Source organism: Puma concolor, chromosome C2, assembly GCF_028749965.1.
Source record: "Puma concolor isolate L17-30 chromosome C2, mPumCon1.1.hap2, whole genome shotgun sequence".
NCBI lineage: Eukaryota > Metazoa > Chordata > Mammalia > Carnivora > Felidae > Puma > Puma concolor.
The window spans coordinates 80,706,539-80,994,896 of record NC_141675.1 but is presented as its reverse complement, the minus strand read 5'-3'; the positions used below and the strand labels follow the sequence as shown (position 1 = coordinate 80,994,896).

Here is a 288,358-nt window from a genome sequence, read left to right as displayed (position 1 = left end):
CTCTCTCATCAGGTGGGCTCTGAAATCTCCTTCAAGGGCACCATATTTTTTTCTCTGTTCCTGATATGGACATTAAACTTGCTTTGGACTGAAGCAAAGGAAGAGAGAGAAAAATAAGAGAACAATTTCCTTGTTATTTTAAATGCCTATATTATAAAAAGATAGGTACAAAATCAATGAACTAATTTTCAATCATAAAGAAACATCTAAAAAAAAGAACAGCAGGGGCGCCTGGGTGGCGCAGTCGGTTAAGCGTCCGACTTCAGCCAGGTCACGATCTTGCGGTCCGTGAGTTCGAGCCCCGCGTCGGGCTCTGGGCTGATGGCTCAGAGCCTGGAGCCTGTTTCCGATTCTGTGTCTCCCTCTCTCTCTGCCCCTCCCCTGTTCATGCTCTGTCTCTCTCTGTCCCAAAAATAAATAAACGTTGAAAAAAAATTAAAAAAAAAAAAAAAAAAAAAGAACAGCAGATTAAAAGAATGGAAATACTAAAAAAAAGTAAGTGTGGAAATCAGTAAAACAGAAATTGTATAAATGGGGCAAAAATCAATAAAAGCAAAAGTTGGCTTTTTGATAAACACTTTAGTAAGACTGCTAAAAAAAAGAAAAAAGAGAGAGAGAAAGAACACTAATTAGCAATATCAGTGATAAAAGAGGGGATACCACTACAGACAGTAAAAGAATAATTAGGTGATATTATGAATAATATTATGCCAATAAATTTGACAAATTATATAAAAAGGACAGATTCCTTGATAAACACAAATTACTAATATGAATATAAGAAGAAATAGAAAATCTGAATGCCATATATGTATTAAGGAAATTGAGTTCTTGATCAAAAACCTTCCCAGAAACAGAGATCTGGTCATAGATGGCTTTGTGAGGAATTCTAGCAAACAACTGAGGAAGAAATAATATCAATTTTTCAGAATATAGAGAAGGGGGAAACACTTCCCAAATTATTTAATGAGATCAGCATAATCCTGATACCAAAATCTGACAAAGATATGATAGGAAAAGATAATTATAGATTGATATAACTCATGACCAAAAATCTCTAATAAAATTTTGGCAAATAAAATCTAGAAATATTTTTAAAAACAATCTATCGTGACTAAGTGATTTTTAACCTAGGACTATAAGCCTCACTTAATAAAAAGTCAATCAATGTATCTTACCATATAAATAAGACCAGGGAGAAAAATCATAAAATTATTTACTGCACCTACCTTCCTTCTCAGGAGGTGCAAAAAGTCATTCAGGATAGAACTCTGAATAAACCAGGAACAGAAGGAAATTTTCTTCAATCTGACTCTGGGTATCTACAAGGTAACCTACAGTTAGCATTATTTTTAATTGCAAAAGACTGAATGCTTTCTCTCTAAAAGTAGGAACAAGGCATTTGAACTTGCCTTCAAATTCTTAGTGGGAGTCTTAACTGCAATAAGGCAAAAAATAAAAATAAAAGATAAAGATGGAAAAATGGGAAGTAAAACTGTTAACTATTCATAGATAACATAAGTGTTAACATTAAGAACCAGTAAAATTCACATGCAAAAAAATACTTCTAGAATTAATTATTTACCAAGTTCACAAGACACAAAGTTACTATTCAAAATCAATTGTCTTTCTACATGTAAGCAAAGAAAAATTGAAAAATGAAACTTAAAATAACATTCAGTATATCATCAAGTATACCAAATATCTTGGAACAAAGCCAGCAAAAGATGAGAACCATTATCATTGCTGAAAACCATAGAATATTGCTGAAATAAATAAAACCTAAAAATATCAGAGAGATATACAATATATATGGATTGGAAGACAGTATTGTTAACATCCTCCCTCCCCAAAGCCATCTCTTAATTCACTGAAATTCCAATCAAAATCTCAGCAGGATCTTTGCAGAAATTAATATGGTAATTCTAAAATGTATAGAGGAATGTAAAGGATCCGGGTCAGCCAAACAATTTTAATTTTGTATCCTGTAGCATCTGTAAGATTCCTGAATCAGGAAGTGACATTTGCCACAATAACAGAGTAACCCAGAAGAACAAAATCCAAAAAGAGAAATTCAAAAGTAAAGATTCATATAATAGCTATGTGCTTACTATGTCCTAGACATTATTTAGGTACTTGGTGTGTATTATATCTTTTTGTCCTCACAATAACCCTGTAAGGCAGGTAGAATTAGTACCTCTCTTTTACAGGTAAAGCAACTGTTAAGTAACTTGGCTAAAGTCATAAATCTATTAGATGACAGTCAGAATACAAAATAAGGGCTTCCAGATCCAAATAGTATCCATAATTGGAAAGAAACAGATAAAGACGACATTTACATTCCATACCCATATAAACAAGCTGAAACATCTTCACCTCCCAATGTATTACCAGTATCTCTAAATAAGAGATGCTGTTTCATTATAAAGTGACACCTTGCTCTTCAGTGTATAGACTACAAATATGTTTCCAAAATCTTTCAAAATGGTTGAATGAACAATATTTTTATGGAAAGATTGAATAAAAATTTAAAAGTAGAAATACAATATGCTTCTAAGGTAGAGCTACCTAGGTGGCTCAGACAGTTGAGCGTCCGACTTGGGCTCAGGCCATGATTTTACAGTTCATGAGTTCGAGCCCCACGATAGGTTCTGTGCTGACAGCTCAGAGCCTGGAGCCTACTTTGAATTCTGTATCTCCCTCTCTCTCTGCCCTTCCCAGCTTGTGCTCTGTCTCTTCCTCTCTCAAAAAAAAAATAAATATTATTTTTAAAAAAATTAAAAAAAATTCTGCTAGGGCCAGATGAAATCCCAAGTGATTATGACCAGCAGTTATTCAGTAAAAAGGACAGACATGGACATTCTCAGACTTCCATTCATTACAGCAATGTGAGTCCATATTAAAGAATTTTGAAAGAATCAACTTTTACTATTGTATGAGGATCATCCTCAGAAAATAAAAATGTCAATAGGCTTTTCCTGTGTTAGTAAAACAAAAAAGGAAAAGAAAAAGATCAATTTCCTTATTTGCACTGAGAAACAAACATGTTATTAAATATTCATTCTAAGAATATTCATCCAGCCTTCCTAAAGGGAAAAAAAGGCTATGAAAACTCAGCTATTGCATTTGAGGAATTTACAGTTTAGGGAGAGAAAAAAAAATGTACACGGCAAAAACTGAAATTACAGTGAAAAAGGGCTAAGGGATGACTATGTAAATTGCCAAAGAATAAATGGACTGTGGAGGACTGAGGAAGACCACAGTCAGAGATGGAGAAGGAGACGACAGTTATGAAGACAGCATGATAAATCAATGGCAGGGCAAGAAGAAGAAATGCATTCTGGATAAGGGATCACCATAATCAGAGACATGGTGGCTTACAAGCATCCAGCACATTAAGGGAATTGCAAGTGATTCAATACGGCTAAAGGAAGATGTGGTCGTTGCACAGGCAATGGGGCTCAGCAGGCAAAACGTGCAGGATCTGGAGTTTTATCCTGAAGGTATGGAACCGTTGGGGTAATGTATTGGTAACAGATCATAATCTGGCCCAGGTTGGAGTCTGGTGATAATTAAAAGGCTAACGTAGCAGTTCACAGGAAATATGATGCCGACCAAATCTAAAGAAACAGAAGTGAGACTGCAAAGTGAATGTGAGGATACTCAGGGGGCAGAGTCAACAGAAATGAGCAAATCATTAATTTAGTTAATTATGAAAGTGCAGGGACTGCAGGAGAGAAACAGGGCTCATTCAGGGACTGTGGCACAGTAACTAAATGAACATAAACCTTGTTAAATCCTTGATCATCCTTCAAATTGTAGACTTCTAGACCTAAATTAAGAGAGGCCAGAGCATAAGAGAAGTAGAACCGCTAGTTTCTTAATGGGGATTTCACCCACACTTCTTTTGCAAATTAAGCTTTGATAACCTAAGAACCCTGACTTTTCTAAGCTTTGACTTTTATCAAATGACAGAATGACCCACCACCAACTTTATTCGGCATTTTTAACTTTACCCAGAACCTGAGATGTCAATTTGCTTTGTCATAAAGACCCAGGCATGTAATTCCTTTCTAAACATTGTTTGTGATTCACTGTCTAATGATCTGACAGTAGGTTAAAAAAAAAAAGGAGAAAAGAAAAAGAAAGAAAGAAAGAAAGAAAGAGGAAGGAGAAAGAAAGAAGAGAGAATGAAAGAGAGAAAGAGAGAGAGAAAGAAAGAAAGAAGAGAAAGAGAGAAAAAGAGAGAGAGAGAGAAAGAAAGAAAGAAAGAAAGAAGAAAGAAAGAGAAAGAAACAAAGAAAGAAAGAAGAAAGGAAGGAAAGAGGAAAGAAAGAAAGAAAGAAGAGAAAGAAGAAAAGAGAGAATGAAAGAGAGAAAGAGAGAGAAAGAAAGAAAGAAGAGAGAAAGAGAGAGAAAGAAAGAAGAGAAAGAAGAAAGAAAGAAAGAGAAAGAAACAAAGAAAGAAGGAAGGAAAGAAAGAAGAAAGAAAGAAAGAAAGAAAGAAAGAAAGAAAGAAAGAAAGGAGAAATTGCCATAGAACAGATGAAGGTGAGGCCAAACAAGTGTGTTAAACGTGAACCCCTGCTATTCCACCTGTAGTAAGTTATTTTATTTAGAAGTTTCAGGTTGAATGAGTACAAAATCCCCTGCGGAAACAGAAACCGCCCACCCAGAATGCTCTCTCCTCTTACCACAACCTAGGGGTCTTACTCTGTGCTGCTGAAAATGAGCCAAGTACTTACATGACTTGACACTGTTGGCATTATTTGCACATTGTCCAGGATATTATGCACAAAGTGATGTTCCCTTTCTTGTCTTCCTTCCCCTTCTACCTCTGTTCCTACCCTGACCCCATTCATGATCTCAAGTAAGCACTGGAAATCCAGCTTCACACCCTATGTTGGGCCACTGCTTTTGAGGAAACTCCCTGACCCGGGGCCCCTGTTTACCTCTGAGGAATACTAGCACAGATTGGTAGTTTACTGGGAATTCCCAGGACTGAGGATCAAGAGACCTAAGCCACCATCTCTTAACCTCACCTCACTTCTAGTATCTGTTCCCTAAAGTGGAAACAGTCATGACTCAGCCACTAACTATACTACTACATGTAGAGTGCAAACCAAGAGGATGATGTTATAAAATGGTCTTTGTAAACTGAAGCTCTACCCAAACGTGAGGAATTAGCATTGCCATCTAGCATGCCTCAGCCAGCTTATCTATTTTGTCTGAATGACATTCAGAGCAAACTGCAGTTTCTTCTTCTGTGTGATGTGGATACAAATACTGCCTTCACAGAAAGGTTGGGAGAACAAAATGAGCAGACATGGACAGCATATTGCACAAGCCATGAAAACATGGGACAATGAATGAGAGGTGCTACTCTTGGTAGAACTGTTGCTGTTATTAGACCTGCTCCTCCAAAGTAATCAGTACGTGATCCTAGCCAACCTACGGGCTGCAGATGAGGACCATACAGAAGGGATGCTGCGATCCCACATGGTGTGTGGGAGGTAGCAGTGTGTTGCCTGTCTAAGTGGTAGGTGCACCCCAGGCCGTGGCCCTTGCTTGCTACTAGTACCTCATTGCCCACCGCTGGTAATAGGGCTTGGTGAAAAAGCGAGGCTTAGCTTTTGTTTAGAATCAAGCCTCTTGGAATGAGGGCTGAGAGAGCATCGTGTGTGTCTTTCACTGACAGTGAGCTTGAGCTGTCCCTTCTGGCCCTTCCCCTGGGGATGAGGGATAGGGTCGCTAGAGACAGGTATCGTGATGTTTTCAGGTGTGGGAACTGTTTTGCCTTCCCTTGAGTTCAGATCCTAGAGCCTGAGAATTGGACATGTCCTTAGACATCATTGAGCGTAATCCATTTACTGCCCAGACGGTGAGATTAGGCCCAGAGAGGAGAAGTGACTTGCTAAAGTGGTACAGCTTATCAATGGAGAAACCAGGCCCATCTTCTGACTCTCAGCTAGCGCTTGCTTCCTTTTCCATCCCACATTCAGTTAATTTAGTCTCTATTGGCCCAGACCACCTTGTTGTTGGGTTTCTGAGGCTGAGCACCTGGGTGGTTTCTTATCTGAGTCCTGGAAGGCAGCCAGGCATGGGGATGGGTAAGGGTGGCTGACTCAGACTTCGGAACACTTTGTGCCGAAGGGGCCAAGGTATAGTCTGAAAGGAGGGTGTGGGCTCTGGGCACTTCCCCATAGCTCTGAATTTTGTCAGAGTGGCTGGGTACGTGATGGGGAGGGAGCGTGGTCTCACCCTGCAGGGCTTCTGCTAATGAGTTCTGGTATATATAGAACAGCTTTGATTACTCACCCACCTGAGGATATGCTTAGCCCGGGGAAGCTGAGCAGTAAACTAGGGGAGCATCACTCTGTATGAAAAAAGTGAAGAGAGCTTTGCTGTTGCGGGGAAAAAATCCTTCTAATTATGCTTACATTCACTCATGTATGCAAGAGATATTTATGGGTTACCTGCCTCATGCCAGGAGGTGTACAAGTAAATGTTCAGGTCCACAAAGGCAAGTAACATGAGCCTTTTTCTCAAAAGAAATGAGAGATGGCCAGTAAGAGCCCAATTTTATATAGTGAGAATGTGCTGTGGCAGTGCTACGTCCAAGATATGCAGAAGCTCCAGGGGGGACTACGTTGCGTGTGTTCACGTTGGCCATGTGTGCAGAGCTGAGGAAGATTTTCCTGGAAATGATGTTTGAGCTGAATCGTTAAAGATACAGAGGAGTGTAACATCAGAGGTATGACTAGGCTGTTTGGGGGAATTAGTCATTCAGTACGTGTGGAGCACAGAATCAAAGATAAGGATTGTTAGATGACACTTGGCATGTCACTATCAACTCATCGTACGAGTGTTCCATCTCACCTTGCTACTGAGCAAATGAAAGCTTACAGAGATTAAGCCATTCTCCCGACTCAGGAGACACCAAGCACCAAACCATGATTAGACTGGACCTTCATTTCTCACGCGCCTCTTATCCTAGACTCTGAAGACTCTGATGGGCAAATTTGAAGAAGGTTATCTTCAAGTCTCCCTTAACTTAGAAACGGAGCAGTGTTTTGTAACCGGAATCTTATTTTCTTATGGAAACTGTGGCCTATATGTCTGCTAGAGATCCAGGTTTACCCCAGAAAAAGTTACTTCATCCACAATGCACTTATAACACTGTACCAAAATAGTTAGCAGTAACTGACTGTCAAAGGTAACCAAGTCTGTGTGGGAAAATGTGCCTCAATATGGAATGCTCTGGAAACCTCATGCTCACCTGCCTAACGTGTGAGATGGAGGCCTCAAGATCCTACTGGCAGGGTCCAGGGGGATGGGGCGTGAGAATGCAAAGGAAGAATATAGCCAGGGGCAATGAGGTCCCAGAAAGTGTAGAGCAGAACATCTTTTCCAGAACCAATTCCCCAAGGATACCTCTCAGCTCTGCAGTCTCTATAATCATCCCATCCCTTACTTTCTCAGGAAACTCTTCCATGATGTCACTTAAAGTATGGCATGTTTCTCCTCTTTAATGCCTCACAGTTCCTCTTCCTCCTGAAACAAGCCCCTCAAACTTTGGAATTCTCATAAAGGGAATTTTTGTCAGAAACTGTAAGAAATTAAGGAATGAAAAGACCTCCCATGCCCCTTCCACCCATACATTTTTTTTTTTTTCCAGCAGATCCTTTGGAGAAAGTTAAAAGTGTGTAATCAGATCCACATTTATGATAGAGCCACATTTTGGCTAAGGATCTTGGGCCAGTTTAATTTTAGTGCCCAGTACAAAAGTGTTTAGTAGGTTTTGTCTCATATTTACTTTGAACTTTTTTTTTAAGTTTATTTATTTATTTTGAGACAGAGAGAGCAGGGACAGCAGAGAAAGAGGGAAAGAGAGAGAATCCCAAGCAGGCTCTGTGCTGTCAGTGCAGAGCCTGATACGGGGCTCAAACTTGAACCGTGAGATCATGACCTGAGCTGAAACCAAGAGTCAGATGCTTAATCTGCTGGCCACTCAGGCACCCCTACTTTGAACTTATTAAATACAAACAGCAGAGTGAGACAAAGCCAGTGTGTGGGTGCTTCTCTGTGTCTGTATTCCTGAGGAGTGCTGTTGCCATAGTCCTGGGTGCTCAGAGACAGAAAATGGGGGAGAGAGGGGAAAACACCAAAGACCTGGCTGGCTATGATATTACTGTCCTTTCACCAATCTTATCTTCCTGCTCTAACATATATTCATCTTATGCTTTAGCATTTTCCAAAAACGTTTAAAGACTTAAAAAAAAAAAAAACCTTAAGATACAGTTCTTAAGTGTGAATTATGGATTAATTCAACATATAGACTGGGAAGAAATCTCAGAGATAATCCAGTGCAATTTATTCATCCTACAGATAAGAAAACTAAGGCACACAAAGATAATTCAATTGGTTCAGGTTCATGAAGGTAACTAGAGGGGTATTCAGAACCAGAACTCCTAGTCTGCTTGTCCCAGATAAAACCCCTTTGCAGCGTCATACTTCCACTGAACTTTGCAGTCAACGGAGCACTTTCTTATTCGTTAAGCTTCATTATTTGTTACTCACAAAACTCTAGGTTTGTCCCACATCAGATTGGTTAAATTGATTTGCCTAAAGCTACACAGTCAAATAAACAGAACCCTGGTCTCTCATATTCCAATTTCAATGCTTACAGAACTGTAAAAATGGCTTTGTGGGATTCCCCAGAAAACATTTAACTCATGGGATACGCTGACAATAAATCATCAGTGCAGAAAATTTCTCTTTTGGGTAGTCCCAGATAGCAAAGAAAAAAGCCCCCAAATCAAAAGTGTAAACACAACTCTTCTCAGAATGAATGTTAAATGATTCATCTGGTTTTAGTTCTTTAAACAGGCAAAATTATGCATAGCCCATCACATAGCAATTCAGAACTTTAAACTTGAGCCTGCCTTTATTGAGACACAGGGCCTAGAAAGTCAAGAATCAAGAATGACTTTCTCTGCCTCGTGTAAAGAACTGTGATTCCATAATGTTTCGACGATTTTGTTGTTCGTTTTAGATCATCATGCCACTGGAAGTCCTAAAAATAATGTGGCTTTCTATAACATTTTAATTAAAAATAAATTCTCACGTACATTAACTCATTTGGTTTGACTCTTCATTGGAACAAATTGTTGCCCTTGTTCTTGCTATTACCATTACTATTATTATCTCCTCATTGGAGATAAGAAACAGAAGCTCCAAATCTCAAAGGTAAGAAAGGCGAGCGTAAATCTAGATTTTCTGATTCTAAAGCCAATAGGTTAAATATTACTACTGGAACATTTAAACAATCTCTGCTTTTATTTGCGTAAGTCTCATAGACAAACACGTTTTGGCAACTACACTCCTATACGGCACTTGTGTGTGTACATATCAATTTGCTTCTAGGTAAACAGTGGCCCTACAGATTTGAGACCATCGGATCATTGTGTGCTAGATAATGAAGGCTTTTGCCATGAATACCACAGCTGAAAATTGGTTTCCAAAATGTATTCGTAAGTCCTCATCTACCAAATACAAGTTTCCAGATATTTTTCCAATTTCAATATGTTCCTCAGTTAAACATGAATTATATTGAAAAAAAATTAAATGTGTAAATTTGTGTATGTTCCTCTGGACAACAAAGATAAAAAAGAAGAGACGATGGAAAAAAAATATTGTATCTAAAACTCTCCAAAGAGTTTACTGCCCCTTTTAAAACCTATTTTATTATTATTATTCCCTTTTACTTAGTGTAAGGTTTTGTTAAATTTGATTTTTAAAAGTCCATGCTTAACCTAATTTAGTGCAGAAAATAAATCCCACCCCTCCCACCCGGGTTCCAAGCAAGTAGGTTTATTTTCAGTTGTCTGAGCAGATGTATCTCTGGACAAGTCCTATATGTAATAGATAATAACAGCCAGAGCACTTTTATCTTCCTGGGACATGATGAATCTGATAGCAACCCATTGTTATGTAGCTCAAAAAATACCTTACAAATGTAGAACACTGTAGTTTGTTTCAGCCTCTGTGACTGAGAGCTAGGGGAGGTTGTTTTGGGAAGGTCGACATTTAACTCCATTCTGGAACCGCTCTCAGAATTAGGGAAACTAATATAGCACTCAGAACTCGTTTTTAATCATCATTAGGCACCAGTAAAAGACAAAACAAACAATATTTATGAATGAAATTTAATGTCAATAAAACAAAACCAACCAACTTCTAGGTTTAAAAACTTATCTCCTTAAAAGAAAAAAAAGGAAAACTGTATTTTTATCAGTAACTTAAAAAAAATTATTTTTTCTTGTTAGGGTGTTTTTCTTTGCAAATAACAAAAAGCCCATCAAATGCACAGATCTTAAAAAAAAAAAAAAATAGTAGAGATCTTCTTTGACTCACGATGGGGTTAGCACTTGATAAACCTACAGAAAGTTGAAAATACCTTAAAGTCAAAATTGTTCTTAATACACCTTACCTACAGAACGTCCTAGCTTAGCCTAGTCTGCCTTGAATGTGCTGAAAACACTTATGTTAGCCAACATTAGTGGGCAGAATCACCGAACACAAAGCATATTCTATATTAAAGTGTTAAATATCTAATGTAATCTACTAAACACTGTACTGAAAGTGAAAAACAGAATGGCTGGATGGGTACAGAATGGTTGTAAGTGCACTGGCTGTTTGCCCTCATGATTGTCTGGCTGACTGGGAGATGTCGTTCTCGGCCACCCAACAGCATCACCAGAGTACTGGACCACATATGCTAGCTAGCCTGGGAAAAGATCAAACAGCAAAGATTGAAGTACGGTCTCTACTCAATGGTATACCCCTTTCTTTGCCATTGTGAAGTTGGAAAATCCTAAATTGAACCATTATTAAGTGAGGGACCATCTGCAATTCAAACAATAAGGGGTTTTCTATCTCCCCAAGGGAGTCTTGAGTTCAGCATTTCCAGGGAAATCTAGTAGTTCTATGGGGTAAACCCATATAATATTTGACCACTGATACCACTGACATTAAAAAGAAAGCCAGATATAAAGTCAATGTGAGGGGTGCCTGGGTGGCTCAGTCAGACAGGCATCCAACTCTTGATTTTGGCTCAGGTCATGATCTCACAATTTGTGAGTTCAAGACCCTCATTGGGCTGACATTGTGCACAGCCTGCTTGCAAGTCTCTTTCCCTCTCTCTCTGTCCCTACCCTGCATGCTCTCTCTCTCCCTTTCTCTTTCTCAAAATAAATAAACTTCAAAATTTTTTTCAAAAATAAAATAAAGTCAATGGGAAATGATCAGTAATGTGGTTTACATAGGTAATTTAATATTTTAAGTTGTAATTGTATCCATGATAAGATATTAAATAGCTTATGTATATTTTCATTACTGTGCATGTCATAAAGTATTTATGAAATGCCAAACTCTCATTAGATTTCTAAAATTAAAAAATGTACTTCTAAAAAATTAAATAAGCCTAATTTCAATTGTCCTAATATTGATAACAAGATTATGAAGAGTACGTTTCAGAACTTTACTTGTTTAATAAAAAGAGTACTAATTAGTGATATTTATCCTATAAAGATTATTTTAAATCTTTAACCCACATACACTCAAGCTTGGTCTGTGCTATTTTGAATTCCTGGAATGGCAAATACACGTAGGCTTTCTTTTCTTCCCGTTAAGTATAATTTTTTTTTAAACCAGAAAAGTGATTATGTTCTCAAGTTAATGGATATTGAGTAAGAGTCAATTAAATGGTGAACTTAGTGCACATACCCACCTCCTTCTCACATTTGACACCTTTAGGAATCACTCTATGCCCATATGCAAGTGTGTCTATATACACAAAATTACAAGCATAGAATTGTATATGAAGTACTTATATCTATTATATACACAGACTTCGGATCAATAAAAATGAGTTACAATGCCAAAAAATAAGATCCAACTCTGTTGGCCAGAAATTATAATATATTCGTATGTGTATGTATATATATAAAATACCCACTCACAGGATTTGGTTACTGAGAAAATCACAGCTCAGTGCACATAAAAGGAAGTACTACCATAAAAAGTAGAAGTGGCTCTAGATATGTATTTGCCAAGTTTGAAGGTAATAGACCCTTAGAAAGGAAGTCTCCAGAGGCAACTTTTAGGATAATATAGAGAGAGGGATCTGTCCACATCTCTCACTGCCCAGGCAATAGATTATGCAGTAAAATAGGCTTCTGCTCTAAGCAAAAGTACTAGCTTAGACCTGTGGCACATGGTGTAGGACCTTGGATGATGGTCACATTTAAAAGGAAGAGGAAATCCTCGTATCTGCAATGCTAGATATTGGCACAATCTGACAAACAGCACATTTCTCTCTCTCTTTTACAATTTGAAGACAGTCTGGGGGAAACAGAAATCCTATGCTCAAAAAGGTTGACATTGTTAAATATAAAAATGAAGAGACAAGCTAGAATCAACATTTGAGGAAAACCAATAACATGAGAGTCACGGACTTCAATAAACATGAGAACTAACACTCAAGGAAATAGAGTTCTTAGTGTAAAAGCATACTCTGAAAATCATAATTCGTATCTTCAAAGTACCTAGAGTTTACCCCGTTGATGGATCAATAGCTCTGTTGTGAAAAACTACCAATTAAATATCTTGAAAATGAAATATGATTGCCAAAATCAAAATCACAATAAGTGGACTGAATAGAATAACCACAGATGAAGACAAATTTGATAAACTCTTCCAAAATACAGGGGAAACAAGGTATATAAGAAAAGTTAAAAGATAAAGAAAATAGTTCCAAAATTTTAATAATCATCTCAAAAGAAATTTAGAAAGAGAGCAGCACCTGGCTGGCTTTGTCAGAAGAGCATGCAACTCTTGATCGTGGGTTTGTGAGTTGGAGTCCCACTTTGAGTGTAGAGATCCGAAAAAAATAATAATAATAAACAAATCTAAAAAAAAAAGAAATTTGTGAAGATAAGTGGAAGAAAATGTAATGGAGGTAATAGCTTGGTAACAACACTATTATTGCTACCACTACTAATGATACAAATTCTGAGAACTGAAGACATGATTTTGCATTTGAAAAGTCTACCAATTATGAAGCAGGATGAAGAAAGATGTCCCCAATCTTGATACATGAAAAGTGAAGAGTGGGGAAGAAACTGCCATCCTAGAAATAAGAGTCAGATCATCAATCCTGGATAATAGAACACAGTTAAGTAATGTCTTCACAATCTGAAGAAAAGCTACTTTGATGTGTGTGTGTTTTCTTTTTTTTTTTAATGTTTATTTTTTGAGAAAGAGAGAGAGCGTGTTAGCAGGGGAGAGACAGAGAAAGAGGAAGACAGAGAATCCACAGCAAGCTCCTCACTGTCAACGCAAAGCCCGTAATGGGGCTTGAACTCACAATCCCGTGAGATCATGACCTGAGCTGAAGTCAGAGGATTAACCAACTGAGCCACTCAGGACCCCCCGATCTTCTAATTCAGTAACCAACTAAACTATTATCTAAATGTAAGAACCAAATAAATTCACTTCTAGCATGCAAGAACTTGGAGGTTAGCATCGCAAAACCTCTCTAAAAAGAATTGGATGATATAGTCCACAAATTTTTAAAAAATAATAAAACCAAAAGTAAGATTCTAGGTACAAGGAATATGGATGAGCACAGAAGTCAATAAACTTAGAATCTAAACAACCATTTATTATCACAAACATTAATCCATATTTGAAAGTAAAACCTAAGATGTTCAATAACAGATGTGTCAGAAAATTGAGGCTAGGCAAAGGGAAAAAATGGAAGGAAACTAAGTTCTTGTGTAGCTCAAGAATATTTTTTTTAATGTTCATTCATTTTTGAGAGAGGGGGGAGGAGCAGAGAGAGAGGGAGACACAGAATCCAAAGCAGGCTCCAGGCTCCAAACTGTCAGCACAGAGCCCAAAGCAGGGCTCCAACTCACGAACCGTGAGATCATGACCTCGGCGGAAGTTGAATGTTTAACCCACTAAGCTACCCAGGCGCCCCTGCAAATATTATTTTGTTAAAGATTATTCTAGTTTTAAAAACTTAATTATGACAAAAAAAAGAAGTGAAGTCATTATGTCTTAACTATATATTTGAATATAGACAGGATTGTGAACCCTTAGCTAAAAAGATGAGCATTTGAGTACTCTGACAATTACGATTTCATCCTTCCTCCCAGCTTGTGGTTTCTATTAGGTTTACATTGCTAATGTTTATGAACTACATATTCTGTTCTTCTATCATAATTAGCAAAATTATTTGGCATTCATTCTGTTTTTAAGTGGAGTCACTACTTACCAGCAGTTATGTTTTGTTTTGTTTTGTTTTGTTTTAATCATGCCTGCTTCATTTCTGAGCTCTTTGATTCATCCTTTAACTGGCTAGATATCGTCAAGAAGTGTTTTCCAAAAAGATTCACGTGTGCTACGCTCCCTGGATTCTTTCACGTGTGAGAATGCCGGCCTGTAAGTGTCTTTATACATGACTGGTATTTTGGCTAAGAGAATATTCTTTAGTCACACTTTCTTTTCTTAGAAACCTGAAGACACTGCTCCATCGTAATCCAGAATTGAATGTCATTGGATCAGTGTCTGATTTTGGCCTGGTCTTTTATCCCTTGTAGATTTCTCTTTCTCTAACTGGATGCTGGAACGGTTCCCTCATTATTTTCCTGCAGATTGTTTACTGTCTTTGTTCTTTTTCAAAAAGATAAAATATTACAGATCCAATTTAGCTGCTCCTTTATCCCTTCCTGATTCGATTCCCACTCCCGATCTCCATGGAACCTCTGTTTTTTGACTTTGTGTTTATCAACTCTCTGTTGGTTCCTCCACTTTTACTGCTGAAATCCCACATTATGTTTTTGAGATGTATCCATATTTCTGTACGTGGCTTTTGTTTATAAGTTTTAACTGTACATTCTCTTAATAGATATTATGTTGTTTCCAAGTCTTCACTAATGTAGTGCTGCAGTAAATATTATAGTATATGTCCCTTAGTGCACAAATACAAGGGCATCTCTTGGGGAAAAGCCAACAAGTCAAAACATATGTTACCTTCAGCTTTATTAGAGATCTCTAAAGTAGTTTCACCATCTTATTTTTCCACCATTGGTGTAGAAGAATTCCCATTTTACCACTTACTCTTAAAATAGTATGTGACACACAGCAAAGTATCACATAGGTTTTACTGTTATTTTGATTGAAGTAATATCTACCTCATAGCATGTGTTGAGTTACTTTTTCTTTATACATTGGTTACTATATGCATGATATATTTTTTCAAGTTTTGGTAAAAATTATCATAAAAACACAGGTCCTGCATATTCTGAAGGGAGTATTTGATTATCAATTCAATTATTATCATTGCTATTAATTCATGTTTATTCTTTTTTTTTTCTTGAGTCAAATTTATAATTAACATTTTCTTCTAGAAAATAGTCATCTTCTTGGGGTGCTGGGTGGCTCAGTTGGTTAAGCATCCGACTTCAGCTCAGGTCATGATCTCTCGGTTCATGAGTTAAAACCCTGTGTCCGGCTCTGGGCTGACAGCTCAGAGACTAGAATCTGCTTCGGATTCTGTGTCTCCCTTTCTCTCTCTCTGCCCCTTCCCTGCTCATACTCTGTGTCTCTCTCTCTTGAAAATAAATTTAAAAACATTAAAAAAAATAGTCATCTCCTCTTTTTATTCCTAATATTTGAAAACTTAATCTTTAATACCTTTTTAATATTGATTATTGAATATTTAATACATTTATTCATTGACTTTTCTCTCTTTTCCTTGACTAGTTTGGATAGAGTTCCATCTAATTTATATTAGCTAATTTTTGTTTTTTCTTTTTTTTTTTTTTTAAAGAATTGGCCTAGGATTTTTTTGTTTATTTTTGTGTCTTAAATTACTTTCTTTTTTACCATTTGTATTTACTTCCTCTAAAATTCTGCAGTTTTACATGGTTTCTCTTTTGTACTTTCTTGAATTAAATGTGATTTGCTCATTAACTCATAACTTATTTCCAACTGTGTTTCTTCATTTGCAAAATGTTACTGTTGTGTGTGGGTGCAGGCATTTTCTTAAGTAAATGATTTCTAATTTAAATCCACTTTGGTTCAAAAACATGATGTTGATTCCTTGAAAGTTGATGCAGCTTCCTTTCTGACTAACTGCTTATATAGTAATGAAAAAACTAGTTTAAATAAACTAGTTAATTTTGTCTCTAAATCTGCTATGTTTAGGGCTAAATTTTGTCTGATTGCAAGATTTGTTGCTGATACATGTGTGCTAAAAATCACCCACAGCCATTATGAATTTGTCCAATTCCTCTTGTGAATTAAATATTTTCAGGCAATATTGTTCAGAAACTACAAGCTGATGATTGCACTCTTTTCTTGATAAGTTGTTGTGTTTATCACTATCATTATCATTATTATGGTGGTGTTGTGCCTTTCTTTTGAACCAGGATAATGATCTACAGTTTGTCTTTTAGGAAATATCTACTGAATTATCGGACATATTTTAGGTTGCAGACTCATTTGTATTAAAAGTACTCTTGTTTCAGGGGTACCTGGATGGCTCAGTCGGTTATGCATCCGACTTCAGCTCAGGTCATGATCTCACGGTTCGTGGGTTCGAGCCCTAGGTCGGGCTCTGCGCTGACAGCTTGGAGCCTGTTTCCAATTCTGTGTCTCCCCTTCTCTCTCTCCAACTTGTGCTCCTTCTCTCTCTCTCTCTCAAAAATAAAATAAAAATAAATAAATATTTTTAAAAAGTACTCTTATTGCATGTATTTCCCAAAGGTGCTCAGCAGTCCCATGTCATGAAAGTAATTAACTGGGAATCCATGAGACATTGCATTGAATTAGTGGGGTGGTGGCAGGGGTGTTAATGATGTATGTATATACATGCATGGCATGCATGCATAAATATTATATAACTGACATAATTTAGGATTAGATAAGTAAAACTTGGTAGACCTAAAAGCTTTTGAAGTATGGTGAGGATGCCATGCTATAAGTCTTCATAATTTTAGAAAATGTTCATATTCCATAACAATTAACTAATATAACAATCATGAAAAGATTAAAATTCTTTCTTATCCAAGTTAAACCTTTCCATCATAATCTTGAATGTGATATTAATTTACTTAAATTCTTACTTCTAGAGAGTTCTACAAACGTCAGTGATATGCTTGTTGGAATTCTCATGATTTCTGATAAATTTACTTTTACTTTCTCTGGTATCAATATGTACAGTGACATCTAATTAATTAGTTGAATGATTATGAATAAAGGGTTTATTTGAAACAACCCTCTTTAAGGCTCTGGAAAGAGGAGAGTAAAGAGCAATATTTATGGACTTAAGAAGCTCACACTTTGGGGGATCCTGGGTGGCTCAGTCAGTTGAGCATCCGACTTTGGCTCAGGTCATGATCTCATTGCTTGTGGGTTCGAGTCCTGCATCAGGCTCTGTGCTGACAGCTCAAAGCCTGGAGCCTGCTTCGGGATTCACTCTCAGCTCCTCCCCCACTCGCACTCTGTCTCTCTCTCAAAAATCAATAAATGTTAAAAAAAAGAAATTAAAAAAAAAAGAAAAAGAATCTCACACTTTGATAGTAAAGACAAGCAAATAATAATGGTCCCATGTGAAGAATGGTATGGAAGCACAGACGAGGTTGGAGTTAAATCCTGCCAGGGGTTGCTAGAAAAAGGGCTTGCAAATGAAATGTCATAGGATTCAAATTAACGAATCAGAAAATTTCAGAGAGAGGTTAAGTGAAGCAAGTTTGTTTCATTAGAACGAACTATGTGAGCAGAAGTGAAGAGTGGGGAACATGCCTGTGCCCCATGTAGCTGGATTATGAGGGGCAGAGCAAGAACAGTGACTGATGCAAATAAATACATTAATTAAGAGTAATTATCAGGGTTCCTGGGGGGCTCAGTCAGTTGAGCATTGGACTTCGGCTCAGGTCATGATCTTGTGGGTAGCGAGTTCGAGCCCTGTATCAGGCTCTCTGCTGTCAGAGCAGAGCCTGCTTCAGATCCTCTATCACCCTCTCTCCGCCCCCCCCCCCCCCACTTGCACTTTCCCTCAAAAATAAACATTTTTTTAAAGAATAATTTATTAGTATTTTGCCTAACACTTTTTAATGATGCTTACTGTCTGCCAGGCACTATTCTGAATTCTTTACATATGATAATTTGTTTAAGCCTCAAAATGACTCTGTGCGATGGCTACTGTCATTATGTCCATATTACAGACGAAGGGACTAGAGTAGAGAGAGGTCAAACACCTCCCAAGGTCTCAGAACTAGAGAGTAATAGAAGTGGAATTAAAATCTAGGTATTGGGCTCCAGAGCCAGAACTCTTTTTTTTTTTTCTTCTTTTTTTTTTAGAATGGTTACTTTCTTTTTTTTTTTAATTTTTTTTCAATATATGAAATTTATTGTCAAATTGGTTTCCATACAACACCCAGTGCTCATCCCAAAAGGTGCCCTCCTCAATACCCATCACCCACCCTCCCCTCCCTCCCACCCCCCATCAACCCTCAGTTTGTTCTCAGTTTTTAAGAGTCTCTTATGCTTTGGCAGAGCCAGAACTCTTAAAGACCTACACAGTATTGCAAGTAACTCCACACAGAGGGAATTTTTACGGGATCAGCTGCTATCATAGGAGAACATGAAGATTTCATTTATTTTTCCATTTCTTTGGCATAAATGATTCCCTTGGGATAATAGTGATTTATAGGAACCATCCAGATACAAAGGTAGGGAAACCCAGATGGGAGCTGACAAGAACCCTAAAACCTGACTAATTTATTGTCATTTTTTAGAATGGATTATTGGTTTTCATTATGAAAAGCTAACCTTACATGCTGTGAAAGAAACTGTTAAAATAAGCCCTTGGGAGAAACCCCAGAGTAGGCCTTGTCAGCTGCTCCTGTCACTGTGCAAATGCAAACTTGTGAATTATTTCAGCCCTTACACAGCCCTAAAGCTCTTAGGGGCGAATGGTTTTATTTAAAACAATTTAAACCCACTTTAACTTAATTTACCATTGTATTCTTGAGTTCTGGCCTACGGCCAAGATCTTCCCAGTCCTAATTTGGTCCCTAGTTGAATTCAAATTTTAAATGGTATGTTCCCAGTGAAGCTCACTCCAATTTCATTTACATCCTTAGGGACTTGGGAAGGGCCTGACCCTTTAACTTCCCCATGCTTAAATGCACTGTAGTGAAAAATGCAAACATATCTTTCCAAATAGGGGTCTCGTTAACCTTGTCAACCTGAAGCCTCTTTAAAACTCCAAAGTTGATTTTCAGAGACTCTGTCCCAGAGCTCACATCATTGACTGTTTCCTTTGGCCACTTTGCTGATAACTCAAGTCCAAACCCAGATCTCATTTCCAGCCTTTCCATGATTCTGGGTACATCAGTATACTGGAGATTCTCCCCAGGTCCTCCACATTCTCCCTCTCTCTCTTCTTTTTTTCATATTAATGTACTGTTTTGCCCCTCTGAAATATCTTTGCCCATTCTCCTCACCCCAAATTTTCCAAAATTCCACCCTAATAGCAAGGCCTCTCTCGAATACCATTCTTCTCCTGGAACTGTGCTCTTTCTCAGCTTTACATCCAAAATGCATTTGTAAGGCCTCTGAGAAAGCATTCATCAAACCCACTTGGAACTGTATTACCTTGTATTAGTACGTACCAGAGGTGTCCCTCACCTTTCCAAATATGAGCCCCCTGACGGTGATACACATAATCCATACCAAAGCTTTCACAGTGCTCTGTATAGAGCAGACACTCAGTAATTGTATCTGGAATTGAAAAAAAAAATAGATGTGTTGAAATGTACAGTTTTATATTTGAGGCTAGAAGGAATAGCGAGGAGATCGCCAAAAGGACACACACCCACAACAACAACAACAATAACACTTGGATTCAAAGCCTGGCTTTACCACTATAATTCTGTCTCTGAGTCACAGGAGAATTAGATCATTTCTAAGGTCCCTTATAATATTTAGAATTTGCCATTCTATGATTTCTCGACTACTCTAATGCACACTCAACACTGATTACTTCTATCCCAACATCTAATCCAGCTTGAAAAAGTCTTAGACTCTGATCCACGAAACCTTGTCATCCAAGGTCCCTAATGGATCTACACAGTATAGCCTGACATTCGCTGGCATTTTTTGGCAACTATGAAGACAATAACACCAAAACCAACAACAAAAACCCTCTTTTAAAGAGGCTTTGAATGCAGATTCCGAACTGAAGCCTCATTTCACCAGAGAAAAAACGCAGGTCCAAAGAGGTAAATTGTTCTCTCCTGTCACACAAATAGTTACTAACAGAACACAGGCTCTAACCCTGAGCTGTCACCAACCAGGAAGAGCTTTTTTCCATAGGAACTAAGAATTAAAATATTTAACTGACTTAAATGGCTGAGATGAAGTCAATGAAGAGGAAAAGCAAAGAAACAAGGATGTGTTTAGAGCCTCATCTGGGGTACTTAACCGTGGTGGAAGTAATCACTGGGTTTTTGAAAGGCACTATAATTGTAGTATCTATGAAATGTAGTTCAAACACGCAAGTGGGAAAGCCTTTTAATTTTCTTTATTTTTATATAATTCAATCTACTGTATATATTGAATTCCCATTCTACCAGGTGGTGGAAATGTAATCTTGGTCACTTTAGGGTTCCTCTCCTCTTCCCAGGCTTTCAGGTAAGCCCCAAAGGATCCCATTTATGCTGTTGCACCAGGAAGCATCTGATTCTCTGCTGGCATCTAATCATCTACCGAGACATCCACCATGAATCTGATTCATGTCCCCAGGTCCATGCAGGTCCCTACTGTCATCTGTCATTCTCATAGACAAGAGGCCTGCTTCTCTCTGTATGTTGCCTTGCCCCTCTGCTCCTCCTGGGCCACATGGAGCTTAGGAGACTCTGTGAGGCTGAGGCCCTATTGACATATGTGGAGAGAACAAGATGGAGTCACTCTTGTCAAGCAATGGCCTGCGTCAAACAGTGAGTGACACAGGCAGCGAAGGGCAGGTATCGCTAAGACCAGAACCGGCTGATGACACTCAGAAGTGGTAACTAGTCAAAACAGAGGAGGTCTGCAAAGGCCCAAGACTGATTAAATGCCTTTAAAAATGGAGGAATTTTGCTCAAAATGTCAGACTTTTCAGACACTGGCCCCTCTACCTCTGACCACTTCAAAAAGGCAGCTGCCCGATGGATCTGTGAGAAGAACAGAGATCCTCCACTGTGAACCATAGTAAGCAGTAAGCTCAGGGAGCTGACCCCGACCTGACTGAGGCCTCTTTCCAAGCTTGTGCTCACAGACTGACTCTGCATATGGTTTGTTATCTACCTTCCCCCTGTTCTCTCTTGTATGTTGTGTGACTTGCTTTGTGCTTTGCTTTCTGTGATGCGGTTAAAAAGCCAAGTTAAACAAGTGGTGAAATGTCACTGAGTTTGGAATCCTGAACCAGATTTATAATTATGTTCACCTTGCTTTTTGACTGAATAAAGCTGGCATCGTGGAAAGGCACAGCTCACAGCGTGCTCATGATAACACATCATGCAGTTCTTTCCACGTTGGGTTGTGTCTCTCACCTAGGATTTCCTGAAAAGCAGGACATAGGCCTCTCTCCTCTCCAATCCAAAAAAGCTGTATGAAAATTCAGTTGTCCTTCCCAGCTTCTGGGTCTGGGGCAGAGAAAGCCACAAGAGTAGCTTTTGCAGGTTTCAAAATATCTACAGAATCTTTGCTTGGTACTCAGTTCTCTCCTCACATGAGGAAATATTTTCTTTCTTTTCTTTTTTTTTTTTTTTAACTTTTGGTTACAGAAAATTTGAAACATATGCAAAAGTAGAGAAAATATACTGAACCCCATGGACCTGTCCCCCAGGTTCGACAGTCTCAAGCTACTCAAAGCCAATTTTGTTTTATTTATACCCCAACCCAATCCCAGCAGTGGTATTTTGAAGAAAATCCCAGGTATAATACCGTTCCATTTGTAAACGTTTGGGTAATTTCTTGATGATAGGATTATTTCAAAAAGAAAAGCATAATACTACTATTACAGAACAGCTGAAGAAATTTTTAATATTAAATATCTATTTGGTGTTCACATATTTTACTTAAGACCCTACAAAATATGGGGTTTTTTTTATTTTTAATGGCTATTTTCATTTTTGAGAGACACAGAGCATGAATGGGGGAGGGGCAGAGAGAGAGGGAGACAGAATCCGGAGCAGGCTCCAGGTTCCGAGGTGTCAGCACAGAGCCCGACACGGGCTTGAACCCACAAATGGTGAGATCATGACTTGAGCGCAAGTCGGACGCTCAACTGACTGAGCCACCCAGGTGCCCCGGAATATTTTGTTTTTTTAAACAATTTGTTTGAATTGGATCCAAATAAGAATACCACATTTCTATTGACTAATAGGTCTTGTAAATGTGTTTTTATCTACCAGTAATGGCTCCATAAACAATCTCTGTGCCTCCTCTCAGGAAAATACAAAAAAAGAAAAAACGAAAGAAACAACAAAAAACCTAAAAACCTTTTCCTTAAAGAAACCAGGTCACTTATCTTGTACATTTTTGAGAAATCCTCATCTGAACCCTAGGTGGGGAAACTCCCCCATCTCCACTCCCACATATACACATTCAACATTTCATCAGACATCCTCCTCGATCTACTTTTCAAACTCCTTTCCATCACTGCTTGTATTTGTGTATGGCACATTAAGCCCAGATTGGTGTGTTTTAACACAAGACAAACGCACGTCTTCAAGTAAAGCTTCAAACAGGTGTTGCTGAGTTTCTGAACAGCAGCTCCCCTTCATACAGTGATACAGGCGCCTGGGATCTTTTGTGTCTCCACCACGTCTAACATAAGCCTGTTGAGTTTGCCAAGCAGGTGTCTCATTCCAGCCAGCCAGCCAGCCAGCGGAGAGGGAAAAGGAGCATGCTTTATCCCATCTGGAGGTGGTATATATATATACATTTTTTAATGCGCCCAGCCTGGATATGCTGCACACCACTTCCGCACAGGCCCTAGAGCCACTCTTCACTGATAGAAGGTTGGGATTTCACATTTGGTTTTGTGCCGGGAGGAAAAGAAATGGGGTTTGTCTCACATTGGGCAGTCTCTGCTTTTCTCCAAAGGCTATTGTTTTGAAGTTCAAAATCCAATATAATAGCCTTTATTTTTTTTTTCCCCCTCATTCTGCTATTATCTCTTTCCCAATTAATAAACTTAGATTTATCTAGTTTGGCCAGGTAGCATCATGATGTTAAAGGAAGTATTAGTGTTGAAGAAAAATAATATCTGGTATAACTTCAAACTTTTTTCCCTCCATGCGATGTAGCATTTTTTTTTAAGTTTATTTATTTTGAGGGAGAGCGAGAGAGAGAGAGAGAGAGAGAGAGAGAGAGAGAATCCCAAGAAGGCTCCATGCCATCAGCATAGAGCCCAACTAACACAGGGGTAGATCTCATGAACCATGAGATCATGACCTAAGCCCAAATCAAGAGTCGGATGCTTAACCAACTGAGCCACCCAGGCACCCCGCAATATAGTATTGTTTTAAGACAGGCTTGTGATATACTTGGGTTGAGTTTGAATCCTTGAGCTACCATTAAAATTATCTAGTTGTGTAAACTTGGTCACTTTAATTTCTCTGAGCTTTGCTTCCCACATTTATAATACTAATCATGCTTTATTTCATAAGACTGAAGTAAAAATCAAATAAAATAAAATAAGCAAAGGTTTTAACATAAGGCATGATATAAGGTAGAATATCAATGAATGGTAGATAGTAATAGTAAAGCAAATAATGAATTTTCTCAAACTGGTAAGTCATTCCCCTTTACGTTAAGCCTGGTATTACAGACCAAGCCTCTATATAGGTATATCTAATTGCTGCATTTGGTCATCAAAATCTACCCGAAAAGATTTGAATACTTGTCTCCTCATCCTAAGTATGAACAACGACAAAAATCAGAAGTAGCAGAGTTAATTGAGCTACAGAGTGACATAAAACGTTGTTATTTTGAATACCGCAGATTGTACTATGTATATTATTCACACTTTTAAATGGATTATTTCCTTTGGAAAAGGAATCCCATTAGAATAATTTTGATTTTTGTTCTGATTCTTGTTCTCTCTTTGTTTTGTTATAGTTTGTTTTACTTTGAACTTGTCAGCTATTTCCCTGCTGCAATCTACGCAGCTGAAGCTCCAAAGGCCTGGCAATGAGAATTTGTCAAGGTAACTCTTGCCTTGCCCTTCTCCACTGCCAGCCTGAGGGATCCAGCTGGAAATAAGAGCAGCTGCTCTTGGTGCCCTAGTTGAAGACACTTCAAACACAGCTTCAGCTTTATCCTGTTTTAAGTACAGACATTTCAAGACCCCATGGAATGGGACACGACCCATCTACTTTATATTTGGATGTTACTTTTACTGAAGGTAGGCTGCAGGGGTGGGGGAGGGGAAGGAAACGATGGAGTAAAGGCCTATTGATGCCAGGTCAATGATATCTATATTTTTAGAGTACCTTTCACGTCCAAGAATGTGTCCACTATATCTCAGTATTCCCAGTCACATCTGCCCCTCAAACCTTAGGTGGATTTTAAAAAAAAACAAAAAAAGTGAGACGCGTTGTTTCGTTTGGGTTGATAAAAAGGTGAATCTGGCTGGGAATTGGACCTGGCCGGCTTTGAGGGTTACTCTCCTCCCAGAGAACCTTCCTTCCTTGGGTAAAAGGGAGTCACCATTCCACTGCTCTGCTAACAGCCTATTTTTACGTTCAGGAAGTAGAGTTATTGCAGAATCATGAGAATTGGATATGGAAAGAATTCACGAAGCAATCCATTCCAACTTCAGGCCACTTAAGAAGAATTTTTAGTCTGCTCTTCCTTGTTGTAGCCACCACATTCCTCTCTCTGTGCACTGAGCTGATTTCACCCAAGGCTACAATTCTGTCAATTTCATAAACAACAGCAGGGAGGTGTTAACAGTCTACTCACAGTTTCATTTAAATAGATGGCTTTCCATGAAAGAGATTACATTTCTACAGCCATTCTCTTTTATTATTTTTTTTATTATGTTAATGTTTGTTTATTTTTGAGAGAGAGACAGACAGACAGACAGAGTGTGAGCAGGTGAGGGTCAGAGAGAGGGGAAGACACAGAATCTGAAGCAGGCTCCAGGCTCTGAGCTGTCAGCACAGAGCTCGATGTGGGGCTTGAACTCATGAACCATGAGATCATGACCTGAGCCAAAGTCGGATGCTTAACCCACTGAGCCACCCACGCATTCCTACAGCCATTTTCTTTTACAAGACAGTCATGTTTTGGTGAATAAAACCCAAAATCGCCACATACTGATGAAAATATATACATGTTAAAAATTAAATAAAACAAAAATTTGATGTAAAGTACTTAAATCAATGAACAATGAGACACCAGTCAAAATATAGGTGACACAGAATCCTCACCCTTTAAAATAATGGGATTAGGGGCGCCTGGGTGGCTCAGTCGGTTAAGTGTCCGACTTCAGCTCAGGTCATAATCTCACGGTCCATGAGTTTGAGACGCGTCGGGCTCTGGGCTGATGATGGCTCAGAGCCTGGAGGCTGCTTCCGATTCTGTGTCTCCCTCTCTCTCTGACTCTCCCCCGTTCATGCTCTGTCTCTCTCTGTCTCAAAAATAAATAAACGTTAAAAAAAATTTTTTTAAATAAAATAATGGGATTCATCTTGTCATTATCACTCTGAATATCTATACAAGAGCCAAATTCGAGCTATTTAGTCAGAGTGTCAGGCAAAAAAAAAAAAAAAAAGTGAGACCTTTAAACTAGTCTCATAATTTTACTTACAATAAAACAAGGACCTACAGAAATGAAGGAAGTTGCTTAAGAGCTCCCAGAAAATTATTAGTGGGATTCTTTAGTGACTCACAAACCAGGGGTCTCTGCACTATAGAATACTACTGCCAGTTAATTGCTTAGAAACTCTGTAAATATCCGACTGAAGTTTCCAAGTACCATTGCTACCAGATCGCTTCAGCAGGATTTGGTACAACATCTGGTGTATTCGAAGTCTCCAAAGAACCTATGATTACATTGAGTTTGTGGTGAAATGGTTGGGCCTGGGAAAATGACCTACTTGAAAATGCCTTGACCTGACAGGAAAATAGTCTCTGAGGATGGAAATCAACAATGTGATGTTTTAGTGCCATCCCTCCCTCTGAATTGTTGGGTTAATTACTGAACTTCTCTAAAATGAAGGGATTTAATGAAATCATTCCTAAGGCCCCTCTGCAAGCTCCACTAGTTTACCCAGCATAGATGTTCTCGCTCAATAAATACTTATTAAAGGAATTTTGCACATATGTCAGTGAAAGATTCTTTCATCATATAAAGTTCAGAGCATGTCTTTCATTGGAAGAAATTAATGAGGAAATGTTAACCAGGCATATTGATTTATTTTACAAGCAACTATACTCTATATAATCTTTGTGAGGTTATGCCTTAATGTTCGAGAATAATAAATACATGCACTTAGTTCTGAAAAAGTCAAAGACTTGAAAAATAATGTAAAAAGTAACTGCCCTATTGAAATGGTTTCTATTCATAGTAAAAATTTTAGGCTAGGAATTTACCAACATGGGAAACATAAAATGAAAGATAAGAAATAAAGGTGTGGGGATGACTACAATGTTGGGGAAATCTTTCAATTGAAAACTTTCTGCCACGGAGTCCAGGTCCTGTGAAGGAAAAGAGACCTGCTTGCTATAGGCGAGTATCTTAATACTGCACAGAATGTCTTCAACAGTCCACTTCCTTACTCTTTCCTCAGCAAATCCTTTTCAAAATCGTATTTTGAGATGTTTATCACCATGGAAATGTGTTTGATTTATAAATTATGTGACATGGTAAATCACATTTGTTTTACAGAAATGGGCATCATTGTCAATATTTCTAGATGGTATTTATTCTATACAAATCCTTACTGGTATTCACCCTAAATATTGAATTGTTTGATATTAAGAAATAGAGGTATAATAAAATGCAGTCTAAATATCTGTCAGACAGGAAACTTTCATAACTTAGAGATTAACAGAAAAAAGTTTGACTCCCTTTTCTGAAGACTCCAGCCTTGTGCACCTACTTTAAGTCTTTGATCACAGCCCTTGTAACTCATTACTGTACCTTCTCGTTACACCCTTGACTTTGTCCACTGAACTTGCCTTTGATTGCCTTTGAGGACAGAAACCATTTCATCTATCTTCACATACTCCAGAAAGTCCTGTTTCCAAGACATAGGAAATTTCCTTTAATGAATGAATAAAAAGCAAGTTATATATTTTGGTGGTATTATCATACTTACTCTCTGTGTGGAGTTAGCAAAGTCCACTACCCTCTCTGATCCCAGATCTCAAGCATGAAGCATGGGAATAGCAGTGATTACTTGGCTAGCTCATAGGGTTATTGTATTCATTAAAGGAAAAAGGAGCCTGCTTGTGTATTTTAATTGTAATTGGCCCTATAAAGTGAATTATTAATCGTGCTTTCTGTGAGCCTGTGCTATTTATCCTTCAGGCTGGTTTAGCTCAGAACATGGATGTGAAGGATAGAACACTACACAGACTCACAGAGTCTGGTCACTTTCATTCTGTTTCACACTGATTCTTCTCTCACAATGGTTACCTTTCCCAGATATGTTCCAGTCTAATGCCTCTCCATGCCTAGTGGAATTAGTGCCTTTCTATCAGATTGCCTCTCTCCGATCTCCTTTGGACACGTTACTTGCTGAATAAATCTGCATTGATTGACTGATGAACTTATATTACTTTCACTGTCCTGGTCTCTGCCTCAAAATCCCACCCTTTCTACTTTCACAGTTATCCTGGCGAACAATCGAAAGCTCCCTAGAGCCCAGCCTGGGATCACTATGTACAGCATGCGGCACCACCACATAGGAATCAAATGCTCGATGGAGTCTTCACATTTCTATAACTTAGAGCCACTGAGGACAGTGGAAATGATCAAGTCCGCTATTTTCAATGCAAGGGTGAGAGAGAAGAGCGAGAGAAAGAGAAAGAGACAGAGGAAGGGCACTGTTGAAGGTCACGTAGTTTATTAGTGGCAGAGCTGAAATTAGAACTTTAGTTTCTCAACTCCTAATTTAGAGCTCTTTCCACCCAATGATTCTGTCTCCTTTTCTAGTACTAAAGTTTGAAATACTCAGAATTGTTCAATACCTTTAAATGGCCTGGTGTAAATTCCAAGGGCCATTAGGCTCATTCCTCCTGGGGTCACTGTGACACACAACCCTAAGCCAGCCATTTGCAGGCCAACCCAGGGACTAGGAAGGGGTCTGTGTTATGGAGTGTGTGTACATTGGTTACTACAAGTATCTACAGTTTTAAGAACTCTCTGTGGATCGCATTTCCCTGCAAGTTGCACTGCAGTGACCCAGACACAACACTGACAGCTGTGGGGTAAATAAATAAAAACAGAGTATTTTGATCCTAATGGAGGGGGGAGGGGTAGTGAGAGGTTGGGGACAAGAGGAGAAAGGGGCAGACAGAATGAACACAGCACAGCTGTGAAAAGAACAGATGCTGGCCAGGAGAGAGGGAGAGAGGGAGAAGGGAGGAGAGAGAAGATTAGGGTTCTGCCAATGTCAGAAATGCTGAAGCACTTGGAAAGGGATGCACATACTTGGGACAGGTGGGAAGTGTTTACATTAAAACCAGAATATCAAATGCCTTCCTGAATGCTAGCCAGATCATTAAAGACCCAAGTTGACCCAAGGGAAAAAGCTGAAGTCCTTGCCCAGGGAGCCCATTACAGAGAAAGCCTCCTGAATTCTTTATATTCCATTCAAATACTGGATATCAGCTGTGTGTTGCTGGATATCAGCTGTATGCATCAACACATTAGGCCTTATGCCAGAGGATCTCAAGGTGTGGTCCCCACAAGTAGCATCAGCATCACTAAAGAAAGTGACAGAAAAGCAAATTTCCTGGGTCCATTCAGACCTACTGAATCAGAAATACTGGGGGTAGGGCCTCAAAGGTGTGTTTTAACAAACCTCCCAGGTGAGTCTGATACATACTCAAGATTGGGAACCCTTGTTCTCTTTGCATGATACCTTCCAGCTTTCTCAGGATTCTCCATAAGCCCATCGCCCCCAGGCAACAGGCCTCCACTCAACCCTGCACCTTGGTCTATCTGGGATCTGTGGGACCCATGCCCTGACATTACCAAGCACAAATCTCCCATAGGAGAAACAGAGGCAGGAGACTCTACTCCATGTACCTTCAGCAGTTAGAGCAACAGACCAACTAAACCCATAGGACAAAAACCCGAAATCCGTGCATTGGGATTCCATTTAGTAAATGGTGTCCAACACCCCCCCCCCCCCCACCGGAGATGGCCTAGTGCAAGGACAGCACCTCAGTCTGAAGACCACAGTCTTTGGCAGTGCCTTTCATTAAAGGAATACATTTTCCATTAATTTACCGAAACTGAGCATATCCGTGTCTAGAGATTTGGAAAATCTGGCATTAGGAAGTTTAGTTTAACACGAAGACAAACTTATTTGCTAACCCTTGACATTATTTTTAGGTGTTATTGATACAGTGGCTAGGAATCAAGACATCTGACTTTTCGTGCTACCTTTTCTATGATCTCTGACCCCTGGAGAGTAACTCTTATTTTCTCATCCTGACTTTCCCCTCCTATAAAATGAGGAGCTTGATTACAGAAGATACTCAAGGTCTTCTTTTCAGCTTTAACAGATAATATCTGTAGTGGAGCTGGCTGGGTAGTAGAGCCAATTAGAGCAATTAATTAGGTGAAGGTTCTAAGTTCAGTTCTCTGGGTGGTCTGTAGAATTTGGCTCGGTATGGTCCATCCTCCTTTAATGAACATTGGTTTCTAAAGGACTCTGGTGGTTCAGTGTATGGCATGGCACCAAGATATCAGTCACCACTTAGGAGAAAATGACTCAAAGTACATACTGCTTTGTACCCAACAGTGTTATGGCCTCAACTGGAAGAAAATCATAAAATTATTATCAAAGAAGCTATCTTAGAGGCAGACTAGAAAAGAGTTTATAAGCCAAGGAAACCATCTGCTGATTTTTCAGGACATTTTCCATTAGGTTCTGCCCTTGTGTTAAACACCTCAACATAACCAAGTTGGTTCTCACTTTGCCAAAAGATGCAATTCTAAAATCAAAGAATGTCAGAACTAGAGATTCCTTAAAACGGAGAGTAGGAGGGAATGACTACTTAGTCCTAATCCTGTGCCAGAAGCTATGTTACCTGCTTTCCCATGACTATTTTACTACATTGAAAAAAATCTAGGCTTACCCTTCTCAGTTCACTGATGGGAAACCAGAATTCTCAGAAAATAAAACTAAAGCGGAAGGTCGCATGAGGACTTAAGAGCAGACCCAGCACCAGACTCCCAATCCTGGGGTCTTTCCAATCTGCTTTGTTCTCTTTCCTGATATACCCTGCCCCTCAACTCACTCACTTCCAAAGGCATATTACCTTTCCAGAAAAATTAGAGGTGATACAGAGTGAGAAAAATATCGAAAGGAAAAAAAAAAAGTCCTTTTGATTTTCCACTGCTACTGCCCACTATAAAAATAACTGCATTTTAAAACTTGGGAATAATAAAAACCTCCGAGGATAGTTAAGGATTAGCTCTAAAGAGCACCCAGGCCATTATGTCAGTGGCAGGAATTCAGGTGTGGACCTCCAGAAAAACTCTGCTCTTCCGGATTCAGGGATCACACAAGCCACAGTTTAGAGATGCTGAATAATAGCGATAGAAAAATGTGTCTGTTGCCTACGATGTGTCAACCACTCTGACACTGCTTAATTCAACCCTCAAAGTAATCCATTAAAGGGAGATAGGGACTGTTATCTTTGCCATTTCAGATTGGGGAAACTGAGATTTAGCAAAGTTACACAACACACTGGAATGCAAACAGCTTATAAGTGCCAAAAGCAGCATTTGGACCAACTTTGTTTAGTAGTCAATCCTGAGCTTCTCACCACTATTTTGTTCTCCCCTTGAAAATAGATGGTGAGGGCACCTGGGTGGCTCGGTCAGTTGGGCATCTGACTTTGGTTCAGGTCATGATCTCATGACTTGAGAGTTTGAGCCCTGCATCGGGCTCTGTGCTGAGAGCACGGAGCCTGGAGCCTGCTTCAGATTCTGTGTCTCCCTCTCTCTCTGCCCCTAACCCACTCGCATTCTGTCTCTGTCTCTCTCAAAAATAAATAAACATTAAAAAAAAATTAAAAAAAAAGAAAACAGATGGCGATAGTTAATACACATGCTGTCCTTCAGGGTTTATAAATCTTAATACATCCACCTTATTTAATTCCTGTAAAAATGAGGGGAGGTGTCATGTTAGGAATCATTAAACCCCATGCAGGAGATGAAAACACTGAGGCCATGAAAGGCCAAGGATCTGGTCCTGGGCTTTAGGTGGAAAGCACAAAAAGAGAACTTCTTGAGCCTGAGGACACTACATGTTCCCTTACGCCACAATGGCAGGCCAGGCTAACCAAGCAGAGATCATAGAGATGAGTCATGGTCAAGCCTCAGCCAGAGTCACTACACATGGATCTACTCTCCACTGGCCCCTGGGGAAAATGAGAACAGGACACGGTAGTCCTCTGAGGTCATGGCAGTGTAATACTCTTCTCACTGCTGCGTTCCACTGGACATGGTAGTGTAATACTCAGTGCTCTCTCTTCTCCCCACTGAGTTCTCACAGGCAGTGAGACCCTAGTCATTCCTCTAAATATAAAGGGGTAAACAAGAGTGAAAAAAATCACAGAAGATGGCTGATCTTCCTGATAATCTGCAAGTAGTTGGCTTCTTGTTTTTCTATCTATAAATGGACCAAGGAATCTTTGAGCTCTGACATTTGCTGATTCCACTGGCCTTGGGTGGTCAGTTGAAAGGGAAGAGTCAGGACTCCTCTGCTTCTCCCTTATCACAACCTTCTCAGTTACAAGGTCACGGCCGCCATTCCTGTTGCTTCCACACCACTAAGTGCCACACTCTCCTAGCCATTTCTGCAGAATGCGTTCTCATCACACTTTTTGGCAAAGTGCCTTGTGGTCTGATGAGTCCACATCACACATTACAGTACATTTCAAAGACAGAATATAAATAATTATATTAAATTTACTCCTTCACCAACATTGATTTTTTTATATGAAATGTCCCCCGTTTTACAGGAAAATGTCATAGATCCTGGACTTCTTATCCCTAAAAAAAAAAACAAACATATAATATTTAAGTAGAGGGGGGAAACGATTTATATGAACAGAGTTCTTGAACTATTCAAATGCTGATTAACTTGAAAATTTTTCACTGAACTTTAATAGACAGTAAAATTCTTTTGCAATCACTCCACTGCTATCTTAAAATATCAGGAGTTCATCTTTTTCCTTTTGAGGGGTATGCCCATACTTAGTGGCCATCAAAACTCTATATTACACATATTTGTAAACACACACAACATTTCGACATACATACTGTCATAGAATGCTAAGCTATAAATGCATAAGCACTGATAAAAAGCCCCAAATGCAAGAAGAGGTGATTATTAACCTTTTTTCTGTTGATAGGAGCTCAGGCAAGATTTTTAACATTTTTAACATTGCCTGCAAAATGGAGATAATAATCTTCACGCTGCCTCCCGCACAACGTCACAGAATTTTTGTAAAGATCAAAGCGAATCATTTCTATTAAATAATTTTGAAAACAATATGACATTGTACATGTGAGCATTTTTACTATATTTACCTCTCTTTGTAACCTCCTCCCAACCTTGCTCCACATAATGTTAGTCTACTATCCTATCATTGATATTGCTCTTTCACCATTTTTTTATGTCTTAGGAATATATGACTATTTAATCTTGTTGCATAAAATCTTTTTATTTTTATTGCTTATTCTCTCAGTTACCTGTAATTTGTTACTACTATGCCATTGTCTGAACAACTGGGTATGCTAGTTGTCAAGCTTTATTAAAGAGGTGCAGATCGTAATATTAAATTTATTTATTTATGATTAAAGAGAATCATTCTTTCTTTTCATTCACCTGCCCATTAACCTATGCTTTTTAAATGGTTTTACTAGAAAATATCACGTTCAATATTTTCATCTGAATATTTAGTCAAGTAGCCTAATTGGTTGCCACGCCAAAAAAAATATACATTATTATTATTTTTCTTTTTGTAAAGAGTAAAGGAGGCAGCAATCACTGGGGTCACTTGAGGTGTCTGCCTACCACAGCCAACTTAAACCTACTCAATTAGCAATTGCACATGGACACACACACAAGGCAAGACAATACCTAGTGCCAACCAAAATTTTAATTGTTTTACTTATACAATGGTGGCAGCTGTAAGATTTTGAGAAAGACATTTCTTCTCTCTGAGCCTCAGTTTCTTATCACCAAAATGGGGTTAATAATACCCTTTACGTGCCTTATAGGTGACTATTAGGAACAATTCTAACCATGGGTATGAGCGCAATTGACAACCTGAAGAAAGTGGCCCAGGAGGGAACGAGTGTGTTTTCGTGCACTCTTTGGCGCTGATGGTGTTTGCAGGTAGACCTCAGTCAGTCAGGGCCCAGGGCCGGCATTCACAGTCCATGAATCATCACTCAAGCCCTCAGTCACAACGTGAAAGGCAAGACTGGGCTGTTCTTTTATTTGTTGTGGTTTTATGCCCTTTCAAGCCACGCCTACCTATATAAGAACCAAGAACTTATGAGAAATTCATTTGAAATGCTTGTTTTATTGGATAGCAATGTTAGGTCCAACCCTTTCATGATAAGCTCGAGTTGATTTTGTTAACGGCTTGCATCTGGTTTCCAAACCAGCCCTTACATAACCCCAGTGAGTCCTAATTCAGCCTCAAACTTTAGTAAAGACAGAAACCTCGCACAGCAGGGCCAAGAGCCCCTGTTCTTACCAACCTTCAATCAGCATAGCTTGGGCATTCAAAGCTATTCGAAAGGTACTAGTGTTTCACCATTTAACAACCAAGCAGAAGCATACAGATTCACCCTGGGCTCATTCCCATAACCCAGTTCAAGAGCACAGAGACCACAAAACTATTGCTGTGTGTGCCACAGCAGGTATTGCCGTGATCCCCGGCTTCTGGATCATCACAGGGCCAGGGAAATGTTGAAAAGCACAAGGCCTCGGGTAGCCTCCAGGGGAACTACTGGAATGTTGTTTATCTTCAGACCGCAACAACTGGTCCAGTGTTTCACAACAGGAAGCTCTGTCCTGGAGCTCAGACATTGAAGGCTTAGAGAAGCAAGGCCTGAAATAACCCCCACTTCTCTTCTACCTCTGTCTCTCTACCCTCCTGGACCCCTCCCCAGCCCAAGAGTTCAGATTAAAAAAAAAAGAAAGAAAGAAAGAAAGAAAAAGGCACAGCCAGCCAGGGCTGTGACCTTGAAATAGATACAGCGTTCCCAGCAGCTTGCAGTTAACTTGATACTCTAGCTGGGATGGGAGACAGCCTGATCCAACAGGGCTTGAGGTGATAGGGAAACCAGAAACTGTGCCTCCTTTTATTGTCTTAACCCCTTGGTTCATAAAAATTGCCCCCCCCCCGCGCCTCTTTTTTCCTACAGCACCTGTGTTTTTAGAAGTTCAGATATGTTCTCTTGTATGAGAGAAAGAAGAAACTGATTATGACTCAAATTATAAAATAATTGTCCATGCCTGGTAACATCATTTTAGCTCCATGCGATTTGGGGAAGTTCATTTTTAAAAGTCATAATAAGTGGCTCTGTGATCTCAGACAAATCAGTTAAGGTCTGTGAACCTGTGTGAATGCTCGGAGGAGAGATGACAAGGCCCCTGGAGTGGACGACAAGGCCCCTGGAGTAGGAAGGTTGCGTGAGACTTGCACGTTCCAGCTCCAGAGATCTCTGAATCTCCCCAGCGGAGAGTACAGAACTAGGAAGAATCTCAGCGTCTTTGTTCTTTAATGTGATAGGAACAGACTGACAGAGAAAGGAATCTTTACACACCAGGCCCTGAGCTGGTTCCTGAGCTCTCAGAGTTAAAGGAGGGACAAATGGACCTGTGGTATTTATGAACAGGTCTCGTCTGACTCTGCACAATCTGCTTCAACTCAGCTCTTCTTTCCTGAGTAGAGAGAAGAAGGGAAGCTGGGCCCAGGAGAAATGTTCTTCTTCTGGACATGCCAGATGGAGAAGCACTGGACCTAAAGATGGGTGACTTCATCATAACTGTTTCAAACAAAACAAAACAAAACAAAACAAAACAAAACAAAACAGTGGTGCCTGGGTAGCTCAGTAGCTTAAGTGTCCAACTCAATTTCGGCTCAGGTCATGATCTCACAGTTCAAGGGTTCGAGTCCCATGTCAGGACCTGCACTGACAGCTCAGAGCCTGCTTGGGATTCGCTCCTCTCCCTCTGCCCCTTACCCACACATGTACACACACACACACACACACACACACACACACCCTCTCTCTCTCTCTCTCTCTCAAAATACATAAACATTAAAAAAACAATCATGCCACTTCATGTCCAACTCCTTCTTGGGGGCTTTTAAACCATAGGCCGTAGTATGCCTACTTTCAGACAAACTGAATCAATTCATTCAATTCTTCAGCAATCACCAACAATTGCCCTGTCTAGGGCATAATACAAATCAACATTTTGCACTCAGGAAAGGCACAGAGAAAATAAATAGGTTAAAAAAATAATAATAACCTCATATCAACCAAATAAAATACAGGTATAAGTAACAGGTGATGGGGAGGGAATGTAGAAAAAATGCAAATAATTAATTCCAGTTGTAGGTTTCAAAAAGACCTTCATGAAGTTGGTGCCACTGGACCTGACCCTTAAGGGACAGGCAGGTTTTGATAGGGATAGTATGGGGGTGAGCTCATTTCAAGCTGAAGTCAAAGAAGGAACAGAAGTGTGGAAAGGCATGAAAATACATGTGACACATGTGGATAACAGTGACAAATTAGTCTTGAGGTCATATGGGTTGCGGACCACACCTTTCCAATCCTCCAGAAGGACTCTGCTCCCACTTGCAAACTGCCTTCAATAGCACCGTCTTTTTGAGAGCAGCATAGCGAAGAGGTTAAAAGCACAGGCCCTTGGTCCAGCTGTCTGGGTTCAAGTGCTGGTTCTGCCACTGACTGCTTGTGTTACTCTGAGCAAGCTGGCTAAGCTCTCAACCTTGGGTCCCTCTTCTATAAAATGGGGATAATAATACTCTCTGTTGTGAGTTTAAAAATAAAAGTAAGGTAAAACAGTGCCTGGCATGTGGTAAGGACCCAATGGTACGATTTTTGTCAATATTTTCCTGTTTTATTTCCCTTATTATATAAATATTCCTAAAATCTAAAGCAACATCTATTCTTATTTTACCCTATGGGCCCAGAATTTAGAATAATGCTTTACACAAAAATAGGATTTCTATAAACGCTTAAATGAATGAATGAGCTAATTAATAAGAAGTGAAAAGAGCAAATTTCAGATCAAGATTGTCCTATTATTGGGATTTGACGGATTCACATTATTTAACTACACAACTATGTTAAAGCTTTTCTGTTTTATGAGTGCTAGCAGGCATAATGCTTGTGGTTAGGGGTGCGCAGGGAAACACCTCGAGCATGCAGACATAGGTAGGGCGTCCTTAGACCTGCTACAACTCCACTGCCTGGCCTTTCTCTCTGGAGGATGCATGCTTGATCTGTGGCTAGATTCTAACTGTAAAATAAAAATAATTACAGTGACCACTGAACAGAGTGAACTTTTTAAATGACTCCAAAAACAAACAAACAACAGCAACAAAAAAACCTTTGAAAAGGCATTTGGCTAAAACTCAGTGGGGATAATGAAGTGTCCCAGGATGCCACAGAGAATTGAAAGAAACATTAACATTGTAAATAAGCCACTTTCACAAACTCCTGTGTGATTTCTTGCATTCTGGACAGACTCAGAATCAGAGATGAAAAAGCAAGGCCAAAATCAGCAGCTATGCGGTAATCAAAACTTTCAGATGTTTATAATTTACATTGGAATACTCAGAGTATATAGATAACTAGTTCTTCTGGATAAGTAATGGGTTGCATGAAAACATGCACTCCTTTCTAAATTTCCATGCAGCCCAGCTAAAACAGTCCAACCCCTGGGAAGAGCAAAAGGTAAGGATGCAAAAACTAAACCCTGTATAGAATGGACGGAAATTTTCAGAGGAACAAATAAAGAGAATTATTTTTTTAAATGTTGTGACAAATATCCTTGTACTAATGGCTTTGGTGTGCGAATTAAAAAAAGAGAAGCTAAAAAATAAAGGGGGGCACCTGGGTAGCTCAGTCAGTTGGGCATCCAACTTCGGCTCAGGTCATGATCTGACAGTTCGTGGGTTCGAGCCCCACGTCGGGCTCTGTGCTGACAGCTCAGAGCCTGGAGCCTGCTTTGGATTCTGTGTCTCCTTCTTTCTTTGCCCCTCCCCTGCTCGTGCTCTCTCTCTCTCTCTCTATTAAAAATAAAACATTAAAAAAATTTTTAAAAAGAAAATATGTGTGTGAGTATTTCTGTATGACAGATCTTAAACAGTAGAACTGCTAAGTAAAAAAAAAAAAAAAACTACTCAGTGTTTCAAGTAGCAAGTTACACTCACACTTCATGTCTGCACAGGGGGCCTATCTCTGATACCCAGGTGTATAGAATCTACTGGATTTTAGGCCATTCTCTTTAGAAAAAGAATAAACCACAAAGTGGAAACAATCCATCCATCCATCAAAGTTAATGGATCAACAAATTTTATTATAACCACGTGATGGACTACTCCACAAGAAAAAGAAAAAAACAGTACTGATGTACACAGCATCATAGATAAATTCCCCAAAATATGCTGAGTGAAAGAGGCCAGATTAAAAAAAATGAATACATATCATAAAATATATAAACATATATGTGTGTGTGTGTGTGTGTGTGTGTGTGTGTATACCATTTATATGGATGTGAGAGAAGATTGTTCACAAAGTGACATGAAGAAACTTTTCGGGCCAAAAGTTGGACATCCTCCCCATCTTGACTGGGTGGTGGTTACATGTGCAAATATATTTGTCACAACTCTAATCATATCTCAGTAAAGTCAATGGAAATATAAAAGAAGGCGGGAGGGTGTGTCACCAAGATTCAAATGTGTTTCACATTACATCTGACCCTGGATTCTAGTATTTCCTTTTATTGCAATAGCTTCTCTTATTTTATTACCCCTTCTTACTTTTTAAAAAATGTTTGTTTAATTGAGAGAGAGAGAGAGAGAGAGAGAGAGCATGCACGATTGGGGGAGGCACAGAAAGAGGGAGAGAGAGAATCCCAAGGAGGCTCTGTGCTGTTAGCCCACAGCCCAACACAGAGTGCAGCCCGAGAACTGTGAGATCATGACCTGAGCCGAGATCAAGAGTTGGACGCCTAACTGACTGAGTCTTGCAGGCATCCTACTCCTTCTTACTTTTCTAAGAGCTGAAATATCAATCACCAGGCCACATCTAGGCTCTTCCAGGATTGCCAAGACCGTAAATTCTGGTGGTCTGTAATCTGTTACACGCAATGAAAATTTAAAGGAGTCACATTCTGTACATATTGAAATTCTCGTTCCTACAGAACGTCCACAGTAGATTCTGGATATTGGAAGACATTCGGGTGTCTTCTTGCCCCTCCAGCCAGCCTGAAATACTAACTATTCCTATTCTTCCATGCTCCTAGACATTAAAACATGTTCCTCTTTCTGCTAAACACAATCTTCCATCATTGCCTTCTTGCCTAAAACATAATTACCTCTAAAAGTTATCTCTGAGGTTGACTGCCACTATCTCTTCCTCTCCCACCTCTATTGTAGCACATGGCACCACATTCTTCTCACTGGTTTCCTGGACTTTCACTCCTATTAAGAGCTCCTGGAGGCCAGAGCTTTGCCCACATTAACTTCAAACCCCGCAGTGACTAACAGCAGCCTATACATAAGAAGTACTAAAATATCATTTGCTGAATTTCTGGGAAAAAAATAGTAATAATGACTACCCAACTTCTAAACTCTGGTTTGGAAACTCAAAGAGGATGGCATGCAACTATAAGAGCCTGATTCTACATTCTCCATGAAGTTTTATGCATGCCCGAGTGGCCTCACTATAGTCTTTTTGTTTGTCAAAAGAATGTCTGAGGCCAACTTAAGTACACAGAGACTGTAATTTTGCTGTGTCGATCTTAGCTGAAACCAAGGTGCATTTGCATGAGACAGTAATCACTTAACTGCCTTGCTACTAAGAACACTAATATTTTGGTCTTTCCAGACAGGCTCGAGAATGTGATTAGGAGCCATTTGAAAAATGACACCTCACAGTAAAATGGAGCTTTGTGGCCGCTTCTTCAATCCCAGCTTCTGATCCTTTAACACCTCCTTTAGAAACATTTTTTTCCCTTTTCTTTTGCATGTTTATAAAAAGGCACGAATAAGAACTGTCATCTGAAACTACCTTTACCTGCCGAATTATCCAGTATTTATTTAGGCAATATTCAAGTCTCTGTATTTAAAATAAACCTAAAATCTTTCTATATAGAACCAGCCAATGAATTCTATGCTAGATTATGTAGTCAGCCATTATTCTTTCTTTGCCAAATACGTATAAACAGAAAATTAGGTCATGAGTTTTGTCCTCATTTTTGGCCTTGCCCCTATCTTGCTGAGCCTTTACAGAAAGCATTTGTTTCAGTGTTTTCACAGTGCCATTACTGGCTAAGAGAATCTCAGGTTTGGGCAGGAACCTGATGTTGGATCCTTTCTATATAGTTCTCTGCCAAATGGGTATGGAATTTCTGTATGAAAACACGCTTGACAGAGAACTAACTAACTAGCTAACTCACACACTGACCCACTCACTCCTGGGAGCAGAGCTCACCCATCTTTGAACCACACTGGCTATATCACCCTGTGAAATCATTTTGTCTTGATGTTCTATACCATTAGTCTTAATTTGTCCCTTAGGGCTACAGAGCACAAATATCATCTGTCCTCCACACCAGCTCTTCAGATATGTGAAGATGATAAAGATAATTCCACTGAGTCTTCTGCAAGTGACTTCCTCACCAAAGGTGGTGTGAGTCATGCTTCTCTGAGGATTCCTCTGATTGTCAATGTCAGTCAAAAGTCTGGTCCCTAGATCTAAGAGCTGCCATCCACATCTTTTCTGACAAAACAAAAGAGCAGGACCATTTTCTACTTCCCTCATCGATTAACATGAGCCCCACATCTCTTTCCTTGATCTTGTATTTCCCATTCTGCCTTCAATTTGACCTTCCAGTTCATTCTTCAAGGTCATACACTCATCCTATTGCCTTTTCTTCACCCGTGCTATAAAATGCGTGGCACATAAAATATTTCCAATACAGAAAATTGCAATGCATTCATACATAATCTTCACTAAAGCTCCTGTTTTGCCTGGTGGCAAAAAACAACTTGATATTTGCCATTGTGGGTAATATTAGTCACTTTAAATTCTAACTCTATCCATTCATGATTTGCCTTCTATCTTCTTTCCCTGAGTGTGTTGAAGCTCTGAGAAGATTTACATTCATCATGCAGACAAACTCGGGGCCTATGCTGTATCAGTGCGAGCTGGTACTAGCCAAGACATTTCCATTTCTCTCTACCAACGTCAATGCCCTTGGCCTCCGCTGCCTTTCCTCCTTACCAACCCCTCCATCTGTACACAGGATCTCACCTCCTCCTGAAAGTAAAACAGACATCCAACCCTTAACACATCTCACATCATTTCCTGCCATCTGACAATCTCAAACCTCCTTTTTCAGTCTCTCCAAGCTCCGGAAATGGCAACCCTATCGTTTAGTTACTCAGACCGAAAATGGTGGACTAATCTTTGACTTTTTCCCTTTTCCTCATAGCCAGCATTTATTCTGTCATAACATCCTGTTGCTTTTGTCTTCCAAATGTATCCAGAGTCCAACCACTGATATTGGTCTATACTGAAGCACCCTGATCCAAGCCACCATCCTGTCTCTCACCCTCTTCAGGTCATTGCCTAATGGCACATTCCCTGATTAGCATATTTAAAATGAACTACCTTGCTTCAGGACCCTTCATCAGACTTTATTTTTTTTTTCCATTGCACTTTTCGATTTCTTAAGTATTCCTTTATTGTGTAGACTTTCTCTTCTTCTCCCTCTGGTCCCATCACCAAAATGCTCAATGAAGACAGGGATTTTAATCTATTTTCTTTTCTTTTCTTTTCTTTTCTTTTCTTTTCTTTCTTTTTCTTTCTTTCTTTCTTTCTTTCTTTCTTTCTTTCTTTCTTTCTTTTCTTCCTTGTTGTTTTTTTTTTAATTACTGTAAGTGGCTCGAACAGTACCTGACATTTGGTCCGCACTCAATAAATATTCACTAACTGAAATCCCACAGGTCTCTTAACCTGGTTTCACATCACATACTGCTTTGACACCATCTTTTACTGACCAGGAAACTTCCTTCCAAAAGTATGCATCAATGATTTCTTGATACTTTCCATGCCACTCCAGAGTTGCAGACATTTTTCTGAGGCACATCTTCAGTCTTCTTTGTCCAGACATGAAGCAGCACCCTTCCTTATCAGTTCTGTTCCCCTGTGCTGGACTCTGAAACCTGCCAGAATCCTCTCAGAAGTTAGGCTCCTGGTCACCTGCCTCTGAGATCTGTATAACGTCATCTGAGGGAAGTGTAATATTTACCTACTCACCTCTCAACTTTTTCAAGTTAACCGCTGAGTAGGGAAGTCATTTCCTCAGAAACCTTCCTGAGCTTCTCACTAGTCTGGCCACCTCTCTTCCTCATGCCCAGATTTTTACCTCCTCATGGTCAACATGGAGACACTTCTATGCCAAAACTAATCCATGCCAGGCCCTTCATTATTGATTTCTAAAAGACCCAGGCTCATACACGTCTCACAGGATTTTTCTCTGACTTTTTTTTTTTTTAAATCTCTATCATAGGCTTCAGAAAGCCTGCTTTAAAACTAAAAAGATGAGGCTTTTCTCCTCTCTTGTGTCTGAGCTTCTTCAGCAACCATTCATCCTGAGGTCACAAGACTCAAGAGAATAGCCCCAGGATCCAAGTATTGGAAAGAGATGAATTCATCAGTTAATATTTAAAATCTTATTCAGGGGGAACTTGGGTGGCTCAGTCAGTTAAGCGTCCAACTTTGGCTCACGTCATGATCTCATGTTCATGTGTTCGAGCCCCGCATCAGGCTCTGTGCTGACAGCACAGAGCCTGGAGCCTGCTTTGGATTCTGGGTCTCCCTCTCTCTGCCCCTCCCCTGCTCATGCTCTGTCTTTCTCTGTTTCTCAAAAAATAAAATAAAAATATTAAAAAAAATTAACAAAAATAAATAAAATCTTATTCAGCTTTCCAGAAAACAGGAAGGTTGAATTCCTTGCCAGAAAGGAGGGGCTAGCAAGCATTTATAATCTAGAATTCTCATATCCCCCAACCTTTAAATCATCCAGGTGCTCTTGCTACAGAATTACAAAAGAAATGCTCAGAAGACCCTACATGATACCTATTCCTGTATTATTAATCTCCCATCCAGGTGAAATCACAGGACTCATTACTCCTGTCTGACTTACCTCCTATCCGGGTGAGTTGAGATACTCATGTGTAATTTATAAGAACTCCTTTTGGCCCCTAAGATCTCAGATAGTAATTACTGGCCCTGCACAGAACTGGATCACCATATGGATGGGATCTTCTAGGGATGCACACTCAGTGGGTATCCTGGCAGGCCCATGATGGTGAGGAAAAGGGCGTCTAGGCCACTGCAAAATGCACTCACATGTTGTAGCAGTCTAACTTGAATGTGTGGACATTCTCCTGGATAAAAAATGAGGATGCTCTGAAAAAATGCATGCCAGAGTAGAAGGCTATTCCACCTCTACTTGTGTATAAGCCAAAGCAGATTTCCACTACAAATGAATCTTAAAAATATGAAAGTACTGAAATGAAACATCAGTGTTAGTAATATCCTTATTGATTGATATTGAAATGATGTAGTAGTGTTTTCTAGGTCCTGGCCTCAAAATCAGGTGAGTGAGAGGGTGTGTAGCCACTGGGGAAACATCAGGAAAGTCCCAGGACTGGGGACAGGCCAAGGTGCATAGTCAGAACAGGAAAGACCATTATTATGACTCCAATGAGAGGGTACAATGAAACAGCCGGTGGGGGGGGGAAAAAACTCTCAGCAACTAGGAGAGACAAAAGACAGCAAGGAGGAAGACTTATCCAGCGGTGTTGCTTTTACTGCATTTCTAGCCCATCTCTCCTCTGCACCCCAGTTCTCCATATCCCACTATGAGCTCAAGTAATGCAAACTCATTTTCACATCAGCAAAAGGGATTAGGAAAGTAAATCTTCAGAGGAAAAAAATATCCATGATGTCTTTTAGAGTTGCAAGCAATATAAATGATTTTTTTTTTTTGTCTACTCTCCTGTATTATTCATGCCTCAGCTCCCTGCCATGGCCATGAATAAATGAAACTTAACCAATGTTGTTTGGTCCACAGTGGCCCAGAATCACTCTAGAAGCTGAAGATCAGCTGCAACCCATTCCAAGGGCTCACAGAGTGTGAATGTGAAGGCCTTGAAGATAATCAGAATCAAAATCAAAAGACTTCCACAGCCTTTACAAACACCCGTTGATAAACAAAAATTCCTACACCCATACTTAATTGCATTTGAAATTCAAAGTAAATTAAATATTGTGACAAAAAGGCAATTCAGATCAACGGAACAAAGTGTTATCCTGTGTATATATACCACACATTTCCCTCGAACTTTTATAGACCCTCCTTTAAGAACTAAGGTATAGATCAGGAATTGGCAAACTATGGCCTGCCACCTGCTTTTAAATGGCCCATGGGCTGAGAATAGTTTTTAAATGTCTAAATGGTTGGAAAAAATACAAAGAAGAATAATACTTCATGGTGTGTAAAACTTATATGAAATTCAAGTTTGTGTCCATAAGCGAAGTTTCATTTGGAGCCCAGCCATGCTCTCCTGAACCGTCTGTGGCTTGCTTTCTCACATGGCAATGGTATAGAATATGTATAGCACAGATCACCTGGCCTGTAAGGCCTGAGGTATGCACCAGTGAGCCTTTATGGAAAAAATTATCTGTCACCGAATCTCATCATGTAGGGTCTTTTCTCACTGTATTCCTTGGCCCAGAGTCCCAGGGATAATAGGGTGCAAGCCAGCAACTGAGCAGGCCAGGGTACCAAGAGCCACTGGTGCAGGGTTTCAGGAGCATAAATGAATGTTTCCTAAGGAGAAGAAAGGAAAAAAAAAAAAAAAAAAAAAAAAAAAAAAAAAAACACCAAAAAACTAGACAAAACAAAAATACTGCAACTAATTATGAAGGTGCTCTAGCAAATTCATTTCACCCTTGCACATGCCCTGTTGTTTGACATGGCCATGCATGTAATCCTCTGGTGTGAATTGATGCTTCACACCCTTTGGTGGGAGTACCCTTCTGCCCTCTGTACCCATCCCACCTTGCTGCAATCTAAGAGCCACCAAGTGGGGAGGTGGAACACTTCACGTGAAGAAGGGCGCTAGGAAAACACAAAAGAGGGACTCTGGGAGCTGGGGGGAGTCGAACTTGGTTTTCTGCTGGAGGCTACATTTTTATTTTTACTATTTTTTTCTGACTGGCACGCGTCTTCTTTGTTTTGAATAATGGAGATAATTATACACTCAAGGGATCACACTCTAAACCCCTTGAACGATTAAGAAATCTTATTGCGGGCAATCATGAGAAAATGTAAGGGAGGATTACCTGGAGAGACAATGGAAATCATACTTCTTCAAGTCGCTTGCTTAGCAGAGAGACCTAATCACTATTCTCCCCTCTTTCCCATGGCCTTATTGTTGATATTCCAGATCTCTCTCAGGGCAAGGCAATGCTGTCTCCTAAACCCTGTTCATGTGAAGTCAGAGATTTGGATGGCCCCTCTTGGGAAAGTGCTACCTCAGTGACTTTGATCCTGACCTATGTAAGTTCCCACTCACCAGCAACTGGGAGTAGAAGGAAACCTTTCATTATGTTCAGGCTGCAAGATTCTTTGTGTAGGGAAAGGGATTCTGTGGCTCATTTGCTCAATTTAACAAATATGTATTGAGCAGCTTCCCCATGGCAGACATTCTTCTAGAAGCTGGGGGATAAAACTGGAAAAAGTATAGTCCCTGACCTTAAGGGCCTATGTCTAGTCGAGCCAGATAGACAAAGAAGTAGAAAATTCAAACATGTCATGAAGTATATAAGAAAAGTAAGTACAGATTATTCAGGGGCTGCCTTGGTGGAGCTAAGCAATTTGAAGAGTCCGCTGAATTAACTAGGAGAAGAAATTAGAGAAGGCATATGTCAGTCCCATGTGAAGGCATGCAGAGGGAGAGCATGGGTTGTTCAGAAAACTAGGGTGAGAACGATCAAACCTTGGGAAGGGGAAGAAGAGGCAGGTAAATTAGGAGGGAGAAGGCCAAAGGATGGGGCTAGGAACATCAGCCAATGTGAATCAGGAGGATAAGGAATGCATCTTTCAAATCTGAGGGCAATGCAGAGCCTCAAGAGTTTCTTAATGACAGCAGGTGATCAGATGACATTTGCCTCTTTTTGTTACCGTCAAACACCTCTCCCTAGTTAAGGGCTACATATTTTGACCCGTTATGCCCTCAGTTGCATGGTGTAAACATAGTAATGATAGCCAGTACATATTGTGTTAACATGTTCCTTGCACTGTGTTAAGCACTTAACTTGAATTTAAATCATTTAATCCTTAAAGTAATCCTATGAAATAAAGAGTATTATCATCTCTGACAGATGAGGAAACTGAGGCACGGGGGTTAAACAGCATGCCTCAAAATGTACAATTCTTTCTTTTTATTTTTTTTTTAATGTTTATTTTTGAGAGAGACAGAATGTGAGCAGAAGAAGGGCAGAGAAAGAGGGAGACACAGAACTTGAAGTAGGCTCCAGGCTCTGAGCTGTCAACACAGAGCCTGACGCAGAGTTCTAACCCGTGAACAGTGAGATCATGACCTGAGCTGAAGTCGGATGCTCAACTGACTAAGCTACCCAGGTGCCCCAAAATGCACAACTCTTAAGATAAGGAGCTGTAATTTAAATCAATGCAGTCTGCCTCCAGAGCTCAAGCTGAGCATGGGCCTGGAAAGTAAAAAAAAAAAAAAAAAAATCAAAAGTAACTTCCAACTTTGATTCTCAGCAACTGTAATCATGGGCAAAATTTTGCTGGCTAGAGCTTTCCTTGCATTTAAATGAGAAGGATCGGTTAATAACCCTCTTCCTTAAGTCTAATATCAAGATATTTTATTTCTCATAAATGTCTGCAGAAAAACAGGAGTTCAGCATAGCAATTGGACTCTTGCTGTCCCTAAGGCAAGAAACAGAGTTACAAGAAATCAACCTTATAGAAGACATGCAATCTCTCTCAGGGATAATTCCAAATCTCTCTCCTCCTCTCCCTCACCATCTAAGCCTTCTTTCCAAGGATTGGGTTGGAAATCCAGTGACAGAGTGATTTCCATAAACACATGTTGACTGTAAGTGGATCAGAAAATACAATACCTCTGTGACTTCTCCCCCCATGTCACTGTCATCAGGTTTTGGCTTCTTTATGGTCCATAAGCAGTGACAATAATCCAGGCTGTTTTCTCTCTGTCAATTACACTTTAAGTTGATCAGGGTGAGACTTTTCATTAAAGAAAAATCAACAGCTCTGAAAAGGCAGGTGTTAAAGCTAACAAAAGGATTCAATGTTAAAAATGGCTAATATGTTTGCTAAATTTGGAGGGGCCAATAGGTGCCCTTTCCTGAGTTTATACCATTATAAATCCATAGTATAGAACTGAAGTCATGGTTGAAAGAAGAAAGAAAGAAAGAAAGAAAGAAAGAAAGAAAGAAAGAAAGAAAGAAAGAAAGAAGGAGGGAGGGAGGGAGGGAGGGAGGAAAGAAAGAAAGAAAGAAAGAAAGAAAGAAAGAAAGAAAGGAGGGAGGGAGGGAGGGAGGGAGGGAGGGAGGGAGGAAAGAAAGAAAGAAAGAAAGAAAGAAAGAAAGAAAGAAAGAAGAAAGAGAGAGGGGAAGGAAGGAAGGAAGGAAGGAAGGAAAGAAGGAAGGAAGGAAGGAAGGGAGAGAGGGAGGGAGGAAGGAAGGAAGGGAAGAAGGAAGATCTAGAGAGGGGTAGAGAACCATCCCATTTTAGTGTACTAAGGTTACTGGGGCACCATCCATGTTTGGTTGGCTTTTGATACTGGAAACATAACTCAGTGGTCTCAGCTTCAAAATTCTTAGACTTCCTGGAACCACAGGTTTAAAGTCTTGGCAAGCTTGAGTCATGGCTTCAGTCTCTGTTTCCTTAGAAAAAAATCTGAAGAGCAAGTGATTTATGGTATGTTCTTCTTCTAGAAGAGCTCTCCAACCCCTGGCCACTGAATGGACTTTGAAATATGCCCACAGGGAGCCTTTATCCAAGGACAATCTCTGAGTGCTTATTATTCACTTTACTAGTGTAGAAGCTCTTTAATCATTGTCTCTGCATTTGCTTTAATCTAGAAACTGTCAATTTATTAGCTCGTAATGTGCCTGAAGCTTCTCACCATCCTACTGGAGAAAGACTAGTATAAATTCAAAAGATGATTCTAAAAAAGTCAGATTGATGTGAAAGTAAGATTTAAAAAAGACAAAATAATATAACAATTATGGTAGAAAACTAAATTTTATTTTGGGGAAGAAGCATTCTATATTTTAAATGGAGGTAGACCTTTATTTTCTTTTTAACTCCAGCCACTACCTAAAAGATTTTCAGCACCATACATATATGTATGTATACAAATAATCAGAGCATCAAGAAAAATAATATTTATGATATAGGAGCCAACATAGTATAAGACCAAAAGAGTCAGTCATGGGGAAATGCTAAAAAGAAGGTGACATAAAGGAGTCTGGAGACAAAGGACTGAAAGAATGGCAGTGTCCTTGGCTTCCAGATGGGACCTAAAGATTGGTCTCAGCTGGCCTAATCATGAGACTCACTGTACTCTACCTACCGGATTCCTGATCTGTTAGTTGCTATTTGTCTCGTATCTCTTCCCAGAGTTGTTTTATTCTCAAGTACAATGTTTACTTTTTTCCCCCTTACAGAAGAGACCTTAAAGATTACCTGGTTCAAGTAATTCACTTTACAGATGAGGAAACCAGGGCCCCAAGAGGTTAAAGTGAATTGTTCAAAGTCGCCCAAGTAGAGAGTACCACAAACAAGACCAAAACCCTGGATCTTCTAATGCCCAAACCACACTTCCTTCCAAGAGCCCATTTCTCCTCTCAAATAATCACCCCTTTCCTCTTCATCAAAGTGGTGATTTCTGCAAAGGCAGAGAAATACTGCAGGTAATTGCCAAATGTTACATGCTAAAATTAGTGATGGGGAACTATGTATCTATATAGAATTACTGGAAAGTGGGAGGATGACAAAATCATCATGTTTCTTTCCAAGAGGCTCTCAATACAGTCATCCAGCACACTGGCTAAAAATAATAGGTTCTGCCTGCCCTGTCAATTGGCCATCCTGTTATTATTTCTTACCAGAAGTAGAATTTAGGGATTCAGGGATTCAAAGGATCTTAGAGATAGTCTGGACCTACTTTCTTATATGGTGAATCAGAGTTGAGGTTCAAGGAGAGAGTCTTACAAATCAGAAAAATATTAGAATTTGAAGGGATAATATTTAGTCAACTTTATGTTTAATTTGGAAAAAGAGATGTACAAAAAGTATTTAACTATTGTCACACCTATGCTTCCTACTAGCCATCTTTGACAACTGTTCATATTTTGTCATATTTATTTCAAACATTTTTATTTTAAGAGATAAAACTATGCAGATATAATTGAAATACTTTCCCCCCAACCCCAATTCTCACTGCCTTCCTTGTCAACCCAGGGATAGCCAGTATTAGAAAAAATTTTGTAAATCCCTGTAATCTACTGTGTATAAAATTACATATGCACATAGAGATACAAATGGATAATACACATGCTCCACTAGTTCCGGGGGTTTAAAGATCCTTCAGTCAAAACTATTCTGATTTTGTCCACTTGTACATTATTTTTCCTAGAAATATTCAGTAGAAAACTACCATAACATAACAAAATTGTAGACTATTTCAATCTAACACATCCATTTAACAGACAAGGTCAGATATAGTAAGTGACTTTCCCCGAGTGTCACCATTTGGTCAGAACCCAGATGTCCTCCCCCTATGCCCATCTCTACATTACCTTTTCCCTAGGAAACCCCACCTGGTTGTCTTCTCCCCCCCCATTTCAAGTGCTGTGGATGTTTTGCTTCATCATTTCTGGAAAGCCACATTTCTCTCTCACACCTCCATTCAAAAAAGAAACAATTCTGGGGTTGAGAAATCTCATACCAGAAACAATATACTCTTTAACTTCACACTTTGTTCTCAACAGCAAGGCAGCCAGGCAGACACCAGGCTCAGAAACCATTATGAATCTGTCAGCAATTAGAATTCTAAACCCTATTCGGTTTTTACTTGCTTCAATCAACTTGTCACTGCAGTGAGGATTATCTACTTTCTCAACATAAACATCAACAGAAGTGAGTGCAATGGCTTGCGTCCTTGGCTAAGGCACTGCCAGGGAGAATGTTAAATAGCACATTCTGCAGACAGGAGGGATCTAGGGCCTTAATGGGCCATAATTAGAGGGGGCAGAGACTGCTAGCCTTTGTGTAAGGCTTCAGAATTCTGCTCTTGAGGATTGGGAGACATTTTGGGAAATGCAAGGAGACTATTGTCCGCTTCTCCCTTCTCCATTTCCTGAACTACAGAAAGGAACAGAAAAGAATGCACCCATGCAGTGTTTGCACTCAAATGCAAAGGACCCTGGGGATCATGCCGCCCAACCCCCTCATTTAAAGAGTTAGGAAACTGAGATCCTGACAGGGCAAGACCAGGCCAAGGTTGAACATGTGACAGAACATAGTGTCCTGACTCCCGGCCCTGTGCTCTTTCTACCTTACCACACTCCTCTGCAGGGTGGGGTGAGGGGCAGAAGGAACCTGGGAAATGAGGTGCATTCTCCTCCCACGCCAAACATTCTTACAGATTTCCATTTGCACCTAATGGTGCAAAAGACCAAGCAACAAGTATAGTAAGTGTGAAGACAGGGCAAGCCCTGGATGCCAGGGACACCTAGAGGAGAGCCTCAGTGCACCTCAAATCTCTTGGAAAGACAGTATATAGGGACACAGGTAGAAATTAATTTAATTCCTTTCAACAAACTATTTTGTAAGTTTAAGGAAGTTAGACTTGGGTGTGTAGAGACAGAGAGTTTGGCATCTTGTACTACAAATAATAGCTAACATTATGTATATTAACTTAATCTTCTTAACAACTTTATGAGGTCAGCATTATTATTTTAGTCTTTATTTTACACATAAAGAAACTGAGGCACAGAGCGTTGGCTAACTTGCTCAAGGTTATACATACGGCAATAGCAGAACTAAAGCTTCTAGATGGTCTGGTAGATGGTCTGGCCCTGGAACCTCCACACTTAACTACAGGAGTGGGGTGACCAACCATCCTGATTTGCTTGGGACTATCCCCGGAAACCCCTTGGCCCTTGAGAAACCGGGACGGTTGATCATGTTACATATAACTACACTAACTCTTTTGTGTGTCAAAAACTAAACCCAAGCGTTAAGAAGTGACCCAATTAGTCAGGTTGCCATACCTGTCTTCATTCCCTTTGGTAGGCTGTGGTCAGAGAGAAGAACTTAAATATTAATATGTGCCAAGTACTATATTGAAAAATTTTCATGATTTATGTCACCTGAAATCTCACATGCACCTTGGATAAGGATTCCCTCCAGCTCTACATGCCTATAATCCATTAATTCTAATAATTGGAGCAATTCTTCCCTCCATAGGGACTTTCTATTCCCTACTAATAGATTTAAAAAAAAAAAAAAAGAAGAAAAGAAGAAAATCAGAGAGGATTGGGTCAGTTGCATAAAGTGTCAGAGTTAGCAAGTGGGAGTGCCAGGATTTGAACCCAGGCAAGCCCGACAAATATGAAAATTGTACCTTTTTAGGTTTTTTCCCAGATATGAACATTTACACCTGGAAATTCCTCTTTCTGAGTAGAGATTTGTGCTCCCTCCTCCTTTCCACTTAGCCAAGAGATAAAGAATCAACTGGCCACAAACTGAGCCTACACCCCACCTCCGTGCTCTGTCCACACTATTTCCCCATCTTAGATTTTTGCGCCTCTACTGTTGTGCACGTATAAAATTCTTACCCATCCTTTAAGAACAATTCGAATACTACCTTCCATAAAAACCTTCTGTGAATATCCTGGCTTAAGTATTCTATCTTCTTTCCCTAAAAACCCTTTACCTTTTTAAGATAGGTATCCTGACTCACCTTATTCTAGAGTCCCAGAGAGCAGAAACAGGAGGAAGTCGCGCTTGGCTCTCTTTCTGTGTTGGAAACCCCACCAAGGTCTTACCACATTCTGTTTCCCACTACCCTCCAGTACAAAAAATAGCACCTTCACACAGTCAGTAGTCAGTAGTTCAGTCAGATGGCTTATTGAATGACTATGTGAATGTATCAGTGTGTTTAGTTATGAACTATGGTGGATGTACATGGAAATTTGGATAATGAAAACAAATGTCCAGGATTTTTGTATACATCAGGGGGGAATTTATTTGGCACTTCTAGACCAGGCTCTACTCTAAAACTAAAGCAAAAGATTAATTAAGGCTAGTTGATTGCATTAGGTACCTACTTCTATACACGTTTTCTTAAATATTTCACAAAATTACTTGGTGTTAAGAAAAATGGTTTTGAAATGGTTTAATAGAATAAATACAGGGCAAGGAATCGGTTTCGACTTTCTTGGTAATAACCCAAACTCACTGTGTGACCTTTGGTTCTCCTTTTGCCCAAACGGTAGGACAGTGGTAGAATTACATTATTTGTAGGATCCCCTCCAGCTCTACATGCCTATAATTCATTAATTCTAATAATTAGGGCAATCCTTCCCTCCATAGAGACATTCTGTTCCCTACTGCTACAGCCTTGACATTCATCAAATTCAGGATTAATAGTAATATCAATAACAAATTGGGAAAGGACTGGTTGAAGCTACCTGATGAAAAAAGGGTGTCCTGTTTAAAGGAAGGAAGCCAGAGATTCTGAAGGGACGTGATGTGTGAAAATGCAGGATGGGGGTTTAATGAGTTTGAGGCGTGAAAACCCAAGCTTCAGGACCACATTCTCTGGCAGTGTTGAGCACGGCATGTTTCCATGCCCTCTGTGGCCGAGTTCTATTTTAGAATGTACTCACGCCTGAATCGTCTAGCACAGCTGTGACCGTCTGTTAACTTTTCAGCACGATTCTCCATTCAAGCAGATGGCTCTTGGGTTTATTTTGACAGACCTGGGGAAAAGGCAGCTAGAGGGGTTCAAACCCAAAAACCATCAGAGAGTCAACTGATGGCAAAGACGTGGAATTAACTGAGATCGAGATGCAGCAAATTTAGCCCAATGAACCATGAAAGATAGAAGACTCCTCTATGAAGGTCAGAAGAAAATGGTATAGGGAGCTTCGCTGGATAGCCCCTCCTACCAAGAAATGTTTCATTCAGCAATCGAGAGGCTCTCGAGACTTCTCTGCCATTAACGTTCCTTTCTAGCTAACCCATGGAAAAAATGAAAGCACAGATGAGTGGTTTCACCATACTCCCACCCTTCTCCCTTCTGGAATCCCTTCCAAGGCCCAAAGTGCAGGGCTGACAAGTCCTGCCCTGAATGCTTTGGTTAAGTGGATGCCCAGCCCAACTGAGGAAGCTGTGTCAGGGTTGGGTTAAGCTCTCCAGCTGCTGGGAAGGGCTGAAGCGGTCACCATGGAAACAAGACCCTCATCAATCATTTAGTGGCTCACTGAGATGCAAAGGGGACTAGAGTCCCTGAAAGACAACACCTTTTCCCTTAAAAAGAGCTATCACGCTGCATTCTTGAAAAACCAAGCAGCCATTTCCAGAACAAAGTGGAAATGGCTAGGGTTGCTTCTGTCTCCTGAATTTAGGCCTAGATGCTATGTTCCCTGAGTCTATGAAGGCAGGAAAGCCCCCATCTGTGTGGATGTTGCTGTTGCATCTAGTTCTATTTGACGAAACTCAATGGCAGAGGGAGAAGAAAACTTTGGGTATTATCTAATCAAAATTCTCATTTCTTAAAGAAATAACTGAGGGATCAGGGGGTGAATAACTTGTCCAAGGACCACACAGTGAATCAGTAGGAGACCCAGGACTACAGTCAAGGCCTTGCACTGCAAATCTGTTACCCCTTCCACCATCCTGGGATCAGAATGGATTTTACTGTGAAGCTAATAAAGATTATATTCAAAATACTTCCTTTAATGGGTCCCTTTCAAGGTTGTGAGAGGGATCTTAGCAATGAATTCCATGGACTTTTTCTTTTCTTTTCTTCTTTTCCTTTCTCCCCTTTCTTTCTTTTCAATTTTCAGAAGTAAAATATTTTAACTGAAATTGGTTAAAAACACTTCTCCTTTCTAGGGGTGGCTGGGTGGCTCAATTGTTTAAGTGACTGACTCTTGATTTTGGCTCAGGCCATGATCTCGCAGTTTGTGGGTCCGAGCCCCGTATTGGGCTCCATGTTAACAATACAGAGCCTGCTTGGGGTTCTCTCTCCCTTTCTCTCTGTCCCTCATCTGCTCTCTATCTGTCTCTCTCAAAATAAATGAACATTAAAAAAAAAAAAAACAAAAAACAAAAAAACCAAATGCAGAATTCTGTCTCTCCATTGTCACCTTCCCCTCCAGTTGGGAGCTAGAATGGCCATGGGCATGTGGCTAAAGATAAGATGAAGTAGGTTAACATTTATTTGGGGGGTTAGTAAGATATAATTATGTGGTTCCCAGTCACTTTCATGAAGAGTGAAGTTATTGTTTACCTTGATAAGGACTGGTCTCAAAGAACATTTCTACAACTAATTAGCACCAAGATTCAAAAGAAGGGCATGGCCAAAGTTCAGTTTCCTGGTGACACAAATGGGTCCTAAGGCATCTAGCACAAGAAACATGAGGATAATACAGAGCAAGGTTTAAAACTGATAGATTCAGGAAGCAGTCTGTGAAAATTCTTCCAAATCTCATGTCTTACACGTGGAAGAAACTTGATAGATATTTTTCAATATCAATAATAAACCGTGAAGCTATATGAAACTTTTCTAAACTAGAAATAATTTTATACAAAACATTTCAATCAAGTGAAGAAAAATAGAATTATCTGTTCTCTTTACAAAAAATAATTTTAAAACATATTGTCATAGGAAGAAGTAATCAACCAATATATAGCCAACAACGGGTTTGAAAAAAGTGTTAAAGGTGTGTTTTTAAATTGAAGTATAATTGACATAAAATGTTATATTAGTTTCAAGTGTACAATATATGGATAGATGTGTTAATTAATAAAAGTATTATGTTATTTTCTGATTTTTTTATTTTGTAGTATTTGTCAGATTTGTAATCGCTACATTTTTTTGTAATTGACTGAGATGTATTTTGTCATGCAAAAATATTCATTTTTGTGCCCAATTTTGTATTATAATATGATATTATTTTTTTCTCAAAGAGAGTCCATATGTCATATAAACTGAATGAAATCTGGATCTGTCCCCTGTCTGCAATGCCTCTTTAATAAGGTTGCATTAACCATAGGATTACTCCAAATGACAGGACCTGTCCTGGGTGGGGTTTGTGGGTCAGAAACCCATATTTACTGTACAATCACTCTAGCACTACTCTCACGGGAATTAAGCAGTTTAGAAGAGCGTTCAGAGCATTTTACTCTATGCATAGGAACAGTCTCCCAATGCCAATCTATGTCAATTCCATTGCTGGTAACAGTGCCTTTTAACACTTCACTATTACTCATCAGTGTTATGTTTGTATATTGCTGATCTCCCAAGCAACCAAACCACTTAATCTCACTTGATTTTACCAAATTCAATTCATCTTCCAAATGGGCACATTTGTGAAATATCTCTGGGAGATAAGTTATTCTAGCCCTTTTTACAGAAAGAGAAGACTCAATCACAGTAATGAATTATTCAAATTTCAACTACTCAATTCTATCTCTGAAATATTCTCTACTAAGAGACTTGCTGTGAAGGTTAAACAAGATAACATATATGAAATATCCAAGTCCTGACACTAGAGCATGAGTGCTTGGTAAATGTTAGTTTAATGTTAGATGATTCTTTACCCATTCTTTGCCAGCTTGAGTTCATGAAGCACCCAGATGCCTGGAGGCATTTCTACAGTTCCTTGAAAGAAAATGTGGTCACCGTATGCAAGCTTTAAATTTCTCTGCTCCAACATGAACCATGGATTGTAAACCTGAAGCAAGAAACCCAACCCATAAACTTTTTGAAAACTTGAATGGTTAGAAAACCTTAAAGAGAACAGATTTGTGAGGTGATATCTTGTCAGACAACCTAATTGATTCTCAACGTACCTACTTCCCAGTTACACGGTATTCATCAAGTCATTCTATTTATTACCACTTTGATTTCTTTCTCTGCAAAACAAGGATATTAATAATTTATGGGCCTGTGAGAGAATCACAAAAATAAAATATATGATACATTTGAAGATGTATAGATAATGAGTTGTTATTTTTGTACAGCAAAGATGGAGAACTAATGTTGAGAAGCAGGTAATTTGTCTCACCTCCCTCCTTCCACTTTCCTCAGAATTACTAAGTATACTGATGAGAGTGACACACTTAATATGATTCCAGAACAGAATGTTAATGGATAACGTAAAAGCAAACATGTACTTGACAAAAGGCAAAAAATAAGAGTTGTCCAAGAAAATTTCACCAACATCTTTGTTGTCACAGAGCGCAGATGAGATAGAAACTAAAGTTGATAGAGAGATCAAAGTGAACACATATCATTTAAGTAAGAAATGTAATCAAAGGAAAGGTGAAAATAATACACATTTAAGGAGGAAAGGGAACTGTGAGTAGTGTATGTGATTTAAGTCATGTTCTTCCATAGAGGAAGTCAATAGATAATACTTGATGTTGATATATCAATACATAGAAATATAAGCATATTGTCAGAGTTTTCAGGGTAACTACCAGCAGAACCAGGAAAGCTCTAAAAATAAGTTGCCATTAAACTGGAAGTTGGAGATGAGTTGGGAAGCTGCTGGTTTCCAACAGAAGCTCTTCTGTATCATTTTATTTTCTTTAACATTGGATGAAATATGGAAGAAAAACATAAACAATTCAAAAAGGCATGCGTTCTGGTTTGTCTTTGGTGACATCAAGATAACCTCAGATATTCAACATTTATGTTATTAAGGACTTAATTTTCAGCCATTTTTGTTCATCATTCTATATGTGTTATTCAAAAGAATAGCCATTGGGCACAGGTGGCTAAATGGAATTTAATTAATGAAAATAAAGTAAAAATTTTGACTTCTAAGTCTCATCTGCCACATTATATGGCTCGTGGCTACTGTGTTAGCATAGAATTGTGGAAGTTCCATTATTACAGAAAACTCTACATCCCCACTCTAAGCAATCTCATCCACATGTAGTTTTAATGACCACTCATTCTTGGATGACTCCTTGATCTTTATTGCTAGCCAAAGATCCTCTCTCTTGAGCAACATGCCTTCAACATGTACCTGATGGGTAGACAGGAGTATTTTCATTTGATGTCCCATAGCCCTTCATGCTCAACTTACCCAAATCTGGACACGTTGTATTTTTATGAAAGTCACTTTTACTTTCTACATTCATTACCTGTAGCATTGGAACCATCACCTAATGAGAAGTCATTAGAATCAGATGGCTGGTATTCACTGCTTGCAGGTCATTTTCCCTGAAACCAATGGCAGTCTGGGAGAGCCTCTGTTCATCACTTCTTCTGGATACCCCTCTTGTGGCTATAGTATCTACCAGGTCATCATGTCCTGCTTATTCTAGGTGTGGCCTATACTTCTACTAATTGAGCTGTGTTCTAAAACCATCAAGCTCCTGACTGGCCCTCCACTCAGTTGGTCTTAGGGTTTTGTGTGTTTTTTTTTTTAACCCCAGCAAAATGCCATTTCTCACTTTCCATACTTACGATACATTCGGAGTATTGCTATGTTTTCTTTTCTTTTTTTTTTTTTAATTTTTTTTTCAACATTTATTTATTTTTGGGACAGAGAGAGAGACAGAGCATGAACGGGGGAGGGGCAGAGAGAGAGGGAGACACAGAATCGGAAACAGGCTCCAGGCTCTGAGCCATCAGCCCAGAGCCTGACGCGGGGCTCGAACTCCCGGACCGCGAGATCGTGACCTGGCTGAAGTCGGACGCTTAACCGACTGTGCCACCCAGGCGCCCCAAGTTTTCTTGATGTAACCACAACAAAATCTGGAGCATTAACAGGGTTTTGCCAAAATCAAAACATCATTTCTTTCTAAAGTCAGGGAGAAAGCCTAAGTTGAGCAACTGCTCTGTAAAACCAGATCACAAAAAGGCAGTGGTTTCACAGAAGCTTAAACACATGCTACTGAGATGGGTTGAACCCAAGATGCCTATGGCATCAGTATCATAAAAACATATCTACTGATTACATGATATTTAAAGGTCTATGTTAAAGGAGAAATCAGGGTGCTTCAAAGACTTCACAATCAGGCAAGAAAGCAGTCTAGTGGTTATGTTTAATATAAGCGAGGATCCAGTAGGATGGTCAATTCAACAACTAACTTTGTTCTAGTGGGCCTTTTGTACTGCAGAAGTTAGATAGCTATATATTACAGTCTCAAGTTCCTTCAAAGCTAGATTTCTAATTTAATCCAGGCCTTCTATCTACAAATACACAATCCTGGATACGTTTCTTTGCCTCTTCATGCTTTGCTTTCTTCATTTCAAGATGGAGGTTGTAAATTAATATATTCTTGACATATTCATTGATACAGTGTATGAAAAGGCCTTAGCACACTGCCTGGTACTCATAAACACTCAGTAAATTATTGCAATTATTAATAAGCAGAAGAAATGGAACATCCTTCCCGTGTCCTGCTTCAGGACAAATTAGGAAGAAGGGGGCAGAAAGTGTCACATTTACTTTTCTCGTGCAGACCTAGCAGATGCAATGTAGCTCTGGAGCCAGCAGGTCTAATGGAAGCTCCTGATCATTAGATTGTAGTTAAGGAGTGTGATTCTGGTGCCTCTTGTTGGGATAGCAACTTTCTAGTTGCTTAGCTTCCTACATATGGCAGAGATAACTAATCCTTTGGTGGACAAATTTTGCAGTGTTGTTCTGAAAATCACTTCTAGAGTTCCAATCTAGAGCCTGTGCCTCCAGGCTTTCTAACAATGCTGTAAGTACTTAATTCCCTTTATTAAAACCCTTTTGTTTAAAATATGAAGTGGTTTATATCATGTAAAATGAATCCAACCTGAGATGGGCAGAATGGAAGTAGTGTCATCATGTCTCTGCCATTAACAAGCTGTGGTGGCTGTGTGAGGTCTGTGTGGCAGTAACCGGATCATATCATTATTCCAGGTCTCCGTTTCCTTATTTATAAAATGGAAAGCAGTACTGAAGTAGGACATGAAAATGGCATTTGATTTATTCTGCTCACTATGAGGAATTTTCAAAGACCATAGTCTTTCAAGATCCCCAATGAAGTAGATGCTACAACTGTACCTTTTCAGCATTATCAGCGTATCATATGTGCAGCTATCATACAAAATCATTTATAAATCCAGTTCATATAGCTATCTAACTTCTGCAGTACAAAAGGCCCACTAGAACAAAGTTAGTTGTTGAATTGACCATCCTACTGGATCCTGGACCAGGATACTGGACCCTGACCCATTGGTTATAGGGAAATCTCCATGAAGCCAGGTGTGGGGTGAGAAAGAGAAGAAAATGTAGTAGGATTAGGTATCATGGTTTTCTGGGATTCTTATTCATGCAACTTACACATGACTTCAGAACCTGCTTGAGACTTACCATGTATATGACACCTCCAATTAATACAGAGTGCTGCTGCACATGTTCACATTTTTTACTTGGGTCAGACAAAATCAAGTTCATTATGGGCAGCTAAATCTGTGCTGCAACTTGGTAGCTTATGGTCAAGTGTTCAAGTCTCTACTAGGACCCAGTAGCAATTCAAAAGGAAAATTGCTATCTAAGAGAATGGAATATCTTTGCTCAAAATCCTAAGGTCTACTCAGTGATTCATCTACAGGGGCTGGCCAAAGGTTCCATGCAGTATCTCAATCTGACACAGATACTTCAAACAACACTGGATCAGCTGAGTGTATAAGCCAAATGATAAAACAGCTTGCACTCACCCTAGGCCTGTTCCAGGTCCTTCTCCTATTCTGTGCCCCATTCAAAACTAGCAACCTTTTGCACTCAATGTACAATGGGTTCAAGTAGCAGACGCAAATGAGATATATGTTGCCTCCAAAATCTAAAGAACCCCTTTAGGCACTGTGGCTCTTCCTTTGTACAAGGAGGGCAAAATTTTGCAATTTTCCTTTGGACGTGTATCTTAACATGTCCCAGACCATTGATCCTCTAGAAAAGTCACCAGTGTGACTTTTGGTGACAAAATATGGGGGGGGGGGGGGTATATTTCCACACATGTGGTACACAATTGTTAGAACAGTTTCTATTCCCTGTTCACCTGGTTAAATCAATATGGTATCATCAGTGAAATAGACCATTGTGATGTCTTATAGAACTGAGACGTGATCAGTTTCCCTTTGACTAAAATACGACATAGGTTTGGAAGGTTGATATAATCCTGAGAGTACTGGTAGTCTCAACAGCTGAAAGCAAACTGACTCTGATGATCTTTAATAATAGGTGAAAAAAAAAAAATGAAAACAGTATGCCAGGTGTCAGGGAATGTATTGTTCTGCTCAAGCACTATATATATACATATATATATATATATATATATATATATATATATATATATATACACATATGAAGGAGGAGGAGGAGAAGAAGAAACCTCCACACATCTGGATTCAAATTGTAGCTGGAGTCATCACTCGATTAAAGTGTACAATAATCCATTCTCACTGTTTGAAGACTTGTAACCACATTCAGTTTCTAACAAGTAAAAAATGTGTGATTCATGAGTAGGTAAAATATGCCCTCAAATAATTATAGGTTTTGCTAATTTATACCAACAAAAAAACTGGAGAACATGAATGGAAACCAATGCTAAGGATATCAGAGCAGAGTAGAAGAAATATAATACTGGAGCAAAGTTTATTGATTACAGTGCACCAAGGCCACAATTCTAGATTCAAGGTATAAGAGCCACTAAAAATGGCTCAATTTGTTTGCGTGGTGAATTGTATTAAACATGGGGCCAAAGGAGGTATATACTGAATGAAGCTGAAATTCTCAAGGAAAGCATCTAAAGGCTAAAATGGATAATTATATAGGATCCCACCTCCCCTCTATGTTCCCTCTGAACATCCCTAGACACTTTCTTCACCAAAGCCATGAGAAATACATTTGTGAGGGGAATCTCAACATGCTGAGGACATGGCTCCATTGTGACCATGCTTTCTAGGCCAGAAATGACCATGGGAATTGTTGCCATTGAACTGGGCAATTTGAATTCAGTGAGGATAATGGTATCCTGGGGTAACACGTGCTGATTCCAGTCATGCTTCCATTCACTCCTGTGTATACAGAGGAAATAAGACTTGAGTGAGCTGCTCATCTATTTTTGCTCTAGGAACAAAACAATCAACTAACCAATGCCAAAGACATCTGTGGATCAAACCATTCTGACTATTGCTTTGGCTTAGCTGCCCAGCACGGTAGCCATGCTCACCATGTCCTCTAGGTTGAAGACATAAAAAAAAAAAAAAAAAAAAAAAAGACAATCCCACTTAAAAATAATGTTGGTTGCCAGGAAATTTGTCACTGACTGAGGATAAAACACATACTGTAGCGACAGAAATTAACAAATAAATTTAAAAGCCAAAAAGGAAAAGCAGTGATTCCTAGGAAGTAGCATAGGTTTACTATGAGTAATCCATACTAAAGTGGTCTCATTTGTTTCTTAAATGAGATTACTAAATCAAAAAAAGTATGTTATATACAGTATGAAATTGACAGGTTTCATGTAAACACAGTATGATAGAGAAAATGTAAATTTCATTAACAGTAGTGTGATGGCAAATGAAGAAAAACCACACTCTAATCTGCACTGGTCAGGCTATATTTGAATTGCTGGGCCAGTGTTGAATACAATATTTTCAAAGAGTTGTTAACCAAACAGAATACCACAAATGAGACAAGGGCAATAAGGGCTCTATATAACTCATCCTATAAAGAACGGTTATAGGAACTGGGGGTTTTGCATCAAAACACACACACACACACACACACACACACACACACACACACACACAAGCATTTCTTTGGGGAGAGTACCAATTAGCTGCCTTTATTTGAAGTGTGACCACATGGAATACAAAATTGGTTTATTTTGAGTAACTTAAGAGGAAGATCTAGGATTAAATACATAAATTTCTAGAGAGGAAGATTTGGGTGCAATATTCAGAAAAACTTTCTACTTGCTGCAGCTGCTTTGCAGAATTAGCTGCCATAGAAAGTCAGAGATTCTCTGCCCTGGAAATATTTTTGCAGAAGCTCAGCCTGCAGCTGCTATGCATGTTTGGGTTGAGGGCATTCTTGACATGATCTTGACATATTCTCTATCTATAATGTAGCATCCTGACCCTTCCTACCTAAAACTACAAGAGTTCATTACATTGGGACCTATTGTTTTGTGACTTCAATTTAAGCACCCCCCCCCCCCCAACTATGATACACTGATTTAGAAGTCATCCTTTCCCTGGGAATGGAGGTACCTGGGGAAAAAACAAAACAAAACAGCGGACCAGGAATAAGAAATTGGAAACTCTAGGATCTAATCCCAGTATTGCCAAAAATTCACCATCTGCTTTTTGAGCAATTCTTTGCGAATTCCATTTGGTTTCACCAAGGAGGAGACTTGTAAGATGTTTGCTAAGAACTTTTTTTTTTTTAATTTTTTTAACGTTTATTTATTTTTGAGACAGAGAGAGACAGAGCATGAACGGGGGAGGGTCAGAGAGAGAGGGAGACAGAGAATCCGAAACAGGCTCCAGGCTCTGAGTAGTCAGCACAGAGCCCGACGTGGGGCTCAAACTCACGGACAGTGAGATCGTGACCTGAGCCGAAGTCGGACGCTCAACCGACAGAGCCACCCAGGCGCCCCTGCTAAGAACTTTTTAAGACTGAGTGCAAAATACCCCATCAGATACAAGATCTAGTCTCAGGAGCAACCTTACGACTTTGCCTCTCATATTTCCCATTGGTTGCAGCCCTGAAATGAAATCTAGGTCATGCGTTTTTTTGTCTTGGGATTTGAAGCTAAAGTGAGAGTTTAGCAGAAGATATCATAAATTCTTCCCTGTGGCCACAGAATTATTCTAAGGGGTTGCTACGATTCTAAGGGGTTGCTGGAATAAGCTATGTATTGATCAGGTCTCAGTCACTTCCAAGGCCTCAAAAGGAGTTCTTCCCTAGCCTCTGGGAAGCAGGTATCTGCAAGGAAATCTGTAGGCCTAGCCCCCTAACTGCCTTAGGAGCACGTTGTGGGAGGCGCAGACCAAAGGTGAGTTTACACATCAGTGACTAAAGTTTCCTGCCACTAAGCATAAGAAGTCACTCATGAGCAGCGTCCCTAAACCACAGCTACAGGATGTGGGCACAAGCCCTTGTATAATTGTTGGCCAAGAGCCAATGAGCATTCATCCCTGTGCAAATACTTGGGCTTTTTTTTTGTTGTTAACCTTTGAAAACCACAGGCATTAGTCTCTCTTTCTTCCCCTTGGCATGAGTCATCTTCTTTTCTCCAACTTGGTCTCTTGTGTGTAAAGAATTTTTGAGGAGCTTTTAAGCCTAAATTTAATACTTTTGCCCTCCCCTGTCCTGCCCTACAAAATGCCAGGCAGAGGTAAAGCTGCCTTACAAAATATCTGCTGGCTCTGCCTGCTTCCGCAGCTTTGTTTGGGCTTTTTGATCAGATAGGAAATCAGAGAGTTCTATGAGTGACCTTAGCCTTTAAGACAGGTAATTTCTGGAAATTCCCCCCTAAACAACGGTGACCTATTGTTTTCTCACCTCAGCATTAACCCAGCAACTATGATGCCCTGACTTAGATAATATGCCTTTCCCTGGGAATAGAGATATATGCAAAGAACAGTGGGCCAGAAATAGGAAATTATAAGCTTTAGAATTTAATCCCAGTACCAAAAATCCACCATCTGCTTTTTAAACAATTTCTTTCCAGTTTCCAGACCTTTGCTTCATATTCTGTGAAATGAAAGCATTGGATTGGATGGTTTCTATGCTTCCTTAGCCCCCAGGCTCTGTAAATCGGCTTTCTTAGTAATGTTTCAGCACGGGGACTGGGAGAACAGGTCTCAATGCAAAAAAATCCAAGTCATGCAAACTGGCTTCTCTTTTCTGCCTTAGAGAATGGCCAAAGGTCAGGCTTCCAAAGAGGCCCAGTTGCCCACTTGAAGGTCAGGCTTAGCAGTTAGTTACAGCTCCCCTTCTTGGAAACATTAGAGATTTCATTAACCTTGCCTCTGTACCCAAATGTCCAACATCCTGGTGTGAAAATTCAGACGAAACCCACTCCAGCATTTTGTTTTCTTTTACTGAGAGGAGGTTACAGAGTCTAAATCAACATAAAGAGAATGTTCTAACCATCAGAACTGCCCAAGACATATCAGGAGACCTTGAGCAATCTGTCAATAAAGATGCTCATGCAGTTTTTGAAAGGTGACATATTGGGTATTTTCTAGTGGGATTTCCTGAATGAGATAAAGATCAGATAAACAGGATGACCAACCATAAAATTTTTATGATGATATGCCTGGTACTTCATGCTTCTTGTATATTATCTTATTCCCAACCAAATGTATGATGTCCCTTTTGGAAACTTTATTGGTGTAGCTCAGATGCCAGTCTGAATGAAAAGCCCAAGCATATATTAGGTCCCCTTGTTTGCAGTTTGTATGTCCTGTTGAGCTTAAAACCCAAGTGAGAACACCAAGCGTCAAATGCAAGAATGGTGGGCAGTAGGTCCATAGTGACCAAAAAAATTCTGAGAGATAACTAAATATAGTTGCCTTAAGATGTCCTACGTTCTGCTTCCAAGTCATATCACTCTACAGGCATGTGCTCAATGCTTTTTATTTAATACAATAACTTAACCTTATTTCATTGAGTTCTTCTCACAAGATCTTTATGAAGTAGGGAGAAAAGGTATCATTGTCTCCATTCTACAGAGGAGCAAATTAAATCCTGGGAAAGTTAGGGTAATTTTCTAAGGTCTCATATGGCTGATTCAGTTATTTCCAAAGGAAAAAAAAAATCAAATTGATTTAATTGTCTAACTATTAGCAACAGTTATTTGGAAAATCATAAGGTCTCTAGCCTTAAAGTATTATATCAATCACCCATCTATCAATCCCATACACAATTCTATCTACTTTATCTAGTCCTGACTTGAACACATCAAGGGATGGAGGACTCACTATTCCAAGGAGCAACCCATTCCATTTTTTACATTCCTACCTATAAGAAGTTCTCTCTTATCTTGAACTGCCTTCCAAATTCCTAAATCTTCTCACCCTCTGGTCATAACCTGCTATTGAGGCCCTATGTATCAGTTTATGGGCTATCCACTAGACAGTCTTTGTGAAATGTTAAAAGCATTCCCTTGTTATCTCTGAGCTCATTCTTCTCCATATTAAACAGCTTTGGTATTATTAAATGCTTATCCTATTGTTAGAGGCTGGACCTCAGGGCTGAGAGATACCTCCTTCCTCTCATCTTCTGCACTGGTGATGCTGCACTGTGTCCTTTAGAGAGTCACTTGGAAACACAGTCTGTCCTCGTTTACAAGGGGGGCAAATGTGCAGAAAGAAGTCAATTGTCAGGTTGATCCTTAAATGGTAATGGAAAAGAATGTGCTGGACATTTCAGATGCTTCTGCCAACAAATGCCACTATCTTGAGGCAAATAGAGATTTTCGGGCAGCAGTGTTATAATAATTTGCCAATTATGCCTGCTTTAGAACCATTGCCAAAACAATCCAACGACTTTTCATTCCACTACTGTTGACAGGACAGCTAAGAATTTCAACATTTCCTTTTACAGTCTGAATAGAAGTTCCCTGCCTTGGGGACTGTAACAATATTTGCCATCAATGGGGAGGGGGGAATGGGTGCTGGGAAGGGGAAAGAGGGAAAGGGAGAGAAACACTAATGGAAGTAAACAAAGACAAAGACGAAATAAAATGATGGTTATTCAAGGCGTGGGTTTTGAATGCCTGCATCAAATTGATATTTGTGAATGAAACAGAGGACAAATCTTTGAAATTGAGGAAGTTTTTAGAAGAGAAGACTTTAAAAACACTCTGCACAACCCCTCCCTCCACCAAAAAAAAAAAAAAAAAAAAAGGTACAATTTTTAACATGAATACCAACCAAGGTGTCTCAACTTTGGGTCCTGGGACATGCTTAAAAAGCTGATTATCATAATATTTATGGTGTTGATCATTCAAAGCTTCTTTTCAAAATAAATAGAAAATAAAACTGAAAAATTAAAAAAGAAAAGAAACTTGAAGAGATGAAAACAGTTAAGATATCTCCTGAGTTGTGTTCAAAATGAGACATGTCAGGGAGAAAAAAAAGAGAAAATATGAGATAAAAGAGCAAAGGAAAGAGAATAAGGTAGGACAGTGTTTTTGAAAATGTGCTCCTCTATACCTTCTGGGACCCAGAGACATTCCACAGAAGGTACCTCTGAGACCCAAAAAAGAAGAAGCCAGGAGCATTCCAATATCCCCCTCAATCTCGGTGGCCTCACTTCTATCTGTTTCACATACTGGGCATCCAAAACAGATTTCAATAGACGGAAAGGGTCTGCTATTGGAAAAGAAAATGAAATAAATGTTTGAACAAAAAAAATGCAAAACAAAGTGAGCCATTAAAAGTTCTTGAGCAGGGACTGATAGGGCCAAATTGTGCTTTAGAAATCTGGCAACCAAATGCAGGATGGATTAGAACAGTGTCAGCCTCGGATCAAAGATTCCAAGTAAAAGGCGATGACAATCATCCAGGTGAACAGAATTAAAGACTTGATCGAATAATATATACCTGCGGATATGGAAAGGAAAAGGAGTTCATGAAAAACTTTCAAAGAAGAATGAACTTTAAGGTTGACATCTTGGCATTGGGGTACAATGCTAGGCACACATACATTTGGTCCTCCCATGGTCTGACAGTTTGTGTGCTCCAACATTCATGTGCTGAAATCTTGAGGCCAAATATGATGGTATTAAGAGGTAGGGCCTCTGGGAGGTGATTAGGTCATGAAAGCAGGGCCTTCATGAATAAGACTAATGCCCTTATAAAAGAAGATCAAGAGAACCCTCTTTCCCCTTTACTGTCTGAGGATATAACGAGAAGTCTGCACCTGGGAACAGGGCCCTCACCTGACCAGGCCAGCACCCTGAACTCTGCATTCAAGCCTCCAGAACTGTGGGATATGAATTTCTCTTGTTGATAAGCCACCCAGTCTGTGGTATTTTGTAATAGCAGCCCAAACAGACTAAGAAAGATACTAGATGAAATTATCTGGCAAGGAATTTAGATAAATCAAAACTGATGGATTTCACGAATGATGACTGGGACCCTAAAAATGCCACAGAGAAACCCAGGATTTGGAAGATGCTGAATATGAGTGGCCATTGAATCATATAGATGATCAGCAGACAGAAATACAAAACTAAATCTTGAAGAAGTATCAGGGATGGAAATGGGGATTTGGAAGGCATTCTCATAAAAAGAGTAGCTAAAATAGTATAGTCAGACCCCAGGGAAAGACATCAGAATCAAACGGCTCAAGCTCAAGATCCAAAAAATGCCTACATTTGGAGGACTGAGGAGCAAGAAGCCAGAGACTCTGCCCTCAGTTTATGATCAGGTATTCAATGATAATATTATTTGATAAGCTTAAGAGCATTTATTTTCTGGTTAGGAAATTTGATTGTCCTTATATGAGGTCTGAAGTGTGCATCCATCAGTCTAATCAAGATTATAGATTTCCTAAGATACTAAGTGTTCAATACCATGTAATAGTATTTAAAAGGAACTAAGTCAGTCCAAATATATGGTGGTCTGAAACAATCTTCAATGAAGGTAGATCAGTGGATGGCATACTTATAATGCCAGAAGGAGTCTCAAAAACCAATACTCCCACGGGCAAGGGAATAGCCGAGTTTGTTGCGGTTTCCAATGAATGACATCAGCCCCATGTAGGTTTCAATCAAAATGGGTTCAGTTAACACCATCAGTCCCTTTCTTCTTCCAGATCCAGTGGAATTCTTGTGGGCATTCTGGATAGCTGCAACAAGTTTAGACGTGAACCCAGACAACTGAAGAGGAAAAGAAAGCACAGAGTTAGTAAATGCAGAGTCGGTCCAGACACACTTTCTCCCTAGCCAGTCCTCACAAAAGTTGACCACTGTCCTGGGGCTGTAGCTATCCTTACTTCCTTACATAGATGTCATTTCTCAGAATTGTCAACATTGCTTCTGTTAGTCTTTTAATAAATCGGTCAGTCAATAAATTATGTACATAATGAAATTATCTGCCTCATCTTGTTTGTTTTTCATCCTTCGTAATTTGTACAGCATTTAGTAGTCAGCTTAATAAATATTTGCTGATAGTCTATTATGAATCAGATGTCTGCTGGCTGCTGAAGATTTAAATACAAGTAAGATATAGTCTCTGTGTCCAAAGGAGTAACACTCTAATAATCTAAGAAATGAACTTGGTAAATCATTATACAAAGTTCATGAAAATGAACAGCAGGCACAATAAGATGGTAAAGGAATGCAAAAGAGGGAGAAATCATACATAGGAAGAGGATCAGAAATGACTTCAAAAGAAAACTCTTGAGACAATCATCAAAGGGTTCCTAGAGTTTCAATAGGTGAAATGGAATTAGGGAGGGTTTGGTTGGCAGCTGTTTTTTCTATTCAAACCAGCATCCTTTCAATCATTTCAGATTCTTCTTCCAATACGAGTACCTCTTTATTTCTTTGGAGGACCACCCTCTCCCAGTTTAGCCCAAATAGTATAAGAGGAGTCTACTTTAGCATATGGCTCAGGTCTAAGCAATCAGAGGAGTCCATTTCTCTGGTCACAGAGATTGGTGCAGGTAAGGGCACATGACCAATGTTGTTGCAAAACTGATAGAAAGCCTGGAGGTTTTCGAGGTCATTTTACCACACATAGTGAGAACCTGAGAATGAAGCCAACGAAGGTGGAAGAAGTAAGATACAGAAAGAGATGAATTATTGACAAAATCATTCAAATTATTAGGTCAGCCTATCCTGAACTTTTAAGTTAAATGAGGGAAAAAAAAATCCTTATTTTGGTCAAGCCAAGTTGAATTGGGTTAAGGGGAGGGTAATTCAGGGAGCATTCTGAACAGAGATATAGGGGCGCCTGGGTGGCTCAGTCAGTTAAGCATCCGACTTCGGCTCAGGTCATGAATTCACAGTTCATGGGTTCGAGCCCCGCATCAGGTTCTGTGCTGACAGCTCAGAGCCTGGAGCCTGCTTCTGATTCTGTGTCTCCCTCTCTCTCTGCCCCTCCCCTGCTCACACTGTCTTTCTCTGTCTCTCAAAAATAAATAAATGTAAAGAAATTTTAATTAAAAAAAAAATAAACATATATAAGCAAGGAAATGAAACAAAAGTTCATATGTTTCTATTTCCAACAAGCTCTTTTATATCCATGATCTCTTTCTAACATAAATGTATTAGGTATGTCAAAGAAGGTATCACCATTTCCATATTAGAAAACCAAGGCTCATAGAAGGTAAATGACTTATCCACAGTCACTCCACTTTCTGCAGTATGGTAAAAAAGAACATTAGGAATAAAATCTTATTCACAGTGAGATCCAAATCTGTTTCCTAGGCAACTGGCTCACTAATCTAAATTAAGACTCCTATTAGAGTATATTCCAATATCAATTCAAATTATTAAGCATCCTCTATAAAGTGTCCATTATTCTTCCCATGATTCCAAGAAGAGACCAATCTTTGCTTTAAGAGACTAACATAAGAGTGATCTTTCAGTGAAGAAAGAGAAGCCTGTAGTCTTTCCCCATAACAATTTTCCATAGAGATTTTATCCTGGATACTTAATTTTATACCAAATTGCCCCTGGGCAAACTACTTTTTCATTCCAGTTTCAGTTTCCTTATTAGTAAGGAAAAAACATTTAAAAATTAGAATGTATCGACTATTGGCAGTTGGCAACCCTACGAAAAAAAAAAAATAAAGATAGAAAGAAAGAAAGAAAGAAAGAAAGAAAGAAAGAAAGAAAGAAAGAAAGAAGAAAAAGAAAAAAAGCCATGCAAATAAAACTTCTATAATTTTATACCTGTATGGCATTGTAAATTCATTTCCCCTTTTTGAGTCTTAGTTTCTTCTTTTGAAAAGCATTGAAATCTATGAGTTTTTTTTTAGATAATGTCATAAGTAACAAAAATTAGTGGCTATGATGAGAAAACAATATAGTTTGCTGGAGTACCTTAATATCTCTAGGTTTTCAAAATAAACAGATGTATTTCTCTACTTTTCTTTAAAGTAATATTTACCTAATTGAATATTATCAAAACATCAAATAAATAAATAAATAAATAAATAAATAAATAAATAAATAAACAAACTCAGAGGGCACCTGGATGGCTCAGTCAGTTAAGCATCTGACTCTTGATTTCAGGTCAGGTCATGATCTCGCAGTTTAAGAGATAAAGGCCCACAACAGGTTCCACACTGATAACACAGAGCCTACTTGAGATTCTCTCTCTCTCCCTCTCTCTCTGCCCCTCCCCCCTCCCCCCAGTCTCTCTCTCTCTCTCTCTCTCTCTCTCTCTCAAAAAAAAAAAAAAAAAAACCTTAAAAAATAAATAAACTCACTTCACTGAGGCTAAATAATGTAAACTAACACAGAAGTAGGGTTTTGTTTGAGCTTCAGTCTGTAGAAGCGAAGACAGACAGAAGACACTTCTTATAACTCGTTTGCAGTCCCAGCATCCTCTTGGAGATCTAAACATTGCTGTCACTGAGTGACACAAACTATAGTCATAACAGCTTGGGGATTCTGGAAGGAAGGACATCTTTCCTTTCAGCTAATTCCACCAGTGCTTTAGCTGATTGAATAAGAAAAGCAGAAAGAAGTGGTTTTTCCTCAACTTCCAAAAGAGAAAACCAAAAAGGACAGAATAAGTTAATAACATAGGCATTGAATCATTATGGTTGAAAATCATGGAATCTCAAGGTTAGAAGTGACCTTAAGCTTATCAATTCTAGCCATTCATCTGTTGTTTTTGCCTTGACACATCCTCACCAAAAAACTACATCCCTGGACATGGACATATCCAATGATGGGGAACTCACTGCTATCTAACCACATATATTCCATCACTGTGTATAGTGGGAAAATGCTTGGCATAGATGCATAGGGCCAAGTATGCTTCCTTGCCCTATCAGTTACTAACGGTTAGAGTTTGGAAAAACCATACAATCTCACTGAGCCTTAGTTTCTAGATCTGAAAAGGGAAACTAATAATGGTGATGATAGGGACAGTAAAAGCCAACCTCATGAGATTTGTACAATTTTTATCATTTGTATCATTTATATAATTTTTTAACTCTAATATGAGCTTTTTAAAAGTAACAGAGTTCCCTGAATGTCAGCCTCAGGAGATTGTTGCATGAATGTAAGTGAATTATTCAAAAGCATTTTATAAAGCATATTATTTATAGGTACAAATATTTTCATTATTTACAGGCAAAAACACTTTAACTTTTTTCTTTCAAGTTTATTTTTATTTATTCTGAGACAGAGCAAGTGGGGGAGGAGCAGAGAGAGAGGGAGACAGAATCCCAAGCAGGCTCTGTGGTGACAGCCCAATGGGGAGCATGAACTCATGAACCACAAGATCATGATGTGAGCCAAAATCAGGAGTCAAACACTTAACCTACTGAGCCACCCACGTGCCCCAAGACTTTAACTTTCTTAGTTCTATTCCCTTCAGTTCCATATTTGGAATGCCAATTTCCTCAATACGAATCACAGACTCCAGAAAACATTTTTTTGACTCTGTTATGAGCTTTTTAAAAGTAACAGAGTTCCCTGGATGCCAACAGATACATTAAGTTCCCCTCAGACACTATAATTTCAAAAAACATGGGTTGAGTATCAAAGTATCTCCCCCAAGATATTTATCAATTATAAAGGGAAAAATACTAACTTTGCAGAGGGGAAATCCAGCATACATCTTAAATCTATCTTAAACAAGTGATCAATGTTACTACTGCTAGTAATAAGACACACAGACATCATAAGCCTACAATATGATGCAGTGAAGACATAAATCATTTCTGTAGTATCTGCTCAAAAAAAAAAAAAAAAAAAACACACCTCAATTTAATCATGAGAAAACATCAGGCAAACCCAAATTGAGAGGCATTCTACAAAAAAACCGACCAGTATTCGTGAGAAGTGCCAAGATCATGAACACAGAAGAAAGACTGAGAAACTGTCACAGTTTGGAGGAGAATAAAGAGACAGAACAACTCAATGTAATACATAATCCTGAACTGGATCCTGGGACAGACAGAGGCATTAGGAAAAACAAAACAAAACAAAAAAACAGTGAAACTTGAATAAGGCCTGTAGTTTACTTAATATTATTGTACTGATGTTTAATTTTCAGGTTTTGATAACTCTACTATAGTTATGTAAGTTGTTAGAATAATTTGAATGCCAGGTACATGGAAACTTTACTATCTTTGCAATTTTCCTGTAAGCCTAAAATTATTTCAAAATAAAAAGCCTTTAAACTCTAGATTGAAAGAAAATCCTAAATATTAGTTCCCCAAGATTCTTGAAGTTTTCAATTGATCAAGGAGACAAATGCAAAAGAAAAACAGGTACAAGATGACACCTTTACTTTGTTTCTCTTATCTCTATATTTTTAATACGAACCTATATCAAAGTTATACAAGTATTACTGTCTATTTTTTTTTTCTGAAAAAATTGTCATTGAATGAATTCTCGTCCATATAATTAAATTAAATCAAAAAGTTGATTTTTGGGGGCACCTGGGTGGCTTAGTCAGTTAAGCATCAGACTTCGGCTCAGGTCATGATCTCACATTTCATAAGTTCGAGCACCATGTTGGGCTCTGTGCCGACAGCGCAGAACCTAGAGCCTGCCTCAGAGTCTGTGTCTCCCTCTTTCTCTACCCCTCTCCCGCTCATGCTCTCTCTCAAAAATAAATAAAGATTAAAAAAAAAAAGATCTGTAAAAAGTTGATTTTTGTCCATTGCAAATTTAGCCATTGTTCAGTTTTCTTCTGAGGAAAACAGAGGAAGAGCCTGTGTAGTTAGAATATAGTGATCAAAAGAAAGAGATCGAAATGAAATCTTAGGCCCAAAGCATCCTGTTGGCCATATTAAGGACTTTGGATTGAAGTGATTTTAAAAATAAGTTCAATGATGTATGTTTTGTTGTTGTTGTTGTTGTTGTTGTTGTTTTTAATAATCCTGACAGTTGTATGGAAAATTTACTGTTAGGGTCAAGATTAGAAGCCAGAAGATAAGAGGAGTTTGAAGATCACTTCAGTAGTCTAGGCAAGAGATGATGGTGGCTTGGACCAGGAGAGAAGTGGAGAACATGATAACTGGTTAAATTAGGGATATTATTTGGAGGCAGAGCCATACAACTTGCTGGCATGAGTAAATATAAGGGATGAAAAGAACAGAGGACTCAAAGATGACACCTAGATTTTTGGTCTGAGCAACTGGATAGAAAGTGATATCATTACTGGGTTGGGAAAGCCTGGGGCAGAAGGACTTGGAAGTGGTGAGGTGCAGGGGGCAAGGATTCTGTTCCAGACATGTGGTTGATGTGCCTAACCAGTAAGCCTCTTAGTAATTTCTAACGGCCAATTGGATACATGAGCATGGGACATGAGGAAATAAACAGATGATAAGACCATAGGTATAGTTAACAATTCCAAAATAGTAATTATAGATCCTATAGTCAAGAACAATATTCATAAAGTATAAACAAGATAGACTATAGGGCAGGGGTTAGAAATCCACAAATTCAGAAAGCTTTGTTGGACAAGATGCTAGGCATCGGGGGCAATGCATAGGGGATCTAATAGGTAAACTGAGGGTCCAAGTGTTTCAGAGATTTGTCCAATGGCTAATCACTAATAAGCAACTGAGCAAAGTCTTGGAATCCCAGTCTCCTGACTTAAGTGTGTTAAAGTCCTCTTTCTATAATATACTGCTATTATGAGCAGTAAAATTATACTATTTAGAAAAGGATTTGTGTTCCTTATTTTTAAGAAGGGATAGGAAAAAATTATACTCAGTAATTTTCAAAACATGTTCCTTTGAACACTAGATTTCTTCATAGGTTGGATGACCATATAATTTATCATCCAGACAAAGATTCTTTTCAAAAGAAAGGAAGTGCCGTTATTAACAATGTTGGGATGACAGATATTCCTGAGGGTTTGGGGAGAAGATATGGAAGCCAAGCAGGTAACATCCTCCAGTCCCTGCAATCATACCAATTAGATCCACTCTATTTTTAACCATTTTACATATTTCAATTTCAAGATTTTATTTTTAAAAGTCTTATGCTTCTAAAAAATTTTTTGAAAAACACCGTACTAAGCTTGCCTAGCAACCTCTAGCTCTGACTTGGCATAAGATGCATAGGGCCTACTCAATCCGCAAAGATCTATATTGTCTATACTCCTATTCATCCTTCCAAACCAAGCTCAAATACCCTCTCTCTCACAATGCCTTCCTGTATACTCAAGGCAAAAATTAATATTTTATTCTATTGCATTTCACTTTTATCTCCATTTAAATATTTCATCCAGTTTTCTAAGAATTAGAGTCACAAGTGTGGCTGTTTGTCTGTGTAAATGAACCAAAGTTTCCTTACCTTAGGACTATTGTTATCTTGTGCCATATAATTCTTTGCGACAGGGGACGATGTCCTCTGTATTTTAGGATGTTAAGCAGCCTCACTAGCCTCTACCCACCATATACCAATAGTATCCTCACTCTAAATGTGAGAATCAAAAATGTCTTCAGACATTGCCAAATGCCACCCCGGCAGGGGGATGGGAGGGTGGTAAAATCATCCCCTGTTGAAAAGCACTGAACTAAAGGACGTATGTATGATATAACATGGGTATTGAGATCAAACAGATCTGGTCTTAAGTTGCAGATATGGCACTCATTAGCTGTGTGACTCTGGGCAAGTTATCCAACCTCTCTAAATTTTATAGTTCCTTTTCCACACAAAAAAGAATACTAATAGCATCAAGTACAGAGGGTGGCTGTAAAGATTAAACCAACTTTAATAAATGGAGAGTTTGTCCATAAGCTCACATGTGCAGGTACACATATTCATGTATTTTAGGAAGAGTTGGGGAAGTGGAATGAAATGAGGCTGGAATTTGGAGTCAGACTGCAAAGGCCATTAAGGAAGCCTATTACCAATAATCAAAAACACTATCAACAAATCTTCGACAATATCGCCATCAAACTAGGACTTCTTAAAGACCAAGTTGTAATTCACCACAGCATTCCCATTGCCAACACCCTCTGGACTGCTGGGATACCTTTTCATAGATAAATAAATGCTTTTAGATTAGATTACTGACTGCTTCTCCAGTCCTCATCGTAAGCTTCATTTCATGAGAATCCTCCGTGGCCTCAGAATCTGAGTGCTGGAAAGAAAAAGTCGATGCTATTTCATACCCAATGAACTTGGCATCTCATTAGAGTCAGATGCCACTTTATTTCTAGTCATTTCAGTGCTCCCTCTAAAAGGAGGAGGGACCATGAAGACAAAGTGACAAGCAGTGCATTGAAGGAAAGGCAGACAAAAGGCCAAGTCCCCAAACTGGCTCTTGAGCATTTCAAGCACCTGAACTCAGTCTGTGTGACAGGAACGCGGTGTCATCTGATATGAATGCCACCAGCCACATACTTTTCTCTAAAAGCTTTTATACACCCACCCCTGGCTCCTTCTTTTATTCCAGTCTCAAAAACAGAGGGTCAAGTTTTAACAACTCTGATTACATAGGAGCTGTGTGCTGGTTAGGGTAAAGTATAGCGGTGTGTGTGGGTGGGTGGGTGGGTTCGTTGGAGGTAGGGGGGAGTGCTGAACGTTCTTCTGGACTTTACAGCAAGTATTTACCACCTGAGTGACTGCACTCCTGGTTTACTTCAGGTGCTGTCTGCCAGCAGTTCACTGCCCAGAGTCTCAGTTTTCCTTATTACAACCATAACTTGCTTCCTGTTTACACTGGGTAAAGAGACCAGGTTTCATGCCTGCAGGCGTGCATTCCTCAGCTGAGCAGGTTTTCCAAACCTTCAGGCTATAGGTTTCAGTGTTCCTCTATAGGAAATGAAGCATGCGGAGATAAAGAATAAATCCATCCAATACCCAGTACTGGAAACCACTTGAAAAGTCACAGCTGGATAGAATGTTTATATCATCCTGACATATTTTACCTGGAATTATCTTTATGGAGACACCTTGACTGTGGTATGTTCAGGTATGTAGAGAGAAAAAGGAGGATGAGGCAGAAACTTCTTTCCTCCAAGAGAGGTTCCTATATATCCTAATCCGCACCCTCTTCCTATTCCATTCCCCAACTCTCCCCTGCCAACACATATGCGTACATACACATGCTTTGAATTCTAGCTAAAATGAATTATTCTTTATTCAAGAACATTTCATGTACTTTTGTAATTTGCAGGTTCCAATCATCTTTCTTCTATTTAAAATGTATTTCCCCCACCTCCTTTGATGCTTAAATCACTCATACTTTGAGTTTCACTTCAGATATCATTATACCTGTTAGCTTTTGGACTTTCTTGTTCCCTCTTCTGGGCTCCCATAGAACCTTGTGAATCCCACTCTATTAACAGTCTTAGCATATTAAATTATAATTTGTTAATTACTTTTTTTTTTTACCTTCTCCCTGTACTCTGTGTCTGGAGGGCAAAATCTGTTTTATTCTTCTCAGTATCCCAGTTTACTAGCACGTTGCTCAGCATGTAGCTAGGTGGGTATTCAATGAGTATTTGTCAAAATGATGTGAAGGGAAACGAAAGTTACATTTAATTGCTAACACGTTGGTTCACTTTCATAATTCCCTTGAAAAGAAGGGTAAATATGCCAGAAAAGAGTAAAAAGGATTGGTCTGTAGATCCTTTTGGTTTGGTTATAAAGCATTCATGACCATTCACTGTTATTTACCAGCTCTGGGCTCAGTCATTAGTCCCTTCCAGCAAGACTCTCCACACATCCTAAGAACCCAGCAAGAAAATGGTTAAAACAGGGGAGATGAGACTACAAATTATACATAAAAAGTATGTGAAACAATTGAGGATAATCAAGTTTTGTCAGAAATATATCACATTACATATCACATCAATGAATACACACACACACACACACACACACACACACACACACACACAGAATTTCTTCAAGCTCATGTCCATTTTCCTGATTATTTACAAATTATTTGGGTGTGGAAAGGGAGCTAGTTTATTTTAATACCTTAGTCAATTCACTTAATCACTCTAAGTACCCTCATTTTAAAAACAGAGATAGCTATCTTGACCTCACAGGGTTTTTGTTAGTTGAATTGCATGAAAACATGTAAACTGTAATCAATAAATATAGTCTGATTACATAATATTACATGAGATTATTTTTATGTCTTGTAACAAGAAAGTCAATGCCAAAAAATGATTATTTCCTATTCTCACAACTGTTTTATATGAGCAATGCAAAGTATATGCATACACAGATTGGAATAGGTTGGTGAGGCTGAGAGATAAGCAAGAATGTCTGGAAAGAGGCCATTTGACCATCATATTTGCCAGACGTGAAGTGCTATAGAGTTAGTGAGAAGAATAAAAGGAAAAAATAATGTATTTTGACACTGTATTGCATAAATTTGATAGTAATTTTTAGATTACTTTAGGAGACTTGAAGATAATATGAATTTGAATTTGAATGCAATTAATGTGTTTATTAACACTCTTTCCTATGGTACGTGCCTAACCAACCAATCCCATGACTCAGCTTTGATCCAAAGGTGTATGGTCTGAAACCTCTATCAGCAGCTCAGCTTTCTCCCCTGAGCTTCAGACCTAAATTTCTAACTGCCTGACAACTAACCCAATCTCACGTTCCATGGACATGTCAAACCAACATGTCCAAACCTATTCTTCTTTCAGTTTTCCCCATTCAAATTAATGGAGTCACCATCTTCCCAAGCCAGAAACCACACCATCTTCAACATCTTTTTCTCCTCCACCTACTATATCCTGTAAATTACCTGCTCCCATTAATCCTGTACCTTGAGTATCTCAACATATCTTTATCTTCTCTCCATTCCTACTGTCCTTAGGCCCTTATACCTATTATTTGAGTCATTATGATCATGAAGGGGAATATGCAAGATTAAACTCCAGCTACAATAAGTTACTCTGTGTCTAAGAACACTCCTTGTAACTTCATGTGCCTCCACATCTCTTCATTGGATTTAACTTCTGGTTTAGTCAATTTAGTGCTCATTGTAAAATCTTTGCATTTTTATCTATTCCTCTATTCAACAGTGCCTTCCACAAAGACATAAATTTTATCTCATTTATGTTTGTATCCTGAACAATAAACCTCTACTTTGTAGGTGTCAGAAGATATTTGTTGAATAAAGAGATTCCAGGTGCTTTATAAGAAAAGACTCTGAGTAAGAATAAATTTGGATTTTTAAGTGTATTTTTTAAAATAAGTTATGGCATCAGATTGTAAATAATTTGGAAATTTTGACTATGTGTAACACAGCTCTACAGGATTTATTTTTCTATACCATAATAGATTTGCTAAATTGAATTAAATTGCTTCAGGTATTTGATTTAGTTATGCATTTTCCCCATATTTTCTACTTTTTTCCCATTTCATTTATAAGGGAAATGGAAAAACTAGTTTTATATCATCCTTTTAAAATCTTATGTTATGCCAAAATACCCATATAAAAGGAATTCTATATCCACAGAATTGTCTTTCTTCTTATTTATTCTTTTACATTAATATAACTGAGTATTAATCAAAGCCAATTTTGGAAAATACCATAAAGACAAATAATATTGTGACATAAAACCGAACAAAAGAGAAATTAAGACTCAAAGAACTGGATCAGAGTACTCATCATCTCACATCACAGATGGAGATCACTTGTTTTCAGAAAGAGTTGGGACTTGGGGTGGCCTTTAATAAGAAATAGTCTGGCAAACTATTTGGCCAAATAGTTTGGCCAGACTGTTGCCGGGGGGGGGGGGGGGGGGGGGAAGCTTTGGAAAAATAGTTTAAGGAGAAAAGCCATGAAGGAAATATACTTAACAGATCCACAAAACAGTTTTATTGACTTAAAATCACTAACCAACTGAACAAGCATTCATTATGCTCACATCCACACTTGTTGTGACACACATACACACACACACACACACACACACGCACGATATTCTTACTCCCATCCAACAAGAGCAGTATAAACACTGAGTTTTCCTTTTACCTTTCTACATTAATTAATTCTATGTTCTATTAACCACAGTCATGGTTTTGGGGGAATAATGATTCTATCCTCCTTTCAACATTTTATTTATCTTCCTTTTAAAATTATTTGATTGTATTGGGGCACCTGGGTAGCTCAGTCGGTTAAGCATCCAATTTCTGCCCAGGTCATGATCTCACAGTTTGTGGTTTCGAGCCCCGTGTTGGGCTCTGTGCTGACAGCTCAGAGCCTGGACCCTGCTTCGGATTCTGTGTCTCCTTTTCTCTCTACCCCTCCCCTGCTCACACTGTCTCCCTCTGTCTCTCAAAAATAAATAAATGTAAAAAGAATAATAATAATAAAAATAAATAAATAAATTTATTTGGTTGTATTTATATGTATCAGAATAAAACAAAGTACCATCAAGAATTAAGAGTAATGCAGTGTCATTTCTCTGTAGCTAATAGAATTTGTTCTTTAATCCCTTACCCTGAATATCTTCTAGCCAAGGACACTCAGGGAATAAGTACTTAATGCATCAAGTATAAGGAAGAGGGGACTTGGCTCAGGAAGTGATGGGTGTAATAACCAAGTCACTTGGTATTTATTTTACCTTACAATATGATACAATTACTATTAATGCAAAAATATATGTTATTTTAATGGCAAAAACAAGACTTCCTTTAGAGGAGGGAAATGGTTTTAGAAAAAATACATTGTCAAGCATTTTGAGTTCTATTACCAGGTGTCTGAAAGAAAAAAAAAAAAAACACAAACAGATAAAATACTCTGAACTGTGAAGAAGGAGGAGGAGGGAGAAGAGGAGGAGGAGGAGGAGGAGGAGGAGGAGGAGGGGAGGGAGACAAAATATTTGGGGAGGAGCACGACAGGATCCAGAGGAGCAGAGAGAGGATTATAAAGCAATGCATTAATAATGCATTATTATTAATAGGGTCTTTTACAAACAGAGAGAGCTGATATTCCATGTGAAATTTGGGCCCATTATCATCATTTAAAAAATTCTCATTCCATCTCCCCAAAGGCCTCATGGAGTCTACTCTCACATCAATGCCTTTGTGTAAGTGTTGTATTATTGTCAGTGATTTTCATTTTGTTCTCTTTTGTTGCTTTTGGGTGGTAGAGTCAGGCTAGGGGCTGAAGTTGGACCCTGGGCTGCAGCATTATAAAACTGGGCTATCACAAGATCGATCCATACAATGAACTAATTTAGTGCCTACAATAGCCTGGAGCCAGAGGTAAGTAAACCTTGAGACCATAAGCCCCTGAGGATGTTTACATAAATCTTGAGAAGACCACTGTCCTATCTGATAGCAGAAGGGATTTAAGCCAACTTCAAGCATACATTAGGTGAAATTAAGACTCCATTTATCTTCTAATCACATTTTGCCTCAAATCATTTTTAAAATAGGAGACTTACCAATTAAAAATATTTTTATACATATACATATTTGCATGAATAGTGTGTTTAAAATCATGCAGCCACTGCAATGCACGCCATCCAACCACAGAAAGATTTTAGGTATAAATTGTTATCTTTTGAATTTACAAGAAACAGAGAATTATGATATTTGGAAGTAAATGACAGCATATAAAGGTAAACATAGCAAGGACAGAGAAGGCAAAGATTTCTAGGCCTATACACACACTCCTGTGTGTATATGTGTTGAAAATATAAAGTTAAATCTTTCTCTGCATTTACAGCTCCATTTTACTTCCTGCCTACCTAGTATCCTAGCACTGCCTGCCTACCTAGTATCCTAGCACTGCCTATGTTTCCCTAGGGGAGATGAAAAAAAAAAAAAAAAATAGTAGAAGGACTTTCCCTGCCACTGATAAAATCTATTTGGGGAGATGAGATTGAAAGACATAAAAATACTCTTAATTGCTGTACTGTTTATGGACCATTTACATTCACAATATTCGATTTAACCTTACAATGGTCCAATGAATTTAGGAGGAAGGGCAGTGTTCATTATGTCCATTTTAGAGATAAGACTACCAAGGCCCCAGAAAGAAAAGTAATAAACATAACCAATAAACATATTTCACGCTATCCCACCCACACTCATTCTTTTGAATGAAATAATTAGAATTTAATTACATACAGAAAATTATAAGTACCCATACAGAAATTTATACGTATGGCAAAAAACAGACACAAGTATTGCCATTTTTAAATAATATTACACTATAATTTTTTATAAGAAATTAGCAAGGTGGGAACATCACAATATGATTAACATAAATATTATATGTATTTTTATATATAAAACAGCTCCACTGTTTATTTAAAAATTCCTATAAACCTTTTAAAATTTGTATCTGTATAAACCCAGGCTGTATCTTAACTTTTCTTTTTTTTTGAGTAGTACATATTTTAGAAGCAGATAGCTTCACCATCAAAGCTAGTCTAATGAGGCTCAAACTGCCTACCTTACAAATTTCGAGGAACTTCTCACTGGTGTACTTCATAGGGTGCTCAGTGAAGGTCGCATAAGGCACCTCAGTGGACCATGGGTTCCAGCGAGATAAGAGGGACTGCTGTTCCAGACTCCCCCAGTAGATCCTAAGGCCTTCTCCTTGTCTCCTACAAGAAACAAGTTTCCTTAGATTAGCCATGTGCACTAGATTAAAACAAAAAGAAAAGGATGAGAAAGTCACGTGATGTCTCAGTCAGATTTATAATGATGCTGAGTGACTTGCCTACTAACTGATTGTTCCAGAAACTCAGGAGGTAAGAATAAAAGGATACATTTGGTTTCAAACATGAGGAGTTCAAGGTGTCATTGAGAATCCTATGTGGAAATGTCTACTTGGAAATGTGACTCTGGTGCTGAGGACTGGGGCCAGGGATGGAAACATGGATATTGCTCTCATGCCAATATTCTGATGGTAAGGGTTGGAAGAAAAAGGGAAAGGGAAGAGTCAAGGTGGTGGGTAAGGAAGTGGATGTGTCAAGGTGGCAGGCAGTTTCAAGGAGAAGAGAAATGACAGCACCTTCATTTTCCACAAAGCAGTTAACACAAGAAAAGATCTGGGACTTCAAGAATAGTAGTGTATAGACGATCCTTAAGAGCGATAATGACCAATTCAGAAAAATGCCTGTGACCACAGCTTTCATATCTCATGGTTCTCTATTATCTGTACACATTCTATCCAGCTAAATTGCAGCAACATACATACCATAGCTCGTAAATAAATTGTGTCTGCCTTTTCCCACACTATCGGGTATAGCCCAGGCCTGGATATCTGGTAAATCCAAGTGCAAAGCAAGAGGAAGCTTGGGAATGATGGGAGGGAAGTCGTGGCAGTAGAGTGTGGCCACATTGAATAACAAAATTGTAATTCCTGTGGTCTCTTCTTTTACATGTGCCCATCAGAATTTATGGTTTGTGGTTTTAGACATCTCTGAATGCAAAGAGATCCCTGGAGGTTAAGCCAAGCTCAGGTGCTTTGCATTCAATGAGCTTTAAAACTAAGTTGCCTGTAATTCTAAACAGCTCCATGGAACATCACAGAGCTCTCATTTCTTCTAGAAATTAAATCCTGGGATCTAGAATGAAAACCCAGAGCTTAATTGTGGTGCCTGCATAAAGCTGTTACTTCCTGTATTAAGGAATTCCTTTGGGAATGCTATTGTGGCTTCTGTGTGTTTATCCAAGTAGAGATGTGTATAAACACAATCTCACACATATGCATATGCCACCCCTCTTCCCGGTTGGCTGATCTCTGAGATTCTTCTTCTAAAATGAAAGTACGAAAAGAACCTGGCACATTCTACTGCTCTGTTCTCAGATTTTTTATCATTATGTTTGAAAGCTGACACCCAACCTTTTTTGTACTTAATCCTTTACCCACAAAGAAAAAGTGGAAAAGAAACATATTGTATATACCTCTAAAGTTCTCTTTCTAACCTCTCACCTTCCCAGCTGTTATTCTGACATTTATCATCCCCCCAATATGTTCCTTCTGTTTCATTTCTTCTTCCTTTCTTTCTTTTTCTTTCTTTCTTTCTTTTCTTTCTTTTTTTTTCTTTCTTCCTTTTTTCTTTCTTTCTTTCCTTTCTTTCTTCTCTTTCTCTCTCCCTCCCTCCTTTTCTCTTTCTTTTTCTTCCTTCCTTCCTTTCTTTCTTTTTCTTTCTCTTTCTTTCTCTGTCCATCTTTCTTTCTCTCTCTCTCTCTCTCTCTCTCTCTCTCTTTCTCTCTGTCTCTCTCTCTCTCTCTCTCTCTCTTTCTTTCTTTCTTTCTCTCTCTCTTTTCCTGGCCTGGTAATAAACTCTAAGCTCAATTACTATTCTATGCATGCTGGTTAATGGAACATTCTGGCTTTAGTCCATTAAGACAACTTGCACAATGGAATCATTTACTGCTTCATATGTCAATTTATGTGCTGGGTGCAATTTTGCTTTTATCCAAAGGCGATGAAAATCTGCCAAGATAGCTTCTCTAAGAAGTACACTTTATATTATTTTACCTTAGGGAAGCCTCAAATGAAGTTTAACCATGAAATTCAAGAGGGACCCTATTTCTAAATAACCAGTCAATTTGAGCATGGCAATGACATTTCTCAGAGATGTAGCATACTTCTGAATATACAAGTTGAGCCAACTTTCTCTCCTGAGCTCCAATGGTGATACCTAAGAAGATAAATCTACAACTAAAAAGTCTCTCCAAAGGTAAAAAGGTATTCTCGGCAAAGACCTTAGTACCATAGGTTTATGAAAACCTACCATCTCCTCTTCCATCCAGTGTCATTAGGACAATTGTGGGGAACACAGGTGCCTTTATGACCAGGACTGCTTCATTAGTTACTTATGCTCACCATGCAAGATGTTGTGGGAGGTAACAGTGAAGTGAAAAATGCAAAAAAATAGGATGTCAGATAGTCTTGCATTAGAGTCTTGCTTCTGACACTTAATGCTGTGGCACTATGGACAAGCTCATTTCATTTTCTGAATCCATTTCACCACATGTTCTTTAACATGTCTCCATGTGACATCTCAGGACCTCGGTAACTGTGTAAATGACATAGATGGCTGTGGTCATGACACTACTAACATGCATTCAGTCAAGGACATACAGTATATAAAAGAAGCCTCTGGTTATGGCTTTTGTAGTTTAGAGGCATCAAATTAGCCCCCTGACCACACCTTCTGCTGCAAAGACTATACCAAGCATTGTCCCATCACTCCTAGGGAACTTTAGCACCTATTGTGATCCTTCGCAAACATGTAAAAGCACAAATCAGCCACCATATGATGGAATAACATTTTAATGTTTATAAATTATGGAACGTGAGAGCTAGAAGGGCTCCTGGAACCTAAAGCCCAGTGCTGTCTTTCTGGAGATGAGAAAACTGGCACACAGAAGGAATAGGGTTTTCCCAAAGCCTCACTATACACAGAGGTGAGCTGGTGAGAGCCTTGGTCTCCCAAGACTTCATTTAGGGGTCTTTTCACCATTCTGGACTCTCACTACAAAGTACATTCCAAATTATGGTCCTGCTATTCCACAACACAGCCTTACTTCCAATCGACACAGAGTTGAAAGAGTTGCCCTAAGAAGACCATCATCATCTGTGGGCAAAAAGCCCATCTAGAGATCTTAGCTAAAGGTCAGAAATGAAATCTCAGTCTCAAAAGGAACTGTAGATTTTTATATAAGCTTGATATTATCAATTATGAGATTGTAGGAAAATAAGGTAGCCCTGGAAGTGAAGAGGGAATTTACAAAAAAGTTAGGTCATCAGGGTAAGAAGACTGATCTTTCTCACTAAGCACTATGGTCAAGTTAATCAAAGTGGGGGTACAGTCCTAGGTAAATAATGCAAACACCAAATTATTAAGCAAAGGACAATTTGGTAGCTTTCTTCTCCAAATCATACTGAGTGGAAACCTTGGCTTTGGGCATTTCATAGCACCTTTCTGATCTTTGGGTAATACCCATTTCACGAGGAAAAAGAGGATAATGGATGAGCAAGTGTTTTGTATGCTGTAAGGCATAGTAGCAACTATCAAATGTTGAGTTCCTAGTGTGCATTATAATGCTTACTTGTCCTGATAGAAACTTTATATTTTTAATTTTTTTTAACTATGACAACAGTTTTTTCGACTTCTTTGGTAGAAATAAATGAAGCTAACAGGAAATAAGATAAAGAATATCACCAGGCTTAATCAGATCACCAAGTCAACAAACCACTGGAAGAACAGAATTACAAAGGGGAGGAAAAATACCATAAGTCCTGCATAGACAAAACAAGAAAAGCAAATACCTAGCACAGAGAAGGTGCTGGAATCTTCTACAGTTTTCTTCACCTATTGATCCCTCCTCCCCCGCCTGATTCTGAGTCTCAGAAAACTTTTGTGTTTGGCTTCCGCTTTATCATGTTTCGGTGTATATAATTTCCTATTTAAATCCATCAGAGAGACTTTCATTTAGCTTAAAACACCCCTACAGCTCTTTTTTCTTCAGACTGAATCAGCATAGCTCTGTAAAAGTTTTCTAATAGGTTAAGAACAATCTTTTAAATCACCTCACAGGTGATTCCCTGAAACAGTCCTAAGATGTTTATCTTCAATTCCAGTATTTAATCAACATATTCTCTGTGCAGTGTGTTGTCACAGGTAGAGAAATGAATAAGACTCAGTCTCTGAATTCTGGAAGCCCATGGGCTGATCATCTCTGGGCCTATTTTACTATCATCTCTTTTGCACACCTCAAACAGGTACAAATAGAAAACCTCAAGCCTCATTATAGAATTAGAAGTTTACCTATTACAATTTATTTTGTTCACATTTTTCTCCCCTCAAGGAAACCAGTTTGTTCTGACCTCCATTCCCACAGTAATAGAAGCAAGAAGATCAATGTACCCTTCACTTCTGCTAAATCAAAAAACCTCCTAGAAAGTTCTAGAAGTAAAGGAGATTCTCCATAAGGACTCCTAAGAACTTGGTGGAAGAAGAGGGTTTATAACAGCTGGAGATTTTTAGGATCCTAGACTGTCTTGAGTTGGAAAGCCCTTTAAGAGATGTGGTTCCAATTCCTTCATTTTATAGATATATAAACCAAAGACCAGAATTTTCAAAGATCAGAGTTCTTCCCTTAGTCTTGTTAATTATGGGTTCTACTCAGTGACTCAGACTCAGAATTTGAGTCAAATATGGTTGTTGCCAGGGTGGAAACTTAAGCAATTACTACTTTAAACCATCATAGCAGCCAAACAGATTTGCCTTCTACGCCACAAAAAGCAAAGGCATCTTGAAGAAATGAGGTTTATACAGAAGAAACTATCATCCAAGGACCAAAGGATCAATCATGAAAAATAAATGTTTGAGCAACACCAAAAAGAGGAGCTCCAAACTGAATGGAGGAAAAACTTTCTTCAATAACAAGTTAAGGAAGACAATACATTATTTTTGACAGGAAATACACCTCTCCTTGAAGTCATTTTCAGCTGAACCAGATAATTATGCCAACCGGTCACCAGTTTTGGTTAATTTGCTCATTCCACACATTCTACTTCCTTCAGAGAGAAGCCGTGCAACCTTCTGCATAGCACAACACAGCCATAGCACAACATAGGTATTCTTTCTCATGACTTCCCACTTGTCTCCCATCCTGGCCCTCAAAGATGCTGAGCTAAGGCTTTAAACCACCTGATAGGAGACATGAATGAGGATGCAAGTCTCCAGAAGGAGAAATGGCAGCTTCCATTTTTACCTCCACCAGCTGCCCCTCCTTTCTACTCATCTCAAATCTCAAAGTTCCACCACAGAATTAAAAACATAGCTCGAGGCATCAAACCGAGATTTATGAGGAAGCACAGACATTAACTCTTGCTCTAAACTCAGGGCGTGTGCTTGTAAGTATGGGTGAGCAAACAGAGGGAGGCCGCGCGGGGGAGGAGGGCAGGCCGCCAGGGGGAGAGAGCTGTTCAGAACAACACAATATATTTTCTTAATGTCTCCTTTCTCTCTACCTTACAGCCTGTATTGTTGAAAGGCGGGCCTTCTAGAACCATGAAATGTTAGTCCCTTGCTTATTTAATCTGGACAAAAGGGGGGGGGGGACTGAGTTGGCACCCTGGAGGGTATTCAATGCTCCTTTCTGCTTATTGAATGACCTCAGACGAAATATTTTCCATGACAAGAACCCAAAAGACGCTGGCACAGTGTCAGACAATAAGATTTGCAGAATGTGTTTACATTCTCTCTGTGTCCCCAGGCTGTTCTAACCCATAGGCAGGTGGTGCCTTTATCTGCTCTCTTTGCTCACCTGGCTCCCTCCCAGAAGTTTCCAGGGCCTTGGGCTCAGTGAGATTAACCATTTACTGGCATAAGTAACCAAGAAATTCTGTGGGTTTCATTACTTGAGGAAGAAGTAAGTGATAAAATAAAACAGAGCAGCATTGTCCCTAAAGAGAAAATTCTGGGGCAATGTGGTACAGTAGTAAAAACCTTGGATGACAGGTAGGAGGCCTGGGTCCAAAGGCTAAATCTACCACTAATTTGCTGGATTATTTGAACCATTTCTTCGCTCTGGGATCCAGAGGACCATATACAAAACCAGGTAGTTGAATTAGGTCATCTTTAATCTCCTTTTCTTCCCCCAATAAATTAATATCTATGCTGAAAAAAAAGAACCAAAATAATTTGTATTATACCAGTTGGACAAAAAGCCAAAGGATAAATGAGTGATGGAGAAATTCTCAAATGGCTGCTGAGACCCCATCTTTCTTCTCCTAGAAGAAGAAAGGATTTTAAATTACAGTATAAAAGACCTAGAATTAAACCAAAAGCAGAACCCAGAGAAAGTAGGATGAATACTTATAAAAAGGACTACAGAAAAAGGCTATGGAATCTCCCAGGATGAAAGTCCTTAAAAGAAATGTTTCTTTGGTTGGAAAACTTTTTTTTTTTAATGTTTATTTATTTTTGAGATAGAGAGACAGAGTGTGAGCAGGGAAGGGGCAGAGAGAGAAGGAGACACAGAATCTGAAGCAGCCTGCAGGTTCTGAGCTGTCAGCACAAAGCCCAACGCAGGGCTCGAACTCACAAACTGTGAGATCATGACCTGAGCCGAAACCAGATGCTTAACCAACTGAGCCACCCAGGAACCCCAATTTGCTTGGGAACATAAATGTGTCTGTCCGAGAGGTGGGCCATGTTCAGGGCTGAGGTGAAGAAGACTAAGGTCCAAACCAAAGGTACAACCTAAGATTCTGGGACTCACAGTGTGTGTGTGTGTGTGTGTGTGTAAAATAACATACAAAGATATTTTATTTTCTAGAACTGGTATGAATGGATTATTTGGACAGAAATCATTCTATTTTTTAACATTTATTTATTTTTGAGAGACAGTGCAAGCAGGGAAGGGGCAGAGAGAGAAGGGGACAGAGGATCTCAAGCAGGCTCTCTGCTACTCCATGATGACAGCAGAGAGCTGGATGCGGGTCTCGAACTTGTGAACTGCAAAACCATGACCCGAGCTGAAGCTGGACACACAGCCAACTGAGCCACCCAGGCACCTCTGGATAGAAATCATTCTAAAACTTACATACTTAATTTTTCAAACAAATTATATTAAAAATAATGAATTCCTTTATAGCTTAATAAAAGTCATCCCAGGGGTGCCTGGGTGGCTCACTCTGTTAAGCATCCAACTTCAGCTCAGGTCATGATCTCACAGTTCATCAGATCGAGCCCCATGTCCAGCTCTGTGCAGATAGCTCAGAGCCTGGAGCCTTCTTCAGATTCTGTGTCTCCCTCTCTCTCTCTGCCCCTCCCCTGCTTATGCGTGTGTGCTTACTCTCTCGCTCTCTCAAAAATAAACATTAAAAAAATAAAAGTCATCACAAACCAAATTTTAAGACCTAAAAGGGATATATTACTAATAATTTATATTTTATGTCCTTGATGCCCTAATTTTACTAAAATTAACAATGAAGTCTAAAAAGTTACCTAGATTGGGGCGCCTGGGTGGCGCAGTCAGTTAAGCGTCCGACTTCAGCCAGGTCACGATCTCGCGGTCCGTGAGTTCGAGCCCCGCGTCAGGCTCTGGGCTGATGGCTCAGAGCCTGGAGCCTGTTTCCGATTCTGTGTCTCCCTCTCTCTCTGCCCCTCCCCCATTCATGCTCTGTCTCTCTCTGTCCCAAAAATAAATAAAAACGTTGAAAAGAAGGAAAAAAAAAAATTTAAGAAGTTACCTAGATTAACACTCAATCCTAATATTTTCCTATCCTATATGAAAGCCAACTGTTGTACATGAAGAGTAAGGCTATTTACCCAAGCTCTAAAAGACCCTTAACTGCCAAGTTTTTTAGTTCATATACTGGCTGTCTCTTCCCTCATTGTCAGGCTGTCATTTTTTCTGCTATCAACATTCCTGACTCTAGCAGCTCGTCTTCTAATTTGCTGTTTCTAAACTTCTATTGACAGGGAACCCAGGATGCCTTACTTTGGGAGTCATGGACAAATAATTAAACAAAACAATGCTCTTTCCCCTGCCCTTTCCTGTAAGGGAAATTTATAGCAAAAGCTCTGGTGTCACAGATGACATTTAAGTGGACAGTTAATCCAATAAGGTTGATGGTGAATAACTTTTAGATGGGCATCTAAATGGTTCATGTTTGAGAAAGTCCATTTGGAGTTCTATTATCTGTTAGAATGAAATAAATCAGATCCCAGAATCAATAATGACCATCACCTATCCACCAATGGAGAGGACATAAAATTTTGCCATCCTTAAGTTCATACTCTGCAAGGCTAGCACTGTCATATTCTGTACATGGAGTCTTAAATTCTGATTTCTCCTTCAAACTGTTTAGAATATAACTCTCACAATACATAACAATCACTCTGAGTAGCAACATCATCAGCAAATCCCTGGTAGTATTTCTCAATAGAGTCTGGAGAAAATGCTTTAGATAAAATTGTAATGAGGACTCAGAGGCAGGAACAACCCCTTAGAGCTTAAGGTTGAACCAAAGAAGGCTTCATTCATTCAGAACACGTTTAGGAGGTCAGAGCGTGGACTGACATAGAGGACATTCAGTGACATAGCTGGTAGGGTCTGCCTATTCCTAGAAGTACTCAGAGTAAAGGTGTGAAGCAGGACTGTGTGTATAGTGATAGAAGAGAAAGGCAGTGAGGACCTCTCTGGTCTAGCTTGTGTTCTTCCTCTTGTAAACAGCGAAGCAAATCAGGAGCAGTCTCAAGAAGGACAACAGTAAGCCTGTTCCTTTCCAGAAAACGGATGGAAAGAAACACACTAGAATATTAACATTGTTGCCACCACAGGATTATTTTCCTTCTTTTAAGCTTCTTACTTTCTGGAATGAGCATGTATTATTTTTACATGGAAATGAAGAACTACATATTTAAGATGTTGCCATCCATCACAACCAGAGCCCAGAATAATTAGTAGCAGCAGTAGGCTGAGACCTCTACATTTCAGTCCTTACACTAACTCACAAGTTTGGCTTATTATCTCTGTTTCACAGAGAGGTCTAAAGCCATCAAGTAGTAAGTGGTAGAACTAGGGTTCACATTCAGATCTCTCTGGTTCCACAGCCCCCCATAATTCCATGGAACCCTGTGGATGTACAGGGCAGAGACAAAAACAAACATTTACACCGACCAGCTGTGTGTTCCCCTTGTGAGCCTGAGTAAAGACAATCATTATAGAGCTTACATTTTTATTTGTAGTTTCTCCTCACCTGAAATAATCTACCTTCTATCTTTTACCACCATGCTGATTCAAAGAGTTCAGAAAACTAAAAGGGCTTCCTGTTACTTTTAAAATCCAGAATCACTTGCCCAGCCTGTCATTCAAGGCTTTTGCACTACAGCTCCAGCACTCATTTCCAAAACTCAAAGCCACAAGTCCTCAATGAGCCATCCAAGCAATTCAACTAGCTGAGCTCACAGCATTTGTGATCATTTTCCCAAAATGAAATTATCCTGTATATTTGTCTCATATCATCAAATGAACTGTGAGCTGTCCAAGAATGGGGTCCATGCCTACGTCATATATGTTCCTCCCATGAGATCTTACAGTAATGTTCATTTTTTTAAATAAGTAAACCCACGGTCTGTACTGTAAAAAGTATACATCAAACAGAAAATATTCCCTCTGACCAGATTGATCAGGCTGCTGCTTTTGTCTTTCATTAACCTACATTTCTGAATTGTACCACTTAAAACTGAGCCCTTAAATTGTTTTCTGTTTGTTTAAGGGAGGTGTATGTAAAATGGCATATTTCAGAGAAATGCCCAGGACAGAAGGGGCTGTACCTTTGGTGGCAGGGTGTCTACAATTGTGCCCTGAAAGCACCGTGTCGCAGAGGCTGGCAGGCCAGGTCCATACCGAGGCCCTTCCATGCCAAGAGGCTTCCATGTATAGAGAAGGGAGGGCAACTCTTGCAAAGCTACCAAGGAAAATGCCACATTATAAAGGAAGCAATTCTGAGGAAACTCCCTCTATTATAAATTGGGATATTTGGCAAATCGCCTTAGCCTTGGGTTTGTGTAAGTTTTGGTCTTCTCTCTTAAAAGGAAGTTACTTTTGAGCACCCCAAAAAACCAAGTTTCAACAGGCACAGAGTAGCTAAGTTAAAAAAAAAAGGCTTCTAAGAAAAACATTTTTCTCTCAAGGGAGATCGAGAGTAGATTGTCTATAATAAATACACAGACAACTAGAGAGACCAGTTTCCACAGACTTGTGGCCCAGCTCTCAGGGGCCTTTGGGAAATAGCCGGGGCTGGCTTCCCAGAAAGGCAACAGGCACAGAGAGCTCTGACTGACAAAAGAAACTCGAATCTTCTCCCTAACACTTCCCCTTGATCCTGCTCCTCGAGGCGGCAAACATTTTGCTTTCTCCACTTTGGAAGAATTTGAAATGGAACAAATTTCAAGAGATTATGTGTGATATACTTATTTATTTTCCCCTTTATGCTTAAGGAAACATTTCATGGGGAAGTTTATTTGTGGTATTCCATATAGTAGGTTATGTAGGCAATAAACGAAAAATGTCCAGGGGCGCCTGAGTGGCTCAGTCGGTTAAGCATATGACTTCAGGTCAGGTCATGTTCTCGCGGTTCGTGAGTTCGAGCCCCACATCGGGCTTTGTGCTGACAGCTCAGAGCCTGGAGCCTCCTTTGGATTCTGTGTCTCCCTCTCTCTCTCTGCCCCTCCCCCATTCATGCCGTGTCTCTCTCTCTCTCTCTCTCTTTCCCTCTCTCTCTCTCTCTCTCAAAAATAAACATTAAAAAAAATTTTAAATATATCAATCTCTAACTTCCATACACAGACATAGTCCACAATCAGCATCACTTTCTCTCTTGGTTACGGTCAACATGAGCCATTCAAACAGTTCAGCAAGAAATGTGTGTTCAGTGGTGCCCCCCTCCATCCCTGCCCAAAGTGATTATGCTCCATAACAGGTCACATTCAGACAACAAAAATGCCCATATGATTTATGAGGTACTTTGATAAAATAAACAAGTCATGGACTTTAGAGGATGCACCTGGGTTTGAATGTAGGGCCTTCATTTACTAGGTGCCTCAGGGAAAGCACATCGCCCCTCATAGTCTGTTTTCTCTTTTGCAATGAAGATACAGATACCTACTCAGCAGAACTATCATAGGGCTGGATGCAGTGTGCATGGCACCTCTCATCAGAGGCTTCGAGCACGCTTTTTGCAGAGCTCTGAAAAGTAAATCAGAAAACAAAAAAAAAAATCTGAATTCTCTTCCACTCTTGCTAGTTCCTTTTGCATCCACCAAAAACTGCCAAATCATACACTTGGGGGTGGGGTGAGAAAGAGGGACAAAGAAGGAACATGGGATAACATAATAAGCTATGTACAAAGTTAATAATTCCAGACATTTCATGAAATAGAACTGATTTACCTACATTCCACCACGTATACTTGCTTTGGGATACAGGAGCTAGGGGTGTGTGTGTGTGTATGTGTGTGTGCTTAATCTTCATGTTGCAGTTGTATTACTTTGCATACATATGAGCTTCGTGTTTTATGACTTTGTTTTCACTTAAGATTTACTTCTACCACAGAGCTTTACTTTTCCACCCAGGCCCAGAGCAACAATACAGATAGAGACCTGGGATCCCTGCTCTTATTTTTCAATCCTGGCATCTAGTCCCTCAATGTGGCAGCTTTGCATACATGAGTGAGAACAACCAGCCCATATCTCTAAGTTCCACCCCAGACCGACTTCCTAAATGGTCACTCTCGGTCACCCTTCAGGCTTAAGTATATGTCCACTGGCAGCAGGGCATGCCCTGGGAAGGACAGGCCCTGGAAGCAAATGCAGGGCCATTTAGGCCAGGAATTCTAGGGTCTCAGGTACCCAGAGCATGTCCTCGAACAATGCTTGGCAAACTTCAATGTGTGCTTGAATCACTTGGGGACTCTGTTAAAACACAGATTCTGATTCAGTTGGTGGGGTAGTTTCTAAGGTTCTGGATTCTGTACTTGTAACAAGCTCTCAGGTGATCTTGATGTCACTGGTCCCAGTAACAAGTAGCTCAGTGGGGAGGGGCATATGCTGTGGGTAGGCATATCCCCATGTTCCTGGGGGCTCCTTAGCCTGTGGGAATGGTCAGAGCTAGATAAGGATCAAAAGAGGGCTGTCTATGGTGTTGGACTAAGGCAGGAGTCATGATTCACTAGGGGAAGGCCTAGTGGTTTTTATTTGATTGCAAGGCAAGAATCTAAGAGAAGAGGGTTCTGTCAATGATCTATGGTTAAAGGCAAAATCCAAAGCCTGCAATTAAGATAGTTTTCCTATCATATAATGGAATTACAACATAAAAGTTCTCAAAAAATTATTTTTCATTAAGAAACAGACTAATGGGGTACCTGGGGAGGGTGGGGGGAGTGACCAGTTGGTTGAGTGTCAGACCCTTCATTTCAGCTCAGACCATAGGGTCATGGAATCCCAGGGTCATGGGATCAAGCCCTGAGTCCGGCTCCACACTGAGTATGAAGTCTGCTTAAGATTCTCTCTCTGTTTGCTCTCTCTCCTGCTCACGAGAGAGAGACAGAGACAGAGACAGAGAGAAACAACAACAACAGACACCTAGTTGCTTCAGCCATTCCTCATTTGACCATCTGACAAAGTAAAAATTCCCTGACCAGCCAGGTCACCCTCTCCTGAATATGTTCCAGTTTTTCAATGTCGTAATTAAAGTATGTAGCCAAGAAAGGAAGACAATACACCAATAGTGACCCAGTCACTGTGGAATATACCATGACAACCCCTTCCTTCCTTCCAGAAGCTGTACATCAGTGAATTTAGCCAACAACAACATTAGCTGTGCGGGTAACTTACCACACTGCTGACTCACCTGGAGTTCACCATCAAATACAGTTTCTAATTTCTAAGTCTTTTTCACACCTGCTGCTGCTAAAATACATTGTGAAGAGTTGATTTTTTAAACTGACTTTGGAGAAAGTAGACATGGAAAATACAGCTCATAGTTAATTTCCACCTTTGGCACCTGATCTTTCATAAGGAAGCTTTTGATCAGAAACTAAAAGGCAGAACAAACAAATCCTCCCGATGACTTATTTAGGCTAAATGCTCAAGGCAAAAGCAAAAGGAATTTAATGTGTTATATCCTGGTAGGACAGGCATTAAATCACCAGCTCATCATAAAATGTACTTCCATTTTAGAATTAGAATTCCTATTTTAGAATTAAGGGAGGTAGAGCCCAAATAGATAATAAAGAAATTGATGGACAGAAGGATGGAGAGAGAGAGAGAGAGAAAGAGAGAGAGAGAGATAGCCTACCTTGGCCAAAGCTTAAGAAACGGCTTAAGTGTTTAAAAAATGAAGAAAAAAAATGTTTAAAAATGAAACCGAATAAATCATCTTTCCACAACATAATTAGGAAGTGATAGGACATTTCAATATCTGGCAAAGTTAATTCTTTTTGCATTATAAGCATTATCCAAATGGCTGTAAGAGCCACAAAGACAAAATCTGAGCATGGTCTTTAATTAATCTTGCATCATGCATCATACTACAGCAGCATGCACCCTTGGGAAATTCTGATCTTTGAAATTAAAATTTGAATGCACAAACAATTCCCCAAAGATGCTTTTGAGTATGACAGCCTTCTTCTACCATATCCCCACATATTTCTTCAGAGAGCTGAGAAGAAATGAGTCTCAGAATACCAAAGCAGCTTCTTCATAATAATTTAAAGGTCAAAGAGAGCAGATTTTTTTTTTTTTTTTTTGCAATTTGAGTGATGCCCCATAGAGTTTATTACCCTTATTGAATATAAACAAAAAGGAATTCTGGTTTAAAGCCACAAAGACAATATCATTCTAAAGATGTAAAGTATTGAAATTTACCTTAGCGCAATGTTATTCATTCAATAAATGTGTACTCAGTGAAACTATGCTCAAAACACTGCCCCAGGCAGCATTCATCGACGATAAACAAGGAGATTCCTTTGCATGCATGTTGCTCAAAGTCTACTAGAAAGGACATAATTGTCCTAAGAAAGGAGAAAACCATGAAAAGAGAAGCTATCATTACAGACAGGAAGTTTTCACAACTGACTTGAGGATCAGTGAATCCTGAAAGAGGTGGCAATAAGAACATACAAAGATAATAAGAAGTGAATATTCAAAGACCCGGAGAATGGGGCACCTGGGTGGCTCAGCTGGTTGAGCATCTGACTTTGGCTCAGGTCATGATCTCACAGTTCATGAGTTGCAGCCCCACATCAAGCTCTGTGCTGACAGCTCGTCAGTTCTAGCCCCAAGGACGCAGAGGAAGGATGTTCCAAATAGAAGGACATAATGCAAAGGCATGAAATGTGGGGAAGTATTGGAGTTTTTCTACTTCTTATCCTAGGCCAGGTAACTACTGAGTGTTGTCTGTGACCTTAAAGTCTTTAACCAGTTCCCTCCTGCTCTAGAATGAGAGAGAAATTTTCTCACCACCACCTGTGTATGTGTTGAGCAATTAGGGATATAGTAGAGAAGCACATAATTTGCACACAGTAGGCTCTCTCTGGTTAAGTCTTGGTATGGTACAATAAGAAACCTAGCTGCTATTTATCAATCAGACCCTTTATACTCCTCATCTGCACATCTTATGGCCATCTTACAGAACAGATATTATTGTCTGTATTTCTGAAAAAATTGCAACTCAGACTATTCAAAAAGCCTACCTAAAAGTAGTGAGATATTCTCTTTGGCTTGTTTGACCTCAAGCCCTATGTACTCCCTCCTACGGTACACAGGCCACTCTCCGTCTCTCCGAAGAGGAAGGAAGTGGCTGGTAGTATGTTTTTTCCAGCCAGACTCTTCACAAAAATCTTGCAGGATACAGAGCATCTCAGCAATGTTATTTTATCATTCCACTCTGCCTTTGCTCATTCTCCGACACCTAAGAAGCCAAGTGGGCCCAAACACAAATTTTACAATATTATATCGTGACATTATGCTTTCAATCTGGCTGTTACATAATTTAGAATTGGTTCCAAGAAATAGCTTTTTTCTTTTCCTTTACTTTTTCTCTTTCTTCCCACCTATAGGATCTTACATATCACTGGAGAGGTAACACAGTGTCTGAACACTGGATCCCAAATCTTCACTTTTATCATTCTCCGTAAACTTAAACTCCAGTCTTCAAAAATCACTAATCAGTCCCCCATGGACAGAACCATCTGGTGGGAAAGGTAAACTTATAAGGAGACATTCACATTGTTTTATGCACCCAGTTATCTCTTATTCTGAGAACTTTATATAGTATTCCGAGAAACTGTAAAAGCATGTACAGAGACTGTTGAATGTTCCAAGGTAACTTAAACCTACTGTACTCGAGAAGTTAACCAAGGGGTTGGACAGATAGATTGGAGTTAATAGAAGACAGTGAAAACTCAGCAGAGGAGTTCATCTTTATTCTGTAAGACATTATCCTGTAAGCAACTGCAGGCTGAGGAAAGCTTTATTTTTTTATTTTTTTTTTAAAGCTTTAAAAAATATATTTATTTATTTTGAGAGAGAGAGAGAGGACACAAGTGGGGGAGGGCCAGATGGGGAGAGAGAGAAAATCCCAAGCAGGCTCTGTGCTATCAGTGCAGAACTTGACGTGGGGCTCAAACTCATGAACCATGAGATCATGACCTGAGCCAAAATCAAGACTCAAATGTTCACCCGGGTGCCCCAAGAAAGCTTCTAATAGGGGGAGAGATAGGAACTTGACCATGACTTTGATTTATAAAGATTAAATGGTCAGAACTTGAGGGGTAGAATGACTTTGGAGGGTATAATGTAAAGGAGACCAGTTAGGAGCCTCAATGTGGAGACATCATGAGACCTGGAGCAGGGCAGTGCCAAGGAGAATACAGAGGAGAATGAGGTAGAATTCAAGGTTAAAGATAACAGAATCTGGAGGTCCGGTTGAAAATATCCTTGAAAAACTGTTCAGTGTACCCTTTTCACAACCATTCTATGACCCTGAGGTTTGCATCCCGAGTAAGTGAGCAGACAGTGATGCCCTTGCCCAGAGCAGTCACTACAGGTATGAAAGGGAGAGAGGTTCACTCCTGGGCCAGCTGAATTTGAAGAGTCTGTGGTGTAGCAATGCCATTCTTGACGTTTCTTTGCTCCCTTTCCTGCCACATCTTTCCCCACTTTCCAGAAACTCTGCCAAACCCTCTCCAGGGGTGAAAGAGCTCTTTACTTATCCACACCCCTGATCAGGAAGCCCGCGGTGTTAAGTGCGGCAGGAAAGAAGAAAGTGGCTGCTCCCCCTCCCCCGCAGGCATGTTGCCACCACAGCCCTTCCCAGTTTGGGAAGGTGGAGGTGCAAGGTGAGGTCCTCCCATCCAAACAGACCAGGCCTCCAACTCTTTGGAAATTGGGAGCTAAGCTAAGGTCACTGTCAGAGGAACCCCCACATCACCTCATTTATAACCCAGGGAATAACAAAACAGATACGGGTGGCATGGAATCTCTCCTCACAATCTGGCTTCAAGTCGCCAACTTTAAAGAAAAGAAATTCCTAATGAATGAAATAAACCAATTAGAGAGCTGCCTAAACCAAGCCAAAGCTCTGAAATGGAGGCTGCAGGTTCTTATTAGGCACAGTGATCTGAACAAGGGCCAATACAAGTGAGACACGGGGCCCGAGATCCCTGAATTCTGGCCCGTCTGGAAGGCAGCCGAATACTCCACACAGTACAGGTTGCTCTCATCTGTTTCCTCACAGTTAAGGATGTCTTTACAAACGATGCTCCCTGATTTCCCTTCCATGATAATCTGGCCAGGTTTCTTTGCTCATTGCCATGTGGCATTTAACTGCCATGTCTGGCAAGAGCCCATTACCAAAGGACGTGTGGGAAAGAATGAAGACTTAGGATAATCCACCACCCTAAAGCTGTCGCTTGGCTGTTTTTGCAAAAGAGTATGTTTAATTCCATACAGAATTTAGGGTTACCACTTAAATTCTTTTCCTAGCCTGTAACTATTATAAGTTTGAAGAGGAGGGAAGGAGAGATACAGGTGGTGGTAGACATACATTAACTGATCACCAATCACATGCCAAGATCCTTACATTATGTTATTTTTAATCCCTCCACGACCCTGTGAGTCGTGTATTGTTATGATTGTCATTATTCTTATCTCATAGAAACTGAGAAACAGGGAGGTGAATCTTCCTTCATAGAAGGGAAATTGAGAAACAAGGAGGTGAAGTAGGTTTTCCAAAATTACCCAGGTAGCAAGTCAAGGAAACCTACTAGTTCCAGAGTGTGGCACTGTTGCCAACCTAGTTTAATTGCTATTTTTACATAAAATTTAATGGGGGGAAAAAAACAGGTAGCAAGTATGGATAAGCAAAAAAAAAAAAAAAAAAAGAAAAAAATTAGGAAAATTACATTTAATCTCACCACCCAGAGATAATCACTCTTAATATTCTGTTGTAAATCCTGCAACTGCGAACGTTTTAACTCCCTTTCTGGAGCTCCTACACCGATGCTGCAAAAGCTTTCAAACAAATTACAACTTCTTGTCATCTTCAGGATCATCAAGAAAAAACAGGAAAAATATTTTCAAGTTTTTAAAAAGTTGAGTGGGAGAAGTAGTCATCAAGTCCTACTCCATGCTTGAATGCCGCTGGTGTCCGGAGAATTAGAAGGCATCTGTATTGTTAGTACCTGTCCCCTAGAAGCTCACCTAAAATGGTAGCCATGGATAAGCACAGGTCTGGCCAGAGCTCTGGGAGATCGCTGAAACAGCAGCCAGAGGGGTTCACTGTATTTCCCATAAGCTTGTTGTGTGACCATGGACAAAAAACAATGCCCCCAGCTTCAGTCTGTCCATTTCCCAAGGGTGTTTATCACTCTTACTCTCCTTAATTATCAGGATTGTTGTCAGGAGTTAATGACATAAATATTTATGAAAGCACTTTGAAATAAACAAAGCACTATGCAAATGAAGGTTAATTGCCAAAATGTCTAATAATTAAGGACCCAACTTCTGAAATAAAGATTTCGCCAAGGGGTAAAGGAAATCATGATACTATCCCTTTATAACCCTAAACCGTAAATTAGTGGCAAAACCATAATCAAAATGCTACCATAAGAAAAATCATACATTTTCAAAGGCGTAGAATACAAACAGTAATAATGATGACGATGATGATAATGATGGCTAATAATTATTCCCTTTGACATTCTATTTTCAACATTTTGTAAGTGATTTGCATGGCTTTCTCATTTAATGCTCAGAATAACCCAACATGGAGACATATTATCTCTGTTTCACAGATAAGGTAGCTCCATTAAAATTTACAAAGTGTTTTTACATATAAACCGATAACCTCATTTGATTCATATATCCTTATTAGTTTCTATTTTGTTAGATGATGAAATTATGACCCAGAAAGTCAATTTGCCAAGTTCACAAAATTTGCAGAGGTCAGATTTGGTCTAGAACTTGGTCTGCCTAGGTTGTTTTTTTTTTGTTTTTGTTTTTGTTTTTAACTAAACTGCCACTGTCTCTGTATTCAGGCACGTAGTCACAGAAAGCTTCCCCATTCAGTTAGCTCTTAAATAACCCAAAGTCAGTACCTATGATCCCTATTTTGAGAGGGAATTTACTTTAATTTTGGCCTATGTAACTTAAAAGATATCTGCAGAGGTTCTCCAGAATGGCCTCATCACAAGCCTCTTCTTCATGTACGACAGTTTACCATCAAACAGAGCCAAGCCTCTCTGCCCTGGAACCATTCAGAGATTTCTCCTAAACAAAATCTTGTTCCTTCCAAAGAGATCCAATGGCTCTCTGATAAATGCTCCCCCTGAATTTCTGATTTTGTTGATGACAAACAATATCCATTTTACTGATCCCTAACAGGGCTGAAGACAGCTTTCTGTGTTAGGGTACACCATGGAAGAAACTTTCATCTTGAACACTTCTCTTTACTTCATCAGCTCTATTAATTCATCATCACGAAGACTTGCACTTCAAATATGGATGAATTTAGAGCAAAGGAAAGTACACACAGTATGCACGAGAGGGGCAGTGGTTGGATGTTTTAAAGCAATTCAAGAGGAAGAAACCATGTGAATTCATTCACTGGCAGTAGAATGAAGGGACACATATGGCAAACACTGATATGTCTGATTTGATGAGGTTCTGAATTATATAAAGCAAATCTAGAAATGGACAGGCTAGAAAAGTAGGTTGGGACCTTATTGCAAAAGTCTTATAAGCCAAGATATGAAGCTGTTTGTTACTTCTTCTCATACTCTGCCAGTGGAATATTCCTACTACCACTGTAGGGCCAAGGCCACTTGCTTTAAAGACCAAATTCATTTGCAAATTTTTGCTTTATCCTTACCATGATATAACTATGTTTCCTACTGTATTTCATTTATATGGATTGACTTTAATAAAAAATATTTTAAAATCCCAGCCACTTAACACTGGACACAGTTTGGACTTTAGGTAGATAAGGCTGTGGCCTCTCAAAGGTCCTAGCACAACTCCATTACTTGAGATTTTCTGGATACCAGTTTGTGAAGCATAAGGAGATAAGGGGGCATCACTAGTGGAATTTTGAGCACAGAGATGAATTGATCAAAGTGATACTTTAAGAAGATAATCCCATAGTGTTAAATTGGATGAATGTGAGGACTGGTGGACACTGGAGGCAGGAAGATCTAATAACCTCATAGTACTCAATATTTATTTAGTGCTGTATCAGACACTTAAGATATATAGTCTCAACTAATCTTCATAATCCTATGAAGTGCAAACTATCATCCTCTCCATTTTACAGATAAAGAAACCAAAGGAAAGAGAATGTAAGAGACATTCTGAAGAGAATATAGTCAGCAAGTGCCTGAACCTCAACTAAACCAGCACAAGTCTGGAGAGTCCAGGCTCTTAACCACCCCATTAAAGTGCACTCGAAACCACCCTAATCATCGAAATGAGAGGTAATAAAGACCCAAAGTAACATCATGACAGTAGAAATGGAAGGGGTTAGGTTTGAGAACTGTGGCAAAGATAGACTTGACAGAATTTGACAACCTGGTTAGATTTGGAGGAAAATAAGAAAGAGTCAGAGATGACTGATTTGTGAAACCTGGATAATTGGGACGATAATGAGGCCATCTTCATAAATAAAGGCCTACAGAAGAGAAGTGGGTTTGTTGGGGAAGCATGAGATAGGGGGAAGATGATGTGTTGAGTTTGAGATGCCTGTGGGGCATACAGGTGGAGACAGCCAAGGGGAAGAAATGCAGGTGTGGAGTGCTTCCCACCACTGGGCCCCCAGACTTGCTAAAGTTTCAATCAGCTATTTTCAGCCTATTTTCAGTCTTAAACTCCCCCTGAACATTAGTGAGTGACACAGGAGAGACTTTTCCATAAATGCTTGGAATCGGAAAAGAAAAAAAAAAACCTACTCATACACAGATACAAGCACCCATAAACTCAGCCACCTCATAATAAGCTGGACGTTTTTGCAAGACCATCTGAAGCTGGTCATTTTCCAAATTCAAAATATTAGGTGCCCAATCAGTGGCTTGAGGATACATGTAGCAACAGCTGAGTAATTCCTTTCTTCCCTGCGGCAAGCTGCCCTTGCAGAAGGTGAATAGCCTCCTATATGAACATGAAGCCTCTTTAAGAGTTTTCAAAGGGCAATTTGGCTCCAAATGATTTCCTCTGCCTAGGGTTAGACCTAAGAGGGCCCCCAACCAAGCTGAGGTGGGAAGAGAAAAACAATGAAGGGGACATTGGAGAAGTCCAAGGTTGGCACAGGAAACAAGAGATGGAATACAGAATCCACAGGGTCTGTTAAAAAGCTGACTCTGTGGGTACCTGGCTGGCTCAGTCAGAAGAGCACAGGACTCTTGGTCTTGGGGTTAGGAGTTCAAGCCCCACATGAGGTGTAGAGATTACTAAAACTAAATAAACTTAAAAAAAAGTTGATTCTGTGTTTCAGTTACTAGGGACTTAGGAGCATGGGATTGATTGGGCTTGCCCTTTATAAAAATAAGTGCATCACCCCAAAAGTAAACAGTGAGTAGTATAAAACTTTTTATACTGGTGCTATATGCTATATGAGCCATTCCTTTCCTCCTGCAATATATATTGACCTCTGGAGCTTGCTCTTACTTTGCACTGCAATCTCACTGTAGATTCCAGAAAGAACTAAACAGAATATATAAACTTTGCTGTATCAGTTTTTCACAAATAGCAGCATCTGCTGGTTACAGACAATATATTATTCATTAACAAAATAAAAAAAAAAAGTGAAGCAGCTACCTTATTGGTCTAAATTCAAAAAATTTTGAGAATTTTATTTTTTTGGCTAAACTTTGAATGTGTACACACACATATACATTCTTTCTTCTCTTGCTGTTTTTGATATAAGCTTTCTATTAAAAATCATGGGGCGCCTGGGTGGCGCAGTCGGTTAAGCGTCCGACTTCAGCCAGGTCACGATCTCGCGGTCCGTGAGTTCGAGCCCCGCGTCAGGCTCTGGGCTGATGGCTCGGAGCCTGGAACCTGTTTCCGATTCTGTGTCTCCCTCTCTCTCTGCCCCTCCCCCGTTCATGCTCTGTCTCTCTCTGTCCCAAAAATAAAAAAAATAAAATAAAATAAACGTTGAAAAAAAAAATCAAAATGCTCATTTCCATGATTATAGCACTGGGTGATAAAGTCCTACCATTGTGGACTTAGTCCTCTAAATCTTTTCCCACACTGTCACCTAAGAGATTTTTTCCTTTAAAAATTTATCTTACCAGGGCACCTGGGTGGCTCAGTCAGTTAAGCATCGGACTTCAGCTCAGGTCATGATCTGGAGGTTTGTGAGTTGGAGCCCGGCGTCAGGCTCTCTGCTATTAGTATAGAGCCTGCTTCAAATCCTCTGTCTCCCTCTCTCTCTCTGCCTCTTGTCCATGTGTGTGCTTTCTCTTTATCTCAAAAATAAATAAACATTTAAGAAGGAAGGAAGGAAGGAAGGAAGGAAGGAAGGAAGGAAGGAAGGAAGGAAGGAAGGAGATAAAGTTATCATACCTTAAATTGGGGGGAAAACATACAAAGATGAATGCATTTGAGTTATGCTTCAAGAGCTGTCTTTTTATTGAAAATTATAAATAGTCATTAAATATTTGAATACACAATAGCTATTAAGTATTTAAATAGTCATTACAAAAGCCCAGTGAGTTTTCTGGGCAACATTAACCTAGCATCCTCAACCATACTAACATCTGTACCAACAGATATTGTGATGCCCATAGCATTTAGAACAGTAAAGCAACACCAGGACTTCTGACTACTTCTTCTCTGGAATATCAGTGGCCAGAGCAAATTGCTCAGATATTACAGGCACTTTCCTGAAAAAAAAATCACAATGCCCTTTGAACTGCTTGGGGCTGTCGTGTATTTCTTGTGTCTTTTCTCCTCTAATCCATTGGCTTCTACTTCCCCTCTCATTTGTGCTCATATCCAACGTCTACCATCACCACATTTTCAGATTACAACCTAAAACAAGCTTTTTAATAGCTCTCAGTGACGTTTATAATCTTGCTCCTTCTAGAGAATCATAAGTGTACAGTAGTATTTACAGGGGAATTAAACAAATTGCTTCCATTTGAATTCTAGAAAATATGCAGACATATTACATATTACCAATAAACAGTAAACAACTGACCCTCTGACAGAGTTCTGAGCTAGAGCATTCAATGACATGTGGATTCCTTTATCAGGGATTCAATGAGCCCTGACTATGAAGACAGTCTGTGGTAGCAGCTCATCAGGAAAGTTAAGGCCCAGGGTAACCAGCACGTGTTTACAATGGAATTGTGGAACTGTTAGGACATGCAGTTGTACAAATAATGCTATTGGAGTCAGAAAAGATGGCAGTTAATAGGAGTTGGAACTGAGCCTTGTTTTGTGGAAACGAAGATTCTCAGACCAAATTAAAGTCCATAGTCACATCTGCACACAGACAGAGACTATATGTGCAGCATGTTTTGAAGGCCACAGAAAAAGCATGAGACACAGTTGCTCTCTCAAATGTACTACGTTCAAACTGGAAAGAGAAAACAGTTGAGAGTAAGTAGAGCTAAACCCTGGGCTATGTAGCAGGTACTTTTGCCTGCTCTTTGCATCAAATTCTGTTGAAGTAGCTAACCATCTACAATCTTCTTTTCCTTTGCCGTTCTCATACAGAAATGAAAAAAGCTAAAATACTTGATTTCTCTACTTAGGGTAGGGACACCGTTCCAGACAGTGAGATATAGGAAGATTCTCTCTCTGAAATGAAAAGGCAATGCCTCACCAGAAAAAAAAAAAAACAAAAAAACAAAAAGCTCCTTGCCTTGTCCTTCTTCCCTTTCTCTCCCTTTCCACCTGTTTGATGTGTAGAACTGAGGTCAAAAGATACAGCACTGTCTTGTAACCATGAGGTGACAGCACGAATACTGCGGTCTCCAAGGGAAGGACAGCAGAATGGGAGGCTGAATTCCTGATGGCCTTGGTGAGCCATCACTGGATGCCAGCTCTGAACTTTTTCATAAGCAAGTGTTTAAAGCACTGGTAGTCTTAACAGCTGCATACAATCCTTATAACAAAACCACTTAAGCTCACCCAAGTGAAAAAGGCGAGTTCCTTATAAGGATACACAGATCTCTCCCAAAACTTAATAGAGAATTACAGTCTAACTTCCCAACAGAAAACAGAAAGTGTAAAGCTGCCCAGGAACCCAGACAGGTATTCCTTCTTTCTATCCCAGGCCACATGATCTCTTATGACTGAACTTCTCTGTGCAGCTATATCATTATTCTCTCTTTGGAAAGAGAACGAGATCTTTTTCTCTGTCCCCATAGGTTCATGGCTAGCCTACAAACCTGGAGTTGCACATCTCCGCCCATCCTACCTCAACTCCAATTCCCAATTCCCAACTAGTATCTCTGAATCTCAATTCTACATCCCCAGGCAGGAGAATATGACTGATCCTTTGAGGGAGAACAATCTGCTTCCATGGTCTGGCTGTGTATGACGGGGCAGGGAGCGGGGTAACACAGAATAAACATTTATTCACTTACTTGTAACCAATAACTATGTGTTGAGCTCCTGGTCTGGACTGGTACTGTCCTAGAAACTGGGGACACAGCAGTGAACCAAAATGAGTCCCAGCTCTTTTGGACTTCAGCTTCTGGTTCATGGACTCAGGCAAGAAACAAGCAAACATATAATAGGTGGTGGAAATATGTGATATAGAGAAAAAGAAGTAGGATAAATCAAAAGACTGATATGACAGGGAAAATTACTGTTTTCTATGAGGTGGTCAGGGTTCTGGGAAGGTGACATTTAAACAGAGATCTGAAGAAAATGAGGGAGTATTCCATGTGATAGATATCTGGGGAATAACATTCTAGGCAGAGAGAAGAGCAAACGCAAGGACCCTAAAGCTAGAACATTTGCTTGGCAATTTTTCAAGAAACACCACGGGAGACAACATATCTTTAGCAGCAAGAGCTAGTGGGCAAGTTACAGCAGATAAGTCAAGCGAAGGGTCAGACCATGTCTTCTGGGTCTCCACTTTTGAGAGCAGTACCTCTACTCATGCAAAACCAAGATAAGCTGGAACATATTTCTTGAAAATGCCTACTACCAACTGATATAAGTGGCCTAGAATATGTACTTGGAAAAGAGAAATCATTGTGTGTGGAATGTCAGAGAAGTTTCTATGGAGAAAGCACAAGGCAGGATTGCATAAGAGAAGACCATGGGTTTTGGAGTCAGAAAGACCTGAGTTCAAATCCTACTAGGACCATTAGAATTGCAGGTTCTTCGACAAGAGATTAGCCCCTTTAATTCCCAGGTCAAAGAGAGTTAATGCATACCTTCAAAGATTGTTGTGAGAAAGAGCTATGTTAAATTAGGCACAGTGCCTGGGTTATTTATACACAGAAAGGCACTGTGGAAAAAAAAAAAAAAGAACTTTGGTGAAACCCCTCTTTCAGACATCCACAATGCATATTAGTCTGTTAGTACTCTGGAACGGCATTCATCGGAGACCTATTTGACCTCGCACAGTCTGATACTTCTTCACTTACTTGGGGCACTGAACACCCTTTTGATGTGTGTGATTCCGTGGAGCACTTTGGGCCTGATGTTCTCATGGGACAGAGAAGCTGCAGTTATGTCTCTCAGTGAACCCTGCAGCACCAAGGGCCCACTTTCCAGAGGCCTGGCAGGAGCTGGCAAGAAAGACTCACAAGTCCAGTCCTCTGACACTTGCCAAACTGCTGGGAGCACCTTTCTTCTCCCAACAATGGGGCTTCCAGAAAATAACAAAGTGAATTCTTAAGAAAAAGTGAGGAATTTGAAAGCTAAAGGAAAAATGGGGGAGGGGACTGGCAGGAAGTTTTCTCCTGGAGAAACATTGTAAAGAGTCAGGAAACACGAACAGGACTACATTGGATGCCCATGTCTATCACATCTGTGTACCTATTTTTTTTATCAAATGTCCTTGATCTGCCCCCACTTTTAATACAATTCTGATCATAGGAGAAGAGGAGGAGTCTCCAGTGATATTGCCTGCTGCCAAACACGAAAAGAGCAAAGTAAATTTGAAGTATTCGCTCTTCTATCCAGATCTTTGGTTTCTTTAACTGACAATCAGGTTTGGGTCCTGGCCCTGCTAGTTACTAACTCTGGGATCTAGACAAGTAATTTAATCTCCCCATGCCTTACGTTTTCTGTTTTTAAAAAGAAGAAACCAAGTCTTACCTCTCAAGGTTATCACAAGTATTAAATGAAAGCAGGGTGACCATCTCTCGCCATGCTCAGTTTTACCGAAAGTTTGTGGAATGACTAACTGGTAGGGCTGACCCTTCCGCATCATAAAAGTACCCTCTCTTGGCTTCCATGATTCCATCCAATGTTATTTTTAATAACAGTGCTAAAAATATCAATTTCATAGTAAGTAAATCTAACTGCATTCAGTTACTCTCTATTAAGACGTATTCATACAAAACACAGCACTGAGGATTTCCAACAAATCATATTACAAGAAAATCTTATTTTGTTAATTTATATTACTGATCTAAAAGAAATGATTATTTGGCTTGTTGAGAGAAGACTCAGAATAGAGCCTGGCAGTCACAAAGGAGGCATTCCAGCCCTGAACTCTGAAAGAAGCTAAATGCCAATTTAATGAATCTGAAAATTATTACTAGTCCATCAGATCTATTGACCCATTACTGTAAAACACTAGGCACAAGCGTGGTGCACAAAAAACTGAAGTTTGATATAAAAATTAAAATGAATGATCGAGGAACTCCAAAGCCTTTAATAATTAATACATAAACCTCCTAGTAATTTAAATTATGGGCGAGGTACCTCAGACCCAATGCATTAATTCACCTTGAGAGAAGTTGACTTAAAGTTTCCTTTTTAGATATGCATGGTTTACTCAGTAATCATAATAAAAGAGAACCACAAAATTCCACATCTACAGCATCACTCACTCTCGACCAGCCCTGGCATGCCAGGCTGCAGAGCACTTAAACCCACACACCAAGAGTTTAACTTGAGCTTGGCTGGGGGGCTTGGACGAGACTTTCACTATTCAGACACAGAAAATATTAATTATCATCAAATCTGTCATTATCTTCCCATCCCCCCTCCACATCCTCATCTTGCCTATCTGATCCTTTCTCCCTCCAGCCAGCAAAATGAAAAGCAGTGATTTGCCGAGTGGATTGTGGTTTTACTCGAAAAGAAAAGGGGCCAGCTGTGTATGCCTACTAGAAATAATCAAAACAAGGAGTTGGGAAAGGTATTCCTTGAAGCGCCCCTAGGCATTTGTATAGAAAAACCCAGAAAATATTACTCCATTAAAATAGCTACAAAAGAAAGGCAGAGAGAAAGAGGGGAAAGGGAGAGAAGACAGGGACTAGGGACTGGCGGAAGCTAACAGCACTGCAGTGAGAAAACAAGAGAGAGGAGGGATATGGAAGGAGAAATGAGACCAAAACATAATGAGACACAAAACCACGTGTTTAATGCCCTCTCCCCAACTCCCTCTGCCTTTCGAACTGCATGTCTGGGCAGATAAAGGTGTTAGAAGAGTGTGTGGAAGCAGTCACCAGAGTTGGCCTGGCATGCTGAAAAGAACAAACACCTACCAGCTATGACTTCAGGTGCACCTAGATGACCCACTGCCCAAAATAACACCACTTCATGCATTGGCTGATGCCTAAGATTCCACGCTTCCTGCTTCATTTATTTTGGAAAGGGCTGTGATGCCCACTGACATTGCCCTGGGTTAGGAAACTTTCAGTCTTTTGCAGCCATTTATATTCTCCTTGTGGATGCCTTTCAAGGTCTTTCCTGGGTGCTAGTTTGGACCCAGGGGTAAGAGGAGAAAATGTGAAACTCACAGGTACTTAAGCTGGAAAGAGTCAAATCAGAAAGCTAAAGTCATCGAGGACAACTAGAATTCAATCCTTGTGAACCCCAAGATGACAATGATTGTTTAGTTTGTATTTAAAAATTAAGGACACTGGAAAAATACCAATTACATTTGACTTTTATATTTATAAGATTATATGTGCTGCATAATTAAGATAACATAGAAAGAGTACCAATATCACACAAAAACACGCATGCATACAATGCTACATGAATACAGCTCCGGCATTGTTTGGCTCAGGAGCTAAGTGTCATTTTTAAAAACCAGGTTCTTAAAATCCTTTTTCTTTACTGTCCTGTACATTTCGTGTCCGTTCCTTCATGGTAGTAAGATAGCTAAAGCTATACCTGGTCTCACATGCAGACCCAACAATGTAGAGGTATTTCTTCCCATTTTTTTTTTTTTCTAAACCAATGAAGAACATTTTTCCTTGAAGTCTTTAGCAGACTTTTACTTTTGTGAGTAGTGGTATTGCTTAATGGCTAGGAGCACAGACTTTGGGGCCAAACTCCTAGGTTTAAACACAGTTCTACCACTTATTAGCTGTGTTTCCTTGGACCAGGTACTTAACCTCTCTGATCTTCTGTTTCCTCATTTGTAAATGAAGTTCATAACATTTACCTCATAGGACATTAACTGAATTGGTTTATATAAAGACCTTATGACAGCACCCGGTTCATAGTAAATCTTATTACATGTTAGCTAATGAGCTTGAACTAGGTTACACTCATGCCTAAAGCATTGACTGACAAGGGAGGGAGCTTAACCAATCACTCATCTCCTGGAGCTGGAGATCCACCTTCCATGAATCACATGACTTCTCAGAGGACAGGAGGGTTGATACATAAATGAAACTGGATCTGGTTAGAATGGAGGAAGGGGGTAAGTGGTTGTTGGGTAGGCAATCAACATTGGCTCCTACATGTATTAGAGTCATGAATCCTTATTATAGCCCTGAGACACAGATAGCATCATCCTCATATTACAGAGAAAATCTAAGACTCAGAGAGGTTAACTTGCCTAAGGTAATGGAAATAGCAATGGTAGGGTTGGTACTTGAAACCAGAAACCAGAATGTTTGCTAGTCCTATGTTCTCTCCATAATGGCAATCAGCCTCACTTTAATGGAAGATGTAAGGCTTCTCCAAGTCTCCATTAACATAGCTTCCCTTTAGCCCTATAGAGAGGCACATGCAGAAAGGGTTTATGGTTATCTCTATTCAACAGCTTAGAGGAGGGAGATGAAAGAGGAAGTAGTTAAGAGGATCTACAGGTTCTTTAGTTCTCATTATTGATACATGTATTTAAATGAACTGTGTTTGCACCTCTTCTCACTCACTAAAAATGTATCTTCTCCTATGTTCTGCTAGACTGGAGAGATAAAGCTAAAAGTAAGACCCGGTTCATCATCTGAAATACCTTCTAGTCCAGCACGGTAATAGACAGTCCTGTGAATGGCCGATGCTGATATGGGATTTTGTTAACAGCAAAATCTCTGAGTAGCAAAAGAGAACGTATAATAGTATCACTACCCCTTCTGTCCTCTGTAACCCGAGAGATAACAGAAAGTGGCTACAGAGCCAGCTCAGAGATCTTCCAGATAAAGAACCATGGCCTACCAGAATATTCTAACTCCTTGTTTAGAGAACTATTCCTCTAATTTCTCTGCCTTTCTGAAGGAATGGATCCTGCTTACCTTTCATTCATATATCCCCCTCTGTGACTTTGCTTAGACACCTTGCTAGAGGGAATCACCTCTCTGTACTATTCCATCCAAAGTCACAATCTACAAGTTGGTAATGAGTCTCTAGATGCAACATGGAGAAGTTATCAGGGGATTCTGCCTCTGTGTGATGAATCAGCTCAAGTCAGCTTTCCTCCAAATCAGATGACTTTCTTTAGTTTGGTTTAGTTTTTTATACTACCTTTCACTGAGGGCTTACTATGTGTCAGACTTTGTATAATATGCCATACATACATATATGTCATCTAGTTTAATCTTTACAATAGCCTCTGAGACAAGTAAAATTATGTCCATTTTACAGGTAAGGAAAATAAAACTCAGAAAGGCTGAATACAAGTTACACAAGTTACTAAGAATTGCTCCAAACAGAAAATGGCAGAGCTACAATTTGAATGTAGATGTATTGAACTCTAAAGGCAATGCTTTTAGTCACTAGGCTATATCTGCCTCATTCTGCGTCCTAATCATGTTGCAAAATATATTAGACAATATTCTAGATTTTGTGAAATCTGCGGATTTACCAGGTGTGCCTTCTGCCTTCAACTGAATCATGCACAGGAATGTTGGACAGGACAGAACAGGGCCCTTGCTATAAGCCGCCAAGCTCTGTCCTCCAGTATGCTAACTGTCCACTTCTGAAGCAGGGGTTGGCAAACAAGGGTGTGTGGCCAAATCTGGCCCACTTCCTAGTAAAAAAAAAAAAAAAAAAAAAAAAAAAAAAAAAATTGGAACAGAGCCCAGAGCCACATCCATTCATTTATATTGTCCATGATTGCTTTCACTCTGTATAACCAGAATTGAGTAGTTGTGATAGATACTGCATGGTTCATAAAGTCTAATACTTTTTCTATCTTTTACAGAAAAAGTTTTGCTGACCTCTAGTCTTGAATATACCTGACTTCAAATACAGTCTAAAAAGTCTTGACTTGTGGCATTTTATTATTTTATACTCTGTACAGATCTCCTAAGGACACTAGGCATAAGTGCTAGGCACTTTTCTCCTTTCGTATCCATATCTAAACTATTTAATGAGCACATGGACTTCAGTGTGATGGAGAGAAACAGGATTGTTCATAACATCATTTACCACATTACTGAGACGAAACATTTTGGATCTGGATGAGCAATCCGCTCTGTCTGCAAACTAGTCTGCTTCCCAGCCCCAGCTTCCAGCAACCCACACTGATCTATGGGACCAAGAACTATGATAGCCCTTCTGACCTCTGGACCCCTACTGCTCTCCCCCCAACTTGGGCAGTAGTCACTATCCAAATGCTCACTTTGGGAACACCTGAAGGGATAATCCAGGCTATAGGTTACCCATGTCCTTCACTGCTCCTGAGCCTTGGGGCCACAGCACCATTTTAACTCCATTAAGACAGAATGCCATGGAAAGAAAAGTCACCAAGGCTAATTCAAGCAACCAAGGATATGTGCAAGCATATAGTGATAAAGGTCTTTGGTGTTAATGGATGTACCCTGTGAAAAGGGTCAATTAGCCAGGAGACACACAGCCTGAGAAAGCACATGTTCACAGATCTAAAGCAGGTGGATAGATATGAAGAATTCAGCTTTTCTGTGGCCAAAGATGAAAAGAAAAGAAAAGAAAAGAAAAGAAAAGAAAAGAAAAGAAAAGAAAAGAAAAGAAAAAATATGAGAAAAGAAAAGAAAAGAAAAAAAAGAAAAGAAAAGAAAAGAGAAAAAAGCACTGATATGGCAGATTTGGCAAAATGCAAGAGGCTTCTAAGAGTTATAGCTCAATAAAAAGTGGAACAGGCTGGGGCGCCTGGGTGGCGCAGTTGGTTAAGCGTCCGACTTCAACCAGGTCACGATCTCACGGTCCGTGAGTTCGAGCCCCGCGTCGGGCTCTGGGCTGATGGCTCAGAGCCTGGAGCCTGTTTCCGATTCTGTGTCTCCCTCTCTCTCTGCCCCTCGCCCGTTCATGCTCTGTCTCTCTCTGTCCCAAAAATAAATAAACGTTGAAAAAAAAAAAAAAAAGTGGAACAGGCTGCCAGAGGAGGTAGTGAGTTCCCCGTTTCTGAGCATGTCAGAGCAGACATTACTTTCCCCTTCACCAGAGAATAGTGATTCCAACACAGAGCATTCAGTTGGACTAGCAGAGCTGAAAAACACATTCTGGTTCATGGATTGATGCTACTGATGCCGCTCATATGGCTATTTTGAAGTTGCCCATAACGTACATAATTTTCCAACTTGACCTTGCTACTCGATTAATTGGCATTCAGTACTTCAAGGCCATAAACTTTCATCTAGTCTTCTCTGTTCTGTACACCAGTCAAATATGGGCTGACTGCAAAGTCCTACTGAATGGCACATTTTGATTTGAGGAGGTTGGAGTCACAAATGAAAAAAAAAAAGCACATTAAAAAAACTGCTTCAAATAGAATAGAGCTGTGTTACATTTCCCTTCTTCACTTTATCCTACCATCTGCATTCTTTTCTCCACTGAACTGTCAGATTGCTCAATCAATTATTCTCCTTACTGTGAATGTACTATTTTCTGATACATGTATGTGGTCTTGAAATTCCCCTGGGATCTCAGGGTATGAGGTGCGTATGTGTGTGCTAACGGTGACCTCGGAGAGCTGGAGAATTTTATCTGGGGCAAATGCAGCCTAGAGACTTACCCTCATCTCATACTCCATTCCTTAAAATCCCTAGGAGGGCTAGAGATTATAGAGGAAGCTGCCTTGGTTGGGCAGAACGCCACAAGGCTACATGTTTCACACAGACCTCCTGTTCTGTGTTATTTCCTCTCTACCCTTCTGTTGCCAAACCACCATAGTTCAGCTAATTCTTCCCCAAGCAGCATCTCACCCAGTGCTGCAATTACAGTGGAGACAGAAATTTACTTGTAAGTTAAGTAATAAGGAGACCACTGTGATTCATCCTGATAGCATATTGGGTCATTAAATAGATGATACATAGATAGATAGAGATTTAGGTTTATAGATATATATAGATACATAGATATATTTATTATATACATATATGTGTATATATGTGTATACACACAAATATATATATACACACACACACACACACACACAGTCCAGTAATCACCAGTTATTATCCACTAACTAAAAAAAAAAGGAAGAAGAAATAAAAATTAGGTGTTTTGACAAAACCATGCCTCTGTTGCATGAAGAGATCTCTGTTGGTCTCTTCCTCAGGAAGCACCTTGCTCAAGGGGGCATGTGTATGTTCCAACAGGAGTACTAAAGCAGTAATCACAAGTAATCCCAAGGCATTATTTAGAATTTCCATAAGCCAAGCCAAGGAAGAATCTAGGAATTCTTAACAATGTCTGGTTTCATACTTTATAGTCCATACACATGATCTTGTTGCCTTAAACACCAGTATTTCAAAGTGTGCTTCAGGCAGTATTTGGGCACTAGTCCTGTGGTCTTGATGTTCTCACGAGAGAACAGAGAGAAATTATGGCATCATAGCCTAAGAGATTTTGCTCATCGCCCAGTTTTACGGAGATTTGCTTATTTGACTTTCTAGCAGTAACCCAACACTGAATTCCACTCATTTCCCTTGAAACCAGATTCTCCTGACTCCTGCATCCCTATCAATGGTAGCATCCTTTTCCTTGCCTCCCAGACTTCCAACCGTAGCCATTTGCCACTGCTATTCTCCTGTTCTTCCACTTGTGCACTTCCTAGCCCCATCTTCCCTCTCCAGCATGGAGTCAAGATCCTCAGATGCTGCCTCTTCATCTTCATGGGCATTTCACTCACTCACGCTCTCTTCCTCTTTCCTATTCTGATTCTGCTGTGGCAGCCACCTAACCTAACCAATCTCCCCCCTTCCCCATCTTCCCATGCAAATCTCCCTGCCCCCCTCCTCGTGCTCCTTGTGTTAGCAATCATGCAAACTGTGGCTGGGGTCTTACTGGAGCAGCACTTCACATTTTCTGCACCTCAACAGCCCTTATCCAATGCTTAAGGTCCACTTCCTGTAACCAACTTTACATGATCTCCGACTTACCTGAGTAAAGACACCCCCTCACTACTCATAACTATATGAAAATAGTTGTATTTGCCTCTCCTATTAGCCCAAAATGAAGACTCTGAAGTATGAGATTGTCTATTTTTTTTCTTTGAATACTCAACAGTTTACATGCCCAACCTGGAGAGGGCATGTCAAAAAAAGAAAAAAAAATTGTTAATGGATGCATTCCCTCATTTAATACTTAGCAATAGCTTCATTGCCATGGAGAAAGTACATGCATTTTATAATGACATGCAAAGCCTCCCTTCTTCATCTGGAACCATTTGAGCCTTATCATCCACTGTACATTCATTATGCTCAAGCAAAAGTGTACCTACTCATTAGTCTCTGTAGCTTTATTTTTGCTATCCCTTCAATCTGGACCACCATTTACCTCTAACTCTCTCTTTACATCCTATTTCTACAAATAACCTGGTTCCATCCTTCAAAGATGTTATATACAACTTTTTTGTTATGTTCCTCAGATGGAGCCATGCTACATGAATCTTCTTTCCAGTGTCAACCCTCTTCAATGGCATAACCTTACTGTGCCTTAAAGCCAAGCTGTCCATATACTTGACTTAACTTATCTCTGCTATTAGAATATGCACTATTTTGGGGCACCTGGGTGCTCAGTTGGTAAAGCGTTCGACTTTGTCTCAGGACATGATCTCACGGTTCGCGAGTTCGAGCCCCACATCGGGCCCTGTGCTGACAGCTCAGAGCCTGAAGCCTACTTCGTATTCTGTGTCTCCCTTTCTCTCTGTTCCTTCCCAACTCGCTCTCTGTCTCTCTCTCTTAAAAAAAAATAAATATTTTTTTATAAAAGAATATGCATTATTTATAGCAGGGACTGTATTACTTAGCTCTATATCACCACAACAGCTAACACAGTGATGTGCGCATATTCTCACCCGATGCATTCGCATTGCATTTGAGCAGACTGTTTGAACCTGGCTTGAAATATTGCCTTTATGTATGCTGCTTGGTGTCTGAGCCAAGCTGTCAAGTAGAAGCTTGATTTGGAGAAGCTCAGTCAAGGAGGAAAAGGCCTCAGACCTCCCTACAGGCAATGCATTTTCCTCTTCTTCCTAGAGCAATCAAAAAGCACAAATATGTGTAGTGCCTTAACATTAATAAATATTTCATAAATGAGTAGTTTTGTGGATTATAATTATTACAGTAAATTATGACTTCGCTTTTACACATACATCAAAATTCACTAAATTCCTAAGATATGCTCTTAGAGAAATGCAGTGGCTATTATTTGTTTTACAAAAGCACTGATCAAGATTAAATTTAAAGTAGGAACTGAGAACTGTTCATATGCTTTCAAAAATGATCAAAACCATCAACTCTCCAAATTTCTTAAACTGCTGAGGTATTTCTTTTTTCTTTAAGTGAGTTTCAAAGCCCACTTTTTTTTTTTTTTTTTATGTTTATTTATTTATTTTGAGAGAGAGAGAGGGAGAGAGCAAGAACACACAAGCCGGGAGGGGCACACCAGACTCGATCTCATGAGATCATGACCTGAGTCGAAATCAAGAATCAGATGCTTAACCAACGGAGCCACCTAGGAGGAATTTTATTGCCAGGTTGAGGGACAAGCCTCATTTCCTTTAGTCTAGGAAAAAGATAGGAGATGGCAAGTCCTGGGGATTCTTTTGCAAAAAATTTGAATCAGTGATGAAAGCTTACCGAAATTAACTTACAAAATCTTTACTCTGACATCATGGTCTTAGAGAATTCTCAGTGGGCCCCATGCCTCAATTAGTACTCTTTCTACCACACACATGAGAGGCATTCAAAGTCCAAAAATCAGTGAATTTATTGTCCTGTGAGTCCATGTCCTGACTTAAGTTCTGTATAATATAAAAAAAAAACTCCAAAGAAAGATTGGCATGGACCTTGATATTTATCCAGACTGGCTGAGCAAATGGCAATTACATTTTTTCCTATTCCAAAGAAAATAATATTTTGTGTAACAGCACTTAGAGACTGGATTCTATATCCCATCATTAAGGGATTTCCCTCCAGTGATCGTGAGATGCCCCATTCACCTAATATTTTCATTTCATTTGAGCTCCAAGAAAATTATCAGAGCTTGGCTGAAGCAGGTGAGAGTAATGCCTATCTTAGTTCTACCAGACTCCCCAGACCCTGAGCCATTCGTTCTTTCCCTAAAGATCTTTCCAGGGATCAATGAAAAAAAAAAAAATTGAAGTACACAAATTTTAAAAATAAAGGATTTAAGGTATCAAGGCATTTGGGGTACAAAATAATCTGTCATCAAGCCATTTTCAACATACATTTTTTCACTGGCTTCCAAACAAACACAACATTATTTCCACATAGGAGTGGGCAGACACTGCCTTAGTCACCTTTTTTTGTGCTGGTCAATGGAAAGATCCCAGGGGCAACTTCCAATTTGCCTGGGCACGTCCAAAATTTCTGTGGGTTTTAATTTAATGATTGCTAAAAACATCTTAAGCACAAGCTAAGGGTCACCCTAATACAGTCATAATGTGGAAGAGAGAGCTCACAGGGATTTGATAAGACCCAGATGCAGGGAGAATTAAGTACTGATTATCTACTCTAGGCTGACCACTGATGAACAGAAATAGAGGAAGAAAATAACCTGTCATCTGAAGGGTAGACCAGACTCATCAGGTAAGTGCATCAGCTGTTTGTTTTAAAATGTCAAGGACAAATAACACAAAAAGATGCCATTTACATCATCTACTATGGGAAATGAATTGACTCGTTCAGTGTCTCATAGGGACAATGGCAACAAAACTGGGACTAGAACCCAAATCTCTTGAATCTTTCTATGACTTCCAAAATTACACTGCCTGTCACGTCCTAGAGGTAGTTAGCTCAGGGAGGGTAGAAATGGAGGAAGACATGAAGACTTGATTTTCAAACCCTTCGGGGTATCCTTCATGCCCCCTTATGTGAGTAAGAAGAACTCCTCTGTGCCCTTCAGTACTCCATGTTTACACATAGCAGCGCTTTTCACATCATACTGCAACTGACGTTTTACTTGTCTGCCTCTCCAACCGCTCTGTAAGCCCTTGAAAAGAAAGATGTCTTATTTGACCTCTCCAGAGCTCAGCACAGTGTGTGGCATAAGGAACTAAATAGTTGTTGAATTAACAAAATGACTCTTGATTCTGTGCAGCTACAGTGAAAAATAATAGGACCAATAGATGACAGCTTCAAATATGAAGATCTTCACTTCAACTCAATACAGGAAAGATCATTCTTACCAGAGCCTCCCAAGAGTGCGAGAGGCAAGGCAGGAAGTAGTAAATTCTCTTTTACCAGAACCCTTCAAACGGGGAGGCTGGATAACCAACCACCTGTCACGGTTATTGGAGACAAGAAACCTGCTTTGGGTGGTCTCCAATTTAGTGATTTTATGACTATTCCATTCCAGCCCCTAGGTCTCAAGACTTATCTCAGAGAAGTCTCTAGCGCCACCTTCCTGTAACCTGGGGTACTTTATAAAGGTCTGTCCTTGCTAGAGCTGACTAGTGGCCTTGCTGATCTTATTTAGTATTGAGGCTTTGCAGTTAAAAAAAAAAAAAAAAAAAAAAAAAAAACAAAAAACACTGAATTTAGTAGGTGAGGTCTATGATTGGGAAGTCAGGTTAATCTTCCACTACTGAGCAAGAATGATCTTGCTCCTATCCCACGAGAAGCATTATGTAGACGTAATAAACAAGGTCTCAATATACGCTAGTAGAGGAAAACATAGACAAATCAAATCTGAAAAACGATCAGAACCTTATAGCTCACCTGAACTAAAATGCTCATATTTAGGCCTCAGAGGGAGACATCTATAACCACATTGCTAGTGCCTGGTAGAGTTGGCACAAAATTCCGCTGATTACAAGGCCAGAATTCTTTTCATTACCCAATGTTGTGAAGCCCACTATAATATAACACTTAATTATACAGGTTCAGGAATACAAGTCAAAGCAGATCCCAAATGTAATAATAGATGCTAAAACTACATATGGGAAAAGCATGCTATAACATGGTTAACCTATGACGTAAATAAATTATAAAGGGATTGATTGTACTGTATTTTTCCCATCAAAGACTGAGCTGTACTCCTCTATCATGTGGGTCATCTGTGCTGTAAACGCTAAGACACATGATTTCATTAGAATCCAAACCAAACGAGGGTCACTGGGGCATCAGGGTGTATAGCAAAGGCAAAATACACAAGCAGTACATGAGGCTTTTGAATTTACTACCTCATTTAGACTGGCCAACTAACCTGCAAAGTCGTTATAATTATCTCTATTTTTAAAGATGAGACTGGGGCTCAGAGACATCAAGTGTTTAACCTGTGGTTATATTGCCAGTAAATGACAGAGTCTGGATCCAAATCCACATTTGTTCGGTTCCCAAGCCAGAGCTCCTCCCCAAGGGATCAGGACACCTGAGCCATCCATTCCCCTGTAAATGAATGGGACTTTACATAAGCAACTTTCTCTTAGGGTCTTAGGTAATCTCGAAGGTCTATTCTAGTTATAGAAGTTCTCTGGTGAAATCTCAAATATCCAAGCTTTGAAATGGAAATATATACATATATTCTATCAAAAAAATAATGTGAAACATAAGCCTGCACGATATTCATAACATCTGGATTGCTTTCTTTTCTACTTTCTGCTACGGCATATTTAGCTAGAGTTCTCTGAACGTCGGCACCAAATGAAGACCCTCAGTATTGACGCAACATATTCACAGTTTCTTTATATGCATGGTGTGTGGGCTTAAGTGAGGCATCTACTGCGTGCAGAGATCTGTAAACAGCTGCAGCTTAAACAGCATCATTGTAAATGTAGGCAGGAATTAGCTAGTGCTGAAAGACAAGGGCCATCAAGTTGGTGGGGACAGTCAACACTGTACACGAAGGCCTAAGACTGTCCCTCTGCCTGTAAGCCTAAAGATCTTAGAGGACTAACTAACTAACTAATTTAGAGAAAAGAGCCCATCTCTTCAAGGCACTGTGTTGTTGTGAAAACGTCCTAGCCTAGGGATCAGGAGACCTACCTCCATACTGAGGACTTTGGGAAGGTGACTTTACCTTCAAGTGAGCCTTAGTTTCTTCATTTACAGAATTTAAAAGTAACCTCCCTCCTGCATTTATTATAGGATTGGGTGTGTGTGTGTGTGTGTGTGTCTGTATCCAAATAATGAGTGCAGTGTCTTGAAGATTCTGGGACACTAAAGTACTGAGAGCTGACATTATCCTTCTCTCTCCAGCCAAAATTTTGCCTGACACTTTCACCTCCATTGATTCACTCCCCTCAAAAAGAGAGATGAGATTTTTGTTGTAGACTTTTGTTTAGATTCTGGGGTTTTTTGTTTTGTTTTTTGTTTTGTTTTGTTTCCACAGTCCCATGGTAGGAAAAGTATGGGTTTTGTCTTCAGTTTCATGCCAGGTAAACCACTGGCTGGCTTTTTGTTGCTTTGGGTATTTTTGTTAATCTTTCTCTTCTTGAGTTTCCTGATCTGTAAGATAGGGATACTAATACCTTGCCAGTGGTGATATTTGAATTCACAAGGAAATACTGAAAGAGCCTAACACAGTGTCTGGTCTACAGTGGCTGTTCAATAAATTGTAGTGGTTACTATAATTATTTTCCACCCTTTTCAAATGGCCAGTGACAAACACCAGGGAAGATCACCACACCCCCCATCCCCACCCTCACCTGCCAATCCCAACCCTAACACCCATTCTGGCTGTGTCACTCCCCTGCTGTGGGGATCAGGGCACACACTGAGTGCTGAATGCATATAGGAATACTCACACCTTGTCATTCTCCTTGTTCCATGGGCCACCACATAAGCACTTCTACTGCCACCCAGCAACTGCCCAGGGGAACTGCATGAATTTCATATGAGTAGAACTGAAAGGGATAGTTATTTGAGAAGGCTAAGAAGCAATGAGGGGAATCCTGTTTAGAAAGCCCCTTCCCCAACCATGACAACGTAAAAAGGCATGAGAAATTAAATGTTAGTATTGGGTCACATTTAAAACTCCTGACAGGTATGGTTTCTCTAAAACAACTTGGAGTTTTTATCTCCTCAGCTTATTATTATTATTATCATTATCATTATTATTTAAGAGTGCCAAAATTTCAAATTATAAAATTTTAGTTCTGAAGGGCACCTGGAAGATCACATTCTATGCTTCTATTACTCTATAGATGTTAAAAAAAAAAAAAAAAAAAAGTCCAGAGAAGAGAGCAGATAGCCAATAATAGCCAATGTCAGGGAGCTCATTTATAAAAGGTCAAAACGCTAATTCCACATCAACTGTCTACCTGGCTGATGCTCCACTCCCTAGATGCTTCTAGAGAGCAGATTCTCTGTTCCTGATGACATAAAGAGAAGAACACCTAAAAATGTGGGGACTTATAGATTTACTCAATGAACAACCTCCTTAGTCAATTACCCATCTTTAACTTCTCTCAGCCTTGCATTGGGGGTCCACAGTTTGTATTTATAAAACAAGGGAGACTGAACCAGACACTCTAAAATTCCTTCAAGCTCCAAAAGCCTGTGTTTCTTATCACTCATTCTCATTTAATGAATTATCATAATAGCACCTTGGAATAATTTAAACACATCAAAATTAACAGTTTCTTTCTGCAATAAATTAAAACCAAAAACCAAACCCTGAACTCTGACTCTCTGCCAAGCGTCCCCAGGTTTCCCTATCATTCTTCCAGATGGGGTCTCACTGAGACATACCCTACGTAGCCCTGGGGCTCAGCCCAATCTGCTGAACATGATTCTTCTCATTTGTATGTGAGCTGGTACGCATGGGTAGGGTCTCTCCTTTCTGAGGCGATTAGTCAGGGAACATCAGTGCCACCCCTGATGAAAAGGGATCCAAAGGCTTAAAAAGCAAAACAAAGTAATACATGGCTGGTGATTAAGACAGGATTCAGAAAATCATGGGGGGTGTCATAGCATGTGACCTTGATGCCGCACATTCTTATGGAAAATGTATGTTTAGGGTGGATCTTGATAGAAGGATAAAAAACACTGAACTCGGACACAGAAGGCTAAATTAATTGGCTTTTACCTGTGTTTTTGCCTTCTGTCTTGCTTTCTGCTATGTGTTTTTATTTGTGTTTTGTTCTGTGTTCTTTTCTTCAGAAAACAAAATGAGGATGTTAACTGGGGTATTTCTGAAGATAGACGATCCAAAAACCAGTTATAAAATTTAATTGCTGATTCTCCATAGTCTCATTTGGTGAAAATGGAAGAAAAATACATAAAATAAGAGAATTTTCCCCACCAAAAGAATAGAAAATCTAAATTGATGGGGCTTGAAAAGCCTACATTTAAGTATTGATTACAACTAATAAGAACAAAGTCAAAAGTGTCCTATGTTTGAAAGATCCAAATTCTCTAGCTTCCCAAACTCTGTGCTTTGGATTCTAGCAAGGATCAGGCTCTTTTTCAGGGAACTCATTTCTCTCTTTAAAGCCAAATCCCTGACTTGGATTCCATTTGTGCTTCAGAATTCTGCCATTACGCCACTAAAGACCGCAAGCACTTCCCTAAAGAAATACAGTGCCTCTAACACTGACGGGTTTTCTTGCTATTCAGAGCAACAGACTTTTGTAGAACCTCAATCTGGATGCCCTCACACTAAGTACATAATGAGTAAGTATATGAGAATAAGTTTGGGGTGGTTTGCAAGCATTTCCCAGCAGGGATGGGATCCTGCCCTCTGCAGGAACCCCTAGGCAACTACTTCCCGAGGAGGTATTTCTCATTTAAATATAACCTCCTGGCAACCAAATATTTATCTAGAAAAAATTAGGAGTGGCTCTGTCCAATCAGGCACCTGGGTTCAGCCAATTACTCAAAAATAACAGGATCGTGGCATTTGAGGAACGCCTCCTCCCAGGGCTTCGCCAAGAAATAGCTCAGCCACCCCCCCCCCCCCACCATCCACCCATCCTTGTCAACACGCCTCCCCTGGCATTATGAGTGAGTGGACAGCACCGCACCCAAGATCAAATCCAGGGCATTCTTGGCACAGACCCTTAAAGGCAAAGTTGCGAGCATGCGTGACAAAATCCTTGCCTCCTGCCCGGTTCATCATAGTATGCCATGTAACGTGATCCTTGCTGAGGATGGTAGCTCCATAAAGCCCCAAGGCAATGTATTCAGACTTATCTCCATCCAAGCAAATATCAAGCAACTTGGCTCCATTGGAAGCCGGGGAGATTCATCAATGTTGCCCACAATGGGGTGATACTCAGAATCTCACATATAACCTCTTGTTTCCACACCTAGGTTAAGCATCCAACACCTCTCATCAAGACTGATTCAAAGATCTGATCAAACTTTGCTCAGGGCTCTAATCCATGCCACATACCACTACGTGAATCATTTGTGCACCACCCATTGAGTACATAGCTCTGTGCCTGCCACATACAAATGTGTTACCAGCTGTGGAGACACCAAGAGGCATCAGGCCTCTCTGCTCTACAGCCTTTATGACTCTTTCTGGCCAATCAAAATACCTAAAACCTGCCTATCCAGCCATTAACACTGTCCATGAACAGGTTTTCCTTCCTCCCATTTCTCTCTCCCTCCACTCTCCTTGTCCTCCAGTTGCCTAGGAAACTAGTCATGGTTTCTGAAACAACTTTCCACACTTTGTATCATTATGTCTTTTGATAATACTCTTCCCCCAGCCCATGAAGCACTTACTCTTCTCTATCAAAATTCATTAGTCCATTGTATCTTTAGCAATAATTTCAACCTTAGAAAACATTACCTGATCTGTGCTCCCATAATGCATTGCTTCTATCATTCATTTAGAGTTTGTCATTTATGTGTGTTATATGAGGGTTATATGCATATGTGAGTATGCATGTACTCTCCCAGTCCCAAATTAGATCTCAAGCTATTTGAAGGCAAGGCCAATATATAATTTATCTCCTTTCCTTACAGAGACTACTACACCACTGTTCTCCATTTGTTGAATCACCACATTAGAACTGTTGCAACTAAACCTTTTCTCCAGGATCTGGGCGCAGCAATATCCAATTTACCACGAGGGAAAGAACACACTTACAAGGAAAACACATGATGATGGTAACTATACAAAATAACTGAAACAATTTTGTAACTAGAAAAAAAAATCAAGGAATATTAATGACCTGTCATTTCTTCTTAATTACAAGTTGGGTCTGGACCAAAACCAGCTTCCTCTGCCTGCTGCCCCATCATCAAATGGTACAAAATATAATTCTAGATGTTTTAGGTGGGCATACATTGGATTGCAGGTCAGTTCTCTGGTCACACCTGTAGAGTTGACCCTTCTTATACACACTTCCTGCTAAATCTGAATTGGGGGCCACCATGTTATTCTTAGGAGTATTTTAACGTGTGCTTTCCCTCCTCATAGAAACAGATGCCTGACTTCCCATTAATATGGCTTACACGCTCCCAAACCAAGTCATCAAGTTTCTATTCCCACCAGAAAACTGGCACCAGCCTCCATTAGTTTGCCACTGAATAACGGGCCTAGAGCTGAGTGAGTGATTAACACTCCTTTCCTGAACTTTCAACGCAGACCCATAGTCCTAACTGCCCCACTCAGTGGCTCAGTAGCTTCTCAGGGAGTAGTTGTCCATTAGCATTTTGCAATACCTGGAAGGATACATGTAGAGTGCCATCTTCCTAATAAAAGCAGAACAAACTAGAAAGTGAGAGGGAGCTAATATGTTTGGAGCACCTACAGCAGTCACCACCCTGGCACTTCTCGGGTGTTCTCACTTCATCTTCACAACTCCTTGGGATGGATATTATCAACCCTGTTTTCGAGAGAAAACACTGAGAAAAGTTAGGTATCCAAGCCAATAAGTGCCAGATCTCGGATTGGAACCACAGTTTGTGGCATCCTGAACCATATGAACATTCTACCACATGAAACTGCCAACCCCATCATTGCCAACCTTCAGGACTTGGCAGAATCCCTTCTCCTGTCCTATGACTCTATTAGGATGAGGTCTGGCTGTATATAACATAAAAAATCCCAACTAATGATAAAACATTCTCTCTTGGTAGAAGAAGATCAGAGATGGGCAATGTAGAGTGGAAGGGCAGTTCCACAGAGTCATTCAGAAGCCAGGCTCCTTCCAGCATCCCTTTTTGCCACCCTTAGGCTGGATCCTCGGATCCATGGTCCAGGATGGGGGCTGGAGCATTGCACCCATGTTACAGGTAGAAAGAAGGGGAAATGGAAAAGTACAGAGAAGAGTGTTGCCTTGCCTTTTCAGGAGTCTTCCCAGAAGGCCTTCCCATTTCTTCTGCTTACATTTCATTAGCCAGAACTTGGCCAAATGGACATACTAAGCTTTAAGACAGTCTGAAAAAATGTCATGCTTCTGTTAGATATATGGCTGTTCCCAATAACTTAGTGATCCTTTCAGGGGGAGAAATAGAATGTTATTGAGAACCAACACCATGACATTTGTATTGCACAGATATTTCTCCTACTCTGAAGGTTAATTTACGGTTTTAAAGACAGAACATTCAGGATTCTAATGTAGATGGGAAAAAGTAGAAAAAGAAAACTGGGTCATTTTTATCCATCTTTAGACATACTCTACAAAAAAGGTACAAATTGTTGCTTTTTGCCTTACATGATGAGCCAACCATGTCAGGCCTCTTAGTGTGACGCCACTTTTCGGAAGAGAGGACTCATGTGGCTTCCAGTGCCATTACTCACACTGCCAACCACACTAAAGATTTTGTGGCCTGAAGCCCTGTAAAGATTATGGTCTCCTCTACCCATGTGTAAGTCATACTAAAAGCAATATGGAATCAAAGAGCAGAGTATGTTCACGAATGCTGAAATTAAAATAGTTTCTTTCAAGATTTGCAGATTTAAAATTTTGAGTAAGTACATCAGGATTAAACTTCTGTCACTGGTGGCTGTACTTTGTTGCTGCCCTATGCCTGTGCTGGTCTTCCTGTTGGGTCATCTGGTGCTATTTATAATTTTTCTTGGATTTCAGTTGCTCCCAGGCTTTCTTATCCTGAGTCCTATGGAGTGTAGAACGATTTCTGAAAATAATGATTAATTTGGGGAGAAAAGTCCTGTTCTACTTTATCTTACTCACGGAGAGTATTTGGAGAAGGAGAGGATAAGAATCCAGGTAGTTACTTCTCAGGAAAAGACAACAGACTAGACCCTGGTTCAATTGCCTCTCACTTCACTTGCACCTAGTGGAAAGACTATGCTTTCTGGGGTTTTTTAATACCTTCTTAGGTGAGGTAAACACTCTGTTGGATGGATAATCTAGTATTCACACATGTTTAAATGAAGAATAACTGTTTTATACTCGACTGGGTCTTTTTTAATAAAGAGATAAATGAGGAATAATGAAATAAAAATATGAACCATAGGGGTGGGTTGAGGGACTCTGGACTAAGAAGAGTAGGGGTGAGAGAGAGGAGAGAGGAATACATCTACTGAAGCTGAAGAAAAGTGGATCAAACACCAACTCTGGCCCATTTTCTCTTCTCCTGTTCCATCCTTCCAATAGGTCAGCCAAATTAATGCACAGATGTTCCAGCTGCGCCGCCAATGTTAAACTTTCCCAAAGCAAACAACCGTCATTGGACAGAGCTTTTTTTGATTGCTGAGAATAAAGTTCTTATTTTATCATGTCATGGAAGCAAAACTAGAACAAATATCACAAAATAGCGGTTAATCACTGGCCCAAGAGACAGCAGAGACCCTGAAGATCATCTAATATAACTAACCCCTTTCGTGTGACACATTTGTAAATTAATGCTCTGAGAAGGGAAACAAGCATCTTTCAAGGACACACAGCAAACCGAAGATTGAATAGGGATGGAGAATTCAGGCAGATTTGTCTTTGTCCCAGAAGCAGAGACTTCAGATTGCATATCTAAGTAGTCACATTCCTTTAACTAAGAATAACAAGGGCAATCCTCTGCCTTATGAGGGTGAATGAGCTAAAAAGAGCAAACCCCCAACTCCCACCTGCCTCTCCATGTTACACACATTGCAATCACCTCCCAGTACCCTGCTGCCTCCATTTCTGAACCCAAAACATTTCCTAAGAACTCAGGTGAACCTCACAGATCTCTTGGTTTGAACCAAAATGCCATAGCATCAAGATGCACATCTGATTTTAATCTCCCAAATCTGTTTCCATCATCACTGATAAAGCCTTGTGTTTATATAATACCTTCCCCCAAGAAGCCCAGGGTGATTTATGAACATTATCTCATTACATAATAAGTAATTATCCTAAGAGATAAGTGGGCAATTTTATTCATTTTGCACACTGAATCAGACCCATTTCCCAGCAATCCAGAAACAGCCCCACAGTTCAGAGCGAGGGCTTTCAAACTAGCTTTAACTGAACCCCTTCACTCTCTACTGAATGCCAGCGCAAATGACAGATAAAAGTAGAATTGCGCTAGCTCCTCCAAAATAACATAGCTCATCAACATCTAAATACAAAACTCATCTCCATGTTGGTGTCCCTCAGGCCCCTCATAGCTAGCAGGCCATGGTGGCCTGTTGACAGTTTCTCAGAAGCACCAGTTTCTCTCCTCCTTTGCATATATTCATCTCACTGCCTGCAACGCTCTCTCCATAACCCCCTTCAGTTTGTCAACTCCTTTCATCCTTCCGATCCCAGCTCCAGAATCCCTTCCTCAGAGCATCCTTCCCTGACCTTCACCCTCCAATGTTAAGTCCAAATCCCATAATAAATGCTCTGGTAGCCTTCATATGGTCAGCCACCTCTCAGATGGCCTCCAAAAATGCCTACTTCCTGATATGCATGTCCTTCTGTGACAGCCTCCTTTGGATTGTAACTGGATTTACTGACTTGCTTCCAATGAGTAGAAGGTGGCAGAGATAATCTGGTAATAGATATCCCATCCGAGATTAGGTTATTTAAAGACAGTGCCTTCCATCTTGCTCAATCTCTCCTGCTCTCTCTCTCTCTCACTCTCTTCTCTTCCTGCCTCTGAGGGAAGCCAGCAGCCATGATGTCAGTGGCCTTAGGGCAGGAACTGATATCTTTGATCAACTGCCAGCTAGGACCTGAGCCTGCTGACAACCACATGAGTAAGCTCGAGAGTCATTCTCCCCCATTGAGCCTTGAGATGCTGTGGCCCAAGTGATCTTGACTGAAGCTTTGGATCAGAGGACCCAGCTAAGCCACACCCATATCCCTGAACCAGGAAAAATAAATGTTTGTTATTTTACACTACTAAGTTTTAAAGGTAAATCATTACATGGCAATAGATAACTCACACACCCTGCAAAGCTCTCCTTCAAAGCAGATCACTGTTGTAATTTTAAGCTTCTTGCTAGGATTGATTACTGTCTGATAGAGCAGAAACTCTGTTTATCACAATGGTATCACAGTACCCAGCACAGCAAATGGCAATGGCGAGTTCTCAATAAATACCAGTCACATGACTAGTTTACCCATCATCCCACAGCCGGCCCCTGTCTCCAGTTTCTGTTTCTTCCAAAGCATCTCTTATATTGTTGCCACCTTTATCTTCCTGAGTAGAATGTCAGTGTCAGGCTCCTCCCCCCAAACCTTCGTCACCTTACATCCTAATATGACTAAAACCCAAACCCCGCATGTTATTACCCAAAACCATTCAGAAGCTTCCATGATAATTTCCCAACAGCCACGACCTAGCCCTATGGGAATGCTTGTCATGATCTCACCATTTGGGCATTCATCTACTCATGCCTGGACTGTAGTGCTCCCTTCTCTCTCTCCCATCCTACAAAGACCCGCTCAGATTATATCCCCTCCATTAGACCTCCCCATAATTTTCAGTAGAAATTCTTTCTCCCTCTCCTATGTCGGTGACCCTGTTGCCTCTCCACTGGAACACTAAACAAAGCCTGCTTAAAGCATGAGCACATAATGTGTCTATCTGCCTTCTTGTGAGCCTGTGAACATCTTGGGGACAAAGTCCAGCTCTCGTCACTTTGTCATGCTCAGTGCCTGCCACCTGGCCAGGGCTCAGGAAAGGCTCACTGAATGTAACTGAATTACTACTTGGAAAGAATATACCTCTAGGGGGCCGCTTTCTATTTGCAAAATGCTGCTAGGAGGGCAGATTATTAAATCAGTGCATTTTTTTTTTTAAAGCAAAGACCACAAACCACCTCTGAAGCCAAGAAAAAGATGCAATTGGAGGGAAATAAATCGGTACCTTTAATCCTCCACTGAGTTTGGAAAAACAACAAAATGCCAGCTTCCAGCAGATCATTTCTTTTTAATTAAAAGTTAGCAGGATTCTTCAGGAGCACTCAATTTTCTGGTCAGGTCAACAAAACGTAACCAATACCTTTCACACCACGCCCCCCCCCCCCATCCTCCGCCCCCACTCCTAGAATTAGGCAACCCTTGGGGGCGGAATAGACTTCAGCTGTTTGCTCTGTGCTCATAATTAGATTGTCTAGACAGGAGATGTTGCTGGAGCAATAGGAAAATATTTTACAAGGTGTTCCGCAGAACCACACTTATAACAGTGATTAGAACACACTGACAGACGCAGAGACAGCAGAATTGGCCTGGGCCACGAGCTGGTTTCACCTAGAGCAGAGCAGAGGCATTTTGAAGCCCTTGTCTGGAAAAAAAGATGCCCAATTAGAACTCTGGGGGCACAGAGCAGTTCACTGGCCTTTGGTTCCCAGGGAGCACCGGTGAGCTGATGGAGTCATGTCCGGGATGCCTTCTTCCCACCCTGCACGTGCTGATACTAAGTCAACAGGGGCGGCTTCCAAGCCCTGTTTCCACCAGCATCTCTACAGACAGGATGAGTGGTGGTGACCTCTGCAAGGAGTTTCCTAAGCCTTGCTTCTGCTGCACCGCCTGTCCCTTATATTATGCCGAATGCAGATTTTAAACAGCATGAAGAGAGAAATGTGTGATGCCTACTCTTGCAGGAAGACATTTCTTGGCATGACCTTCCTGCTCAGCTTTTGTTGGCATATCAATGTGACAGCAACAATATTTTCCAGCAGAAAACCTCTTTGGAGACATTTTTCACAGGAGTAATTGATTAGGTAAAGTCATCTGGCCCTGTGAGACGAATGACTTTTGGAAAACCGCTACACAAAAAGAGGACCACAAAAAGCACAGAATTTCAAGATCAAACAAACAGTAAAACAAAACAAAAAACACAAGCAAAAAAACAAAACGCCCTATAGACTTTATCAATGAGGAAAGTGAGACTTAGCAAAAGGAGGAGACATATCATGAAAGTGGATCAAGACCCAGGTCCCTGAATCCTAAACTACTATCTTTCCACCAAATCTATTAGAGAAGCAATAGCTTTGCCTCTTCATACCATGTACCAGAGTGTCCACTCCTATCAAATATTTTTCTGAGCATTTTAAATGTATGATCTCATTTAGTTCTCAACACACACCAGTGAGATAGATACTATTTCCCTCTCCAGTTTACAAATGAGGAGACTGAGGCACAGACTGTTGTGGGACTTGCCCTCAGTCACTCATAAGCAGATCTAGGATGGGTTCCCAGGCAGCCTGACTTCAGAACCTGCCCTCTAAGCTCTCGACTGTCTGTACTCAATCTGCCCATTACAAAGTTCAGATAGGAATAGAGACAATGAAACGGAGTCCATTTATCTTCAAAAATGACAATACACTTGAGGTCTAGTAGGAATTAGGTGCTTGAGGATTTGAAATCAGAGGATCTCATGTTTCCAACCCCACCACCATCTATTTACATGATTACATACAAGTCACTTGACCATTCAAAGTCACCGTTTCCTCATCATTAGCTCCTGTGGGCATATTAAAAAAAAAAAATGGGAGAGTTAACAAGTAAGTATGGATTTCTAAAATTCTTAAAGTTACACCTTACTTTATTTTAGCACCTTTTAATTTACCAAACACTTTCACATTCATCATTTAAATTGACAATGACCTATGAGTTAGGCCTGGAAAGGATTTTTATTACTGACATTTTATAGAATGGAAATTGAAAGCCCAGGAATTAAAGTGCATTGTCCAAATTTGAACAGCCAAAAAACTGGCATGGTTAAGGTGAGTCAAAGCTTTAACCTATGGTTACGCTCATAGAAGTCTAGTCTTCTCCTCTCTCCCCCACTTCTCTGAAAGGTTACAGACACAATGGGATTGTGCAGGTTGATTTTTAATTAAATCTGAAAATAAACCCAATCATGATAGAAATAATGTTTAGGGTCCCTGTCTCAGGTAAGAAAGAATAACAAAAGCTGTGTAGTAGCAGCAACTAGTTACCCTAGAGGACAAACCAGGCCTTTTACCCTGTCCTGGTTTGTCTCTGGTTAATGTTCTGATCCAAAGAGAACAGGCCTTCGTCTCACAAATAACTGATCCTTAGCCTTTAGTCATTTATTGCCATTGCTCTCTCCTTCTTCACATGAAGCCAAAAGGCAAACAGTGTACAAAAGAAAACAACTTTGTTTTGTAAGCACCAGTATGTGGGATTCGCTGGCACATGTTTTAAGTTCCAATAGTCCTCTTTGTGGCTTCTTAAGAGAAGGAGAGCTTCATTAGCAGCTGGTGATTGTCTTCCCCCAGAGGGACAGAGAAGAGGAAAGGTGAGGAGAGAGGATGAAAAACACAGAGGTGGGATCACAGGGAGAGAAACAAGAGAAGAAAGGAAGAGAAGGGAAGGGGGAGAGAAGGGAGAGGAAAAAAAAAAAAGCAAATAAAATATTATTTAACCAAAGAAAAGAATACTGGACAGGGAGTTGGAAGAACTTATTTCAAAACCCAGCTCTAATACTAAATAGCTGAGGGTGCCTGAATCCCTGAACCCCTTTTGTCTTGTTGTATCTCTAAAATGTATTCACTCAGCCCTATTTATTCTTGGGGGGTTGAACATCAAATGGCACAGGGGAGGTAAAAGCTCTAGGGAAACAAGGTCAGCATTACTACCTACAGGCAGAGGATGTTAACGTTAAATCACTGCATTTTCCTATGACAAGGGAATTTGCTCTCTGTCCAAGGTTTCCTCTGGAATCAGTTTATAATTATTCAGCAGCTGATTTCCCCTTGCCTCTTCCCCTTTCTCTGCCTGTTGCTGCCTGAACTCTGACCTTATAAGGGTGACTCAGTGCCCAACCAAGGAGGGCCAACTGACTTGGAAACAAAGATAACAATCAAATCAACCTATTGAGTTCCATGTTAACAAAAGCTTTTATCTGGGAGAAAAATCAGAACTTGTTAACAGCTGATATCTATGAGGCATATTACAAAATGCTTTTAAGCTATCTCATTAGAACCTTACAATAGACTATTAATGAAGCGGAATGATAATTAATGTCACCTTTTGAGAGATGAGGAAACAAAGTTAACAGCTGTAAAATTGGGGCTAAAATCTAGGACTCCACTCCTAGTCCAGGAATCTACAATGGAGGTTGCTAGAAAACTGACCAGAACTGTAAACACGGCCCCTTCATCACACTATGTTCCTACTTCCCGGGGCCTTTACATTTACCAGCATGCCAGCTGCTGGCACAGGCTTTCTCTCCTCAACCTCCTCAAATCTGGAAAAAGCCACACAAGTTAATTAGGAGGGCTGGAATTACATCAACTCCCTGTGTTAATAATTGAGTGCCTCATGGGAAATAAAATATAATATGCCATAAAAAATGAAATTTGTCTGGTAAAACTAATGAAAGAAGGGAAATGAAAGATGAGAGAATGTGGGAATAGTATGAAAATACAGATTTCTTATCTTTCAAAATGGAGGTTCAATATATGCTATTGAAGATGACACATCAAGTGGAAACATTATTTGGTCACTGAAGTAACTGAAAATTATCAGTATATTTTCATTTTATTTTTACTTTTTTATTTTTTAGAGATACAGAGAGAGTGCTCAAGTGGGAAAGAGAGGCAGAGAGAGAGAGAGAGAGAGGGAAAGAGAGAGAGAGAGGAGAATCTTAAGCAGGCTCCACACTCAGCACACAGCCCAATGCACGGCTCGATCCCAGACCCTGGGATCATGACTTGAGCCAAAATCAAGAGTTAGTCACTCAACTGACTGAGCCACCCAGGTGCCCCTCCCTACCCCCCATAAGCATCTTTTTAAAAAAATTGAATGACAGCAGGGGAGAAGCACCTGGGTGGCTCAGTCAGTTGAGCTTCTGACTCTTGATTTCCACTCAGGTCATGACTTCACTGTTCATGAGTTCATGCCCTCCATCAGGCTCCCTGCTAATAATGTGGAGCCTACTTGGGATTCATATTCTCTCTCTCTCTCTCTCTCTCTCTCTCTCTCTCTCTCTGTCTCTCCCCTGTTTGCACTTTCTCTCTCAAAATAAATAAATAAAATTGTTAAAAATGAATGACGGAGAAGTACAAAAGACGATGAAAGAAACAGGTTCTTATTTGTTAAAATACATGGGCTTATATTAGCAAGTGAATAGATAACAGTCAAAAAGGCTAGGATAGGGGCATTTGGGTGACTCAGCCAATTAAGCATCAGGCTTCGGCTCAGGCCATGATCTCTCAACTCACAAGTTCCAGCCCCACGTTGAGCTCTGTGCCAATAGTTCAGAGCCTGGAGCCGGATTCAGATTCTGTGCCTCCCTCTCTCTCTGCCCCTTCCCCGTCCTAAAAATACTCTTCTAAATTACATTTACAGTCATTAGTAGAAAAAGACTATAAACTTTCTTGTTAAAAGAGAACTATACTCAATAGAAAGCAAAGGAAATCTAGAAAATATGGTAATATATTTAGAATAACATAATAATACAAAAATCAAGAGGGAAGGATGAAAATCAAAACTGTCATATCAATATATGTAAATAGGTTAATCTTAACAATTTGAAGAAAAGATTTCCAGGTTGGATCACAAAACAAAATTCAATTATATGTTGTATATAACAACACATGAAAAACAAAGAGATTCAGGTTTAAAGTAAGAACTAGGCAAATATATATGAAGAAAATTTAAAAAAAAACAACATAAGGTTTATAATATTCACCCCAAACAAGACCAAAAACAGACAAGGCACTAAAGAAGGTTAAGTTTATAACGAAAAACATTATAATCTAAAATAAATATTCAAATTCTGTGTTTCTACATCAAACAAGGTAATATCAATATTCACAATGTAAAGTCACAAAAGTAAAAAAACTAATTAAGGAAAATTTAATTCTCCTCTCAGTCTATGACAGATCAAGTAGCCAAAAAAAAAAATAATTAATTAATAGACAAAGACAGAGAAGACATATGAAACATAATGATAATGTATCTAAACACTAGTTACCAAATTCTACACACAGAAGTAGAAACTGCATATTCAAATATTTGTGAAATGTTGATTAAAAAATAACTAAGTATAAACCTATTCAGTAAATCCAAAAACACAGAAATATTAGAGAAGACATTCTCTAAACACAATGTATAAAATTAGAAATTAATAATATATGTCAAAGGAGTAAAAATCCTTCCAACTTAAAAAGTTACCTCAATCATATTCTTGAATCAAAGATAAAAAAGAAATAACAGGGCATGGGAAATATAATAAAATGGTACGAAAGATCTGGAAAAGCATCTGGAAAAGATCTGGAAAACCGCCTTGGCGGTTCAATCATTTGAGCATCCAACTTGTGATTTTGGCTCAGGTCATGATCCCAGTGTTGTAGAATTGAGCCCTGTAATGTTACAGAACTGATCATGGAGCCTGCTTAAGATTCTCTCTCACTCAGGGCTCCTGAGGGGTGCAGGTGGTTGAACCTCCAACTTTGGCTCGGGTCATGATCTCATGATTTATGAGTTCGAGCCTTACATCAGGCTCACTGCTGTCAGGACAGAGCTTTCTTTGGAGCCTCTGTCCCCCTCCCTCTCTCTGCCCCTGCCAGCTTGCACTCTCTCTTTCAAAAATAAGTAAAACATTAAAAAAAAATTCTGTCTCCCTCTGCCCCTCTCCTTTGCTCACACACTGTCTCTCTAAAATTCATTCATTAATTAAACTTTAAAGAAGTTACAAAATGCAAGAAAGAATATACACAAATAGCACAATAGGAGATACGGAAAAATGTTAAAGATAATAAATGGGAAAATTAATTCTTCTATAATGAACAAATAAACTCAACAGGTGGTACTTTGAAATCAATCAGTCAACTATTAGTTACGTAAATCCTGACACAAGGAAAGAAGTATTATATATAAAATAAACTTTTATTATTCTTTTAATCATCTGTTTTCTTACTTTTCTCAGTCCAATGAAAATTTAGAAATCTGAAAAAAACGGAGTGATTTTTCTAGTAAACTATAAACTACAGAAACTAACTATAAAGAGAGAGAAAGTCTAAACATGCCAATACCATGGAAAAAATTAAGAAAGTTGTAGTGCTACTCCTCCTTTCAAAGCATCAGGTCCAGGCATGTTGATAGGTGAAATACACTAATCATCTATGTAAAAGATAAAGCCATTTCTATATCTGGTAAAGTCAAGAGAGGGGGGAAAAAACAAAACAAAACAAAAACACTTTTTTTAAAGTTTATTTATTTTGAGAGAGACAGAGACAGTGCAAGTGGGGGGAGGGGCAGAGAGCGAGAGCGAGAGAGAATCTGGCTTCACACTGCGAACACAGAACTCAATATAGGGCTCAAACTCACAAAACTGAGATCATGACCTGAGCTGAAACCAAGAGTCAGATGCTTAATCAATTGAGCCACCCAGGTGACCCAAAAACCAGTCTTTTAAAAGTTAGCTAATATTAATACCAAAATCTGCAAAGACAGCCCAATAGAAGAAAACTAAACATCAATCAAATTTATGAATATTGATAAAAGAAACACTTTCAAAAATTATAAAGAATATTCAATGGAATATTATATTAAATATAATTATACCATGTGGCTTTGTACCTTGAATGTGCAAAAATGTCTCAGTTTTAAGAAATGTGTGACAGAACCCATTATATTAATTAGATTTACAGAGAAAAATACACAATTATCTCCAAAGGTGACATAAAATTATTTGCAAAAATTCAATATCTAGGCATAAAAAAAATTCAATATCTAGCCCAGCAGACTGCCTATTCTGAAAATAACTAGAAATTCTACACAAAACACACACACACACACACACACAAAAACAAAAACAAAAACAAAAAACAAAACAAAACAGAAAAAAACAAAGAGCCATCTTCTTACCCATAAAACTTCTACCTATGGATTTAAAGAATAAAGGAAGTCTACACAAAGTCCAGGAGGAATAAATTTGAAAGTAACCAATATACCAAGAGCCAACAAAATATGACCTATTCTTAAGAAAAAAGACAGTCAATGCAGGAAATCTTGAGATGATCCATAATTTGAAATTATCAGGAAGAACCTTAAAGTAATAATTATGCTAACTAAGGTAAATACTAAGTAAAGTGAACTATGCTAAGTAAGGACAATACACTCATTCAGAAAATATGTGACATCTTTTAAGAGAAATAGAAAATAGAAAAGAGTACTAAATGGATGTTTTAAAACAAAAGAACAATAATTGAAATAAAAGAAATTCTTGATAGACTTAACAGCAGAATGAAATGACAAAAGAAAATGTCAATAAGGTGTGAAGTTGGATCAATAGAAACTGCCAATCTGAAGATGAGATACAGACTGGAAAAAAACAGAGACTGAGATACCTGTAGAATAATAGCAAAATTTCTCTTATACGTGTAATTGAAACATCAGGGGAAAAAAAGAGAATGGAACAACAAAAAAAAAAGTTTCAAAAAGCAATAAGCTCAGATTTCCTGAATTTGTTGAAACATAAAAACTTACAAATACAAGAAGCACAGGGAATCCCAAGGAAGATTAAACATACACACATACATATACCCCTATGCACATCACAGTCAAACTTCTGAAAACTAAAGATAATGTTAACATGTGAAAGCAGCTAGAGAATACACAGAATAGCAGTTCAAATAACTGTGAATTTCTCTTCAGAAATTATGGAGGCCAAAGACAGTGGAACAACATTTTGTGAGTACTGAAAAAAAAATGTCAAGACAGAATTCTCTAACTAGAGAAAACTCTTCAGAAATGAAGGGGCACCTGGGTGGCTCAGTAGATTGAGTGTCCGACTCTTGATTTGGGTTCAGGTCATAATCCCGGGTTGGGCTCGACATTGAACATGAAGTCTGCTTAAGATTCATTCTCTCTCTCTCTCTCTCTCTCTCTCTCTCTCTCTCTCCCTCCCTCCCTCCCTCGTTTTATATGCATATTTCTGCCCCTCTCCCTGACTCGTACTCTCTCAAAATAATAAAAATTAATAAAAAGGAATGAAGGCTAAATAAAGATGTTTTTAAAAATACATCACCAATATACTACAGTACAAGAAATACTAAAAAGGAATTTTTCATGTAAAATGGCATCAAAGGGAAATCTGAATCTCCTGGAACAAAGATTATCAGAAGTGTATCAGAAATGAAAACATGGGATCACCTGGGTGGTTCAGTTGGTTGAGCATCTGACTTTGCCTCAGGACATGATCTCACAGTTCATGTGTTCAAGCCCTGCATTGGGCTCTGTGCTGACAGCTCAGAGCTTGGAGCCTGCTTCAGATTCTGTGTCTCCTTTTCTCTCTGCCCCTCCCCCATGTGCTAGCTCTCTCTCTCTCCCTCAAATATAAACAAACATTAAAAAAATAAAAGTAAATAAAACCATGTATTTAAATAGAAAATACAATTATATATCCTAATTTTTTTGGAATATGTACAATTTCTTAAAACAAAATTTATAACATTATCCTGTTTAGATTAAAATGCATATAGAAGTAATATGCATGACAACTGCAACTTATAAAAGGTCAGTAAGGAGGTGTTGTAAATAGTACATGTATGGTATGTATATGTATGTAAATATGTATTTACTTATTTAATGTACCTTATGATGTTTTAACATACTAAGGAAGCTTTCTGTCTGGGGAGAGACTGCCCCTCTTGGGGCTAGCCAATTTTTAGAGATAGCAAAGGACTCAGCCTAAAGTACACCTTTGATATTCATATAAAACAATCCTGAACCATACATCTTCTATTTGGCCCATACACCCCATGAGGCAATATTCTTCTGCCTTGATCAATCCAGGTTCAGGTACTAAGCAACAGTGGATCTCCCCTACAGCTTAAAGTCTACCAAAATTATTTAAACTACCCAGTCCCAAATTGAGTACCCTGTCATGCCCTGCCTTTCCTGTAGAAACTCTAGTAACAGCCATGGTCTAAGTTCTCGTATAGCTCCTGTCCTTTCAGCCTCCTGACCAACACTGGTGACTTCCTCTGAGGCCCTCTATGGTATATGGGGACTCCCTTTCTTAGACCTGTGAGCACAATAAACTTTCTTCCAAGCCTCCTTCTCATATCCTCCTATGGCTACACTGACTTTATCATACTATATCAAACATTTACAGTTCTAGAATAATAAGTCTACAAGGTTTCTATGTTAAAAGTGTAGTATTACAATATTAAATTTAGGTAGACTGTGAAATGTTAAGTACCTATATTATAATTCCTTCAGCAGTGGTTCTCAATATGGAGTGATTTTTGCCCTTAGGGTATATTTGGTGATATCTGGGGACATATTTTGATTGTCTTAACAGAAGCAGGGTGTTACTGGCACCTACTGGGTATAAGCCAAAGTTGCTGCTAAACATCCTACAATGCACAGACGAGCTTCCCATACCAAAGAATTGTCCTACCCAAAATGTAAACAGTCTTCATGTTGAGAAACTCTGCTCTAAAGCAACCACAAAATTATATAAAATGTTATAGCTAAAAAGCCAATAGAAATATTAAAATTAAATTATGAAAGGTATTTAAATAATTAAAAATAAGGTTGAAAAAGAGGACTAAGAAATAAATCTAAAAAGGGAAAATGGAAAACAAATAATAGGTAGACTCAGGGCGCCTGGGTGGCTCAGTCGGTTAAAGCATCCAACTTCGGCTCAGGTCACGATCTCACGGTTCGTGGGTTCGAGCCCTGCATCAGGCTCTGTGCTGACAGCTCAGAGCCTGGAGCCTGCTTCTAATTCTGTGTCTCCCTCTCTCTGCCCCTCCCCTGCTTACTCTGTCTCTCAAAAATAAATAAATGTAAAAAAAAAAAATAATAATAGGTAGACTCAACTTCAATCAAATCAAAATTATATAAAATGTAAAGGGACTAAACACTCCAATTAAAAGGCAGAGATTATAAGAATGGATTAAAACTATAACTCAATTATGTGATCTCGATAAATATACTTTGAATACAAAGACATGGACAGTAAATGTATTATAAAAAGATTTGCTATGTAAAAAAATAAGTATAAAAATGATAACCAATCCATAATGAAAAAAAGGCTCAATTTTTCAGGAAGGCATATTAATCATAAATATAATGTACACAATAGATCCTCAAAATACATTAAGCAAAGAATAAAGAGAAAAGAAAACTCCACAATGATAGATTTTAACATTCCTTTCTCAATAACTAATACAAAAATGGACAAAAATCAGTAAAAATATAGATAACCTAAACAATACTGTCAAACACAATAAACCAATTGATATTTACAATCCCAAAATTTTGTTCCAATAAATATGATACATTCAGAAAAATATACTATAGTTCAGTCAATAAAACAAGTCTCGATTTATTTACAAGGATTAAAATCAAGGCCATATGTTCTCTAAATTAAAATGAAAGAATATTAAATCTCAAGAAAAATATTTGGAAATTAGCCAGTACAACTTCTAAAGTATCCATGGCTCAAAGAAGTAATCACAAGAAAAATTAGAGAATACTTCAAGCTAAATGAGAGTAGAAACACAACATATCAAGCTTTATGAGATGCAGTAAAGGCAGTGCTTAGAAGGAAATTTATAGATTTAAATAGTCATATCAGAAAAGAAGAAAAGGCCTAAAATCAATGCCCTTGGGTTTCAAATTAAAAAGTTTAAAAAAAGGAAAGAAAAGTAAACCAAAAGTAAGTAGAAGAATGGAAAAAATAAATAAATAAAAAAGCAGAAATCAACTAAATAAAAATCAGACAAAAGTGAAAATTAGCATTTAAAAGTATATTCTTGTAAAAACCAACAAAATCAATAGGTCCACTGACAGAAAAAGAGAGAAAACACAGGTCATCAAAATCAGGAAAGAAAGGGGATATCACTAAATGTCTTATAGACATTAATGGTATAATAATGGAATATTATTAAAAACTTTATGCTTTCAAATACAGCACTGTAAATAAATGTAACAAATTCCTTGAAAAATACAATTTACCAAAATTGACACAAAATCAAAGAATTGTGAGTAACTCAATATTTATAAAACAAATTAACAAAAATGAGTTGTTTTTCTTTATCTCACTGGCAAAGCAAAAAAGATTCATAATGTGAGATATTGGTGAAGATGTGTAGAAAAGGACACTCTTACACTTTGTGGGAGTGTAAGCTGGTGTCACCTGTTCAGAAGGCAATTTGGCAATATCTATCAGTTAAAATGCACATGACTTTTGACCTAATAATTCCACTTACAGAAATTTACATTATAGATACATTTAGACATCTATCCCAAGTCCTATACACAAGAATATTTATAGCAGAATTGCTTATAGTAGCAAAAGTAAAAATAAATAGCCATTAATGAGGGGCTGGATAAATAGATTACTTTTTAAAATAAATATTCTGCACTATTTAAAAAACTGAGGTTGATCTATAAATAATTATGTAATAAAATCTCCAATTATATAATAAAATCTCATTGGGTCAAATAACTCGAGGCAGAATAGTTTACAACATGTGCTCCCATTGAGTAAAACAGTTTATGATAAATGTGCCTGTGCAGATGTACTTACAAATGTGTATAAACCCATTACATACAAAGACATACAAAGACATCTATACTCCTGTGCATTTGCTATTTCTATTTCTTTAAAAAAAGAAAAAAATAACAACATGTAACTATTGACTATCACCTAGGGTAATAAATCTTGAGAACTTAGAGTATGGGGTGGGAGAGATATTTCCTGAAAATAAACATTCTGTGATATTATAAAAATATTTATGATTGCTTATATTATTGAAAACCCACCAGTTCAAAAAGTTAGTGAGCTAAATCAATTTGTCACATCATGCATCCATGAAAAGAATAAATTAAAGCATAGATCTTTGATATGGTATGCTTTTTGTAAGGAAACCAATCACTTGATCAAACTGTGCTTTTTTTCAACATTTTAGAAAAGTTTTTCTGCTCTCACTGTGTGCCAGGCCCAATGCCAGATGCCAAACAAACAAACAAACAAAAAGGTATTTTCCCTCAAGTTGCTCACCAGGAGATGGGAAAAGCTCACAGTCAAAGGCTCAGAGGGAGATTGCTGTCCTGGCTTAGATCTAAAATGTTTAGGAAAGGGGGCACCTGGGTGGCTCGGTCAGTTAAGCATCCGACTCGGCTTCAGCTCAGGTTCTGATTTCACGGTTCCATAGGATTGAGCCCACTGTCAGCACAGAACCTGCTTGGGATTCTCTCTCTAGCTTTCTCTCCACCCCTCTCTCGCTAGGGCACGCACACATGCACGCTCTCCCTCTCTCTCTCAAATAAATAAATAAACTTTAAAATGTTTAAGAAAGACAATTCTTTCCAAGACCATAACAAGAACTTAGTTCAGCAACCCTGCTCTGTAGACCTCACCAGGTATCTTGGTAAATGTCAACATCTCTGAGATAGTTGAGGTCCTTTCTACCAAGCATCCAGGGAAGATCTCAAAGAGACCTCTTTCAAGAAGAGCTATTGACCAGGGGCGCCTGGGTGGCGCAGTCGGTTAAGCGTCCGACTTCAGCCAGGTCACGATCTCGCGGTCCGTGAGTTCGAGCCCCGCGTCAGGCTCTGGGCTGATGGCTCAGAGCCTGGAGCCTGTTTCCGATTCTGTGTCTCCCTCTCTCTCTGCCCCTCCCCCGTTCATGCTCTGTCTCTCTCTGTCCCAAAAATAAATAAACGTTGAAAAAAAAAAAAAAAAAAAAAAGAAGAGCTATTGACCATCATAAATCCTGTCCACTCAGCTTTACAAAATAATTTCAATTTCCAAAGGCATTATACTGTTTCCCACCTCCACTCCTTTGGCTGTGCTGTTCCTTCAGCTTGGAATGTTAAATTTCTGTTCTCCATCTTTGCCTAATTCTTACCCAACGTCAAATACAGGCTCAAGTCCTTCTCCAGTAGAGCTTCTCTGGTTCCCTGCCACACAAATTGTATTGAGAATCTTTCTTCCATGATCCCACAGCTCTTTCCCCCTTATAGTCAACCATTTATTTCTCATGTGCCCTTGGTAAAGTCCCAGTTTACTTAAAGTTGCATCCCTGGTGTCTGACATAGAATAGGAATGCAAAGATTATTTGATGAATTCAACTATACAGCTTCACTTTTCTCCCCTGGGTGTACTTGGATTACTATACTAAACTGAACTTTGTGACTGATTTCCCTGCATGGCATGCCCTCCACTGCACCATTTTCCAAGTCTAAGACACCACACTCACTTGTCCAGTGACATCCCAGGGAAGACAAACTTGCCCAGGCAGATGCGATACACGGCGCTCAGGGGAATCCGCTGCAACTGCACACAGGTGAGCATGATGAAGTCATATTTGCAGATCAAGAGAGTCTTGTCTGTGACCAGCAAAATCCTCTCCTTCTCATTGTTCCAATGATCTATCCTGTGGGAATCATCACAGAGAATAAAAGTTAATGGCATGGTCTTTTCGAGTTAAAGATAACAGTACTCATTGAAACATCTCTACTAACACAGAAGACAGGGAGATTTGATCACCTCAGAAGAGGTGCTGAGGAATAACTATCCTTCCTCTCTCCTTCTTTCTCTCTCTCTCTCTCAGTCCAGCCCCATGACCAAGGGAGAGGGGAAGATGGAAGATTGCTAACAAACAAACAAACAAATGTTCCACAGCCACAGAGTTCAGAGATGATTACCCATGAAGGGATCCATCGGGGGAATGACAAGATGGTATCATGTTGGCAGTCACCTGATTCATGTTCCTTCACATCTTCCCTGTTCATCAGAAAACCTTTATCTTCCTCCAAGGACACCAAAACATCAATTTTTCTAACTCAATTCTTACCACAAACTTTACTCACTACACACTAGGTTATGCTAATCTCCAAAAGTTGCATTGCTGAGTGGAGAAAAAAAATGGAGACTTACACAAAGGTGCACTGACCTCCAAGCCAACACAACACCTAGTCATCCTATCATATCCTTGTGGTAGAAATACAGCCAAACAAGTGAAGTGGGCCAACGACAAAGTAGACACTAGATAAGTTTTCACCAAATTGATTTGCTTTGGACTTGAGAGCCTTTTAGGGCATACATAGAAAATTCTAACTCTAACAGAATCTCCAACAGAGAAAACAAGAAGAGATCTGAACAGTGGTGTCTGGCTAGAAGAAAGTGAGCATGGTCTATAAATGCCCTCACCCACAGCACTTTTGCTGTCTATCTACTATAGCACTCATGACTTGTATTAGAATTATTTCAGTACACGTTTTGTTTTCCCCAAGAGACTGAAAAGGATGATCTGTGATTGGTTCATACCTGAATTCTCACTACACAGAATCAATCTAATGTAAAGATAGACTAGGTAGTCCACTCCCATCCATTCTCACACAGCAAACACAGTGCTATTTTTTTTTTTTTAATACAAACAGAATGACATCATTCCCCTGTTTGTTAAATAGCATCTTTTTGATCCTAGGAGCAAACCCAACTCACGTAAATGGAACTACAAGTCCTTGTATGGTCAGGCCATTGCCCAACATTATTTCACAGCAGGCTAAGAACCCTCACTGTCCAAATCATGGTTCAAATGCCTCATTCAAGGAGGATTTCTTAAGGTCCTATATCAACTTGGCCCTTTATCATGCTCTCTCAAAGCATCCTGGTCCTTCTTCTTTTGTGGACCTATTGCTTTTTGGAAGAAGGAATGAGATAAAAATGTTTAGAAGTAAGTACCATGTGGACATTGACGATCACAATAGACATGAAAATACAGAGGGTTGGACAATGTCAGTCAAGGTGAGCTCAGTATCATGTATGTGTGTATGTTCAACAAAGGCAGAGACCATGGCCATTGGGCTACTCACTCTATCCAGCTCCTGTCAAATAGCCCACACTAAATAAATATCTTTCTGGTGAATAAATGAGTGCCAATCAAAACTTTTGGAGGTTGCTGGGCTGGATGAGGGCCAGTATGAAAGTTGCCAGCTCTATCACTTACTTACTCTGTAAGATAGGACACTTCACATGCTTTTGACTCACGTTCCTTATCTGTGAAATGGAGACAATACTAGCACTCTCCTGAGTTTGTGGAGAGGATTAAGGGAAACGACTCTCAATCGGTGCTCTATAAATCAGCGGTTATTATCACTGGCAGGGGCCTTAAGTGTCTAGGGAATTTTGGGCAGCCCAAATATATTCCATTCCTCAGTATAGCATAATCTAAACACAGACAGGCAAGACGAGTCAGGAGTTAAGTCACTGCAAGGAAAAGGTGGATGTGTGAAAGAGAGGAAAAAAAAGTTTGAAAGAGAAGAAAAGACAGAAAAGATGATGAAGGAAAAACAAGAAGGGTAAGAGCATTGATCATGGCGGCCATTATGTGGTATAAGTATTAGCTTTACATCCCCCACAACCCTTTGAAGAAAGTCACATCTGAAGTCAGTCAACTAGAATATGATACTAGAGTCAGTGGTGTAGAGTCTGAGAGATGTGGTTTAAATCGTGGTTCTACTGGGGCACCTGGTGGTTCAGTCAGTTAAGCTTCCAACTTCAGCTCAGGTCATGATCTCACAGTTTGTGAGTTCAAGCCCTGCACTGGGCTTTCTGCTGTCAGCACAGAGTGCTTTTTGTAGCCTCTGTTCCCCTCTCTCCGCCCCTCCCCAACTCGTATTCATTCTCTCTCTCTCTCTCTCTCTCTCTCTCTCTCTCTCAAATAAATAAACCCTGTTCTATGGTTTCCATCCACCCAACAACACTGCCATACTCAACCCCTGTTCCACTGAGAGAAGGAAAGAATTCTAGATCATCTGTTTTATACTCTCAATCTTAGTCAGAAAGAGACCAGGGGACTCTGAAATGTCTTATCAGATATCTACATAAATTTCTCTAAATAGCTTGCATCTACTTAGCAGTAAGTTAAAAGCTGCTGCCTAATAAACCAGACTTGGTTTTAGTCTAAAAAAACTACAGCTTTTGGTTGAATGGTTTTGCTGAAAATGTCAGCACTCCATAATGAGATTTATTTTAAAAGGTAAAGGATTTGGGAAAAAAGAGAATTCTTTTTAGGAACACAGAGTGCTCTGCTGTGACACAGATTCTGCATAATTTACATGTCGGGAAAGTCTGAATTCAAGTAAACACATGGGGTTATAAATAGTTTGGGGCCACATCTCTAGCTCCTGGGTGGTATATGTATTTATTTAGACTTCAATCACACCTTTTTTTCCCAAATAACTCATGGAAAAAACATTGAATTTCATATTCCCGACATTAACATAATTGAACTTGGGTTGGCAACAATATCCACAACAAATATAGGGGTAGAAGTAGCAATAGCATATTGTGGAGACTTACAAAGTCCTTGGATACTGACGGTCCTATGAACCTCAGAGCAACCCTTTGGACCAGAAGTTATTACCCTTATCTTAAAGACAAGGTAGAGACATGAAACCCAGCCATGGTATTGGCTTTCTCCCCAGTACCATCCACCTCCAAATAGAGGACCCTTCAGTGTGGTATGAGAATACAGTAAAACCAACTTCTGGAAGGAGCTGATGTGATGATATATACCACCCTGGGGCTGCTGTCTCTGGGAAACCTTTCCCCTGAGAAAACACGCATCGCCATGCCTTTCAAACCTCATCCTCTTGCAGTGTTCCTTATCTGGGAGAAGAACCCTGCTTCCACCCGTTTATGCAAGCTGGAGACTTCGGAGGGAGTCATTCTGGACTCCACCTTTTCCTCAGCTCACATGCCAGGTCCTAAACATTTGACTCCCCAAAAAAATCTCCGAAAACCACCTACTTACCTCCATCTGAACTTTCACCAACCTGATGCGGTCCCCCCTCATCTCCTGCTTAGACTACTGCGATCACCCTCTCACTAGGTTTAGGCTTCTAGTCACCTAGACCCAGTTTACCTACTGGAGGGAACTGCTCCAGTTCCCTCCTAACCTCTCCACCATACTGTAGTGAGGCAGATCTTTTGGGGAAAAAAAAACAGATTGGCCTTCACGTCTTCACTTTGGCTGCAAACATTTCAACAGTCCCCCAGAGCTCTCACAAGAAATGATAGAAGTTCTTCATCTGATCTAAGAGGCTGTCCACAGTCAGGCCCTATCTACCTATTCAACCCCATCACAGGCCAAGTCTCTCCACTCACTCTTCTTGATCTTTCAGTTTCTTGTATTCACCATGTCCACTGCTACTAAGGGGACCTTTGCATATGTTGCTCCCACCTGATGTTATTTCCCTAACTGCTCTAGGGCTGAGTTCAATTACCCCTTACCGAGGCAAACTTACCCAGACCTCTGTAACTACTTCTGTTCTTTCTAATGTACACTTTCATAATACTATGTATTTCTCCTTCATAGTACTTATCCCAGATGCACTTTTACAGTTATTTCTATGATAACCTAATTAATGTCTGTCTCCTCTCCTATACTATAAATTCCACAAAGACAGAATCAGTTCTTTGCATTTTGTCTCCAAAGGTTGTATGCATCCAAAATATATTTCTGACACCAATTAGTAAAGAATGAACAATCCTTGCGCTGTGCAAGCCATATGCCTTGGCTCACGCTGTTTGGGAATCCTATCCTCACGTTTACACACTGCAATACTCCCCCATAAAGTAGCACAGTTTTAAAAACTAATCAGTAACAGTGGGAAAATGTTTGTGCCATAAAAGTCAGAAAGAGCTGGATACAAAACGTCACCTTCAGTGTACTTCCAACTTTGCAACAACAACAAATACATAGATCAAAATGGTAACACTGATTATTTCTGAGTGCTGGGATTTCAGATGACTTTCATTTCTTTCCATGCTTTTATTAGTCAGAGCTTAATTTCTTTTTATGATGAACATATTCTACTTTCATGATAAAGAGAGATTTTTAAAAATAATAAATCTCACCCATCCTTCAAACTCCCAGTTTAAACGCTATTTCATGGAGACTAACCCTTACCAATCTCTACCCCACACCCTGCCAAGTAGATGTCCTCTTTCTTTTCATTAAATACATATAAGCTTTCTATCATCAGTACCTCCGCTGTGGTTCAAGTCACAATCTTCTCCATATTACAGTGATTTCTATCCCCAGAATGTCCTCATCATGCCCCACATTTGATGAGAGACCCTCCAATGTAGAGAGTTGTTTCAGTCCTGTCTGTGTCCCTTCACTATGCCCAACACAGAGCTGAGAGAGAACCTGGCAAGTGAGCAGAGCTTGAAAAACTAAAACCATACAATTTATCATCTTAGTTGTGTGAGCCAGACTCTCCTGGCAGAGGATTTTCCACATCTCCTTTGCCACTGCTGTTCCTCAGCACTGTGTCATGTCCCTGCTTGATGAAGAAGGGCCTGGACACCCCAATGTAAAAGGGAATTTCAAAACTCCATGAGATTTGTGGTTTCCCGGGATGACATCAGTTTTGCCAGCAGAGGGCAACAGCGAACTAACAATGACAGGCGACCCATCAGAACAAGTTTCCAGGGCCCCCACCTAGTTATTCAAACCATTCCAGATGCCTTCCCAGCGGCCCCTGCCCTACACCTAACAACACTTTCGGCTGCTCTCTCAAAGCTGTGTCAAATCAATTTGTGAATTAGAAAGAATTTTCCTCCAAAAAGATTTTTCGAACATTCTTCCACTACACTGACACACACACACACATACACACTCCATTCAGTAGAAACATCTTCTCTAATACTGAATAGAGTGACTATACCTGGTTTACAAATCAACCTTCCTTCATGTGTCCCTCAAGCCGCTTAGCATAGCCCAGCCCTTGAAAGAAGAAGGCAGTTTCTTGGCCAGCCAGAAATCGGCAACCAGGAGGGAAACACTGAATCATTCATTCCAAACATATTCCCTGAGCACCCACTGGGTTCCAGGCCCTGAAGAGAATCCAGTTTGGGTTTGCTCTTCAAACACAAACAGATGAAAAATGCATGGCATTGAAGCAAAGCAATTTCCCTCCCCCTGAGTTAAGTGAAGTCTTAAAAAAACCTTTAGCTAAATAATCCACATTAAATTCTTTCAATAATTTGGTTATTCTTTCCTGGGGCTTCTCCAATTTGTTTAAAATAGGGGACCCTCCAAGTAAACACAGTATTCTAATAAAAACCCAATGTCCACAAATCTTCTCTGTTCTCAGATCCCCTGACTTGACTTCCTGTGGTTCAGTTTTTCTCCCCCTACCCCCATGGAGCCTGGTATGTACCAAGGTCTGTGCTAGCTACTGGGAATACTGAGAAGAATATTCTGCTCTTAAGGAATACACAATTCTTTAAGATGTAAGGTGAACCATGTAGAGGAGAGCTAATATGGCACCCAAAGTTGTGATGAGATTTTACCATTTTAACACAAGTTCACAGACTCAGGTCTCCAGATTCCCAGCCCACTGTCCACAGGGTTGAGGAAAAGGAACCCCTGACATCTATCTATTTGATGCTCTTGAAGAATGTTCTTCCATGAACACTTCATTTCCTGCTATTTGGTGTAAACTCTCAGTGTTGAAAATCACAAGTTGCAAAGAATGAATGATTTTTTGGAACAAACACACAAAAAGAGTTTTCAGGAGTATTACTTTTTTCAATACTTTTTAATGTATGCCAGTGTAGGACAGACCAAGTGCCCCCATAAAACATAGACAGGATGGATCTGGAAACATCCATTCATGTATCTACAAAGACTAATTTTTCCTGAAGTAAGACAAATCCACTCTTGGGGCTTCATATGGTTCTACTTCATCAAAGGAAAAACAATGGTCTTTCCCCCTGCCCCAGGAAACAAAGGAGTCTTTGAGTTCTAAAAAAAATATAATAAAACAATAAACAAGAAGTTTTAGTTAGGAAATTATACACATGTGTGTATGTGTATATGGACATGTGTATATATATATATATATATATATATATATATATACACACACACACACATATATGTATGTATATGTGTATACACATATATGTATATGTATATATGCATATATATACATACACGTGTGTGTATGTATATGTATACATATGCCAATTCTGAAGCTTCTTAGATCTATATGCACATAAGAATAATTCTGCCACATATTTTTCTTAGGTTAAAATAAAAAGCACTCATCTATTGTGGTCTTCTCTGAATCAGGTACTGGGCTAAATATTACATACCCCTTTTAATCTTCATCAAACAATCCTGATAAATACAGGTGAGGAAACTGAGGCTTGGGGAAGGATAAATGACTTTGTTTGCCCTCAAAATGCATATGTGGAAGCCCTAACACCCAAAATGAAGGTACTAAGAGGTGGGGCCATTGGGAGGGGATTAGGGTTTGATAAGGTCATAGGGATGGAGAGCCCATGATGAGATTAGTTCCCTTATAAGAAGAGGAAGTGACAGGAGAACTTCTCTCCAGGATGTGAGGATGCAATGAGAAGGCAAGCCAGGAAGAGAGCCCTCGCTGAGAACCAAACCTGTAGGTAGGCATTTTGATCTTAGACTTCCCAGCCTCCAGAACTGTGAGAGAAGTGTTGTTTAAGCCACCCAGTCTATGGGTATTTTGCTATAACATCCCAAGCTGACTAATACAGGAAGTTAACCTGTTCCAAAAAAACACAGTCAGGATTCATCCAAGGTACGCTTCACCTTAAACCCTTGAGCTCTCTTCTTTACCAAACCACCATTCATTAGCAAGGCAATGAAATCTCTTCATTTAATCAATTAACATTGCTGAGTGTCTATAAAATTGACCCTTGAACAACATAGGTTTGAACTGTGTAGGTCCACATATGTGCAGATTTTTTTTTGTAAATATAATACAGTACTGTAAATGTGTTTTGATTTTCTTATAACATTTTCTTTTCTCTAGCTTATTTTATTGTAAGAATAAAGTACTTAATATATATACAAAATAGGTGTTAATTGACTGTGTTACTGGTAGGGTTTCTAGTCAACAGTAGGCTCTTAGTAAAAGTTTGGGGAGTTGAGAGCTACACAAGGAATTTGACTACAATTCAAAATTGAATTGAATTTGACTACAATTAAAAATAGTGGGGGCTCTGTAACCCTTTAACCCCTTTGTTGTTCAAGGGCCAATTCTACTATATTAAAGACATTATGTAGGTTCTCAGACTATAAAGCCCTCTATAATTATCCCTATCCTTAAGAGATTATAATTTAATGTAGGAGAATATAAATAAATCAAGTATTATGGTATAGAGTGATAAACAATAACATGGAAATTTGTATACAGTGCCATGGAAATCCCAGCTAATGTCTAACATTGATCTAATGCTTACTTTGTATGAGTTTTTGGTATATGTATCTCAACTAAGTTACTTTTTTTATGCTCACAGTAATCCTGTGAAGAAGGTAGTATCATTATCCCCATTTTACAGATGAGGAACGAAAACATAAAAAAGGTTACATAACTTTCCTAGTTCTGGAATTGGAATTCAAACTGAGGTGCCTGTCTCTAGAGCCAATGTTTTTAATTAACCACTCTGCTCTACTGAAAGGCATTTAAAGCCACCTAGGAAGTGAGGCAAGGCTCTGGATAAAGTGTGTTTCTCGAAGCTTTTAAAGGATGATCAGGAGACGGCTTGATGCAGAAGGCAGATTAATTAATTTTAGACAGAGGGAACAGCATGTGCAAACACGCACAGAGACATGTACAGAATGACTTGTTGGAAGACATGTGTTTGCACAGTATGTAAATGGAAATCATGAAAACAGAATTACCATAAAAAGGGAGGATAGCACCCACGAAGATTCTGACTCAGGATTGTGGAGATGAATTCCAGGCATCTCTCCTTTTAAAAGCTGTCCAGATGCAGAACCAAGGTTTTGAAAGACCAAGACATTTTCAGGAGCTGATCTAGGAATTTGAATCAGACCTACGAATTCCCAGGCACTGAGGTGGAACCGTTTTGAGCCTATACTCGAAGAATTTGTAGGCAGTGCTGGAAGATTTGCAGATTTACCCAACATTTCAGACTGGAATGCCTCAAAGTATTTCTAAGGCATGCTTGTCCAGTCCAAATAATTAATCACACCCTCCCTCAGTTTATCAAAATTCTTTAACCTCCAGAGATGAACTTCTGCTTCTTGGTCTCTTAACCAAGATAACTTAGATAAGAGAGCATCATTGTATTATGTCACAGTCCCAACCAGGTCCTCGCACAGAGAAATTGCTTTGTGAATGTTAATTCCAGTTTTTATACCCCTTTCCTGAAGGCAAACTGCGCTTGACCAGGAGTTCTGTCAATAACTCCTGTGAGCTTAAGACTCATTTTAACCACAACTGGGTCTTAATTTCCTCTTAAATTTTAAGTGCTAGATTCCTGAGCAGCACTGGGCTTCCTATCACACAGGCTAGGAGTTAGAGATGTCATCCTGCCCCTTACTAGCTGTGCAATCTTACAAAAGTTACTTATCTTTTCTAAGACTCATTTTCCACATCTCTAAAATGAAAATAATAATAATACTTTCTGCCCCTTACTAGCTGTGCAATCTTACAAAAGTTACTTATTTTTTCTAAGACTCATTTTCCACATCTCTAAAATGAAAATAATAATAATAATACATCCATACCTCATAGTATTGTTGTGAATTTTAAAAATAGTACTATAGGGGTGCCTGGGTGACTCAGTCGGTTAAGCGGCCAACTTCAGCTCAGGTCATGATCTCATAGTCTGTGGGTTCAAGCCCTGCATCCGGGTCTGTGCTGATAGCTCAGAGCCTGGAGCCTGCTGCAAATTCTGTGTCTCCCTCTCTCTCTGCTGCTCCCCCGCTTGCACTCTGCTCTGTCTCTCAAAAATGAATAAACGTTAATTTTTTTTTAAATAGTACTATAGAGCACTTAGTAAAATACAAAGCACACGTAAAATACTAAGTTGTGCCTTGGTGGCTCAGTCAGTTAAGCACCCGACCCTTGATTTCAGCTCAGGTCATGATTTCACAGTTCGTGGAATCAAGCCCTGTGTTAAGCACTGCTCTGATGATGCAAAGCCTGCTTGGGATTCTCTCTCTCTCCCTCTCTCTGCCCCTCTCCCACTTGTACACTGTCTCAAAATAAATAAAAATAAAAATAAACAAAATAAAGTACTCAATTGTTATTAGCTATTAATACAAAGGTGATGATGGTGGTGGTGATGATGAAAAAGAAGGAGGAAGAGAAGGGGGAGGAGGATAAAACAACAGTGAAGAAGAATTCTTTTAAATTCCCTTTAAACATTTTTGCAACATTGATTGAATTAACAAATAAATTCATGAAAGGTGGTTAGAAGTAAATCCACTCGGGGCGCCTGGGTGGCGCAGTCGGTTGAGCGTCCGACTTCAGCCAGGTCACGATCTCGCGGTCCGTGAGTTCGAGCCCCGCGTCGGGCTCTGGGCTGATGGCTCAGAGCCTGGAGCCTGTTTCCGATTCTGTGTCTCCCTCTCTCTCTGCCCCTCCCCCGTTCATGCTCTGTCTCTCTCTGTCCCAAAAATAAATAAATGTTGAAAAAAAAATTAAAAAAAAAAAAAAAAAGAAGTAAATCCACTCAAAGACAGCTCCTCAAAACTATTACACTTTTCAAATATACAAAATCTTTCCATTTCAATTTCCTAAAACTTAATAAAGTAGTCATTAATTCCATATATATAACACAAGTTTTTGTCTATTTGCCCGTTTGCTTGTCTGACACAGCTGGGAATACTTCATTATATTGGAAATTATAGTTAAGTTACCCTGACTTACTTAAAATACAGACTAAGCATTTTATATGAAGTTCCCTTTGTAGACAGCTGCCATGGGAGACCTTAGAAGATAAGGACCAGGAATAGTAGAATCAAAGACCCAACAGGAAACCTAGGAGTGTGTTAACTGCAGGAGTCATGTTACACTCATTTAGGATTCCTGGACAGAGTAACCAATAGCAAATTCAGATATGAACCCAAGTAAGGAGTCACAGGGCAGGCACTAAGGATTGTGCTCAAAGTCATTGATTTCGAATCAATTTTCTTCTGTGTGGCATAAGGAAGGTGTTTCTTTACAGAAACAATACCAGGTATCCAGTCCAGAAATAATCCCCCCTAATGACCTGACAAATATTTATTGAGCCATTATTATGCTCCAGGCTCTAAGGGTATAGTGGTGAGCTAAGTTCCTGTTCCTCCCATTCTTGCATTCTATAGAGGAAGGCACACCAACAAAGGATATGGGCACATAAATATAGAGATCTAGATAAAAGGGAGACGGGAATATCTGTGGGAATAGTATCTAGATAAAGTGAACAGCTAGTACAAAGGCCTTGAGGTGGGATCCATCATGTTTCATAAAACAGCAAGGAAGCAGGCATGACCAAGCAAAGGGAACAAGGAGGCTAGTGGAGGGAGATATAAGCAGAAGCCATATCACATGCTAGAACCACCACAATTTCTTTGCGATTTACGGATGTTTTTCATATTAAGTGGTTGTTATTCTCCACTTCACAGATGGAGAAACCAAGCCCCAGTAAAGTGACATGCATCTAGTACTAAGTGACAGAGGCAAGACCAGAATCCAGCTCTTTGGACCCCCAGCCCAGGCCATAACTTCCCATCTAGCTGCTTCTCACACTTATTTTTCCTACACAGCCAGGCAACTTTGTTCTCCGTGTCACAGTACTACCAGTAAGAGGATATCTGAAAAGCTACACAAAAGACAAGACTCTGGGCACACCCCATCCTTCTCTCTTTTCCACAAAAGAACTGAATTGCTATTGAATAGCTCAAGTCCCCCACAGCACACCAGGGGCTAACAGGAGGCCCACCCCCTGAGGAGCTCTCTCCTCCCCTGAATTGACTTTGGGGTATTCACTTGATCAGAAGCCAAAGAAGCTGGCAGGAGAACAAGGCCTAATTTTGAGAAGGCAGCAGAGAGGAAAAAACAGTGGGACAAGATACAACAAATGCTCACTTCTTGCCACCTCCACTGTTTTTTTGTTTTCGTTTTTGTTTATTTTGTTTTTTGTTTTGTTGTTGTTGTTCTTGTTGTTGTTGTCATATTTTAATGGAAGAGCTGTCTGTTTACTGAACTATGTTAGTTCAGCTCCTTGGGTACAGGAGACACAGCCCAGATCAGGCAAACCCAAAAAGAAGAGATAAATACTCTGAGGAATCCCACAGAAATCCAAGAGCAGGAACTATTGCACAGTTGGGCTTTATGAAAGCTGGAAAACCACAAGGAATGAAAACTACTCCCTCAGAGGCTGTCTCTATCACGATTTCTATGTGTCTCCACACATGGCATCTTCTTCCCCTTGACCGTCAGGCTCCCTCTGCTTCCTACCAGTGTTTGCTCCTCTTTAATTCCACCTTGCCCATGAACTTTGTTTCCTTCATCCTGACTGTACATGAACTTCCAGATCTACTTTCACAGCCAACTAGCTTCTATAGCTGTTTCTCCCACTTTAAATCCTCAAGATCAGGAATTCTTTTAGTCCAAATCATACCTTTGAGCTGTCTTTTTGGGTCACAGGCCAGTTAATGGATTAGCTCCTCTTTTTTTTTTTTTTTAATGTTTATTTTTGAGAGAGAGAGACAGAGCGCAAGCAGAGGGAGGGGCAGAGCGTGGGGGGGGGGGGGCAGAGAGAGAGAGAGAGAGAGAATGAGAATGAATGGATCCAAAGCAGGTTCCAGGTTCTGAGCTGTCAGCACAGAGCCCAATGCGGGGCTCGAACCCATGAACTTCGAGATCATGAACTGAGTGGAAGTCAGACACTTAACCAACTGAGCCACCCAGGCACTCTGATGAACTCCTCTTTATCCTATCAGCTATGGCCAGGGGCTAAAGTCACGCAATAGAAAATAGGAACTGCCAGTGAGTGGCATTTTATTCTTCTTTTTCAGAACTGTTTAAGCTATTCTAATTCCTTTGTGTTCCCATACAAATTTTAAAATAATATTGTCTATGCTTGCAAAAAATCTTGCTGAGATTTTGAAAGGAATTATGTTAAATCTATATGTCAAATATTGGAGAATTGATATCTTTACTATATTGTCTTCCAATCTATGAATATAGTATGTCTCCATTTATTTATATCCTCTTTGATTTCTTTCATCAGTATTTGGTAGCTTTCAGCATGCAAGTCCCATATATATTGTATTAGATTGACATTTATGGATTTTTTTCTTGATCATAAATGTTTTATTTTTAATTTGTTTTCAATTCTTTAATGCTAGCTTCTAGAAATATAACTGATTTTCATACGTTGATCCTGTATCCTGAAACTTTCTTAAAGTAATTTATTAATTCTGGGAAATTTTTTGTAGATTTCTTAGAGTTTTCTACAAAAATTGTCATGCTATCTACAATTAGGGACAGTTTTTCTTTCTTCCTTTCTGATCTGTGTGTCTTTTATTTCCTTTTCTTGCCTTATTGTATAGGCTAGATCTCCCAGTACTATGTTGAATACTTGTAGTGAGAGTGTACTCTTTTGCCTTCTTCACAATCTCAAGAAGAAAGCACTGGTCTTTTTCCACTAGCATGTTAATTACAGGTTTTATGTAGATATTCTTTATCAAATTGAAAAAGTTCCCCTCTATTATTTTTCTAAGAGCTTTTATCATAAATGGGTGTGTTAAATTTCATCAAATGCTCTAGCAGCATTAATTGACCTGATCATGTAATTTTTCTTCTTTAGCCAGTTAATAAGGCATATTACACTGATTAATTTTCTAACATTGAACCAGTCTTCCGTCTCTAGACTAAACCCTCTTGGTTATGGTAAATAATTGTTTGTATGTATTGCTGAATTCTATTTGCTAACATTTTCATAAGAATTTTTGCATTTATATTCATGAGAGATATTGGTTTGTAGTTTTATTTTTGAATGTCTTTGTCTGGATTTAGTATCAGATTAATACTGGCTTCATAGAATGCACTGGGAATTGCTATTTCCTCTTCTATTTTCTGAAGAAGATTATGTAAATTGGTGTTCATTCATCTCTAAGCATTTCATAGAATTCTCCAGTGAAACCATCTGGGCCTAGAGATTTCTTTTTTCGGAGGCTTTAATTACAAATTCAGTTTCCTAATTGTTATAGGGCTATTCAAATTATCTATTTCATGTTGAGTGAGTTGTGGTCATTTGAGTGTTTTGAGGAATTGGGCCATTTCATCTCAGTTGGCGAATGTATATGTGTAGAATTTTTAGCTGTAATCACTTATTATTTTTGTGTACTTATTATTTTGTAGTTTGCAGGGTCTGTAGGGATATCCCATTTCATTTCTAATATTGGTAATCTGTATCTTCTTTTTTTTTGTCAGCCTTGCTAAAAGTTTCTCAATTTTATTGAACTTTTTAAAAACATGTTAACGTTTATTTATTTTGAGAAAGGGAGAGAGACAGCAAGCATGCATGTGAGCAGAGGAGGTACAGAGAGAGAGGGAGGAGAGAATCCCGAGCAGGCTCCATGCTGTCAGCACAGAGCCCAATGTGGGGCTTGATCCCACAAACCGTGAGATCATGACCTGAGCCAAAATCAAGAGTTGGACGTTCAACCAACTGAACCACCCAGACACCCTAAAATTTTATTGAACTTTTCAGAGAACTCTGCTTCATTAATTTTCTCTAATTTTTATTTTTATTGGCTTCTACTCTTATCCTTATTATTTCCTTCCTTCTGTTCCCATTAAACTTGCTTTCTTATTGTTCTTGAAACAGGATTTTGGGTCATTGGTTTGAGACTTTTCCTCATATGATGTTAGCATTCTTCCTTTGGTGCTGTAAATTTCTCTCTCAGGACTGCTTTAGCTGAATCTCACACATTTTGATATGTTGTATTTTTATTTGGATTTGGCTCAATGTACTTTTGATTTCCATTGAAAGTTCCTCTTTGACTACTGGATTATTTAGAAACATGTTGTGTTGTTTCTAAGTGTTCAGAGATTTCCCTTTTATCTTCCAGTTAGTTATTAATTTCTTGTGTGATCCCACTGCAGTGAGAGAACATACTCTGAATTATTTCAGTTCTTTTAAATTTGGTGAAGTTTGTTTTGCGGCTCAGGATATGTTGGATCTTGGTAGATGTTCTGTGGGTGCTTAAAAAGAACATGTATTCTGCTTTTCCTGGGTGGAGTGTTCTATAAATGCTGATTGGGTTCTGTCGGTATGTTGAGTTCTAAATCCTTGCTGACTTCCTGCCTATTTATGATATAAATTATTAAGACAATGGTGTTGAAGACTATCATCATGGATTTGTCAATTTCTCCTTCCCATTCTGTCAGTTTTCATTTCACATATTTTGCAGCTCTCTTGTTTAGTGCATACAGATTTAGGATTGTTCTGTCTTCTTGGTGGATTGACCATTTTATCATTACACAATTCTCTTTCTGTCCCTTGTAATTTTCCTTGCTCGGACATCTACATTTTTTATTAATTCACAGAGCACAGCATTTTAATTCTTAAACTATAGTTCTTTCTACTAAAAGACAAGTGGAAGCAGAGACTCCTTCTTCTTCACACGGTTTACTCTTCTTAGACCTACCCTATCTTACCTAAAACAGGGCATCTGGGGACAACCTGGATACCTCAGAGAGTAAACACAATTTCCTGTTTGTTAATCAGACCACATGTTTATTCATAAGAGTCTATAATAGTTGTTTGTATAACAGCTGTAGTGACCCAAATGCGTTGATAGCCTCAATATTAAGATCGAGGTCTTATTTATTTTTTTTACTAAAACACACATTGGCACGCCCCTAAATAATCAAGATGAAGTTTAAATTATTGGTAAATTATCTCCAGAACCTATTACGTTTCTAAAAATTATTTTTCTAAAACTCCTTATTTCATATCTTTCAGTAACTCAAACAAGAAATGCCTATCATGGTCACGAAGGAAACAGAACGGCAGTAGGATGCTGTAAATAGTAAACACTTTCAAAAATAATGATAATGATAATGCCTTCATTTCATTTCCTTGGTATAAATTATCCTACCACAGGGGCACCTGGGCGGCTCAGTCCGTTAAGCGACCAACTCTTGACTGTAGCTCAGGCCATGATCTCATGGTTCATGGGTTTAAGTCCCATGCTTGGGATTCTCTCTCCCTTTCTCTCTGCCCCTCCCATGCTTGCGCTCTCTCTCTCTCTCTCTCTCTCTCTCTCTCTCTCTCAAAACAAATAAATAAACTTAAAAAGAATTCTCCTACCACAAATGATTTCAAGAAACCAAGGTAAGGTCACTGAACATGTAGTTGGAAGAGATGCACACAGTGTCTGTCATGACCGGGAGAACCTACCAGACATCACTGTAAAGGGAACAAAGAGAGGTCAGTGCAAGGTAATGCAGAATGACAAGATGTTGGCAAACTGGAAATATATACCCTATTTAAAAGCATTTGAGGGGCCTCTGAGTGGCTCAGTCCATTAAGTGTCTGACTCTTGATTTCAACTCAGTCATGATCTCACAGTTTGTGGGATCAATCCCCATGTCACACTCTACTTGGGATCCTCTCTCCCTTTTTCTCTGCCCCTCTCCTGCACTCACTCACTCTCTCTCTCTCTCTCTCAAAATAAATAAACATACATTTAAAGTAAATAAAAATAATAAAAGCATTTGAATGACCTATGGATCTCCAGCTTGTCACTGCAGGAAAAAATAAGATGAAAACTCCTTACCCTGGCATTCAAAATTCCGGATTTTCTGGTTCCTTTCTACTTTTCTAGCTTATTTATAGCTCTCTTACTCTTGATCACTATAATCAAGACACCCTGACAGTTTGTGGATCCCTGAGCCTCTGTCTGTTATTCTACAAATATTCTTCCCTCCTTCTGGGATTTAATTCCCCATCATATATTTTTGGAAATTTCTCTTCCTTCTTTAATCCTGGATATCGCCTTCACCAGAGTCTACAGTACAAATACAACAAGTTCTATCCTCCCAAAAGATCACTTGCAGGACTGTATATCAGCATACATCATATTGTGTTTTGACTTCATTTACATATCCTCCTTCCCTCAAGACTCAGAACTCCCTGAACATGAAAATCTTGTCTTGTTGCTTCTGTATTTTCATCACTCAGGGTGGAGTCTGGTTTATGGGAGGAGTTTGGTGAACACACAAATGAACGTATGAATGAGTGAATATAAATAAATAGCAACAATGATGACAATAACAATAAGAGTCAACTCTCCTGTGGCACAGACCATGTGGCAAAAATTGTGAGCATTTTACATATTTTAGGTAATTTAACTCTTCAATTGATATCCCGTTTTACACCCCCATTTTATCAACGATAAAACTGAGGTCCAGAGGATACAAGAGATTTGTATACCAAGGTCACATGGCTAGTAAGTGATGGAACTGGGCATTTCGCTGCATCAGACTTTTTTCACCTCTTGGCTCTTTTTGACTCCTCCCTAATTAGTAGCAGTCTTGGGAAAACAAACATTTCGAGGTACATTTCTGACTGCAGTAACTAAATGCCCTCACTGTCCTATAATTCAGGTCACTCAGGGACCATTAGCTATCTGGATACATCTGCTGCCATGGGGAATTTATAGAGAAAAGCAATGTGTTTAATTAAGTGGTTGTCGAAAACACCCACCCAGTATAAATGGTTTCTGGCAACAGAGGTGAATTTGTTGCTGCCAGAGTCCTGCCACAGGTCATTAACATCTTAATGGATTTGAGGCACTTTCCAGCTTGAGTGCACAAAGGATGCAAGAAGTCTCCTTGGGCTGTGGGCTGCTTGGCCCAGGGAAATGGAGGCAGGACTCAATGGGTGGACCCTGCTAGTGTCAGTGAAGGGCTTCAAACAGTAGACAACTCAATCAGAATTAAATTCAAGTCAAGTCCATGATGGGTTCTGAGCCCCTCCCACATGTCAGACACCACTGGGAGGTGGGCAGAGATGGGCTTGGACAAAACATGAATCAGAGTCAGGCCCTGTCTCGAGGAATGCTTTCCTCACAATGTGCGCAGTGAACTATGCCATGTAGTATAACATGACCAGAAAAAAGAGAGAAGATTCTTCTGGTTGAATTAAGATGGAAAGGCTTTATAGACATAACACCTCTGAAGGACAGGAAAGGTCTGAACAAACAGAAAGGAAGAAAGACATACCAAATAAGCAGAGTGAGTGAGTGAGTGAGTACAATCATGATGTCAAAGCACTGTGTCAGGAACATTTGGAGACCGGTGGACAGTCCAATTTGATAATTTGTAAAGGGGTATAATGGTAAATAAGGCTAGAGAGGAAAATTCATTCCATGGCGTTCAGGGTTTGAAAGATGCAGCAGAAGAGTATTTAGGCAGTGAGGAGCCACTGAAGTCCTCAGTCCATAAGCATGAAAGTGATCTGGACCAGTACTTCCCAAATTTTAATGAACATCAGAATTAACTGGGGATTCAGGCTCAGCATGTCTGGGGTGGCCCCGGAGGATCAGCCCCACTAACAAATCCCTAGGAATGCTGATACTGCTCATTCCAAGACCACCCTTTGAGTAGCAAGGGTCTAGAATAGACGAATGTACACAAAAATGGGTGGGGCTGGGGGGAGATACATTTCAGAATGTTATTTTGCATGGTACATTTATTATTCATGACTAAGACGGTTAGAAATCCCTGATTTCCAGGTTTTGGGGGGTCTTTCTACTTATTTTTAAATTATAAGTAGCAGTATTTTTCATTACAATGGTAGTTCAGCACTCCTTAGAATCAGACAGTAACAAGATAAAGTGTGATTGGCCTTAGTCCATCAGTGGCACCCACCAGCCCCTATAAGTATTTGACTTTTTAGCTGATTCTGGGAAAAGACTAAATAATGTGAGATGCACAGCACAGGCAGAGTAAGATCTGGAGAGGAAAAGAGGAAAAGGTCTCTGAACCTACTCGATGAATGTCTGCCCTCCTCCCTGCAAACAACAGACAATCAACAAAGAAACCAGACACAGGCGCAAAGATCATTTACGCAATCGAAACTGCGGCCACCGCTGTATCAGGAGATGAAAATTCACAAAAGCAGCACGAGCCATGTGATGAGAAGACAACAAGGCTGGGAGAGGGGTCCTGTGAAGTCAAGCCCTCCTGTGACCCTTAATAAGTGGTTGCCCTTAGGGAAGTCATTTAATCTCTGGGTTTCTTCATCCATAAAATAAAGCCAATAGTTCCTCCTGGCCTCCTCCCATGGGTCTGTCTGAGGATCACATGTGAGGGCAGGTGTGAAAGTGATCACCCACAGCGCTGCTTTGGGGATCAGTGTGCTCCAGGGGCACTCTGTGCCTGAGAGATACTGCCCAGTTGTCTGTTCCTCAACATCCCTTTCTGTCTCAGGATGCCTTTCTTTTCATTTAAACTTCTAGGATAGCTCTTTCTTCTGTGAAATCTTTTAAAATTAAGCAGAGAAGCCCTGCATACTTCCATGTACCCCACCAAGCCCAAGAAACAGAATTCTGAGTGTATCCAACATGTTTCTGCCAGAGGAATAACAGACTACAATCCAATAAGGGGTACACATGGAATCTGGCCACAATAGCAAAAAGACCATTTTCGCAAAACTGGGGGAAGCATAATGCATCGGGGCCCTACCTCTGCTACTTTGCGGCCCTGGGACACTTTCAAGCCTTGATTTCTTCACCTGCAAACTGGAGGTAATGTTTCCTACCTCAGATAATTGCTCTGAAGATTGGATTAACTGAAGAACATTTTTAACTACAAAGTGCTGTAGAATATTACTTATTTTCTTTATCAAAAAATAAATGGAGAATGCCTTAATGTATTTTCATTTCTCTTTCCAACTGTGTAGTCTTACTCTGCACTACTGGTATATATCCCTTACTGAGGGCTTCAGTTTTTAAAGAATAATATAAATCCTTAGGGGCAGCTGGGTGGCTGAGTCAGTTGAGCATCTGACTTCAGCTCAAGTCATGATCCCGTGGTTCGTGGGTTTGAGCCCCACATCAGGCTTTGCACTGACAGTGTGGAGCCTGCTTGGATCCTCTCTCTCCTTCTCTCTCTGCTCCTTCCCCACTTGTATTCTCTCTCTCAAAAATAAATAAACATTATGGGGTGCCTGGGTGGCTCAGTCAGTTAAGCATCTGACTTCGGCTCAGGTCATGATCTCATGGTTTGTGAGTTCAAGCCCCACATTGGGCTCTGTGCTGACAGCTCAGAACCTGGAACCTGCTTTGGATTCTATCTCCCTCTCTCTCTATCCCTCCCCAACCAGTGCTCTGTCTCTAAAAAATATAAATAAGTGTAAATAAATAAACAAACAAACGTTAAACAATTTTTTAAATATATAAATCCTTACATTTACATAACCACTGACAGTTTGGAAAGTAATCATCTAACAATAGGTGAATGATCAAGTAACTTCACAAAACCTACATGATAACAAGAAAAAACCTAAGGGAAGTGCCATTTAGAAATCATCAAAACCATATGTATTATACCAATCTAATGGCAAATGGAGGGAAATCACTTAGCAGAACACTTGGTACAATTTAAATGTTATTTATTAATATTACAACAATCTTTGGCAAAGATGCATGAAGAAAAGCTGGAATGAAAAAATACTACAAAAATTAACAATGGCTGTGCTTCTTTCAAGAAAAGTGAATTTCTAATGGACTAAAGACTACATTAAAACAAATGCCCTAATTTAAAAAAAAAATGGCAAAACCTACTTAAGTTTACTGAGGTACACTGATCGTGAGTAGCAGAACCAGGATTCAGACCCAAGGCTTCTGACTCCAAATTCAAGACTCTTTCTAGGATGCCAGGCTGCCTCCTCGACTTCACTTCTGTTCTATTGTCTATATGTTCAACGTAGCCAGTTAATCGGATTTCACATATTTTTTATACCAAAGTGCAAGGATAGAAACCTGGGTGGGTTTAGGGGAAGGTAGGCAATGAGAAACACTGTAAGTATTTTCCACAAGATAAAGACTGAGAGTTACTTGACTCCCCCACCCCTCCCACCCCAGCCACCAGAGGCAAGTCTTCCCATTTAGCAACAAGAGGAATGAGAACATCCCCCCCAACCATTTCAGACTAATGTGCTTAAAGGAAGATCCCATCTCCTCCTGCCTCTTTAAGCACCATACACAAAGACATCTTGAGTACATTCTACTGAAGAGCCACTTTAGTGCCATTATAACACAATTTTTGAGACTTTGGGAAGTGTCAAGATGTTCTCCTTGGTGCTGGCTTAATGGATCACTTCTGAAAGTGTACACACAATTTCTTCAAAAAGTACTTTCCCAGAAGGACCAAGAAGGGCAATAAGAGGAGGAGATAAAGTTAAGATGGACACCGTGTTGTCTTTAGAGCTGTAGAGGCATATAAAGCTCCAGGATGGACTGGACTAGAGGTCTGGGTCCTAAGTGGCATCTTCTTAGGGTACTATTCTTAATGGTTTCAGCTAACTGGGATCTAACTGGAGTCGATGGCTGCATCTCTCTAGTTCTCCTGTCGGCCTCTCTCTCCATCTCCTCACAGCCTATACCCAAGTGCCTTCAAACTAATCTTTCTAATTTAACTGAATAATATACCAGTATAAATTTAGAACATCGCAAAACAGCTCACCCAAGTTTGGGTGACATCCCTTGAAAAATGCTTTCACCGATTTAATGTTACTTTACACCCTTAGATTCTTTTTTTTTTTTTTTTAATTTTTTTTTTTAACGTTTATTTATTTTTGAGACAGAGAGAGACAGAGCATGAACGGGGGAGGGGCAGAGAGAGAGGGAGACACAGAATCGGAAGCACACCCTTAGATTCTATAGAAGGCTATAAGAAACAAATATGTCAAGATTACTGTCCCTTTTGAACATACTACTTAAGACAGTATCTGGATGCATATGTAAATCCACCCATTCAACATCTCCATGTGGATGTCCTATGGACACCTCAGACACATTTTTTTCCCCAAAACTGTACTCAGCAAGTTCTATAAGAAGGGAATGACAAGATTGTTGGGATATTAAATAACACTGCAGGCACAAAGTTTCTTCTGCATTGTTTGGCATATGGCGGTTTCTCAATAAAGTAGAGTTATCGTTTTCTTCTAAGCCTGGAATGGCAACACAGGGAACCCATCAGTTTCCCAGGCCAAAGCCCAAGAATTGGCCTGAACTCCTGCCTCACAGACAATTAAACAGAGAGATCCACAAAGCCTTGCTCTGTCAATTATTAGTTTGCCTCTCAGTCCCATATGCACCCTTCAGTATATGCTCTATGATTAACAACAGAATTCTGTCATGCATTTTTCTGTCAAGTGTGCACCATGTTATGTTTTTGCAGAAAAGAGCACAAGAGGGTTGTAACAGAAAGAAGGGGCTTTTTATAATTTCCAGCTTGGGCTGGGGGTCAGCAGTGTAGGTGTGAGAACCCCAATGTCTTCTGCCCTAGCCAGAATACAGAATACAGACCCTCAGCAGCCTCTGCTTGGCATGACGCTTCCCTCAGCTGTCTGTCCAGAGTTAAACCTATTCTTCAATAAAGAAGGTGACTTTTGTGGAACTGGACAATAGTTTTTAAATGTTGGAACTATATTTCCTCAAGTTTTTTTCTATGTATTTACAATATCACAGCCACAGACATGGCATACCTGGAAGTTTATTCTGCATTGTTAACATATTCCCTGTTGCTTTCTAAAGTTTAGACAATCAACAAAGCAATAAATTGAACTCTGATATCTAGTGTTTGCTGACTTCCATGATGGAATCACTGCCCCCAGGGTCAATTCCAAGCCATGTACATGACACCACTGAATGTGTAGCGGAGAAAAGAGGTACAGTAGCAAGTTATCATGTAGTATTTCCACTACGCAAGCATAATAGGCATAAATCACCCCAATAGCAAATCAACAGCAAAACAAAGTAAAAAAAAAAAAAAAAATCAGAAAGTAAGGAGTTTTGACTACATCACCTTTAAGTTTAATTCACTTGGTGTGACATTTTATGTTTTAATAATTAACAACCAACTCTCAAAATTCCTGAAATTGTAATGCTGACTTCTCATAAGCCAGTGTGAACCAGCTCCAGCACGCCACTGGATCAGACCCTCGCTGATATTGCACAAGTATCTAGTGTGGCAGCCAGCCTTCCAGCCATCCATTGATCCTTCACATTTCAAACATGTACAGGCCATACACCCTCATCCAAAATTCCAAATTCAATAAAGCCCTGAAAATGGCGCAGCTGTGGCTCAGACGCACTTTATGGTAAAACCAGATCTGAACCAACATGCGGTCATCTATTCTATGTTGAATATGACAGGTTTTCCTGCAAAAATTTTAGTGTGTTTGATTATGGGGGGCTGTCGCAAGCCTCCACTTGGAGCATAAAATGCATATGTATTGTTTTACCTTTCTAAAATCTGAAAAATTCTCAATCTGATTCATATCAGATTCCAGGGGTTTTAGATAAGGGATTGTGAGCCTTCAGTGATCTTTTTAAATTGAAATATAGTCACACTTTCTCACCAATCAGTGCCTCCCCATCGCCTACAGGGTAGAATCTAAGTTCTTAAATAAGATACACAAGGCCCTTAAGCTCACGATACTCCCCACATCACACTCCTATATCAAACCATTTCTGGGGCTCTGACCAACCATGACTAAAGGTTAAGCTGTGATGAGTGACCCCACACCTATACCTTACACCCTTTGGGAAAGAACTGGAACCGAGCTAGTATAGGAGAGCAGTCTGCCTTCCTTGCTTTACCCCTTATGTGATCTCAGCTGTCCACTTCCTCGTCCCACATCTCCATTTCTCATCTGTCACATGACAATCACAAAACCAGCAAGGTTGTAGTGAACATAAAGCAAGTTCATGGTCATAAAGTTATTTTTTAATGTGCTATATATATATCATTGGAAGGGTTTTTCACTCTTATCATTCTGAAACTGGAATACTTGTTTGAAAGCAAACATTCTTTCAACTGTTGGATGAGTAACTAGGGGTTTCTCATCTCCATAAAAGGAGCTAACCATTGATGTGCATAAAGCCCAGTCATTGCTGTCACACACACAAAAAAGTGTTACACTTGAAAAGAGTTATGTATGGTTGGCACAGTTGGGGAAGCTGGTCTATAGTACAGCCTCTGTAACTCATAAGAACTGAATGGATGGATGGGTCTTATCCCATTAGAAAAAAAGAGAAAGGGAAAAGCATAGCCCCAGGCTCGTACTTCTCTGGGCCTATATGTTTATTGGTTTATTTAGTTCTTTCTTTTGTTCTGTTTTGCTGTTGTTATTTTGGGGATTTCGTGCTGATATTGATTGCTTTGATCGTTGCTTTTGCCTTTCCTACATTGGTGCACTACAAACAAAGACTTAAGTGTGAAAGGTCATTCAAAACCTCCATGCATGCCCTTCCTTTGACAAATGCCTCCAATCTTCTTCTTGAACAGTCACAGTGACTGGGAGCCTATTTATTTAGCCCAGATGCCTGGACCATCTTCTTTGCAACTGGCAGCTTTTTCCACTACAAGAAGACAGTCTGAACCAGCTTTAAGGTTTAACAGGAAAAGAAAAGCAGCTGGCAAATTCTTACTATGGTAGAAATGACTGGATTCAAATCTTTCTTAAAAGTAGCTTTAGATGGAGAGTAGGAAGAGGTATAAAAGGATTTTGGCAGAGAGGAAGACCAAAAAGAACACAAAAGAACTACCGTTGAAAGAGAAGAAATGGTTCCAAAGTGCAAAGGAAGAAAAGTCTGACAGCAAATGAAAATTATTGCTTAAAATTCCACACGCACATGATACATCCCTCATTACTGTCTGTAATATAAATGTATATACCACAAAGCAAAAGAGACATAGAAAACTAGATGCCAGATAGTCTTCACCAACCCTTTGAGCTTCCTATTAGGTTCAGAGCTAGATGAAAAACTTGGGTCCTGGGGCACACCTGTTCAGATTTAACTGAAAACTGCTGGTTTTATCAATCATCCCAGTTGACGATAAATCAAACTGACAGAATTATGGTGCTAAGTCTTAATACAGATCACACAGTCTGATTTATCTTGGGACAAACTGATATCTAAAGGCCTTTATAATCATGAAACAAAAACATTCCAAACAAAAATAAGACACATTTCTATACAAAAAAGACCAAGCAATTAAAGCATGTACTATTAAAAAAAAAAAATAAAAAACCTGCTGATTCTATTATTTGAGAATTCAAAAAGCTACTACTGGATTTTGAAAGACCATATTTGGGCATTCTTTCTTATAAATGAAATGTACTGTAGGAACAAAACAGGTTAAGTATCTACTTCTGATTAGACCTTCAGAATTCAAGGAGACATCTGTCCTAATCAAGGCAGACTTTTTTATTTGCACAAGTCAAATTTTACTTTGCAGATGGCAGGTGGCGTTGGAAAAGGGTTGGTAAAAGTGAATAAGCAAAAAGCCTCAATTATACACTTTTTTTTTTCATAGAGATAACCCAGAGATGAAAGATACAGAGATGGATAGGACAAAAATAAAGGCAGAGGCTACCAAACAAACACAAACAAAAGGCCTTTACCAATAGACATAACTTGTGAACAGAGGAGGGACACTGATGTCTGATAAAAATCCACCATGTGCTGGGGACTTTGCTAAGAGTTTTACCATGCTGTCTCATTTAGCCCTCGTAACAACTCCTCAGGTACTTATCACTATCTCCAGTTTATACATGAAGAAACAAATGCTTAGACATGGTCAGGTTGTCTTTCTAATTTCATTTTCACTCAATTCTTAGAACCCATTTGAAACAAGAATGTAACATGGCCATCAGGCAGATGGATCCACAGGTGACCTGGTTCTATACTCCATTGACGGAGAGATTTTGTTCTGCTGGCCTAGAAGACTGGACATTCAAGTGTTGCCTGTACCAACCCCACCCTCCCAAAACTTAGTCAAAGAAAATGTCCGGCCCAGGAGTGAAAGATTAAATGCTTCTTTACTCAAGGTATAGGAATTATTGAGCTTTTCTCCTAGAGCCTTTGGAGACAGAAAACTTAGTGAGTATCCAAAATGGAGTTCTCACTATATTCTCCATTTAGTGTTATGTATTCTGTAGCAGAAAAGAGGCGCCTCTTTCTCTTATTATGTGAATACATTACTTATTATTGTAAAGACCATGGCATTCCTGATATTCTACTGGTGGGTGGAGAAAAAGTCATAGACACTAGAATTTCGGGGCAAGACACAAGGTAACTATCTTCATGGTGTCATTTTCAATGAAAGCCCTTAGAGCTAAGATAAGCCTCAGGGATGAATGGAGAACTTCTGGAAGGAATAAAGTCTCAAGTGTTACACTCGGTTTTTAACCTAACTCTGGACTGGTGGCTTGTCTTTTCTATCCCGCATGATTTTGTAGGGATGTTATGTACAGCTCATGTTATTGTACATAAAATAAAATTCAAACTGTATATACTGACCTCATTTGTCTTTTCTAACCTTCCTTTCCACTGTACCCAGAGTGGGATGGTTAGTAGCCTCATGTAGCTAGAATGAGAGTAGTTGTAAGAGACTCGAACCAAAGAGATCAGAGAGAAGAGTCCAGTGCAACAGTCCTTGAGAGCTATGAAGACCTAAGGAGTCATAGTGATAGCTGACTATACCCAGAAAATTGTTGTAGGAGTCAACCCTAGTCATATGTCAGCCATAGGGCACCACAAAACTTGACTCGCTAACTGGGGGTAATGCCAACCAATTATTTTGCATGGCATCCAGAAGAAATTCTGCCATAGATCTATCTCCCAATCTGTGACAGTGGTGTCAAGGAAAATGCTAGATTCCCATGGCCCCTCACTTAGCCATAACTACTCACTCTGTCAAGAGCCAGAAGCCTTGAATTGTCTCTCCAGGAGTCTTCGCCATGTGGCCTTTCAAGTCTTCCATGGCAGTCTCAATGGCCCCTGGCTGAGTGGGAAAAAGAAAATATCTAGTTTAGAGAAAACTGAGCCCTCTTTGTGCTTATGATTAATGAGTATAACCCATAGCCTTCTCCAAAAAGCTGATGGGAAAGATAGTTCTCTCATTTGTCTGTTTCCTCTAGGCATAGCATGCCGGAGAGCTTAGTCTTGAACTCTGGTATTTACTAAGCTGTTCTCCTTAGGTGGGACCAAAGTAATCCAAGTCCTGTCTTCCATGATCTTACTCATACCTTCTCACAGAAAGGAAGACACCCATTTTCAGAAGGCCAGTTTTCCCAAACAAACATGTTTATCAGAAAGTTCAAAGGATTTAGAAATATGTACATTTTTAAAATCAAATCTTTCTCTCTTCAAAGAGCACCTGGCAATAAAATACCTAAGAGAAATCTTTTTCTAATATTCTGACCATAATTTTAGATGATTCTGGGAAATTAACTTTTTTGTCTCCTTACCTTGCTTTCTTCACCCTTCTCCAAACAGGTGCTTCTACTTATGGGCCTACCTCTAGCTTAAAATTTGATTAACCCTTTTCATGATAAGATATTCATAGACCTCTATCTCAGTGATTCCTAAACTTCAGTACACATCAGAATCAAAAACACAGATTTATGGGCTCTGTTCCCAGAGTTTATGATTTAGGAGGTCTGAAGTGGGCCTGAGAACTTGCATTTCCAACAGGTTCCCAGGTGATGCTGTTGATGCAGTACTGCACTGAGAACTACTGTTCTCTAGACAGTTATTCTCAATCTTGGCTACATATCAAATTATGAGGAGAGCCTTTAAAACTCCTAGTGCCCAGGCTGCATACCAGAGCCATTATAGAAGATACTCAGTGGCTATCTGCCACGTGGGACCCACATATCAGTACCTCAGGAGTTTTGCAGGCATCCCAGGTGACTCCAATGTGTAGCAAACGTTGAGAACCACTGCAGCCCAGGAATTATCTCGGCTTTTTTATAGGTGTGGAAATGGGCTACTGTGGGGAAGCAACCTGTCAAGTTCACTCAGCTAAGAAGGGGTGGAGACAAGACGAGAAAACAAACATTCCATCGCTCCACCTACAAATGTAGTTCTGGCCTCATCCCAGCCCTGAGCTACTGACAAGTAGGTTCTCAGTTCTTGAATATTCTCTATATAATAGGGCTTTAATACTAACCACCTAATCTTCTCTAAATATTAACAGTCCTAATCCTCCCAGTCTGAGACTGTGCTCTCACAAAAGGAAACAGGGACACTAGCCTGGCCTAGGATCTGTTCAAATGTCTTTTCCTCTCAGAGCTAGGGTGGTGGTAGGATTTGGGTTTGCTTGCTTTCTCAGTGTATGATAAAACACTGTGAAACATTTTGGCTACAAAGTCCATTGGTCAAAAAAAGCAAACAAAAAAAACCTTATGAGAATCCATATAGGAAAAACAGGAAAAGAATGACGCTGCTTCAGATAAAGTGGTAGAAAATGATGCAGAGCTCTACCCCTCCCCCACGATTCACTCAGCACAGCCCAAGTCATCCAGGAAATGTCCACTGAACAGAGTCGAGTGACCGCGGATCCTATTCCATATCTGTCATAAATGAGTTCTGTAACCTCTAGCCAATTATTTGAGTTTTCTTGGCCTCCATTTCCTTATCTATAAAGACAACTGAGGCGACAGAACCAAAGCTTTCTGAGCCAAGCTGATGATGAAAGCCTCCTGGAAGTCTTTAAGAAAATAAGATCACAGCCCTTACACCGAGACATTCTGATTTTCTCATTTTAACACATTTCCTGTTGAATTGAACAGTCAGCCAGTGGACTGAATGATTTCTGACTCCTCTGCTGCTGGTTCACCATTGTCAGAAAGCGAACAAGGCAGACCGTGCCTGCTGGAAGCTGTGAGTCACAAAATCAGTGAATTCTGGAGCATTAATCAAGCATGCCTTGAACACCCACTGACAAAGAAGACTGCACCAGCATCACTGGTCCCAGTGACCCTACTGGCAGGACCAAATAATGCTGGAGGGAAATTCCCTATGATCCCAAGACAGTGCTCCCATCCCCCATGCCGTTCTTCCCACAATGCAGCCTGACTGCCCCAGGCCCAGTGCTCAAAGTCATACTTTCTTTGACGACTCATCAGGTGATTTTTCCTGTCTCTCTTATACTTACATGATTTCTTCCTCAGCTAATATAACTCAGTAGTGAAACTAAGACTTTTCAGAAGAAGAAAAAAAGACTGTAAGGGAAATTGGAGAATAATGAAACAGTCCTAAAATAAGCATGTTGTTGAATGCTTTTACACCAGGCACTTTGCCAAAACATGTGAAGATGAATATAAAACTGTAGAATTTTTCAAAACCTTACTTGTCTTCCCTATGGAAAGCAATTGGAAAAAATATATCGAAATGATCTATTCTTTGATCGACACATTGCACTTCTGTGAAGTTATACTATGGATGTTCTTGCATTTGTGCAAAATAACAGCTGTATATCCAGTGTTCTTTGCAGCCTTGTTTGTGGACAGCAAAATTTTGGAAACAATGCAAATATCTGTCAATAGGGGACTTGTTAGATACATTATAGGACAGAGCCATTCAATGGAATATGATGCATATGCAAATAAAAAAAAAGAGGCATTCTGGGATCATACAGAAAATTTTCAAAACGTATTAAGTGAAAGAAAAAAAGCATTCAGAAGGGTAAATAAGCCACATTTTTGTATAAAAAAGTGGAGAAGGGATAAGAATAAAAATTTTCATGTGCTTGAATATACTAAAGCAACTCTAGAAGGATACCTAAAATGTGTTAATGGTGGTCCCCTGCAGTCAGGAAGGAACTTGATGGGGCAGTGGATGGTGGTGTTTCACTCTATACCTTTTCAAAAGTTAAACATTAAACAAAAGAGTGTGTGTGTGTGTGTGTGTGTGTGTGTGTGTGTGTGTGTTAAGTTTATTTCTTTTGAGGAAGAGTAGAGAAGGAGAGAGAGCGTGAGCAGGGGAGGGGCAGAGAGAGAGGGACACAGAGGATCCTAAGCAGGCTCCCTACTGTCAGTGCAGAGCCCGATGTGGGGCTTGCTCTCATGAACCGTGAGATCTTGACCTGAGCTGAAATCAAGAGTCAGACGCTTAACCAATGAGCCACCCATGTGCCCCAGAAGTATGTTTTTTTTTATAGAACATTTGGGAAGTCTCCAGAGTTCTGTCAATGTCCTCACTGAGCATGGTGTTCCTATCTTCAGCAGTAACAGTGGTCATGCCTTTACAGAACAGTTAATCATTGTATCCTGTTAGAGTATTTTATTTACACCCTTCTATTTGTCATCATTGGCTACTGAACTAAATTAACTTCAGCCATTTAGTGTAGAAAATTAAATAATGTGTGAACACTCGGACTTGCATCTGGGGCAATGTTTAGATCTCAGCCTTTCTGCCCACTGTGTGACCCATACTATGTCCTCATCATTCCAGATATCAGTTTATTCATTTTCTAGGTGGAAGGTGGATAGGACAATATTAACTATAACAGAGCTGTTAGGAAATGCCAAAAATATTTGGGAACACTGAATTTTCATTCTTATTATTAATATTAAATGGAAGGAAAATAGCCGTACCATGATTTACAGGTCAAATGGTTACTGCAATGGAACTGTTGGGAAAATAAGTAAAGTTATGCACCAGAAGATGGCTGACAGGACTAACAGAAGCTCCAGTTCCTAGCTTAGAGACTCCTCTTCCAGGCTCTTCTTTCCTGTCCTGTTTGCCCTGCACGCCTAATTGCTACTAATGCAGACTGCAGAAGTAACAGATGATAAATTGTCCCCCATGCTTGTGCTCGGGACTCAGATCTGTGGAGAAGGAGAGCCTGCTAGTGTAAAACAAAACTCCGATCCACCAAGATCCTCAGGTACTGCCTGGTTTTTCCGCCAGCGATCCAACCTGGTTCTGTAACAGAATAATTAGCTCAAAGACTCCTAAGACTAATAGGAAAGTATGATGGAATAATAAGCACTCATCATCCAATATACATATATTTCTAATGCTAAATTTTAAGAAAAATCATTAGGGAGAATCCTTATTTACAAGTCACTATACAGCAGAGCCGGCAGCATCTTTTCTAATAGCTCAGCACCAAACATCTTCGGTCAAAACAAAGACATGCGTTTCCTTACATTTCCTTAAGCTAGACTAGCCAGGAGCCAGTTGTCACACAAACAATACTCACATCTGCTGGTAATAGTTCCCCATGCACTGGACTCCGTAACTAGACAGTAAGAGGTGGGGGCAGTATAGAAAGGAATGCTTCCAGGGACTCAGACACAGGAAGATCGTTCTTGTGAGTGTCATCATGCCCAGATAGAAATCACTTTGTGGTAAACACATAACGGAAGAAAAACTGCTCTAAATTGGATGTGATTTGTAAAGTTCAGGGCAAATCTGTCTCTCCTTGAAAATAAAGGAAACGCCTCTTATTTTATTATTGTTAAGTGTCTGTCCTCAGAAGAAATATCAACTTTATTACACTCTTCAAGGGATTTCAGTGTAAGGAGGGGAGTTGATAAATCTTTTGCCCAGTGAGATATGTAATTTCTAGACCAGAAAGCAGCTCATAAAATAACAATACAACTAATATATTTATTTAGTTGTTCCCAATGCAAGAGCAAGACATAGGGAACCCTATAGTAAGAGAAGAGGGGAAAGGAGAGAGTATGAAAGCCAAATTAGTGTCATGAAAGCAATGACATCTTGCTACACAATGGGAAGTCCCAAACCTGCTTATTAAAGTCTCGTTCCTCACAAGAGAACACAGGCTATAAAAAGGCCATGGGGAACCATTAATTAAATATTAAAAGATCAAATAGTTTTAGTCCCATTAGTTTGTATGTAATTTACATTCTCAAGTATAAATTTAGAGATAATTCCCCATCCCTAATCGCTTTCAACTTTCTGATAAGGTATCTGCAAATACAGAGTCCTACAGGGAGTTTAAAAATATCTTTCCCCATGCGTATCAAGTATTGTTCCTTTCATAAGAAGTTGCTTTTGAATATCAGTCTCCACAACTAAAGGGATTATCATAATATACCTCGAGTTATTAGCCTTGAGTGGTACTTTTGTTCAGAAAAGGCACTAGGCCTTTTTTAGACATGTCTGAGCAATAATAGCAAATGAACAAAAACAGGAGGAAAAAATTGTCCAAGCAGACTGATAGCAAGTGCTTCAAACATTCATTACTGTGACCTCTCATTCATTGTCCAAGGTCAAAGGCACTGGAGGGGTAGTAAAAAGTGTCAGGAGCCCTAGCTCTTTGTCCTGGTACGGCCCCTAAATTGCTGGTTGACTTTGGAGAAGTCACATCTCCTTTGTGTGTTTTAGGGGTTGGATTAGATATTCTCTCAGGCCCCTTCTGGCTCTGAGCAAGAATGTTGCTTTGTTGGAAGGGCTTGGTTTAGTAAATCAATAATAGTCTGGAAGCCTGTGGATAAGAAGCAACATTCCAGATGCCCCATGAAAAAACAGAAGAGGTTTAAGGAAGCAGATTGACTTCTTTTATGATCTGGTACTCAGAGGTCTGGCCTAATGCATAAGGTTATGGTGCTAAAAAAAGTGCCTCTTGTTTGTCCTGAATTAATTTAAACTTCCAGAGCAGTCACATCTTTGCATATCCACTTTGAAACTCATATAACTGATCCTCCTTCCTATTATATAGCATTGGGTATCTACTCCTGGCACCTAAGAAACTGAGTGTCATTCTGCCACAGCAAGCCAAAGAGTAATTTTCCTTTCTGGCTTATAAGGTATAAATAGGAAACAACTTAAATATCCAGAAAAAGTTATATAAATTGTTGTATATCTCCACAGTAGGATATTCTAGAACTGTTAAAAATGATGCTATGGATGTAGAGTTACTGCCATAGGAAATATTTTTATGCAACAAATTGCACATGTAAGGAAAAAAGTAAGACAGGATATGCACCAAAATGTATAAGCACGCATTCAAACTTCTTTGGTTAACATTGAGTAGTGAATTATGGTGACTTTTATTTTGCTTATCGACATTTTTTTCCAATAAACTACCTCTTGCAAAATGATTTGAAAACATTTAATAAAATAACATGCTTGATCAAGGATTTCCTCAACTCATTTACTTACAGTTCTTCTGAATTTACAACATGTATGCTTTAAATTCTTACACCATAATATGTTTATTTCTTTTTAATTGCTGGGCATGGGATCATAGAACTATGAATCAGGAAGTTGAAACTTTGGTTCTAAGCCTCGCTTTACCACTTACTACTAGCCTCCTGGGCAAGTCAGTACTCATGACATTGGACAATAGCTATGACAATGGACAAGGAACAGCCTCCTCTGGGCCTTAGTTACTTCTGAGAATGAGAGTGTTGACCAGCTCCTTGGTGTTCAAGAGGTGTCTGTGGACAGAGAGCATCACTTTTGCCATAGAATCTATATAAATGCAGAATCTAAGGTCTCATTCCAGGCCTCCTGAATCACACCAGCACTTTTACAAGATCTCAAGGTCGTTTGTTTGTACAGTAAAGATGGAGAATCAGTGGACCAGATCATCTATAGATCTCATTTCAGCGCTACGGAAGTGATCTTTTATGATAAATCTTTCATAGATCTGAATCATTCAGACCCAGAGCCTGGGTCTTATTGAATTATTCCCCGAGAAAATGAATTATTTTCCTTTGGTCAAACCTCTTTGCTGCTATAGACACTATACATTGACATTTATATCTCACTCTGGAGGTCATGGGGAGGTCATGGGCATCTTAATGTCATTCTCTGTGACCAATTACAGAAGTGAGAATGTCAAATCAACAAGAAAGGGAGAAAGCATTTATAAGAGTAATGAGATGCTGCTTATGGAATGTTAATAGATGTGTCATGCACTGTGCTAAGAATATTTACAAAATCAGCCTATTTAAACCTCTGTGTAAAACTGATATTTTATCCACACTTTGCAAATGAGGAAATACACACACACACACACACACACACACACACACACACACAGCACATTCATCATACTCACGTGCTAAAAAAAAAAATCTATATTCTGTCTCTTGATCTGAAGGAGAGCTGAGTGCTTTGGGAATGTAGCCCTCACATCCTTAAAGAATCCTCAAGTCTACTTTAAATTAATTAAGAAGATTAGAAGTTTTCCCTCCCAAGTTCTTGAGAATGTAGGGTTTGTTTCTACATATCCGAAGGAGATCTTTTTCACACGGACTGCAGTCATTGACTGACTTACTTCTAAAAGGGCCATGAATGCCACTGTACATTACAGTAGGAACAGCACTAGACTTACAGACAGAAGATACAGATTTGAGCTAGAGCTATTCCAATTAATATTATGTGGCTCAGTCAGGTCACTTTGACAAAGGAAGCAAAGGCAGAAGGAAATGGCAGATAAAATTAAACTTCCACCCTCAGCCCATTGACAAATATTGAGGCAGTCAGAACCTCTGCCTTGAGGCAGAACATTTCTCTAGGAACTCCCCACTGTCTTAATGCTAATGCTTTCCTAGAGGGAGAAACCACCTTAGCTGGACAATAACTAGTCCTCCAAGATCCAGTAAGTCTTCTTTAGCATAGGAAAATCCTTTTGGAAACTTCCTCTTGACTTTACTTCCCCCAACTCCCAAGGATAGAATCAGTCTCTGCTCCACAATCCTGGGGCAGCTCTTCCGGCCCATGGGTTCTGTCCGCATACTTTAATAAAACCACCTTTGTGCGCCTAAGGCATCTCAAGAATTCTTTCTTGGCTATCGGCCCATCATTCTAAAACAGCATCAACTTCACTCCTCTGAAACTTCAATATGTTTACAATAAACCAAGAGTGATGAGTCCTCCCCTGCCTACCTTACAGTGTCACTTCAGGGGACTTCACTTGATAAATTACATAGAGACACACAAATAAAAGTATCAGTCAATCAAACAAATAAGTAAAACCTCCATGGTGGCTTTAAACTGTGCTGATTTAGCTAAGCTAGAGCTACATTTTCTAGAATTTCCTCTCATGTCTGTTTCCAAATTAGAGTTGGCCACAAGAGATGTTAGTATAAGATTTGTAAGGCAGAAGGGAGTTTTTCCCTGTGGAAGATCACTTCAGACCACCTGCACTCACATTCACAGCTGCTGACCTCCAGGTTCATCTGATGCCAGGGGGCAGCACTTACAGCTATAACTTCTTTTGCTGACAGTCAGACTTCATCCCTCACCTCCTTCCCCTGTGCTGGTAAGTGTGCAGCTCAGTGTAGAAAGGCACCAAGTCCTCTCCTAAAAGTGACTCACACCTCCAAGTTTAGACACGGCTGGAGACAGATACAGATTCCATTTTTTCCTTGTGGGTTTTGCTTGCTCATCAGGAATTCTGAGTTGTCCATCCAGGTTCCAGTTTTCCCGTACTCCCTATTCCCAGTTCATGACTATGAATCGGTTAGACTATAGCAACTTCAGGCCCATCACTAGATTGCAAAGACAACAGGTTTGCAGAGACTTCCCAAACAGCTCTCATAACTGCATCACCTTCTGATCATGAATCTCTTACTTCATACCACTCACGGTTCTCTCACCAAACTGTGACTGATCCATCATCATTACCAAAGATAAGACAACTTTAGGGGATGCTTTGATTTCCTTCACAGACTACCTTACAACTTAATTCTGCTTATTCAATTAAGTTCACATACTTTGGAAAACAAACCATATGCTTTACATATGCAAATCACACAAACACATAGTATAGCACCTACCATAGCACCTTAACACATAAGAGTCACAGAATACAGATGATATGGGTATATCGTACCTTCAAACGTGCACGCGCGCACACATGTGCGCACACACACACACACACACACACACACTGAGTCACTTTAAAATTTTATCTTAACCAAAGATGTTTTAAAAGCTACCAAATCAGGATTCATTAGTTAAAGCTATATAAATAGTCACATCTTAGCCACCCTTTACTTGTAAGACTGAGCTGAATTTTTTTTTCAAGATTTGTCCCAGGTACACTTGAAAAATGAGACGGTCTCTGTTGCCACAGTGTATAATCTCCAATTTTGCTGCCAATTGGCTTTAGCCTGTGAGCTAATACCTACTGTGTTAACAAGAATATTGAAGGACTGGGAAGGAACACTGATAAGTAGGAAGGAGAGTTCAAGAGAGAGAACTACTCAAACCCAGGAAGCACTATGTCCTTGATCCAAATGCTACAAGTTCAAAATATCATTTTTTAGGAGTGCCTGGGTGGCTCAGTTGGTTAAGCGTCCAACAGGCTCAGGTCATGATCTCGTAGTCTGTGGGTTTGAGACCTGCGTCAGGCCCTGTGCTGACAGCTCAGAGCCTGGAGCCTGCTTGGAATTTATCTCTTTCTCTCTCTCTCTCTCTCTCTCTCTCTCTCTCTCTGCCCCTTCCCTGCTCACGCTCAGAGCTCAGTAAAGGAGCTCAGCTCCAGAATGCAGCCAAAGGTTTGGGATTTAAAAATGCCTGCTCCCACACAGTAATATCATCATCCCCCTGTAGACCCTGAGGTTCAACTCGTTCTCAGCAAGCCTTTCCACTCCATCACCCACATCTTTTTCAAACATGGAACAAATACCCACTCTGGGCACACAGCTTTATATTTTAGCTGCTTGGGTTTTCTCTCTATAGATCATTAATCTGTGGAGGTCAGATTTAACCTGAACACAGGACTGAGGAACCAAAGATCCATCCAAAGAGACTGGATGACCCACTTTTCTCCCACACTACCTGGTTATCAAAACTAGACCCCCTAACTTCTCTGAAATTCAGAACCTTCACCTGTAAAATGGGGATACGGATACCTACTCCATGGTTTCTATGACTATCAGATGAAATAAAAAATGTGAAAATATCTGGTAAAACTTGTGATATAGATAGATAGATAGATACATAGATACATAGATATTAGAATACTGTAAGAGAAGTCTTATGTAATACTTCAGAGCACCAAAAAATTTACCCGTGTAACGAAGTACTTCCGTGAGACATAAGGTTGGTGATAAGGATTGGGGTACAGTGTTGATTCAGTCACACTTGGCTGCCTTGAAATACGGCTTGGCTCTGGGTCTTTGCCTGGGTCCCCCTCCTCCGTGGACAGTTGGTCAGTCTCAGAGGGTTGGTCATCTCCCTCTTGCTTCAGAGACACAGGCTGGAATCCTTCAAAACTCCCAATCTTTGACATTTTTTCTGCCTAAAACAAAAGAAGAAACAATCTTCTCATTAGAAAAGAAAGGGGGAGGGGCGCCTGGGTGGCGCAGTCGGTTAAGCGTCAGACTTCGGCCAGGTCACGATCTCGCGGTCCGTGAGTTCGAGCCCCGCGTCAGGCTCTGGGCTGATGGCTCAGAGCCTGGAGCCTGTTTCCGATTCTGTGTCTCCCTCTCTCTCTGCCCCTCCCCCGTTCATGCTCTGTCTCTCTCTGTCCCAAAAAAAAATAAATAAACGTTAAAAAAAAAAAAAAATTTAGAAAAGAAAGGGGGAGAGGTGGCAGTGAGGGGAGGAGTCACCTACGTCAAGGCTAAGGCAAAAAGTCTATTGTGTGCAAATGATGTTCCTGAAACCGACCAAGGCACTAATGAAGGTAATTCAATGACACAGATTCTATTTACCAGGGCAGAGAAGCAAGGCCCTCCAGATAGAGAAAAGGAGGCTGCAAGTAGGTCCATTTTCCCACCTTTTGCCCCAGGACAGGAAGCTGAGTATGTAGAAAGTAGTATGAAATAATTACCAAACAATTTATCTTCAAGATTTCATAGTATTTTTGCTTCAAAACCTACCAACCCTGTACTTATTTAGCAGTTAAAAGCAATGATAACACACCTTCTTGTGTGCTGCTTGGGTAGTAATAGGGCACAAAAGCACTTAGAATTGAGCATATTTTTTAACTGAAAAAAAATGTAATTATAAAATTTTATATAAGGAAATAATTTAGCCAAATGCCCAAAGACATCAGTATGGAAGGTAGTTCATCACAACATGTGTCCAATAGCAGAAAAAGATGCCACTTTATGTCTAATAGCAAAATGTGTGTAATAGCAACATTAGACACCCATACAACATTGTATCTGATACCAAGAGAATAGAGTAAAACTAAGGATCCGTCAGTAGGGAATTGGCTAAATAGGTTATACCATAAAGCGAAATATAATGTAGTCATTAAAAATGTAAGTGCATATTTTTATCATGGTAAGATGTCCAAAATATATTCTTAATGGAAAGCAGTAAGCTATAAAACATTATCAATAATTTTAGTCAGATTGGTTAAAATAATTCAAAAAATATATAAAAAGAAAGAAGGAAGGACACTTGGAGTTGAATATATGGGAAACGGCGGACCTACCCCAGCAGACTCCATCTTGTTCTGTGTCCTCCACCTTGACCACACCTCCTTCCCTTGAGTAACTTCCCAATCAAAACAAGCCCCGCGACCTGGGTAACAGGACTCCGACCCTTCCCCAGCCAATCAGGAAGGGTCACCAGTGAGTGGTTACCTCACCAACTGCCCCTAGACCCCAATAAAACCTTTGTGCTTTTGAAACTCGCTCTCTCTCCCCGGCATCTTACCGCTGAGTCCGTTGGTGGAGGTAGGGGATTAAGCTCGAGCTAGCTCGAATAAAGGCTCTTTGCTTTTGCATCGGACTCGGCTCCCTGGTGGTCTTTGGGGATCACGAATTCTGGGCATAACAATATGTACACATGCATTGTGTGACAGGTTAGAATAAGTCTAAAAAAAAGTAAAATGGGGGCACCTGGGTGGCTCAGTCAGTTAAGCATCCGACTTTAGCTCAAGTAATGATCTCACAGTTCATGAGTTCAAGCCCCACGTGAGGCTCTGTGCTGACAGCTCAGAGCCTGAGTCTGCTTTGGATTCTGTTTCCCTCTCTCTCTGCCCCTCCCTTGCTTGTGCTCTGTCTCTCTCTCTCTCAAAAATAAATAAACTTTTAAAAAGTAAAATAGAATATTAGTAATGGTTATCTCTGGATGATAGGCGGTTTCAATTTTCCTTCTTTAGAAACTTCTAGATGCTTACAATGCTTATATATGACTTAATAAAAACACATTTATTTCTATTTTGTAAATATAAAGCAAAATTAAAATAAATAGAAAGCACACGCTAGCCTAGTAAAAAGTATCCCTACACCAGGTCACCACTTCCAAGCTGAAGCCAGATAGTCACCCCCTACTATGAGCACATGGTCCATGCTACATGAAAGGGGGGTTTTGTGCCCAGCCTCACCGTGACTGGGAATGCTATCTTACTTTCAGAGCTGCCTCAGTGTTCCGAATCAGACAAATTCGGTTTCCTCTGTGCTTATAAAACACCAGAAAGTGAGAAACAGCCCCTATCACCAGCATGTTTACATTCATAAAATTGGAATTACAGTATTCAAGGGAGGTAAAAATAGTATGAGTGCATAATTTGTTGCCTAAAGCTGGACACTTCTGAGCATGAAAAGGGTGTTATTAACAATTATGTCAGAAGGATAGGAGTAAACCATGATTGTCCCTGGCAAATGTGGACAAATACAGTCACCCTGAGGGGTCTGGATGCAGGAGAAAATAAAGCTGGTTAGGGGGCTCACCAGAGAAAAGCCCTCCCCAGGCCACATTCCAGGTCCCCCCCCCCCCCCCCCCCCCGCTCTGAGCCTCTCAGTAACCCTAGAAAGATGATTTTACCTGCCTCTCTCTGGGGATCACAGCATTTAGTGGAACCACCAAAGGCACACTCGGATAGCAGCACCTGGATGCCCACCCAGGGCTCCCAATCCTGCTTCCAGTCCATTCCAGCAGGCCCACTGTGAGGCAAGCTGGGTTAGAGCAGGAAGGCTTCACGGAGTCTTCAGTAATGTTTTTAAATTAGAAAGGTAAAAGGCAGAGACCGGGCGCTAAGAAGTACAAGGCACAACTGAAGAAGCAGGAGGAATTGTGCGCATGCACGTGTGCGCGCGCATGCGCGTGCAAGAGAGCGAGTGCAGCGAAGGATCAGTGAGGCACTTTGGCCTCCTCGGAAGGTCTGCCATCTCTATCACAGGGGCTGTTGGAAGAGTGTGTTTCTAGAGTTGCCTGTGACCTGTGAAGAAGGTTTGTGCCTTTGGGGAAGGCAAGCTTGCTTCTGTATTTGCCACACTCTTGCAAACACTGCCTAACAACAGACATCTGCAGAAGGCTCCTGTGCCTGGAAAACAGGGGGAGGACTTAATTAGCACCACTTCCTCTCCCTCAGGCTGTCTTCTCTGGAAACACTGGGCGAAGAGAATCCGAGCAGTTTTGAGAGGGAGCTGTTTGAGATCCAGGAAAGAAGGAAACTCAGCTCCAGTTCAATGCTTAAGGCATGAGTAGTGGAAAATGGAGCCCAGCCGCCTCGATCCAGAACGCTTCTGGCTCTGCTCCAGTCATGGGGACATCTTTGCAAGGACAATGAATGTACCTTCCTCAACAACCGCCCCAGTATGGGAGCCCCACACATAGGAGCAACCCACTCATCTCCTTACCACCCGCTGCCCTGAAATGTTTATCCCCAGTTCAATAGATACGCTCTTTGAACCCTGCACAAATAGACTGTATATATTGAAATACCAAAAACATATTAAAACAAAACAAATCCAGACAAATTCAAAGGTTTCCACTTGTAACAGACCTATCCAAAGCCATTTATAACTGAAAAAGATCATTTTTCCCTCACGCTCCATTGAAACTTAAGTGCTAATACACGAGAGAGGCAAACTACCACAATTTCTAAAGAAAGCAAAGAGTCAAGGCTTAGAAAAAAACTATGTCCATCTTTTTTACCTGATCTCATTCCTGGGAATTCATCTAAGGAAAATTATTCTAAAGAAGAGACTGCAATATTAATTGCTTATTCTGGGTGGTAACGTAAAACCAAAAATCAACAGAACACCTAACAGCCAAGGAATTACGAAGTCTAGCAAAGTGTTATTGTGCAGACATTTAAAATAACATGCATAAGCACTGTGGCAGCCTGGAAGGATGGACCTTCCTTCCTTTTGCTTTAAGCAAAAGCAAAAAACAAAGATTTTCTCTAGATACGATGATATGAATATTTTTACATTGGTAAGGACCAGAAGGAAAATATTTACATTTATTGAAGTAGTTGGATTGAAAGCAAATTTTTGCATTATTTTTTTTTAATTGTGTTAGTGCTTCTTTTGCAATAAAAAATAAAATGTTTAATAAAGATGTTGATTCGCACACTATGGAGCTTTCTGCAGTGTAATCTGTGCTGTTCCCCCCTCCTGCAAGGACAAAGAGGGCGAGGAGAGACAGAGAGACCACACAAAGAGCAGACCAATCCAAATGGGTATGTGGCAGGTTAAACAAGCAAGGGAACTTACATGCCAGGTTGGTTTAGGGCACCTCAAGATGAGTATATCTCTGCATATGCCCGCCAGAATCTTAAAAGTTTATATATAGGCCATACCTGGATTCGTTCACATACAAAGTCAACATGGACTCAGCAACACTTTACTCTCTCCAGGTTATGTCCTTCAAGTGGCTCCCGCTGTGGGAATGGTGGGTGGAATGTATATTTCAAGGGCAAGCGGTGATGAGGAACTTTGGGTTGCCCTGGGGCCAGCTTGTGGGTCATCCAGAGGTCATGTCTTTTTGATGACCTCTTCCAACATGATGCCAAATAAATACCTTAAGAAATGCTATTCTTCTTTCAGATAGTAAGAATTCTGTATTTTTCAGCTGCCTGCAAATTCAGAGCTGCAATTTAATATAGTATTGAAGTAAATAACTTACTTCTAGGTCCCAGTCTAAGTATATCTGCCTCACTTTATACATGCTTTAATCTAGGGGCTCCTGGGTGGCTCAGTTGGTTAAGTGTCCAACTTCAGCTCAGGTCATGATCTCACGGCCTGTGGGTTCGAACCCTGCGCCAGGCTCTGCGCTGACAGATCAGAGCCTGGAGCCTGCTTCCGATTCTGTGTCTCTCTCTCTCTGCCCCTCTGCCACTCACGCTCTGTGTCTCTTTCTCTGAAAAGTAAACATTAAAAAAATTAAAATTAAAAAAAATTATTCATGCTTTACTCTATCTCTCTGCGATGTTTTCTGATAATAGTTCAGAAGCATATAGGGCATAAATTGTAGCTAGAGAATTAATGTCTAGTCCAACTTCATTTTGCAGATTTTGGAACACTGAGTGGAGGGACTTACCCAAGGACACGTGGCTACATAGAATCAAAACATGACTCCTGGACTCTCCTTCTCTGCTTCAAGTTGTAGCACTTAGAAGAAAGCAGAGAAGTAGTGATCACACTTAGGTGTTGGTAAACTGGAAACACTTTTGCCAAATGTCTAGGTCAGTCAGCCCTGCTTTCTTCTGGGATGGGAGAAACAGCTTCTATGAAGCAGGGCTCACCGTGTGCTTCTCTGGCATCAGCTGGTACCCAGCCCCCAGCCCTGCAGGCTAAAGCTTTCTCCTCCACTTGGTGTCAGGCTGACTTATCCATTAGGATCTGTGAGGTGTGTGCCTGGGGTCCACAAACCTTTTAGGGGTTCAGGAAATGCTTTAATTTTAAAATCAGAAGAGGAAAAATTAAATTTATGGTCAAAAGAAATGTTTTATTTTTTTTCTCATGTCATAAAAGAAGTGAAATTTGTAAGAAACCCAAAAGTTTGGTTTTGCCTAAAACAAAAAAAAAAAAAAATGGGGGGGAGTAAGGGGGACTATTTAAAGTCATCGAGATGTAGGTTTTAATATTGATAATATTATGGTAGAGAGGTTCATAAACACAAGAGTTTTAGGCCCATGGAAATATTAACATGGCCCTGAATCAAATCTATATCCTACTACTGACATTCCCTGCTTAATATTCTATTCTGGGGCTCCATCCTAAACCATCAGAACTAGAAACATGCCCCACCCCTTCCAGTGCTTTCCAAACTCTTTATTCTGGAAGATTCTGCTTCATAGTATATTGAAAGATTTCTGTCTTGTGGACAAACTGTGCAATCTTCAGATAATTATTTTTTGCTTTATTAAAATCAAAGAGAGATCCAGAATAGTAGACCCCAATAAATATTTTTTAGAAAAGTAGATAAATAACTATAAGGAGAACCTTTGATCAGCTTAAAAGAAGTATCTGGCCACACTGGCCACCACTCAACCAGAGGCAAAGGCGTTAACAAAGAACAGGTTGAACATAACAAAGAGTATCACAGACATGCCAGTAAAATGAATAGAGATACCAGTAAAACTCAGGGCTGTTTCATGGGGAACCTCTTTTCAGGGGCCATGCCTACCACTCTCCAGCACTGCCTTCCCCTTTTTCCATCAGCTTGTAAGAAGTCCTTCTTGGCTCCTGGCCCTCTCTGCCTCCCTGACAAGGCTGAACAGCTGTTTCTCCTTTACTTTCTCTACTTTCCCTGTCTTCTGTCTCTGTCTCTCTGTCTCTGTCTCTCTCTCCTATATATATATATATATATATATATATATATATATATATATATGAGACATGTATATATACATATATATACACATATATATGAGATATGTATATATACATGTATACACACATGTGCATATGTATATACACATATATGTATATATGTGTATATATATGTATATGTATATGTATACATGTATATATATACAGACTTATCTGTATATATATACAGACTTATCTCCATAAGTCTCATGGGATTTTTTATTTAACCCCAGGCAATGCTGTCGCAGGTGCCTTTGATTTCCACAAAGCTTTTGAAATATTAATAGCTACTTGAGTGTCTGTGTTACTACCTCTCTGGATCTTCAAGAAGACAGAATGCTTAGTTAGGAAACACTCATATCTATTAACTCCCACATCCTGTAAACGAGGAATCAGAGACCTAGATGGGTTCTGGGTCCCCCTGACCCCCACTCACATTCTGTCTCTGTCTCTCCATCTCTCTCAACATAAATAAACATTTTTAAAAAAAATGCATGGTTTGCTACCAAGAACTGCTACCTCTTGCAGGTGACGTAGTCCTGAGCTGGGGAGGGAGTGTGGGAGTAAGTGCCTGTGGCTTATGTTGCTTTCAAAGAAGTCAACTTTTTTTTTTCTGATGGTGACATGTCTACCCACCAGAAGGGGTTAACATTCTCAAGGCACATCCCCAAAATAACAATCCACTTTTAAGTCTGACATTTTGTAAAGGTAATTTATGTGAATTTATATGTGCAGCTTTCCTGAGTCTCTGCGAGAACAGCCAAGGGATGCGCGGTGGATAAACAGTACTCTAACACCTCAAAACTCCAACGAGGCCTCCTCTGTGCCAGCTGAGATAAGAGAATTGGCAAACACGTCTTCACAATTTCACATTTTGTACGTTAGTGATAACATGCCAGCAGGGCTGTTCTGTGTCCTGGGGAAAAGTTGAACTGATGCAGGGTCTCTTCCTTCCAGGCTGCCCCCCCTGCCCTGTGCCCTGCTGCCAGTACTTTCATTCAGCAAGGGGGTGGGGGAAGAATGCCTTCCCCCCCCCCCACTCATTCCCTGGGTAACCCTGAGGAAATCACTCCTCTTTCTGCACTGCAGATTCCTCATCTACAAAATGAGAGGCCAGATTTATGATTTGCATAAATGACTAGCCCATTTCAATCAAAGCAGATCTACTCCTCTGGTTTTGGACCCTTCTGAAGCTTTCCTCTGGGGAGAACAACATATTAAAGTCTGAAAACTGCAGGAGGAATTATTTCCAAGTTTCCTTCCAACTCAATCACCCTGCAAGTTGTGATGGGCTTTTCTCCAGTACCTAGATTCTGTCTCTCTCTGTCTCTCTTTCTCTCTCTGTCTGAGACAGAGAGACTTAGATTCTAGATCTGAGTCTAGAGAGGTTGCTCATATATGGTTTCCCCCATCTCTTCTCGATTATATGACTCCCATGAACATGGTAGTTCCCTTGTGATTCACAGGTTGTGGTGTCAGAAGAAGAGAATTGTGACATCATGAATTTGGGTGTTCATTGTAGAAACTCTGGGGTGTTTGTCCTCCAACTTCCTTCTAGTGCAAATGGCTATCTACCTTGACCAGAGCTCCTAGGGACACCCACTGGGCACCTCAACCAGGTCAGGACTGGAGACATGCTTGAGCCCCAATAAGTCTTCTCACATTTCAGAAGGAAAACATGCAGAGGTTCACTGAGCCCTTCCCACAAGATATTAATTTTTCGACGGGGTTCTTCAAAAATGTATATGGAAAAGAATCGATAAAGACAAAGATATTGAATAGAGAACTTTGTGAGATTACAGATCCCTTGTGACTCCCTGAGATTAGCTTCCTTGCACACTTCCTCAAACATTTCCACCACACTTCCAGCTGGCGTTATGGTAGGGCTTGAGTTTCTGACTCTTAGCATTTATCTCACTGTTGTGTACCCACCATTACATCTCTGCCTTCACTCCTGGGCTGGAAGCGACTCTGAGCACTCATCTTTATAGCCGGCACTTGGCATGCTCATGGTACAGAACAGGCACCGATTACAAGTTCTCAGATGGATGTCCTGCTTGTTCCTCTGTCAGGTCTGAGATTGAAAGGCAAGACTTACTTACATCAGATCCATTGCTGCTGGCACATTCCTCATACCTCATATATGAATGTACAGTAAATGTAGGCTCAGTAATGAAGCTCTGTGTACGGCATGAATGGTAATATCTTCTGGACACACACATACAAAGACACACACGGAAATGCACGCCACAGAGGTGCCTGGGCGGCTCAGTCCATTGATCATCCAACTTTGGCTCAGGTCATGAATCATCTTATGGTTCATGAGTTTGAGCTCCATATCAGGCTCAGTGCTATTGTCTGCACAGAACCCACTTCAGATGATCTGTGACCCTCTCTCTGCCCTTTTCCCACTTGTGTTCTCTCAAAAATAAACATGAAAGAGAAGGGAGGGAAGGAAGGAAGGAAGGAAGGAAGGAAGGAAGGAAGGAAGGAAGGAAGGAAGGAAGAAAGAAAGGGAAATGCCACAGTCTTTTCTCAGAGAAGCTCATAGTCTAGTGGAACATTGCAGACTTTGGTGATAGAACCATACTAGGAGAATGTACACAAATACTGTGGAAACAGAAGGGGGATTAGCAGGGGTGAGTGGAGAGAGGGTTGAGAGTGTGAAAAGTTAGAGGTGTAGAGAAAGGCGCCTCAGGGCTGACTGCATATTTGAGACAGGCAAGGACATTCCTCTCAGACCTGTGAGGTGTGAAGAGGGGTGTGTTCAAAGGATGGCAGGTAATATGGTGTATTGTAACTGAGATGCCAAATACTCGCCTCCAGCCCACACCCCTTGAGGAGCCAGTAACACTCGGTTAAAACCTTCGGTCTCTGACAGAATGAAAGTCTTAAGTCTTCCTCACACCTCCTCTCTGCTGTCACCACACCTCCATCCCTGTTGGGACAACTACCTCACAGCCAACCCAAATGCAGAATCAGGGCTGGCCCGGGAAGCGTTCCATTGCCCCAGACACTTTGTGAGATTAACAACATCACTACAGACTGAGAGAAGTAATGGAGAGGTGAGTCACATTGCATACAGTCCAACTTTGTACCATTCATCTGTGTCTTCTTTCTTTCCAGGGTAACAACTTCTTCCTTGTGTGTGCTTATTATTTGAAGGATATATATGTTTCATCTACATATCCAAGTCACCCAGGTTCTCCCCTTCAACACCCCAAATAAATGGAGTTCTCCCACAAACATAAACTCTGGAGCTAGTTATTAATATAAACCTGTACGTGGATTTGTGAATCGTGGAGGCACTGGCTGGGGATGTACTTGAAAAAGCAGAAGGAAGTCAACCTAGAAGCCAGGAAGGAGTCGCTTGTCGTGACTTATCTCAGGAAGTAGCAGAAGTGTCCTACTTTGCAAATAGCCTGACCATGAAGAAGGTAGGGAGGGGACAGAAAAGTGGTAGAATTCTCCTCCTGGGAAGGAGAATAATTAAGGCTAAAATAACCAGCTTTCCAACCCCCTACAAAAGAAAGAAAAATATCAGCCTTCAAGGAATTGAGGAGAAAAAAGCTGTTGGGTCATGACAATGTACTTTAAAGGGGCCCATAAGCTCACAGATATTTTTTTCCCACGTGCAAGTGAAAATGAAAGGAGCAGAGAAATGAAAACAATCAACGAACAGCAACAATTCAGCTTACAGCAGCCTCTTTTCTTCCCTCTGCAAAGTAAATAGGTTCCCTGATTTTGAAGCCGCTGATTCAGAAACTAGATGGTGACAGTGCTTAGCAATTAGAACAGGTCTCTTTCCCATTGATTGGGACATCCCAAAGGAGTGTGTGGATTATGTCACCAGGATTACTACCTACCCACTGTTGGTTTCAGTGCCAAAGAGCCTATGACCAGATGTTCCTGGCTGGGAGCTTTGTTTAAGGAAGTCGCTCCAAAACCTGGGTTTCCTGCTAGGCCAACTGTGACTTCTCCTGTAAGAGTTTGTGAAATTCAGGGAGAGCCATTCATCCAAATGCTGACAACGGTATTTTTACCCCCCCCCCCCAATAAAAACTACATCATTTATTATTTTAATGACATTTTTAACATAATCATTTTTATTGAAGTATGACATGCATTCAAAAAATCATAAATGTGCAGATCAGTGAAGGATCATTAAATAAACACACTCATGTAACATTCATGTAGGTCAAGATATACCATATTATTGGCACATTGACAGGATTATTTTTCTCAAAGTAAATATTCAGTTGGTTTCATATGATGGAATCCATGACCACTGCCAGACATTTTAGATATCTAACAACACCCTCATTTTGCAAATAAGAAACCGGACGTTCAGAGAAGTGACTTACACCTCAGGTCACAAAGCAAGTTAGAGGAAGAGGCGGGGTTTCAGGCTCCTCTTTCCTGGTCTTATTGTCTCCAATTCCTAGGAAGCCTTAGCTGACCTATGAAGAAGAGAAACCTGTTCTTCATGATGACTCCTTTTTCCAAGAGTCTGAGGTTAGCTCTCTCTTGGCTCCATAAAGCCTGTCTCCGTAAAGCCCAAGGAGCTGTCTCAGAAACACTGTTCTAAAGCCCACAGAAACCATTATTTCCTCTGCCAGGGGCTCCTGGTATATATCTGACACATGGTAACATATTTGTTAAGTGAATTAACAAAGAGATTTCACAGTACCAACAGATGCTTCTCAAATTCTCCTCTTCTATATCCATGATCAGACTGGTCATTTTGACCCATGAGACCTCATTTTGACTGTGAGATGACCTTCCCCTTTATTCTAAAGTAGTCACTGGTGAGGACCACTAACTGTGTCACATGAGGAACAGTAGAAGGAACTGGAGAAATTTAGTTGAAAAGAAAGAAAATATAGAAGACATCAACCACTCTCCAGATATCTAAAGGATTATCAGAAGGAAAAGAACACATTTCTTCCTTTCGAACCTATAAGCATAAGAAAGATGAAAAATCTCTTGTTTTACATGATCAAGCTTCTCAAAAAAATGGTCCACCATTAAGTGTCTCTACTTAATTTTATCTCATTCATACCTGAATCCCTAGAGATCTGCTTTTCAGTCTCAGCATATCTTTGAAGTACTCTCAACAAAGCTCCTCTGACAGAATCCAATAGATAGATACTTTCCATTCTTTATCTTCCTTGATCTTCTTTTTCACTGTTGGTTGTTGATACCATCTTTCTTAAAATTCTTATTGCCTTCTGTCCCTTGGAACTACAGATTCCCAGTGTTCTTTCTACTTGTTTGTTCACTGTGTTTAGTTTCTTTCATGGAGACCCCACCACAGACACAAAACACATACTCATATCTCACAAGCTGCTGTTTGTCAGAGCGTACTCTGGATATTCTAAGCAAGCTCCTTCGTTCTCACTGTTTAACCATAATCGATAGATCTGACTGCCAAATCTATATCTCCAGTTAGAGCTCTCTCCAAAGATCAAATCCATCTAAATAACTGCCTACTAGACATGTCACCTTTGTTGACTCACAGGTACTTCAAACTCACTTTATCCAAAGATGAACTCATCTTCTTCTTACATGCCCCATAAACTTGTTCCTGTTTTTTATTCAAATCTCAGTGAATGAGATCACAGATATAGAGTTGCTCAGGCCAGAAAATTGCCTGACTTTCTCTTCTTGCCCAATACTATAGCTCTTGATTCTTCAGTATCTACTGAATTCTTTAGTTTGTTCCACTCCTATTGCCATGGCCTTAGTTTACCTCTTACAGATCATTATAAATGTCCTCTAACAGGTCTATCTCCAATATTTCTCTCAAATTTATGCAGCATACAGCAGGAAGACTAATCTTTCTGAAATACAAATCAGATTGTGTCACTGGCCACTTACCCTTCAATGCATCTCCACTGTACTCCAAATAAAATATGAATTCCTGAGCATGGTAGTCATGATCTGAACTCCTACTAACCTGTGGAGGCTCATGTCTCACCAAGTCTCTTCCCTCCTTTTTCTTTCTCCATCTTCTTCTCCCATCTTCCTTACCATACCACAGCACTCATAAACTATGCTTCAGCCATAGTACTCTATCTTTAGACTCATAAACCCATTAAGCTCCTTCTCATTTCCTTTATCTGATAACTCCCATTGCCATTCTTGTCTCAACTTAAAAGCAGCTAGAGGCTTCCCTGACCAATCTTGTCTCATGAGTTGTGTGCCTCTTCACTTTTTCCCCATGTAGACCATGTTTATCATTATGACAGTACTTATCACACCATATTACAGCTACCTGTTAATGTGCATGAACTTTCACATCCTTCTCACTAGTACATAAGATCCTTGACAATAGGGACAGGGTTTTCTTACTGCGATATGCTTAGCACCAAGCAGAGCACAGAAAAAGCATTCAAGATGTATTAACAAAACAAATGGACCAGTAATAAATATCTGTATTCCAAGGAGCACCCATGATAGAAAATGCAAAGGAAGTTCAGCTTAGAAAGTCTCTTTTCTCAGATATGATGGAATCAGACCTGAAAAGGGAAGATTTGAAAGCCTTTATTCTAAATCAGGCTCAGATTTACTGGTTCCCATAAGCTTAACGGGAATGGCAACTTAGAAATGCAGTTTTCCTTATGCTCTTTAGCCACCATGATCTTTTATCAACCAGTTCTCTAGTGATTTCCTGTAATTGGTCTCCATGAGTAGACCATGAGCTCTGTGAGGGAATGAACCATGCCCTCATTTGTCCTCTTGGATGCCCACAGGACACTTAGCCCTCTGTGCAGGACAGTGAGCTCAGTCACAGCAGATGACACATAAGACATCTGTGTGACCAGAGACAGAGCAAGGAGAAAGTCACTTCCACCTCAAACTACCCTGACAGTTAGGTAACAAACATGAGAACCTTTCCTGAGAGCACTTCTAGGGATGGAAGGAGTAGAGGAGAGCTTATCCTGAAACCCAAGGGCAGTATGTGAGAACAAACACTTGGAAGGGATGAGACAAGACCAGATAAAGGAGACTGCCATCTTAAAAATGAATATTGCTAACTTCTCATCTTGTTGGTCACCATAATTGAGGGACAGTCCATGTTTTAATAATGAAACGTGCATTGAGGTCCAATGCTGAATGCGAAACAAGACATCAAATGGGACAAACTAATTTAGCTACAAGAAATTGTTAGCGTAATATCATTCCAAGGCAACTCTGACCCAATTCCACTCCTCCTAGGTAAGAAAGTTAACACCTGGTACTCAGCTTGTTCTATAAGATGTCAAGAGGATCCAAGAAGTTCCAGAGAGTACCACCCAGAAAGAGAAAAGGCAAAAGAGCTGACGTAGAGCATTATTCTCCCATGTGAATAATGAAGGCCAGCATACAGGTATGGAGAAATGAGAGCAGTTCTGTTTCGAGAGGGACAGCCAGGACTCATTAGAAGATGATTTAAGAAAAGTGGATGAGGGGCGCCTGGGTGGCGCAGTCGGTTAAGCGTCCGACTTCAACCAGGTCACGATCTCGCGGTCCGTGAGTTCGAGCCCCGCGTCAGGCTCTGGGCTGATGGCTCAGAGCCTGGAGCCTGTTTCCGATTCTGTGTCTCCCTCTCTCTCTGCCCCTCCCCCGTTCATGCTCTGTCTCTCTCTGTCCCAAAAATAAATAAACGATGAAAAAAAAAATTTAAAAAAAAAAAAAAAAAAAAAAAAGAAAAGTGGATGAGGGGCGCCTGGGTGGCGCAGTCGGTTAAGCGTCCGACTTCAGCCAGGTCACGATCTCGCGGTCCGTGAGTTCTGGGCTCTGGGCTGATGGCTCAGAGCCTGGAGCCTGTTTCCGATTCTGTGTCTCCCTCTCTCTCTGCCCCTCCCCCGTTCATGCTGTGTCTCTCTCTGTCCCAAAAAAAATAAATAAAAAAACGTTGAAAAAAAAAAAATTAAAAAAAAAAAAAGAAAAGTGGATGATTCAGAATACTAATGAATAAAAAGTTTAAAAACAGTTTGTATTAGCTTGCTGTAATTAGATAAGAGACACATGTGAGGAACAATAACATCTATCATAAAAGGCCTTTTCTCTTTCTGTATTTTAGTAAGAAAATTAAACAAAATATATTAAGTATCTAAGAAAATATATATCTATATATGCACATGAGTAAATTCTATGTCCAAATATTAGAAAGTAAAGATAAATGTATATCTATGTGTGGTCTGCCACATCCACTGTTGAAGCAATAAGGAGCATGACACAGAATAAATAGGAAATGCACTGAGAAAATGAAAATGCTGCAGGTGATATTCACATTTTCTTGGTTCTGTCAAGGTGTATCTCAAGGCTGACTTGCTGGGGAGGGATGCTCTTTGGTTTTGCTCAGCCTTTTGCAAATGTATGACTTCACTCACCAAGTGATGAAGTGGGGAGTAGGGACACAGACGAGGGAAAGACCAATCACAACAGTCATTAGTAGGTGTGGTCAACGATGGCATCTTCACATGTCAAGTGCACACATATATGTTGTAATAATACCTCTCAAGTTCTTTATCTGTTGAAAGCTGCATGCTGATGCCTGTCCTGCTTACTCTATGAGATTGTTTGTGAAGATCAAATAAAAACACTGTGAAAGTGTGGAGCGTATAATGGTGTGCCTTGATCTTGCATCTTTTGAAGAGCCATTAGTATATTATCATAGAAGGAGGAGGGAGCAGTGAAATGATATCTGAGCAGGGCTTTTGGCAGCCCCCGAAAGATGACAAAGGAACGTGACACTGGCCAAAGCTTTTGGGGAAAGCTGATCCCTATCTAGACGAAGGCAAAGCTACCGACAAAATGTGGGAGTGATAGTGAGGAGAGGCAGTGCGTGTAGACCAGGGATGTGCCAGATCTTCCCAGGAGGTGATTGTTCCAACTAGGCCAGGGGACTAGATAGAAAATGAAGCCCACAGGGCCAGATTTTGATGTTGATTCTGCCAGAGTCACCCATACACACGCTTCCTGTGTCAATTCCTGACTCTAGAGTATCCTTTAAGAATATCAAAACAGTGAAAGAACCTCTGTGGCTTATGTAACATGTCCTACTGTGAACGGAGAAATTCAAGTGAATGGATAAGTCTGACCACTCTTTAGAGCATCTCTTTTGAGATAAATGTCACCAAAAGTGGGTTGGTGCACAATGTTACTGTTTTGCAGTATCTCTGCATCTAAGAACTTCAACTGTGACCCTTCATGGTGTTTGAAGACTTTCCTGAAATGTCTGACATTCTCCAAAATATATTTCCTGTTAACCATGAGGGAAGTTCTATTTTCCTTTCTTAATGAACTGGGGACAATCTCTAGTACCCAGTACTATCCCTGTTAATATTATTTATCACTTCTTCTCTTGCATCCCACCAAAAATAGGCAAAGTCAGGCTCCAATTGCCATTAGTGTGTGATGTTGAAATTCTGTACAGAAATAGCAATTTTCCCACCAAAACCTAGCCAGTGGATAAAATTATTAGAAAAAGCTAGAGAGTAGCTGAAATCAACTCCCCCACTGGGAATACCTGAATAGAATCTTCATTGTAGGAGGAAGCTTACATATGCTAGTTCAACATAACACAGGCCAGTATAGTCATCTCTAAGACTCTTACTTTGTTTCCCTAATAATGTTATGTATCTATAGATTTAGGTCACATGATAAACAAAGTGAGATTAACCTGTACATCATTAGAAGCTGGGCTGGTATATCTGAACAAGGAAATAAAGAGAGATATTATTTAAAATAACTGATATTTCTAGCTATATTTTAAACTCATCACCTTCCAGTGGCAATGCCAACCCCCTTTAAAAAATAACAATACTGTTTTATTCATAATTTATTTATGACAGCTAGTGTAGTTTAGATAGACTATTAGGTAGCTGATATAATATGTATTATATGTATTAATATGTACTATATGTAACATATAGTACATATTATATCAGCTACCTAATATTCTATCTAAACTCTCTAAACTATCTAAAATACAATAGAAAGATATCCAGGTATATTTTTTAAGACTATAAATAGGACAGAGCATGATTTTAGTTGTTATAAATATAAAATATAGATGTGCATAAAAGAAAGTTTATAAGGATATCTAACAAAATGCTAATATTGGTTTTCTCTAAATAATGAGATTATAGATTTTTTCCCTTAATTAAATTTTCTAATTTTCTACAGCAAGAATTTTTTAGGTGTATTTATTTATTTATTTTGAGAAGTGGGAAGAGGGGCAGAAAGGGAGAGAGAGAATCCCAAGCGGGCTCTGCACTGTCAGCACAGAGCCCAATGGGGGGCTTAATCTCACAAACCATGAGATCATGACCTGAGCCAAAATCAAGTCAGACACTGAACCGACTGAGCCACCCAAACACCCCTACAACAAAAATATTTTTAAGAGGATAAAATGGAAAAAAAGGTATTAGTTCTAGCCAAAACATTTGAAAACTCAAAGGTTTTTTAAGCACACACATTTTCATCACAGCCCTCTCATTCTCCAGCACCCACCATCAAAGATAAATTGTTTCATACAAAAAATGCATTATAACTTGGCTCTCAGAAGTTCTCTAAAAATTAAAGTCAGAAGAAGAATAAAATTCATACACAGATAGAGACTATTTTCTGTACACAGAGAGTTGGACTATTGGACAATGGCTTTTATCTGCCCAGTGATATGCAAAAGCTATATTCAGGAAGTAATATAATCAAAAGAATTGAGAGATGGAGAAAGATAGTATACCTCTTGGGCGAGTTTTATCACAAGAAGTTATGAAATCACTATGTAGGCCACAAGTTACAAACTTGTTACATAAATTCTATAAGGGAAAATGGTAGGGGAAACATTTGTCTTAGAGAGCTAGGTCCCGTGCACTTAAAATGAATAGCTCCTCTGAGAACAAAGCCCTTAGTTACAAATGTACAGGACAGAGTAATTTGGCAGAAGTTACAGGTTTCCAACAAAAGGTCACAGCATGGGATGTGGAGCCGGAGAAAAGGTATCAGTCCCCTTGTGAGGAGTGGCCTTGGGGAGGAGCACGGAGAGGAGGCTGTTGAGGGGAGCCATTCCATACCAAACTGATCTTGACATAGATCACATTCAAAAACATTGGTCTGAAACAAACCAGCGTAAAATACTTTCCTTTTTATCCCTCCATTATACCAACAGATCTGGAGGTCATAATATAACTCATCTTTCGTTGAGAAGAGGTCAAGAGAAAATGCCTGGCCAAGGGGAATCCACATCCCAAAACACAGCCCTAAATTTCCTTCACACCTGCTGGTTTTTCAATGACTCTTCATGCTTCTCCCTGAAATGCATCCTCTCTCTTAGCAGAGATGACATCACTTATATGGTATCAAACAGGTTCTTCTTTTCTTTTCCTTTCATGCTTTTTATTCCCCTCAACTTTGGCAAAACTTTAGTTCTTGTTTGTTTTCAGTTGTTCAGCTTCGATCCTGTTTGGGAACTTGGCCAATCAGTAGGAGTGGCTAAGCTACACAACTTAGCTTCCTCCACCAGAGCCTGAAAGATGTCTTTGCTTTTAAGCACAACTTTTGTGGGGGATGTGTCGAAATCACTGACCCACAACTCAGAGGCACAAATGTTTGAAGAATTAATTAAGTCAATCCTTCCACGAGACAATAGACAAGGAACATAAAGACATAAATTGATTCATTTCATGTAATCAATTCCTGTATCAGGAAATAGACCGGCACAGTAGAGAAAACTTTGGAGTCAGACAACCCTGGGCTTCCATCCAGACTCCATAGCTTGCCAGCTGCCTGAAGGTGGGTAGCAATTTAAGAATCCTTAGCCTCTATTTTCTCAAATGTGAAGTGGGTCCAACAGTTACCTTGCAGGACAGTATCTGAATTAGAAAAAACTAATGGCTCTAAAGGCCTAGCAAGGTATCTCAACTATAGTAGAGTCTTAAAACATAGTTTAAAGGTTTGAGGAAAAGGAATCTAGAAGTCTAATGATCAATGGAATCTATGGTGGAGACATTTGAACAGCTGGGAACAGAGCATGAAGTAACTAATGATGGTGGGGAAAGCCTTATATGCTTTCATATAAGACTCAGACTGTAACTCTGAGTCCATTGTCTCAGGTGGGAGTCATCTCTTCTCTCCGGGCATTGTTTTTTTCACATGTATAGGAGGGGACTGAACTACTTGGCCCCCCATATTCCCGACAGCTCTGTTAGTCTAAGACTACACACAGGCCTGATTTGGAGTCCCCATTCTAAATCCAAGTGGAGAGCTAAGAGGCCATTTTCTTTTTTTTCTTTTTTTTAATGTTTATTTATTTTTGAGAGAGACAGAGACAGAATGCGAGTGGGTTAGGGGCAGAGAGAGAGGGAGACACAGAATCCGAAGCAGGCTCCAGGCTCCGAGCTGCCAGCACAGAGCCCGATGCAGGGCTTGAACTCATGAGCTGTGAGATCATGACCTGAGCCGAAGTCAGACGCTCAACCGACTGAGACACCCAGGTGTCCCTAAGAGGCCATTTTCAAAGCAGGTCAAATAGCAAAAATAACAAGGTTGGAATATATCTATTTTGATCACCTTTATCCCAGCACAAATCACAACTTTATAGTCCTTTACAGTCCTATTTATAGAGAATCACATCTTTAAGAGCACCAGGGATAAGAAATCAATAAGAAGAACAAGTTACTAGCTTGTGTTGGTTTTGGTTTTTAATTCAACAAGCAAGAAACACTGAATGGTGGGAACTTTAGAACTTCTTGCCCGGTTTCAGTAGTTGTTCCCTTCAACCAGTGAGGGTGTCACATCAGAGAAGATGCCCTTGCTAGGCTGGGGCTTCCTCCTGCCCACCTGGCCCATTCAAGTTCAATTTCTCCTCCCACACCAGCCAACCATTATGTTGTGGGTCATGGTCTTTTCTCCACTCTCTGTGATGACCTAGCTATAACTTCCTGGATCCCTTCACATTGTGAAATCTTCCATTTAGAGCTTATCTCACTTAGAACAAAGGATTTCATCTTTGTCAGTTGACACGCAATGACAATTCAAAGATGAATCAAAACTAGATCTTCTTGTGAAGTTTAGAGCCTCATAGAGAGGGTAATGATTTAAGCATTGATTCTAAGTTAGATAGGATTAAAATTAAAAGCATTTATGGTATCAAATATGTGTACACACCCATCATGGAATATAATGCAATCGTTAGAAGTCATATGTTTAAAACAGTGAAATGACATATAAAAATTCACGGAATAGGGACACTTGCGTGATTCACTCGGTCAAGCGGCTGACACTTGATTCCAGCTCAGGTTGTGATCTCATGGTCATGAGATCAAGCCCCACATCAGGTACTGTGCTGAGCATGGAGCCTGTTTTGGATTCTCTCTCTCCCTCTCTCTCTGCCCCCTCCCCTTTATTCCCTCAAAATAAATAAATAAACTTTAAAATAACTCACAGAATAATGTTAAGTTAAAAAGCAGAGTCCAAAGCTATATATAACCTATGTTTTTAAAAAAAATTTTTAAATGTTATATTATTATTATTATTGTTATTGTTATTATTATTTTGAGAGAGAGAGAGACAGAGAGTGAATGGGAGAGGGGCAGAGAGAAAAAAACAGAATCTGAAGCAGGCTCCAGGCTCTGAGCTGTCAGCACAGAACCTGACGTGGGGCTGTAACTCAAGAGCCATGAGTTCATGACCTGAGTCAAAGTCGGACGCTCAACTGACTGAGCCACCCAGGCACCCCACTACAGTTCTATTTTTAAAACCTGAAATATATATAAATAAGCAAAGAAAAATACTAGAAATTAACATTGAACTGTTAAAATGAGCTTCTCTAGGAGGAGGAGGTTGTAAAAGATGTCACAGCATAAGCCTGTAGTCAAATATTAAATTGACATGAAAAGATATATTATTATGAAACAGAAGTTCAGATTATAAAATATTATATTAAAAAATCACCCACACATGTATTAGAAACACATGCACCAAAATGTTATGAATGATTATCTCTGTATGACTGGCTTATGGATGATTTTTACTTTCTTTTTACATTTTTCTAAATTTTCTAACTTTTTTTTGCATTGAACATATATTATACTTAGGATTGAGGGAATAAAAATGTGAAAAATAATGTTTCAAGATGTATATCAAGTAAATAAAAGTCAGAGTTATAGGGTTACGGGTCAAAAGGACTTTACTGAAATATAAGAGTAAACATCTAGGACCTCAGAAAACGGTGGGGAAAGAAAAGAGGTAATCGTACAAGAAATCTCATCAAAGGTAATGGTGACATAGGGAGCTTGGAAGGGCTCCATCCTAGTCAGAGATCATTATACCTGTGGGCTATGGAAATAGACTTGCTTCTAAAGTCCTTCTAATGGTTCCGCCCTACCTCCTCAAGGAAGCTTCGCTGGCTATCCAAACTCACTTGAGATATGGGTCTGGTCAACAAAATGAAGCATTACCAGCACCATAAGCTAAGTACTCCTTTCCCTCAGAGGCACTATAGGCTCCTCTAGGTTAGAAACCATTCTTTGTGCTGCTTTGTATTCTACCCCAGTATCAACACCCTATGCTCTCTCAAGAGAAGTATGCTTAATGAATGTTTATGGTATATACCACATGGGATATGGCAGTAGGACAAGGGCAGAGGAGCAAGGGGAAACTGAAGGTAATAAGACTAGCACTACCCAACACCCACATATGGCCTTGATGACAATGGTTCAAAGAGATTTTGATGACTTGACAATGTTCAAGTCACTGTATTGATAGAAGTTCATCTACAGGGACTGATGCTTATGATCATTTGGAACCATTTGAACTCTTCTTATTATACTGCAGGTCATACACAAAAGCAAAGGAAGGAGAAGAAATCTTCCCCTAAGTCTACCATGCAGAGAAAATGAAAGTAGACAATTTGGATGCGTATCCTTTAAGACTTCTACTTTTATCTGTAGATAGTATCTTTTCTTTTACTTCAAAAATGAAGACATGTTGTAAATATTGTTTCAAAAGCTGCCTTTTACACTTAAGATATGGAGTAATACACTGTACATACACTTAATATATTGAGTATACTGTGTGCCAAACACTTGTCTTTAACCGCATTGGCTCATTTCAAGCTCACCACAGCCCTGTGGTCCAGGTATTAGAATTATCCTTTTTACAGGCTAGGACATTGAAACTCAGAAAGACTGAGGAATTTGCTCAGGGTCACACAGTTAGTAAGTGATAAGAGTTCTAAGTTGATCAAAGTTCTCTCAAACCTCAGGCCCTGTTTTATACCACTATGCTAAACTACTCAGTTAATAAATAATTTCCTACAACAGGATATTACTGGCTGTGTAGGTTCTGTTACGCAATCATCTATATTTTTTTGAGTCATGCCCTATTGTTTTTTATTCATGTTGCTGCTTTTTTACTTTGTTTTTTTTTTTTTTAATGACTATGATCCTCATAGGTAAAACTTTTCAAAACCCTTCCTTTTTTCAGAGTCTAAGAGTTTTGCACTCTAAGTGTTCTGTATACGTGGCCAAATTACCCCTCTCAGAAACGTTGTATAATTTGTCTCTGTAGAATATGAAGCTCACTTGTATGGGAAATCTAAAACAACAACAACAACAACAACAACAACAAAACCCTAAAAGAAAAACAAAAAATCATGTTCACAGATGGAGATTGGTAGCTACCAGAGGTAGAGGTTGAAAGGTGGGTAAATCAGTGAAAAGGATCAAAGGTACAGATTTCTAGTTATAAAGTAAACAAACCATGGGGATGTAATGTGCAGCATGGTGACTACAGTTAATAATACTTTATCGCATATCTGAAAGTTACTAAAAGATCTTAAAAGTTCTCATCACAAGAAAAAAATCTTGTAATTATGTATGCTGAAAGTCATTAACTAGACTCATTCCAGTGATCATTTCACAACATATACAAGTATTGAATCACTACATTGTGTACCAAAAACTAATATGTCAATTATACTTCAATAAAAATAACAAAAAAAAAAACCCATATATCCAATTTTCCTGCATGTCAGGAGAGAATTTTGTAATTTAAAAAAAATATATGTTTTGCAATTAATGGTTTCAATGAGTCCAATATTTGCTTTAACTTGCAATGCTTTAAGGGTGAGATTGAAAGGTTGAGTGTGTCTGTGTATGTTTGGACAGTTTTATTAGCTTCACAGTTTTTGTCTTAACACAAAATTCTTCATTTTATTAAATACATTAATAATTAAACAAATGTTTATAATGTCAACAGATCTTAATTATGACACCAGCTCTACTGAAAGTTATAGGTGTATGTAATGATGGTGTAAAATTTTCAAAATAGACACATCAGTTAATAAAGGTTTGCGTATCCCTGACTACAGAATGAAATGAACCACACCAGCTGGCTTCAAACATTGCAGGTATGATTGCCTAACTCGGTAATTCTACATATAAGAATATCTTGAACTTGGTACTCTATTTTTTTCCTGTGTGACATAGATTAATCTCCATAGTGGAACTGTACATAGTGCAAAATGTTTCACTTAATTAATTTGAATGCATTTGGGGGAAACTTCTCTATGCCAAGCACCATGCTGGGGGAAACAGAGAAATGGAGACCAGAAGAAAACCTGCAAATACAATTTCTATTCTTAAGGAGTAAATTGTCTATAAAAGAATCAGATCTGTCAATAGGTAATTACAAGATGGCTGGATAATGACCTAGAGAGTAATCTGTATAAAGTGCAAAGGAACATTCTAGGGGTGGTGCAGAGTCATGCTGAGCCATAGCCACCAAGCACCCAGTATGACCCACCACTAAAAGGTAAGGGTTACATTTTACTCTAGGAGTTGCCTTTTGGTTCCATGAATGATGGGAAAGAACAGCTGCCACTGGGGAAGACAAATGCTATGCAAAGCTTTTTCTTCTAAACATGCATTTGCCAGGGCTGCATCAAATAATATGTGTTTCAATGGGTCCCTGCTTAGAGTACTAATGTCCCAGTTGGGACCCAGGTAGTGTTGAAGACCCAGATATAAATGGTTGGAGCTCCGTGTAAAGAGGAATAACTTTGACAGTGTATGACCTTCAAGTGGAAAGAAAGCAGCAGACAATATTAAGGATGTATGGTGTCAGTAAAGAGATATAAATTCACTATTAGAGGAAGAGATTGATATGAGAATCCATCCAACATTGCAGGCATATGAAATTGCATTCTTATCCTCCAGCATGGTTCAACACATGAAGTCCTGTGTTGACCACACCTGGAAGACTCTTCCCAAATGTTACAAGTATTCACTGATACAGATGCTGAGCTCTTGTTTCCTCCCATGCCCCCAGACATCCTACGTCTGGTATGACAGCACCTGCAGTTCAGAAGGCATTGCTGTCAAGTGTGAATTTCCTGGACCGTATGAAAGGTGTTTAAACAACTACAAAGTGAAAGTTTTGTAGAGCTTTCTAGAGAGTTCTAAGGCTATACATGATCTTTGAAATTGTGTTTAGTATGAGGCAGTGGCAGAAAAGAGAACAATGAATTTGACTCGCAGAACTCAGATTTGAGTCCCATCTCTCAGCAGTGTGCTATATGATTTTGGGCAGATGACTTCAACCCCTGAGCCTTATTTTCTTTCCCTGAAAAAATTGAAGATGATTACCCCTACTAAGACTACTTCACAGAGGTAGAATAAAGAAAATACTGTATGTGTATCAGTAAGTTACAAGCTCTATAAAAGTACATTTCTATAATTCCCTCCCATCTTAAGGGGGAAAAAAAGCCTCCCTCTTTCCCCTCCATGTTGTTCCCATCCTCTCTGGATCCCTCTACCTATAAGCTCTTCGAAAACAACGTCCTATATTCACCAGCTCCAATTTCTCTTATTCCATTCTCTCCTGATCCTACCCAGCCACACTGCTTGTTACGTGTTCAGATAACTAACATCATCTCTCTCCACCTCTCAGTAGCATCTGTGCCGTCTGACCACCCTCTTCTCCTCGGAAAGCTTCTGCACTTGGACCCCAGAGCACACGGTGCTCACCTAGTGTCGGCCCTCCACTCTGGCTGCTCCTTCTCCATTTTTCTCTTGGTTCCTGTGGAACCAGAGGAAAAAATAGAGGGTTGTGGGAATAGAAGGTGTGGTCTGCTCCAGGGTGCAGATGGTATAGGGGTGCACTATCCATGGAAAATATAAATGAAAAATGCTTTTCATTATTACCGTGTGCTAGGGGTTCTAAATAATTTCAGTGATAGAAACCTCTTCTCTGCTGACATAGAGCTGCTCCCGCCATGCCTTTTCCCTTTTGGTACACTGTTGACTGGACTCTCCTCACCTCCCTAACCCAAAACCTTGCAGCATCCAAATCAGCCACTCAATCAATTTCTCTCATTCTCTCTCTCTCTTTCATCTATGCTAACTCCTTTGATGATCTCATTTAAAAAAATTTTTAATGTTTTTATTTATTTTTGAGACAGAGAGAGACCAAGCGTGAGTAGGGGAGGGGCAGAGAGAGAGGGAGACACAGAAGCCCAAGCAGGCTCCAGGTTCTGAGCTGTCAGCACAGAGCCTGACGCGGGGCTGTAACTCGCGAACTGTGAGATCATGCCCTGAGGTGAAGTCAGACGCTTAACCGACGAAGCCACTCAGGCGGCCCTGATGATCTCATTTAATTTCATTGTTGTAAATATCATGTATATATTGATTACTTTCATTTTTTATCTTCAGCTCAGATATAATCACTGAGCCCCAGATTTGTATATTAACTCACTACTCGACATCTCTAACTTAACCTGTCCAAAAGTAATCCAGTGTTCCTTCAAAACTCAGTGCTCTCATGGTCTTCTCTGTCTCAGATATAAGGCCAGTGCTTTCTACGAGTTGCTCAGCAAAAGTCTTAGAGTCATCCTTAGTTTCTTCCTGTCTCATTATTCCCCATTCAGTCAATCTCAACCACACAATTAAAACACATGTCATCTCCACCACTAGCAACTTGTCCAAGCTTCCACATCACTCATCTGGATTATAACAGTTCCTCCTTAATGAATCTCCCTGCTTCTGCCCGCCTTCTCATCACGCCACCCTCATCTATTCTCAACACCCAGACCAAGGGATCCCTTTGAAATGTAAGCCAAACCATGTCATTCCTCTGTCCAAATTCTGCAAATGGCTCCCATCATACTCAGAGTGAAAGTCAAAATCCTTATTGTGTCCTACTGGGCCTGCATTATTGTCGTCTCCATCCCCACTCCCACCATCATCTTTCTTACTCCATTTCCAAAGGTTTTTCCACTGAGTTCACTGTATGCATTTTTCTTTTAAGGGGCCAAGCAGACTGGCTCCAGTTTCAGGACCTTTGCACTTGCTCTTCCAGACGTCTGGAATGCTGTTTCCTCAGTTATTTACATGGCTCATTCCCTTGTATCATTAGGATCTTCACTCAAGTAACAACTTATTTCTTCCTAAGCACCCTTTCCAAAATCTCAACTCTCCAAGACCTCCTATCCTTTTCCCTATTTTTCCTCTATATCTCATATATTGTCTATTTTACTGATTAATGTGTTTGTTTTCCATCTGTCTCATTAGAAACGTAAGCTACTTGATGGCAGAGATTATTTCTCTCTCTTCATTGCTGAGTTTTTCCCAAATCCTAGAACATATATTCAATAAATCGTTTCAAATGAATGAAACTTGAAGAGATGTTTGTTTTGAACAGATATTCAATAAATGGCTTTAAAGGAATGAAGTTTTTTCAGATACATCATTTTACTCTGTGTCATATCACCTACCTACTTCCCTTGAAGCCCGGGTCTTTGAGATAATTCTGAAACAATCTCACACACAACCATGCACATAAAATGAGAAAAGTTTGGTTAATTACACAAATACCTGTGGTATGTGCAGAAACATTGTTCTGGTGACGAGTGGAGTCCTTTACAAAACTAAAACCTTCCCTTCAACCCATCAGGAATGCTGTAAGCCAGAGTAAAACATTCATATATTTGTGGAATTCTCCAGCAGGGTTTTAATGGAAGGGCTAGGACATCCAAGAATTTTCTATAACTATTCCTTAGGATGTGACTGCTTCCCAGACCAAAGGAAAAAGTCTATCAACTAAAGATAATGCTCCACATCCCACAAGTTAAGAACTTACACAACATCACTTTCCTAACTTTCAGATAACCCAGAGGAATAAACTTGCTTTACAAAAAGAAAAGAGAGAAAAATCTTAACCATGTTTTTTTGGTCCAAATATTCCTTACAAGTTTCTCAACGAGTCGTTTTTAAAATTTCATCCATTTTTATAATCATTCTGTATATTACTACTTTGCCTCTCTCCCTAAGCATCTGATACTGTCCATTGTGTTTAGAAGCACTCAATTCTGTTTTTACCCCTTAATTCTTTTGAAAAACTTAAAACTAAGGTTAGTGATACCTACACAAATGTTCTGTCCTGCCAAATTATAGATTTTGATAGCCATGAACTGGGATTAAATGTCTGGTCAATAGTTGCTATGTTCCTCAAATCCATCGTGTTGTGTCTGACCTTAAGCCCGTAGCCTGTCACTTGGCACCCAAGATCTGGTGTAGACCCACATTTCTAGTCTCGATTCCCCCAGGCCCACTGGGGCTATATATAGCTACAACAAATGTGCGTGCACTCTCTTTCTCTAGCTCTCTCTCTCTCTTGTACAGATAGTATCTTCTCAGAGAGCACTGACTTACGAGTTTGCTTTAATTTTTCTTTTACTAGAAACTCTTCCCACCTCTGTCTGTCCAAAGCCCACGGCAAATGCCATTTCCTCCTTCTAACCATCCTGATGGCAGCCTACAGTTTCCATGAATATCTCTTTACTCAGTGAAACCAAGAACATTGGCTTTCTTCTTCTTGCAGCATTTATGATATCTTGCGTTATGGTTATTTATGTGAACACTTCCATTATTAGTAAACCCCTTTGGGGAAGTTTCATTGCTCTTCACCCCTAAATCCCCCAGCCTAGGGCGATATACACCATAAGTGATCAAGAAGTGATTATTTTATTAGTTAATGGATTATAGAAAACATACTATTGGGCTAGTTTCCAGAATTTCAGCAATTTGCTCTGTATTCTTTGGGAATGCGGGGCATTGTGGTGCATTCTATGTGTTATCATACATCATAATTTCTTTTCTTATGTTTATGACATTGATCTATTGAGTAAAGAGTATTATCCTGCACTTGTCAATTTTTCTCTTATAGGCACCTGGAGGTTATGCTGGAACTGTGTCAGGTAGTTGAATACTTAAGCTCTTAAGTCACTGAGCTTCGACATCTGGCTTAATATCCTGGGTAGGTATGAGGGCCAATGGCATGATCTGCTGAAGTCATCATTTCTCTTCCTACCTCTCAAATAACAAGAGGCTAGGGCCAAAGAATTAATTTCACCTCTTCCCTGGTGACATTGATCTGTGGTCTGGCCTATCATTATACGGAACTAGGTTTCCCTTGAAACAGAATGATTTGAGCACATGACAGACTGGAAGAGACCAGCATTGACAAATGCAAATCCTGATAGCTGAAATCAGGTCCCACAGGGATGTGGAGAATTGGAGAATACATGCTTCATCTACAAGAAACACATGTTGCCCAGACCCTGCCGATGTGTTTTCCATGTGAGTATGTGGACCCCTATAACCAGACTTTCTGATCTTTCTGAAAAAAATAAATAAATAAAAGAAATTTCAGATATATCAACCTGAATTTTTACAAGGAATTTCCTGGATGTTAAATATTTACAACTGGTTCAATTTTGTTTACCACCGTACCACAAAAAAAACACAGCCGAATGCTGGGCCCACCTGTAGATTAGATTCTAATCTAATTGTAGATTAGATTCTACAATTCTGATTTAAAGATCAACCGGCATTACAACCATCTGAACGGAGTGATGCCTTTTTAGAAGGATCAACGATCTTTAGAAGATACAAAGACCTAGACTGGCTGAAGAGAAAGAAGACGCCACCCGTACTTGCAAATCTCCTAACCTTACACCTAAGAAGAAGTTCCAGAATTTGGCTGAAAGAAAGATTCCATAAGAACCAAGTTAATAAGGAGAGAGGCTTTTCTAGACAAGTCCCCTACTTTACAGGGCATTATATTTCCCCTGAATGCTAAAGGACAAAGCACTCTAAAACTTTTAACCGAAAGACATCGTAAAGGACATCTGGGTACAATCCCCAAAATGATACAGCTCCTGCTTCTGCTGTGGGATGCCCTGCACCATTCCCTATGCATCATGGGCAGTGAGAAGGTAGGAACATGTGTTTGACTGACAGCTTTAATGATCACTGGCTGTGTGGCCTTGGGCTCATCGTGTCATCTTCCTGGGCCTTCGGTTTCTCTATTTTGAATAAGGTAATTGATTAAATGATTTCTTCAAGACCCTTACAGCCAGACAAACATTAAGAATATATAGAAATCTGCCAGAGATGGAGCTACGCAACCCACCACATTGTGGTGGGCTCATGGGGGTGAATATTAGCACTGTCATAACAAACTCAAACAGACACACACGTGCGTGCACACACACACACACACACACACACACACACACACACACGAAACATTTCCTTCCACAACTAAGAATGATACAACCTTTTGAGCATGAAGGGAAAATTATAGCTAAAATTAGCAGCTTAAAAAATAAACTACATAATCACTGAAGATGAGATTTTCTTAAAACTATAGAACAATGAGATATAATGATAGCTGTCATAAGAGAGGAAATTGCAGGAGTCAATTTGAAAGGATTTGGGGGTGTTTCTCCCCCGTCGAGATCTGTTTTTCCACATACCACAGGAAGACTGAAAAGCTAAATATTTCCCTAGGGCTTTTGTGAGCTGCGTCTCATAATGCTCCTGCTGACATTAGGAGAGTGTCATCCAGCCCCAGATGCAAGCCTTCTTTCTCATACAGAGAGCTAGGGCAAGTTTCAGGCTGTATGGAACCATTTTCCACATCTGCATGTCACTTTCAAGTTTGCGAGGCCTCTTTACATACATATTCTTATTTGTTCTCTAGAAATAGTCCCTATTTGGTGAAGCCTATGTTTCACTATAAAATCTGTCTCCGATGAGTCCAAAAATATCCCTCCCAACCCGCCTGCAAGGAAATAACACCTTTTGTTTGTCGTTTGACAGTTCAGGAAGCCCTTTCACTTGTCTTGGCTTTTTGAGATAAGGTATGACCTGCTGGGTGGTACAGAAGAGGGAGAGAGAAGGAGGAATCAAATCTAATCTTGGCCTTAGCCTGCTGATCATACTTGAACAAATCACTTCAATTCACTAAGCCTCAGTTCACTAAGCCACTGAATAGAGAAAATTATACCTATCCTACTGCTCTTATAAGGCAGTTGAGGTCAAAATCAATATATAGATAAGTATGTCAAGTGATTTTATAGGCTGAAAAACGTTGGTCTACAAACCTCATCAACCCTGGGCAGTAAGGACAAATGGAGGACTTTCCAATGGTCGTGGAAAACTACAAGTCTAGAAGGAACTGCAAGTCAGTGGTAGAGGTGACCAGAAACCCAAGCCAGGGGGCAGGAGAAATAGATTCATAGAGAGAAACCCCATTTCTTTGCACCAGGGACAAGCCACCTGGCTTACCTGTCTAGGCTGTGGTTGGTTCTCGGCACTTTTCTTTCTTTTCTTGGATGAAGAGGGTCAGACCATAGATAGCGGCCAGTGAAAGTGTAGTTGGTTCAGATGAAGCCTAACATGAGGGTGCCCTTGTGTTGCCACCCCCCAGTCTGAGCCCTGCCTCACCAAGTGGGTTGAGAGTTACCTGCTCAGCCTCAAACAAAGGGGCAAATGAAAGGATTGAGGATGTTTACAGGGTGGAACTCAACCTGTCAGAGACAGGTTTGTGGGTGGGGCCTTTCTTATTCTACGGTGACACACCTCTCTCTCTCTCTCTCTGTCATCCCATTCTTTAAGAAGTCCTGGGTTGTGCTGCCAACTTCCTCTTTGACTGAAATCTTCTGATGGGGTAAGCAGGAACAGCCTCCTGTCCATTCCCCCATGACATCTGTATGCTCCCATTTAGCTGTAAGGAAGCATAAGCCTGAAGCCTTTGCTCCTATTATTAGTATTTTATGATGGACTTGATTTGTTGGCTATTTGTGATTTTGAGCATTGTTACTACTTTTGCCTTGGAAATGTAGAGGACATATAGAGCACTGTATCCCCATGAGAGCAAACACAAACACGTGTGCATGCAGAGTCTCTGGTCATTGTTTCTTTTAGGGTATTTGCCCCATGACATTGTTTTCCATTTAAGTGTATGTCCCTCTCATTAGACTGTGGGCCCCTTGAGGGTAATGACCACATCTTATCTTCCCCTCTATTCCCCATACTGTTCAGTGTGTAGCAAGTACTAAATACATGTTGAATGAATGATGATCAAAGAATATCTATTCAATGAATCCTATCTGCCATTTAATGGCTTTGCAACCTATGGCAAGTCATATGTTTACCATTCTGACCTGATCTCTTTGGTCATCTGTAAATTGAGAATAGCATTCCTCCTTCAGAGATGCTGCATTTGAACGGAAGCATTTGAGAATGAACTTAGGATAGGAATTGACATAGTAACAACTATAAGAAAATGTCATTGAATCATAATGAATTGATCTCAAAACCCAGATAAGACTTTTCTACATAGAGAGTCAATATAAAGTATGAGCAGTGAAAAGACATCATGTGTCCACCTGTCTTTTTACAGGCCTTCACCATGTCGAGGACATAACTTAGGTCTTCATCCAACAAGTAGTTAAATGAGCAACCATCTTGGCCATTGTCAGTTCTCCGTGTAGACAAGCATAGAAAAATGAACTAGACCCAGTCTCTGGCATACAAAGCTCATTAAAATAAAATGGGTAGAAAATTATGGGCACCCCAGCACCACGAATAGGATCTGAACAAGTGCTGAGGGAATCCAGAGGAGGGAGAATCCAGGAAGGCTTCACAGAGGAGGAGGCAGCCTTAGATCTGGGCTGTTAGGCGAGCTGGCATTGGACAAATGCAGATGGTAGAGCTGGATATAGATGTTAACTGTGAGATGGAATGAGCCATCCCTGATCTAACTGATTTATGCCCTCCTTACTATAGACCCCATGATGAAGAGAGAGTTTCACATAAGTAGTATCTAGGTCACTCCACTTATACACCACAAAACTGCAGGGCAATTAGAAGTAATTGCAAGACTAATATTGTTACCATCTAGCATCAGATGGGGGCAAAGGAGAAGGAGTCTGAGAGATGTGATCCCAGCCCGGGACCAACCCACGCATTGCTGTTTGAAGCATGTTGTTTTAAAGGGCAAGAGACTCTGAAAAGACATCTATGTCCATGTGGCAACTGTCTAATCATCACCAGGCTTCCAGCGGCCATGGGATGCTTCTCTCAACTTGTGCTACGCTCCTGTGACTCTCTACCCAGCCATAACTGGGGCCGCAACAGTACAGCCAGGAGGGTCACAGCAGTTGGAAGAATGTCACACAGAAAATCTGGGCTCTGGGCCCTTGTCACCACTCCCTGGAATCGATTGGCAAGTAGCTCAGACTTTCTCGGTCCTCCGTTGCCTCTTCTGTGCAATGGGAATTATAACACAGACCTCCACCTGCCTGCCCGGGCTGTCAAGGAAGAAAATGAGATTCTGGAGGTGAGATGAGCTTTGTCAATGTTATGTCCTGGCATGAATGTGCAGCACTGCTATGACAGGACATAGGACATCATGTGAGATTCACTTCACAGCTACCATCTTCAGTTATAGCAAAGGCTGCGTACGGGTCTCCTGGTGGATGACGTGGTCCACGGCCAAGGATCAGAGAATCACAGAACCATTTTGCAGGATACACACTTAGAGATCATTTCTCTTGGTGTCTTGTCCCTCTTCTCTCTTCTGTGACAGCCCTTACAATTTATTCTATTTCCCTTTCCTTCAGTCCTGCTGTCACTGCCAGAGAATGTAAGCTGTTGCTAATTTGGGTTAGGAAATGCTGGTTTATTAGATCTCCCCTCCTGCCATTTTTCAGATGGGGCAGGGTGATACTGATGATCGCCCAGCTGCCCTCTCCCTGACCTCAGCAGGGCCACTCTCTTACATCCACGTCTGTGGTGGCAGATGGGTAAGAGAAAGCACAGGTAAGCACGGATCATCCTCAGGCCCTAACCAGGACCACCACGCGCCCCCTCATGCAGAGAAGGATTGGTATGTAGACATGCACCCTGGACGCTTCATAAATTCTGTCTGTAAGAATCCCACATCCCTGCTCCCCATCTCTGTTCCCTCCCCAGGAGTCTTCTGGGAAAGAGGAGCACAGGGATAAAGAACAGGCACTAGCAGGCATTGTTGAAGCAAACAGGAACCGGCAGGCAGGTCATCCACTGAGAAATGAGGCAGTACGAGTTTCTTCTTCTCTTGAGTCCCACAGTACATCATAAGCGTTACACATCACTGTGGCTAGTCTTCTCCCCTGATCCATACCTGCCTGCTGTCTCTAAAGGTAGGCGCCATGTCTTAAACATTCTTTTTAGGATCTGGCACAGGACAGTGGCAATAGAGGTGCTCAAGAGACGTCAGATGGATGGATGGATGGATGGATGGATGGATGGATGGATGGATGGACGGACGGACAGACAGGCAAATGCATGAGTGTATGCACCACTCTGCTCCCCTGTGTGGCCCTACAAGGCCTGGCCACCACAGAGACGATAAAGTAGGAGGAGAATTGCTATACTCCCCTGTGATTTTGACAGGGGACTAAATTCAGCCCAAAGCATCTTTCTTCCTCTCTATTTACTCTGGACAATCTGTCCCTTATCAGATGAGCTCAAGGCTGGTTGGAAATATGTGTATTTTATTTGACAATATCTTCTTCCAGTTTTGTTTTGCCGCGCAGACATTTGTCTGTTTTGCTGTATGTTGTGCATCAGATAGGATTCAGACAAATTGCTTTGGCTTTCTAAACTGTTTTGTTTTCTCCATTCAGTTATCATTGATCTCATTTCCCTTCCTGCATCTCACTCTTCTTCCCCAATTCCAACTTAACTCACAGTGAGAGAGAACAATTCCACTTTTACTCAGCTCCATCAAGGGCTAGATAGGCCACAGAAGTTACAAGGCCCAAGATTTAGTACCCAGGCATAACCAACACGCATGACATTCTGTGGGTCACCTTTCCAATTTGGCCCACTTCTCCTTCACAAAATAAAGCCTGCTCTTGATTGCCACAGAATCAAAGTGGAATAGCTTCAAACCCTCTGGGCACCAAGTGGCACTCACATGTGCCATGTTTTCACATTTGGCGCCACTGGGGAAGATGTCTCATCATTTTTAGCTTTGGTTCAAGGCAATGGGCTGGTATCTGTTGGCCTAGTGAAGGCCCACTTCACTCTTCATCACGATCCCCATCCCACTCCTGATCCATCTCCCACCTGAGGCGGCTTCTGGGCAAACAACCCACGCAGTGTCCCAGAGCCCTGTAGATAAAAGGGCCCCTGCTTGCCTGTGTTCTGCTGTCACCACGTTGAAATTAACTCTTAAACAAGGGCCCTGCATTTTCATTTTGCACTGAGGCTTGCAAGCCGTGTGGCCAGTCTTACAAACCCAATCCCCCAAAGCAATATAGAAGGAAGAGCATCACGAAGAGGAGGATAACAGAGCAGCTTGGCCAGCCGCTGGTGGTGGAGCAAAGGGCTGCCCACATGGCAGAGACCAGCCATGGGATGCCCTGCATTATAAACATTTAACAAGAGAAAGGGCAATGTGGGGGGGTGGAACATGAAACTGCCACAGGCCCCACCCAGATCAACCTTCCCTATCTTGCATGGATTGGGGGCCTGACTCATGCCCAAGGTGTGGCTCACCATTCCTGCTAAGCACACGGGGCTCCTCCCTACTCATGGAGTCCAGGAGCAAGCGTGGGTTGCCCTGGAGTCAATGTGGAAACCATCCAGTCACCACTTGATATCACAGAGCTACATGAAGTTTCAGAGCAGACGTCAGGCAGCCAGCACAGGCCACCCTTTATCAGTGAAATAATCCCCTCCAGGTTCAAGAACAGACCAACCCATGTTCACACTGGGAGTCTGTTTCCCATTCTGGTCTCAGCATTAATTCTGTTTTGAATTACTTCCCTTTTCTAGACCATTGGAATCCACAGAGGCAGAACCTACTCCTCTGTCACACAGGTGACACAATCCCACACCCGGGGCAGCAACCAGCAGATTCTGATGCTCAACATATATTGGTCAAATTAAATTGAGGATGGCCCTGATATCTTAAAACTGCAGTACAAGGAAGCTCCTACCACTGGCTCTTCTCTCCCACCCAAAATTCTTCTAATAGCCTGAGTCAGGTCATATGTCTCAGTAGAGAAGAAATCAAAGGAAGGAGGCAAAACTTACACGTGTAAATAAAGAGCCTATCGTAAACTACATGCAAGTAAGACCAGCTTTTGGAACACTGAGACTCCAAGGGAAGCATGAAGGTCACTAGTTAGGAGGAAATGAATTACACGCCTGTGTTGGTTTGGAGAGTCATTTCCGAGTGCTAGTTCACCAACTGTCTAGGTGGACTTGGGAGAGTTTCCTTCCCTGGACTTTGGCTTGCTGGTCAACAACGTGAAGAGGACTGGATGTGCTCAGAGTGAGGTCCCTTCCAGGGCTGGCATTCTGTGCTTCTAAGAACCAAACTGTTAGCAACTCCATTTCAGTGTCATGACTTAAGAACTGGTTTTTAGGGTAGGATTGTATTCTAGAACCCAAGTTGGCCTGACAAAATAACAAAAGTGACAAAAAATGCAGTTCAAGAAGTTGAGTTCTGACCACAAGAGGTGACCCAGAGAGGAAGCCGCTAGAGAATTCTTCTGATGCCAGATAGAGGGGGTTACAACCCAGGTGACAGAGACACATTGGGATGGGGGGGCTAGGCATCCAAGGAGGGGCCCTGGAGCCGTAGGGCCCCTGCTCCCAAGTGATGTGATTTAGACTGAGTCCTGCCACCAAGCACAGCCACTTGAATAGTCGTGCTGCTCTGATGGGATATGTGATGAATGGCGGGTGGTAGGCTGCAGACCAAGGCCATCTTACTGAGGATCCTGAATACTAGGCCAGGAAGTTCATACTTTATTTTATCATTATTACATGTTGGGGACCCTGTTGAGTCTTGACATTTGAGGAACTCCTGTGAGCTGTGACCAGAATGCAAGCAGACAGACTGAGATGTTGCCCAAATCACACGGGAAAGGGGATGGAGTGTTCCTTTGGCCTGTCAACCCCTGCCCCAGCCACATTCCTGAAACATCATAATTTTGCACACAGGTAACACTCTGTGACCATCTGAACCAAAGCCGGCCCCGCAGTTTGGGCTTCATAACTTCAGGCTCAGCCTGGCCCCTTATACCAAGGAAGCATTTGGTGCAAGGCCCAGGAAACACAGCCCGAAGGCAACATTTGATGTGCAGACAGTTCCTGGACCACCTGCCTGAGAACCTGTGGTAAAAAGTGCATATTCTCTAGCCTCATTCTCAATTTACTAGATTCAAACCCCTAAAGGAGGGTCCAGGAATCCTCATGCTAAGAAGTCCTGTTGTGAGGCAGGGGCAGGCGGTATGCTGGGGTGGCTCAGTCGGTTGAGCATCCTACTGTTGATTTCAGCTCAGGTCATGAACTCATGGTTCGTGGGTTTGAGTCCAGTGTTGGACTCTACTGACAGTGTGATAGATAGATAGATAGATAGATAGATAGATAGATAGATAAACCCTGCTGGGTGACTGGTATCCACATAAACGGTTGAGAACTAGAGTGTTTCACTTTGTCAAACTATTGACAGAGAACTCCAGTGTGAAACAGGTACACAAAAACCCAGGGGCAGGAGCTTGTGGGATGAATCAATACACAGAAGTCATGGTGAAACTGTGAGACTGGAACATCGGGTGGTAGGGCAAGTGGAGCATGTGATAAAGTCAGAGGACGGACAGTTGTATGTAACTGACTCACAAGCCCTTTATTTCTGCCTTGCTTCTGATGATAGGACGTGAGAGTTCTTAGGCGAAGTTTCATGAAGGGCATCCACACTTCCAGGGAGGCTCTCTGCCATGTGAAGGGTGTGGGGCCGGTGAGGACAAGCCCCTGCTCCCTAGAGTTTTCTTACAGCACGTTTGGGACCCCAGGTGACGTGGGAACTGCACAGGGAACAACATGCCATATCCGTTTTCAGAGGGCGTCAACACCCTCCTTCCCACACCTGCTGTTCCCAAATATCACAACCTGATTTTTTTTCTCCAACCTCCTGTCTTGATAATGATTAAATATTCATGGATTGCGGTGATGCCAGCATACTTTGGGAAATTTCAGATACCTTTTTTTAAACAGAAGCTTCTTTTTTCTTTCAGATGATCCCACTTTTGAAGAGAGGGAAAAAGAATGACAAATTGCAAGTGACTCAAAAAGTAGAAACTCACAAAAAAGCTAGTAATGTCCTAAGTTTTTCGATAGTGTTTCCAGCCCAAAGTATCCCACTTTAGGAGAAATGAAGCACAGAATTTAGAAAACAGAGATGCCAAAGAGCAATTGTTCATATTGCAAAAGAATCTTTCATTTTAGCACAGGGTCCATTTACATAGCAGAGTCCCTAGTTCTGTGTAAAATACAAGCAAATTTGCATATATCTGTATTATTTATTTATTATGCAAAAAGATGGTCACCACCAAGTTGCCCCTTGAGCTACCAGGAAGGACAGGCTTATCCCCAGGTAGAGTCAGTGGACATGCATGCCAATTCAACCAGATAAATTCCACTGCTACCTGGGTATCCATTAGAGTTTCCCGGAACTTTTAATTTTTACAAAGTTGTGGGGAGGGGCCAGTAATACACACAGAGACCTCATTCCTTAAGTTGGCATTTCTGAAAACTAAGACACATCGAGGGACGACTGCCCTGAGGTCATATACTAAATTTTAGTTTCAGAGTAGTTATTTCCCTTTTCACTATACTTTGTTACTGCACAGAAATCTTCCACGTTTATTAGAGTAGCCTGTTTATCTCCTAGAAATATTATGGCTTAAACCTAAAACCAATAATTTGTTAAAATAGCCAGAACAACTGGTGATGAAGTTATTTCCCTTTCCACTGTACTTTGTTACCCCATAGAAATCTTCTACATTTATTAGAGTAGCTTGTTTATCTCCTAGAAATATTATGGCTTAAACCTAAAACCAGTAATTCGTTAAAATAACCAGAACAACGGGTGACGAACTCATACACTGAAGGTAAGATGTGAACTCTTGGCTTCCTAAGCAAGTCTGACATTCTTAAAGGTCTCCAGATCAGCTGAATAATGTCAGTGTTGATCACAGTTCTGTCTTGAACTCACAACCCAGATAACTTGGGCCAGCACATTCCAAAATTTTACTTAAAATACCAACCAAAGCAAGGTGTTATCAAGTTGAATCAATGCCTCAGTGAGTATTAGTCATTCAGAGGAAAAAAACCTAAGAACCTGATGTTGGATCAGTTTGTGTCCTATATTTATTTATTTCTAATTAGTTAACAGATACCTATGTAGTGCTTAACTATGTGCCAGAAACTGCAATTAGAGCCTCACAAATATTAATCATATAACCCCCACAACAACCATGTGGGGGTGGGTACTATACATCATTGCTATTTCACAGGTGGGGAAATTGGGTACCAAAGGCTAACTGGATCATCATCACACCACTGTTCAGTGTGACAGTTATAAAACATGCTCTCCTGGGTCACATTTGACATAAAGAGGTACTGTATCACCATCAGGATCATCTCCCCAAACTCCCCTGGAGTTACTCCAAGACCTCCGAAAAGCAGAACCACTTAAAAGCTGTACCACTAACTTCATTATTAACAATCAGCTGATGATACTATCTAATATCAGTGCCTGTGCTCCACCAACACCGTGTTAATGCTTTATATACATGTTAATTCGATCGGGGAGACATTGCCATTGGACCCATTTTGCAGATGAGGGAAGAGACTCGGAGAAGTTAAGGGATATGCTGAAAATCATGAGACCCTTAAAGGACAGAGCTAGAGTTCAGCACCAGATTCATCCACCTACATTACATATGTTGTAGCTGAGGTATTTAATAGGTTCCTACAGGTGTGTTTGTGTTATCCACAGTGTTTTAATAATTTTTGGAGAGAAATGCTAAAATCGAATCCCTGAGAGATTTCCATGAAAAATCTATAGCCTGGTCCTGTCATGAGCCCCTGAAACACATCAGAGACTGCTGAGCATTTGCAGAGCCCTATGAAGAATCACTAAGTTAAGACGCAATTGCTGTGACCTACTGAAAGTATCTTCTACTGCAAATTGTCCCTGCATGGCAAAGATGCTGGGATTACAACTAGTAATGTTCTGTTAACATTGAAATAAAAACAAAACGCAAATTTACACAGCATGAGGGCTCTCAGGGGTTCATCTGTGTTGTAGCTCGTGTCAGCACTTCACTTCTTTTTATGGCTAAATAATATTCCATTGTAGGGCGACACCCCATTCTGTTGATCCATTCAGGCATTTGTGTTTGCCAGGAGGCGCAGGGAGTGGAGAGTGATAGCTTAGTAGTTAGGGTTTTCCTTTGGGCTGATGAAAAGATCTGGAACTATGTAGGGGTGATGATTGCACAACATGGGGATGTACTCAATAGTTAGAATGGTAATTTTATGTTACGGGTATGTTACCACAATAAAACAAAACAAAACAAAACAAAACAAAACACCCTAGTAGTTCATAGATCTTCCAAGAAACCTTACTTTAAAGAAACAGTAAACTCATTTGGAGTCTTTGTTTGATAGCCTATGTGTACTCTGATCTCCTCTAAAACAGAAACCAGCATCACTGATATGAACCTTCAAGATCCCATCATGGTATTTAAAGTCACCTCCCCAAATTTCCCTACTTGTCTGTTATGTTCTCAGTGGCCTGGAATAATCTGTTTTCAAATGATTTCTGAGGTTTTCCCACCTCCGTGTCCTTACTTTCCTCTTGACTTAGAACTTGGAACACTGCCACTATTCCTCTCCCTTATCAGCCATCAAAGATCAAGATAAATGGTATTATCAGGCTGTTGCTAGAGACAGATGCAAACCCCACTTCTGATACAACTTATTGTATCTTCCTTGTCATATTACCTACCCTCTTGCTCCAGAAAGCTCTCAGTGTTTCCTCATTGCAAATCAAACTGAGTACAAAATTATTGTCCTGTCATGAAAGACTCTTAACAATAACGCCTCACCCTCAACCCTCATTATTTTCCTTCACATATCATATACTCCAGCCAAACTAAACTGTCACCATTCCCCAAATACGTCTCACACACTTGTACACCCATGTCTTTTCTCGGGATGTTCCCTCTGCCCCAGAGGCCCTTCCCACCCCTCCGCCTACAGAAACCCTTCACAGCTCCCAAGGCGATTCCAAATTTACCTCTTCTGTGGAACCTTCCACCAGAGCTTGCCATCCTTCCACCTTTCAGAGGCCACCTGCCTTGACTCAGACCCTCTGTCACAGTACGGACCCTATCTGTCTCAGAACAGAATGATTTCTAGTCTGTGCCATTCCCACCTGGTCTGTGACCTTTTTAAGAGCAAGAACCATTGTCACAATCACTGTAAGTCCATCATCCCTGCCGTATAACAGAAGCTCAATTAAAATGTATCTCATGGAATGGAATGGTATAAAATATAATGAATAAAGGCAAAAAAATTAATAAAGCCCCTGCATTTAGACCGACTTCCAGGCTTTTGAGCCTACACAATGAAATATTGTGCACAGTCTTGGCACCTGACAAAAAGTAGTTGGTGAGGGGAGGCAGGTAGATGTGCATAAGAACAAAAAGAAAGATTTGCTATTTTTAAGCTACGAGGGAGGGGAGGAGCAGGCACTCTGTCAGGCCCCTAATATATTTGTATCATTTGATGCTCATGATATCCCTTCTTTGATGGCTGAAGAAACTGAGGAAGAAGAAGAGTGAATACACTGCCCATGTTTCGACAGGTTGTCTGACTCTACAGCCCATGCTGTTTTCCCAGAGCACACTGCTTCTTAGAGAGAGAGAGAGAGAGAGAGAGAGAGAGAGAGAGAGAGAGAGAAGCTATGACTATCTTCTCTAACTCTAGCCCCCAGGATGATCTTACACCAGATTACTTCAGTTTACATGTAATAAGATGCAATAACAACGAAAGCCAATACCTCCTAAATGTCTATCATGTATCAATTAGTAGGTTCTTTCAACACATTGTCTCAAACTCTACAGGCATCCCAAGAAGTGGATATTATAAAACTCATTACAAGGAAGGAAATGAAGTTCATCAATATGTCCAAAGTCAAGCCACATCACAAAGCCAAAAATCCAACCAAGATCTTTATAAAGCACCCTTTCAATTTCATCTTGGCCTCTTCTCCATAGATTCTAGCCATAAGTAGTATATTAAGAGGAGTCTTAAAAAAAAAAAAAAAAAAGGAAACAAACAAACAAAAACAAAAAATACCACCATGGAAAAAGTTGCTATCTTGAATATGAAGAGCATAATAAGAATTTTCCATTTGGTGATTGAGATCTTTATCCCTCAGAGAGAAACATACATAGAAACAGGTCTAGCAGGTGAAGAGGGTGGGGCAACACCTGCCTCTCCTCACTTCCTCTGAGCTTTTATCTTTCCCTAGAGTTCTTTTATTTTGATTCCTGTTGCCACCACCAAGCTAAGTCCCCATCTCTCAGGGCTGGGGAGGGGGAGAAGATAACAGAGGTACTTTCCTTTTTTTTTTCTTCTCACCTTAAGGTAAACATAATCTTCATTCTTGTATTCCTTAGCACAACAGAGACAGGCTGACATATTCAATGTGAAATTTACCAAACACTAAGAAAAGCCCAAATGGAAACAAAGAAAATAACAACAGCACAAACTAGATGACTGATTCCAAGACCTGTAATTAGAGAAGGGGGTTACTGAGCACCACATTCTATCACATTCCCCTAGCCAAAGATTATCTTACACAATTTACCAGAACCTTGTATGGGGTCTTTCCCTCTTGACTCCATGTGGGATTGTTCTCCTGCCACGAAGAAGAAATCACCCAATCAAATCCCCAGAGTCAACTCTCAGACTACTTTGGGTTCTTCCACTCAATTCTGCTTTCCTTTCATAGAATTCAGCTCATAGATCATCTGCCAAAAGGTACTAACTGACATCCATGAGTCTTAATGAGCACTTCAGCACATCCCAGCTCAGGCTAACAATTTTGACCACTTCCTCATCAGCATTCAGTTGACCCCTGCACCCGCCCACCCACCCACCCATCCATCCACCATAGAGGCATTCCTTTGGAATTTGAATTTTAGAATTTATTATGACATTAAACACAGGCAGTCTCTGAGAGAGCCACCCCCATACTCCTTTACAATGCTTGCCAAGACTGATGACAGCAGCTCTTTGCAGCTCGTGAACCTCACAGAGAAACACTCCATCAAAGCATCACCTACCACAACAGAGTTTACCTCAGGGCTGTGACTTTGCATCTGCAGCACCTGAGAAAAACAGACGTCCTATTTCTCCTTTCACATCCCACATTGTACCCCTAAGACCAAGAACAACATTAGAAGATCGTTAAGTCATACCAGCCACTGAATTACATCATTCTTGCTGGAGGCCCATGGCTGACTTCAGGTTGTCGGTAATCACACCAAGAATATATAAATAACAACAACGACATGAACAAACACTGCTCGCCTTAGAGTCCTGAAAGTGCTCTCTACTTTATGAGAGTTTCCCATCTCTCATCTCTGTTGGGCCTCCCAGCAGTTCTAAGAAATCACCAGGATAGGGGGTATAGCTCCACCTTTCCCTCTTCCCAACCTACTCCCCCAGGATCATCTTTTCACTTTCTCCTCTGTGTTACCTTGACACACTATGCTTCTTGTTTATGCTTCTCTACATTTGTCTGCCATATTCCCTCCACCCGAAACACCACCTCCACCTCTTCCTGGACCTGATGGGATACACCATCCTCCTGAGACTCACTCCCTGGGAATCCTTTGGTAATTCTCGGAGTTGGGTCTGTCCCCTTATCTCTTCATTTAAAAGGCTGGAAAGAAATTTTATTACCTTTTTTTTTTAAAGTACATTGCTCAGATTAACTACCATTTTGAATTTTTTAAAAGAGTATACTATGAGTTAGCATCAAAATGAAAAGCTGTGAGCACAGAATGGCACAGACCCAGGGCGGTAGGGTGTGAATGTGGTGTGAGAGGAGCACATTTTTATCATTATAGGAATAACTGCCAGCTCCTCAGAAGAAACTCCTGGAGACAATAAACTTTATTATCTTAACAGCTTTTACAGTCATTCTTTTTCAGAAGAAAATTGCCTTTGTCTAGGGCAAAAAAAAAAAAAAAAAAAAAAGAGAGGGAGAGAGAGAGAGAAGGAAAAAAAAATACCTTGATGAATTCTTGGGTAGAAAATGTGCTTTTGAAGACAGCTACAGCTACAGAGAAGAGGGCAAATATCTACGGGGAAAATGAGAGTAATTTGGTTTTATTCCTCAGAAGAGGGAGTGTAAAAGGAAGACACCAGAGCTGTGAAGCGGAGGAAAAAGACAGAACCACTGTGATGGAAACCAAGTGAACAAAACAGAATGAGTCCCGTGAAACCCCGTGTCATGGGAACGCTGACAGGGCTCTTCCCATCTGAAGGTAGTAAAAAACCCTGGATCCACACAACCTCTCAGAGCCTCAGTTCCTCCAGCGGAACAAAGAGAATAATAATGAAACCTAGCTCACGGGGCTGTTTTGGAAAGTGAGTAATAAGAGATGGGTGTGAGAACATTTTGAAAACCATAACGATGGTGACTATTTCCTCTACAAGATGGTTTGAGGGACACTCCAGTGTCGACAGTGAATGACTACAATGTTGATATTCAGTATCTTTTTGATTATAAATGGTTGGGCCTGCGTTTTTGTTTTGTAAATGTGGCCCCGGGAACCAAAAGCGTGATGTAGCATTCACAAAGTCTCACAGTAAAAAGGTGATGTCCCTTTAATCCATTTGCTTATTTATTCAAGATTTATTAGTCTCTATAACATGTATTGCACAATACAGGGCAACCATAATTCAGTCCTTATTGCTATTAGAGAGGTCGGGTTTCCTCCAGCCAGAAAGGAAAGAGGATGACAGATCTTATGAGAACTCCTGTCGCAGACCCCGCATGTTCCAACCCAGCGACCTTACCCAAGGAGGACAATGGGGAATGCGTTCACAAAGCAAAGCTGCCCATCCTCCTGGGATGCAGCAGTATGCCCGATGTTTTGTTGTGTGTTGTATTTTCATGGAAACTTCCTCCCAAAGGGTGAAGGATGCCTGCCACACTCCCTTAACAGACTACTCACTTCCTTCTTTGCTTTTTCTGTTCTTCCTTGTCTTTTGCCAAAAGCATCATCAGACAAACCAGAACAGAAGGTGGCCGGAACCTGGCCTGTGTGGCCACCTCGCAAAGCTCCAAGCCAGAAGGAGAGTGCCCCTCACTGAGTTCCTGGCATTTGATGTTCAGTCTGGAAAGGAAGCATGGCCATCTGCCTTGGACTCTATCAAATGGAGGCTGTGCTCACTGCTAAGTCCCATGGCCATGTGGATTGTGGACCAGTTGGAATAGAAACAAGCTCTCCAATGCAGCATGAGTAATGACAGCTCTAGGGTCAGAACAAAACCCAATAGGAAGGCAGGGAAGAGAAGATGAGAGAAGTAGGTCAGTGCCTGCTCTTCAGGACCCCAAACAGAATGGCGGGTGCTGAGACCCTGGCTGGGCAACCACTCATTCAAGCTTCTCTCCAAGGCACGCAACTGAGACAAAGGAGAAGCAGAGAACCAGGGTCAAGGAGGTTCGTGGAAAACAATGGCTCCCACACCTGTTGTTTACAGATGAGGAAACTGAGGCTCAGAAAGAGGGAGTGACAGCAGCTGAGTAGCAGAGCCAGAGTCAGTATTGGGCATCCCATCTCCCTGGCCGATAGCTCCTCTCCTACACTGACATGACTCGCATCACTGGCTGAGGAGAGCCAAGTGGGGTGAGGGCAGAAATGCGGTGGTTGTTAAGTGACTGTCTCCACGATGCTCAGTGTAAGGAATCTGTCCCACAGCCCGAGAACCCCATCAGCAGGCCATCAACAGGCCTCCAGATAATACAGTTTACGTCAAAACAACTTTTATTTCCTGACTGCTTTCTCAGCTGTGCCTTAAAATAAAATGTATGTGTCTAATCTCATCCGGCTCTGTGCTGCCTCTGCCATCAGAGAAGCGGGCGGGAGTGCTGCCGGAGAAGCTGCAGAGAGTGGGGGACTCTGTGGGGTACACCAGAAGAAGAGCGGTGGTGGTGCAGACACCCCCCGCCCCCACCAGCTGAGCTGGGTGTGCATCCTGTGCGCATCTTCCTGGCTCGGCCTCTTGGCACCACAAGAGCAGAAAGGGCCCAGCCACGTGGACCTTCAGTGCCACCCAAGGCAGGTCTTCCCCATCACCCTAAGGGACACCTCATCCTTCCAGTTGTTCCACCATAAACTCTGAGAGTTATCCCCGTTCTCTTTCCTGTAGACTTGGCATCCAGTCTATGGGTAAACATCATTGGCTCTAACCCCCATAATATAGCCTGTGTTTGCTTCCTATTGCTGCTGTTAATGATCGGCCACAAATGGAGTGGATTATGTGCCACAGTTGTCTGTTTTTTGTCTTATATTTCTGAAGGTCAGAAGTCTGCTAGGCTGCATTCCTTCTGGAAGCTCCAGGAGAAAACCTTTTCCTTGACTTTTCCAGCTTCCAGAAGCCAGCTACAATCCTTGGTTCCTGGCCCCTTACCCCATCTGACGTCAAAGCCAGCAGCATCTTCTCTGTTTCTTCCATCACTACATTATCTTCTTTCTAACACTACTGTGTCCCTCATAAGGACCCCTGTGGTCATGCTGGGCTCGTGTGAATAACCCAAAATAATCTCCCCATCTCAAGATCTTTAATTTAACTACATCTGCAGGGCACCTGGGTGGCTCAGTCAGTTAAGTGTCCAACTTCAGCTCAGGTCGTGATCTCACAGTTCGTGGGTTCGAACCCCATGTCAGGCTCTGTGCTGATAGCTCAGAACCTGGAGCCTGCTTCAGATTCTGAGTCTCCCTCTCTCTCTGTTCCTCCTCTACCTATGCTCTGCCTCTCAAAAATAAACAAATATTAAAAAATTAAAAAAAAAGAATTATTAATCACATCTGCAAAGTCCCAGTTGCTCGAAGATTCCAGGTATCAGGACTGAACACGTTTGGGGACATTTTTTCGTCCTACCACATAGCTAAATTGTGATTATTTTCCCAGGACCTCCATAGCTACTCCCCTAATCCCAGCCTCCATCATCACTCACTTGGGTTGCTGAACAACCTCCTGACCAGTGTCCCTGCTTCTGCCATCCCTCTACTGGCACCACCCACCCCCACCCCTGGTCTTCCAGACACAGCAGTCAGAGTGGTTTATTAGGAATGTAAGTCAGATCATGGCTGTCCTCTGCTCAAGATGTCTTATGGCCTCCAAGACCCCCATGATCCAGCCCCAGCACCTGCAGCCCTTACCTCCTCCAGTTCCCTTTCTCTCACTCTGTCCCTACCAAACTGGGCTCTAGATGGGTCCTCAGACATGCCAGGTGCACTTAAGCCTGAGAGCATTTGGCACATGCTGTTCCCCCTTCTTGAGACACCCTTCTCCAGAGGCTCACATGGCTCATTCCCTCATCTCCTTTAGGTCCTTGATTAAATATCACTGCCTTAGCAAGACCTATCTTGTCTGCCCACTTTATTTATTTATTTTTTTTTTTTTAATTTTTTTTTCAACGTTTTTTTTTTTTATTTATTTTTGGGACAGAGAGAGACAGAGCATGAACGGGGGAGGGGCAGAGACAGAGGGAGACACAGAATCGGAAACAGGCTCCAGGCTCTGAGCCATCAGCCCAGAGCCTGACGCGGGGCTCGAACTCACGGACCGCGAGATCGTGACCTGGCTGAAGTCGGACGCTTAACCGACTGCGCCACCCAGGCGCCCCTTGTCTGCCCACTTTAAAATGACAACATATCTTGGGGTGCCTGGGTGGCTCAGTCCGTTAAGCAAGTGACTTCGGCTCAGGTCATGATCTCATGGTTTTGTGGGTTCAAGCCCTGCGTCGGGCTCTGTGCTGACAGCCTAGAGCCTGGAGCCTGCTTTGGATGCTGTGTCTCCCTTTCTCTCTGCCCCTCCCCTGCTCATTCCCTTTGTCTCTCAAAAATAAATTTTAAAAAAGTTAAAAAAATTTTGAAATGACAACATCACCATAATACAGCCACCTTCCCTGATTTATTTTTCTTTCTAGTATTTACCTCCATCTGACATACTACTACACGTGGGGTTTTTTTTAATTTTTTTTTTTTTTTAATTTTTTTTTTCAACGTTTATTTATTTTTGGGACAGAGAGAGACAGAGCATGAACGGGGGAGGGGCAGAGACAGAGGGAGACACAGAATCGGAAACAGGCTCCAGGCTCTGAGCCATCACCCCAGAGCCTGACGCGGGGCTCGAACTCACGGACCGCGAGATCGTGACCTGGCTGAAGTCGGACGCTTAACCGACTGCGCCACCCAGGCGCCCGGGTTTTTTTTTTTTAATTTTTTAATATTTTTCTTTATTTTTGAGAGAAAGACACAGAGTGAGTGGTGGAGGGGCAGAGAGAAAGAGGGAAACACAGAATCTGAAGTAGGCTCCAGGCCCTGAGCTGTCAGCACAGAGCCCGACACGGGGCTCGAACTCATGAACTGTGACATCATGACCTAAGCCGAAGTCAGACGCTGAACTGACCAAGCCACCCAGGCGCCCCTATACTACTTATTTAATACTACGTGTTTATACAAATGTTTAACTGGTTATTTTTCTGCCTCGCCTCTCTCCCCACCACAGAAATGTACACTGTGTGAAGGCAGGTAGTTTTACTTTTTCTGCTCACAGCCTCAGCATTTGTCACATGGCACATAGTAGGTGCTCAACAACTATTTGATGAATCAATGAAGCAATGAATCAGTGAATGAAGTTATTTCTCTGAGACTGCTTCTATAACCATAAAATGAGAGTAACAATATCTACTTTTCATGCTTTTCTGGACATCCCTCAAGTCTTCCTGTGCAAAATCCAAAATTTTTCCTATTTTTGAAGAATGACCCAAGATGTGAGCTATTGATAAGCTTGCTTTCCTCTTATCCAAGAAAACATTTTCCTCACCTTCCCTGCTCTTACAGGCAGAAAGATAATGGGCATGTGGTCTAGATTTAGCCAACAGTTTTCTCTGTTTTATTTCTCTTCTGTAGGGTAACCTAAGATATGCCTGTTACCACTTTCATAAGACAGCTGTGCAAATACTATTGGCCCTTTGATAACACAGGTTTGAACTACACAGGTCCACATATAAGTGGATTTTTTTTAATAAATGCAGTACAATACTGTAAATACCGTAAATGTATTTTCTCTTCCTCATGATTTTCTTCTATGTAGTTTCCTTTATTGTAAGAATATAGTATGTTCTACATGTACAAAATATATGTTAATCAACTGCTTCTGTTTTCGGTAAGACTTCTGGTCAACAGTAGGCTATTAGAAGTTCAGTATTTGGGGAGTCAAAAGTTATACGTGGATTTTCAACTGTATAGGAGTCAGCATCCTTAACCCTTACATTGATCAAGGGTTAACTATAATAGAGACTAGCAATCCTACTCCTTCTTAGATTTTTCCTTCACCAAAAAAAAAACCAAAAAAACAAAAAAACAAAAACAAAACAAAACAAAAAAAACATTTCCAGTGGAACAGACATGATCATTTTACTAACACACATCACTTTTGTAAAGGAACCTGCCCATGTACAGTCTTCACTGGATGATGGGCTTTCTTCCAGCTTAGGAGTAGTCACGTTCATGGGCTAGAACCTGCTTCTTGCTGAAGCTGATTGGACCAGGAAGTGACCATGGCCCAAGGGTTGTCAAAATATAGGCTAATCAGCAACTACAGCATAACTTGAAGGAAAACTGTACCCAACTAGGGACTATGGTAATTAACCACAGCAATCGGAATATGCTTCTTCAGATTTTACAATATGGAGTAAATGGTACAGCCTGGTAGAAGGAAGAAAAAAGATTCTAAGGGAAGCAGAAACTGACAGAGTAGCTGAGATGCACTGAAGTTGAAGTACAGAATAAAGCTCATGGTCTTTGGCTTCCACAGTCCCTAGAGCAGATCCAGGTAGACATGTTGGATCCAGACCACCTTCCCATTCTAGGTGCTGTGAGGCCTGATGGTTAAGTCAGAGGCCTGTTTGCATAGGAGTATGTCCTTAAAATAAACCCTCTATTGCCTGATTTAACTTGAGTTTCCCTTTCTCACACCTAAGTTTGCTTAACACCCTCCATAACAAGGTACCAAGTAATATCCCATTCCAAAGCCCTCTGCAATGCCATGGTTTTAGCTTTATTTAGGATCAGATTTGTCTCTGCAGGATACACCTCCAGAGTGCTTAGATTTGTAGTGGAAGACATCAGCTCTTTTCCCAACTCAGATCCACTCTTTCTGTATTAGTGAGTTCCTAATAATAGTGTGCTGTAAAATTGCAAAGCCCGTTTGCTTTTCTGAATGCCTGTGCTTATTCAACCCCAAGGACAAGTAGTACTAAGGGACTCACTTTGGAGATATGCTTGCCATTTTAATTGTTTGTGCAGATCTTTCCACAGATATCTTTAGAAGAGAATGGAAGCCAACACTGGACTTACATTAATTGAAAATTACTTGGCAATTTCAGTCAAAAGATTAGGGCTTTTTTGGCACCAGAGACAAAACCAAAGAAATCCCAGGCAGTGTCAGAGACGAGAGGTCTTGGGGAGCCAATTCCCTTATCTCACAGATGGGAAAACCGAGGCCCTGAGATGAGTGGCTTGCTCAGGGTCACATATGCAGGAACTGGGAATGTCAGGGCTACAGAACAGATATAATAACATCCAGCCTGGACCCTCTCCAGTAACATCCTTTCATCCATGCCCTCAGGGAGATAAGGAGCTGACTGAACAACCCAGGCACTAACTACATGGGTAGCAATGCATTCTGTTTACCATTTTGTTGATTTTTTATTAAAAATGACTCCAAGAAAAAATGTGACCACCTCACTGAGGCCCCAAATATCTTCAGATCCAGATGGGTCCTGATAAATATATTGAAAATCCATTGAAAAATAGTTACTGACTATGTGCTATAAGCCAGGTCCCAAGCCAAGCACAGAAGGTTTCCTCTTTTAAGGAGTTCAAGCTTTAATGCAGGAAGACAAGTGTAGAAACCAACAGTTACGACTGAAAGAGGTAAGTGAACAGAAGGTAGCCATACAAAGTCTACAAAGCACAAAGACACTCCTGCCTTTCTGCTCTTTATTAAAAGTCAGTAGGCTAAGCTACATTTCCATTTTCTCTAATAAAACATAGAATAGCCCCAACCCATTCATTGTAAAGTGTGATATTCATTCAGCTAATGGTTATTGAACTTGGCACTGGGACCATAAAAGGACACTGGTCAGTGTGCCCTCAGGAAAATAACAATTAACCTAAGTAATGCAGGCAAGAATCAATGCTAAAGTAGTTGTTCAACCGTGTGGAAATGCTGTGTACATAATCAAGTACTGGGAAAGTCTCTGAGTGAAAGTTAACATCTTTTTTGTGAAGGCCTCTAAGAAAAGGTGGGGGCTTGAGTTGGAAAGATGTGGCGGATGTCAGCTGCCAGATGGCAAGAAGGAGGCAGTTCCGGACTCAGGACTGAAACAGAGAAGTTAGTGTGGGAAAGTGAGAGCAAATTGACCCCGTCACACAGAGAGAGTAGGCAAGGCGTGAGGGAAGACAGGGGGCATGAGAAGGAGTTAGAGGAAATGCTGTTGGGGGGTGGGGGGTGGAATTTGCGTTTTATATCAGAAAGCGTGGATCTGAAAGGGCAGGCAGATAACCACATTGACAGAACAAAGCACACTTGGCCATCCAGCCACTCCTGACCGGGTCTTGGATGAAAATCTCTCTCCCTGTGGCAGATTCCATCTAGAGGCTGCACATCTTCACAGAACAGGAAGACTGCAGATCTTGATCATTCAGACACTCCTAAGAAGGCTATTTAATGCTTTCCCAGAGTGCCCTTCTTGGAATGAAAGCAGCAAATTGCATGCTGTTGTGTTAGTTAGCGTTAAAGGATTCCTTCTCAACACTCCATCACAGGTGATCTGTGGGTTGAAGATGGCAGGTATGCCGTAGACACTGAATGTGAATTAATACTGTAAGGAGCAGACAAGTGATGCTTACTAGGCAATACGGAGATGGTTGGTCTCAATCCACCCTCCCTATATTTGACCTCCAGCAATATAAAGTTGGGGGCCAGGGACCGGGTGACCTGGGGATACGCACTGTGTGTTCAGGAAAGTTAATTTAGCCATAAGATGGGGTTACCATAAAATGGGGTCTCCAGAACTGGAAGCAGTTCTACCAAAAGGGGTTAAAAAGATGTTAATTGAAAAAGATTACATCCTTATCTGATTCCAACATATGACATTTGGGAAAAGGCAAAACTATGGAGACCGTAAAAAAAGTCAGTTGTTGCTAGGGAGTGGAGGGAAGGGATGACGAGATGGAACTCAGAGGAGTTCTAGGGCAGTGAATATATTCTGTATGATACTTTACCGATGGATACCTGCCGTTATACACTTGCCCAAACCCACAGAATACACAACATGGAGAGTCAACCCTAATGTAAACTATGGAGGGTGGGTGATAATGATGTGCCAATGTAATTTCATCAAGTGTCACAAATGCATTCCTGTGGTAAGGGACGTGGATAATGGGAGAGGCTGTGCATGGGTGGGATCATGGGATGCATGCACTCCCTCTGTACCTTCCTCTCAATTTTGCTGTGAACAGAACTGCTCTAAAAAATAAAGCCTTGTCAAAAATAGAAAAATAAATAACATGAGTTTTAATCAATTAATTAATCAAAAGGAAATGAGAAGAACACCCATGTACATAGGAGGGACAGGATGTGGTTACCCCTAAAACCAGAGCAGGGATGGTCAGGTGAGGAAGGAATCCTGCACAGTGGTAGGTGTCAAAGCAGGTTCTGTCTAAAAGCACCCACATGCACATGGGGAGGGAGAATGGAAGGGAGACAATTCCTTGGGCACTGGAGGCTCACTTCTGCTTCCATCAGACTAGTTATGGCTTCACCTATTTCCCATAATGAGTTTCCACGGAAGAAGATTTTGAATAATGAGAAGGTTAAGAATGAATGAAAGCATGTGTACAGACACTTTACCATCAAAATCTGATCCCATCATTTCTCTGCGAACTAATCTTGAGTGAACTTGTTGCACTGGCCAGGCAGCCAATGCCCTTCAGGGGCTGGCTTCAACCTTCTTCCGGTTTTTGTCTACAGCTTCCTTCCCACGTTCCTTACTTACCGGCCAGACTAACTAACAATTTACACCTCGTTCTTGCCTGTGCCATTCCTGTGTTCCCGTTTCTGCTGGTAATGTTAACTATAAGGCATGCTTCAAGACTCAGCCCAAAGGAGTCTTCGAAACCCCCAGAGAGGGGTCTTCTGTTTTGGTAACGCTTGGTAACTTTGCCCTAAAATAGTGCTTGTTAAGTTATAATGACGTGGTGACATGTTAATTTCTGCCATCAGACTGGGAGCCCTTCAAGGGCAGCAACCATGTTTTGTTCATTGCTGCTTTGTTAACCAACTAGGGGAGTGCCTGGCCCTTTCAATGATTTGTGGACTGAACTTTCTCATTCAAGCTGCAGTGACCAGTAGTGCCCACCAGATGGCAGTGTGTGGACATTTTTCCCTTACCAATCAGAAGGGAGTGGAAGGGTTTATAGCAAGTTGACTTTCATTTCCGTCCTTGCAGACAGACAAATCTCTGCAGACATCGGGACTTTTGACTGGGCAGTAGAATTCACACTGCTGAATCGGACCCTCGGGCAACCATTGGATTCCCTAGATCTCGCTGCTTTCTGAAAACATTCCTCCTCCCTTAGGCTGAGAAAAGCTCATACTATTTTGTATTCTAGGACAGAGAAACTTGGATTTGAGTTTAATCGTGAAAGGCGCAAAGTGACCATCTTTTCAGCGCTTAGAGAAAATGGCTACCACCACCCACTGATTGCTGCCATCCGTTGAGGTTCCTCAACCTGCTGCCCACACCCATCTGCCAGAACCAGACAGCAAGCCAAAGTCAGAACACGTTGGCTTATTTTGAAGGTTGGGTCTTCCTGGGTTCCTGCCCCCTTCTCACTTAAGAGCACGCCAGTCAGGCCAGGAGACTACAGGTGCCCTAAGCATAGAGCCCTGGCCTCCTTACCTGTGAACCCTGCATTCAACTGTGGAGCTCCTCATAAATAAAGGGTTCCCAAGTGGAAGATACCTCCAGTCCAAATGAAAAATGGACAAAAATCTCAAAGCACTTCCCAGACTAGAAAAGCCCAAAGATGAGAGGGCCTTACCTTTCTACTTCTTTCTCTGTCTCTCTGTTCACTTCAGTCAGGCAGCGCAGGTGCTCTCCCCTCTTGGTACTTTGTAATCTGCATCATCTCCACCACTGTCCACGAGGCTCTAATTTCTCCAACCTTGTCCTATTCCCATGGACTTCTTTCTCCACTGCTAGAGAAGTGGAAGAACCAGCAAGAAGATCCTAAAGACCTCTACTTCTTTTAACCAAACAAGGCAGTCTTAGTTCTAAGGGCATCCAACTCTGTTCCCCCCTCCCCACAAGGCAAAATGCTTTGTTCGATAAATAGGAGATTGGTTAAGCCACAGGCTCTGGAGTCAGCAGCAGACGTGGGTCAAATTCTGGTTCTGTCACATCCTAAATGGGGAAAGTGTTTACATACCTCAGAGGGATGTTGTGCCAATGAAATCATAAGGCATGTAAAGTGTTTAGCACAGCACTGGTGCATGGGGTACGAAATACATGTTAGCAATTACTATTAGCGTTAGCAGAAATTCCCTGCAGAAGGCACGGCTTCCCAGAAGTAATTCTCGGTATTATACTCAATGCAGCTTCAGAAACTTCTAAGAACCCAAACCTCTTCGTAAATCATGTCATGAGATCTGTGTTGCTTTCATTTACTTTATTCCCATTCAGTAGGGCTTACTGGGTATATAAGCCGTGGCAAGCTCAGAGGAGGTTGATACACGGTCTGTCTTCTCAAGGAGCTCACAATGCCCTCAGTAGACCCACTCACCAGCAAGTACCGTGCAGTGGGATTGGTGCTCTCACATGGGATGTATAAGATACAACAGGGAGAGGGAGCCCGAGCCCCAATACTCCTTATAAGGCATTGTAGACCTTTTGTGATCTAACACTTGCCTTCCTGGCAATGCCTATTCCCAAAATATTCGCCTTTCAAGAATGCGTTATGATGTCCCACCTCTAACCTTGGCACTGACAATTCTCTCTAAATGGAATACCTTCCTGCCTGGTAAAACTCCTACCAATCCTCCAAGTCTCTGCCTAAAGGTTGTTTCCTGTGAGGAGTCTTCTCGTCTCTGTGAAGGAGACATAGGGACTTCTTCTCCCATTGGCTGTGATCTCACTGAAGGTGCAAGCCACATACTTGTACTTTGTCCCTTAACACTTGACTCAGTGCCCAACTCAAAAGGGATATTTAGTAAAGCTGACGCACTAATGAAAGATGCCCCGACACTCACCCCATGGGAACAGTGTTGCCTGTGGCTGAGTCACTAACAAGGAAAGCCAGCTGATCTGATAGGTTACCTGTCCCCACGTCACACAGACCCATATAGGAAAGCTCCACTGCCACAGAAAGTATCCTAATGTCATCCAAAGTGTCTTTCCTTTTAACTCACACCACTTTCTTCCTAGTTTTTCTCTTTAGAACAATGCCAAATAATTGCGTCCACATTCTCTTCAACGCGGCAGCCCTTCACGTATATGAAGACATCAGACAGATAGAATATCCAGAGAAGATCCTCCTTGGTGTTTATTCCCCTCGAACACATACGGTTAATCAAACCATCATTAACATACATTTCTAAAGCCCCTAACACATGCCGAGTACTGCTTAGAAGCTTCGTGTGTCATAAATTTAATCCTGCTACCTCGGCCATTACCCACACACACATACCTTAAGTTTTGACTTGCTTCATCATGTTGGTTTCAGCCCTGTGTTCTAGAAGTTCTAGATCATTTTAGAGTTCAGTCCTGTATTACTATTATTAATAGTGCATTAATCGAAATATGTGCCAAGCATAATACTGGGCCTCTTTTTAAATTCTCATATTGAACTGAAAAGGAAAACAACCATATTGCTTCTTTAACAGGTTTGAGGCTGAACAGTCAGAGAGATCAAGCCCTGTTCCTTATCACCTTCCTAATAGGTGTCAGAGGCAAGAGCCCAGGTCAGCTCAGCCTCCCTGCAAGGCCAGCTTCCTTTCCTCTATCCCATGCCCTCTCTTTGTGTCAGGCCACAGTGTTTGCTTTTCATCTGAGTCTGGCGTCTTCTGCAGATTTGGACATTCCTCCTTCTAGTTAATGTTTCAGGTCATTAATAAAAAGTATTGAGCAGGAAAAAGGCTTTGGTCCTTGCCAGAGACCTCTTTCTAGCTTACACAGAGGTGTTTAGCAATCCCTAAGAGCCACTTGTGTTAACCAACTGTGCAACCGGTGACTATGACACGATCCTGCTCATATTTGACCACCTTATGTATAATCACATCACGGGAGGTCAGGTTAAGTCCATTGCTGAAATGGACCAATTTACCAATTTAGTGGCACAATAAGAAAAGGAAATGTGGTGTGTCTAGCATGACCTGTTTGTGGTAAACGTGCATTACCTTCTAGTGATGGGTTCATTTTCTTTAAAGTGCCCACAAGTCAGCTGTGTAATGATCGGTTCCAAAATTTCAGCAGGCACCTAGATAAAACTCATACAATTTCCTGTCTTTGATGCTTATTCCTATGATAAAATACAAAGTAAACCCCTTAATTAAGAGGGGAGAACTTTACGAACTTGCCCATATTATCTGTTCTATTGAAAAGCAACCTCACTCACACCCCCAGTTGCATTCCAGTGCTCGGCTTGGCAGCAAAACCTTCCATTTCTTTGTTTTGGAGTGTGACCTCACCTCTGTATTCCACATATCTTTTCTTCTTCATTGCCTATATAGGCAGGAAGGCACCAATCCCACTGAGCCAACCTGGCAGAGTGGTTGGCTAAATATTCTTAACCCCAAAATTAAAGATTAAAACCTCTTCAAAATTGTGAGAACAAATGGTTGCCTATGAGGCAGATGGATCTGAATTCAGCTTACAGGAAACTGCTTTCTTCCATGACTGTGTTAAATCCAGAGGACATAGATGGGGTCTGCTTATCATCATTGTATTCGCAGAGCCAGGAATATGGTAAGTGCTCAGAAGTATTTGTTATAGAAAACGGAGAGAAGATGGGAATGAAGATATGTATACCTTCAGGAGAGGAAACTCGAAGATTTTTTCTTAATGTTTGTTTGTTTGCTTGTTTATTTATTTTTGAGAGAGAGAGAGAAAGAGAGCACAAGCCATGGAGGGGCAGAGAGAGAAGAGACAGAGAACCCAAAGCAGGTTCCAGGCTCTGAACCGTCGGCATGTAGCCTGATGCGGGGCTCGAACTCACAAGCTGTGAGATCATGACCTTAGCCAAAGTTGGACACTTAACTGACTGAGCCACCCAGGTGCCCCTCAAAGTTTTAAATTCATATTAAAACATGTATGATTGACATGAGAACCTTTATAGAAAACAGATCTGGTCAGAAGACTATGGGAAGAATTCCTGAAGATTCCTACAGGAGATTGGGAAAGCCACAGAGAGGTGTAAGACAAGAGAAAAGCAGAAGGGATATGGGGATGCCTGGAAGCAATGGAATAAGCCATGATGTTGGACACAGAGGTCTAAGGTTAAGTCTCTGATGTCCCCCTATTAGATGTTTGCCATTGAATAAATGTCACACCTTCACAGAACCCCATTTCCTAACTGATGTAACAAACACAAGAAGCCACATCTCACAGGAGAGCTGTGAGCATCAACTATGGTAAAGAATATAAAAGCACATTATCAACTCAACGTTACCTACACCTAAATCTGCATTGGAGTCACCTTGAATAGAAGACCCGAACAGAAGAGCACTGGATTACCAGAACACATTTAGGATGGCTAAAAGTCTGCTTCCTAAATTTGGACTCGGGCAAACCTGAAATGTTTCTGACTTCAGAAAAACGCTGACCTCCACCAGGTAGGTAGAGAAGACAGCGCTGATGCAGTTTCAGAGCAGCTGAGAGATGAAGCCATACAGATATTCATCCAGCACCGGGTTCTCTCTCATCAGCTAAACCTCAGCACATCCTAAATGGAATGTATGATCTTCTGCAGAGAACCAATCATCCCCATTTCTGGTACTGACAGAACAGTATCTCCAGCCAGTTGGGCGTGAAATCTGGGTCTTTATGCCAACTCCCCCACCACTCTAAGGGGAGGCAAGGGAAGGACAGCCCAGAGCTATCATTTCTGAGAAATCCTTGAACTGCTCCGAGTCCCAGTATTTTCATCTGTCAAATGGAGATGGTACCACATGCCCCACTTCATTTCGGCATTTTATGAGAATCAACAAATTGATGTAAAAGCTTTTGAAAACTGTAGGATGCTGTTAAAAAAATAGATGGCCTTAATAATTGCAGTGTTATAGGACTAAAGCTGGACAACTGCCCTTGTCTATCCTGTACATAGAAGATGAAGTCTAAATATCTCATATTAAATGTCACCAAGAGGTATTGGTTCAAAGAAGTGTGGCTACCACTTGTATAATTGTTCTACTTGTTCTCTAGCTAAATAGCTTAAATCTACGGAGTTCTGATGCTAAATAAATTAAGAAAATCATCACCACATTAAAGGTGCAAAAAAAAATTTTTTTAAATACATTAATGAGATGGTGGGAAGTGGACTGACATTAAAGTAGGTTTGCAAGTGTTTGGTTTCTCTAATTAAATGGAGCTAATGAGTTTCTCCACTGAGCCCGAGCGCTGGGCTGAACAGTCTAACAAGCCTCGGATTCTGTGATCTCAATAAGGGACGACCGACTGGCAGCTGAAAATACCTGTGTCATGGTGTGATTCATCTCTCACATCTTTGAGTGAAACCTTCCCATCAGAATGCAGGAGCAGGCCGTAAGCACTGCAAGGGGTTGAAGTTAGATCGTCTAGGGTTTTCAGAAGCCATTCAAGGGACCTTAGCACCATGTCACTATGAGGTACAGAGAATCTCAAAGTGGAAGCCACCACAGATCACAAATCAGAGCTGGGAACAAATTGGCAAAAAGAAGATGGAATTTAATTTAACCAACAATAATTGAGCATGGAGGTAGGGGGTGGGGTACAGAGGTACAAAAGGCAAGCCACCACCGTCCTTATAAAGCTTACAAACAATTTAGGGAGATAGATATACCAAATAAAAAGACAATTTAGAACATTCTCAGTGTTTCCCTGGTATCTCCAGATGGCATCAATCCTTGACATAGTTGATGAAGCCATTTATGACACACCCCAACTTCCCTCTCCGTTTCTGGCCATGTCCTAAACTTCTCATCCACACACAAGGAGCATGGATGGAGATTCTCTAAGCCTAGTATGTCTTCTTGGGTACCCTGTGTGGGCAGTCCCTTCTGCCTGGGAGGCTTCGTCTTTCCCTCTGGACACGGCCAACTGTCCTTTGTAGGGCCATGTGGGCGGTGAAGCCCTTCTTATGGCTCCATTTCTCCCAATTTTCAGACTCTAAACTCATTCCCTCTTACGGATCTTGGCAATACTGTCTCTCTCGCTCGTATCCCGAGTCATTTCTCAGGTCTCCAACACAACTTAGAGAAGCATTCCTTGATACCTCACCCACATCTAAATCAGGGCATCATCTAATTTTCTACTAGAATCCTCTTCTCTTCCTTCATAACACTTATCTCAGCTTTTAAGTAGGAAACAAATGATATTTATTTGTATGTACTCATCTAAAGTACACACACACACAAATGCTCAAGACTATAACTGATAAATTTCAAGGGCTGTTTTGTTCTTCATTGAAGATTCCAGCACATACTGGTACTCAATCAGTATTTGTTGAACAAATTCTTCCCTCAAAATTCTTAGAGCACGTTGTAAAATCTTTAAATGTAACACTTATTCCATAGTAACACAATTACTTATTGGCACCTCTGTATTTTTGAGCTAATCAAATCTGGGTGAGGCAGCCCCCAGAACATCCTGTATTTGGCAGTATGATAGATCTTATCACCCTGTATTTTAATTCATGTCCATCTGTCTGCCAGCCTTTTATGGCAGGAAAGGATTGTTTCCCATTATATCCCAGGTGCCTAACACTGTGTCTAGCACACAAATGGTTTTTAAGAGAATGAATGAATAAAATCTCTTTTCCTATTTTCTCCTGACCATCCAAAGTACTCTTCAAACGTTGGAAGAATATTATGTCCCAGCACTCTGGTATTTCATACACCTTCTGTGCATGTGTTTCCTACTTGGAGCACATCCAATAAAACCTATAAAACTTGAGATATACAGAATAGATGCATAACAAGGGCATTAACTTCCTTGAAAAAAAATTTTTTTTTCCTCCACAAAATGAGGCAGAGCACTGTAGGCATGAAGTTCCTCCCCCTGTTGAATTTAAAGTATTGCATGATTTATCAAAAAGTGCCACTGGTGAATTTTCCAAGGAGAGGCCTATTCTGCAAATCTTGATGTAATCTGGCAAACTGTCACTCATTTCCAGGTAGGAACGGGCTGGTACCATGCCCTCTGCAAACACTGTGCTTGGGTATGTCCATACCACACCAAGCCCAAGAACAGGGCCAAGCTATTAAGGGGGCTCCATGCCACATTGGACAAGGAAGCGGTCAGAACGAGGAGTTGAATGAGAATATAAAGTGCTTGTAGGGTACAGGATAACCTCTCCAATGACCTGAGGGCAACCACCCAGTTAGACTTGTTGTGTATGTCGTAGAAGAAAGTCTCAAGGTGGGGGGTTGGTTTATTTTTAGGATAAGGAAAAACTGTGTAACAGAGCTGTTCAAAGACAATGGGCTGCCACGGCAGGGACTGACATCTCAGACTCTGGACGCGTACAAGACCAGAATAAGAGACCAATGAGGGCTGCGCGGTGGGGGATATTTAAGCATCTGATTTGGGAATGGAGAGAGGTGGAAAGAAGTAATGAATGGTAACGGCCAACATTGATTGAGTCAGGTACTGTGCCGAGGCATTTAATTCCCCCACGACCTCCTAAATTGTGAGGGTACTCTTATTACCTTCCATTTCACCGATGCACAGACTGAGGCACACAAAGCTGAAGAGTGTGTGCCAGGTCACCAAGCTAAGGGTGACATCAGGACTCAAGCCATGGTCTATCCAACCCCAGAACCTGTGTTTTTAACTGCAAAGACTACTAAAGTCCCATGCAAATCTGATATTCTGGGACTCTATGAACATTGAGATATCAAGAAAACAATCAACAAGCCATCTCAAATGGAACTAATGGAGCTGAGTCCTTCACCTTCTCCTTTCCCTTTGTCCTCCAATGTAATTCCTATGCTTGCGGCCACGGAGCATCTAACTGGGTTTCGAGTTTACTGTGTGTTTCTGTGTATATGTGTGCATAGATCTGACAGGGCTAGCTCATTTCAAGTAACCAAGTATGTCTTTGGACAGCTCTTGTCAAGATCCAATAGAAGAGCCAATTCCAAAAATATGTTCCTTTAGTGGTTTTTTAGGGTTCTCTGCTCTGCACGGATTGACAATGTGGTAACAAGAGACATTCTGGAGACTGGATTTAATGCAACCATATGCTAGACAGAATGAGAACCCATATTGCAGCAGACCAGCCGGTACATTTCCATGTTAACAGAAGCTTGATTGCAAATTACATTTAGTCTCAACAGCTCAGTTCACTGCACACAGATGCCACGGGGGACTGTAAAGTTAGCGAGATGTGGGGGAGTACAACTAACATTTTTTTTTTTTGAAAAAAAAAAATCCTTCAGCTGATAGAATGCCAAGGAGCATCAGCGCTGATGCTGAAAAGAAAATGCTGCTATATTTGTTTTGCCAGGAAAGGAAAAATAATCATTGTCGCGAGTTGTTAGTCAAATTATGAATACGAGCTCGGCTGGTAATTGTCTGATAATACAAACAGTGATATTAGGGTTGTCAGAGACTGCATGCGCTGTTTGACAGCTAACATGTACGTGCTCTCTGAACGAAGAGTTGATTCACTGATTCCAAAAGTCAGGCAGACAGAAGGGCGGCTGAGAGGAGAATGTCCCCAGGATCCTGGCCCCATGTCGAGGACTCGATCTGGGTCAGCTTCCCAAAGTGTGGTCAGCATCTGCCCCATGCAGAGGAAGATCTGTGCGGCTGTGGAAAGAACCCGATAGGGGCTGAGTTGCAGGTCTGTCTCCCCCTTACTGTGCAACCCCAGGTAAGTCATTTAACTTCTCTGGGCATCGGCTTCTCCACTTCTCAAATGGGAATGATAATTCTCGACGAGGTCCTTCACCCCAGATTAGTGTGAAAATCAGCTCGAGTGCAGTGAGCACATAGTTCTCTATAAATGTTGGGGCTGTAAGTTATCTTCTTGGCTGGGTTTCTTTTTGTTCTCATTTTAAGGGCTGAGCTGAAATGATTTCTTGTCCATTTTCTCAGGGCTGGAGCAGAATTATTTCATCCAGATATAAGCACCTTTGAGTTAGAATCATATCCATCTCCTTTCTTCTGAAGGGTCTGGCCACAGGGCACCTCTTGCCCACAGCCCACCCTGGCTCCTTTATCACATGCTTTCCCCCTGGGGAAGCTGGAGGCTTTCAGCAAGTCAAGTCAGGTAGGCACTGTGCCCTTCTTCTTTCCATCCCCCAGTTCTTCACACAACTGTGGTAGAGACTGTTCTCCTTGACAATATCTGCTCTCCCCTTAGCTTCTAATTCCCGGAACCCTTTGTGGTTAAGTGTGGCCATCTAGCCCGGTTCTGGCCAAAGAAACACGAGTGGGAGTGCGGTCCGCAACCTCCCAGCCTTACCTGTCAACTACCTGCGCATCCGTGACCCACACTCAGTCTCTGTCTTCATCCACCAGTTGAGTGGCAAAGACAGGGCCTGAGAGAGGACAGAGCCATGCATGGAAGGCATGTGGGCCCCTGAAGCAGAACTCCCTCCAACCTGCACTGGACTACGAAGTGAATAAGGAATGAAGCCTACCATCTGAAACCCCCGTGGTTCATTGGCTGGTTGTTAAAGTAGCCAGCCTACCTTAAAATCCAAACAATCATCTATTTTAACTCACTAGGTAAAGTATGTTGTTACCAGAAACACAGCATCTCCTCAGACATTCCCTGAACACTTTCATACCTCCAAGCCATTGCATACATGGCGATTTTTGCCCCTGCCCCTCAGCTACAACTGCACTTGTCTCCCAAGCAGACTCCTACTTCAGGGTCCAGCTCTGAAGCACCATCCAGATGCAAGTAACTACTCTCTCCTTTGAGCCTTCACAACTTATACGTGCTTCTTATTCAATTATAGTGGAGTTATGTCCTATATACATCTCCCTCCTCTTGAGGCAGGAACGCTGTCCTCTTCAAACCCATACTAATCAATAAACAAGTCTGAGAAAGTGCCCTCTTGCCTTTTGCCTCTATTTTCATCGAGTATCCTTGGGATTAGGTGCCCTGAGGCTATATCTCCCAGTTTAAAGATGGAGGGACACAGGGGCAAACACAAGTGCCTGCTTAACCTTAGAAGATTGCTTATTATACCTCAGGGAAAAAAAAAAAAAAAAAAAAGGTCACATTCTCCTTCTTAGGCATCTACCAACCAAAGCATGCACCTGATACAAACTTGTGAAGGTAGGGGTGCTGGCCTGAGAAAACCAGGTGTAACGTGTTGTGAGCATAGAAGAGCACCCATTAATACAGGCCTCCTCCTTCTCCCTGCTCACCCCACCCCCCCCCTTGCCATCTCACTAGGACTCCTAGTGATCATCCTTCAAAAGGCAAGAAGCAAAGCCGTGGCCTGTCTCCTTCTCTGTCCAGCTCAGCAAACCAATCAGGGCTGCGTCTACAAACGTGGACTTCTGTTCACACTGGGACCTGGAAGCTCACAGCAAACACTTGTTGTGTAACTTAAGGACACCGTTCAGGGTTTTGTCTTTGAGGCAACAAACCATTTCAATGTTTGTTTTCCAGTGGCGACTACTGTCATTCTGTTTATGGTTTTCATTTGGTATCTGTTCCCTCCCCCCTACTTTGAGATTTTCAGAATGAGATTTTCCTATTTTTTTTAATTTGATACTTTGGGCTTCTCTATTGGCCACTCCGACATTCTCATTGGCATTAGCTATTTCTCAGTTAACTCCTAGAGAGTGCTCAGGGATATTCAGCGAGGCGGAATGGTGGCCAGATTAGAGGCTTGGGTTGGGAATGGAAATTCCTGGTAGGTCCTCGCTTTACTACATTTCTGGGATAAATCATTTCACCCTAGTCTCTTTGTCTCTAAAATAGGGAAAAATATATGAACTCTGTCCCTCTAGACCATCAGCAGGGATCATGTCCCTTTTGTTCAACTGTATCCCTACCCCTATCCCAGCACATGGTATATTGTTGACCTTCGATAAAGATTGTTGAGTGAGTGACTGTTGTGAAGACCAAATAAGGTATGTATGGACTGTCCCCAAACTGAAGAATTACTTACTATTTTGAGATACTGGAGATTGCATGGCAAATACATTTCACATATACATAATACTATTTGTGTGGCCCAGGGTTGCAATTCAAATGGGAGGCAGGGCAGAGAGGCAACTGCTGTCTTAACAGAGAGGAAGAAAGGAGAAGGCAGTGTAGGTTAGAGGCCATCAGAATGTTTCTAGGTAGAAAAGAGTTACCAGTAAGATAGGAACCTTATGCTCACTTGTTATAGCACAACAAGTTTTATTGGCTGGCCAAGAACACTGGCATCTAGAGTTGGATAAGAATTTTCCCAAAGAGTCACTATTTTCTAATATTTTTTGTATTTATTTACAATCAGGCTAAATCTGAAAAATGACTTAAGGCAGAATTTGTCAAAACAGACCATCATGGCTGACATTTAAGCTAAATTTAAGTCAAATCTCCCATCTCATAGATAAGAGACTTGGGGAAATTATGTGTCCAAGGTAACTCAGCTAATGTGATATTCAGGGCTAGTCACATCCTTAACACAGCTTTCTGAACCATATGTTGCTAGAGACACTAAGAACACTGGCCTATGTCAAGAAAGAAGAGTAATACAGACCCCCCCACCCACACACACAAAACAAAAACAAAAAACAAAACAACAAGAGCAAAAGTAGAAATACTTCCTGAATTCTCTGTGGCTCTTCATCCCCTGGTTCCAGCTCCATTCCAGACCTATTTCCTTGCCCTTTGATTCTGATATGCCTACATCTTTAAAATAAGTATCTCTTTGTAGTGCAGCTAGCAGAGTTGGTTCTGTTCAGGGGACCCAGGAGTCTTTAGCAATCCAGCTACTAGTAGTTCCTGGAGGGAATCAGGTGTCCCCCAGCTCCTACCACAATGCCTTACACAGAGTAGGTGCTCAGTAAATGTAGGATATTGATACGGAAGCTTTAGGAATCATCCCTAATATCTGTTCTCCAGCAGTGGCTCTCCTTCCTCAGATATCCTCCCCCATACGGATCTTGTACTGTAATTGCCAACATACTTGCCCTATCTTGCTTTCTAAACCCAGCATAATCCCCACTGGTTCCCATTTAGAATCAGGTAGTAATAGGGGAGGCAAAGAGGTTAGAGACCACTATACTAGACTTGTAAGCTTGTTTATTGCATCAAGTTCATGAAGCATCAACCTTAAGTTGCTCAACCATTGGTGAAGGAAGTAAAAGAGAACAAAATCATCATTCTAGTCTTGTGACAGAAAGATGAATAAAATATAGTTCCCAGCCTTTAAGGAGTTTATAATGTATTGGGAGATAGACACAAACACACACAACCAGAATACAATTTAAATATTATAATAGATTCAAGTACAGAATCCTCAGAGAGCTCAGGGGTTATCCTGGGACATCAGATCAAAGGCAGCTTCAGAGAATAGGAGACATTTGAACTGGACCATGAAACATGCGTAGGATTTCCCCAGATGGCAAGAGTCAGGAAAAAGGGCATTCTAAGAAATGGAAATAACAAGTGCAGAGACAAAGAGGGGTGGACAGATGTGACAATGGTAAGGGACTATAATTCATCTGGAATGACTAGACTAGCATTGCCCAGAATGTACGTACCCTGGAAACAAAAGTCCATGGTTAACAAGTTTGGGAAATGCATCCTTTATTCACACTTACAAATTTAAAATGCATATTTACCTATCAAATCGTCTGAGAAATCAGTGAGGAGGCTACGTGGATAGTCCTGGGAAATATGGCAGAGGTCCTGAAAAGGGAGAGTGGAAGGGAGTTCAAAGGGGAATACGTGAAACAGAGATTGCAGAGGGAACATTATCAGGACTTTATTAAATGCCGAAGAGGAATGGACTTGAAAGGACCAGTTTTAACTTGTTGGACCGAATGGAAGGCAATGGGCTTTGAGAAGAAAAGAGAAGTATTTCGGGGAAGATAACATAGGTTTGGCTTCAGTCATGTTGAATGTGAGCTGACCATAAACAATCACATGAAGATGTTCCCAGATGGATGACAATACAGGTCTAGGTTACAGAAGTGATGTAGTCATTTAAGAAGTTGCCGAACAACCATTAGAACCATTTTACAAAATATCTACCCCTGGACAGGGCATTGGATTGAATGAACTCCAAAGTCCTTTTGGCCCAGAGCCAGTATGATTTTACGGCTTACAGGGACCCACGCTGCATCTTGCAGATGGTCCAGCCTCTGCCTGCAGACCACATCCAAGTGTGTAACCTCTTACAGTGGGTCACAGAAGTAATGACTGCGAAAAGAAGCTTGACGCGTGCACAAATCCCAGTGAAAGGAAGTGTTTTGTTCTGTTTTGTTTGTTATTTAATGATTTTATTTTTTAATTAATTTATTTTTTTTTAATTTAACATTTATTCATTTTTTGAGAGGCAGGTGAGGGAAGGACAGAGAGAGGTGGGGACACAGAGTCTGAAGCAGGCTCCAGTCTCTGAGCTGTCAGCGCAGAGCTCTATGCAGGGCTCAAACTCACAAACTATGAGATCATGACCTGAGCCGATGTCAGATGCTTAACTGACTGAGCCACCCAGGCACCCCTATTTGTTTTACTTTACATTTTTTCTTAATGTTTATTTTTGTGAGAGAGTCTGAGCGCTAGCAGGGGAAGGGCAGAGAGAGATAGGGAGACACAGAATTCGAAGCAGGCTCCAGGCTCCGAGCTGTCAGCACAGAGCCCCACACAGGGCTCAAACTCACAGATCGTGAGATCGTGACCTGAGGTCAGACATTTAACTGACTGAGCCACCCAGGCACCTCAAAGATTTTATTTTTAACTAACCTCTACACCCAAGATGGGGCTCAAACTCATAACCCTAAGAACAAGGGTCACATGCTAGAAGTGGTTTTTCTGTTTGTGTGTGTGTGTGGTTTTTTTTTTACACGTATTTATTTTGAGAGAGAGCACAAGCAGGTGGGGGGCACAGAAAAGGAGAGAAAGAATCCCAAGCAGGATCCATGCTGTCAGCACAGAGCCTGATGTGGGGCTTGAACTCATGAACTGTGAGATCATGACCTGAGCTGATATCAAGAGTCGGACGCTTGACACACTGAGCCACCCAAGTACCCAGGAAGTGGTTTTTAAAGAAAGGTCTTTCACAAGTAAAACTTTGCAGTGACTCTGGTAAAATGGTCCCCTTTCTTTTGGCCTGGTTATCACTGAGGAGAAACACTAGAAATACAGGATATTTCAAGAACAATCATGGAAGTTGAGCATGTTCCTTGCAATGTTCACTGACCCTTTCTAGGGATCAGCACAGCCTGGGAGAACAAAGAGAGCACTGGGCTGGGAGTCAGGTAGCCAGGGTTCTAGTTTTGACCACATCATTAAGTCACAGCATGTCTTTGTGAAACTAACCTACCTTCCATGTGTCTCTATGCCTTTATCTACACATTGATAAAATACATTTAAATAATGATACCTGTACAGCTTATCCCAAGTTATCAGGAAGGTTCAATGATACGAGTTTGTTTTGTGAGAGATAACATTAGTAATGGAGACTACTTATCTAGATATACATTCTAAACTATTGGAGCTACAAGGGGCCCTGGGCACTGAATAACACAACATGCCTATTTTGCAAATGGGAAACCAAGGCCAAGAGAGATCAGATGATTTACCCAAGGTCAGAAAGACAGCAAGGCCAAACCAGCGGTTAGGTGGGTTCTCTTTCATCCAAGCACCACTGCCTTCTAGAGGCTGAGAGCTGATACCATGGCACGAATGAAATCATAGGCTGGAAAGAAAATATGGTTGAATATGTAGTATTCAGAACTCCAACCAGCAAATAAAGCCTACAGTGTCAGTAGGCCAGGTAAAACTATCTGCCCCATATTCCTATCATGGGCAATCTTCCTTTGTTTGTGTCAAACTGAGTTGGCCACAGCTGAGTCTTCCTGACCCCTTAGTTCAATGATGTAACACACACTATGATGGTGAACATTTTTATATTGATATCCTCACTGACTGAATTAGAAGTTCGGACATATTCATTCCACTGTTTCCTATAGAGCTCCTTTCTACCCCAGAGGGAATGACCTAGGTGGGGAGCAATGAGCTGGTTTTACTCACAACACTTCTGACACCAAATGTGTGTAGGAGGGTTCCCACACCAACTGATTCTCCAGCTGTCTGGCACTAATGACCCAGAGTTAGGGCAGGTCCCACAGGTTAAGAACTCATTTCCACAAGACTGTCCCCACTTCAGATGCCAATCTTAATGCCTGTACTTCTGAATAACTAGCTATAAATTCAGGGGTTCCCACAGCCCTCTCCTTGGTATGATAATTTGCTAGAATATCTCAAAGAAGTCAGGAGACCGTTTCAGTATTACAGACTTATTATAAAGGATATAAATCAGGAACAACCAAGTGGAAGAGATGTATAGGGGAAGAAGAATGGAACTTCCATGCCATCTGGATATACATGTTACCTCCCCAGACCTCTAAGTGTTCATCAACCCAGAAGCTCACTGAACCCCATGTTTAGGGTCTTGTGGAAGTTTTACTACATTGCCATGGTTGATTAACACATTGGCCATTGGTGGTCAGCTCAAGCTCCAGCTACCCCTACCTGCCCCTCTCCAGAAGTTGGGAGATGGGACTGAAAGTTTCAGCCCTCTAATCACATCTCAGTCTTTCCAGGGGCAAGCCCCCACACCAAAGCTATCAAGGGACCCCTGGCCACCAGTCATCTCATTAGAAAAAAAAGATAACCTATCACTCAGGAAATTATAAGGGATTTATAGGAGCTCTGTGTTAGAAGAGCAAAACATGCTCTTATCACCCCTATCACTCAAGAAATTACAAGGGTTTTAAGAGCTCCATGCCAAGAACCAGAGACAAAGACAAATATATATTTCTTATTATGCCAACAGGGCTCATGATTTTTTTCCTTCCTGAACTGTGGCAAGAGTCCCTAACTGATCTTCCAGGATCTCGCTTCTCCATCTTTTCTTCCCTACAGTTGGCAGTGCTATCTTCCTACAGTGTCCCCGCTTCTTCCCCTCCCCATCCCCACGGCATACAGCACAAGGCCCCAAATTTCATCTTGGAATTCAAACCCCTTCCAGCTCTGGTCCCAATCTGTCTTTCAAGCTTGAGGTCTTCTATTCCCTTACTATACACTACGCACGAAGCTCAACCTGCACTCGCTGCTAAATCCTGAATACACACATACGTCTTCTTCACACCAGTCTTTCAATCTAGCAGACCATTCACGAAGGTCCACTGCCAGTGCCTTCACACTCCTGTGGTCTTATATTGTTCCTGTTCTCAGCACATTATCTCCTTTCACAATACGGTGATGAGTGTACTTGTCCACTTCCTCATTAGATGGTCCTCATGTCAATTCATCTCCCCATCCCCCACAGCGCTCAGCTCAGTACCCAGAACCTAAGTCTCAGAAAGATAATTTCTATTATTTGAAGAAAAATAAATATGTACAATATGCCAGAAGTGAAGGCCACCATACTGAAAGACAAAACAAAACAAAAACCAGTGCTGACCGAAAATGGCAGAATTTCTGTGCATCTTCAAATCAGAGTTGGTAGCTAGTTCTCTGAAGAAGCACTTGGAAAAATTGTTTTACCTGTTCCCCTTCTTGTACGTTCAGTTGCCTAAGTTGCTTTGAAGTCTGTAAGATGGCCAACATCTCCAATCAGAGCAGTGTTTCCTTTCCAGACAGGAAGACTGCCGCTAAGTAGAGAAGCCACGCTTGTTTTTGCGGTCTGGGCTGCGACAATGACTCATCCAGTAAAGCCAGAGGCTGTCTATTTTGATCTCTCTATGTTCAGAGTCTATTTACGGTTGTAATTTTCTTTCTTTCTCTTTCTCCCTTTCCACCCCTGGTGACTTATCGGAATGGTCACACGCATTTGACAAACGGAACCTGTATAAGGAGGGAGAGGAGCATGATTGAACATGCTTTCAGTTAAAGCCCACGAATGAATGCTTGTGTTTACAGCTCTGATGATAGGGTTCCGGTAATGACTTGGCCTTTTTCTCCTTGATTGAATATTCCCCTGGGCCTGCCAGTCTGGGTTCCTGTTATTTAATGAGGACATTGGAGCACAACCTCAAGATGTCTGCAGAAATGACCTTTTCTTTGGGCTCATTCCAAATGCAAAGAAAAGTAGAGCCCAAGTTAGACAGGGTGCTTCTGGAATACAGCTTTGGAATTCACTTTTTCCCTCTGAAGCTCAGAAGCCTGGAATCACACACTATCAGAGCCAGAGCGAACCATAGAGGTGATCTGGTTACAAGTTTTCATTCTGCAGATGGAGAAATCCAGGACCATTTGGGAAAAAGTAAGTCACCATAAATCATACGGCAGACACAGTCACAACAAATTCAGGCTTGGAACCTGCGGCTCAGAGTTATAGTCAGTATTCTTTTGAGTGGCTGGAGATTAAAATGAATGGCTGGCTCACTCTCAAAAATAGCTAAATTATGGAAAGAGCCTAAATGTCCATCAACTGACGAATGGATAAAGAAATTGTGGTTTATATACACAATGGAATACTACGTGGCAATGAGAAAGAATCAAATATGGCCTTTTGCAGCAATGTGGATAGAACTGGAGAGTGTTATGCTAAGTGAAATAAATCATACAGAGAAGGGCAGATTCCATATGTTTTCACTCCTATGTGGATCCTGAGAAACTTAACAGAAGACCGTGGGGGAGGGGAAGGAAAAAAAATGGCTAGAGAGGGAGGGAGCCAAAACATAAGAGAGTCCTAAAAACTGAGAACAAACTGAGGGTTGATGGGGGGTGGGAGGGAGGGGAGGGTGGGTGATGGGTATTGAGGAGGGCACCTGTTGGGATGAGCACTGGGTGTTGTATGGAAACCAATCTGACAATAAATTTCATATTAAAAAAAAAAGGAAATGCAGTTGAATGTTATATCTAAATGTGCTATGGGTATGGTAGAAATTATAATCCTTCTGGGGATGAAGACTATTATCTTATATCATGGCAGTTACAAATATAGTAAACAATAAATTCATTATTACTAAAAAAATGAAAAATAAAATAAAATGAATGGCTGGCTAGATGGTTGCCTAAGTAAAGGAAACCCTTCTTTTCCTTTTCTGTGTTACACCATGGCAGTGTTATGATCTGTTCTCCCTACGCTCAACACGTGGAACACTGGCAGCACAAGCAAAGGAATCAGCCTCTGTTAGCTCAATGTCTCACTGATTGCTTTAAAAGACAATATAGGATCAGTATAAAAGTCAGTGGTGGAGGGTCTTTACTGAGACAACCTCGATGATCCCACATTTGCCTCATTCAGTGTATTCTCCACATTTTTGCTTCACCTGCAAAAATGGGGAATTAGCTTACTGACTGTGAGCATTCTTATAAAGTTTAAGTGAGAAAATATGATCAGAAAGTTCTTGGTAATATAAAGTTCTGTTTTACTTCTGAGAAGAATTATTACTATGTGATTAGACTCCTATCTATGGGGTCTTACTTTCTCCAAGGTGACAATTTTATATTCTCCTCTCAAAAGCAATCCCTTCATTCTAAATGAGAGATTGTTCAAGATAATTTTTGGCTGTAAATTTTTCAGATTTTCAATGTAGACTATTTGGAAATCCAGAAACATTTTTTTTAAAAGAAAATCATTTATAACCTCATTACCTAGATATAACAACAACTAGAATCAGGTTATTATAATTTTGCCTTCTTTGAGCTTTCTTCCAGATCATTAAATATTATGTCTGTGTGTGTGTGTGGGGGGGGGGGTGTTATATGTGCATACTATTCCAAAATCAAAATGTATCATAGTATATTTAAATGGCATAATCACTTTTTAAAATTTTATTTAAGTAATCTCTACACCCAACTTGGGACTCAAACTCAGGACCCTGAGATCAAGAGTTGCACACTCTTCTGACAGAGCCATCTAGGTGCCCCTGGCATAATTAGTTTTTAACACTTAGGGAGTTAATTAGTGATTTCCTTAACATAACTTTAAGGATTGAATGAATCCCCAGCTAGAATTTCTCTGAGCCTTACTATGGATAGGGTGACCATATGTTCTCTTGTCCAAAACAGGACATTTTCTTTTTTAGAGTAGAAAGTCATACTATTGATAATTATGCTGTGACAAAAAGTATAAATCTAAACCATTCTGAGCAAAGTGGGTCATATGACCACTCTACTTACAGTCATAAGGAATTTTAATAATATCACTGACCAGAGGCAGCATGGCATAAGGCTAAAAATACACTTTCGAGAATCAGAGCATTTGGGTCCAAGATCTGGTATCCACCATTATTAGCAAAAAGTGGCATAATGGCACTAAACCTGTTTCCTCATCTCTAAAACTCAGGCTGTTTACCTGAATCTCAGGCTTGCCTGCATTTGAAGAGGAATGCAAACAAAAAGCCTGCTGTAGTTGAAATAAGTTCTACTGTCGGACAATTTTTTTAATGACATTAGTGTAATGGCACTGGACCCCCTCGCATCAGCTTTCTTCACAAGGGTGTCCTCAACAATTCACATTCTGCCTGAATATGCAAATGGTAACTCTGATAGGAGATAAGAGAATAAACCACTGACCCACACAAGGAGAATCTATATTTGCTCCTTGTTGGATCTCATTACACTCCACACAAAAGGATAATTAGTGTTCTCTGTAAAGCTGTCCTTCAGCTTTATTGACTACTAGTTAAAATAATATGCTACAGTTTGGAAAACTTTGACCATGCTAGTCCTTTATCCTCTGATGATATTTGGGTGCTGGGATTATGCCTGTATGGTCTGTTCTGGTCACCAAAAATAGAAGTTTAAATCTTCCAGATACTATATATAAGTTAATTTCCAATTTCCTAATGAGAAGCGTGCTTGAATCTCTGAAGCCTCGTAATCCTTCCAGGCAAGAAAGAAATCATGGGCTCCAAAGGCAGTCAAATAGTTATCTTCTAGCTGGGTTCTCTCTGAATCAGGAGAAAGAGGCTATAATGCTTATAGCCCTACAAACGAAGGCAATGGGTCTTCACATATATCATGATCATCTTGTTGGAATGTTCTACACTACATAGAGCTGACCTTGCAGTGAGGACTTCATAACTGCATTATGATACACTTGTTCTTGTCATAATCATCGATGTAACCATTTTTCAGTTCGATATTCAGTTGAGAGGTTTCATTATCCCTTTTATAAAAAGTGCCTTAAGTATTAATCTTTGATTTATCAGCCTCCTTTGGATTTTTTGTACATTTCTCTTTCCTTAACCGTACCTCATATGATTCCTTATATAGAAGTAAGTGATCAATACTTGTGAAACGAACAAAATTACTCCTACCTCCTTTCTACTGCACATCTGAAACGATCATACCTTTATAGCACCCCAAATTCGTTCCCTTTCTCCTTCACCTGTGTTGTAGTGAAAAGAACAATATACTTGGAATTATAAAAACTGAGCTTTAATGATATTATGGGGTGAAGCTACAACTCTTTCCTACAGAAGAATTCTAATTAATTCATGTAGAAGAGACGAGGAAACTAGAAGATGACCTCTGTAACACAGTAGTCATGGCAGCAAACAAGATCTACCAATAGATGCTAAAAATTGATGGGTGAAAGCTTAAGTAGTAACGGGATATGTATATGGTCTCAAAGCATCTTCTCTATAAATATTTAGTAATCACAAAAGGAACAATAGTAAATTTACAGAAGAGAAACCCAGCAGATGCCATCTTTGCCAAGTGATCAAGGTTAATATCACTAATAGAACATGTCAGTATAATAATATACGTGGTATGCCCCAAGAAGGACCTATCACCTCTGTAGTTTCCTTCCCAAAGCCTTTGGTATAATCATGGGAAAACATCAGACAAACCAAAACTGAAGGACATTCTACAGGATAACTCATCAGTACTCTTCAAAAGCACTAAGATCATGAAAGACAAGGACATACTGGAACGATTCCAGATGGTAGGAGACTAAAGAAACATGACAGCTGCCAGTAATGTGGGGATCAGAACTGGATCCTGGGAAAGAAAAAGGACACTAGTGGGAAAAGTGGTGACATATGAATAAAGTCCTACTTTAGTGAATAGCACTGTACCAAGGTTACTTCCTTAGCTTTGATTATTGTTCTATGGCTATTTAAGGTATTAGTGTGAAGAGGAGTTGTGTGAAGGGTATACAGGGGCACTCTACTATTTTTGCAGCTTTTTTGTAAGTCTAGAATTATTGCAAAATAAGAAGTTTATAAAGTAACTGAGGTTGAGGGGCCCCTGGGTGGCTCAGTCCGTTAAGCATCCGTCTTTGGCTCTGGTAACGATCTGAGTGTTTGTGAGTTCGAGCTCTGCATTGGGCTCCCCGCTGATGGCATAGATCTGCTTAGGATTCTCTCTCCCTCTCTTGTTGCCCCTTCCCTGCTCATACACTCTCTCTCTAAGTAAACAAACAAACTTAAAAGAAAAAAGTAACTGAGGTTGAATGCTAACGCTGCCACCATCTGTGGCATGTCCTTAGGTAAGTCACCTAACCTCTCTGAACCTCACTTTTCATCATGTCTGATAAAGGAACAACACCTACCTTTTGCTACTGTGAGGTCAAGATAAAAAAAAAAAAAAAAGAGAGAGAAAACTGGAGGCACTTTTAAAACCATAAAGTCTTTAAAAATACATTATTTTTAAAATTAAAAAAAAAAAAGGAGGGCACCTGGGTGGCTCAGTCAGTTGAGCATCTGACTTCCACTCAGGTCATGACCTCATGGTCTATGAGATTGAGCCCCACATCAGATTCTGTACTGACAGCTCAGACCTGTAGCCTCCTGCAGATTCTGTTGTCTCCCTCTCTCTCTCTGCCCCTCTCCTGCTCTGGTCTCTCTAAAAAATAAACATTAAAAAATAATAAAAAATATGTATTATTATTTTTTTTTAATTTTTTTTTCAACATTTATTTATTTTTGGGACAGAGAGAGACAGAGCATGAACAGGGGAGGGGCAGAGAGAGAGGGAGACACAGAATCGGAAACAGGCTCCAGGCTCTGAGCCATCAGCCCAGAGCCCGACGCGGGCTCGAACTCATGGACCGCGAGATCGTGACCTGGCTGAAGTCGGACGCTTAACCGACTGCGCCGCCCAGGCGCCCCAAAAATATGTATTATTTTTATTACTATTTAGCCACCTTGGCCTTTCCTGCCCCATTTATTTAGGGTTGCCAGATAAAATACAGGGTGCCCTATTAAATCTGAATCTCAGATAAGTAATAATTCTACTATAAATATGTCCCATGTAATAATCGAGACACATTAAAAATGATATTTTTGACTATCTAATATTCAAATCAACTGGGTAGTGTATATTTTTATTTACTAAATCTGGCAATCCTACTTCTACCCAATTTCCAATTTTCTGTCCCTTTCTTTAAGACATCCCTTCCTTCCTTCCTTGAACCTCTCTTTATATGATGCTGACTTTCTTAGCTCTGAGGACCTCCTGGCATAGCAAGTTCACCTAAGCACTACAGCAGCCCATGCTCCAGGAAAGAAACATGAAGGTTAGTCAATGACAGGAGTTTGATTCTGGCAAAGTGAGTTCACGGGGAATGCATGACTCAGAGGAATTTTCTCTCTTTCTGACTTGCAATTGTGCAAAATTTATTTTTAAATTTTTAGCGTATTTTTACTACCCATCCCTTGCAGCAGCCCAGTGATATAAGTGTTATGCAGATTTTTAAGCCACGAGGAAGAAATCAGAACTACCAACAGCACAGAAGACAGATCACCTCTTAGAAGGGAGGAAATGAAAGAGAAAAAGAGGGAGAATTTGAGTACAATGCTTTCATGTATGTTAGGGGAGCACATAGGAGAAGTATGTCTTTTCCTATTTCCTGATGAGAAACTGAGGCTGAGGGAAGAATTTAGACTCTCTTTTTTTTTTTTTTTTTTAATTTTTTTTTTCAACGTTTTTTTTATTATTTATTTTTGGGACAGAGAGAGACAGAGCATGAACGGGCGAGGGGCAGAGAGAGAGGGAGACACAGAATCGGAAACAGGCTCCAGGCTCTGAGCCATCAGCCCAGAGCCCGACGCGGGGCTCGAACTCACGGACCATGAGATCGTGACCTGGTTGAAGTCGGACGCTTAACCGACTGCGCCACCCAGGCGCCCCTAGACTCTCTTTATCTCATAAGGAAGTGATCATCCTTCTGCTTTAAGGGCATTCATTAGATCAGCTTCATTCTTTTTTTTCATTTTTTTTTTTCAACGTTTATTTATTTTTGGGACAGAGAGAGACAGAGCATGAACGGGCGAGGGGCAGAGAGAGAGGGAGACACAGAATCGGAAACAGGCTCCAGGCTCTGAGCCATCAGCCCAGAGCCTGATGCGTGGCTCGAACTCACGGACCGCGAGATCGTGACCTGGCTGAAGTCGGACGCTTAACCGACTGCGCCACCCAGGCGCCCCAGCTTCATTCTTTTCCATACCATCTGGTCATCAAGGTTCTGCTTGAAGGTCACCTCTTTGGGGATGTTAGCACCCCTGATTCTCCAAACCATGTATGGTTTGTTTTTCTCTGACTCTCCACATCACTTTGAAAAGACCTAAGACTGTTACCTGGGGTTACAGCCACATGTGTCTGCATTTTATCTCCTTTTTGGCTTTGAGGGTAAGGATTGTGTCATGTTCATGTCAAGATTTCCTACAGTGCCTCCAAAGAAAGGTGACACTTTCTAAATTGGGAGTTAAGGGGCCCAAGTCCTGAATCAGATTAACCACTGACTTGGCATATTGGTAACAGCACAAACTGGTGCAGCTACAATTTTCCCATTGGTAAATAGCTTCTGCTTATTCCCATATATAATCATCCAGATGGTTGCTGAGACCCTTCTGTTTCCAGCATCCTGCCCTCTGGGACTCTGGTTTTTGATAGAGTGGACGTCTGAGTCATGGTCCCATGCTGCCAGTGCCTTTCCAGCTGCTGAGAACAACTTCTTGTGGGCATCCTAATTTTCCCTTTTGGTTGAGACTCCCACATTCCCTCTTCCCCACCTTGGAGGTATATCAGAAATATTAAAAGCAAAGATCTTTTGTAGGACATGTCCCAGGCTCTAGGGATGCCTTAATAAGAGTAGTAGCCTTTCCACGAATCAACAACATGAAATCGGAGGGCACCTCGTCCCTTTCTTTCAGGAAGGATATTTGCTGCTTTGAAGGGAAGATCCAGTTTTACTCTAACCAACAGTAGTCACAATCTCTAAGTTGCATGCACTGTTTTACAAGATATTCCTTCTGTATTTCAGTAGAGTAACACACTTCATCTTTCTGGGCCACCAGATACCAACCATTTCACAATGGAAACCACACACATAAGAGCTGTTCTCTCCTTCCAGTGTTCGATAGAAATCAAATAAGATATAACTAGCAACCACTTAACAGAGTGCATACCACATGCCAGGTGCTCCGCCAAGCACTTCACAAGTATCATTTAATCCTTCTGATGTCCCTGCAACTTTGCATTGTAATTCCCATTTGAAAGATGAGGAAACCTATGCTCAGCAAGTCTATGCAAATTGTCCAAGGTCACAGAACTAGCAAGTCATCAGAATGGGATTCAGACAAATCGCAGCCCCCGAGATGTATGTTCTTAACTACATACTGCCCACTTCTCATGTGAAAACACTTTAAAGCCAGAAAGCATTATGCACGTGCATTGTCACTTAATCCTCAAAACATGCCAGGAAGTGATAAGGCAGGTATTTTTATCCCCACTTTGTAAATAGACAGAGATCGGCTTCATTATCATACAGTTAGTAAGTGGCGAAACTAAAAGTCAAGCCCATCATCTGGTTCCGTGACCAGCTTCCCTCACCTACAGATAGAAGCATAACCTTCAAGTTCTGTCAGAAAGCAGAATAGTATATATATTTTCAATACTAGAAGGAGGTCATGCCATCTTACAAGAGGATAGCTCTACCCTCTCTGCGTTTTCTGAGTCAAATTGACTTATTTTATCTGGAACAATGATGTTTCCTGGTGTCAGCACCTCATAGCCCAAAATGGACTTTTCTCTGTCTCATGCATCATCCCCAAACCAAAATTGCTAGCAGAGTCCTGCTTCCAGAATTTTTATTACCTATAATGATGCTGTGAACTAGGCAAAGGAGCCGAGCTCTGTTCCAGGCATCAGCAGTGCCTATAAGTGCTGGCAGAGAGAAGGCTACCTTGCACTTGGTCAGGAAAGTTCATCCGATAGGAGACGAGAAGGATGGACCGCCATCAGTGTGATGTTCGTGCAGAAGCACTTTGCTGATCATTAAAGACAGTTGTTTTGTTTTTTTTTTTTTTAATCAAACAAAATATAACAAAACTACACTAAAAAGCCAGTAGCTCCATTTCCTAAGCAGGCAACGAAATCTCTAACTGGGGGTGGCGGGGGGAGGTCTGATGTGAAGAATTCAGCAAAGGAGGGACGGTCTTCCCTGAAATGTGTGGCCTGCAAACTTCTGGAATCCTAAAGTAGGACTGGAAGGCACTGCTTCCTGCGAGCCCTGTGATTAAGAAGACATATTCGTAGGGAGTCCAAAGAAGGCTCAAGTGGGAGAGGAACTGTTGACATGAAACCTGTAGCTTTTTATTTCTTCACCGATCCCCCCTCTGCAGACCTCAAAAAGCAGGCCGGTTGCAGGGGGGTGTTAATCAACTGTAAACAAACAATCCTGGAAAAAGATCATATGGTCTGACGGGCCCAGGGTTCAACGAATATTAAGCACCTTCATTTACATAGCACTTTATAGTTCACATACACTTTCAATTAGGTCATTTTTTTGATCCTCCACAATGACGGGGGTCAGCTGGGATTAGTACCCCATTTCACACCTGAGAAAACTGAAACCAGGAGAGGAAAGAAATGTGCCCATGGTACACAGTCTATAGCATATCTGTCACTGACTCCGGAGGTTTTCTATTATGCCACATTATCCTAAAGCAAATGTTGAAAACAGTAACACCTATTTATTGGTTGAGTATAAGCAAACTTCCTCATGTAGTTGCATCAAAACTAATTAAATGAGGGGCGCCTGGGTGGCGCAGCCGGTTAAGCGTCCGACTTCAGCCAGGTCACGATCTCGCCGTCTGTGAGTTCGAGCCCCGCATCAGGCTCTGGGCTGATGGCTCAGAGCCTGGAGCCTGTTTCCGATTCTGTGTCTCCCTCTCTCTCTGCCCCTCCCCCGTTCATGCTCTGTCTCTCTCTGTCCCAAAAATAACGTTGAAAAAAAAATTAAAAAAAAAACTAATTAAATGAATAAAACCTACCTTACCATCCAAGATCGGAAAGTAAAACATATAAACAAAATTCAGTATGGGCAGCTATCTGAAGATCACCAGCCACTAAACTGAACTAAGGTGAATCACTTAGGATCTCATTCCAAGGTCTATTATCACTTTGGTAGAGAGTGAGTTTCTCTTTCAGGATAACAAACTAAATGTTGGGATTTCTTTAAAATTAGTATGCTCTACAAAGATAGGTCTAGTCTCTGCCATCATTCCACAAACCTTTGTCTTGCTTCATGCCAGTTACTGACCTTCCCAAACTGAATGTGAAAATGCTTCGGTGGGTTTGGTTTCATGGGGAAGAAATAATGATCAGCATTTTTAGCACTGACCATGAAATAACAAAGGTTTACCAAAGATAAATATTGTCCTCATCTGTAAAATGGGAGGACGTTGCCTCCTGCTACCAGGATTATTTATTGGAGCATTAAATGAGTTAATAGAGACCATTCGCATGGTTCATCTGTATTTTTTAAATAAAATTCTTTGCTCTAAAAAAAAAAAAAAAAAAAAAAGAAATATGTACCTAGGAAACAAGTAAAAAAGGAAGTGTCCACTTGAGGGGGGTGAATATCAGGGCTGCACAAGAGGAACCTAAGCCCTCCTGGTCATGGACCTCTCCAGCCCCGCAGAGTCCAGTTACAGAGGTCACTGCTGTCTTCACTGTGCAGAGAGAGCTCCCACCACCCTTCACAATCCCAATGCACTTTGCACCTCCTTCTCCACTAAACCAGCACCTTTTGTTATCATAAGGAACCTCTCCCTGCCTTCCACCCTGGACTGAGCGCTCCTTGAGGACGGACGCCATGTCTTACCCTGTGTCCCCACTCCAGAACATTCCCCATACTGTCTCCATCACACTGGACCTCACTAATTAATGTGTTCTAAATAAGTGTATGAGCTAGTGAGTGAGCAAATTAACAGTAAGTATCTTTAGGAAGGTAATGTTCTTGAAAAAGCTGAACCACCAGAGCAGATACAATTTAGATAATACTGTTTCATTACTCTAATGCCTTTCAAAACCTAACAATCATAAGGTAACATCTCTAGTTTGTAAAATGAAAGGATGCCAGCCTTGATGAACCTGCCAAAGCCAGGAAGTCAGGGTGTGAGAAAGAGGGATCTAGGAGTATAACTCCCAGACGCATTCCTGGTCCGTAAGAGAATCACTGCTGTCAAGTTCATCAGCCAAATCCTCCCGATTACCAGAGGTCAAGAGCACAAGCAGCAAACCCTTTCTCTACTGACTTAGGGCAAGGAAAGGCTGACAGAGTGCCAGGAAGTACAATGAATGTTTTACCTTACAAATGCTGAGGAGACAACATGTTCCTTTTAGCATTAATTGCTTCATTCAAAAGAAGCTATTTAGAATCAGTCTGGTCTTTTTCCTTGATGAGCAATTTCAGGCTGCCTACCAAAGCTTTTGTTTGTTGGGAGGAGAGAAGAAGAGAAAGCATTTTGTTAAGGCATTTTAATTTTCATATTTAATGAAACAGATTGGGTAGCAGGTTCCTTTGATTTTAGTTTTCCGTTCCCTGAATACCTTCTTGTGTGTTACATATTCTGCGGGAGCTTCCTGCAAGAACTGTTCTACATCTCACAAGTTAAGGCTGTCAAATGTTACCCACTGAATCAAATGTATTTCTCGTGCCAATATTCAGTTGTTATTATTATTGTAGCAGACCAATCATAAATCTCAAAGCTGGAGAGAAAGGGAACATGTACTGATGTTTCCCCATATTCTCTTGAGCACATAAAATTATATAACTCTCTGAAGTCCTCTTTTTATTGCTGGGCCTAAAATGCTTTGCATTCTTCACAGGATAAATTCTTTAAAGGGGTCATTTTCCTTAGTAAGAGAGAATTAGTCAATCAATCAGAAATTTCATTGGTTTTAATGAATTAACCAAGATGTAGAGAAAAACACCACTGGATCGGAGTCAGGAGGCAAGCTCCCTCATTTCAGCTATTATTTATTATAGCGTTTTCTCCTTTTTCTTCCTGATAAAAGGAGGGCAGATACTTGGCCTGTTTTTTTTTTTTTTCTTCTTTTTCTTATTTAGAACAAAACAGGAACAGAACCTGGCCCATAATAGGAGCTCGATCAAAATCTGTGGAATGAATAATCCAACTGTTTGACTTGATTATCTTGGGCCTTAATCTCCTTGTTTGTTAAAAAACCAAAAGTGTTGATTATGTCTGTGTTTTCTACCTCACAGATGAGATAAATGATGGCTTTGTGAAACTGTTGAGTTATGCACATAATTAAAGGAGTAGCATCATTAGTAATAGCAGCAGGTTTGCACCTGATCAACTGTGTGACCTTGGCCAAAACATTTCAATTCTCTAGAATTCTCAAATTCTCATCTATCTTGGACTAGACAATCCCCCGATTTCCTTCCAGCTCAAACCAATATCTGTAAACCAGTCAACAAATGCTTATTTAGTACCCATGCTATGTAAAATACTCTTCTAGAAGACACACACACACACACACACACACACACACACAAAACACCAAGGTATAATCTAAGAGATTTCAAAGAAACATAAGAGCAGTAACTTTTCTAAAATAATCTGCCTGGTTATTTTTCTAATATAAAAGCAGGCCATTAGGGGAAAGCATGGGAAGATGTGAAAACCAGATTTCACAAGAAAAGTCATTTGGGGAAATCAAAAATTGAGTTAGCTGCTGGTATGCATCTTGTGGAGATCATTCTGACCTTCCAAATTGTGCAACAAACTTGGATTTGACATTTGGTGTTGGCTTTTACAGTCTACCTAATGAGAAATATCTTTACAAAGAGCGACAGCATGCTGCTTAAAACTGTTCAAGAAAATGTAGATTTGGGGGAGGGGACACCAAGAAGTGAACCAGCAACGTACATATGTTATTGTGATTTGAAACACACTACTTCCTTGGGGCGCCTGGGGGGCTCAGTCGGTTGAATGTCTGACTTCGGCCCAGGTCATGATCTCATGGTCTGTGGGTTCCAGCCCCGTGTCAGGCTCTGTGCTGACAGCTCAGAGCCTGGAGCTGCTTTGGATTCTGTCTCTGTCTCTGTCTCTCTCTCTCTCTCTCTCTCTGCCCCTCTCCCACTCATGTTTTCTCTCTCTCTCAAAAATAAACATTAAAAAAATTTCAAAGAAACACACTACTTCTGTTAAGTATGTGGACTGCTCAAGGCAATTCCAGTCACAGAAAGAATAAGCCTATTAACAGCTCTCAGAGGAATTCATTGATTCAAGGAGTAAGAGAATTTCCTCCAAAATTCAGCAGATCCAGTGAAGGAATCAATCCATCGACAAATATAAATGGTATATAGATGCTACCTACCACAGGGAATTAAACATGTAAGACCACAATACTTGCCCTCAAGCATGTTTGTATGATCATCCATAATATAAAGCTAAAAAGCCTTGTAACATAACATGTCCAAAATTAATTTCGTACTTGTAATCTTCAAACCTACTCTTCCTCATTCGGCCTATCTTGAAAGATTACATGTCAATTCAGGACTTAATCTACACAAACCCAAAACCAAAAGCCTTTCTTGACTCCTGCTCCCTCCTTTCCTATGCCAAATGAGTTACCAAGCCTTATTGTCATAAATGATGCCCATGAAAGCCAAAGGAGGGCATGGGAAGAGCCCTAGGCAGAGGAGTGCATTCATCAGAATAGATAAGGCTCTGCTTCAATAGCAACTATCCCCTGACATATCAATGGCTTAACACAACAGATATTTACTTCTTGCTCATGTTACAGTCTGATGTAAGTTGGCTGTCCTTGGTGGTTTTTCTAAGCCATCACTCAATGATTCAAGTTGATTCTAGTTTTTAGCTACAATAATAAGTATAATCTTCCAGATTTGTCATTAGAAGACAAAGAGAAATAAAATATAAGAGCTATTTTTAACGGTCAAGCTTAGAAGAGGTTTACATCCCTTCTGCTCACATCCCATTGGCCAAAACTCAGTCCAATAAAACTCAGTCCTAATCTAACCTCAAAGACGCTGAGTAATGTAGTTTCTTAGTGAATCCAGGAAAAGAAAAGCATTTGGTAAACTCAGAGCATTATCTTTGCCACCAAGACTGATATCTAAATTAGATTATCTCTCCTATTTAAAGAGGTTTTTCAGGCACTAAGAACCACAGATTCTCAGGGTTCTCTACCTAACTGACAGAATCTACTCATAGCTGAAGTTCCATGGTTTCATTTTCTAGGAAAATAAAAATTTATAGAGCTGTGTCTTTTCTCTCACCTACCTCACTCTGGGATAAAATACTTTTGTTCATACAGTACTGTACAGTCTAATAATTTACTTTTAGCATTTCTACAAGTATTCTCTTTTTTGATTACAGAATAAAATGCTTCACTACTCATGTGTTTTCCCATTCTGCCCACAATCATTTGAAACTATAAACATCCCAACCAGACCTGGGCTCTGATGGGGGTATCTGATCATGGAGAAAAACTCAGAAGATTTTTCAAAACCCTGAAATCATTCAACCCACACCAACAAGGTTGACCAGGTTTGCCTTTTCTGCTCTAATGTACACAAAATTTCTTGAGCTCTCTTAGCCCTCTTGCTTCTCTAGGCCAAGTTAGCCAACTAACCCTCATTTATCTCTCATGTGTAAACCTAGATATGATTTTCCTTTGGAAGACTTTCCTGGCCTCCCAAGTCTGGTTGGGTGTCCATATTATGTGAATGCAAAGTGCACTGTTCTTCCCTTTCTCACAGCTCTTCTTATATTCTGTGTTGAATAAGCATCAACTATTATTATTATTTTGGAGGGAAGAATGTTCAGAATTTCTCAATGAACCATAAGCTCTTTGACATACAAATGGAGTTGTCGTGGTCATAGTAATACTGTCTGTGTCTCCATCATCTAAAGCCATCTAGATCTTCAAAATCATGTTTGTTGACTGAATGAATGGACATATGCAAGAATCAGGAAAGAAGCAGCTAAATAAATTTTGGAGTAATTATAAGGGAGACCAAACAATGTTGGCAGTTGGTGACCATAGTTGAAGCTCATGTAGATGGGAATACAAAATTTCAGAGGAGCGGTGCCTGAGTGGCTCAGTCAGTTAGGCATCTGATTTGCCTCAGGTCATGATCTCATGGTTCATGAGTTCAAGCCCTGCCTTTGGCTCTCCGCTGTCAGCACAGAGCCTGTTTCAGATCCTCTGTTCCCTCTTTCTCTGCCCCTCCCCTATTGGCCCTCTCTCTCTCAAAACTAAATAAATATTTTTTTTTAAAAATGTCTTTTTAAATAAAACCCTTTCTTCTGGGGCATCTGGGTGGCTCAGTCGGTTAAGCATCCAACTTCGGCTCAGGTCATGATCTCACAGTTCATGAGGTAGGGCTCCACGCTAACAGCTTTGCTTGAGATTCTCTCTCTCTTCCCTTCCTCCATCTGTGCTTTTTCTCTCTTTCTCTCTCAAAATAAATAAATAAACTTAAAAAAAAAAACAAAGTTTCAGAAGGATTAACTTTTAATAAAACTTGCTCTGGTCACCTCAACTTAGAAGCATTCATACTTCATAATCATAATAGTTATAATTCTTTAGGCCTTTCTTAAAGCACTGCACATATGTGACTTTTTATCATAACATCTTTGTCTTATGTCTTTAACTAGATGGTGAACTCTAGAAGATAAGGGCTGGTCTCTGTCTCAGTATATTTCTCAATACTTAGTTCAATGTCCTATGTGTAGTAGAACTCCTGAATATGTATTCTAAATACTGTATTCTATAAATGCATGTTAAGTTAAAAGTAGACACAACATACAGAATTTTATATCTGAGTATCTGCCCAGTGTGTTCATGTCAATTCCAATCCTATCTTAAAGTCTCAGTTCCCAGTCTATCTTCCATTTGATATTTTTGTTTAGGAATGTCAATGACAAATAGTTTACAGAGCATTAAAAGTAGATAACAGGACTTCTGGAAAATCCTTACTCCCTAGATCTTATTTTTCTTTTTTTGGAAGAATTGCTACCATTATCCTGGCTAAATCACAAATACGCTAGGTAACTCAATTTGGGTATTGTTTACTTTCATATTTGTAATGTGGGCAAGATTTTTAATCATTTTATAATCTTTATTACATGCCATCTGAGGGCAGATTAGCTGTTCTCCTTGAGGGAAGAGACCGACAGATTCTTGGGTTAATTCCAACTTTCATGAGATGGTTTCCCCCAGTCAACTATCCCGTTTCTTTCTTTGCGTATCCCCCTGGGACCAAGCAATTTAGCTTTTGTTTATAAAATACTCAAATAGGTAAGAAGAGTAATTCATACTATACTCTAGATCAAATATCCTCTTGTTATTCTAAATTATTCCCATTCACATCATCCAATATAGAAAGAGACAATGAGATCAATTGTCAAAGTAAAAATTACTAAAAACAAACAAACAAACAAACAAACAAACAAACAGAAAACCAACAACAAAACTCAAAAATATTAAAAGGTCCCAGATTTGATCAATAAGAACTTCATCACATTATCAAATTCTCAGGGAGAAACTGAGGCCCCCAAATTAACATCCTTTCCTATTGTAAATTTTGTGCCAAGAAACAAAATCTTTCCTATTTCCTTTTCATTTCAGCCAGAGAATCAGCTGATTCAGAACCCTGAGCAGAGCATGACTTCCTATATCACCTCCAGCCTGAGCTCTTTACTAATAGAACAGGGATAGGTCCTCAAAGGGCCTTCCAAAATCAATTAATCCAACTAAGCCTTTCTTATAACTAGTCCCACTAGTTATGAACACCAGAGAGTTAACACTTATAAATGTTAGCACAATGCCTATTGCACCCACTCGAAATGTACAAAAACAGGAGCAAATCCCCAACTCCTAGAACCAAGACCCCAGTCAAAATGGCACACCTAGATCTCTCCCAAGGTCTGCAACATTAAGACACACATAGCTGTTGCCAAGATCCAAGCAGATAGCCAGGGTATCTGAGTAAAAGGGAATAGAGAGAAAAAATAATATCTACACCTTTTAGCCTTACCAATCTTTGCCCAGTGTCTACATCTTGAAACGTAAAAATAGTGAAAATAAGATATCTTATCATTAAGAATAAGGATATTTATCCTAATTGAAGGTGAGGAGAATTCACTTATACATATTCTCACCTTTTTTTTTTTCTTCAGAGAGTGAATTCCTTGCTTTTTTCCCCCACCCCCAAAGTTTAGAAATATTCAATGGCAGGCGCCCTAGTCATCAGGTCATTGTTGAGTTTGTTTGTTTTCTTTCTTCTCTCCAGCCTCTGAAACTTAACAATATCCAGCTTTATTTTGAACCCATGTTCCTAGTACTTCAGTGCTGGATAAGAGCAACATAGCCTCCACACCCTGCTCTAAGCAGGCATTCTTAGGGCAGTGGCTATTGCCACTGCCTCTGGCAAATACTGATACGTGTGGGTTTGTAACGGCAGCTAGTGTTACGCACCATTACTAATATAGGGACTCTTTCATCACGAGAGTCATCAAGTCATGAGTTCTGAGTTTTCCAGTTGCATTTATTTTCAACCAAATCTGGTCTGTCCATATCTCCCAGCATTGGATAGTCACATTTTCAACATGCTGCTCTACCGAATCTATATTTAGAAGGCTGGACACCATCTCTTACGGACTTACTATATTTTCTTTTAGTAGGTCTACTGTGTTAGCCACCCTTCATATGCCCTCTTAGGTCTAGTAGTTTCTCAACCGTGTCCCACACAGCAACTTGGCCATTTGCTCATGGGGCTCTGATACTGATGCCATCCCCAGCGCCTCCTCATCTGCTAGCACGGCCTCCATTGTACTAGCTGTGGCCAGAACCAGAGTATCTCCAGCAGCCAGGCCACGGGACTGGGACCCCACCTGACCCACAAAGGCACTGGTTCCTTCTACCACTTCTGAACTTGGATACAGTTCTAACCCACAGGACATGGAGCTTGGCTTCCCCAGGTACTAGCCCTTTAAAGGTGCCAGGTTGTATAACCTAAAAGCACAAGGGTGTCACTCTATAAGAAGGAACTTGACTACTGAGTGACAGATGGTGGTAAGGATCTGGCAAATAAATTCTTCTTCTGACCTCCTTCCAGAGATGACCCACATGAATGAACCACCACTGGTGATTTTTATGAAGAAGGGGTCAGCTCAGTAACTACCTCCTTGTATTTGTTTACTCTTTTTCCTCCTTGCTGTCTTTTCCCTCACCTTTCCTGACTGAGACTGGACCTTCCAATGAAGTATTTGTATTCAACTTTGCCTCAGGTGAAGGAATCAAGACAGTTCAAACTGGAGAGAGAGAGTTTTCCTTAGGGGGAAGTTTGATATCTCAGAGGACAAGCAAACGGATATGACAGGCAAAGGGGATACAGCCAAGTCTGACTTGTCTTTGAGAAGAATATTTTTAGTGTTTTTTATTATTTTTATTTTAAGTTGTGTTAAAATATGTATGACATAAAATTTACCATCCTAATTTTAAGTGTACAGTTCAGTAGTGTTAAGTACGTTCACACTGTGGTACATCTAATTTCCAAAGCTCTTTTCACCTTGCAAAACTGAAATGCTATACTCATTAAACAACAACTCCCCCTTCCACCTCCCCGCCCCAGCCCCTGGCAACCACCATTCTACCTACTGTCTCTATGAATTTGACTCCTCTAGATAGCTCATATAAATGGATTCATACATTATTTGTCTTTTCAGGACTGGCTTATTTCACTTAGCATAGTGTCCTCAAGGTTCATGCACATTGCAGCATGTATCAGAATTTCCTTCTTTTTAAAGGTTGAATAATATTCCATTGTATGTATATTGCTTATTCATTCACCTGCCAGTGGACACTTGGGTTGCTTGTACCCTTTGGCTATTGTGAATAATGCTGCTATAAACATGCGTGTACTCATATCTATTTGAGACCCTTCAGTATCTATCTGAGACCCTCTTTCACTTCTTTGGGGTATATACCCAGAAGTAGAACTGCTAGATCATATATTAATTCTATTTTTTAATTTTTTGAGGAGCTGTCATACCATTTCTCATACGGCTGCCCCACTGTCCACTCCTACCAACAGTGCACAAAGTTTCGACATTCTTGCCTAATCTTGTTATTTTATATTTCTTTGTGTGTATACGTATTTTATAAGAGCTGCTCTAGTGAGTGTGAGAGGGAAATGAAAGTCAAAACCACATTGATATTGCACAGGAGTTATAAAGAATTGTTTTCATTTTTAGTAGATTAAAATAGGTAATGAGCCTGAGGAACGCTCTCAGATGAAGAGAAAGATGGTAAGAGTTAAAACTGTATTTTTATCCATTCATCAGTTGAAGGACATTATATATATACACAATGGAATACTACTTGGCAATGAGAAAGAATGAAATCTGGCCATTTGCAGCAATGTGGATGGAACTGGAAGGTATTATGCTAACTGAAATCAGTCATAGAAAGATACCATATGTTTTCACTCATACGTGGATCTTGAGAAACTTAATAGAGGACCATGGGGGAAGGGAAGGGGGGAAAAAGTTACAGGCAGAGAGGGAGGGAGGGAGGCAAATCATAAGAGACTCTCAAATACAGAAAGAAAACTGAGGTTTGATGGGGGATGGGGGAGAGGGGAAAGTAGGTGATGGGCATTGAGGAGGGCACCTGTTGGGATGAGCACTGGGTGTTGAATGTAAGCCAATTTAACAATAAATTTATATTTAAAAAATAACTCCATTGTTCCCTCCTTGGCCCTACAATTGAATGCAATTCCAAACAAAATCAAGAGTAATAGCATTTAGGCAGGTTTATCTAATGCTAACTGCTAAAACCTAATATAATTTAGAGACCGTGCCTCACCTGCTGTAACTTTGTGGCACCTAGCTTTTGTAGTTTTAAAGCCCAGGCTTACAATCCTGGTGGAGTAGTAAGTACATAGTGCAGGGAACCAATGGTCAACCATTAATATTTTAAAGCTTGTGTAATGAAACACAGTTGCATTGGGGAAATATAGGCCAAGGTGAGCTGTAGAGATCCATATCAGTGGAAATCCAGCTCTCTGATTAAAACATGCCAATCACTGAAGTCCAAGAAACGAGAGAATTTGGCTTACCAAAGTATAAAAGCCTACATCTATCGCCCTAGCTACTGTGTAAGGCTCAATTTCTCCTGGGGCTCAGCCTCCAAATATTAACCCTTGGGACTATTTCACAAGAGTCCCAACCCATGTGTCAATATGTTGGAGTTTGCAGTGGAAGGCAATATATAACACTTCTCTTTCCTCTCAAGTTCCAATCTATTTGAGAAATGATTCAAGAATTATCAACGATCAAAACAGCAGTTTTACTACATAGAAATGGCTTTTATTCCCCCTCAGTTTCACGCTCAACTCCTAAACTAAATATAGGCATCCTATGTGTGCCTTGAAATCAAGTCTAAGAGTGGCTTATATGAAGCAAAGATGAGTGGTCTCTTCTCTTCTGCAAAAACAGAAATTCCTACTTTATGTACAAACAGAACTTAGGTAGGAATAGATTCCTCCTTCCATCTCCCCCTAGCCACAGCTGTGGTTTAGCTCAACAATTCTATTGTAGTTGAGAATTTTCTATGAGTCTTGTACCCTCTCAAGGTTATAACTGAGGAATTCAGTCAAAAACTTATTGGACTCTCACGTACCCTTGTCTAGCTAGAGTTTCTATCACCCAAGTACCATATGGACCAAATACCAGCAATTAAGCCTTCTACAAAGTGAAAAGTAGGATGCTGGGCTCCCTCCCCATGACAGAAGCCAAGCCTGAATCTCCCATTGGCACCACTAGTCCTCTTCTTCCTCATCAAACTCTTATTTGGAGGAAGCTGGGTGGTGTGGGAGAGCTCTTATTCTGTGTGTCATTCATGGAATAAATTCAGTGGTCTAAATCCTCCAGACTTTAGTTCCAGCTATTTAAAGAAGAGATTTGGAATTAAAACGCATACACTTAACTTTCTCAAAGTATTGTCTTTTTCTTTCAAGAAAAGTTATCTTTATTGCCTAGATGGTTGGGAAAGGGCTCTTAAAAACATAGGGATATAAAAACATTTCTCATTTAATCTCCAAATACTATTTTGCTGCACATAGAAATAAGACTGGAAAGCTCTATAAAAAATAAAAATAATCCATACATTTTATTTAAGTTTTCTATAACAACCATGAATTATTTTTAAAATCAGAAAAGAACACTAGAAGCTTTTTTAAAAACAGAGTGTAATGCTATCATTTGGACGCATTCACATAAGAAGAAAATTACCAGATTTCATATGGTACTATTTTCTCATCTAAGAAGTTGGAGAAATGTGGCGCGCCTGAGTGGCTCAGTCGGTTGAGTGTCTGACTTCAGTTCAGGTCATGATCTCACAGTTTGTGGGTTCGAGCCCCATGTCGGTCTCTGTGCTGACAGCTCAGGGTCTGGAGCTTGCTTTGGATTCTGTTGCTCCCTCTCTCTCTCTCTGCTCCTCCCCTGCTCACACTCTGTCTGTCCCTCACAAAGAAAGGTTAAAAAAATTTTTTAGAAATAAAAAATACGGAAGTTGGAGAAATGCAAGTATTTACCGCTTAATTCTGAGAAACATAATAATCTGAACACACAGCACATAGGTGTCTGGTACAAAGTCTGTGCACGACAAGCTGATTTCCTGCTCTCAGAAATCAACAAAACTTGCCCTAGAGTTGGTGCCAGTGGAGGTGTATTCACTAGTTAGCTCACAAAATAGGTCACAGTAAAATTATTGTGATAGATAATTTTCCTCATGTAATAAAGGGTTTTTGGTATTTTAGCTGCTGTAAGGTAAGGGAAAAAATTAACAAATCGAGATATCTGGATATTTTTCATCATGAAAAATATTTGTTAAGAAAGAAATAATACCGATTACACACAAATTCTTCCAGAGTATATAGTAGGAGGGAGAATCGTGTAATTTTATGAGATCAACAGTACTCTGATGCTGAAACCAGAGAGAAAAGAAAAAAAAAAATGAAGGACTAAAATTATATACTAATATCTCTCATGAACATAGATGTAAAAATTTCTATAAAGTACTTTCAAACAGAATCTAAGAGCATATGGAAAGGGTGTTATATCATGGTAGAGTTAAGCACAAGAATTCAAGGCTGGTTTAATATTCAAATATCAGTCAATGTAATTCGTCATATCAACAGAATAAAAACAATACAGTCAATAGCTACAGAGAAATTTTTTGACAAAATTTGACATTCATTCCTGATTAAACAAGCAAACAAACTTATCAGTAAAGTAGGAATAAAATAGAATTTCCACAACATGATAAAGGGCACTCACAAAGAATTAAAATGCTAACATCATGGGACACCTGGGTGGCTCAGTTGGTTAAGTGACTGACTTCAGCTCAGGTCATGATCTCACGGTTCATGAGTTCAAGCCCCACATCAGGCTCTCTGCTGTCAGTGCAGAGCCTGCTTCGAAATCTCTGTCTCTCTGTCTCTGTCTCTCTCTCTCTCTCTGCTCCTCCTTGTACTCTCTCTCTAAAAAAATAAATAGCACCCCCCCAAAAAAAGCTTAAAATGTTAACATTATACTTAATGGTAAGAGACTAAATGCTTTCCCCCCAAGACCACAATCAAGACAAGAATGTCTGTTCTGCCCACTTCTACTCAGTTTTGTACCAAAAGTACAATCCAATGCAACAAGTCAAGGGGGAAAAAGAGGCATACAGAATGGAAAGGAAGAAATGAGTCTCTATTTATAGGTAACATGATTGCCTAAAGAAAGAATCTCAAAAAGGTACTCAAACAAGTTATTAGAACTCATCAAAACCATCAAAACCTTAGAGGAGAAAGCAGGAAAAGACCTCTCTGACCTCAGCCGTAGCAATCTCTTACTCGACACATCCCCAAAGGCAAGGGAATTAAAAGCAAAAGTGAATTACTGGGACCTTATGAAGATAAAAAGCTTCTGCACAGCAAAGGAAACAACCAACAAAACTAAAAGGCAACCAACGGAATGGGAAAAGATATTTGCAAATGACATATCGGACAAAGGGCTAGTATCCAAAATCTATAAAGAGCTCACCAAACTCCACACCCGAAAAGCAAATAACCCAGTGAAGAAATGGGCAGAAAACATGAATAGACACTTCTCTAAAGAAGACATCCGGATGGCCAACAGGCACATGAAAAGATGTTCAGCGTCGCTCCTTATCAGAGAAATACAAATCAAAACCACACTCAGATATCACCTCACGCCAGTCAGAGTGGCCAAAATGAACAAATCAGGAGACTATAGATGCTGGAGAGGATGTGGAGAAACGGGAACCCTCTTGCACTGTTGGTGGGAATGCAAATTGGTGCAGCCGCTCTGGAAAGCAGTGTGGAGGTTCCTGAGAAAATTAAAAATAGACCTACCCTATGACCCAGCAATAGCACTGCTAGGAATTTACCCAAGGGACACAGGAGTACTGATGCATAGGGGCACTTGTACCCCAATGTTCATAGCAGCACTCTCAACAATAGCCAAATTCTGGAAAGAGCCTAAATGTCCATCAACTGATGAATGGATAAAGAAATTGTGGTTTATATACACAATGGAGTACTACGTGGCAATGAGAAAAAATGAAATATGGCCTTTTGTAGCAACGTGGATGGAACTGGAGAGTGTGATGCTAAGTGAAATAAGCCATACAGAGAAAGACAGATACCATATGGTTTCACTCTTATGTGGATCCTGAGAAACTTAAGAGAAACCCATGGGGGAGGGGAACAAAAAAAAAAAAAAAAAAAAAGAGGTTAGAGTGGGAGAGAGCCAAAGCATAAGAGACTGTTGAGAACTGAGAACAAACTAAGGGTTGATGGGGGGTGGGAGGGAGGAGAGGGTGGGTGATGGGTACTGAGGAGGGCACCTTTTGGGATGGGCACTGGGTGTTGTATGGAAACCAATTTGACAATAAATTTCATATATAAATAAAAAAAAAAAAAAAAAAAAAAAAAAAAGAACTCATGTGAGTTTAGCAAGAGCACAGGAAATATAAGGTCAGTAATATTTCTCTTCAGCAACAATGAATAATTAGAAATTAAAATTCAGGGATGCCTAGGTGGCTCAATCAATTAAGCATCAGACTTTTGATTTGGGCTCAGGTCATGATCTAGTGGTTTGTGAGATTGAGCCCCAATCAGTATCTGGGCTTACAGAGCAGAGCCTGCTTGGGATTCTCCCTCTCCCTCTCTCTCTGCCCCTTCCCCTCCCCACTCACACTCTTCTCTCTCTCTCTTTCAAAATAAACATTTTAAAACAGAAAAGAAATTGAGGGACAGCTGGGTGGCTTAGTCAGTTAAGCGTTTGAAATTGGCTCAGGTCATGATCTCATGGTTCCTGGGTTCAAGCCCCACCTCAGGCTGTTTGCTATCAGAGCACAGAGCACACTTCCGTTCCTCTGTCTTCCTCTCTCTCTGCCCCTCCCCTGTTCACGTATGTGTACTCTGTCTCTCAAGAACAAACATTAAAGAAAATTGTTTTTAAAAAAGAAATTGAAATTCAAAAAAGTAGTATATACGATAGCAGGAAATAACATTAAATACTTACGTATAAAATTTTCAAGTTATCTGAAAGTTAAAATGTTATTTTTTTCTCTTAACTGATCCATAGAGTCAATGCAATTTGAGTTGAAATCCCAGTATTTTTTTTTTTAAGCAACTGACAAGCTGATTCTCAAATTTACAAAGAAAGGGGATATGGGACGCCTGGGTGACTCAGTTGGTTAAGCTTCTGACTCTTGATTTTAGCTCAGGTCATGATCTCATGGTTTGTGGGATCGAGCCCTGCATCTGGCTCTGTGCTGACAGCATGGAGCCTGCTTGTGATTTCTTTCTTTCTCTCTCTCTCTCTCTCTCTCTCTCTCTCTCTCTCTCTCCCCTCTCTGTTCCTCCACCACTCACTTTCACATGCTCTCTCTCAAAAAAATAAACATAAAAAAAAAGGTAATAAAACTAGAAAAGCTGAAAATAATTTTGAAAGGAAAAGTCAAGTTGGAGGGGTTATGCTACCTAAGTTCCAGATTTACTATAAACCTGTAATACTCAAAACAGTTTGGTGTTAGAAAAAGGTTGTTAGAGGTATAGATCAGTGCAACAAACTAGAAGCCAAGATCAGACTCACATGTAGTCAATGGAGTTCAATGAAGGTGCAAAGGCAATTCAACAAAGGGAAATCTTTTCAATAAACAGTGGGAACGACTATAGGTCCATTTGCAAACAACAACAACAACAAAGAAACACAAATCAAAAAAAGAACCTAGACCCACACCTTGTACCTTATGTCAAGTATAACTCAAAAATGAATCATAGAACTAAATGTAAAAACAATTAAACTTCTAGAAGAAAATGGGAGGTGGGGTAGATAACCTTTGTAACTTCAAAACACGTGAAGAGTTCTTAAAGCATAAGCCGTAAAAGAAAAGTTGATACATCGGACTTTATCAAGTGTAAGAACTTTTGCTCTTTGAAACACCTGATAAAAGCATAGAAGTCACAGACTAGGTGAAATCATATCACAAATGATTTGATTATGGACTGGTAGCCAGAATATATAAAGAACTCTCAACATTCAACAATTAAATACAAATTTTAAAGTGGCCAAAACATTTGCATGGATAAATTACCAAAAATAAAAAATGGCAAATATGCCATGCAAATTAAAACCACAATGTAATACCATTTACATGATTAGAATAAAATTTTTTAAAAAAGAATCTGACAATACGAAGTAGAGCAAGTAAAACTTCTACATTGCTTATGAGAATGCAAATTGTTAGAGCCACTTGGGAAATCAATTTGGAGGTATCTTATAAGGTTAAACATAAACCATGCAACTCAGCAAACGTACTCCTAGATATTCACCCAACTAAAACGAAAATCTATGTTCACACAGAAACATGTAAATGCTTCTAGCAGCTTTATTTGCAATCACCCCAAACTGGAAACTAGGGTACTTACATACATCAAAATACTACTCAATAATAAAAAGGGCCAACTACTGATATATGCAACAGCATGGATGAATCTCAAATGCGTTGTTCAAAGTGAAAGAGGGCCTCCATAGTGGATGATTTCACTTGTAGGACAATCCTGCAAAGCCAGAACTAGAGGGAAAACAGATCCCTGGTTTCCAGGGGAGAGGAACTGACAACAGAGGAGCCCTAGCAAGTCTGGGGCAGTGAGAGAACCATTCTCTGTTGTTACAAGACGGGATGTTTGCCACAGCTCACAGAACCGTGTACTAAAGGGATGAATTTTACTGTATGCTAATGTTACCTTAATTTTTTAAGGTGAGAAAAATAAACATTTAAAAAAAATTTTAAAAAGAATTTTGTATTTATTTTTGACAGGGAGAGACAGAGCATGAGCGGGGGAGGGGCAGAGAGAAAGGGAGACACAGAATCAGAGCAAGGCTCCAGGCTCTGAGCTGTTAGCACAGAGCCCAACGTGGTGCTTGAACTCACAGACCTCGAGATCATGACCTGAGCTGAAGCCGGACGCTCAACCAACTGAGTGACCCACGCGCCCCGAGAAAAATAATTCTTGATTTTATAGCAAGTGTTCCTCTCACTCCACACACTAAGGTGTACTATAAACCTATAACTCAATGTAATATTTCTATCCTGAGTTTCTACTCTGCTGTATTGACAAACTTATCATCAGTTCTTCCTGAGACTTAACCCCCTTCCCCGTTTCTCCCAAACTCACACCATTGTTAGCATGCTCTCTGCAGCAGCAAGGTGGGAGTGCCAGGGCAATGGATTCATAGTCACAGGGCCACACATGGCTGCATCCATGGTCTCACGCTGCATGGCCCATTATGCCTGGTAACTCCCCATTGTTTTCCTGTCCCTCTTGGGGAAAGGGAACTTTTCTTACAAGGCTGCTGTGTATTAATTTTCACATTCTGTTCCACGCATGAGGCAGCCATTTCCTGTTTAGGATCTATCTAGTTACTGTTCCATCAGGGCTGTTGGGAAGTAGGGGGCAAGATCTTTTTTTAATATGAAATTTATTGCCAAATTGGTTTCCATACAACACCCTGTGCTCATCCCAACAGGTGCCCTCCTCAATGCCCATCACCTGCTTTCCCCTCCCTCCCACCCCCCATCAACCCTCAGTTTATTCTCAGTTTTTAACAGTCTCTTATGGTTTGCCTCCCTCCCTCTCTAACTTTTTTTCTCTCTGGACCACAGAGCCCTCTGAGTCATGAGGTCTGTCTCATCTCTGTCTGCCCCCCTCCCTCTTCTCCCTCATTGTGTACACAGTACCCAGATGAATACTCCGCTCTCTCCCTCTGCTTGCTCCTGGCCAAAATACTTTGTCTATACCCTTAAATACCAACCTTTCACCTTCTCCACAAAACTCTCAAAGTTCCCCCGAGGGCTTAGGCTTTTCCGTGACAAATGTCAGAAAGACAAGCAGGCTATTTCTGAGTTCAGCCCTTTCACTGCCTCCCCTGAGGCAATCAAGTTCAGAGTTAAGTACAGGGGTGCAGGGAGAGGGAGGGGAGATGGAAACACTAGTTGAAAAAAAAAAGATTGATATCTTAAAATATTATTCCACCTCACTTGGATATGAAATTTTAAAGGTGCCACCTTTATTGCAGTTTCCTTTACAGGAAGATGGAAAGACCTGATTTGACATTATTAAAATTATGTTATTATGTTATGAAATTATGTTGTTCTACAGAATGTGGGAACAAAGATTTTTTGAATGCAAGGAATAATGTGTGAGCCAACGAGTGTAAAAGAATGTGCATAAAATCATACTAAGAAAAGTTGTCGGTCTATCAGCCTTCTGGACAGCTGTTCTGAGGCAAAAAAAGAAAAACAGATTCTAAAAAATAAAATTTTTGAAAAGTGTGCTGCCAAACGTTAAGAAAAAAAAAAAATCAGTGAAAAGAGCAATTAATGCACATATTCCGTATTCTCCTCTTTTCATCTTCCCAGTGGCAATCAGGTACTTTTGAAGGAGACATTTAGAAACCTAAGCTCCCTTAAAACATTCTCTTTCTAGCAAGCAGCTAGTCAGAGACCTACCTTTTCTGAGAGCTGCTGTCAACATGAACCTGTCTCCAGCCCCAAAAGAAGTCAGCCTGCCTTGCTACCAGAATGTCTAAACAATCACATGTTGGATTCAACTGTAGAGCACACTTTCAAGAGGTTCCAAATTCGGGGAAGCTACTGTTCTGACATAAAGGAAGCCCTGTATTTCACAAGCCAGCAACCTGCTGGGAGTTAGAAGGACCACCTTTAGTTGGGTAGTCAACCAACTTCGTTTACCCCTCGGTGCACATAGAAGTGAGGTGCTAACTTTCCCATCACACAAAATTTGCAGGCAGAATATAAATGGTTCGGGAGGGCATATCCCAGAGATAATTCGAAGGAAGTGGGGTCTAAAAGTCCTATAAAATCTCCTGCCACCAATAAGACCTTAGGATTCTATAAAATGCTTTTGCCAAAGAAGTGAGAAAAGAGTACTATGTTCTAAGAAACGTCACTTCCCTGATGAATTAAAGCCTGGCTGATTCCATAGAGAAATGAAAAGAAATGATGCCACATGCAGGAATTGCATAACCTGAGGGAGAAGTCAGAGATAGTCTATATAATTAGAGAATTTTTTAAGTGTATTTATTTATTTTGAGAGAGAGGGATAGCACACACACAGTGGGAGAGAGGCAGAGAGAGGAGGAGAGAGAATCCCAAGATGGCTCCCCACTGTCAGTGCAGATTCAGAGGCAGGACTCCACCCCAAGAACTGTGAGATCACAACCTAAGCCGAAATCAAGACTCGGATGCCCAACCAACTGAGCCACACAGGTGCCCCAAATTAAGAGATATTTTAAAAATTATGTGTTCATTCAGTAAAATATTGGTAGTGATATATGTAATATTTCACTCACAGCAAGTTTGTGATGTAGGACTGCACTGAGATTGTAGGATTTTCTGAGTGCAGAACAGACCTTCCTAATTTTTGAAATCAGGAAAGAAGAACAGCATGAATCAGTGGGGGGAAACAGGCTAATGTATGGAACTTCTAAAAAGCAATGATGTTGCAATGTTTTCAAGTCTACATGTTATTGCAAAGGTAATGACTAATAAAGTAAATCAACAGAAAAACAGGGTAATTTAGGATAGACAAACTATGAAGCAAAAGGTATGTTTGAGACAATTTTCAATTATATAAGCCACTGGTTTGACAAAAAAAAATTTTCACTTTGATCAATTCCACTCATAACAAATTGTGTTCAGGTGGAGAAATTGTTTCCCCACTTTTAATCAGTATATATTACACACAGTAGGTCTGAAGTTCTGTGAACCCCAAAGAAGTGGGATGAAGTCAGTGAGAGCTTTCCTTCACATTCTTTTCCACAGGTCACATGAGGAAATCAAGCCATAAAAGTCATGTGATTGCAGGGGGCATAGGGAAAATTTCTGTACCTGTTGCTCAGTTTTGTCATAAACCTAAAACTGTTCTAAAAAATTAAGTCTACAGAAAAAAAAAACATCAGAGGATTTCATTTTACCTAGATGTTTCCAAGAAGAAGATAGTATTTTTTCCCCAAGATTAAAAAAAAATCATATTATGTGCATTTAAATTTTCTACATTTTAATATTTACTTCTGAGCAAGACACAGAGGGACAGAGTGTGAGCTGGGGATGGGCAGAGAGAGGGAGACACAGAATCTGAAGCAGGCTTCAGGCTCTGAGCCGTCAGTGCAGAGCCCGATGCTGGGCTCACACCCATAAACTGCGAGATCACGACCTGAGCTGACGTCAGACGCATAACCAACAGAGCCACCCAGGCGCCCTTTAAACTATTTCTAAAAGAAACACTTCATTTTATTCCTAAAAATTGCTACTGTGAAGAGTACTGGACTACGAGTCAACATGTAGTCCCAGCTCTGATCACAGGTCCACAGGCCACCAGCTAAGTGAGTTTGTGTTCGTTCCTTTTTCTGGCCCTACGTGTCATCAGATGGAAATTGGGACAGTATCACCCTTCCTTACCTAAAATGACAGGAATATGAAAAACCATTAAAAGAACAAGGTTATATACAAATGTAAGGAAGGAAGAAAACAGTAAGAATCTTTCATCCATTCAACAAATATCATGTGAATTCCCAACATAAACCAGGCTCTTGGCCAGGCACAGAGAATTTTACAGTTAAAAAAAAAAAAAAAGGCAGACAGGATTGCAATCTTTCTGGAGTTTACAGTCTAATGGAGAAGACAGGTGCTAAATAATACAAATAAACATATTTAAAATTGTGATGTTTGCCATAAGAAAAAGTTAAAGGCAGGTTGGAAACTAATGATGGGTGACCTGAATTAGATGGGGACTAGGGTAGTGGGTAAAGGAGTCAAAGAAGAGTTTCTCAGAGGCATGAAACACGAGGAGCTGGTGAGTAAAAATATGAGGAAAAGGAATTGCAGGAAGTATTCCAGGCAAAGGGAAAAACACTTGCAAAGGTTCTGAGGGGGAAATACACTTGACATATCCAAAGCACAAGCATAAGGCCAGGCTAACCATTGGTTTTCGTTCATGATACCTTGATGGTAATCTCACACTGCTTTCGAGACAAGACTAGAACAGTTGTGAAAATTGGCATCCTGATTTTTCCTCAGGCTAAACTTTGTACCCTCAACAAATGTTTCCAACTTAGAAGGTCTCTATATCCAACGAATTCCCAGTCACTGTATGTTTACTATTTATTATACCTAAAGGATATTTTAGACATCCTCTTTTCTATAGGCTTCCAAGAGAGTCAGCTGGTTAAAATTAAGTGTTTTAAAAAGAAAACTGATAGATCAGAATCTATCCTGAGAAAAGCTAAGTGGACTCAAAATCTTAACATGTAAGCAACAGTTAAAGGTTTTAAGGCTGATGGTGCTGGAAAAGAGAAAACAAAGGTGACACAAACCAGATCCCACATACTGACACAAGCTAGCTTATGGAGGAGAGGATACAGCATAGTCTCTAATGGATACCAGAGGATTTCATGGTTTAAGTTCCAAGAAGGGCAAAATGTTCCTTCAGTAGGTAAAAAAGAACCACTAAGAGTAGGAGATGTCTAATTTGGCAGATGGAAAAAATAGGTATTCTTCTAGAAGTCACAAAGAAATCATAAATGTAAGTATAGATTAGATCACCCCTTGGGGACACTTAGAGAAAATTCAGAGAGAAAATCTTAAGAACTATTGTAATGGACAACCTCTAAAGTGTCTTCTAGCACTAAGAGATGCCATTGAAAAAGGCCTCCTTAACAGAAAGATTTAAGAAACTATTCTCAGTAAAAGAGAAGTTTCATCTCCCAAAACTTTAATCATCTAGGACATAGGAAGTATAATAAAGAGTGGGATGGTTTTCATAACACCACCACGGGAGAGTTTTTGAGAACTTTCAGCTATCAATGGTTTCTATAAAGCATTTTATGAGTGGAGAGAAATTTTCATTCATTCAAAATCTTTGTTCTCATTGCCTAACGTGGGTTTAGAATTTTGGTACAGTTTGGTAAGGGAAATTGAGGTACAAGGTGAGAGCCCCAGGATACCTGGCTTGAGCATAAATGTTATGTACCAGAACTCAGAAAAGCTGTTTAAGGACTTCTGGGGGTGGATGGGCATGGGTCAGGAAAGTTATAGAGCCAGAGCAGACACTGAAGGATAAAGAGCTATAAGGTAACAAGACAGAGAAAAGCACATTTTTAATGTTTATATTTAGAGAGAGGGGAGAAGAGAGAGAATCCCAAGCAGTTTCTGTGCTGTCAGCACCGAGCCACCCAGGCAGGCCCTGGTTCAATCCCATGAACTTTAAAAAATCATAACCTGAGCCAAAATCAGGAGTTGGATGCTTAATCAACTGAGCCACCCAGGTGCCCAGAAAGAAAGTATTTTAATATAAAGAGCAAATGTGACCCAAGAGAGACAGCACATCCAAGAAAGCACGAGGATCGACAGTTTGGGTGTAAGTTGTGTGAGCGAGTTTTGGGAACATATGCAAAAGCTTTGCTCGTGAAAGAATAAACCTTGATCCAGTAGGTCAAGGGTCCTTAATCTGGAGTTTCTGTTAGTCTTCTGAACATATGAATACAGTCTCTTATAGGTGCAAATAAGAGCTTGTTTTATGATGCCCTAGAGCTCCCTTAGGGAACGTGGCAACTGAGCCTTAGCCAAGGGAGAGCCCTGGGCTTTATTTATGTTGACTTAAGTAGGATTTCGAGACAAGATGGGACATAGATTCTGATAGAGATTTTATCAGACCATCATGCCGATGAAATCTTAAAAGGTGACTATGTTACATTCTTCCTATATCCCCCTCCCAATCCCAACCCAATGACAGATTGGAAATCTAGATAGCACTTACTGAGTGTCTATTATCTGCCAAGCAGTGCATAAGTACTTTATTCTCAACACAGGCCTGTAAAATAAGTGTTATCCTCATCTTACAGAAGAAAAAAAGAGACTCAACGAGGTGAAATCCTGTATTCACTTCATTCATTTATTGAGCTGAGATATATTGGTTAAGGGCCTCTTACTTGCTGCTATGGGGGAACATCTACCAAGTGCTACTAAAGGGGAAACTACCAGGTGCTAATATAGGAGGCACCTATTGCTTTATGTGTCCAACACCCCTTCTTTTTAGAACATTACAACTTTTCTTTTTGGATCTTCCCCTTTCTCCAGTCTACAAATATGGGTCCCAAAAACTTCCATTTTTTTGTCACCTAATCCCTACTTCCGGACCACAAGTGATGGTCATTGGACTTAATATTTTAGGATTTGGGGCTAAGAGAAAATTGGGATGAAGTCTGGTCAATGGTTGAAAACTAAGATGAAGTCTTCGGGAGCTGTGAAGGACCATGATTCTTGTCAGCTGGAGGAAGTCCATAGTAAAAGGGAAAATGAAGCTGGCACAGTGAAAAACAGCAGAGACAGGAGACAGACTGGATGCAGTCCTATATCTGCTCCATTGCTTTGCCTTCCTAAGACTGGGTGTTTGCCTCTCCCTTGGATTCCATGAGTATATCCCAGTGTCCTTCAAAAATTCTTTCTTTTTACTATTCCCAAAAAGCAATCTCTTCTACCTAGCTCTTACTTTGGGCCACTTGATGGCTCCCAATTTCAAATAAAGTGCTGAATTCTTGGGGAAAAAAATCTTTCTGCTTAAGCTTGCCCTTTAAAAAAGAAAGAAAGAAAAGAAAAAACTAATAGCTTGTTACCATACTAAGCATGGAAGACACAGATGAAAAACATACAGTCCCTGACTTAACAACACGCTTACGAGGTGTTTCATAAGGACATGTGTATGGGCATAGATCATTACAACGTACTCATTGAGGCTGGGTAGGGACATGACCCCTTATGATGTGTACCTGACTCATCCAAGTACCCTTTCCTTTGCCATGCATTCTCTGCAAGATCTTGATCTCCTTCCTCCCTCCAGGCATTGGCATCTCTAAGAATCTGGCTGTAGTGATGCACACTAATTGATGGAAGATCAGAGGTCTGCAAACATTTTTTGCAAGAGGTCAGAAAATAAATATTTTGGCCTTGTAGGTCACATAGACTCTGTCACAACTGTTCAGTTCTCTTATAGTACAATAGCAGCCACAGAGAATGCTTACATGAATGATCATGCCTGTGTTCCAAGAAAATTTTTTTTTTTAATTTTATAAAATCAGGTAAGAGGCCGAATTTCATCCACAGGCCATAGGTGGCCAACCCTAGCTGCAGGGTATCTGGGAACAAAGTGAAGTTTAAGAAAACATGATGTATGGGGCGTCTGGGTGGCTCAGTTGATTGGGCATCCCACTTCAGCTCAGGTCATGATCTCTCAGTTCATGAGTTCGAGCCCCATATCGGGCTCTGGGCTGACAGCTAAGAGCATGGAGTCTGCTTCGGATTCTGTGTCTCCCTCTCTCTCCACCCCTTGCCCACTCACACTCTGTCTCTCTTTCTCAAAAATAAAACATTAAAAAAAATTAAATTAAAAAAAACACGATGTAGTATATTAGGCAACTTAATAAGATATTTATTTAAAAATATAAAAATAGGGGCGCCTGGGTGGCGCAGTCGGTTAAGCGTCCGACTTCAGCCAGGTCACGATCTCGCGGTCTGTGAGTTCGAGCCCCGCGTCAGGCTCTGGGCTGATGGCTCAGAGCCTGGAGCCTGTTTCCGGTTCTGAGTCTCCCTCTCTCTCTGCCCCTCCCCCGTTCATGCTCTGTCTCTCTGTGTCCCAAAAATAAATAAACGTTGAAAAAAAAAAAAAAAACTTAAAAATATAAAAATAAAAAATTTAAAAAAACATGATGTGGAATGTTAATTGACTGACAAAAGTATGCACCAAGTACAGCAGAAACTCTGAGAAAGCACACAATGTACTCCAGGAGCATTAGGATAAAACACTTCTGTAAGAGAAGACACTGGAACTGAGTCTTTAAACACAAAGTAATGTTAAAGCAAGAGGAGATGGGTAGGAAAAGCAGCATTTATAAATACAATGAGCTTAAGAGACCCCGCAATTTGAATGATTGCCAATAGTTCCCTGTTACTGGGGCAAGAAGTAAAAAGTTAGAGTGTCAAAAATAAGACAAAGCAGGAAAGCAAGGAGAGTATTAAACACACAAAAACAATGCATTAGGAAGCCATCAAAGAATTTTAGGCAAAGCAGAGTAGACATTATCTGATTTTTTTTTTTCTCTTTAATACTATTTCAGGGCCATAAAAAGTATGGTCAAGGATCTCAGGTAGGAAAACACTGCAATGTTTGGAATCAGAGTGGCTTAAGGGCCTGGATTTGGGCAAAGAAGTCAATTTAAGCATTAGAATCAATAGAATCCAACTTGGAGATAGGTTATATGCACGGCGAAGAGAAGAAGGAAAAGATTACCCTTAGGACAATTGGGCAGATAAAAGGAGGCAGTCACAAACATTGCAATATTTGGGTCAGGGTTGAGTTCAGTGTCAGATACCTGTGGGACATTCAAGTGGAGATGCAGGAGACTGATCAGATGGCCATGAAGGTAGATCAGCTTTTTACATACATCTGTGAGGCAGGTGCTATTATTATTCTCATTTCACAGATAAACAGATAAAGTTCAGAGGAAATGTTTTTTAACAACAATTCCAGCTGGATTTCTTATTTCTTGACTTGAATTACAGAATTAGGAGTTAACTGAACATAGAAGCAGGTAACGATCTCACTCACACAGAGTCTGTAGGATGAGAAAGGAGAGAGATTGAAGCTGACACCCCAGACACAAAGTCTATAGGAATCACAGACAGCAGTGTCCATGGTGGTTATGTCCCTGCCCTGGAGCCAGAATGCCTGGTTCAAATCCCAACTCAGTTGCTCACTAGCTGTAGCAGGATTCAAATAAGTCAGTTAGACACCTCTATTCATGCCCCCTCCTCTGCAAAGTGTGAATTATAACAGCACTGACCTTCTAGGCTGGTATCAATCAAGTGAAAGGATAGATGTAAACATCTGGCCATGCAGCATGGCAAACAGTGGATTCTCAAAATATTTGCTATTTGTATTAGCATTCCCTTGAAAAGGAAACAGAAAATAAATAGTAAAATCGGAAAAGTGGGAGAAAGTGCTGTCCGAGAGGCCAGCGAAAGAGAAACTTCAAGAGACAGGAAATACACAAAGCACCAAATATTGTAGAGCGGTCAAGAAAAATGGGCCTCAAATAGATCTGTCGGTTTACCCACTTTAAGGTCATATGCAGAGTAGTGGAGGCAGCAGCCAGGCTGTGGCTGGTTGAGGAAAGAGTGGGTGATGGAGAAGCAGAGTCAGTAATAGCTAAGTATACACTAAATGATTTGTAGGTGTAGGAAGCAGAGAATGCTGGCTAACGGAGATGTCAGTAGAATGTAGTTTCTAATAAGTGTGGGTTGTTTAGGTAGGAAAAAATGGGTAATTTTCTATGCTGAAGGGGAAAAGCAAGTAATGAAGAGAAGTTAAAGATACAAGGAACAGGACAGAACTGCTAGATCAAAGATCTGGAGGAGGAAGGGGTAGGTGATGAGCTCCAAAACTCATGGGGAAATTGACCAGAAAGGGGAAGCAGCACCTATTCCACAGAGGCAGGTTAGCCAAGATAAGGAAAGGTCCCAGCTGTGATTCTCATCTGATGACCTCAACAACATTTTAATGTAGCAAATATGGCCTTGCTGAAAGTGCTGGAGAAACAGGGTAGAGCAAAGGAGTCTCTAGAAAAGTCTGAAATGTCTGTTGTAAAAAATATGAAAAGGACCAAACTCTGGATACAGAAAAGACTATGCAGGTGTCACTGAGGGCCAGATAGAGGTTGGAACCATGAATCTATAGTGGTAATCAATTCATGCAGTGGCATGATTTCCCCCAGCTGGCTCACTGGTCTAAGTGCACGAGCAAAGGAAACAGAGAGAGGAGCTGATTCAGGATGTGCAGTATCCAAAGAGAGGGACTTAAGATACCAAGAAGAGAATGGCCATCTAGGCTGGACAGGATGAGGAGATGAACAGGAAAACAGAGAAGGACTGTTGGGGGGGGAAGCAGGCATGGACAGCACAAGGAAGCCCAAAGACAACAGAGAAGAGATGAAGGGGTTAAGAGATGGCACCACTAGAGGTCTGTGGTCAGAGGGATGAAATTTTGAAGTTTCTGAAAAAGTAAAGGAATCTCTGACAGCCTTCTGGATATTGATCACTCAGAATGACAGAACAATGGCCAGACTTAGGAAAGGAAAGAGAACAACAAGTTGTGTGCCTCAGTCTTCAATGAATGTGGAGAGAGATTAAGAGATCCATGGTTGACCATGGGGGCTGGTCGTGGAGCATGAAGGATTTGAATGGTATAGCCAAATGCCATGTTTTTTTTGTTTTGTTCTTTTTGGAGTTTTTTTGTTTGTTTGTTTTGTTTTGTTTTGTTTTTTTTAAAGAGAAATAGGGAATTGGAGGAAAAAGGATGAAGGAAGGATTTGGAAGCAGCAACGTGGGTATAGGAAAAGGTCACATTTCTCTACTTCAGGATAAGATTTAAGAAAAATGTCTTGGCAGTCCAGATAAGAGAATTTCCAGGTAAATTTTACCCACTGGGGAGACCAGATTCCATTTCCGGCAGAGGGTAGGGAAAAACCCTATAAAAAGACTAATAACATGAGAGAGTTTGCTGGCATGGACAGGCAAGCTTCAAAGAGGCAATGCAAAGGGCTGGAAGGGATAGTGTGCAGAAGGGAAAGGAATCAAAGCAGCTCAGGGGTGCAGGGATGTGCCTAGAGGAGCAGTAATGACCCAAGGGCACAGTCGCCAAGGAAAGCTATGATGTGAACCCTGGCAGAGTTCACTGCTTTCAAATTTCCAAAAGAAACTTTGGAATAAACTTGTTTTGATGCTAGAAAACCATGGCATTTGCTCAGGGTTCCAAACAGTATGTTGGTAAAAATACGATGCCTCCAAAATCATCTTTTTTTTTTTTTTTTTTGCATGTGCCAGGGCAGGATTTTCTTTTACCAAAAATGTAGCCCTTGGTGGAAACACCAGTGACTCCAGTAACAAGGGAGGGGGGGTCCAGATCTCTCCTGGTAGCACCAACCGCTGCCTAAGCTGGTCAAGCAAGCTGTCCTAGCTCATGCAGTCAGCCCGGGATAAAGCTTATATTGAACCCCTTACCCGGTGGACTCAACCTGTACCAGTTTGTCCCTACATAAAGCAGTCCATCAGTAACTATTCAGCTATTTCTCAAGGTCATTATAGAGCACAAATGAATTAAGATTTGCAAAAGCAATGAACTCTGCAAGCGGAGATCCACGGTACAAAGATCAGGCACTACCGTTACCAAGTAATTTATTACGTGACAATTTGAGACACATACCAGAAACGAAATATGAAGTGCAACAGAGTGGGGGAGAGAGGTAGAGCCAAGACCCATGGGGAGTGACTTGGCAGGGGTTCTTGGAGGAGGTGAGATAGGAGCTGGAGATTGGATGTGCTACATTTTCCCCAAAGATTCCTCGCCTCTAGCTGCTCACGCGTACCCTTCCTCTCCCCGTTTCAATGAAACCTAGAAATTTGGTGGTCAGCAGAGAATGAGGGAAGGCGACAAGGCCTCACCCTGCTCACTGAAGCCAAAGCCGAAGGTGGGGGGCGAAGGGGGGTGGGGGTGGGAAATGGAGCACAGCTCACCTACCTCACAGGCCATCGCCTTCCTCTGGCAGACACACTCCTTACTGCTCCAGCTCAGCTCCTGGGGCCTGACCTCTTTTTCAAGCCTGTGGTCAGCCTGCTTATCGGGCCTGAACTCCTTCAGCTGGATCTTGTTTTTGATTTGGCTCCTTTCTTCTCAGCTGTTTCCATTTTAGGCCTCTGTTCCTGACTTTTTTTTTTTTTAATTTTTTTCAACTTTTATTTATTTTTGAGAGACAGAGAGAGACAGAGCGTGAGCGGAGGAAGGGCAGAGAGAGAGGGAGACACAGAATCTGAAGCAGGCTCCAGGCTCTGAGCTGTCAGCACAGATCCCCATGCGGGGCTCAAACTCATGAACTGTGAGATCATGACCTGAGTTGCAGTCGGATGCTTAAACGACTGAGCCACCCAGATACCCCGGTTCCTGACTTTTGAAAGCAAAAGTAGCCAAGCCCTTTCCCTCTGGCCAGGCCAAGGCAAAAGGACGGTACTTGGGCACCACAAACCTAACGAGACCAAAGATTGGTGTCCATCTTTGGCCTTCTGGTAGAGGCCTTATTTGGAACAGCTGAGCCTCCTCTAGGAGTGTGGGGCTCTGGAGAACAGGGCTTGATAATTCAGCATGTGAGCATACGGTGAAGAGATTTTAGCAGTAAGGAAAAGGCAGAAGCCTTATTTTCCCAGACAGTGGCTAAAAGCCCACTTCCTTTCCATTTTGAGCCGTTGAGCTACTGAGGAACATTAAGTCAAACCCCGTTTACTATCTCGCTTTATCGGGCTGTGAGGCCCAGAGTGTGGAAAGCTAGAAAACTCACCCATCCTGCCGAATAAACAACAAAAACGCGCAGAAACCTTTCCCTCCATTTCTGCGCCACAGATTTGGGGGTGTGCCTCCACCTCCAGGAGCAAGTGGCTTCCTGGAAGGCTACAGGGGGTGAAAAAAGCAAGACTGAGTCTCCCTATTGCCCACTCTCACGCCACTGCCTTGCCTGCCCCCCCTCTTCCCACCCACAACCCCTCCTACTCCCCAAGGGGTGCCATTTTGGAGCCAAAATCCACTTTGTCAGCACAAGAGCAGCCCTGCCTTCGCTTGCTCCACACACCATGTGACCCTGGAGAACCTCCAGGGCATATTTCATCTGGCATCAGCAACTAGAGGTCACCGTGACCCAAAGCTTCCTGCGTTCCCAGGCCTGGCAGCCTTGCCAAAGCCAGCCATGGCGGGGGAAGGAGAGCGCCGCTTGGGGGGAGCTGACCAAGTGTGGTGTCGGCCGCCCTGCCTGCCAGCAGACAGCAGCGCCGGTTTTCCACTGCCGGCCATTCATTGGACTTGGCCAGCTTTGTTCCTTCCCTGGGACCTAGTCAACAAGCTGAGACCAGAGGAGCTCTGGCTCTGGCCTGCAGAGCGAAGCCATTTCTGTGTGCATGCACGCCACAGGCAGCGACTCTGCTCACGGCCCCCAGGACCAGGACGCCGAGTTCCCACCTGTCCTACCTGCTGGGCACTGCAGGGTGACAGGGTCCAGGACGCCCAGGGATTGCTGCTCCTTCCCCGCCACCCCCCCCCTACATAAAAGAGAACAAATCATTGTAGGGGTCAGAGACTTCATGCTGAATTTTGCTCAGAGTCAAAAGACAATGAAGGGGAAACTTTAAGGCCAGGAAACAATTTTAGTATCAGTTTACAGGGTCCCCTTCCATGCAAGAATCGTAAAGTTTTAGGGGTTAGAAAGTTCTAGGGTTAGAAAAGATCATAAAGCGGCCGAGTCAGTGGTTCTTCATCCAGCTTGGTAAAGAGACCCTGGAGTAACTGATGAAAAGAAGCCACTCCCTGCCCTAGGGGAAAAGCCGCAGACACTTGAGATTTTGCTCACAATTTGAGGCCTGCAGGGACTCCTGGTGCATGTGCCTCTGCCATCTGTACACCTCCCTTCCTTCCCAGCCCTCTCATTTTGCAGAAGGGGAAATGTGAGACCCACAGAGGACAGTGACTCTTGCAAAGTCAAGGCTACATGTGGTCCTGTTGAACCCAGATCTTCTGATTCAGAGGTTTTCTAACAAATCACATCAGGGCCCTCACCTCCGGCCCCCCTTCCCTGTCTTATTTTCTTTGCTCTTAATGTCTCTCTTTCTCTTTGTTTCTTCCCTTCCTGCTCTCTCTCCTCAGGTCTTCTCTCTTTCTTTCTCCTATTCTCTTTCTTCAAATTCTGTTTCCTTTTGTGCTCTCCTTTCTCCTACTCTCTTGTCTTCTTCTCTGCCCTGCGTCTCGAGCATCCGATCAATCGATCAGTCTCGGTTCCG

General features: G+C 40.5%; 1 protein-coding gene across 6 annotated transcripts; it reads right to left on the bottom strand.

The window, feature by feature from the left end:
- Positions 1-67,331: 67,331 nt before the first annotated feature.
- Positions 67,332-286,963, bottom strand: TPRG1 (tumor protein p63 regulated 1). 6 transcript variants are annotated; one of them, XM_086674984.1, is made up of 6 exons: positions 286,873-286,963; positions 179,145-179,375; positions 169,051-169,142; positions 142,508-142,684; positions 81,574-81,727; positions 67,332-67,859 (listed from the first exon to the last, which is right to left on the bottom strand). In XM_086674984.1, exons 2-6 carry the CDS (start codon positions 179,364-179,366, stop codon positions 67,665-67,667), a joined length of 840 nt encoding a protein of 279 aa, XP_086531110.1. In that variant the 5' UTR covers positions 179,367-179,375; positions 286,873-286,963; the 3' UTR covers positions 67,332-67,664. The 6 variants fall into 6 exon arrangements, with proteins under 6 accessions (XP_086531110.1, XP_086531107.1, XP_086531108.1 ...); XM_086674981.1 differs by lacking the exon at positions 286,873-286,963 and adding an exon at positions 286,062-286,244; XM_086674982.1 differs by lacking the exon at positions 286,873-286,963 and adding an exon at positions 235,077-235,194.
- Between the last annotated feature and the right edge of the window lie 1,395 nt (positions 286,964-288,358).

Coding starts and splice junctions, on each gene's coding strand:
- TPRG1 (XM_086674980.1), bottom strand. CDS start 190,732: ATGCTGAGACTGAAAAGCAGATCTCTAGGGATTCAG. Junction 169,143..179,144: donor GGAAGTACTTCGTTACACGG/GTAAATTTTTTG, acceptor TTTCCCACTCAG/CCAGGGGCCATTGAGACTGC. Junction 81,728..142,507: donor CCTGGGATGTCACTGGACAA/GTGAGTGTGGTG, acceptor TGTTTCTTGTAG/GAGACAAGGAGAAGGCCTTA.